Source organism: Bos taurus, chromosome 10 (genome assembly GCF_002263795.3).
Source record: "Bos taurus isolate L1 Dominette 01449 registration number 42190680 breed Hereford chromosome 10, ARS-UCD2.0, whole genome shotgun sequence".
In the NCBI taxonomy this organism is placed as follows: domain Eukaryota; kingdom Metazoa; phylum Chordata; class Mammalia; order Artiodactyla; family Bovidae; genus Bos; species Bos taurus.
Window position 1 is genome coordinate 54,210,399 of NC_037337.1, and position 213,164 is coordinate 54,423,562.

At 38.8% G+C, this 213,164-nt stretch overlaps 1 protein-coding gene across 5 annotated transcripts; it reads left to right on the top strand.

Annotated features, from left to right (window-relative positions):
- The first annotated feature begins 13,781 nt into the window (after positions 1-13,781).
- On the top strand, positions 13,782-155,031 carry RFX7 (regulatory factor X7). Of its 5 annotated transcripts, none has more exons than XM_059890605.1 (10): positions 13,782-13,922; positions 14,545-14,710; positions 81,814-81,847; positions 110,035-110,117; positions 112,598-112,720; positions 141,285-141,401; positions 142,707-142,791; positions 143,897-144,104; positions 147,115-147,410; positions 148,862-155,031. In XM_059890605.1, the coding sequence occupies exons 2-10, from the start codon at positions 14,550-14,552 to the stop codon at positions 152,138-152,140; spliced, it is 4,386 nt and encodes a 1,461-aa protein (XP_059746588.1). In that variant the 5' UTR covers positions 13,782-13,922; positions 14,545-14,549; the 3' UTR covers positions 152,141-155,031. The 5 variants fall into 5 exon arrangements, with proteins under 5 accessions (XP_059746588.1, XP_059746589.1, XP_005211826.1 ...); XM_059890606.1 differs by having other exon boundaries at positions 14,548-14,710; XM_005211769.5 differs by lacking the exon at positions 13,782-13,922 and adding an exon at positions 13,968-14,399.
- Positions 155,032-213,164: the final 58,133 nt, after the last annotated feature.

Sequence of the window (213,164 nt, forward strand, 5' to 3'; positions counted from 1 at the left end):
CTATAGAGCAGAGCTGAGCAGTTGAGTCAGAGCCTGTATGGACCACAAAGCTGAGAAAATTTACTCTCTGGCCTTTTATAGAAAAAGTCTGCCAGCATATAGTATAGGTTTTAATTTTATGTTATTAATTTTAAACATATACCATAATTAGGCAAGTTAACTAGTTTCTTTCCTCTTCACTGTTCCTTTAATATCTTCATCTTTCTTGGATTCATTACTTATTTTATTAAACTTCATCCAATAGCCAGTTATCCTTTAAAGAAATTTCTATTGGTGATACACATCTGTTGAGTTTTCTTATTTTGGAAATCTTGTTCTTAATCTCTAAGATCACTATTTGCTTCCACTAATTTAATAACATCCTAATCTCTTTGAAGATAATTGTTATAATACTTATAAGTATGTATTTTACTTATATTTTTCTGAAAGTTATAAGATGAAATTTATAAAACAAATGTCTACATATCTTTTCATTTATCTTGCCACAGGTATTTTTTCAGTATTTAGAGAGTTTGATACATGTACAAACTTGTATTATTATTATATCTTGCATTGATTATTCTTGTACTTTGTAAATGAAAATTCCTGTTAGAGCTCTACTTTCACTTAATGTGAGTTGACTCTGGTGATTATAGGAGAAGAGAAGGACATTCTGCTGGATTTCAGAGTGAGGGGTCTTCCCACCCCTCCTGAAGTCCATTGCTATTGTTCTATCTTTAGCTCCCAGGACTTATGGGCTCACTGCTTTAATCTGTGGACAGTTCTAAACAGGAAAAGGGAAGATCAGCAGTCCAGCTACTACAAATGCAGTGTCTCCATTCACTGCCCTAATCATTACCCCAGCACCCTCTACTCATTGAATCTCTTTGAAATAGAAGCATCCCTGAAATTGCTTCTATTCCTGTAGTAGTTTTAAGCTTAGGAGTGTTTGAGGTTCAGGTGCTCTAGTTTATTTCCCTAAGGCCTGATGTTACTGCTGGTTAGTTGCTAAGTCGTGCCCAACTCTTTTGTGATCCCATGGACTGTACTCCACCAGGCCCCTCCATTTGTGGAATTTCCCAGGCAAGAATACTAGAGTGGGTTGCCATTTCCTCCTCCAGGGCATCTTCCTGACCCAGGGATCGAACCCAGGTCTCCTGCATTGTAGGCTGATTCTTTACCTGCTGAGCCATCAGGAAGCCTGCCAAGGCCTGATACCATCTCCTAAAATTTTCTCATATATTGATGATAATTTTTTGTCCTAGAACCTGTTACCAGTTATTCCACTCCCCACTTCCCCTCTCCCCTCTCTCTTAGTCATTTCTGTCATTTCATAAGATTTGGTAGAGGTAAATTTCCTTCAGTCTAATGTCTTCATTTAATGTTCATGTACAGGATTTTAAAACCAACTCTTCTAAAACACCATTAAATATAATTGCTTTGTGGGTGGTGACATGATATTACCATTTTTAAAATTTCAAAACCTTTAAAAATATACTCAGAAAGAGTATTTGTGACACAGAAAGAGCAAGGAAGCCGTACTCCAACAGCATCTGAGGGGATTCAAAATGAGAAAAGGATGTTCACCAACTATAATGAAAAGGGGTACTTAGTCTCGAGTCTCGTGCCTTTAAAAATAGATTAGGTGGTCCATTCAACTAAAAAGTGTTCCTTCATGGGGGTAGGAGACAATGGTTACTGCAAAGCTGTAATCACTTAGCCACGTTTTCTACCTGATAACAAATGACACATTAGGCAGCGATCTGACATCTGTGACATTTGACTAACAAGCTCATTCTCCTGTGGAATTCTACCCTTATCCTGCCATTTCTTGATCCCTGCCTGCCAAGTAGTAGATTTCAGAGTACACCATAAGCTAACTCTAACAGTTTTTAGTCCTGATTTAAGGGTTTACTCCTAGAACCACTGGAAAGCATAAACCCTGATACACCCTCCCCCACTCATTCACATACATTATCTGGGCTCTTAAGTCCTTCAATAGACTAGCTGGTCTCATTGGGCTTTCTTTCAGGACCTCAGAAGGAGCAGATGTGTTTGAAATTCCTATTAATACTCTTGAGATTTCTCAGTTGACTACTAATACCTTCTTCTCTTTCTCCATTTCCAGCCTTGGGTTCATTTGCAGGGGTTACTGTCAACCTCTGTACACTCTCAGAGCTCTCTGAGACAGCACTAGGTGAATCTCTAAATTTTCTCTGCTTGGAGTAGACAAAAACTTTTTTCCTTGCCATCAGTGGTATCTATCTCACCATCAGTTGTGCCCCAATTTCAACCTGGCAGGGACTGAATGTACTTCCATGTTCTGATCAAGGAATCTCCTGTGGCAACTGTCACAGGTGCACTGTGGCTTTGGATGACTAAGACCTGTGCTTTATCAGATTTTCAAGTGGTGGCACAAGGTCCCTAGGCTGCTAGCCCTTTCGATTTTCAGGACTCCTGCTATCGTTAGGGCCCTTGTCCTCTACCATCATCTTATGGCTTCCCTTCCTTTCTTCACCTCCTCAGGAATAAAATACACAGAAATTCACATTTATGTAGCTCTTACTAAGTATAAAACATTGTGCTAGGTATTTTCACAATTATTTTTCAGAAAACCTTCAGCATAACTATGAGGAGTCCTTATATAGTCCTTATAGTTATAGTCCTTAATAAAGGAGTCCTTATTTCCCCCATTTCTACCACCTCAAAGCTGAGGCTCAGAGGGTTGTGAGGGACTTGTCTGGGAGTACAAAAGTGGCAAGGGGTAGGGCTGGGATCTGAGCCCTGGCTTCTCACCTTGGAAGCCCAAGGGATCACCCTGAGAATCAGCCTTGAGCCTGGCCCACCCAAGCGCATGGATCTGAATTCAGATAAGAAACTAGAGGCTAAAGGGAGAATGTAGCTGACTCTTTCCCTTAAAAGGAACAGGGCTGGCCAAGGTACCTTTAAAACTGGAGAATCATAGCACCAGATGTCTAGCTGAACAGACAAAATTTGGCTGCTTGGGAAATTTTTGTGTAGAGACATGGAGACATGAATTTTAAGTATGAAGACCACCTGATCTGCCTCTTGAGAAACCTATATGCAGGTCAGGGAGCAATAGTTAGAACTGAACATGGAACAACAGACTGGTTCCAAATAGGAAAAGGAGTACGTCAAGGCTGTATAGTGTCACCCTGCTTATTTAATTTATATGCAGAGTACATCATGAGAAACGCTGGGCTGGAAGAAGCACAAGCTGGAATCAGATTGCTGGGAGAAATATCAATAACCTCAGATTAGATGACACCACCCTTATGGTAGAAAGTGAAAAGGAACTAAAAAGCCTCTTGATGAAAGTGAAAGTGGAGAGTGAAAAAGTTGGCTTAAAGCTCAACATTCAGAAAACAAAGATCATGGCATCTGGTCCTATCAGTTCATGGGAAATAGATGGGGAAACAGTGGAAACAGTGTCAGACTTTATATTTTGGGGCTCGAAAATCACTGCAAATGGTGATTGCAGCCATGAAATTAAAAGACGCTTACTCCTTGGAAGGAAAGTCACGACCAACCTAGATAGCATATTCAAAAACAGAGATGTGATTTTGCCAACAAACGTCCGTTTTTCCAGTGGTCATGTATGGATGTGAGAGTTGGACTGTGAAGAAAGCTGAGTGCTGAAGAATTGATGCTTTTGAACTGTGGTGTTGGAGAAGACTCTTGAGAGTCCCTTGGACTGCAAGGAGATCCAACCAGTCCATCCTAAAGGAGATCAGTCCTGAGTGTTTATTGGAAGGACTGATGCTAAAGCTGAATCTCCAATACTTTGGCCACGTCATACGAAGAGTTGACTCACTGGAAAAGACTCCGATGCTGGGAGGGATTGTGGGCAGGAGGAGAAGTGGATGACAGAGGATGAGGTGGCTGGATGGCATCACCGACTCAATGGACGTGGGTTTGGGTGAACTCCGGGAGTTGGTGATGGACAGGGAGGCCTGGCGTGCTGCGATTCATGGGGTTGCAAAGAGTGGGACATGACTGAGCGACTGAACTGAACTGAACTAAATTCTTAGTACCTGCACTCTTATTATGGATAAACTTTTGAGTTTTTTTATTAGCCTATTCTGCTTTTTCTGACATTCTGCCTTTTTTTTTCCCCTTGGCCTAAACAAAAGGAGCTCTCCCTAATTCAATAATTCAACAAACGTTTATTAGTTGGCTACTTTATGATAGGGTCTATTCTATATGTAGGAGATACAGAGAATAAAAACACACATCTTGACCATATATACTGGGAGTCAGTACTGGGAGCCAGAGGTGGGAAGGGTAGGTACAAAAAATTGACAAGTAAATCTCCAATTACCACATAACGAGGCAGTATCTGTGATATAAGGCTGTGGAAGGTCCTAAAGAATAACAAAAAGGGACAGTTAACTCAACCTGGGTGCAGGTGAGATGAAGAATGGATAAGCTAAGACTTCCAAGAGGATGTAATTCTTGCCACAAGATTGCGCCCTTGAGATGGTCAGGACTACAACTGCATGTGTAAGACTCTTTTGGAAAAGAGAGATTCACACCAAAATAAAGCAGCGAAGGAAACCTTCTCTTGGGGATCTGAGGAGATAAATCATTTGCTAGAACTTCACTGGAACCTGAATAAACTTATAGTTCCCTAGCTCTCTTCAAGTTACTGCTGCTGCGGCTGCTAAGTCGCTTCAGTCGTGTCTGACTCTGTGAGACCCCAGAGACAGCAGCCCACTAGGCTCCCCCGTCCCTGGGATTCTCCAGGCAAGAACACTGGAGTGGGTTGCCATTTCCTTCTCCAATGCATGAAAGTGAAAAAGTGAAAGTGAAAGTGAAGTTGTGTCCGACTCTTAGCAACCCCATGGACTGCAGCCTACCAGGCTCGTCCGCCCATGGGATTTTCCAGGCAAGAGTACTGGAGTGGGTTGCCATTGCCTTCTCTGATTCAAATTACTATGAGGTCACTTATAAGTCTGCTCCTGGGTTTCTGGGCAGTTATTCTGAATTTCCCCAGGGCCTGGCCAATAACCTGCTCTTTCTCATTTGTGCCCTTACTCCGGAGCTCCATCAAAAAATCTCCTTAGTTTCTTGACTTTCCTAGTGGTCCAGTGGTTAAGACTCCACATTTCCAATTCAGGGTGTGAGGTTTGATCTCTGGTCAGGGAACTAAGATCCCACGTGCTGTGCAGTATGGCCAAAAATAAAAATCTCCTCGGTTTCTATCCACTCCTGGGCCTGTTGCTCTTACCATGACTAAGCAATTATCTTATCTTCAGAAAGCCTTTTTGACTTATCTACTCACAGTTGCTTCTTACTTATTGTCTCTACTGGCTGCTATTGTCTAATGATATCTGAGGTCTGCCTCTCTTGTCTTTTTGTGTACTTTTTTTGTTAACCACCAACTACCTAACTTTCTCCCTTAATCAATCATACTTATATTCTCCAAAAAAAAAAAAAAGTGAAGTTGCTCAGTCGTGTCTGACTCTTTTCGACCCCATGAACTGTACCCTACCACGCTCCTCCATCCATGGGATTTTCCAGGCAGGAGTGCTGGAGTGGGGTGCCATTTCCTTCTCCAGAGGATCTTCCCAACCCAGGGATCAAACCGGGTCTCCCTCATTGTAGGCAGACGCTTTACCGTCTGAGCCACCAGGGAAGCCCTATAATCTCCAAGAAAGGAATCAATTTGTTAATTAATTACTAACCTCTTGCTTGGGCAAAGATCTTACATTTAGCCAGTTCACAGGTCACTGTCCAATCAGGGGACTGGTTGCCCTTATGTTGGATGCTTAGCCCTGTTCCAGCCAGGGACCCAGGGTTACAAGTCACAAGGATGGAGGCTTACATTGACTGAGCCCCTTAGAGGGTTATAGAAGGCAGAAATCTGAGGCCTTGGTCAATTCAGGAGAATGATGCTAACAGATAACATTAGAGGCACTATAAATAGGAAAAACAAAAAGATTTAAAAAATACTAATATCAAACCATAATTCTTTCTTGGCACAACATCAGATAATGGAAGGGGAAGAGGATAAAGAAAAATAGAAAGTTCCTGGTAATACATATATTTATATACAAAAAAAGCATAGAAAATAAATATACCCAAGGAAGGAACACAGGTTGGCCTACTTCATAGGAAATGATCTTTCCTGAGGTTCAAAGACTTCTATCTTCTCAGATACATGAGGGATGACATAAAGAGTGTAGTGAATGTGACTGTTAGTTTTAAGTGTCAACTTGACTATGCGAATGTTCCAGTTATTCAATTAAAAAGGTAACCTCGGTGTTGCTGTGAAGGAATTCTGTTACATGTGGTTAACCTCTACAATCATTTGACTTTAAGTAAAGGAGCTTACTTTACTTTGGAAGGAAAGTTATGACCAACCTAGACAGCATATTTAAAAGCAGAGACATTACTTTGTCAACAAAGGTCCGTCTAGGCAAGGCTATGGTTTTTCCAGTGGTCATGTACGGATGTGAGTGTTGAACTATAAAGAAAGACGAGCGCCAAAGAATGGATGCTTTTGAACTGTGGTGTTGGAGAAGACTCTTTAGAGTCCCTTGGACTGCAAGGAGATCCAACCAGTCCATCCTAAAGGAGATCAGGCCTGGGTGTTCATTGGAAGGACTGATGTTGAAGCTGAAACGCCAATACTTTGGCCACCTGATGTGAAGAGCTGACTCATTGGAAAAGACCCTTATGCTGGGAAAGATTGAGGGCAAGAGGAGAAGGAGACGACAGAGGATGAGATGGTTGGATGGCATCACCGACTCAATGGCCATGGGTTTGGTTGGACTCCGGGAGTTGGTGATGGACAGCACAGGTGTGCTGCGGTTCATGGGGGTCGCAAAAAGTTGGACACAACTGAGTGACTGAACTGAGCTGAAAGGAGGTTATCCTTGATATTCTAGGTGGGCTCCATCTAATCAAGGGAAAGGCCTTAAGAGCAAAACTAAGATTTTTTCTAAGGAAGAAGAAATCCCACCTGTGAAACTGTAGTGCCTGTTCCTGCCCAAAAGTTTCTGGCCTGTTAGCCTGCTGCTTGCCTTACAGAGTCTGAACCTGTTAGCTCCCACAATCATGAAAGTCAATTCCTTTATATTACCTAATAAAATAATTACAATAAATATTACGATAATAAAATAATTACAATAAATATTATAATAAGTATATGATGATAATCAATATTATAAGAAATTTATAATATATCTACTGGTTGTTCTCTGATACAACCCTGCCTTATTCAGTGAGGGTGGAAGAAGACATTTGGAAATCTGATACTCAGCACAACCTTTATCATCAGCTCTTCACTCTGACTGAGGCTTCCCTGATGGCTCAGTGGTAAAGAACCCACCTGTCAACGTAGGAGACGCAGGTTTGATCCCTGGGTAAGGAAGATACTCTGGAGGAGGAAATGGCAACCCACTCCAGTGTTCTTGCCTGGAGAATTCCATGGACAGAGGAGCCTGGCGGACTGCAGTCCATGGTGTCGCAAAGTTGGACACACACACACATTCACTCCAGTTAGGCCAGTCTCCTGTTTATCTCTTCATAGTGATTCTCCTTTCCCTGCTATGCTCACATTGCTTTTCCGTCTGACTTGCCGCCACTCTGTCTCCCACTTTCAAAAACTCCTTTCCTTTCCTTACACTCTAGCTCTGTCAGAAGCCCTCCATAAAGTCACCTCCTTTTGCTTTAGCTCCATTTGCTCTTTTCTTTCTCTTAATTCCCTCAGCAGATGTTAGTTGTGCCGTTCACTGTGATTCTTAACCTTACTCTCTCAACACTGTTTTGTATGTTGTATTCACTGCTAGTTAGGTATAAATCTGTAAGAACAAATTTGATTGTGCAAGAAATGTTATGCTTTTTATTTTGTTTAAATCAAATCAAATTCACCTCAGACTTAAGTGATTCCAGCCTTAATTCTGCTTAAGTAGAAGGAAATCAATCCCAGTTATTACCAGGCTTCCCTCCCTTCCTCCCTAGGAATTCACCAGAGTCTGGAAGATCTATGTTGAGCCAGAAAATGGGGGAAGATGGACTTTGACATCTTCACTGTTTAGGGATGTGTGGTCCCCACAAGCCAGACAACAGCTCTGCTCATGGACTGAGTAGCAGTGGCAGGGGGATCCAGTCTTATTGGGGTCACCGTGCATCTATCTGATGTTTGGCTAGCTCTTGGGCTCCTTCAAGGAATCAAGGCTGGTATCCTCACTACTGAAACCCTGACTTTGACTCTTTTCCAGTCTGGGAAATGTTTTCTTTTGCAACAATTCCACCTACGCACAACCCCTCCTTCCCTCTCTCTCTTTCCTCCTTTCCCTCTCTCCCCAGATGCCCCTACCTCTTGAATCCCCTGGCAAAATCCTTTTGGGAGCAAGAAACCTGGAGGGCAAATCACTGGGCACAACTTCAGGGATACCATCGATGTTGCATTCTAAGGAGCTGTGTCCAGGTGGCTTCAATGACAATGCAAGCAGTGCCTCCTGGAGTTGTCTAAGAGAGAATTCCTGTCAACTTCTTTCTGCCTAGAAACACAAACTCCCTAGAAGTCTGTTTGGAATAGAGGGGAGGGAAAATATAAGAACATAAACCAATTAACATCTCAATAAATTATCCTGTCACACACTTGTTTTTTTGTTTGTCCCCTGTATTTTCACTTAGTGTTTAAAAATATGTGTGGGCTGATATGTGTTCCAATTAGATTATGAACTTCCTGAAGATTAGAATAATACTGTATTTACCGATTATTTTAAAATCTTTCTCAGTGTAATAATTAGTATATGAGGAGGACATAAGTGTGTCTTGAACCACAGAACGATGAGTCTGTGGATTACTGACTAGGCTCCACCAGTTCAAACTGCACCAGGGCTGACCTCCTTGTTGAAGGACTGGCTCCAGTGTCTTTTCACCGTCACTTTTAGGGTTAGGTAAATATGCTTTTACTTTACTGGCTTCTGTTCACAGCTGCTGCTGGCCTGAATTTCCAAGATATCACATTTCTACTTGGGACCTTTCTGGCCCCAAGTAAAAGTAAACATTTCTTTTAAAATTCAGACAGATGATATTAACTTGAACCTTCTTTCACATCAAGAGAATTCAGGTCACAACATAAACACGTCTATGGTAACAACAATGGAGAATTTCTAAATGAAATCAAAGCAGTACCTGGTATGCATTTTCATAATACCTTTCACCTGAAGAGCCAAGTACATTAGGAGAACTTTATCTCAATAATCCTTAGAGATAAGTAAAGGGACCTGACAGAATGACTTGTATAGATAGGGTAACATAACTAGGTTGTTAACACCCTGTTGCCTTGCCTAGTATTTAAATAGCCACCCATGGACTGTACCCACCAAGATCCTCTATGAGATTTTCCAGGCAAGAATATTGGAATGGGTTGCCCTTCCCTTCTCCAGGAGAACTTCCCAACCCAGGGATCAAACCCAGTCTCCAGAGTTGCAGGCAGATTCTTTATCATCTGAGCCACCAGGTAAGGCCATGAATAGTTAGGCTACTTTGCCTTAACAAACCATTGTTTTAATGACATAATGGAATATTTGTGCTCTGACAGGAGAACTCACATTTTCACATCACACTAACATTAGTAAGCACAGTATGGAGAAAGTTTAACCAAATTTGCCAATATGCACTTGGCTTTGAACTTTCCAACCTCTCTCTTTTGTAATCTTGCTTCCTCTTTGTTGTCTGTCTCCCCATTGCCCACACCTCCCTTGCTCTAAAGCTAGTAAAAGACTGAAAACTCAATTACATTACAGCATTGGAACTTAATAGATCAGCTCCCCTAGGACTCCATGCATTTTGAAAGACAACAGCTTAGCCCAAAGAAAGTGGTTACACCACTTTCTGATATGGTGAAAGATTTTTTTTGGAGGTAGAAAGCTTTCCATTCCTGTTCCCCTAAATAACATGTAGATGATTACATATTCTACTTTCAGCTCTAGAGGGAAAAGTTTGCAACTAAATAAGGCAGAGAAAAGTAATGGTAAAGGAAAAGATGATGAGGGAAGACTTTGTTTTCAAGGAGAGAAGGAAAAGAGAGTAGAATCTTATCTTTTCCACAACTGTAAATCACCGGAATTTGTGGAAATTAAATGTACACTTTAAGCATTTATTCAGTATTCACCAATGATGAAGCCTATTTGGGCCTCATCTTTTGTCAGAACAATTGTAACTAATAACACAGAATAACATTTTGTAAAATGGGCTGTGTCTCCATCTCCTCCTTTTCCTCCCCTACACACTCTATTAAGGATCTGAGCACAAAGCTAACATTGCATTATGCGCTCATCCCATGTGTCTTTTCATGGCTTCACACCAGTGTTTGCTCTGCTCCTTGGTCTGAAAACATCTTCCCTTATTGCTCTGCCTGTTGAACGTCATTCATCATCATCATTCACCCGATGAGACCCCATTCAAATGCTAGCCAAGAGGTCTTCTCCAAAAGCCCTTTTTGCCCTGAGTAGGACCAATCCCTTCCTCCACTATACTCATCATTTTGTGTAACTAATATGTAGTAATAGGTCTCTCTGCTCCCCAGAATTCGAACTATTTTAAGTTGGGACCAGGTCTTACCTATCTATTTATATTTTCAGTGTCTGATGTTCTTATGTATTGGGTATAATAAATGTATGTACAGTTATCATATAAGAAATTTAGTTTCATAAATGACACAAAATTTAGACAGAAGAAAGCAAGATGGCATGACGTACTGGGCTAAGAAAATTAAGGTTAGGTAACTACTGAATTCAACAAATATTTACTTAACACCCAGGAGTAAGGAATTGTGTCCCAGGACTACTAGGATAAATGGAACATGAGGCTTTGAGGTGCTCACAGTCCACCTTATAGGTTATCTTTCTCTGTGCATAGCAGTACCCTGGTTTAGGTATCACCTTAACATGTTTCTCACAACCTGTGAGGTAGGTCATGATTTTCATTTTTACCAAGATGGAAATAGGGGGTTTGAATTTTTAGGTTTTCTGACTCCCAGACTGGAGTCTTTCTTTCCCACTACATCAGGGTTTCTCAACATTTTCCACAGGAGTACACTTTCACAGGGAGAACAGACTTACAATGTTCAGAAACAGAAGCTCAGAATCTAGCATGCTCTATTGAAAGTTCATGATTACTATAATGTTTTCCATTACTTCTCAGTGAGTCAAACAGAAGGTCTGAGGAAATGAACCACATTGATTCTGGGTCCCTGAGGGGCCTTAGTACAGTTTCCTAACAAGAGGGGGGCAAAATTTCAGAAACACCATGGCCACACTGCTGCCTTCACTCAAGGTGTCTGGGTTTGGGTTGAGTCCTCACCCACGATTCTGAGTAACTTCATCAGATTTCTTTAAGGTTTCTACTAGTATAATTAACTATATTGACTGCCCTGTCCGAAAACGGTAACAAGACTGCACACTCTACTCCCAGATTTTAAGTAAGTAGTGGAGGGTGACCATTTACAGCCTTCCAGCAAGGATGTCCATTCTAGCAGTAAGATCTCTTCAATCTGATACTATTTGCCAATCCGTTCTTCTCATTGTTTGCTGTACCTAAGAGTTGGAGATGGCTCTTTCAACCGCCTGTGGGTCTTTGAAGGCCCCATAGGTTCAACGACGCCCTTTCGTCCGCACCGCCGCTAGAGGGCAGCCCAGGATTGCAGCTCTGCTGTGCCCTCTAGTGGCTGGTGGGCTGACATGCTCTTTTATGGAACCTATAAAACCCTCAAAAGTTGCACTCGGGAAGTCAGCCTGTGTGACACCCGGCAGCGAAATTTTAAAAAGCGTCCTGGTTCTCAGCTTCCTTTTCTTAAGGACTTTGGCAGACTCAGATAATTTCCCTTCTTGGACGAATCTCTCACTCCCTAGGGTCTCCCCCTCCCAGGGTGTGGCAACGTGGAGCCATCATCACTCTCTCTTGGCAAGGTAAAAAGTTAGAACCTGGGGGACTTGGCGACTTTGCCCAAAGTCTTTTTACTTCCTCCATCTTCTGCATGGATATAGAGCTTATATAGGCATCCAAGGTCTTTCGATATAACCTCTTTTTCGGCATGAGACTTCAGGATTCAAATCCTGGCTCCCTCATTTACTCTTTGGGTCACTTTAGGACAGTTAACCTCACTAAGCTTCTGGTTCATCTGTAAAATTGAGAGAATAGTACCTACGTTATACAGTTTGCAGATGGTAATGTATAGAAAGTGCTAGGTCTTGCACAGTGAAAGTGTGCATTCATTATTAGCATTAGCTATTTTTATTCCTCAAAGCTTCTGTCTAGTGCACACCTCGTCTTTCAATTTGGTACAGGAAAAAAAAAAGCCTGCCTTTACATAGGACCTTAATTTTATAAAAGTGGCTAAGCTAACAGTGACCTTAGCTTATGGAAAGGGGGGCTCGTTGTGTGCTAGAATCAGTGCCATGGGCTTCAGAGTGCAAAGGAATCCCACAGGCCTAAAATCCTCATGAAAGAGCTATTTTGCACACAGGTGTCCTTCCTCTTTCCTAGTCCCAGTGCTCCCACCACGTGTAAGAATTCAGCGAATCTGGGAGTGGATTCTGTGAGTTAGGCCTGGGGGCACGGTGGTGCAAAAAGCAAAAAGGTTCCAGGCCAAGGCAGGGAACTGAGAACTCCAAAGGCCAAGAAACCCAAGCCAATCAGATTCCCCACACCCAGGAGTCTAAAAGGTGGCAGAGACTCGCTGCCCAAAGTCCAAGCAGGGCAGGAAAGTGGCCAGAGAATCTGACAGGTAGAAACACGATAGAAACTGTCAGAAAAGTTAAAGCTGAAGAGCTCATAACACCCACAGGCCCAGAGAAAGGTCAGTATGAGCTGAGCAGCTGTTCCATCTGGTGCCAGAGACCTTGGCTGTAGTCTTCTACACCAGGCAGTTTAGGCCTCCCTGATCAGCCCCACCTAGAAAAGCCAATTCTTCTGCTCTTAAAGGGGACCTGCCTGTTTCTGGCAGGGAGTCTTACTCTCAGTGGGCAAAGCTAGCTCTTAAGGATGAGTAGCGGGGGAGGGGGCAGAGAGGACGTTCAGGGGTTCAACTGGATCCAAAAGGAAGGCGCTTGTGAATGGAGCCTGAGCCACCATGTTGTGAGAACTACATGCGTTTCTTTCCGAGGCAGGCAGGGGCCTTGGCAGCCAGGGACCCTGACAAGCCGCGACTTGAGCTGCGCCTTGGAGACTGGGTTGGCTGGAGAGCGGTATAGAGGAGGAAGGAGGGCGTTCCTGCAAAGGGGGTGGGGTGTGGAGGGAGGTGAGAGGAACAGCAGGAGCAAAGGCACGAAGGAAGAATGAGTCTGCTGCGCGTTGAGAATGGCATGGAGACTTCACTGATTGGAGCCGAGAGTTCTTGCAGGGGGATGGAGGCAGCGATGATTGGATAGCTAAAGTGGGGCCAGATTTGGAGGGCTTTGAATGCCCGACGGAGGAGCACTCAACCCAGCTCCTGCCTCGCGATTTCCGTTTAAGACTGAATTACCTAAAGGGTGGTTAATTCCAACGGGTGTTCTTCTTTGGGGGCTTCTGAAAAGTCAGCTTATCCTCTTACCTGATTCAATTCTGTTCTTTTCACCAAGGAGAAAGTAATCCTCACTTGTCGAGGGGAGAGGGGGTAATGTTGACTGATTTCACTTTACTTGCTTGGAGGATGCAAAAAAAAAAAAAAAAAAATCCCATTTCCACGCCAAATATTAAATTTGGTTTCTCCTCCTCACGCAAGTTCTCTTTCTCTCGCCAGCACCTCCCCCACGTTTTTCCTGCTCTCCACCAGCTCGGCCAGTTGCCTCCTCAGCCCCGGAGGCGCGCGTTCCGGGGCCAGCGCTCGCCCTCCGCGCCCGGGCGCCCCCACCTCCCAGCCCCCCTCCTGCCCGCGCCCGTACCCCGCACACGCTGGTCCACGCCCCCCCCGCGGCCGAGCGGTAGGTGTTTTGCCGTCTGCGCCGGGCCGCAGTGCGGCTGCGCGCATTGGGCTGCCTCCGGGGCTGGCAGGGCAGCGGCAGCGACGGCGGCGGGGCCGGGAGCGAGCGGCGGCGACGGCGGCGGCGTGGGGAGTGGCGTGGAGCCGAGCCTGGGGCTGCAGCCGCAGCGCGGGGCCCCCGGAGTAGAAAGCCCCGCGGGCAAGAAAGGAAAGGCCGGGCCGTCGGGTCCCTGAGCAACCGTTCTCCTTGGATTTGGGGGAGCCTCGCTCCCACCCCACCTCATCTTCAGACGCCCCCTCCTCATCCCCCCCCACCAAGCCCTGGCCGCTGACGGGAGGAGGCGGCGGCGGCGGCGGGGGGCTGAGGGGAGCCGCCATGCCTCTCCCGCGGTGAAGCGCCCCGGCCGTAAGGAGCCGCTCGGTCTCCCCGGTGATGTCCCCCAGGCGGCAGGCGAAAGCGACTCACTCGAGCCCTGGGGTAAAGGCCTAGCTTATCCAGCTTCCTTCCTCCTCCTCCTCCTCTTCCCCTCCCCGTTCCTCTCCCCCTTCGTCCACCCCTCCCCGTCTCTTCCCTCACCCTACCCCGCGCCCCCATCTTCCCTCCCTCCCTCCCACCCCTCCAGCAGCGATGGCAGAGGAACAACAACAGCCGCCACCACAGCAGCCTGATGCCCATCAGCAGCTTCCCCCCAGCGCCCCCAACTCGGGGGTGGCTCTGCCAGCCCTTGTGCCCGGGCTGCCAGGGACAGAGGCCAGCGCGCTGCAACACAGGATCAAGAACTCCATCTGGTAAGAGGATCCTCCATCGCTGGGGTAGAAAAGCCCAGGCACATTTCTGCTGCAAAGAGGGTGGGGGGCGGCGGGCTGGGGAGCGGAGGAGGAGGCTGATACATTCATTGAATGTGGGTCTCCGAAGTCGGGTGCGTATTTATAGGACCTCTGGAGGTGTGGGGACTTTGCATCAGCCCCTGGGCTCCGGAGCCAGAAAATGCTTTTACCCCCTCCTCAATTACAAGTGCAGATAAACAAGTCATTTGTGTTTTTCACTTATGTGTAAAAGGAATATGGGTCGAAATTAAGTCATGTTGCACGATGATAGCATGAATTTGGGACTGAGAAATGTGAAATGTGTTTACTCCTTTTTGCAGTCATACTGGGAGGAAGCAGTGTATTGTGAATTTTCACCAAACAGACATTGTGCATAAGACTATTAATATGCAGCACAAAACCTAATGTGTCTCTTTCTTTCAGTTGGCTTAGCTGCTGTTTCTGGATGTTTTTGCCTTCTTTATTCTGAGATTAAATTTCTCTTCCAGGGACCTTAATCTTTTTGCATTGATTGTGAAGAAAGGGTTTCTGTAGTATGGGACATTTTAAGGTGGTAGTTTACACTGTAAAGTGATTTTCTAATTTTAAAGGATGCTTTAATTTAAAATAAATGTGTTGCCATTTCGTGTCTTTTTTTAGAAACCTTGGATGAAATATCCTTTGCTATTCTTGTACTTTCTTGTATAAGAATTTACAATATTTCAACATTAAACTCTGAAAGACTGGTGGCAGTCTTTTAATAATTAAATACACTGAGTTAAGTCTATCCTCTGTTAGAGCCATTGGAAATATTCTTTAAACATGAACTTGCATTATTTTTGTAGGATTCTTCATTAACTTCATAACATACACTTATAAAAAGTGTAGTGCTATTTTTAAAATGGAAAGCATTATTTGGAGTTTGGTCTAAGACTGCTTTTAATAGATGATTAAAAATAGAATTAAATGTATTTTAAAAAGCTCTGATTTTGTGAAATCTTACATGTTCATCATTGAATATGATTACTGAAATACCAAATCTCCTTACTTTTTATATTGCAATTAAAAAATAAGTGTATCATAAGACAACTGGCATTGTAGTACAATATTTACACATTTAAAAACTGACAATTTTTAAATGCACAATTAAAGTTTGTTATATAGTAATTTTCATTAATTTCTTGGCACACATCCATATTGTCATGATGCTAATATGAAGTAGGTCAGTGCAGGCTTTAATAGTTTGATACTGCACAGTATTTGGCAGATGAGTATCTTGCTTTCAGTTTTCATTTTTAAATGAAGTTTAAATATTTTTAAAAGAGAATTTTTTAGGATTGACAATAGTCATGTCGCAATTTGAATAGGTCAGATAAATAGGATTATGTGTGTGTGTGAGAGAGAGAGAAGGGTTTATTCTTCAATGGATGCTCTCACCCCCTTTTTAGAGCTATAATTTAAAGGAAGAGATACTCAATATCCTGATTATCATCAAGGTTTTCAGAAACCAGGTTTCTTCCCCCTAACTTAATGTTACCAGTATCTCTGAAGTCTGAATTGAGCACTTTGGTTTTTACATTCAGGTAAGGGACATCCAAGTTAAAGGACTAAAATATTTTAAGAAAGGCAAATTTTGAAAGTTGAATTAATAATTATGTTTTGATTTATTGTGAGAACAATAGGGGAAAGGAGCATTCACCTTATATTTTTAAAGTATGAGTAAGTTGTATAGGCCGCAGGCTGAAGTGTTTAATAATGTAGTGGAGTGCTCTTTTGGTAAATCATGTGATTTAATTATTCTTTAATTGATAATTTATATTTATACATCTATTACAACTTAACCGCTGATTTTAATGTGAGGAAAACTTCTAAAGTACAATGTACTTCAGTTTTTGGTACTTACTCTGAAAAAACAAAATGACAACAAACACCTTAATCCCCAAATGTACACTTTTATAACTTCATTTTAAAATTGTACTGGCACACTAGCATTTAATTTTCAGCTTTAGAAATCCTATTTGCAAAATTATTTATTTATATTTAAAACTTTAAACATTCGTGGATCATAAACAGTGTTAGTGGCTGTATTTATGTATAGCCTCATAGCCCCTCCTCCACAACACTGGATGTATGTTATTCATTAAGTGACTATATAAAATAAAGACATTACAAAGTGAAAGCTCTTTCACTCCCATCTCCTCCTAAGAAATAGTATGTGCATGTGTATATGTATAAAATTAAAATGACTTAATAGATAAGATTGCAGTTATTTAGATATCTCATTTCACATTTTTTGAAGCAACAGTATCTTTTTACCAATTATTTTATCACTTGATAATGTTCTGAAAGATGATCAGTTTTGGACTATGTCCTATATCAACCTTTGGTATCATCACTAATGAGACTTTAAAATTACATTATACAGAAGTGTGGTACTTAATAATTATCAAATGAGCTTTGCATTTAGGTTGATCATAGTTTCTAAATTATTGGACTTCATGTCACAAACAAGTCTGAACTTGTCCTCATATTTTACAGATACATAGTATGTAATGTAGGCCTTTAGCTAGACAGTGAATTATTTATTATCTGTTCATAATTAATCTATTCTGTTCATTAAAGTAAAATACTGTTAGATAACAGTATGTCCATGGTTATTTCAAGCATTAAATGAGTGTTTGGAAAAAATATTGAGTATTCAGAGTTGAAATCATGATGTTAATGATTTAACATCAGGAGCCATATTTCTTAAGATTTGGAAATACATGTTTTTCAAGCTAGTTCTACAAAATAAAGTTACTAACTTGTTAGTGTTGTAATATTTGTATAATATATTTATGGGTACCTTCAGCTTAAGTCCAAGGTAATGAGCATGCACCTTTCTTGATCTCATTCCCACTCCATAGACAGAGATCCAAGTCACTTCCCTTACACAGATCACTTGAGAGTTATTTTCAGAGGTATGTTTTAATACTGAATAGGCTATACAATCATTTTTATAATTTGTAAATAATAGAAAATAATTCTGTTATAAACTTCTCATTAACAAAGGTAAGCTAGTAACATGCATTTTTTTTCTTCCCTAAATAAAGACTCATACTGGCAACCTAAAACAAAGCCACAATCTAACCTCACTGTACACTATAACTTACATTGCACTCCTCTTTGGTTACCTAAAAAGAGTACCGAAGTAAGTTTTTCCTTCCTCTTATCTACCAGTGTCTTCATAGTTTTTTGTTTTTTTTTTTTTAATTTGTATTTTAGACCAAAAAACCTGTGATTTTCTTTCCCTTTAGACAGTAGTTTTTCTTGAAACCCTGATAGAATAAAATTACTGTGGAAAAATTGCATTTGAAATCTCTCCTGCCTGTTTGTGATTAGTTATGTTTAAGAATAATCATACCTGCATGGTTGGGAGTGATTAACATATTTGAAATTAGATAGTATCATAGATGACAAACCTTTACCTATAAATTCAAAAGAAAGTCTGATGTTCCATTGTAGAAAATGTTCTAATACTGTATTTACCCAACAAATTCAGGAATTCTTAAAAGTATTACCGATTATCCATTATTATTTTTATTTATATACCTCTGTTTGCAAGTAAGACCTATAAACCAAAAGGAATCCTATATGATGTGTTATTCTACTCACTTTATGGAAGGAGATAAATTGAGTGACAGGGAAGCTGTAGGATTCCTCTGATTTCATTATCAGATCTAGAAGTGGTACTGTGGCTATAGTTACTTGTCTTGATTTAATCGTGTGAATCATACAGAGGTCTGAATTTGGTATATTTTAGATTTAGAATTTAAACCCAAATTGAGCAACTTATTTCTTAGTTGCAGTAAGCAAAGTATGGCAGTCCCTAAGTTTTTCAGCAAAGTGTGGCAATCCATAAGTTTTCTTCTTAGTGCCATATTTGTCCTCTTTTCTGTCCCTGTGAAAGAACTCGGTAGTTAGTTTTGTCCTTGGTTCTGGTTTAGGCAATTTTTAGCTCTAAGAAATAGTTATTGTTTCTTCAACTGCAGTGGAAAACATTTACTATAAAGCTCATGACTTTAGAGTTTACTTTAACCATAAGCCTAGGATTTTCATTTTGCTTTAAAATTAGAGACTGACCAGTAGTAAATCATCTGGCTCTTAAATATTTTGAGTAGTTGTTTGACATGCTACCTGCCCTGAGTTGTCTGTCTTCCATACCTACACCAAAAATTTAGAGTTATTTTGGCTTGTCTATATTGAGGCCAGCTGTGATGGTGCATCCTAGCACTGTTTCTGGTTCCAGAAAGAAGGCAGTTCCTTGCTCTCCTCTATAATCTAAAACTGATGTAATTGTCTTCCCCTGTGTTCAGAAAGCAAGTTAAGCAGTTTCAAGCCCCTCAACTTTACGGCCTTATTTAACTTAGGTAATGGATGTATGTGTGTATAAATAATTGACCAATTTGCTCTCCCCAGTGAGAGGTGTCTTGAATGATGTAATGTGCAGAACTGATTTGGTTTCTGTCTCACTATTAGTTTTTGGTATTATTGAGGGAAATGAACTTCACAGTGGTAGGAAAGACAGAAGTATGGCTTGTTGTTGTTAAAGATGTTTTGAAGAAGAACTTAGGTTAAATCACTTTTTATATTAGAAAAATGTTATACACTAAAATTATACAAATGAAAATAATTAAAATGAGCATTGTCGTTCACTTAAATTTGAACAAGAACAGTGTGTTAAGTGCTCACCTGAGTACCTGCTGTGTATAAAGTAGTGTGCTGGAGACTGGCATTTGAGGAATGCCCATTCACTTGTAATATTAACCTTGTAATGTTAACCTAAGCAATAATGTGTACTAAAACCTCTCTTTTATTCAGTTCAAGGCCAGGGAATGAGGTGACAAGTGCTAAAGCATGGGAAAAGTAGACCCCTTAGTTTCTTTGTGGATAAAATGCAAAATTTATACTAGATGACCTTGCAAGTTCCTTTAGCTTAAATTTCTATGACTCTGTTTCAAAATTAATATTGACAGCGATAGAAAGTATACCATAAGTACAGAGAAAGACTAACATTTAACTAATCAGCAGTCAGCAGAACATTTTCATTGGACGAATTACTAGGTCTTGCTGGTGTTTCCTTGGGTGCTAGCCCATGAGGACTACCTGAAGGTGTAATTCACTTGTTACCTGTGCAAGACTTCTCTTACATGAGATTCAGTCTGCAAATATTTATTGAGTATATATTACATTTAATGTATTCTAAGAGCTGTTGTTGATTATGCAGAAATATGTAAGACTATGTAGTACTCCCTGTTGTTGGGGAGTTTACTAGTTGTTGGTTAAGAGATTGTACTAGTTGGTTGTTTGTGTGACTGTTTTATTTATAAAGAGGTGCTCAATACTTATAAGCACCTCATAGGAACTTTTTTTCCTGTAGTAATATTTTAAGGCAGTGGTGAGTGTTATATTGTAAATTTGGTTATGTAAATAAGCTGTGTATGTTGAGTTGAGCTTCACAGCTTTATTCATCAAGGGTGGACATTTTAATTCATAGTTGTGACTGAGCGTTCTTTATAAGTACTATAAAGTACAAGACAATAAGATACTCTGACCAAACTAGACCACTATGTCCAGTGCCTCCTTTTCCATCAGTCTCTCTGCATTTGGTCTTTTTAGTTGCTTTCTCATCTGCTTCCTTGAGAGTTCTAAGAGTTCAGGTTAAAGATGAGCAGTATGGACCAATAGGAGGAAGACTCTTCCTGTCCTGAGCAGAATATTAAACAAGGAACAATAAGCCTTAATGCACTTGATTGCTGACTCTGAGATTAAGATAGTTAACACTTAACCTTATCCTACATGAATACAAACTTTAAAACATGATTTAATTCCTCTTTCTTGAGACATTTACTTTTTTCTGTTTCGTGGACTGTGTACTTCCTATTTGTAAGAGGAAATAGAAAACAGTGAGGTTTGCCTAATTATGCACCTCTATCAGGCATCTATTACAGGAGCTCCTATATGTATTAGAAGAATGTGTGGGAGGTGAGGTTTTATATCTTAGAACAAGCAGAAAACATCCAGATATATTCCTTGCTATTTGCACGCTATTTGGTTTCTTGATTCAGAGAGTGAGAGGTCAGAGTGACAGATTCCAATCTGTTATGTTTTGAAATTTGGGAAAGCAAAAGTCCATATGCTGTGAAACACCATCTCCTCCAAATAGCTTTATCTTGAAAAAAAAATTACCCGAACCCATTCCTGGTCTGGATTTGAATAGGAAGGGTTCAGATAGCAAAAGATACCTTTACACTCATTGTGACACTAGATTCAAATTGACAGGAACTTGCAGATGCTACAAGTCTGATTGATGAGTGATGCTTACCAAGGGCATGGGAATAGGAAGTGATGGTACATATGCCTATAGTTACCACCCCTTTTCTTTCTGAAATCTGTGATTTTTAGAATTTGAGCTCGATTATAGGTAAAGCATCAGAACTATTGGTTATCTTGGAGGGTGGTCCCTAGAGCTTTATAGGATGATTGCCAGCTTTGATGTCTGATTTTAAGATACAAGCTAAGCACAGAGAACACTTGGGTTTGTGTTTTTCATTCTTTTCTTGTCATTTTATTTTTCTATGACTTGCCTAGTTTGATCATCTTTTACTGCCAGGTGGCTTCAAGATGGGAATAGGGAACTACTATATTAAGTGGCTACTTCAGTTTGTATTATCCATAACCCTTATCTTTGCTTTTATTGTCTTGTTTCTCTGCTTAGGTCTGTGCAGGTTTTTTTTACCTGCTACCTTAAAAACCCATTTCATTTTTCTGGTGATGCATTTTAACTTTAAGATCCAACTCATGTGCCACTGCTTCCGTGAAACTTCTTCCTGCTCCTGAGTAACAATGATCTAAGGTGTATAAATTAATTTTTTTCATTAATTTAGACTGGCCTTACCTGAGACAAATCCATTTTAGTGACGTTGTAACTGAATTTAAATGAAATATTCTCATTTTCCAATACGTAAAGTTTATAGGAATCCAGAGACTGGGTATACCTGAAACAGAGCAAACACTGCATAGTAAGTAGTTTACAATGTGACAGTAAAATTCTATTTGTTATATGGACTAGCCAAGAACTTGCTGTTGTTTTGCAATATACATAACATTTTTAAAATGTAATTGGATAAGAATGTCACTTCAGTGATATCTTGCTTGCAACAAAGCTGGTGCTTCTGAGAGGTTGGGAAATGTATTAGAACAAGGTGCTTCAGTTAAACGTAAGTGAATACTTCCTTACTTTGATTGCATTCATTAAATTTATTAATTTGCATTTGTGTAAAAGCAATCTATGATCAAAAAATTAACTGTCAGATTATTAAATGCATGATCCCTTTTTCTAAAGCAGAAGATATTAGCAAGCGTTATTAGGGCAAATTCTGTACACACGAGTTTCAAAACAGTGAGAAAATCAACGCCTTTCCTGTGTTTACATAATCAATTCAGTGCCCATTTGTTTTAATGTCTAGTACATACTGGCATAAGTAAGTAAGTGTTAGTCACTCAGTCGTGTGCGATTCTTTGCGACCCCATGGGTGGTAGCCCACCAGGCTGTTCTGTCCATGGATTCTCCAGGCAAGAATACTGGAGTGGGTTGCCATACCTTTCTCCAGGGGATCTTCCTGACCTAGGGATTGAACCTGGGTCTGCTGTATGGCAGGCAGATTCTTTACTGTCTAAGTCACCAGGGAAGCCCACATACAGGCCTAGGAAGATTAAAAAGCAGTTAAGACACTAGCTCTGCCTCACATTCACCCTGTGTGTGTGGTCGTATGCAACAGAATTGAATTTAATAAAGGTTAGATTTTGTGAATGCAGTGATGATGTAATCGATAGTATAAACAAATACAGAATTTAGATGAATGAGAGATTCAGTGAGGACATAATAGTTTTATTGGCAAAATGCAGGATCACGGCCTTAACAAAATCGAAGGATTAGCTTCTGATCCAAATACGTTTAACAGTTTGCTTACTCAGTTCGGTTCAGTCGCTCAGTCGTGTCCGACTCTTTGCGATCCCATGAATTGCAGCACGCCAGGCCTCCCTGTCCATCACCAACTCCCGGAGTCCATCCAAACCCATATTCATCGAGTCAGTGATGCCATCCAACCATCTCATCCTCTCTCGGCCCTTCTCTTCCTGCCCTCAATCTTTCTCAGCATCAGGGTCTTTTCAAATGAGTCAGCTCTTTGCATCAGGTGGCCAAAGTATTGGAGTTTCAGCTTCAACATCAGTCCTGCCAATGAACACCCAGGACTGATCTCCTTTAGAATGGACTGGTTGGATCTCCTTGCAGTCCAAGGGACTCACTCTCAAGAGTCTTCTCCAACACCACACTTCAAAAGCATCAATTCTTTGGCGCTCAGCTTTCTTCACAGTCCAACTCTCACATCCATACATGACCACTGGAAAAACCATAGCCTTGACTAGACCGACCTTTGTTGGCAAAGTAACGTCTCTGCTTTTTAATATGCTAAGTTGGTTATAACTTTCCTTCCAAGGGGTAAGCGTCTTTTAATTTCATGGCTGCAGTCACCATCTGCAGTAATTTTGGAGCCCCCCAAAATAAAGTCTAACACTGTTTGCACTGTAATCCCATCTGTTTGCCATGAGGTGATGGGACTGGATGCCATGATCTTAGTTTTCTGAATGTTGAGCTTGAAGCCAACTTTTTAACTCTCCTCTTTCACTTTTATCAAGAGGCTTTTTAGTTCTTCTTCACTTTCTGCCATAAGGGTGGTGTCATCTGCATGTCTGAAGTTATTGATATTTCTCCTGGCAATCTTGATTCCAGCTTGTGCTTCCTTCAGTCCAGCTTTTCTCATGATGTACTCTGCATATAAGTTAAATAAGCAGGGTGACAATATACAGCCTTGACGAACTCCTTTTCCTATTTGGAACCAGTCTGCTGTTCCATGTCCAGTTCTAACTGTTGCTTCCTGACCTGCATACAGGTTTCTCAAGAGGCAGGTCAGGTGGTCTGGTATTCCCATCTCTTTCAGAATTTTCCACAGTTTATGGTGATCCACACAGTCAAAGGCTTTGGCATAGTCAATAAAGCAGAAATAGATGTTTTTCTGGAACTCTCTTCCTTTTTCGATGATCCAGCGGATGTTGGCAATTTGATCTCTGGTTCCTCTGCCTTTATCTAAAACCAGGTTGAACATCTGGAAGTTCACAGTTCACATACTGCTGAAGCCTGACTTGGAGAATTTTGAGCATTACTTTCCTAGCGTGTGAGATTGAGTGCAATTGTGTGGTAGTTTGAGCATTCTTTGGCACTGCCTTTCTTTGGGATTGGAATGAAAACTGACCTTTTCCAGTCTTGTGGGTACTCCTGAGTTTTCCAAATTTGCTGGCATGTTGAATGCAGCACTTTCACAGCGTCATCTTTCAGGATTTGAAATTGCTCAACTGGAATTCCATCATCTCCACTAGCTTTGTTCGTAGTGATGCTTCCTAAGGCCCACTTGACTTCGCATTCCAGGATGTCTGGCTCTAGGTGAGTGATCACACCATCATGATTATCTGGATCGTGAAGATCTTTTTTGTACAGTTCTTCTGTGTATTCTTGCCATTTTGCTTACTGCGAGATCTTTATTCCCACTATCAGGAATTAATTGTTGATGATAGTAAGCCTTGCCAGTAATGAGACTAATTAGAGGAGAATAGCTTAGGACACAATTTGCTTGACTGAAGAGTGGGGTTTTCACCTGTCACAATCCTCTCATGTAAATTTTAACGCACAAAGGTAGAAACAATAACATAAAGTAATAATAGAGAAGAAAAGGATGCAAGTGGGTGGAGCTGGGCCAGGGGACCAGAACTGTTCTGATAGCAGTCTTGGCAAGGAACTGTGTATCCTGCATTGACTCAGTGAATGATGCTACTTCATGAAGAGGATTAGAATATTTAATGTGGGGTCCCTCATGTATCTCATTCAGCCCATATCTTGGCTCCTGTATCTATGTACTTTTCTATTATTGGAGGCAGTTTGCTTTCCCCTTTGGATTCATGTGTGTCCGTATATTTAGGGAATTTGTTTTTTAACACATACCCCTTTTCTGTCAGCATCATCAAACTGTTCTTTTCCACAGGCTGCTTTTTCTGTGACTTTATACATGATTAGGACTTCCTTAAGTCAGCAGCAAGCAACCTTGGAGGTTTTGCAGTAAAACAAACAGTTGATCTCTGAAAAACCTAAGGAGCTCATTCATAGTTGTAAGAAAAAAGTCATTAGGTAAATGAAGAATGTAAATGCTCATTTTAAAGAAAGAATAACATAAACTATTAACAAATATTCAGAAATCTTTACTTGCAATGATGAACACAAAAGTGTTCATATCAAAAAAAAAAAGTGTTCATAGCAGAAAAGTACTGATTTTCTGACTACTAAGAAAGGATTTGAGAAATATAGTGATCATCGCTAGCCAGTCTTACTATTTCCTTATCCCTTTACCTTCCTCTAGTCCCTTAGATATTCCATTGTACGATATGCAAGTGCACTCAGATTTTTGGTGGATTAAGTTTGAACATATATTTTAAATGCGTTAACTGTGCCTGCACTTAGGTGGTAGAGCAATGTGTGATTTTTTTCCCCCTCTGCTTTATTTTCTCCAAATTTTTAAAAATGTGCAAATATTTTTAGCTTGAAAAAATATCCAAACAACTAAATGAATGCCCTTTATCTACCCTGCTGTTGCCTCTTGCTGCTGTCTTTCCTTCAGATCTTTTCTCTGTTTTACCCTTTTTAATTCCTGAAGTCTGGCTTCCTGCTCTCCTTGCCAATTCAGTGACCTTTTTTTGAGTCTTTATTTTTCATTTTGTCTCTAATTTTTCTTCTTATTAAGATTGCTTCATACTTGGGAAATTTTCATTTATTCATTTTTGAGAGTCACCTTTGGATCGGCTACTCAGAGGCCAGGATGTAGGATCTCCGATTTGGGGACATTTCTTCTTATTAATATTTTATCTTTTCTGTGTCTTTCCTCTAGATACTTTTTAATTATGAATATACAAACACTTATTTCTCAGCCATGCATTCTTTTTTTCTTTTTATGTCTTTGCTAAAGTCAAGAAATAGGCTGATAAGACAGCTCTAACCACATCTGTTCGTTCATTCACCAGAGTACAGGTTGCCCCCAGTGTCATCTTAAACTTGGCCTTTTCACGCTAACCCTTCTTCTGTCCTATGATGCCTTGCCACTTCAATTTGCTTTCTTTTCCAGTTACTCTAGTCCTTTGGTAGCAGATATCACTGTTCCTTCATTCTGTCAGGCTAGCAATATTGGTTTCATATTTGATTTTGCCCTCTTATCCCTTACCCAGAATTTTAACATGTTGCCAAGTTTGCCTTGTCACTTAAGTTTTTCCCTGTCTTCCCATTTCTACTGCCAGGACCATAGCTAAGTGCTTTACCATCTCATTCCTGGATTATTACAGCAGCAAAATAGCTGTTCTCTGCCCCTAGCCTTTCCCCTGCACTCAAATATGCTGTATATTGCTGCCAAAGTAAGTCTTCTGAAACATCTTTTTTTATGTAGTCCCCTTCTAAAACTTATAGTAATTTCATCTTGCCTGCTGTATCATGTCTGAGTGTTTGTCAGGTTTCAAAGGCCTGTGTAGGGACTTCTCTGGTGGTCCAGTGGTTAAGAATCCCCCTTCCATTGCAGAGGACGTAGGTTTGATCCCTAGTCAAGGAACGAACATCCCACATGCCTTGGGGCAACTAAGCCCATGCACTTCAACTACTGAGCCTGAGCACCAGAACTAGAGAGAAGCTGGGATGCTGCAAGAGAGATTGCATGTGCTGCAACTAAGGCTCAATTCAGCCAAATAAATAAGTATTTAAAAAAAAAAAGCCTGTGTAATCTAGCCCTGTACAATCCATCCAATGCTGTTCCTTACTGTTTGCAAGCATTTGATCCACTTCAGTGCAGGAGGCACTTTTCTATTTGCCTTATATCTTGTGGTCCTGTTTTGTATCTTTTCTGGAATCTCTACTCCCCTGTGTCCAAATCCTGCTTAATCACATTTCAGCTAGCTTGAAGTCATATCTCAAGTCATTGTACTATTCATCATTCTTTACTCTAGTCCACGTATGCTTTTTCTTGACCTCATTTCATATATTGAGGTCTGTACAATTTAGCAGTCAGTGTTAATTTTTTTCTTATGCTGTTTATTATTATTATTATTTTCCTATGCCATTTTATTATTATTATTATTATAGGTCTTCTTGCCTTGTGTGGGCTTTCTCTAGTTGTGGTGTGTGGGTTTCTCTTGTTGCAGTGTGTGGGCTTAGTTGCCCTGTAGTGTGTGGACTGTTAGCTCCCAGACCAGGGATTGAACCCACATCCCCTGCATTGGATGGTGAATTCTTAACCACGAGACCACCAAGGGAGTCTCGCCTATGCTGTTTTAGTAAAGAACAAGTTCTTTGAAGCTAAGGGCAACATCTTTTGCATCTTTTTATTTCTCATGTGACAATAGGTACTATTGCATACCATTTTGTTTACTATATTCTTAAAGATAATTTGTTTTTTCTATATATTGTTTCTATATTTGATATATTTAATGTCTTAATTTTCACCCCAAACAAGTTACTAAACTCATGCTGCATTTTATATAGTAGAGGCATTATATCAGTTGCTTTTTTTAAATAATGTTGGTGAAACTGGAAAAAATCATGTATTTTGAGTTTCAGTTCTACTGGTCAAATATTTTTTACTGTATTTAGATTTAAAAAATGTATATCCCAAGTGAGATATACTCATTTAGGTATCTCATTTAAAAAGTGCTGAGCAGAACTTCCCTGGTGACTCAGTGGTAAAGAATCCTCCTGCCAGTGCAGGAGACACAAGTTCAATCCCTGATCCAGGAAGATCCTACATGCCGTGGAGCAACTAAGCCACATTCACCACAACTGTTGATCCTGTATATCTAGAGCCCAGGAGCCATAGCTGCTGAAGCCCTCACACACTGCAGCAAGAGAAGACACCTCAATGAGAAGCCTGCACACCACAACTAGAGAGTAGCTTCTGCTCACCACAACTGAAGAAAAGCCTGAGCAGCAGTGAAGACAGCACAGCCAAAAATAAATAAATAAAATTATTTAACAGAAAATACTGAGCAGGTAACTACTACATAGTTAAGTAGCCTTTCGTGAATCAGTGTACTGCTTGATTAGTACAGTAGTCCAGGGTATGAACGACTTGGGTATGAACTGGGCATGTCTACATTTATACGGAATTTTTTCAATAAATACATGATATAGTACTACACCCCATGGTTGGTTGAATCTGTGGATATAGAAGCACAAATACTTAGGGTGACCGTGTAAAGTTTTACTCAGGTTTTTGATTGCATGGGGTAGGCTTCCTTGACCTCTGTATTGTTCAGAGGTCAACTGCATTTAGTTAGGGTTTTCTGGACTGATCAGCTATGTCCCAGCTTAGTTCCCAAGAGATCAACTTGGACTTTTGAAGATTCCGTTAACATTAAAGCTATCTCCCTGGAGATAGCTTCTTGTAAGTTTGGTCCCGGTGAAAGATTTGACCATCTTATTGTAGGAGCCAAGATCAAAAGCTTAAGTAACTTGCTGAGTCATAGCTAAAATCTGAAAACAGCAAAGGAAACCTGTGAGTGAGGGCAAGTAACTGAGGGAGGTGGATTTAACTGGGAATTAAGGAGGGAATGACCAAAATAGGAAAATAATTCTGAGGAATTGAAGTGTTTGCAATTCATAAACAGGCTACTCTGCTGAGCCTATTTATCTGACATAGAGCCTTTTTTGTTTATTTGGTCTGATATTCTTTCAGAGAGGTACAGCAACTACTTTATCTTTAAAAGACCCCTTAAGCTTTAAAATTGCATTTATATGATGCTACTTGGTTTGTTGAGCTGAGAAGAGAAGCAAAAGGCAAAGGAGAAAAGGAAAGATACATCCATCTGCATGCAGAGTTCCAAAGAATAGCAAGGAGAGACAAGAAAGCCTTCCAAAATGATCAATGCAAAGAAATAGAGTGAAACAATACAATGGGAAAGATTAGAGATCTCTTCAAGAAAATTAGAGATACCAAGGGAACATTTCATGCAAAGATGGGCACAATAAAGGACAGAAATGGTATGGACCTAACAGAAGCAGAAGATATTAAGAAGAGGTGGCAAGAATACACAGAACTATACAATAAAGATCTTCATGACCCAGATAACCATGATGGCGTGATCACTTAACGAGAGCCAGACTTCCTGGAATGCGAAGTCAAATGAGCCTTAGAAAGCATCACTACAAACAAAGCTAGTGGAGATGATGGAATTCCAGTTGAGCTATTTCAAATCCTGGAAGATGACACTGTGAAAGTGCTGCACTCAATATGCCAGCAAATTTGGAAAACTCAGCAGTGGCCACAGGACTGGAAAAGGTCAGTTTTCATTCCAATCCCAAAGAAAGTCAATGCCAAAGAATGCTCAAACTACCGCACAATTGCATTCAATCTCACACGCTAGTAAAGTAATGCTCAAAATTCTCCAAGCCAGGCTTCAGCAGTACGTGAACCGTGAACTTTCAGATGTTCAAGCTGGTTTTAGAAAAGGCAGAGGAGCCAGAGATCAAATTGCCAACATCCGCTGGATCATCGAAAAAGGAAGAGAGTTCCAGAAAAACATCTATTTCTGCTTTATTGACTATGCCAAAACCTTTGACTGTGTGGATCACAATAAACTGTGGAAAATTCTGAAAGAGATGGGAATACCAGACCACCTGACCTGCCTCTTGAGAAACCTGTATGCAGGTCAGGAAGCAACAGTTAGAACTGGACATGGAACAGCAGACTGGTTCCAAATAGGAAAAGGAGTTCGTCAAGGCTGTATATTGTCACCCTGCTTATTTAACTTCTATGGAGAGTACATCATGAGAAATGCTGGGCTGGAAGAAGCACGAGCTGGAATCAAGATTGCTGGGAGAAATATCAATAACCTCAGACATGCAGATGACACCACCCTTATGGCAGAAAGTGAAAAAGAACTAAAAAGCCTCTTGATGAAAGTGAAAGTGGAGAGTGAAAAGGTTGGCTTCAAGCTCAACATTCAGAAAACTAAGATAATGGCATCCGGGTCCCATCACTTCATGGGAAATAGAGAAACAGTGGAAACAGTGTCAGACTTTATTTTTTAGGGCTCCAAAATCACTGCAGATGGTGACTGCAGCCATGAAATTAAAAGACGCTTACTCCTTGGAAGGAAAGTTATGACCAACCTAGATAGCCTATTGAAAAGCAGAGACATTACTTTGCCAACAAAGGTCGGTCTAGTCAAGGCTATGGTTTTTCCAGTGGTCATGTATGGATGTGAGAGTTGGACTGTGAAGAAAGCTGAGCGCTGTAGAATGAATGCTTTTGAAGTGTGGTGTTGGAAGACTCTTGGGAGATCAGCCCTGGGATTTCTTTGGAAGGAATGATGCTAAAGCTGAAACTCCAGTACTTTGGCTACCTCATGCGAAGAGTTGACTCATTGGAAAAGACTCTGATGCTGGGAGGGATTGAGGGCAGGAGGAGAAGGGGACAACAGAGGATGAGATGGCTGGATGGCATCACTGACTCGATGGACGTGAGTCTGAGTGAACTCCGGGAGTTGGTGATGGACAGGGAGGCCTGGAGTGCTGTGATTCATGGGGTTGCAAAGAGTTGGACACGACTGAGCGACTGAATTGAACTGAACTGAAGTTGAAGCTACTGAGGTGCAGAAAGGTTGAGTAATTGCTGAAGGTCACACTCAACAGTGGCTACATATTTGAAGATATATACTACAGAAGATAGTGAAGGGCAGGGAAGCCTGATGTGCTTGCATTCATGGGGTCGCAAAAGCGGACACGACTGAGCAACTGAACTGAACTGAATATTTGAATATAATTCTGCTATAGCATTGTTTACTCTGCATTGCAAAAGATTTCCACTAAGTCGAAATCTTTAGTTTCAGTGATGAATTGATGAATAAACATGAAACAGATAGTGCTTAGTCATCATCATACTCAGCCCTGGTTGACAATTAAAAGACACACAAACACCCACAGACACAATGCGAGGGACCACGTGTGCAAGAAAATATGAGATGTATAATCCAGGAGTCAGCAAGGTTTTGCTCCCAAGGGCTTAATATTAAATATTTTTTACTTTGTAGTACATAGTCTCTGTTGCAACTACATTACCCTGCCAGGGTATTAGGAAAGTGCCGCAACGATATATAGATGAATGGATATGGTCAAATTTATCTCACTGCTGGCAGGATTTGGCCCTTGGGCAGACATTTGTAGACCCTATATACCACTGCTACCTGAGAAAACTGTGCAAGGAATATAGATAACTGTTTTCAATCTTCACTGTCTTACATTGACAAAGAATGGACAGTAGTCAGGTATTAATTGTCTTATAATTCTACCTTTGGTAAAACCAGGATTATATGCAAATCGTAATAGAATGCTAATGAGAGTTATGTTTCGGTTATAGTCTTACCTCACCTCCCAGTGATGATAATAAAGTCTGTTGACTTTTGATTTCTGGTCTAACATATAAAGAGTTGGAAAGTCTTCATTCCTGTTGTCACAAGAATAAAAGGAGGAGAAAAGTAGCTATTTTGAAATACATCCAGAGCTCTCTGTTCTCTTTAACAAGACCTGCCTCAAGGGAAACTTTTACCAGAGCTAACCACCTGAGACTTTGTTGTTGTTTAGTTGCTAAGTTGTATCCACCTCTTCTGTGATCCCATGGACAGTAGCCGGCCAGGCTCCTTTGTCCATGGGATTTCCCAAGCAAGAATACTAGAGTGGGATGCTATTTCCTTCTCCAGGGGATCTACCCAATCCTGGGATTGGGCCCATGAATCCTGCATTGACAGGTGGAGTCTTGACCACTAAGCAACTTACTAAAGGTTAACTGACCAGAGGGAAAGAAAATACCCAACTTTAGCCCCCTCTAATCTTCCATGTGGGGGAAGGGAAGTATCCCCACTCAAGCCCACTAAATGACCTGAGACCTAATCATAGGACAATAGAATCCGCCTCACCGCCCCCCCCCCCCCGAAATTTTACCACATCAGTAGGGCTTCTGTATAATAATGGGATTACAGCTAAAACAACTGTAAGCCTCAGACCTTATTTAGTAAGTACCCTATAGGTACTCTTAAAAACAACACAGGAGACAAAAACAAGTAAGTTAGAGAAAATTTTAGCTTCAGACACCACAGCCGTGGCAAATTAATGCAGCCTAACTTCTAGCCAGACGTACATAAAACCTCACAGTAAGGAGCTATCTCAATTACTTTCACCAACATCATCATGTCTGTCTTTCAACAAAAAATTGTAAGGCATACTAAAATGCAGAAGCCACAATCTGAAGAGGTAAGCCAAGTATCAGAACCAGACTCGCACATGATACAGATTTTGGAATTATCAGACTGAATTTAAAAACACTAGATTAATATGCTAAGGGTGCTAATGGAAAAAATGACTAGCATGCAAGAACATATGTGTAATGTAAGCAGAGAGGTGGAAACTCAAAGAACCAAAAGGAAATGCTAGAAGTCAAAAATACTGTAACAGAAATGGAGAATGCCTTTGATGGGTCCATCAGTAGACTGACCGGACTTGACTGAGGAACAAATCAGTGAGTGTGAAGATATGTAAATAGAAATTTCCAAAACCAAGATGCAATATGGAAGAAAGAATAAAAAAAAGATGTAACAGAATATCTGAGACTGTGGGATGATTATGGAAAATGTAACGTGTAGTTGGAATACCAGAAGAAGAAAGAAAAAAAGGAACAGAAAAAAATATTTCAACATTTTAATGGCAGAATTTTCTCAGTTAGTGACAGATACCATACCACAGATCCAGGAAGCTCAGAGTAACAAGCCAGATAATTAACAAGAAGAAGGCTGAGCACCGAAGAATTGATGCTTTTGAAGTGTGGTGTTGGAGAAGACTCTTGAGAGTCCCTTGGACTGCAAGGAGATCCAACCAGTCCATTCTGAAGGAGATCAGCCCTGGGATTTCCTTGGAAGGAATGATGCTAAAGCTGAAACTCCAGTACTTTGGCCACCTCATGCGAAGAGTTGACTCATTGGAAAAGACTCTGATGCTGGGAGGGATTGGGGGCAAGAGGAGAAGGGGACGACAGAGGATGAGATGGCTGGATGGCATCACTGACTCGATGAACGTGAGTCTGGGTAAACTTGCGGAGTTTGTGATGGACAGGGAGGCCTGGCGTGCTGCAATTCATGGAGTCGCAAAGAGTCGGACACGACTGAGCGACTGAACTGAACTAATGAAAGTGAAAGTGAAAGTTGCTCAGTCATGTCCAACTCTGTGACCCCATGGACTGTACCCTCCATGGAATTCTCCAGACCAGAATACTGCAGTGGATAGCCGTTCCCTTCTCCAGGGGTTCTTTCCAACTCAGGGATCGAACCCAGGTCTCCCACATTGTAGGCAGATTCTTTACCAGCTGAGCCATGAGGGAAGCCCAAGAATACTGGAGGGGGTAGCCTATCCCTTCTCTAGTGGATCTTCCCCACCCAGGAATTGAACCGGGGTCTCCTGCATCGTAGGTGAATTCTTTACCAACTGAGCTATCAGGGAAGCCCCACACCTAATATCTATATCTAAGCTTATTATGTTCAAACTGCAGGAAATTAAATACAAAGAGGACATCTTGAAAGAAGTCAGAGGAAAATAACCACCTTACCTACAAGGAACAAAAGTAAGAATTGCATCATTACATCAGACTTCTCTTCAGAAACCAAATAAGCAAGCAACCAACAGAGTAGAGTTAAAATATTTAGCGTTGAAAGAAGAAAATTGGAATTCTGTATCCAGTGAAATTATCCTTCAAAAGTGAAGAAGAAATAAAGGCTTTCTCAGACCAACAAAAATGAGAGGATCTGCTTTGCAAGAAATGTTAAAGAAAAGTCCTTGAAAGAGAAGGAACGTGATATAGACCAGACACTCAGGTCTTCATAAAGATAGGAAGAATAAGTAATAAATTAAGTTTAAATAAAATCTTTTATTTTTCCTTAATTGATTTAATGGCTGATAGTTCAGAATAATGTGTTTGGTGATTATAGCTGTGGATAAGTGTAATGAATGACAATAATGTTATAAGGGACAGAAGGGAGGAACAAGGAATACTCTTAGAATGTACTTGCACTAACTGTCAAGTGGTATAGTGTTACTTGGAAGTGAACTTAGAGTAGTCATAAAAATTACCTGGGGTAACCAGTAAATAGATTTACAAAGGAAGTATAATTGACACACCAAGAGAGTATAGAAAATAGAATCATAAAATACTTGAAAGAAGGACCAAAGAAGGGAGAAAGTGGAGAAGACCAAAAAAGAAAAAAAGAAGAGGCAATGAATAGTAAACAGTTACAAATATGGTACATATTAATTCAACTGTATCGGTCACTTTAAATGTGAATATTCTAAATTAAAAGACAGAAGCTGTCAGAGTAGATTAAAAAACAAGCAAGCCCCAACTGTATATTGTCTACAAGTATTATCTTTCTTATACTTTGGTACTTTATCCTTTAGTAACCAATTACTTGTAAAATATCTCAGGAATATGTTGTAACACTAAATTCAAGAAACTTTGCTATGAAAGTTACAAGCAAAAGGTGAGCAATTTAAGTGGTAGAGCTCAAGGGAGAGTAGCCTTGTTTTGTGCCCAGTTTTGTTTATAAACTATTTAATATTCTCCATTTAAAATTAATTTTATAATAAAGTAATTATTGAGCATTTCTTGTGTAGATTCTGATTTTATTCTGATTTTTACATAGCTTTAATGAGATAATTTGCATACTGTTAAGTTCATCTGTTTTAAGCATACAATTCAGTGGGTTTGTAGTATATTTGCAGAGTTTTCAATCACCATGATCTGATTTTAGATGTTTTAATTTTTTTCAGCAACTGACAAATGAACTATATTGACTAGAAGTAGAAAGATGGTTTCTCTAATTGTAATTCTGAAGAGTCAAAGGCAGTAGGAGCATTTGAGGTAGTGTTTTTGTTTTATATGTTGATAGATACTTAACAGTAGGACATGGGTTTCTAAAAACTCAGAGATGAAGTTGCATTTGTCTCTACTCTTTTTCTCCGCAGTCTTTGCTTGTCTTCATCCTCTATGGACCAGTCTTTCATTACTTTAGGTGTTTGTCTAAGTATTGCTTTGAGCTTCGTCATAACTGGTTAAATACTTGTGTGGGTCTTGTTATGGCACACATTAAGACATCACTATTTTATGTATTTGTAATTATAAAGCACTGTGCATCAGTTTTCGCTTTTTTCTTTAACATACTTTTTAAACAAATGAGGTAGTTGTACTATCCTAAATTAATTTTCTCTTTAAGATGGTTAGAAAATTTCTATGCCAGGCATAAAAACTTACAAAATAGAATAACTTTTAACTTTAAAATCTTACATATTTAACAGTTTTAAAGTGAAAATAATCAGAATCACAAAGAGGCAGTCCAGTGCAGTGATATGTCATTATATGATATTCTGAAACTAGTTGCCTTGGTTTGCCACTTAAGTCATATAACCTTTTGAAGTTTTCTCCTTAATCAGTGAAATGAAAACAGTAATAGGTTTACCTGCTAGTATTGTAGTGAAGATTAAATGAGATAATTCATATGAGACACTGAGTATGGAATCTGGCACATGGTAAGTACTCAATATATGTTGCCTGTTATTTTTTAACCACAGTAAAATTCAAAGAGCTTTTCAGTTTAACACGTAATCAGTTTACACAGAGAATTTGGATTACTTCCTGATTCTAATTACTGAATTACTGTACTGTAATAGAAGGAACCATATTTGAAGGAAGTTTTCCAGGCTGAGGGAACAGCAAATGCATAAGTTGTGAGAAGGCCACCCCAAGCAGGCCAAGTGTTGACAGTGCCTCAGAGTGTGCAAGTGAGGTCAGAGATGGGGTGCAGATTTGTGTAGGGCCTTGCAGGCCTAGTAAGCACTAAGACTTAGGCTTTCCCTCTGAGTGAGATGGAAGGCTCTTAGCAGAGGGGTGACATGACCCTACTGATGTTTTAAAAGGCTCACTGCTCCACTGCTTTCCCAACTCTTAACACCTGCTTGGTAAATTTCTACTTATCCTTCAGAACTCAACTCAGTAATCCCAGAAGGAAATAATCTTTCCTGAATAGTTAAGGTAAATCTAAATCAGGTCCATAATCACTCTCCTCTTAGGTTGTAATTCTAATTACCAGGCATTACAGTTATAGTAAAATAATCAGATAACTTCATAGTTTCCTTTGTTAGAATATTAGCACCATGAAGCCAGGGACTGCATCTCTCAGAAATATTTCCCAAGTGCAGTGAATGCATGCATTATATACGAGCTAACTCAACAGCTATGCCCCGAACTTCTTTTACACTTCAGTCAGAGGTCTGGTGCAGTTTTCCTCCTCTTCCTCCTCCCACCTTCCACTGTCTACCTCTCATGTCATGTTTTAAGTTATAAATTACCAAGTGTAGAAGTTGTAAATAAAAACGGAAAATTTAATATTTTTACCATTTAAAATCTTGTTTTCTTGATAAACCATTTTCATCAGTATGAAAATATTAACTTATTTTAAGTTTCTGTTTAGAGATGACCTTTTTGAATGTCTAATTTAGTGTTAGTATAGACAGCATTACCAAAATTAGATCATTTTATCAGAATTCAGATTGGTTTGTATAATCTCAAGTTGGTGTTTTTTAGCATGAAGCATGAAACATTTTTCTGAAACTGACCAACATATTCTCGTTTTCCTCAGTGTGGTAGTATGTACGTAAAAATATATACATGTGTATATATACACATATATATGTTTGTGTATGTATATTATGTTTTATTGCGAGGAAGTATTAAGTGCTCTTAATAGAAATTTGTTAAATTTCTTATTGGGGAGGAGAAAAAAATGACTTTGTGTCACTGGCCCACTTGTTTATTTTTAGCCTCTGGAAATGATGGCATGTCAGATTAGTACAGCCTGAATGTATTTATCGGTATGAGGGAAACAATATAAGGGAAAGTTGGGCATATCAACAACCTGTGCACTTAGCTGTGATTCTTAAGGCTTAATTCTCGGGTGATGTGTCTTTCTTGAGGGACATTTCCAGGGAATGCAAGATTAACTAGACACTTAAGTTTTTATGTCTATCTCAATTCTTTAAAAAATCTTTCTGATCACTTTTTTTTCCCTCCCTTGTAGAGTAATGAAGTTTTTTATTCACTGTTGATTGCTTGAGGATTTTTAGAGTTTTGTTTTGTTCTTTTTAAAACAGAGAATTCCAAAACAGTTTCCCCCAGGTAAGATGGATCTGTGAAAGTGAAGTTGCTCAATCATGTCCGACTCTTTGTGACCCCATGGACTGTAGCTTACCAGGCTCCTCAGTCCATGCAATTTTCCAGGCAAGAGTACTGGAGTGGGTTACCATTTCCTTCTCCAGGGGATCTTCCCAACCCAGGGATGGAACCCTGGCCTTCTGCATTGCAGGCAGCCGCTTTACTGTCTGAGCCACCAGGGAAGCCCCAAGATGGATCTGAGGAACCTCCAAATATTAAGAAAGCTCTCTTTGTTCTTAGCTTGTGGTTCATCATGCTTACTCCAGTCCCAGTGTTGGGTGCCACTTTTCTTGGGGCTGCAGTCTTGTTTTTATGCTCTTCCTCTCTGGAGGGTTTCACACAGTATGTGCTCAACCACTTTTAGCTTTTCATTCTATGTATCATATATGCCATAATGATAAGGAAATCTTTGGGTATGGACTTGAATTTGTTGTTGTCCTTTGGTTACTAAGTCGTGTCTGACTCTTTGTCACCCCATGAGCTGAAGCATGCCACTCTCCTCTGTCATCTGCTATCTCCCAGAGTTTGCTCAAATTCATGTCCATTGAGTCAGTGATGCTATCTAAACATCTCATCCTCTGCTGCCCCCTTGTCCTGTTGCCTTCAGTCTTTCCCAGCATCAGAGTCTTTTCCAGTGAGTGGCCTCTTTACATCAGGTGACCAAAGTATTAGAGCTTTAGCTTCAGCATCAGTCCTTCCAATGAATATTCAGGGTTAATTTCCTTTAGGATTGACTTGGTTTGATCTCCCTGCTGTCCAAGGGACTCTCAAGAGTCTTCTGCAACACCACAATTTGAAAGCATCAAGTCTTCGGTGCTCAGCCTTCTTTGTGGTCCAGCTCTCATGGGTCCAGTATATCAGAGTCACACTTTTGTTATCTGAAAGAGCAGGTCTTAACACAGTGTGTAAGCATTTACAGTTTTCTCTCTATATTACCTTCTTGTTCCATCTTTGCTTCTAGCTCATTTAGTCTGGGTTTTCATTCTCAGTTTCTTTCATCACTTTCTTTTTTCTCCCAGTCTTACCTCTGCAGTCAGCCTGTAACATCTGATAATCATTCTTCCCAGAGCTGTTCCTTGCTCTCTATCCTGCTCTAGTTGATTTCCCTCAGTGTAAGTAATGTTGAATATCTGTTCTCCACCACTTCTTAATTTTTATAATCACCAGTTCCTCACTTCTTCTAGTCATTTCTTCAGTCAGACTCTCTGTGGCCCCAGAATATTTGTATTGGTCAATTATTACATTTACTTCTTTAGACTTCTGTCTTATAAATGTAGATCATTTCATCTAAAATAAGATGAGATAATTTCCAGTAATTGGTGAAAAGAAATAATTTCCTCACAGTTCTTATATTAGTACAGTACAAGGTATTACTCATAACAACTAATTTGGAACCTCCTTGTTTGTATCCCTCGATTTTTCTCCATTCTCCCTACCTTTTTTATTGTTTTGTTCTTATACTTTTCTTTTTCCCCCTCTCCTTTTACTTTTTTTTCTGTTTCTTACCTTTCTCTCCCCATCATAAAAGAAAAAGCTCATCTGTGTAATTTGTATGTCTTCTTAAATTTAGAATCTGAGAAGTTGATAGCTTTATTTTCTGTTGGGTTATTTTGAAGCCTAGTCAGGTTTTTATCCTTTTTCCTTTTGGCCTCGTCACCCTGCATTTGGGATCTTAGTACCCCGACCAGGAATGGAATCCATGCCCCTTTCAATGGAAGTGCAAAATCTTTTTTTTTTTTAAGTTGGAGGATAGTTGCTTTACAGTGTTGTGTTGGTTTCTGCCATACATCACCATGAATCAGCCATATGTGCCTATGTCCCCTCTCTCTTAAACCTCCCTCTCGCCCGCCCTACCCCTTTAAATTATCACAGAGCATCAGACTGAGCTCCCTGTGTTATACAGAAACTTCCCATTAGCTGTTTTACGTATGGGAATGTATATATTTCAGCGCTGCTTTCAGAATTTGTCCCACCCTCCTCTTCCCCAACTGTGTCCATAAATCTGTGTTTGAATCTCTATTCTTGCCCTGCAAATATGTTCATCAGTACCATTTTTCTAGCTTCCATGTATATGCATTAATATATTTGTTTTTCTGACTTATTTCACTGTGTATAACAGGCTCTAGGTCCATCTACCTCACTAGAACTGGCTCAGATTCATTTCTATGGTTGAGTAATGTCCCATTTTATATGTGTACCACAGCTTCTTCATCCATTCATCTGTCAACAGACATCTAGGTTGCTTCCACGTTCTGGCTGTTGTAAATTGTGCTGCAGTGAACATTGGGTTACATGTGTCTTTTAGAATTATGGATTTCTCAGGGTATATGCCTAGTAGTGGGATTGCTGGGTTATATGGTAGTTTTATTCCTAGTTTTTTAACATCACCATGCTGTTCTTCATAGTGGCTGTATCGATTTACATTCGCACCAGCAGTACAAGGGGGTCCCCTTTTCTCCATACCCTTTCCAGCATTTATTGTTTATAGATTTTTTGATGATGGCCTTTCTGACTGGTGTGAGGTGATACTTCATTGTAGTTTAGATTTGCATTTCTCTAATAATAAGTGATGTTGAGCATTTTTTCATGTGTTTATTAGCCATCTATATGTAGAAGCACAGAGTATTAACCACTGGACTGCCAGGGAGTCCCTAGTCAGATTTTTAAAGAAAAGATGTGATGAGCCTTTGCTGTGGAAAAGATTATGCAAAATTATTTACTAATGTACTGTAGAGAAGGTGTGAGTCAGCAGGCGAGTATAAAAGGGAAGGACCATGCTTGGCTGATTGCTTTCTTGCTTTAGTCTCCATATATAAGGCTACCAAATTGCCACCAGTTGAAGACAGATAGGAATTGACAAAGAGACATTTTGGGATACTTGACTCCTGAAGTGAGATGTGAAATGTTGTGAATTGTCTAAAATTTCAACCTATTTGGGTAGATATGCAGCTTAGTCTTGCTTTATTTAAATAATATAAGTTCTCTGTAGCTGTTTAAAATCTTTTTTTTTTTTTAATAAGTGGGAAGTTGTATTCCACCATTGGTAATGCAATATGAAGAATTTAGATTTTGCTCAGACAGTTGCTTTTCTGGATGAAGACAAAGAACTGTGAGGGACTATAACTAAAACCCAACTGGAGAAATTCAGTTTTATAGGAAATTGTTCTGGATGTCAGTGTTGCAGTGTGTTTGCTATTTGAATATATAGCTGAGGTTACATGTGTTTAATCTTTGTGATAATTTAAAGAGATGAAAAGGCTTTGGAGTGATCGTGGCAGATTAAAAAACTTTGTATTTTGGACCTGTAATATTTGGCTGTTTTGGATTGCAGCTGTTCATCCGTTGAGTTCCAAATATAAAACTGTTACATACATTCATAATAAATTTTTTGTTACTGTCATTTATATTTTTAAAAATTTAAAATCATAATCAAGTTTTTGTTTTCAGTTATAGTACAAGTACCTGATAAAAAGGGCATCACAAATGAGCAGGAGGACTATTTAAGAAATGATATTAGTGTAATTGCTTAAATTTAGAGCCTCAGCTCATAGCAGTGATTAATACATTACAGATGAGTAAATGGTTAAATGAAAAGAAAAAAATCGAATGGTTAAAAGACTAGAGCAAAATAGAAATTAATTCATGTGGTGTGAAAGATGTGTTCCTGTTAGAAGTAGTAGAAGACATCTCAGAAGAAATTAAAAGAAAAAAGATTTTACTATTTAAGATAAAAAACAAAAAGCTTAGTAATTTTCCTTACCTCCTAGTCTAAATTAAAACCCAAACAGAACAGAATAAAATTTAAATGGTTATGCTCCCATTAAAAATGGTTGGGGAGAATAAGTGAATAAAACCTTTGATGGAGTCTTAGTGGAATTTTAAAAAACAATATAGTTACACAATGTCACAAATATAACCAATCATACAAACACATGCATGCACATAAGCACACACCCACACACAAACCCTATCTTAGTAGAGAAAGTGAAAGAAGAACACAACAAAATACTGCCTTTCATAATGTTGTGAGTGGTGGTGTGGGTGATTTCCAAAATAATTTATTTTTTTAAGATGTACTTTCTAGCCTCTCTGAAGTACATGCTTACTTTACTTTAAAAAATGTTCCTTACAGGATCAAGTCTAAACACTTCCTAATTTGTCAGCTTATCTTCTCTGTCTTCCTTTCTCTTACACAGTATCTCTATTATTGGGACTAACACAATGCTTTTTATAAAATTTTATAGAAATTTTAATGTGAATACCTTCAGTTTCTTTGATTTCACAATATAGCCCACCACATCCTGTATTAGGTCCTACTGTATCACACATTTAGCTTATATGTCCAGCCCTGGAAGATAGCCTTGCCATGTGCCTCTTACCTGATAGGTGTTTTGCAGTTTGTGCTATTCTGTAATAGGTCTGTCATATAGTCTCTGCCCTGGTTTTGACTTCCTTCTTCCCTCTGCATATTCAGAGACAGTTTTCAAGGCCATAATTGGGCCACCCCTGTTTACTGTATTCTTTCCAGTGTTTATTTTCCCCCATTTTACCTATTACTTCCAGTATAGCAATTATCACAGTTTGCTTGTACCATATATTTTTACTGTTTATGTCTTTCTTTCCCAGTAGATGTTGGGCCCCTGATGGGCAACAACTATGTCTTATCCATTCATCTTTGTATCTCCCACAGTGCTATGTTAGTAAATATTTATGGTCTTAAATTGATGTAAATAATAATTTGTCATAGATTAAATCACTAGTAAGAAAGATGTTTTAGTTCTTTTTTACTTATATGCATTTATTCTTATTTGATATGTAATCTAAGTACATTGTCTTTTTTAAAAAGATCATTTTTTAGATTTTAAAAGCAAGTAATATTATTTACAAAAACCTTATAAACATGTTTCTTTTTATCCTGTTTTCCTATAAATAATTTTTATTTTGGTCTAGTTGAAATCATATTGTATATTGTGTCCTTCTTTAATAGTCATATAATGATTCATTCATTTAACAAATATTAGTAAGTGCCTGTTGTTAGGCAAGGATTCTTTGAGAACTCTGGGCTTAAAGCAGTAAACAAAACAGTAAAAAAAAAAAGTCTGCTTTCTTAAAGTTTGTATTGTAGTTGTGGGAGACATAAACAATAAAATATATTGTGATATAATATATCACACTGAGTGATATGCTGGTAGGGTCTTCCCTGGTGATATGATGGTAAATTATATATACACAACAATAAATAAATACATATACACTAAGTGATATGCTGGTAAATTATGTATACACGTGTGCCACCGTTTCTTTGTTCATTTATCTATCAGTGGACACTTAAGTTTTCTTCCATAACTTGGCTCTTGTAAATACTGCTGCAGCGAACATAAGGGTGAATATATATTTTTGAATTAGTGCTTTTGTTTTCTTTGGATAAAGACTGAGCAGTTGGATTGGTGGATCATATGGTAGTTCTCTTCTTAATTTCTTCAGGAACCTCCATACTGTTTTCCATAGTGTGCCTGTTTACATTCACCAACAGTGCCTAGGATTCCTTTTTATCCACATCTCTGATAATACTTGTTATTTCTTGTCTTTCTGATAATAGCCATCCTAACAGGTATGAGATGATAACTCATTGTGGTTTTGATTTGCATTTCCCTGATGATGAGTGGTGGTGTGCATCTGTCCATGTGTCTGTTGAGCATCTGTAATGTCTTTTTTGGGGGGAAATATTTATTCAGGTCTTCTGCTCAGTTTTTAATTGGATTGTTTTTTGGTGAGGGCTGTAATCCTGAAGAAAAGGAAAACCCAGGAGGTGAGCTCACTCTGACTTTCTAAAGTACAACTCGGGGAAGTAGAGCCCACACAGAAACCAGAGGTTTGTTGAGATGGTGGAAACAGTGATTGATGTGCATGGCTGCTGAAACAGCTGGAATTGGGGGTACTAGAAAGGAAGAAGCTACTTAGAGAAAGAGCTTTAAGAATTTCCACAGGGGTTGTCAGATCCTTCAATTGATAAGTGAACTCCACATGTGCAGGACAGGTCTTTTTTTAGAGAACAGCTACTAGGACCTTTAAGTCAACAGGAGATTCTGAAGGTCACATGGTGCTGAGAGAATTTCAACCAGCCAAGTTGGAAAGACCTTGCTGAGTACCTTGGGCGTTAGTGGAGACCCCAGAAAATCTTATGTTTTAGGAATAGGGCTATTTTACCCATAGAGTAAGGGCTATTCTAGACTGTTCTAACAAAGGTTAAAACTACACTTCAACAGAATCAGGTTGAGTTGCCAGTACATTAACTTCCTGCCAAAATAAAACATACTTTGAAGGAACTTCAGACACTCCATGGTATAGTACCCACAACGTCCAGTTATTTAAAAAATTGCTAGACATATGAAGAAGAAGGAGAATACAACTCATCTCTAGAGGATAAAACAATAGGAACAGACCCAGAGGTGACAAAGATGTGGCATTAGCAGGCAGATTTAAAAATTATCTCTGGTAAGTATCTTCAAGGATTTAAAGGAAAAGATGGGCATCATCCATGTGTACAGAAAGGGAATTTGAACAGAAGTAGAAATTTAAGTAATTATAAAAAGAAAAACCTAGAACAGAAAATTCAATATCTGAAACAAAAAATTCACTAAGTATATTTAATGGCAAATTGGAAACTTACAGAAGAAAGCTTGAGTAAACTGGAGCATGGAGAGACAAGAAGAGGAAAAAAATGAGCAAACCACAGTGATCCATGGGCCAATGTTGACTGGTAATGGAGTCCCAAAAAGAGAAGAGGCTGGAATAGGAAAATATTTGGAAATAATAATAGTTGAAAAATGTCCAATTTGATAAAAATCCACAGACCTGTGGTAGTAAACAAATTCCAAGTACAGTAAACACAAGGGAAACCATACTAATATTTCAAGTCAGATTGCTGATAACCAAACATAAAGAGAACATCTTACAAGTAGCTAAAGGGAGAGAAAGACAGTTGGATTTTACATAGGGGAACAATAATAGGAATGAACACTGACTTCTCATCAGAAATAATGGAAACTAAAAGGCAACAGAATATATTGTTTAAAGTGCTAAAAGATAAAAATTCAATCTGAAATTATAAATCCAGCAAAAATATATTTTAGCATTGTAGGCAAAATAAAGATGTTTTCAGATGAGCAAAAGCTAAGAGAATTCATCACCATGAGAAGTCACTACAGGTAACACTTGAAGTCCTTCAGGCAAAAGGCAACATCAGTCAGTTCAGTCACTCAGTCGTGTCCGACTCTTTGTGACCCCATGGACCGCAGCACACCAGGTCTCCCTGTCCATCACCAACTCCCGGAGTTTACCCAAACTCATATCCATTGAGTTGGTGATGCCACCCAACCATCTCATCCTCTGTCCAGTATTCCTTTTCCTATTTGGAACCAGTCTGTTGTTCCATGTCCAGTTCTAACTGTTGCTTCCTTACCTGCATACAGATTTCTCAAAGGCAGGTCAGGTGGTCTGGTATTCCCATCTCTTTCAGAATTTTCCACAGTTAATTGTGATCCACATAGTCAAAGGCTTTGGCATAGTCAATAAAGCAGAAATAGATATAGTCAACATATCAGTCAGAAACTCAGCTCTAAGTAAGGGAATGAAGAGGGCCAGAATTGGTCTTTATTTAGGTAAATATAAAATAACATTTTTCTTGTTTCTTATTATCTATAAAAATTCTATTTAAAATGTTAATGTATTGTGAGTTTATAACACAAGTGAAAAAAATGGGACAGTAAATAGCACAGGATAGTAGGAAGGTACTTTGAATTACATAGTTGCAAGGTGATGCAATGGAGTTGATATAATATTAACGGAAGGTCGACTGTGATATTACCAGATCACTAAAGCAATCACTCAGCAAAGTGGTATGGTATGGCTAAAAAGCTGATAGAGGTGATAAAATGGAATACTAAGCGATACCAGATGAAGCAAAGCCAACCGTAGTATTTACCTTAAGTGTAAATGGACTAAACACTACAGTGTTTTAGAATCTGCTGGCAATGCAAGAGACCCCTGGTTCAGTCCTTGAGTCAGGACCCCTGGAGAAGGAAATAGCAACCTACTCCAGTATTCTTGCCTAGAGAATTCCGTGGACAGACCATAGGTTTGCAAAGAGTCAGACAAGACTGAGCAACTAACACTTCCACTTTTCACCCATTTTAACACAGTTGTGCCACACAATAATGGCACAACAAGCCTTTGAGTCAGGAAGACATAAGTAAATATGTTACTGTGTTTCAGACACTGTACTGGGCTTGCTTTTCTTACCTACTGTGAGTTAGGTGGTAACATTCCTATTTTAAAGTAAAAAAAAAAACAAAACTGAGTAAAGAAAAGTAAGTATTGTAATTTTTCAATTAATAACCAAGAAATTTAGGTTTTTATAGTAAACTTTAGAAGGGTATTATTTTACCAACCTCTTTTTATCTGAACTTAAGTTCTTTCTCATATTTACATTAGCTTTTTCTCTCTTTAAAAAAAAAAATTATTTTTTAATTGGTGGAAAATTGCTTTACAGTTTTGTGTTGGTTTCTGCCATACAACTGTGCGAATCAGTCATAATTATATATGTATATATGTGTGTATCAGAGAAGGCAATGGCACCCCACTCCAGTGCTCTTGCTTAGAAAATCCCATGGATGGAGGAGCCTGTTAGGCTGCAATCCATGGGGTCACTAAGAGTCAGACACAACTGAGCGACTTCCCTTTCACTTTTCACTTTCCTGCTTTGGAGAAGGAAATGGCAGCCCACTCCAGTGTTCTTGCCTGGAGAATCCCAGGGACAGGGGAGCCTGGTGGGCTGCCGTCTATGGGGTCGCACAGAGTCGGACACGACTGAAGTGACTTAGCATAGCATGTGTGTATGGACCTAATGGAAGCAGAAGATATTAAGAAGAGGTGGCAAGAATACACAGAACTGTACAAAAAAGATCTTCATGACCCAGATAATCACGATGGTATGATCACTCACCTAGAGCCAGATATCCTGGAATGTGAAGTCAAGTGGGCCTTAGAAAGCATCGCTACGAGCAAAGCTAGTGGAGGTGATGGAATTCCAGTTGAGTTATTTCAAATCTTGAAAGATGATGCTGTGAAAGTGCTGCACTCAGTATGCCAGCAAATTTGGAAAACTCAGCAGTGGCCACCGGACTGGAAAAGGTCAGTTTTCATTCCAATCCCAAAGAAAGGCAATGCCAAAGAATGCTCAAACTACGGCACAATTGCTCTCATCTCACACACTAGTGAAGTAATGCTCAAAATTCTCCAAGCCAGGCTTTAGCAATACATGAACCGTGAACTTCCAGATGTTCAAGCTGGTTTTAGAAAAGGCAGAGGAACCAGAGATCAAATTGCCAACATCCACTGGATCATGGAAAAAGCAAAGAGAGTTCCAGAAAAACATCTATTTCTGCTTTATTGACTATGCCAAAGCCTTTGACTGTGTGGATCACAGTACACTGTGGAAAATTCTGAAAGAGATGGGAATACCAGATCACTTGACCTGCCTCTTGAGAAACCTGTATGCAGGTCAGGAAGCAACAGTTAGAACTGGACATGGAACAGCAGACTGGTTCCAAATAGGAAAAGGAGTACGTCAAGGCGGTATATTGTCACCCTGTTTATTTAAACTTATATGCAGAGTACATCATGAGAAACGCTGGGCTGGAAGAAGCACAAACTGGAATCAAGATTGCCGGGAGAAATATCAGTAACCTCAGATATGCAGATGACACCACCCTTATGGCAGAAAGTGAAGAGGAACTCAAAAGCCTCTTGATGAAAGTGAAAGTGGAGAGTGAAAAAGTTGGCTTAAAGCTCAACATTCAGAAAATGAAGATTATGGCATCTGGTCCCATCACTTCATGGCAAATAGAGAAACAGTGGAAACAGTGTCAGACTTTATTTTTTAGGGCTCCAAAATCACTGCAGATGGTGACTGCAGCCATGAAATTAAAAGACGCTTACTCCTTGGAAGGAAAGTTATGACCAACCTAGATAGCCTACTAAAAAGCAGAGACATTACTTTGCCAACAAAGGTTCGTCTAGTCAAGGCTGTGGTTTTTCCAGTGGTCATGTATGGATGTGAGAGTTGGACTGTGAAGAAGGCTGAGCACTGAAGAATCGATGCTTTTGAACTGTGGTGTTGGAGAAGACTCTTGAGAGTCCCTTGGACTGCAAGGAGATCCAACCAGTCCATTCTGAAGGAGATCAGCCCTGGGTGTTCTTTGGAAGGAATGATGCTAAAGCTGAAACTCCAGTACTTTGGCCACCTCATGTGAAGAGTTGACTCATTGGAAAAGACTCTGATGCTGGGAGGGATTGTGGGGAGGAGGAGAAGGGGACGACAAAGGATGAGATGGCTGGATGGCATCACCAACTCTATGGACGTGAGTTTGAGTGAACTCCGGGAGTTGGTGATGGACAGGGAGGCCTGGCGTGCTGTGATTCATAGGGTCGCAAAGAGTCAGACACGACTGAGCTACTGAACTGAACTGAACTGAACTGATCTGATAATGTGTATATATGTGTATATATCCCTTCGCTTCTGAGCCTCCCTCCACGTTAATTTATTCACTGTTTTAGTGTACATTAACTCTCTAATTTTGCAATTAGGACTTTCTATTACCTGGCATTGGTAAAGAGTGAGTGTATACGTTTGTAATAAGATAAACCTACACTTGAACTCTGGTTCTTTTTCTAGATTGTATTTCTTGTACCTCATTTTATAAGCAACGAATAAAATACTATGTATTGACACTTAGTACATAATAGCATTGGGCTTCCCTGATTTCCCTGGTGGCTCAGTGGTAAGAATCCACTTGCCAATGCAGGAGATGTGGGTTCTATCCCTGGGTCAGAAAGATCCCCTGGAGAAGCAAATGGCAAGCCACTCCAGTATTCTTGCCTCGGAAATCCCATTGACAGAAGAGCCTGGCAGGCCACAGTCCATGGGGTCACAAAATAGTCAGGCACAACTTAGCCACTAAATAGCAACAACAACAACGTAATAACATTATTATCTGGGAGGGTTTTTGTTGTATTTGTTATAATATTATTTTGGTTTGTTTGTTTTGGACGGAGGTGATTAGTTCTTTCTTGTTGCTCGCTGTACATGCTCTCTACTTCCTTCTCAAATAGAGAATAACTGTACTTTATCATCCCTTCTTGTCACTAGAGGCCCAGGTACTGTAGTTCCATAAACCAGGCTCACTGTTTTCTCCAGTTGGCCAGGTAATCAGCCTGAGTGCATTGCCCCAGCTGTGGTTTCCAGATGGACTATTCACAGCCAAGGGACACTATGTTTCTTCTGTTTAGGATTTAAGACATAACAGACTAATGATGTAGAATAGTCAGTAGCCAGTGAACTGTTGAAGGACTCCTTAAAGATTACTCTTTAGGGTAGATGTATAAAAAGATTCTTAGTCATTACTGTACCAAGGAGGAAGGCAGGATTAAGGAATATTGATATTCCTTTTTAATATGTGAATTGTTCAAGCTGATGGTTAAACTCTGTGCTGTTACATGTAATAGTTGTTGGTGCTGGTTCATTACTGGAGAAATAATAAAAATGAAAGAAAAACTGACAAATAGGTTTCACTGAGTAAAAGAATATTAATTATCACTTGTGAGCTATTTAGCATTTGTGTCTGAATACTCTGCCACAAAAAATACGCATATCATTAAATTTGGGTCAAATTAAAGCTCTAATCAAATAAATCTTACATACTGTACAGTTCAGTTAGTGTGTTCTCAGATATCCTGACTGGTGCAATTATATGGACATTGACTCATAACTTAAAATGTTTAATGGAAAAGATAAAGTATTTACTATAAAAAATGCAAGTATTCTTTGCATTCACTTGTGCCATCAGGAGGAAGCAGTCACAAAAATCCAGAATACGTGACTCTCTCTAGTCAGCTGTCATACACTCTTCAAAAAGTAAATGTCATAGGGGAAAAGTGGTAGAGAGATTGTTCTAGGAAAAGATACGAGAGACACCTATAATGCATGAACCTGGATTTGATCTAGTTCTGAGATAAGAGCTATACCAAGACAGTCTTGAGATAATTAGGGAAAATGGGATGTGGGCTACATGGTATATTGTGAAAGTATTGTTAATTTTCTTAGGTGGCATTTGAAATTGTGGTTACTTAGGAGATTGTGCTTATTCTTGGAGAAGGAAATGGCAACCCATTCCAGTGTTCTTGCCTGGAGAATCCCAGGGACGGTGGAGCCTGGTGGGCTGCCGTCTCTGGGGTTGCACAGAGTTGGACACAACTGAAGCGACTTAGCAGCAGCAGCAGTAGGAGATTGTGCTTATTCTTAGGAGATGTGTGCCAGGCTCTTCAGGGATCAAGTGTCTACAACTTTTATTTTTGGTTAATTAATTAATTAATTTTAATTGGAGGGTAATTACAATATTGTGATGGTTTTTGCCATACATCAGTATGAGGTATATATGTGTCCATAGATATAGATGTGTCCCCCCATCCTGAACCCCCCCACCCCGACCCTGTCTCTCTGGGTTGTCCCAGAGCACTGGCTTTGGGTGCCCTGCTTCATGTGTTGAACTGGCATTGGCCATCTACTTTACATATGGTAATGTACATGTTTCAGTGCTATTCTTTTAAATCATCCCACCCTCACCTTTTCCCACTGAGTCTAAAAGTCTGTTCTTTACATCTGTGTCTCCTTTGCTGCCCTGCATGTAGGATCATAGGCACCATCTTTCTAAATTCCATATATATGCATTAATATACAATATTTGTCTTTCTCTTTCTGACTTACTTCACTCTGTATAATAGGCTCCAGGTTCATCCACCTCATTAGAAATGACTCAAATGCGTTCCTTTTTATAGCTGAGTAATATCCCATTGTGTATGGCAATCCACTCCAGTACTCTTGCCTGGAAAATCCCAAGGGTGGAGGAGCCTAGGAGGCTGCAGTCCATGGTGTCGCTACGAGTCGGACATGACTGAGCGACTTCACTGTCACATGTCAGCGACTTTCCCACTACTTCCTTATCCATTCATTTTCCGATGGACATCTAGGTTGCTTCTGTGTCCTAGCTATTGTAAGTAGTGCTGCAATGAACATTGGGGTACATGCGTCTCTTTTAGTTCTGATTTCCTCAGGGTGTATGCCTATCAATGGGATTGCTGGGTTGTATGGCAGTTCTAGGGTCAATGGGATTGCTGGGTTGTATGGCAGTTCTAGGGGCTTCCCAGATGGCTCAGAGGATAAAGAACCTGCCTGCAATGCAGGACACATCAGAGATACAGGTTCAGTTCCTGGGTAGGGAAAATTCCCTGGAGGAGGGCACGGCAACCCACTCCAGTATTCTTGCCTGGAGAGTCCCATGGACAGAGGAGCGTGACAGATTACGGTCCATAGGCTGCAAAGAGTCAGACACCACTGAAGCGACTGAGCACAGCACAGCACTCGACAGTTCTAGTCCCTAAGGAATGTCCACATTGTTCTCTGTAGTGGCTGTACCAGTTTGCATTCCCATCAAGAGGGGTCCCTTTTTGCGCACCCTCTCCAACGTTTGTTTGTAGACTTTTTGATGGCCATCTAACCGTCGTGAGATGACACCTTATTGTGGTTTTGATTTGCATTTCTCTAATAATGAGTCATGTTGAGCATCTTTTCGTTAGCCATCTGTATGTCTTCTTTGGAGAAATGTCCGTTTAGGTCTTTAGCCCCCTTTTTGATTGGGTTGTTCATTTTTCTGGTATTACAACTTACTTTTAAATGGTATAGCAAAATGCATGTGTTATACGTGCTATCTGTGTGTATATGTAGAAAGAGAAAATAAATTTGGCAGATAATTATTATTGAATCTAGGTGAAGCCTATACAATTAATTGTTGGTTGTACTTTTATTTTTATTTTTATCTTTTTAATTGGAGACTAATTATTTTACAATATTTGTTGTACTTTAAAAATGTTTTGCCTTAACTGTTTTATAATGAAACATTTAAGAATACCTCTACACATTTAGCAGTTTTACAGTATCTTCAAAGAAGAAATCATAATGAACATTAGAAAATATTAAGAACTAGATGATAATGAAAAGATTCCCCATTAGAACATATCAGTGTAGCTAACTGGTACTTAATAAAGATAAGAATAGATATCAGTTGGATAGAAAATTAAAATATGATAGAATCCAAAATAAGGTTTTTTTGCAAAATCCTGTTAAATGGTCAAGACTCAGAGAATTAGGGATGAAAAACAAAAATAATTATAGGTGCAGAAGAGATCACAATAAAGAAATTTGAAAGCAACCTTGATGTCAGTAAATTAAAAATTAAATGCAGTGGATAATTTTTTTTTAACTTTAAATGACTTCAATAATATTTAGAAAAGCTGGTTGCCCTTTAACTGTTATGGAGGTTGAATCATTTCTTTAAAAACTGCCTACAAAGAAAATTTTTTGTTGTTGTTTTAATTACTAAATCATATCTGACTCTTTGCGACCCCATGTACTGTAGCCTGCCAGACTCTGTCCATGGAATTTTCCAGGCAAGAATATTGGAGTGGGTTGCCATTTCCTTCTGCAGGGTATCTTCCCAACCCAGGGATCGAACCATCATCTCCTACATTGGCAAGTGGATTCTTTACCTCTGAGCCACCTGGGAAGCTTGCAAAGAAAATAACAAGTCACAATTGTTTTATAAGTGAAACCTACCAAATATTTAAGGAACATATCATTCCAATCTTAAACAAATTTGGAAATTAGAAAAAGAGGGACTACTCTGTGGTCATTGTAAAAGATGTTAAAACTCTTTTGGTGCTCTTTGCTTCAATAGGTAGAGCCTAATTCCCTTCCTTTGAGAGTGGGCTGGACCTGTTGATGCAGCTTTAACAGAATGAAAGCAAAAGTGATGGTGTGAGACTTCAGAGAACAGTTCATAAAAGGAACTGCAGTTTCTTCCTCACTGTGTCTGTTAGATTACTCATTCTTGGAGTGGGCAGTTAATTATCATGGGGACACTCAAGTCTGTGAAGGAACTCTGTGAGAGGACGTGAGGCCTCCCACCAACAGCATGTGATTGGTCCATCTTGACAATGGGTACCACAGCCCCTCTTGACATCCTGACTGAAAGCCCATGAGAAACACTTAGACACCACCTAGTTAAGCCACTCCCAAGGTCCTGACACATAGAAACTTAGAAATGTTGGTTGGTTTAAACCACTAAGTTTTTTGGCAACAGTAGTATTATACAGCAGTATAATACAGCAGTGGAGAAGGCAATGGCACCCCACTCCAGTACTCTTGCCTGCAAAATTCCATAGAGAGAGGAGCCTGGTGGGCTGCTGTCCATGGGGTCGCTAAGAGTCGGACACGACTGAGTGACTTCACTTTCACTTTTCACTTTCATGCACTGGAGAAGGAAATGGCAGCCCACTCCAGTGTTGCCTGGAGAATCCCAGGGACAGGGGAGCCTGGTGGGCTGCCATCTATGGGGTCACACAGAGTCGGACATGACTAAAGTGACTTAGCAGCAGCAGCGGCATAATACAGCAGTATTTAATATATACCCTTACTCATTTTATACTTTGGCCACCTGATGTGAAGAGCTGACTCATTAGAAAAGACCCTGATGCTGGGAAAGATTGAGGGCAGGAGGAGAAGAGGACAACAGAGGATGAGATGGTTGAATGGCATCACTGACTCAATGAACATGAGTGTGAGCAAGCTCCAGGAGATGATGAAGGACAGGGAAGCCTGGCGTGCTGCAGTCCATGGGGTAGCAAAAAGTCTGGCCTGACTGAGTGACTGAACAACAATGTTTCAGCCAGCTTGAGTTTTGCAAAGTTAGTTCATTAGAAAATTTTTTCATAAAACTGATTGCTTTAACAGATGCAGAAAGACAAATTATTGATTATCTGTGGTGCAGGAAAAAAATTTAATAACATGCAGTACCTGTTTATGATAAAACTTAAAAAGCTTGGAACAGAAGTTTCTTAATGTGATAAAGGGTATCTAAAAAGCTACTTGAAACATGCCTATTAGTGGAAAAGATTTGAAATACCCTTTTAAAAGTTAGAAACAAGATGAGGATGTTTCTTATCACTCTTATCCACATTGTACATTCAGAAATAATAAAATAGAATGAGTTAAAGTTTGGGATAATTATAAGGAAAAAAGTAAATATATGAGTTGGTTTGTAGAGAAAACTTAGTCTACATAAAAATTAACAAAATTATTAGGATAGTCTAGCAAGTCATTTGCATTCTTATATACAACAGTAATTTTAATCTAAATATATATATAAGTATAAAATTTAATTTAAAAACATTCAATAACAAAACCATTTCTTGTAAATAAATCTAACAAGAAATGTGCAAGCCTTTTTAAGATGGCTTTAAAAACCTAACTGAAAATTTTTAAATAATTTAGAACTAAATAAATGGGAAAACATGTCATGTTTATTTAAACAAAGACTACTATAAAGATTTTTTTCTCATTTCTTACCTAGTAGTTCTACAGATTCAATGCAATTTGAATCAAAATAGTGTTTTTCAATAAATCTAATAATAATAAATATTATTATTATTATTTGTTATAATAATAAATAATATTATTATTATTAATTGTTATAATAATAAATAATATAATTTTAAGCTTTTTGTGAAAGAGAAAATGGCATAGAGTAGTCAAGGTACTCCTAAAGAAGAAGGACAAAGTTAAGAACCAGCAATACCAAATACCAAGGCTAATTATAATTATGACTATAGTATTTATGTCATGAGGGTTCTAATTTCTTCATATCCTTACCAACACTTGTTATTTTGTTTTGTTTTGTCGATACTAGTTATCCCAATGACTATGAGATAGTATCTCATTTTTCAACCTATGAAATTGCTCCAGCACCATTTGTTGAAAATCTGTCTTTCCTCCATTATTGCTTTTGCACCGTTGTCAAAAGTCAGTTGAGCCTGTTTGAATGGGTCTTTTTAAAGTGCTGTCTTCTATTTCATTGATCTGTGTGTCTGTCACTCTGACAATACAATGATAATCCAAGCTTCATAAAATGAATTGAGAACTCTTCCTTCCTCTTCTATTTTCTGGAAAAGATTGTAGAGTTGGTGTTAGTACTTAAGTGTATGGTAGAGAGCATTTATATTTAATTCTGAAGTTTTGTGATTTAATAGATTTAATTCTGTTAGTCTTGTGTAAACATAATGAAAGTGAAAGGATGAGTCACAAAAAGAAGATGGTTTCCACATAACTGAAAGATTAATGTTTGAAGTGTATAAAGAAATCCTTCAGATTACTAAGAAAAAGAAACAAGTAAATAGAAATTTAGGCAAAAAATGTAATCAGGCATTCTGTAAAAAGGAAACGTGGTTTAAAAATAAAAAGAAAAAAGACTACTAGACGGGGCTCAGACTTGTTTAGTGCTCAGGGAAAGATGAATCAAGACAACCTTTTCACATCCACCAGACTGGCAAAAATTAAATGTCTCTTCCACAACTGTCCTGAATACTTTGTCTTACCTTTGTTTTATTTTCTTTCCTTTGATCATGAAAGGAGGAACTTTTAATCCAGATTAGGGATTTGAAGAGATCACAGAATATTTTTTGGAGTGTGTTCCTTGTTTTATAGTACTAATGATACCCTCCATAAACCACAGAAAAACCTCCTTCTTTCAGGGAAATAACTTACTTTTGTCCCTTCTTAATTGGCACTCTTACAGGTATTTTAAATTCCTTTTCATTCTAGACAATGTAGCTGTTTCATGTGTTTCAATGACATTAATTGGTCTTGTTGCTTGTTTAACTTTGTGCTGTGAGCTTCACAAAGTTCTTAACCATGCCTGATTTCAACTGCAGCTTTAGAATCAGATTATTTTTTGGCCTTCACTCCTATTTAATTTCATAAAGTTTCTCTTTTGTTTTGCAGGAGCATAAAGAACAAAAGATTTGGGAGTGGTGGTGGTAGGATTTTAATTTAATTAATCTTGTATTTCATAGCCATTATGAGTTGAATATAGAAAGAGGGTAGGTATTATAGCTCTCTAGACTGATCAATGCCTTTTATACTTGACCAAAAGATGCTCCTGATAATTTAGTACTTAGAGTTTATTTTAGAATATTGTTAGGAACCAGACCTTCAAAGCCTTGCCTAACAATTCAGTATACTCTGTTCTTAAAGCCCTTACCAACATTCTAGCATTGATTCTCCCTGGGGTTGTGGGGGGAATCTTTCTTACTTGTGTTTCTAGATCAGTATTTTACAGCTTGAGATGCTAGTTTCTTAAGGTGACCAGTGAGAATAAAATTTCTTCGTTAAATTCGTTTGGAAATGCTGCTTACTATAGCCCTCTTTCCAACCTGCTATAAGATGGAGACAGTGCATGATAGCATATTAAGGTCCATGAACAGTCCTGTATTAAAAAGATGGGGGAACCTAGAACATGTTTAATTTTATTTAACTCAGCAGTTCCTAAATTTGCTTGAACATTGGCCACTTTTCCCATGGGATATCTATTTATATTGGGAGGAACAGTCCTCAAAATGCAACTCTAGAATAAATGCCAGCAGTATGTCAACTAAGGTATACTGACCTTTCAGTTATTTCTAGATGTATTTTCATACACTTTTTTAATTTGACAACTACTTTCTCCCTGTATTATGTTATAATCCCTTATTGACTGCAAAACATAAATGGTTTGTCCATCTGTGCCTGTGATTCTTGGTTTTAAGTGAAGTACAGTGGAATATTAGCTTAGTGGCTGCTTTTGTTAGGGACATATATTGGGATACTGATTACTTTATTGTCCTAGTAAGATCTAGAAAAGGAATTATTTCATATGAATTGTGAAGGGAGTCTCCCCAAGAGATTGACAGTTTCATGTACTTTTTAAGGAGTGTGTTAGTGTTAGTTGCTCAGTCGTGTCCGACTCTTTATGACCCCATGGACTGTGGCTCGCCAGGCTCCTCTGTTCATGGAATTCTCCAGACAAGAATACTCGAGTGGGTTGCCATTTCCTTCTCCACAGGAGCTTCCCAACCCAGGTCTCCTGCATTGCAGGCAGATTCTTTACCATCTGAGCCACCAGGGAAGATAGTGTAGTCATAACTTTTATGTGTCCTGGGAAACCAAGAAATCTGTGTGACTTCCTTTACTATAGTGGCCTGGAACCAAACCCCCAACAACTCTGAGGTGCCTGTATTTATGGAGACTTTGAAAACATGTCTCTAAAGGACAGTGCAACAGGTGGGTCATGTGGAAATCGCAAGGAGATGTCAGCTAAGGAGGCACCAAGAAGGAAGGGCCAAGAGGAGCGAGACTGTTGTTATTGCTGTTAGTCACTAAGTTGTGTCTGACTCTGCGACCTCATGAACTGTAGCCCGCCAAGCTCCTTTGTCCATGAGATTTCCCAGACAAGAATACAGGAGTGGGTTGCCATTTCCTCCTCCAACTTTGTAAGGAGTAAATATAATTAAAGAGTAACAGATGACCTATTTGGTCTGTTTGCTTACCTCTGAAGTGAAGTCGCTCAGTCATGTCTGACTCTTTGCGACCCTGTGGACTGTAGCCTACCAGGCTCCTCCATCCATCCATGGGATTTTCCAGGCAAGAGTACTGGAGTGGGTTGCCATTTCCTTCTCCAGGGGGATCTTCCCAACTCAGGGATTGAACCCAGGTCTCCCACATTGTAGGCAGACGCTTTTACTGTCTGAGCCACCAGGGAAGTTGCCCACCTCTGAAGCCATCATCAAACTTGCCTGTGTTCTTTTAAGTGTAGCCCATGAGACATACTGTGCCATTGTTGTTTGGTCACTAAGTCGTGTCCAGCTCTTTGTGACCCCATGGACTGTAGCCTGCCAGCCTCTCTGACCAGGGGATGTTCCAGGCAAAAATACTGGAGTGTGTTGCCATATCCTTCTCCAGCAGATCTTCCCAAGCCAGGTATCAAAACCACGTCTCCTGTATTGGCAGGTAGAGTCTTTACCACTGAGCCACCTGGGAATCCCACACTGTGCCACACCTGTGCTATCCAGGACACTAGCCACTGGCTGCATGTGGCTGTTGAGCAATCAATATATTGAGTCATATTGAGATATGTGAAGTAGAAAATGTATACTGGATGTCAACAATTTAGTAATACTAAAAAAAAATCTAAAATATTTTGATGATTTTTATATTTAAATACTGAAATTTTAATGTTTTATGTATTATATTTAATTAAAATTAATTTCATCTTTTTTTTACTACTTAATGTGACTGCTAGATAATTTAAGATTACTTATGTGGCTTGTATTATATTTCTGTTAGACAATGAGGCTACAAATACTTTTCCCATGAACTGACAGGTCTTATTATTTAGATTTTTATTACTATAAAGCTTTCTGGCCCAGGGGAGAATTCTGGTTTTGTTTTGAAAACTTTTGACCTAAGATCAAATGATTCTTCATTCTCTAAATCTCTTTCAAGTATCTGAAGAAGAGATTATTATGAGACCTTAATGGAATCATTCTTTAGGAATAGGGAAAAAGATGAAAACTGTAGACATTTCTAACTATCATTAATAAATTATTTTACCTGTTTCCATTGACAACTATTCTACCTTTAAAATATGACTTTATGTCTTGGTGTCTTCCTCTCTAAAACATCTTCTGAGCATCGAATGTCTTTATCCTCTTTGGATAATCTTCTACTTTATAGATTGGAACAATGTTCTTAGGTTAGGCTCTCTGCTTTTGGTTCTTTTAGTGCTTTGGGGGAAAGAATTTTAGTGTTAATTATAAAATTTTTATTTATGATTTTTGCCTTTCTGACAGAAGTCCTATGATTCTTGAGGTTAAATGGCAGACACTAGGACATTGCACTTGGTGTCTTTTTTATAACATGCTGGTGTACTGAACCCTTTGCAGTCATAAATATGACTGTAGAATAAAATCTAGGAAAGAATAGTAGTAAGTCATGTCTCAGGAAGGCAGTATGCATGAGGGTCATTTCAAGTACAATTTTAAGAACACATCAAGCGTCATTGCCTGCATCTGTTATCTTAGAGGAAATTTCATTTTAAGTTCAGTCATTGGTAGCCATCCTCAGCTTGGTTTCCTTCTTTTAGAATCTCAGTTAAGCAAATATATAGTAATGAATACTATAGGTTGGATAAATGCTTTTTAGTTTAAAAAGACTTACACATATGTCACCTGTTGATCACACATAAGGTGCATTCAAGGAAAATTAAGTTACTTACCTTTATCTCTCTCTTTTTTTTTTTTTCAATTTAAAGATCTGCCTTATCTCTGACCCAGCCTTTTCATAATATAACATAAGAAGATATGAAGCTGCATGGCTCTATACTCTTTTTTCTGAAACTATGCACAAGGGGAGAAGAATAGTTTTTCCTATTTTCCTATTCCTATGATTAGTTTTTCCTAACATGTGGAATGCCCACATGATTCTGTCTTTTTCATATTTTTAGTTTGTTTATGTTTGTTTTAAAAATTCAAACAAGAACAGAAAGTGTAAAAAAAAATTTTAAGTTTGAAAACAAAGTAAATAGATTTTGATGCTTCTCAAAATCTCATCTCCAAAAGAAAACAGAGTCATCTTTATAGATAGATCTCTCTTTGCATGTGCCTGTCTCATGTTTCATTTCATTACCAGTGTGGGCATTGTTACCTGGTCTGTAGACTAGGAAGGTATATATGCCTGTCTTTGGAACCTAAGGCTGCCTCTTCAAATCAGCACTAGAGGGCATTGAAGCCCAACAAAGAGTATACTACTTGAGAGCTAGCCAAAGCCTTCATCCAGCTCACTCGATGGCCATTCCTAATGTTTTTTGGAGAAGGAAGTTCCCAAGTTATGAGACGAGGGAGCAGTTTTTCTTCTTTTGAAAGTATCAGTGTAAAATAGGGGCATTATTATCAGGTATTTTTACTGTATAATGGAATAAATAAAAATGTATGACCTTGCACAAGGCATTTATTAACCTCTTTGATCTTTAATTTCCTTATTATAAGTGAAAAAGGATTAGAGTATTTGGTTTCATTTAACATTTATCAGTAGTCTGTTACTTGCTTGTTATTGCAGTATGGCTTTTATGTAAATCATCTTGTTTAATCTTCACAAAAAGCTTTGGAGCTGTCATTCCTGAAAAAGAAAAACTAGTTCATCTAATTAACAGGCATATCACTGATAGTGGCAGAATTGGAATTCTTTCTTTCACAAACCAATGTATTTTTTCCTGCTACATGTGTCATAGTGTTTCTTACTACATAAATTTCTTTAAAGGAGTCTTTTTAATTTTAAAAAGTATATTGTATGAGCAAATGTTTTCCCGTTATTTGACTGCACATTTGCATCCTGTTGGCTATTTGAACTTATCAACCTGAAAAATCTGTTTGCATCGAAAAAACTGGGAAAATGCATAGATTGAGACTAAAGAGAATAGCCAATTTTGTTCAGTACTCTGCCTCTCCAAAGTACAGATTTTTACAGTCTTTTTAGAGCAAATTTTAATGGTGAAAGTCAGCATTTTAATCAACTAGACATGTATAATGAGAGATGCCTCTATGTGGAATAACAGCAAAAATGGGAAAATAACTCATTAGAAAGTTTTTATGAAAATGAATCATTATAATCTAAACTTTCTAATATAGTTGTTCTTCATTATCTTTGGAGGATCGGCTCCAAGATCCCCCCTCAGGTTCCAATATCTGCACCACTGAGGTCCCTGATATAAAATGACATAGTACAGTCGGCCCTCGGGTACTAAAGTACTCAGGGCCTCAGGTACTGAGGGCCGACTGTACTACTAACGTATTTTTTGGTATCACTTAGTGGCTGTTGAATAATGCAGTAGCATTGGTTATAGTGGATGAGTCTGTGATTTTAAGTATGGTGTATAGTCTGCTGCTGCTAAGTCGCTTCAGTCGTGTCCGACCCTGTGCAACGCCATAGACGGCAGCCCACCAGGCTCCCCTATCACTGAGATTCTCCCGGCAAGAACACTGAAGTGGGTTGCCATTTCCTTCTCCAGTGCATGAAAGTGAATAGTGAAAGTGAAGTCGCTCAGTCGTGTCCAACTCTTAGTGACCCCATGGACTGCACAGCCCACCAGGCTCCTCCGTCCATGGGATTTTCCAGACAAGAGTACTGGAGTGGGGTGCCATTGCCTTCTCTCTATAGTCTACTCTTAGAATTTAAATTGTAATCAACATCAGAAGGTTTTTAGGTGTCAAACTATTCTCTTGGCTTTAATACTTAGACAGTTGAACTTGCTATTCTTTTGAAAAGGATCTACAAAGTACTTCCACTTTCTAAAGTTTGTTTTAAAAATTTTCAATTGTATACAAAAAGAGAAAATACAATGAACTCTGTTGTCTTTATTCAGTCTCAACAGCTAGTCTCATAGCTAATCTTATTTTTATGTAGCCTCCATTTATAACTATTGATTATTTTGAAGGAAATCTCAGGCATCATATGATTTAATCTTTAAATAAGTAGAGGTATATAATTAACACAAAAATAGTAATTCCTTAATATTAGCAAGCATACAGTCAGTGCTCAAATTTCCACATCGCTTTTTTTTTTCTTTACAGTTTGTTTGAATCAGCACCCATACTCTGCTCTTCGTTGAAATCTCTTAATCTATAGATATTCTTTTAAATTTTTTCTAGTAGTTTTTTGTTTGTCAAAGAAACTGGATCATTTGTCTTCTGGATTTTCCCATGGTCTAGGTTTTGCTGGTTCACTCCTATGGTGCTTTCCCTCTTTTTCCTATATGTTGGTGGTTAGATGTGTATATGGTTCAATGTGTAGACATGGTTCAGTATTTCAGCAAGAATACTCATGGGACATACTTCTTCTGTACTGAGCTAGATACCATAATGTTGCTCTAGGGAGCTATTTTTCTATTGAGGACCACTGAGACAAAAGTCATTCTAGGTCTCATTTTTATTTTGTTTTCTCTTGTCCTCTCTAACCCTCATTTGACCTTCAGGTTAGGAATGGTTGGGAGGAGACTATTCATTCACCTGTTGATTGTTACTGGATTATTTATTTAAGGATATAGAAGCCACATGACTTCCTGAATAGTAGTAAACGCAGCTTACTTTTTAATAACTTTTCTAATCTGTAGACTTCTGTGGTACCTATAGCCACCTTTCCTGCAGGAAAAATTCAGCTCAAGTTACATTAAATTCTTGGTATATCTTTGCCCTTTATACTTAGGCTTTGATGAACATTTTGCAAAGACTTAACATAGTCAAGTGATATTTACAAAACATCATGGTTTTCTGGATTTTTGAACCAATTTAGTGCTGCTGCTGCTGCTAAGTCACTTCAGTCGTGTCTGACTCTGACCCAGAAACAGCAGCCCACCAGGCTTCCCCGTCCCTGGGATTCTCCAGGCAAGAACACTGGAGTGGGTTGCCATTTCCTTCTCCAATGCATGAAAGTGAAAAGTGAAAGTGAAGTCGCTCATTCGTTCCCGACTCTTAGCGACCCCATGGACTGCAGCCTACCAGGCTCCTCTGTCCGTGGATTTTCCGGCAAGGGTACTGGAATGGGGTGCCATTGCCTTCTCTGATTTTAGCACTAGCAAGGCCATATTCTCATCCTGGGAAAGAGAGAGCAGAGTCAGTATCAGTTACACATGAGCAATATCTTTGCCTCTAACTTTCCAGAGTTCTGGAAAGTTCATCTTCCTGCAGACCACTCCTGTTTTTCTGGTGGGTTTGTTTTTTGTTTGTTTGTTTTTGGCTATGCTGAGTCTTTGCTGCTGCGCAGATTTTCTCTAGTTGCTGAGAGCTGGTGGAGGGGGCGGAGGTGCTGCACCTTGCTGTGGTGCGGGGGCCTCTCATCGGGTAGGTCTCTGTAGTTATGGCACTTCAGCTTAGTTGCCCTGTGGCATGTGAGATCTTCCCGGACTAGGAATCAAACCTGTGTCTGCTGCATTGCAAGGCGTATTCTTAACCGCTGGACCACCAGGAAAATCCCCCGAATCTGTTTTAATACCCTTTGACTTGTATGGTTCTGATATTTAGTTTTCACCAATGACCATGATCTGAATACTTACCCCACGCTCCCATCCCCATGTTGCCTTCTTTTCTCTCCTTTCTCTTCCATCTTTTCCTCCTTGTATTGATCACATACTTATAACCACCTATAATAGGCACCAGGAAAAGTGCTTTTAAGAAGCAGATTAATAAGACATAGGCCTTGTCTTCAAGTGAAAAGGTGTACTGCTGACCTCTAGTTCTCTGTATGAGAAAAAAACAAAACACAATGTGTATCACATGCAGAATCCAGGGAAATTTAACCCCCTAAATGTAAAAAGCAAACACTTAAAAAAAAAATCTCTGTGGCCTCATGATAAAGAAGACTTAAGACACCAAAAGCACTTCTCATGAAGAAAAATAGTAATAAATTTGACTATATTAAAGTAAAAGCTTTCTGCAAAACCATGAATGCCATAAAAAGATAAACGAGCAGCAAATGGGGAGAAGATACATGTAATTCAAATAACTGGCAAAGGATTAGTATCCAAAGGATAAGAGGACACTTCTAAGTAAATAAAAATATATGTTAATATTAATAGTAATAATATTTATATTGGCAAACAACCAAATATAAAACTGTGTAAAGGATTGAGAGGCAGTTGACAGTAGAAAGATTAATGATCAATAAACATAAATATGTTCAGCCTTACTAATAGGGGAATGAGTATTAAACAACAAAATATTTCACACACATGAGATTGGCAAAAGTCTATCATTACCACATTTTGGAGAGGATAGAAATCATTTTCATACACAGCTGATGGAGTGTACTTTGAAGGGCAGTTTAGCGATAATTGGAAAGTTGAAGATCAACCATTCCAGAATTCCCCTGCAAGGTTTGTCTCTGTTTGTTTGTGTATGTGTCTATCTGAGGAAGAGTCTTGGCAGTGTGTATAGTAAGATCTGTGTGCCAAGTGTTTGTTGCAATATTATGTGTTACAAAAATAGAGCTGGAAATATCATAGAAGTCTTTCAGTGAAAAAAGGTGTAAATAAATCTAATATGTTCAAATAATGGACATACCGTGGAGATTTGATTCCAGACCACTGCAATAAAGCAAATATCAGAATAAAGTGAGTTGCATGAAGTTTTTGGTTTGCTAGTGCATATAAAAGTTACATTTAAATATACTGTAGTTCATTGTGTTCAATAGCATTATGTCTAAAAATGTATATACCTTAACTTAAAAATACTATATTGCCAAAAAATGCTAACCATCACCTAAGCCTTCAGCGAGTCTTAATCATTTTGCTGGTGGAGGATCTTGCCTTGATATTGATGGCTGCCAACTGGTAAGGGAGTGGTTGCTGAAGGTTGAGGTGGCTGTGGCAGTTTCTTAAAATTATAGTGAAGTTAGCCACATTGATTGAATCTTTTTTTCAAGGCCAAATTCTCTGTAGTGTGCAATGCTGTCTGATAGCACATTGCCTATAGTAGAACTTTAAAAATTGAAGTAAATTTTCCCAAACCCTGCCACTGCTTTATCAACTGTTTATGTAATATTCTGAATCCTTTGTTATTTCAACAAATCTTCACAACTTCTTTATCAGAAATAGATTCTGTCTCAAGAAGCAACTTTCTTTCTCATCTGTAAGAAGCTACTGCTCATCCATTAAAGTTTTCTTGTGAGATTTCAGCAATTCAGTCACATCTTCAAGCACCACTTCTAATGCTGGTTCTCTTGCTGTTTCTACCACATCTGCAGTTGCATCCTCCACTGAAGTTTTGAACCCCTCAGAGTCATCCGTGAAGGTTGGAATCGCTTCTTCCAGCTTGAATCATGAATGGGATCTGGAATGGTGAATCTTTTCCAGAAGGTTTTCAATTTAGTTTGCCCAGATCTGTAAGAGGAATCACTGACTGTGGTAGCTATAGCCTTACAAAATGTATCTCTTAAAGAATAAGATATGAAAGTAAAGATGACTCCTGATTCATGGGCTGCAAAATGGTTGTTGTGGTAGCAGGCATGAAAGCAACATGAATTGTATCACATTTCCATCAGAGCTGTTGGGTGACCAGAGCAGATAATGACCAGAACATTGTCAATAAGCAGTAATATTTTGAAATTTACTTTTTTTTTTTTTTTTTGAGCAGTAGCTCTCAATAGTGGGCACAGGATGTTCAATAAACCATATATAATAGATGTGCTTCCATCCAGGCGTTGTTGTTCCATTTATAGAGCACAGGCAGAGTAGATTTAAGGCCTTAGGATTTTCATAGTGGTAAATGAGCGTTGACTTCCACTTAAAGTCACCCACTGCATTAGCTCCTAACAAGAGAGTCAGCCTGTCCTTTTAAGCCAGGCATTGACTTCTCTCTAGCTATGAAAGTCCTAAATGGCATCTTCTTCCAGTAAAAGGCTGTTTCGTCTGTGTTGAAAATCTTCATTATTGATTTTAGGTAGATCTGGATAACTTGCTGCGGGTTCTACATCAGCACTTACTGCTTCACTTTGCACTTACATGTTATGAAAGTAGCTTCTTTCCTGAAACTTCATGAACCAACCTCTGCTAGCTTCAGACTTTTCCTTCTGTGGCTTTCTCACCTCTTCCAGCCTTCATATAATTGTAGAGCGTTGGAACCTTTCTCTGGATTAGGCTTTGGCCAAAGGGACTGTTGTGACTGGTTTGATCTTCTGTCCAGACCACTCACTCCAGCTTTTTCCATATCAGCGTTAAGGCTGTTTTGTTTTCTTATCATTCATGCATTCACCAAAGTAGCACTTTTAATTTCCTCCCAGAACTTTCCTTTGCATTTGTAACTTGGCTAACTGGTGTAAGAGGCCAAGCTTTGGGCCCTCAGCTCTCTATATGCCTTCCTCACTTAGCTTAATCATTTCTGTCTTTTGATATTAAGTGAAGATCATGGTATCCAGTCCAGTCACTTCATGGGAAATAGATGGGGAAACAGTGGAAACAGTGTCAGACTTTATTTTTTTGGGCTCCAAAATCACTGCAGATGGTGACTGCAGCCATGAAATTAAAAGATGCTTACTCCTTGGAAGGAAAGTTATGACCAACCTAAATAGCATATTGAAAAGCAGAGACATTACTTTGCCAACAAAGGTCTGTCTAGTCAAGGCTATGGTTTTTCCAGTGGTCGTGTATGGATGTGAGAGTTGGACTGTGAAGAAGGCTGAGCGCTGAAGAATTGATGCTTTTGAACTGTGGTGTTGGAGAAAACTCTTGAGAATCCCTTAGACTGCAAGGAGATCCAACCAGTCCATTCTGAAGGAGATCAGCCCTGGGTGTTCTTTGGAAGGAATAATGCTAAAGCTGAAACTCCAATACTTTGGCCACCTCATTCGAAGAGTTGACTCGTTGGAAAAGACTCTGATGCTGGGATGGATTGGGGGCAGGAGGAGAAGGGGACGACAGAGGATGAGATGGCTGGATGGCATCACTGACTCGATGGACGTGAGTCTGAGTGAACTCCGGGAGTTGATGATGGACAGGGAGGCCTGGCGTGCAGCGATTCATGGGGTCGCAAAGAGTCGGACACAACTGAGCGACTGAACTGAACTGAACTGAGGGGCATAGGATTCTTCCTTTCCCTTGAACACTTAGGCCATTGTTGGATTATTTATTGGCCTAATTTCAATATTGGTGTGTCTTAGGGAATTGGTACCATTGACTCAATGGACAGGAGTTTGAGCGAACTCCAGGAAATAATGAAGGACAGGGAAGCCTGGCATACTGCAATCCACAGGGCCGCAAAGAGTCAGACACGACTGAGTGACTGAACAACAACAGAGAATAGGGAGGCTTGCAGAGAGGGAGAGAGAGAGGGATTGGCGGGTCAGTGGAGCAGTCAGAACTCAAAAAACTTTTATTGATTATGGGTATTTCATACCTATGGAATCATATAATATGTGGCCTTTTGTGTCTGCCTTCTTTTAGCATAAAGTTTTTAAGATTCATCCATGTCAGAACTTCAGTTCTTTTTGTGGCTAAAGAATCCCATCGGGTGACTGTGACTCATTTTGTCTATCCATTCATCCATTGACGGACTTTGGGGTCGCTTTACCTTTTGGCTCCTATGAATAGTGCATCTGAATATTTATATACAGGTTTTTGTTGACATAGTTGTTTTCATTTCTTTGGTTATATACCAAGAAGTAGAATTGCTGAATTATATGGTAATTTGGTTTTTAACTTTTTGAGGAAATCCCAGACTGTTTTCCACAGCACCTCCACCATCTTGTATTCCCACCAGCAGTTTTTCCATGTCTTCACCAACAGATCCCAGTTATATTTAAGATGACATACTGAGTGAATGAATCAAAATGTCTAGATACTGGGATCAGGGTAGTTTCTGTTTTCTTTTTTATATTTTCTGGCTACACTTTTTAATCTTTATAAAATTAGCTTTTACTATGGTTATTTTTTGTGTGTTTAAAATTTTACTTGTTTTCATTTTAACAAATTAAAAGTAAATGTTTCACATTCATTATTGACAAATATAGGGTAAAAATTTGTTTTCAATGATGAACTGTGAGCTGAGTTGTAATCTACAAAAAAGATCTGAAGTCTTAAAATATTTTAACAGAATTATTTTACAAGACAACAACGTAAGAGTTTGATTTGTTCTGGCAAGACTAGAATGCAAAAGCTTCTTATGGTTGATGGATTACACAGTACCTCCGCTACCTCACATTTTCTGTGGGTGAAGTCTAGTATCTGGTATTCACAAATCTCTATTTCTGCAACACAGGAGTTTTGAATCAAGTATACTGAAATTGTGAGTCACTCTGAATTCAGATTTGGGGACGCTAAATAAATTTAGAAGTAGTAGTGAACTACTACTTGTAGTGAACTACAATTTGGATGGAGGCCAAATTGGTGTTGGAAGAGATGAGTGGGAGTCTCTTAGAGTGATATCAGCATTAAACAGATTATAAACAATTTGTTGAAAGTGGGGGAAACAGAGGCTCTGAAATGTTTTTAGCTAGAGCAGTGTTCTTTCAGGCATCTTGTTACTTACAGTGTATTATATACTAGTATTTTTGGCTGGTGACTGTTTATTTATTGTATCATATTTTTCTGAAGAAAGGGAAATGCTATACTGTATTTTTGTAAAGTGTTTTGAAATAGGCTTAGATTAAGTTGATTTGTTTTTGTTTCTGTTTTTTAAAAACATGCATATGTTTATTGTCTCTTTTGTTTAGTCCCTCTGGGAAAGGAAGTTTTCCACAGCTTCACTCTGTGATTTGATTTTGTTGTTGCTGTTGTTTAGTCACTAAGTCAAGTTGTGTCCAACTCTGCTTTGACTCCATGGACTGTAGCTTGCCAGGCTCCTCTGTCCATGGGATTTCTCAGGCAGGCATACTGGAGTGGGTTGCCATTTCCTTCTCCAGGGCATCTTCCCAACCCAGAACCAAACCCATGTTCCTACACCAGCAGGCGGATTCTTTACCACTGAGCCATCAGGGAAGCCCACATAATTTGATTTAAGGGAAACAAAACATGCTTTCTCAAACTGTACCTGTTATATGCCCTTCTTGCTGGTGGGTTTTCCCCTTTTTCCTACTCCATTGTTCTAGGATTGAGCTCTATAACATAGTGGTGATCTGACTTGATATGCAAAGATCGAACTAAAGATTTAGAAGATGAATGACTGGCATGTTTCATAATTACAATAGTGTTTCAGTAATTACAATAACAGGGCAAAATTGTGAGCCTGATATTTTGTTTTTATCTAATACCAAAATACCAAGTTGATACTGTTTAATTAAAATGTTTTTAATTAATGATTTTTAAAAAATCAGTGACACATTAAGTTTAATGAAACCAGTTGTCATTAAAAATAATCAATTATCAACAATTTAGAAAATATCAAAAACCTTAGAAAAATATTAATGTTAAACTTACATTATCATTTGAATGTAAGTTATTTGTAGATAAAATTAACAAAATAGTTTTATTCAAAAATAAAAATGAAGACCACTTAAACAATGAAATATTTAAAAGTCAAATATTATCTACCTTTTTTTAAACTTCAGATTCATGTATGCATCAGTGGTTCATTATTGAGTAGTGACCATATTTTTGTAGTAGTGCATATTTTTTCTGCTGCTGAAAAAGTGTTCTTAAACTTAACAAGTTGAAGTAATGGTGAAAAAATAATTATATCTCCAAATATATCCATAGATAATCTCATTCCTTATTTGATAGCTTTGAGATGTTTTACTTTAAATTTTATATATTTAATTTTTCATTTTTGAAATGCTCATTGTTTTAAATGATCATAGTTTAATGAGTCAGAATAGGTCTTACAAGACTTGCTAAGAAGAACCACAGGCCCTAACCCTAACTCATGGCCTCATCAGAGAAGAAAGCCAAGTGAAGTAAATACCTCCTCTGTCTTTTGCTGTCTTACCTCCTCCTGGTGACTAATATCAGCCCACTGGAAACCGCAGGGGAAGGAAGCCATACAGATACAGTGCATACAGCCAGCCTCCTTTTGCAGAGGGTAGGAATTGGATCTGGAAGGGCAAACAGGAAAAATGTAGCCCAATAGTTTTAATTTCTAAGACACCACTTTTTAGTAATATGGTATCTTTCTGTGTGTGATATAGCATCCAGTTTTTGTTTTTGCCCTTTGTGGGGATTAAATTTTTTTTCCTTCTTGCATGATCTTCTTTCTTCCCAGTGAGGATTTCATGCCCCCTTTTTAAGGGGAATGTCCTGTTTTTCATATTAGAGGTTTTCCTCAATTGTATACCCATCTGAGTCAATGTAAGAGTGAGGTACAAAAAGCTAATAGGAGGGGCTTTTGCTTTCTGATTCTGTAGGTCCGAAGTGGGCCCTACAAATTTACATTTCTAACTAGTCCCAGGTGATGCTTGTCCAAAAGTCATATTTTAAGAACCATTTTATTAAGGAATGCTCTTGAGAATCACATCTGTGAAAGGAATGGATAGGAAGGAAACAGAGAGAAAGTTAAGCTGCAGTGTGAAGAGTTCTGAAGCAGAAATGGCCCATCAGAGATGTCCCAAAGACAAGGAGCTGGGTCTTTATTTCCCGCATGCTGTGCAGCTCTGAATGTGAGCTGCCCCTAGAAGGAGATATGACCTTAGGGAGTGAAGTTTTCTTCAGCATAGCTATCCCCATTTGTTGTTGTTGTTGTTCAGTAGCTCAGTCCTGTCTAACACTTTGCCACCCCATGGACTGTAGTACACCAGGCTTCTCTGTTCTGCACCATCTCCTGGAGCTTGCTCAAATTCATGTCCATTAGTCAGTGATGCCACCAACCATCTCCTCCTCTGTCATCCCCTTCTCCTGCCTTCAATCTTTCCCAGCATCAGTCTTTTCTAATGAGTTGACTCCTCACATCAGGTGGCCAAAGTCTTGGAGCTTCAGCATCAGTCCTTCCAATGAATATATGTGTCCTTAGTTGCTCAGTCGCGTCCGACTCCTTGTGACCTCATGCACTATAGCCTGTCAGGCTCCTCTGTCCATGGGATTCTCCAGACAAGAATACTGGAGTGGCCTGCCATGGCCTCTTCTAGGGGATCTTTCCAACACAGGAATCAAACCCAGGTCTCCCACAATGCAGGCAGATTCTTTACCATCTGAGCCACCTATCCAATGAATATTCAGGGTTGATTTCCTTTAGGATTGACTGGTTTGATCTCCTTGCAGTCCAAGGGACTCTCAAGAGTCTTCTCCAACATCACAGTTCAAAAGCATCGATTCTTTGGCACTCAGCCTTCTATATAGTCCAACTCTCACATCCATACATGACTACTGGAAAAACATAGCTTTGACTAATGTCTCTGCATTTTAATGTGCTGTCTAGGTTGGTCATAGATTTTCTTCCAAGGAGCAAATGTCTTTTAATTTTATGGCTGCAGTCATGATCTGCAGTGATTTTGGAAGCCAAAAAAATAGTCTCTCACTGTTTCCATTGTTTCCCCATCTATTTGCCATGAAGTGATGGGACCGGATGCCATGGTCTTAGTTTTTTGAATGTTGAGTTTTAAGCCAACTTTTTCATTCTCCTCTTTCACTTTCATCAAAAGGCTCTTTACTTCCTCTTCACTTTCTGCCATTAGGATGGTGTCATCTCCCTAGCTGAGGTTATTGATATTCCTCCCAGCAGTCTTGATTCCAGGTTGTGCTTCATCCAGCCTGGCATTTCGAATGATGTACTGTGCATATAAGTTAAATAAGCAAGGTGACAATATATAGCCTTAATGTACTCCTTTCCCAATTTGGAACCAGTCTGTTTCCATATCCAGTTATAACTGTTGCTTCTTGACCTGCACACAGATTTCTCAGGAGGCAGGTCAAGTGGTCTGGTATTCCAGTCTCTCTAAGAATTTTCCGCAGTTTGTTGTGATCCACACAAAGACTTTGATGTAGTCAATGAAGTAGAAGTAGATGTTTTTCTGGAACTCTGTTGCTTTTTCTAAGATCCAACAGATGTTGGCAATTTGATCTCTTGTTCCTCTGCCTTTTCTGAATCCAGCTTCAACATCTGCAAGTTCTCGGCTCACGTATTATTGAAGCCTGGCTTGGAGAATTTTGAGCATTACTTTACTAGCATGTGAAATGAGTGCAATTGTGCAGTAGTTTGAACATTCTTGGGGCTTGCCTTGTAGCTCAGTCAGTGAAGGATCTGCCTGTAATGCAGGAGACCAGGGTTGGATCCCTGGGTTGGAAAGATCCCTTGGAGGAGAAAATGGCAACCCACTCAGTATTCTTGCCTGGAGAATCCCATGGGCAGAGGAGTCTGGCAGGCTACAGTCCATGGGGTTTCAAGAGTTGTACACGACTTAGCAACTAAACCACCTTGAACATTCTTTGGCATTGCCGTTCTTTGGGATTGGAATGAAAACTTTTTCCAGTTCTGTGGCCACTGCTGAGTTTTCCAAATTAGCTGGTATATTGAGTGCAGAACAAAGCTAGTGGAAGTGTTGGAATTCCAGTCAAGCTATTTCAAATCCTAAAGGATGAAGCTGTTAAAATGCTGCATTCAGTATGCCAGCTGTCCCCAAAGGGGGCTGATAACTGAGGGCCTTTCTGTTCGAAAGTCCTGGCTCTGCTATTTCGGGATTTCCTGGTGGCTCAGATGTAAAAAATCTGCCTGCAGTGCTGGAGACTCTGGTTCGATCCCTGGGTCAGGAAGATCCCTGGAGAAGGGAATGGCAAACCATTCCAGTATTCTTGCCTGGAGAGTCACATGAACAGAGGAGCCTGGCAGGCTGCAGTCCATGGGGTCCTAAAGAGTTGGATGCAGCTGAGTGACTAACACTCACTTTTTCTGCTGGAAGCACTCCTAGCAGGTGGGGGACAGTGTCCTTTTTTCCTGAAAAGGGAAAATGGGGCCATCTATTACAGAGTCCCGGAGAAGGCAATGGCACCCCACTCCAGTACTCTTGCCTGGAAAATCCTATGGACAGAGGAGCCTGATAGGCTGCAGTCCATGGGGTCGCTAGGAGTCGGACACGACTGAGCGACTGAGCGACTGAGCGACTTCACTTTTCACTTTCATGTACTGGAGAAGGAAATGGCAACCCACTCCAGTGTTCTTGCCTGGAGAATCCCAGGGACAGGGGAGCCTGGTGGGCTGCCGTCTCTGGGGTCGCACAGAGTCGGACACAACTGAATCGACTTAGCAGCAGCATTACAGAGTCCACACATACTCTTCTTCCAGTCAGCCTCCCACGCCTGTCCCAAGACAGCCACTTTTTCTAATTTTTCTTACTCCATTGATTAATTTTGCCTATTCCAGAACATCATATAAATGGAACTGTACAGAGCAAACTTCTGGGTGTTGTCTTGGCTCAGTATAATGTCCTGTGGATTCATCCATGTTCTTTTATATGTCAGAAGTTGTCACTACTGTTGTTTCTTGTTACTGAGTAGTATTCCAGTCTATGAATATACAGCATTTTTATCCATTCTTACCTTAACTGCCACTTGGATTGTTTTGAGTTTGGGGGCATTTTTACTAAAGATTCTGTGAACACGTTTGTAAGAGTCTGTTTTGTGGACACAGTTTTGTTTCTGTTGGATAAATAGAATTGTTGTGTTATATAATAGGTTTATATTTACTAAAGTTTTTCAAAGTGATTTTACCTTTTTCATTTCCATCAGATATGACAGATGTGATTGCTCAATCCTTGCCAACTTTTGGTGTTTCCAAGTGTTTCTAATTTTAACCATCCCAGTGCATATATAGTATATCCTGATGACTAATGGTGAACATCTTTTCATGTGCTTTTATTAGATGATTTGTCTATCTTTTCTTTGTGAACTATTTCAGTTGTTTGGTCATTTATTAATTGGATTACTTGTCTTGATTTTTGAGTTATAGGAACTCAGTATATATTCTGGGCATAAGTTTCATCAGATATATTTTGCAAATATTTTCTTCTGATTGGTGACTTGTTTATTTTCTGACATCTTTATATATTTTCAGGTCATGATCTTCTTCTAGGCATTCTATAATTTAAATTTTTATGGTTAATTTTATGAGCCAACTCAAATTTTTCTACAGAATGAGATGTGTTCACTTGTTTATAGATATATCCAGTTATTCCATCAGCCTTTGTTGGAAAGGTTTTTCCTTCTATCTTTTGAATTGCTTTGGTATCCCTATTGCAAATTGGTTGACTGTATAGAAATCAGCTATCATTTATACCACTTTTTTTTTTTTAACTGTAATAATGTTACTTTACTCTGGCTGCCTTCAAGATTTGTTTTCATCTTTGTGTTTTCACCCCTTTAATTGTGATGTGTTCGTGTGTGATTTTCTTTCTAATTATTCTGCTCGGAATTTGCTGAGCTTCTTTGAATATGTAAGTTTGTATTTCTCACAAAATTTGGAGAAATTTTGGCCATTATCAGATATTTTTCTGTCTCATTATCTTCAGTTGTATATAACTAGACCGCTTGATATTGTACTATGAATCTCTGAAGCTCTATTTATTATTTTGAAGATCTTTTTCTTTCTCCTTTAGAATCAGTAAAATGTACTGATTTATTTACTGGTTTAGTGACCTTTTTCCTGCTGTATCTGATCTCCTTTAAAGAAATCCAATGAATTTTGCATTTCAAATACTGTCAGTTTTACTCCTAGGATTTCCATTTGGTTCTTTCACTTCTACTCTCAGCTGAGATTCCTCCCATGTGTACATTTATTATGACCATATTTTCCTGAAATACTTGAATGTATTTATAACACTTGCTTTGAAGTCTTTGTCTGTTAATTCTGAAGTCTAGATCATTCAGGGTTTGGTTTCTTTGAGCTGCTTCTTTTTCTTGACTCTGGGTTTGTCTTTCCTTTTTCTTTGTTCTGGCAAATTTTGCTTGTATGATGGGTATTGTGAGTGATATGTTGTAGACTTTGAATTCTGTTATTTTTCTCTGACGAGGTTTTTTTTTTGTCCTGATAGACAGTTAACAGGGCTGAGTTTAAATGCCCCAACATTATCATTCGTGTGTTAAGTAGCAACAGAAGTCTCCTCTCAACTCAGGTCTTTACATGTTTCAGCTGTTGGCTTTTTGCTGGACTCCTTGGAGCCTTCCCCAAATGAAGGCCATCTAAATATTTGGGCATAGTTTACACAGAAATCTTGTGGCGCTTTCTAGCCCTAGACTTCATCCTGTGGCTCCTCAGCTAGCAGGAAGGCGCATTTTTGTTTCAGTCCCTACTGATTGTTACTGTGTCTGTAATAAGTGACCTCAGGCAACAGCCCTGTAAATACAGATCCTATCTGGTGCAGTTCCTTCTTTTAAGGTTGATGTCCCTCCAGTTACTGCCTGCTTTTGATCATATCTTTTTTTATATTTTATCCATAGTATATGGTTGTTAAAGATGGAAAAGCTACTCTAAGTTAGCTTGTCAAAAGCAGAACATTAAAATGTTGAAGCTTTATTTTATTTTAATTGAGTCAGTCAAACCATCCATTATTCAGAGAATATTTTAGGAAACTGTAAAATATCCACTAAATGGAATATTGCAATATATTAAATTTTTGAAGCAAAATTTGGAAATGGAACAAGGATGTCTGCTGTCACTGCTACTTTTTACCGTTAAATTAAAGATTTTAGTCAAAGTAATTAGATAAGAAGCAGAGGTGGGAGGAAATAGAGATTGGAAAGGAAAAAAATATTTTCACTATCATAAGTGAAATTATATTCTACAAGAGAATCTATATTCAATTAGAACCAATAAGAGTTCAAAAAGGCTGCTGGATATAAAGTCACCATAGCATACCAATAGCATAGAATACCAGTACCAACATTCACCGCATCAGAATGTACATTAGCAGAAACCAGTTGGAAAAGATATTAATAAAAAAGAGATACAGTTTATAATACCATCTATAAGCTACCTAGTACTCATTAACAAAAGATAATAGAGAAAATTACATGACATCTTTAAGGACAGGCAAGAATAAATTCAAATTATCAGTCAACTCCCCCATTTCTGTGATACCTATAGTATCAGTACAGTTGTTGAATATGGAAAAACTAAAAGCTCACCTGGAGTTAGGCATCCAAAAATTATCAGGACCATTCCAAAAATGGTCAACAGGTGTCATGCACATTCAAAGTGTGGTATTGACTCAGATATAGACAAGTAGATTAGTAATAAAAATGAAAAAAGCTTGAAACAGATTCAGGCATGTGTGTAAACATGTATGTAAAGCATGTACACATAGTAAAGTGAAAGTCACTCAGTCATGTCAACTCTTTGCCACCCCATGGACTATTCAGTCCATGGAATTCTCCAGGCCAGAATACTGGAGCGGGTAGCCTTTCCTGTCTCCATGGGATCTTCCCAAACCAGGGATTGAACCCAGGTCTCTTGCATTGTGAGTGAATTCTTTACCAGCTGAGCCACAAGGGAAGGCCAAGAATACTGGAGTGGGTCGCCTATCCCTTCTCCAGCAGATCTTCCCAATCCAGGAATAGAACCAGGGTCTCCTGCAATGCAGGCAGATTCTTTATCAACTGATCTCTCAGGGAAGCCCAAGTGAAAGTCACTCCGTCGTGTCTGACTCTTTGTGATCCCATGGACTGTACAATCCATGGAATTCTCCAGGCCAAAAGACTGGAGAGGGTACCGTTCCCTTCTTCCAGGGATCTTCCCAAGCCAGGGGATGAACCCAGGCCTCCCACATTGCAGGCGGATTCTTTACCAGCTGAGCTGCAAGGGAAGCCCATAGTAAAATAGGAAACAATTGACCATACAGAATAAACTATGATTAAAATCAAAATCAAAAAAACTAACTTCAAAAATTTTAGAGCAAAATATGGAATGTCTTTAAAACTTTGGCTAGATAGGATTTCTTACAACAAAAAACACAGGTCATAAAGAAAAAAATTAATAAATTTTACTAAATCAAGAATTTAAACTTTAGTAAGTTACTAAAATGTATCCCTAGCAAACTTAAGATGAGAAGACTAGTATCCAGAATATATAAAGAACTACTCCAATCTAATAAGAAATCATCAACTCCACTTAAAAATGGGCAAAAACAAGAACCAGCAGTTTATGGAGGAGAACCCATACAGTCAAGAAGCAAGTAAAAAGTATAAAACATTGCTAGTAATTGGGATGATGACAATTTAAATGTTTTTTCATACCCATTAGAATGGCAAGTTTTTAATGTATATATTATATGTATCATGTATAAATGGCATATGCATGTACATTTTTTGCACAATAGGCAAATTAACTCAAACTACCACACAATTGCACTCATCTCGCATGCTAGGAAAGTAATGCTCAAAATTCTCTAAGCCAGGCTTCAGCGATTGTGAACTATGAACTTCCAGATGTTCAGGCTGGTTTTAGAAAAGGCAGAGGAACCAGAGATCAAATTGCCAACATCCACTGGATCATGGAAAAAGCAAGAGAGTTCCAGAAAAACATCTGTTTCTGCTTTATTGACTATGCCAAAGCCTTTGACTGTATGGATCACAATAAACTGGAAAATTCTGAAAGAGATGGAAATACCAGACCACCTGACCTGCCTCCTGAGAAATCTGTATGCAGGTCAAGAAGCAACAGTTCTAGAAATGGAACAACAGACTGGTTCCAAATAGGAAGAGGAGTACGTCAAGTTTGTTTATCATCACCATGCTTATTTCACTTCTATGCAGAGTACATCATGAGAAACGCTGGGCTGGAGGAAGCACAAGCTGGCATCACGATTGCGGGGAAAAATATCAATGACCTCAGATATACAGATGACACCACCCTTATGGGAGAAAGTGAAGAACTAAAGAGCCTCTTGATGAAAATGAAAGAAGAGAGAGGAGAGTGGGAAAAGTTGGTTTAAAGCTCAGCATTCAGAAAACTAAGATCATGGCATTCGGTCCCATCACTTCATGCCAGATAGATGGGGAAACAGTGGCAGACTTTATTTTTTTGGCTCCAGGATCACTGCAGATGGTGACTACAGCTATGAAATTACAAGATGCTTACTCCTTTGAAGGAAAGTTATGACCAACCTAGAGAGCATATTAAAAAGCAGAGACATTACTTTGCCAACAAAGGTCCATCTAGTCAAAGTTATGGTTTTTCCCATAGTCATGTATGGATGTTAGAGTTCGACTATGAAGAAAGCTGAGCGCCGAAGAATTGAATCTTTTGAACTGTGGTGTTAGACAAGACTCTTGAGAGTCTCTTGGACTACAATGAGATCCAACCTGTCCATCCTAAAGGAAATCAGTCCTGAATATTCATTTACAGGAGTGATGCTGAAGCTGAAGCTCCAATACTTTGGCCACCTGATGCGGAGAGCTGACTGATTTGAAAAGACCCTGATGCTGGGAAAGATTGAAGGCAGGAGGAGAAGGGGTCGACAGAGGATGAGATGGCTGGATGGCATCACCGACTCAATGACATGAGTTTGAGTAAGCTCCAGGAGTTGGTGATGGACAGGGTGGCCTGGTATTCTGCAGTCCATGGAATCGCAAAAAGTCGGACAGGACTGAGCGACTGAACTGAACTGAATAGGAAAATAGAGACCTATATATTCTACTTATGGAAGTATGAATGTATACAGGAGCTTTTGGGAGAGGAATTCTGTAATACATAATAAAACTGAAAATATATATTCATGAATCCTAGAAAATTGACTTCCAGACTTATAACTGGGAAGTTTTTGATTGTGTATACCAGAAGACATGTACAAAGACATTGCAGCATTGCTTGAAGAAAATCTGAAAAGTACCTAATTGGCTTTCAGTAGAGGAATGGATGAATAAGTGTGATATAGTCATTCAGTGAAATACTTTCATCAGTTAAAATAAATGGACTTCATCTAAAGTGTATCAACATGGAGAGATCTCAAAGACAGGGTTGGGTGAAAAAGACATTTGCAGAATATATACAGTGTAATGGCATTTATATAAACATTTAAAAGCTTCTGGTAGAAGGAATATATTTAGATCTATGGTTTTTTTAAAAAAATCACATTTTCACTTTGATGCAGCCATGAAATTAAAAGACGCTTACTCCTTGGAAGGAAAGTTATGACCAACCTAGATAGCACATTCAAAAGCAGAGACATTACTTTGCCAACAAAGGTCCGTCTAGTCAAGGCTATGGTTTTTCGTGCATTACTTTGCCAACAAAGGTTCGTCTAGTCAAGGCTATGGTTTTTCCTGTGGTCATGTATGGATGTGAGAGTTGGACTGTGAAGAAGGCTGAGCACCGAAGAATCGATGCTTTTGAACTGTGGTGTTGGAGAAGACTCTTGAGAGTCTCTTGGACTGCAAGGAGATCCAACCAGTCCATTCTGAAGGAGATCAGCTCTGGGATTTCTTTGGAATGGATGACGCTAAAGCTGAAACTCCAGTACTTTGGCCACCTCATGCAAAGAGTTGACTCATTGGAAAAGACTCTGATGCTGGGAGGGATTGGGGGCAAGAGGAGAAGGGGACGACACAGGATGAGATGGCTGGATGGGATCACTGACTCGATGGACATGAGTCGGGGTGAACTCCGGGAGTTGTTGCTGGACAGGGAGGCCTGGTGTGCTGCGATTCATGGGTTCGCAAAGAGTCAGACATGACTGAGCGACTGATCTGATCTGATGCTTTCCTAAGTGGTCCCAAAGAGTTTTCTTTATATGGGGGACTAAGTGTATGTTCCATCACTCATTTGTTCAGTGGGTTTTATTGAACATCTAACATGTGCCACATGATAATACAGCAGTGAGCAGAACAGATTGAGCCCATTTTCATGGAGTTTAAATTCTAGCCAAGGAAGATATCCAGTAAACAAATAAATTAATAAAAATACAAAATGGTTAGGGCAATAGTGAAAAGTAAAGCAGGACAAAAGGAATAGAGAGTGATGGAAAGTATTTTGCATGAAGAAGTAGTCAGGGAATAAGTGTCTGTGAAAGATAATATCTAGCAAAGTCATGAGGAAAGTGAACAGATAAGTTACATGGAGGAAGGGTCTTAGAGGCTGACTGAAAAAGCCAGTGCAAGGCCCTACTCCTGCCTTGAGAAGCAGCAGGGAGGCCAGCATGGCAGGAGCTGAATGAATGAGGAATAGACTAGTATGATATGAGATTAGAAAGATAGCAGAGGACTGGATCCTCCAGGAACATAGGACTAACGTGGTGGATGGTGTTGCTTTGAACACTTGGTTGAGAATAGTTCACAGGACTGATGCTGGAGGGTGTAAGGATAGATGCGAGGAAACCAATTAGAAGGTTATTATAACACTTTTGAAAAGAAATGACGATGGTTTAGACCAAGGTGGTGAGAAATGGTTGTATTTTTTATATCTTATTTTTTAGCAGCAATTCTTAAACTATTGAAAACCCTCTTCAGTTTAGTCACTCAGTTGTGTCCGACTCTTTGCGACCCCAGGGACCACAGCACGCCAGGCCTCCCCGTCCATCACCAATTCCTGGAGCTTGCTCAAACTCATGTCCATCTAGTCGGTGATGCCATCCAGCCATCTCATCCTCTGTCATCCTTTTCTCCTCCTGCCCTCAATCTTTCCCAGCATCAGGGTCTTTTCTAATGAGTCAGTTCTTCGCATCAGGTGGCAAAGTATTGGAGCTTCAGCTTCAGCATCACTCCTGCCAGTGAATATTCAGGGCTGATTTCCTTTAGATGGACAGGTTGGATCACCTTGCAGTCCAAGGGACTCTCAAGAGTTTTCTCCAACACCACAGTTCAAAACCATCAATTCTTCAGCACTCAGCTTTCTTTATGGTCCAACTCTCACATTGATACACGACTACTGGAAAAACCATAGCTTTGACTAAACATACCTCTGTTGGCAAAGTAATGTCTCTGCTTTTTAATATGCTGTCTAGGTTGATCATAACTTTTCTTCCAAGGAGCAAGTGTCTTTTAATTTCATGACTGCAGTCACCATCTGCAGTGATTTTGGAGCCCAAGAAAATAAAGTCTGTCATTTTTTCCATTGCTTCCATGAAGTAATGGGACTGGATGCCATGGTCTTCATTTTTTGAATGTTGCGTTTTAACACAGCTTTTTAACTCTCCTCTTTCACTTTCATCAAGAGGCTCTTCTTCACTTTCTGCCATAAAGGTGGTGTCATCTGTGTATCTGAGGTTATTGATATTTCTCCTGGTAATCTTGATTCCATCTTGTCCTTCATCCATCCTGGCATTTCACATGATGTACTCTGCATATAAGTTAAATAAGCAGGGTGACAATATACAGCCTTGACGTACTCCTTTCCCAGTTTGGAACCAGTCTGTTCCATGTCTGGTTTTAACTGTTGCTTCCTGACCTGCATACAGATTTCTCAGGAGGCAGGTAAGGTAGTCTGGTATTCCTGTCTCTTTAAGAATTTCCCACAGTTTGGTATGATCCACAGTCAAAGACTTTGGCATAATATATAAAGCAGAAGTAGATGTTTTTCTGAAACTTTCTTGCTTTTTCGATGATCCAACGGATGTTGGCAATTTGGTATCTGGTTCCTCTGCCTTTTCTGAATCCAGCTTGAACATCTGGAAGTTTATGGGTCACATACTGTTGAAGCCTGGCTTGGAGAATTTTGAGCATTACTTTGCTAGCGTGTGAGGTGAGTGCAGTTGTGTGGTAGTTTGAGCATTCTTTGGCATTGCCTTTTTTTGGGATTGGAATGAAAACTGGTGGTGAGAAACAGTTGTATTTTTGATATATTATTTCTTTGCAGCAATTCTTAAACTATAGAAAACCCTCTTATCTCAGAGAAACTGTGGGAGTTAAGAAGTGAGAAAGATAGCATGCTTTAGCTGCTAATGAGTGAGAAGCTATACACACAATCCCAAAATCCCCCAAAATTTTAAGCTTCTAAAGATTTTCTATGGAACTGTGAGGAGGGGATTTCAATTCCTCTTACCAAAAGGTATCATTTACTTTTCTTTTTCTGTTAATGATTCTGAGTTTTGCAGTTGAGTTTAATACAGTCACAGTTTGGTCTTTAAATAATGAAATTTGAAATTGAAGTACAGGGGTAAAGTTTTGAGGTTACTGATTGCATTAACTGAATTGTGATTTAAATACTTAATTTTGCTTACTCCACAGATTAAATGTATAGCTATATATAAAGGCAAATAACCATTTTTTGCATTTATATGGCTCTAGAACCTTTTATTGAAGATAATATGGTTTGTAACATCTTTTATGATTGTATATAAACTATCTTTGAACTTTTGTATGATTTCATTGTATTTGCACTTTTGATGTGTTAAGATTCAATTATTAAATTAGTTTATACTGGCTTCATTTGTTTTATATTTTGTTCACTTTTTTCAGTAATTCAGTTAAATTTATATATAGTGGCTTTTGTGTTATTTCTAAGTATAGTCTTTTTCTCCAACTTATTGTCATATTAGCTAATCTTTTTTATTTTTATGTCTAGGGAGTCCATGTTTGTGTGTGTCTGTGTGTGTATGAGAGAGGAGGGAGAGAGAGGGGAGGGGAAGAGAATCTACTTTTTTTTTTTTTTTTTTTAATTAAAAAAAAATTTTTTACAGCTCAACAAGCTGTATGTGGGATTTTAGTTCCCCAACCAGGAATCGAACCCACACTCCCCTACAGTGGAAACAAGAAGTCTTAATCACTGTACTGCCAGGAAAGTCCCCAAGAGAATCTACTTTGTAACAAGTCTTTAGATATACTGATAATATTACACCATTATGGCTTTTAAATCCTAAACAAATCATTGTCCAAAGTAGCAGGCATACAGTAAAAATCACAATTCATTGTAAACTCTGTGTTCTATTTCTATATGTACTAATACATCTGCACTTTTATGTATGACTAGAAATTTAATTGTTTGTTTAAAATATCTGTTATAATGATAGAGCATAACAACAATAAGATTACTATAGCAATGAACTTAGAAAATATTCTGATCATGTTTTAGGATTGAATTTAGTACCATGAGTAGGAAATAGGTTTTTGTTTTGTTTTGTGAAAAATGCAGTTTTAGGCTCCAATGCCTAATCTTAATAAAAAATTTAACTTATTTTTTTCATGGATATGAATAGTGAATTACCATGTCTGTTTGAAAATACTTTGAATATTTAATAAATTTAAATTTATTAGTCTTACTAATTTAACTTTCTTTTTCTTTTAGCAAAACTATACAATCTAAGGTGGACTGCATTTTGGTAAGTAAAATAACTAATTTAAAAGTTTTTTTATGATAAGGCTTTTCCCACTACATAAAATATATTATTTTTGAGTAAATACTTATTTTAAATATAACTGAGTTTTAGTGAGTACAATTTGACATTTAATTACAACCATAGGGGTGAACTGGCTATATGCTGTCTATTTTCCTATATGTCATCAATAATGAAATCATAATCTGAGGTAATTGCATGTTTTTGAAACTTACTGGCTTTTACTAAAGATCTCTTCAGCATCTAATGAAGTGAATGTTTAGCTTTCTACTATAGTAATTCTTAAAGGATTTGTTAAAGAAAAAATTTAAGATGTTTGATAGGGTAGTTTTCTTGTGGTGAGTGAAGTGAAAGTCACTCAGTTGTGTCTCTTTGCGACCCCATGGACTATACAGTCCATGAAATTCTCCAGGCCAGAATTCTGGAGTGAGTAGACTTTGCCTTCTCCAGGGGATCTTCCCAAGCCAGGGATCAAACCCAGGTCTGCCACATTGCAGGCGGATTCTTTACCAGCTCAGTCACCAGGGAAGCCCAAGAATACTGGAGTGGGTAGCCTATCCCTTCTTCAGGGGAATTTCCTGACCTAGGAATCGAACTGGGGTCTCTGCATTGCAGGCGGATTCTTTACCATCTGAGCTACCAGGGAAGCCCTTTTCTTGTGGTAGTGTGTTTTTTATATTTGGGTTGCTAGACTTCAGGAATTAAAGCCACACTAATAGTTTACATTTAGATTGGACTTATGGACTATAAGAATTTGTTTAAATAAAAGCTTTTTAAAATACTTATTGTCTTAGTTTTTGTTGCTATAATGTACTTTCCGTGTTTGGACTGCTGGCCTTTGGGAGTTAAAGCCACAAAATGGTTTAAATTTAGATTGTATTTTCAGTTCCATTGATCTTCTCTTAAACATATAAGGGAAGAAGTATGCAGCTACTGAGACTACTGGAATAGTACTGACTTCTTTCATGGAAAGTTTATTAATGGAATGTTCCCTGAGCTCTAAAATATTCAGTGACTGCACTGTTAGAGTCCCCAAAATGTCACAGTTGTTAGTCCTCTTTCTCTCTTGTGACATTAGGACTTTCTTACTCAGGTTTGTGTCTTCATTATAAGCTACCTTCTTTTTGTTAGGGAGCAGGGGTCTGCAGTGTCTGGTGCTGAAATAGTATATGATCTTATTAGCTTATGATACTAGTTTTTAGGTAGGTGAGTAAATAACATTACTTCATAGGAGAACAGGTATGAAAGGTTCTCCTATGCTTTTCTAACCTAATGTTTGAGAAAGAGTACTTTGTGGGGATGTTTTCCCCCCTTTTTCCTTTTTTTTCAATACTCTAAAGTAAATGATCTTATTACTTCCCTTTTACAAATGAAGAGACTGATGCTCTTGCATTTACTAAAAAAAAAAAATTATTGGGCCAATGCTAAATATTTGGGAAACAAAAGGACATGTTGCCTTGCCCTCAAGAAATCCAGTCTGCTAAAATAAATTTAATGATTCTCTTAAGACCTAGGAAGGTAGTGATTGGGGATGGAGGGGTAACCTTACCCCCACCCCTGAGAGCATTTTCTGTTTCTCTTTACTCTCAAGAGTTCATATCTACTCTCAGTTGTTTATATCTATCACTCAGTAACTACTGCATAATTACTCTTTGCTAGACCCTGTCTGGGTGTCAAAATGCAATGGTAAACAAGACAAATACAGTGGCTATCTAAGACTCTCGGCTTTTTTTCTTTTAGAATCTGAGATAATATTGGAGGAATATTCAGTTTTTCTTTTCATTGAGAAAGTTGAGACAGAACACTGGTATAATTTATTAAATGTAGCATTTATAAAATACTAAATAAGAACAAAAAGGGTTTTTAATCTTTTAAGAATTCAGAAGTGTTTATATTTTAGCATAAATTTTAAAGTTATATATATATTTGATGAACAAGATAGTAAGATCTGTATCTTCATAAAGCTTACATTTTATTGAATGAAGTAGACATTAAATGAATGGTAAAATAAGTAAGCTTTACAACTTCAGATAATAATAAATGCTATTACAAAAATTTTAAAAGGCAAAAGGAGACAACTGACGTTGTATAGGGAATCTTTAGATTGAGTGATTAGGAAAAGTATCTGAGGAAATGACATTTGAAAAGAGACCTGAATGAGAAGCAGCCAGTCTTGTGTAAAGATCTGCCTGTGACAAATACTAGGCAGAGGGAACAGAAAGTACAAAAATTCTGAAACAGAAATGAACCTGGAATGTTTGGAAAATACGAAGAATCCAGTGCACTGGAACTAAACAAAGGGAGGAGAGGATGATAGGAGAAAAGAATAGCTATGGCAAATAGTATGTGTTTTATTCTAAGTGCATGGAAGCCAATTGAAAGATTTATGATCTAGTTTTCTTTTTTTTTTTTTTTTAATGCCCTAGCAGTTGTTGGGAAATAGGATTTTAGGGGGATAAGAGTAGAAGCAGGAAAATCAGGCTATTGGAAAAGTCGAAATAAGAATGCAAGGTGGTTGCTTGCTTGGAAGGGGAAGATGGGGAAAAAGTACAGAAAATGGGTTCAAGGCATATTTTGGATATAAAGCCAGTAAGCCTTGCTTGCTGATGTATTGATTGTAAAGGGAGAAACAAAGGAATTAAGGATAATTCCTTTTGGTCTAAAAAATATCCTTTAGTATTTCTTATAAGGCAGGTTTGCTCACGATCAATTCTCTTGATCTGTATTTGTCTGTGAGTGGCTATTTTACTTTCAGTTTTGAAGAATAATTTTACTGGATATAGAATTCTTGATTCATAGGTCCCCCCTCTCCATAGGAAGCTGCCATTACACATAAGTTTAAATGATTGGTTTTATCCCTCTAGTCTCTGGGATTTTGTTCCTTTTTTGTCTGATTATCTTTCTTTATGTTCTATTTTCTCAATTTTTGTTGAGATTCCTTGTTATTTTTTTCATTGTCATCAAGTTTTCCTTGTCATGTTTAAACATAGTCAACCTCATCCGTGTGGAATAGGTCATGGGAGAAGCACCAGACAGGAGTACAGCTGACTCTCGCAGTTAATACCTGAAGTTCAGCAGTTTTTAATGATCCAACACTTCTCAATGTGTTGCCGTTAGTCAGTTTCCAAAGCCCTAAAATCATTTTTCCATCATTTTAGAGTTATTTGGGTGCGGGTGGGGGTCCTGGCCTATTCATTCCATTTGTTCTAGGTATCTCCGCTTTCTCATGTTGTTTTTATCACGTTTCTTCTAGAAGTTTTATGGTTTTAACTTTTTGTATTAGGTCTGTGAGCCGATTCTATTTAAATTTATGTTTGGTATAAGATGAACCTCAGTGTTTATTTTTTTAACCAAATGGATAGATATCCAGTTGTTTCAGCACTGCTTATTAGGAAGTCTGCCATGGGTCTTTGTCTAGTCTCTCTTTTCCCATCAGTTGCTGTCTGTCTTCATGACATCACCACACTGTCTTGTTTATGGTAGCTTTGTCAAAAGTCTTGCCATCAGGTAATGTAATGATTTGAATTGGTTTTGGCTTCTCTGTACAAATTTCAGAATAACCTTGTCAATTTCTGTCAAAAAAAAAAGTCTACTGGAATTTGTTTGTGTTTCAGTGAGTTTATTGATAGATTTGGGGCCAGTGGCCATCCTAATGACACATTTGCTAATCTATAAGCATGGTGTATCTCCATATTAGTTGATTTCTCTATTATTTCTCTAAGCAGTGTTTTCTGGTTTTCTGTGTATAAGTTTTCTATATATTTTGCTTAAATTATTCCTAAATAAGATTTTGGATTTTATCACAAATGGCATTAAAGAGTGTTTGTTATGTTTTATTGCTGATTTGTATATTGACCTTGTAAGTATGTAGACTTAACTAAGTTCACATATGTTATGTCAAGTTTTTGAATTCTCCACCAAATCAATCATATTATCCCTGAATAAAGAAAAGTTTAATCCCACTTCAGTCTAAATGTCTGTTCATTTTTCTCACCTTATTCGCAACTACAACCTCCAGCTCAATTCTGAATAGAAATGGTGAGAATTGGATTTCCTTTCCCTTGTTCTCAGTCTTAGGGGAAAACCATTTATTCATTCACCTTATAATGTGATATTAACATTAACTTTTATATGAATGCTTTTTTAAAGTTACTCCCTTCTGTTCCTTTTTTGTTAAGAGACTTTTTATCACAAATACACACTTGATTTTATCAAATTATTTTTTGCACTTACGGAAATAATCACATGGTACTTCTCTGTGGTTCTGTTAACTTGATAAATTATACTGATTGATTTTCCAAAGTCAACCATCTTTGCATTCACCTGGTAAGCTCCATATGGTGCATATACTTCCATATGTTGTGTTATACTTTTATATACTGCTGCATTGGATTAGCTATTTTTTAAGACTATTTGTGTTAATTATTAGGGCTTTTGATCTGATGGTTTCTTGTAGTGTCTTTGTTTTTGATATCTGGGTAACATTGGCTTCATTAGTATTATTTCTTTTTTATTTTATTTAATTTTCTGGCCACCCTGCACAGCTTATGAGATCTTAGCTCCCTAACCAGAAATTGAACCTGGATCCTCACCTAGGCCCTCAGCAGTGAGAGCATGGGGTCCTAACCATTGACTGCCAGGGAATTCTCTCTTATTTTTAAATATTTACGGTAGAGTTCACTAGTGAAGCCATCTGTGGAAAAGGTTTTCGTTATGAAATCAGTTTCTTTAATTATTATAAGGCTAATACATTTTTTCCTGATGCAGTTTTGATATTTGTGTCTTTCAGGGAATTTGTTCATGTTTCCTATAGTAGTGAGTTTGTTAGTATAATATTGTTTAATAATATTCCCTTATCATCCTTTACTATCTATAGGATTTTTAGCAGTTCCCTCTCATTACTAAAATTAGCAATTGTATTTTCTTTTATCTTAATCAGCTTAGCTAGAGGTTTAATAACTTTATAAATAAAACTAAACTTTTGGTTTCATTTACTTTCTTTCTTGTCAGTTTTCTGTTTTCTTTCTCCTTTAATGTACATTTTTTTTCTTATGCTTAACTTGGCTTTAATTGACACTTATTTTTCTAGCCCCTCAGTAAAGAAATTTTAAACTTTTTTGTCTTTTCATTGTAAACATATAATGTTACAAATAATCCTCTAAGCACTCGTTTAGCTGCATTCCATAATTTTTTTGTGTGTTTTCATTGTCATTCAGTTAAATGAAACTTTTTTTAAATTATAATTTATTCTTGTTACCCATAATATAGGATGATCAGTTTCCAAGTAGATGAGTATTTATTGAATCTCATTTTTGGTATAGCTTAGTGAATGTTTCATATGTACTTGAAAATAACATATATTCTACTGTTATTGGATAGACTGCTCTTCTGTCTCTGTATGTCAACTATTATCAGTTAGGTCCAGTTGGTTATGGTTTTTCAAGACATATTTATCCTTACTGATATTTCACTTTTTCAGTTATTGAGAGGGATGCTAAAATCTTGTATTTGTGATTGTGAATTTTTTTTCTTTCTGATCCTGTCATCATTAGCCTCAGGTATTGAAGCTATTAATAGGAGCATAAACATTTAAGATTTTTATGTATTCTTCATGAATTGATTCTTTTATTATTATTTTTTGTTTTTAATCTCTAGTAACATTTGTTAACTTTCAAGTCTGCTTTCTCTGATATCACTGTAGCCCTTCCATCTTTCTTATAATTAGTGCTTGATTGTGTGGCATATCTTTTTTCATCCTTTTACTTCTAAGCAAAGTTATATAAACACTTTATAGTTAAAGTGTTTTGTTGTTGTTAATGACATCATATACTTAACCAATCTGACAAGCTTTGTCTTAGAACTGCCTGTAAGGTTGAGTGTATGTATACCATTTTGCTATTTATATTCTTACATTGTAGGTCTACTGTTGATTAATTTGCCCAGTTTTAGTTTATTTGAAAAAAGTCTTTCATTTACAAAAGGTATTTTCACTGGGTATAGAATTCTAGATATTTTTTCTTTCAGCTCTTTTTGCAGTCTAGATCTATTTTCTTTTTGGTTTGCATAGACTCCATTGAGAAGTTTGTTTTCTTTCTTGTTTCCCTATGTGTAATGTGTTCTACTTTTCTCCTCTGGCTTCTTTCCAGATTATTTATTAGTGATTTTCATCAATTTTATAGCCTTATGGCCTTGTTTTTCTTTGTTTTTGACCTGCTTGTGATTAACTGAACTTCCACAACCCTGTGGGTTTACAATTTTACATCAGCTTTCAAATTTTCCAGCCATTCAAATACTCTTCTTTGCCCCCTTCCATCATGGGTCTCAAAGTTTATTTATGTTACGTTCCTCAGTAATTCTCACAGGTCACTAAGGTTATGTTTAGTCATTTTTTTTATTTTTACTTCATTTTGATAGTTTATATTTCATGAATATTATTATCACATTCCTTAATCTTCTTGACACCTGTGATCTCTAGTTCTATTCAATGAATTGCCCATTTTAAACCTTGTATTTTTTAAGTTCTAGAAATTTCACTTGGTTATTTTCTTTTATATCCTCCATTTCTTTTGTTAAATCCTTGAGCATGCTCATAAGAACTCTTTTAAGGTCTTTGTTTTCTAATTATCTCTTAAGTCTCTTTACTGAGTTTTTGTTGCAATTATGAGATCATGTTTTTCTGCTTCTTTACATGTCTAGTAATTTTTAGTTTAGTAATCATTTAGAATGTCTAGATTTTGTTCTCTTTCTTTAAAATGTATTACAGTTTTCTTTGGCTGGCAGCTAAAGTACTTGCAGATTATCCTTTTGAGGTTGTGTTTAAGCTTTGTTGGGGCAAGTCTAGAATAGCTAGACTTTAGAGTTAGTTCAGCTTTTATACCGGAGAAGGCAATGGCACCCCACTCCAGTACTCTTGCCTGGAAAATCCCATGGATGGAGGAGCCTGGTAGGCTACAGTCCATGGGGTCACTAAGAGTCAGATAGGACTCAGCGACTTTACTTTCACTTTTAACTTTCATGCATTGGAGAAGGAAATGGCAACCCACTCCATATTCTTGCCTAGAGAATCCCAGGGACAGGGGAGCCTGATGGGCTGCACAGAGTGGGGTCACACAGAGTCGGCCGTGACTGAAGCGACTTAGTAGCAGCAGCTTTTATACTAAGGTGTTACTGCTGTGGTGTCTATACTGAATTTTTTGGGGTGTTGACTGAGATCTCTCAATGCTATCTGATTGGAATTTGAACATGTCGTAGTCAGTTGCAATTTTTTGGTATTTCTCTGCATTATATCTGTATTTGCCCATGGTGACCTCATCTACTTTGATGATGTCAACTAATCTCAGTATGCTGATGACTCTTAATTATACATCCCCAGTATATGCTCCAGACCCATATAGCCAGCTACTGTCTATTGATCAATTTTACTAAGATGTCACATAGGCATTTCAAACTCAACTTTTCCAGAACTAGTTTCACTGTATCACACCCCAAATTCTGAACCTATTTGTTTTGTTTCCTATTGCAACTGTAACAAATTATCATAAGTTTAGTGGCTTAACCCAAGTTTATTATCTTGTCATTCTACAGATCAGCAGTCTGACACAGGGCTCACTAAGATAAAATGAAGGTGTCAGGAGGACTGTATTCCTGTTGGAGGCTGTAGGGGACAATCTTTTTCTTGGTTTTTACAGCTTTTAATGGCTGCATCTTCAAAGCCAGCAATGACTCCTCACATCTTACACTGTGTCACTCTGACATGTCTCTCTCTTGTAGTCAAATCTCCTTCAATTTCCCTCTTATTAGGACTTTTATGATTTCATTAGGCCTGCTAGATAATACAGGATGCTCTCCCCGTTTCAAGGTCCTTAATGTGATCACATCTGGAAAGTCCCTTTTACCGTGATGTAACAGATTCACAGTTCTAGGGATTTGAGGATTAGGACATGAACATATTGGAGGGCCAGTATTCTTTCTGTCATATTATCTTAGTGAATATACTCACTCAGCCAACCTAAAAACATGGTAGTCTTTCTTGTTTTCATCCTCTTTCTCACCTACCTCACATCTAGTCAAGTCACCGCATCCCATCACTTCTGCCTTCAAAATTGCTCCATTTTTGTGTATCCTGACTTGCTTCTACATTAATGCATACCATCATGTTTGTTGGAAATAATGGCAGCTATTTTTTTGCTTCTCATCCCTCTTCTTTTATTCCATTCTTCAAAACATCATTACAACATCTTTATGAAATGTGTATCTTTGTATTTTATACACTTGGTTAAGACCTTTTACTAGTTCCCCATTATTTTATCTTAAGGCATTGAAGATCCTTCATACTAGGCTTTACTTCTCTTATTCAGTCTCATCTTTCTCTACTTCCTCTGCAGGCTTGTCAGCAAGCTGTAATAAACACTTGTGAAGTTAGAGAAGAGAATATATACCCTCTTAGTCTAGAACAACAATGGCCATTAGAACATTCTGCATTGGTAGAAATGTCCAGTATATGTGCTGTTCAGTCTGGTAGCCACTACAGGTGTGACCATTTATTAAGCTCTTGAAATGTGGCTAGTGTGACCGAGTAACTGAACTTTTAATTTTATTAATTTGATTTTAAGTTAAATAGCCAGAAGGTGCTAGTGGCAGCCTTTTTGGATAGCGCAGTTCTAGAACAGTTGTTCTCAACTGGAGGCAGTTTTGCCCCCAGGAAACATTTGACCACATCTGGAAGCATTTTTGTTTTTCACACTCAGTGAGCTACCAGTTGAGTGAGTAGAGGACAAGTATGCTATTTAAACATCCTGCAAAAGTAAAAGTGAAGTCGCTCAGTCGTGTCCGACTCTTTGCAACCCCATGGACTGTAGCCTACTAGACTCCTCTGTCCATGGGATTTTCCAGGCTAGAGTACTGGAGTGGGTTGCCATTTCCTTCTCTAGGGGATCTTCCCAACCCAGGGATCAAACCCGGGTCTCCTGCATTGCAGGCAGACGCTTTACCATCTGAGCCACCAGGGAAGGCACAGGGCACTACTTTATAATAGACTTCTCAGCCTAAAATTGTCAGTAGTGTTAGATGATGAAAAACTCTGGTCTAGACTATCCACTCTCTCTCTTTTTTTTCTTTTTCTATATGTAGCTCTATTTTAAGATTCATCTTAGATACTACCCCCTTGGAAAGCCATCTGTGATTCTTAGGTCTGAGTCTGATATATCTTCTTTCCCCTAATATCCTGTGCTTACCTTCATTTGTTTTTTGTAGTCACCTCTATGATAGTCATAATTAGTATTTTTACTTGTTCTTGGCTTCTTGAGTGTAGGAACATATTCATTGGAATATGCCCACAGGTACATGAGGATGATCAATAAATATTTGTTAAAGTTATGAATGAGTATAACCTAATGACTCAATTATTAAACATATTGTGATTTACAGTATCAAGAAGTGTTAACACCTTCAGTTGAGACCTTTCAGAGACCATAGACTTGTTAAAATACTTTAATTTCTTTTTTGGAATTACTGAATACTTCACAGTTTGCCCATAAGAACAGAAACTTTTCTCATTCCTTTAGAGAGAAAGACCAATTTTTTTTTTTCTGGCATTCTCCTCTTTCCCCCTATTCTTCTTAGCTTAGGTGTTTCCCTTCCTCACACACTAACCTGCTAAGAGGTAACCACCCCTACTCATCCCCAGAGTACACATGGGGAACTGAAACTTTATTGCATAGATTCAGGAAGGATTTAAACAAGTAAAGTGGAATAAATAGGTCAGAAACTAAGAGTAACTGGCAATAGAATGGCTCAGAGCTGAGACTATAGAATGACACAGTCCTGAATTTGTATCTTTACCCCTTCCTTTATTGCCATTATTGTCTGATTTTGGAAAATTTTAACCTATTTTAGTTGTACTTTAAAAGGTGATAATAATAGTTTCTAATCCACTGAGTTGCCGGGAGTATTAAAAGAGATAACAACTGTACTTGTTACTGGCATGCCTCAGAGATACTGAGGGTTCAGTTCCAGACCACTACAGTAAAGTGAATATTGCAACAAAATGAGTCACACAAATTATTTGGATTTGCAGTACATACAAAAGTTATGTTTACAGTATACTGTAGTCTATTAAGTGTGCAATAGCATTATGTCTAAAAAATATTGTACGTACCTTAATTAAGAGACTGTATTGCTAAACAACACTAACATCATCTGAGCCTCTAGCAAGTCTTAGTAGTAACATCAAAGATCATTGATAACAGATCACCATAAGAGATATAATGATAATGATGGAGAAGTTTGAAATACTGTGAGAATTACCAGAATGTGACACAGAGACACAAAGTGAGCGAATAAGACTGGAGAAAACATCGCCAGTAGATTTGCTCAGTGTAGGGATGCACAAACCTTCAGGTTGTTAAAAAAAAAAAAAAATGCAGTATCTGTACGGAGAAGGCACTGGCACCCCACTCCAGTACTCTTGCCTGGAAAATCCGATGGACGGAGGAGCCTGGTGAGCTGTGGTCCATGGGGTCGCTAAGAGTCGGACACGACTGAGCGACTTCACTTTCACTTTTCACTTTCATGCATTGGAGAAGGAAATGGCAACCCACTCCAGTGTTCTTGCCTGGAGAATCCCAGGGACGGGGGAGCCTGGTGGGCTGCCATCTATGGAGTCACACAGAGTCAGACACGACTGAAGTGACTTAGCAGCAGCAGCAGTAGCAGCAGTATCTGTGAAGCATGATAAAAGGAAACTCAACAAAAGGAGGTGTGCCTGTAGTGTAAATACAGGCACACATGGCAGTTTCAGTAGAATGTGCTGTACATGTAAACTGTTCATGTGAAATCTGACTTATTAACCACAAATATGTGTTCCTAGAAGGCTACACATTAGTCAGGGATCACATTTTATGTTCATCATCATGGAACTTGCCATTTAAGAATGATTGCGTACCATAAGGAACCTCTGAGGGGACAGTATTGAATCCCTCAAACACAGAAAGAGGAAGATAGAGAAGTTGGGAGTCACCTGGCTAAAGCTGTCCAAGAAGCCAGAAGGTGCATGTTGTAGAACAGCTGCCGGTATCAGCCCTCAGTGCTCCCGCCACCTCCAGGACTTAATAGATGCTGTTTCCTCTGCCAGCTGTGCTCTTCTCATTTTTCTTCTCTTGGGTGACTCCTGCTCCTTTCGGACTTGGCTCAAATACCTTTTCAGAATGCTTTTTATCTACTAGGAATGCATTCAGCAGCAGATAACAGAAAACCCCAACTATTGGTGGCTTAAAGAAAGAAGTTTGTGTCATCTAATAAGTCCAGAGTTAGGCATCCAAGAGCGGTACAATAGCTCACTGGAGTCCTAGGCTTTTTGTGTTTTGCTGAGTCACCTTTCGTCCCATCACAGCATTGATGGCTGCTGCACGTCCATACCTTCTATCCAAATGCCAAGGCAGGAAGAAGGGAGAAAGGGCGAAAGGGCTTTCTTCTAGGAAAACTCTGTGTTTATTTTCAGGGCACCTACTTCTCTTCCCACTTAAGGAACTTCCACCTCCAGGGTGATGTCACTTGGGTGCGCCTAGCTACAAAGGAAACTAGGATACAGAGTATTTTGTTTTGTTTTCTAGCCACTAGGCCAGAAGACAAAGAAGAAGGGAGTTAACAGTATACTCAGCATGTCTGAGTCTAGCCTCTCTCCTATACCTTCTTCTGTTAAGGCTCTTGCTTTCATGCACCTTATAAAAAGCTTTCTACCCCTGTTGCAGCTCTTACTATATAGTATGCTGATCCCCAGGTTAATTTGTTTCCTTCAACAAAAATAAGCTTTTGGTAGTAAGAAGAACTGTGTCTCATGGTCTTGGTATCCCCAGTGCTTAGTACGTTGTCTAGTACATGGAAGACAGTTAACATTTGCTGAGTGATTATCTACAAACAATAATTATCAAAAACTATGTGTAATATGCACATAATATCACCTAAACAGTTTCTCTCTACATATTATTATTATTAACATTTATTGAGTATTTATTATCATGTGACAGACAAGTACTTTACATATTTTATTATTCAGTCCTATAATTTGCCTATGAGATTAATCTGTTATCATCCTCATTTTACATAGGAAGAAACAGGTTCAGACAGGTTAAGCAACTTACTCAGCGTCATAAAACTTGCAAATTGATAGAATTAGGCTTTTAATCCAGTCTGACTCCAGAGCCAAGACTTTTAAAAACAGTGATAAACATAACATTTTTTAAAGTGTCTAAAATATGAGGTTATTTATATGAATTTTTAAAAATTCTACTTCTTCTTCCTGTAAGAAATGTTTCTGAAAGTAATTATCCACTTTGAAAATAAATCTGAAGAGGAAAAAAATGAAAAGCTAGCCTCATCATTTTACTGAATTTTAGTAATCAGTAATTCTAAATTTAGTCTCTTTTTTGCAAGCAGGTTGCTTGAATGTCATTTAAACATAATATGCTCACTAAAACAAAATAGCTAAAATTATTTTAACTGTTTAAATTGATTACAATTGTGAAGACTATGGCTCTATGAAATATACTAAAAGTAGATAATAGAAAATTGTATCTACTATTTTTAAAGCCTAGTATTTGCCTGCTTATCAATAAAGACAAATGAAAATATTTTAGAAGCCTATGAATAAAATTTTTATTAAAATTTTAATGCTTTTATAATAAAAATTGATTTTTACTTAATTTTAATAGTAATTAGTGTCTTAAACTAAAGTTTTCATCAGTTGTAACAGCTTTAGATCTATAATGCCATTATACATTTGTAAAGCCTATCCAGTTATATTTTTCATAACCAGTTTAATAGTCAAGGCAAAACCTTACATTGACACATCCAATCCCATAGGATTAGCAGAGTTGAAAGCTGCTCATTCCATATTACCTAATCCCCTTATTTTAGTGGAATTAAATTGGACTACTTGAAAGCTATATCGAGATCAGTATTTGAGAGAAATAATCCTGAATGTTTGATGGAGTAAAAGCCTGCATTGACAGGTGGGTTCTTTACCACTAGCACCACCTGGGAAGCCCACAAGGCGGGTAGGCACCCCTGAGCCCCATATTGCTCAAGGGTCAACTGTACTTTAAATCCATTTAAGTCCGTATTTTAAATCTGTCAGGAAGAGTGTTCAGAATTACTTCTAGGGCTCTCTACTGACCAATATTCTAAGAGAGGAATTATGTATTGCCATTTACTTTTAGGTTTAAAAAAATGCAGTATTGGGGAGTTAACATAGCCTAATAAAGCATCTGCTTTACAGAGCTTTCTGTGCTCTGCACCAGGTAGGCCAAGTAAACTCCCCTGGGCAGTAATTGAACATGTCTGATGAGTTCCTTTCACAGATGAGTCTAAAGGCTTCCTGACCTAAATCCATTCTGCTGGGGGAAGGCTTACTTATGAGAGTTGAACCAAGGAGGACTTTCTAGGATTACCATTAGGAGAGAGAAGTTAGATGGAATGCCTGTTCCTTCTGGAGAGCCAGGGAAACTTGAAATTTGGTGACAGATGCCATCGTTCAGATTATTCAGTAGTGAGGCAAGTTCCCTACAAGGGAGCACTTGCAGAAGGGTCCTTTTGCAAGGGGATACAGTAGAAAACTTGAAAGGGTCAGATGGTGTTGAATCAGTAGTCAACGTGTCTTAGGTTCTGAATGCTGCTTTAGGATTCTACTCTCTGCCTCCATCCCATGCTGGACTGGCGTTTGTCTTCCCTGGGGAAATGAACAAAAATTAACCGTCTAAGCTGTGTTCTATTAAGAAACTTTCCTTCTGTAATGGACACCAAAGTTTACTATTAGATAAATCCTAAAAACCAGCTTTCTGAGCACACATGAGTTGTCCGTTATAAACTTAGGACACTGAATCCTTATTTTTACATGCCATGCATTTAACTCCTAATCATAGATATTTTTCTTATCTGTAGTCTAATCATTTCCATTGCCCAGCTGGCATTTGAGACTGTCACCTCTGTGTTAGATTCTTTGAGGGCAAGATTTTTCCAAGAGCCATTCTTTATAGTGTTATGGGAGCCGTAACAGGATGTATAGGGACAAATAGTGAGAAGCCAGAGTCCATTTTTTTCTGTTAATAATGTGGAGTTTTTACTGTCAGTTCTTGCCCTGCCTGGCCATTAAAACAGTTACTCAATGGAAAACAAAAGTAGGCTAGAACAAAGAAAATTGGTAACTCTTTTAAGAGTCTTTCCTATTGGTTAGCCACTTTGTCAAACAGTTTATGTTCATACTTTACAATGAAACCTTCCTTGACCACTCTGGGTTAAGTACCCTCACCAATCCTTTTTCCTTATAGTATTTATCATTATCATGCAACAGATGTTTTACTTCTAAATTTTATTGTCCTGAAATGTAAGGTCATGCATGCCTAAAGCATAGTTGGCGTAAAACCCAGAACTCAGTGAATACATGAATGAAAATAATCTCATTTAACTTTTTTAAACTTTTCAAATCTTTCCCATAGTTAATGTTCTAAGTTAGAAGTCAATTCTTTTATGTGCCTACTGCCGAAGTGGTTAGATGAGCACTGAAAGATATGTGAAGCAGCGTGTAGAATATCTGCTTCCTGAGAACCAGAATAATAATAATGTGAAACTGAAAGTGAAGTCGCTCAGTCGTGTCTGACTCTTTGCAGCCCCATGGACTGTAGCCTCCCAGGCTCCTCTATCCGTGGGATTTTCCAGGCAAGAATACTGGAGTGGGTTGCCATTTTCTTCTCCAGAGGATCTTCCCAACCCAGGGATTGAACCCTGATCTCTGTCTCTGTAGGCAGAGAGTTTACTGTCTGAGCCACCAGGGAAGCCATAATATAATAATGTTATGGGTGGACCTTTCTAAGATAGATGACACACTCCCAGAAATAAATTCGAATAACTTGCTCAACTCTTCTGCCCTCTAGAGATATATGTTATTGATATATGTTACAAATATATGGTGTATATAGTTTGAAAAGACTGCTTTTCTCCCTTTCCTCCTTTATAGAAGAAAGCATGCCTTTTCACCTCAAATCCTTACTATAATGAATACTAAATGATAGGATCAAAGTCAACTTCCTGACCCAATCTTCATTGACACCAAAAATTTTGTTTGGAATATCTAATTAAAATGTATCAGACTTGGGCTTCCCTGGTGGTTCAGTGGTAAAGAATCCACCTGCCAATGCAGATGACATGGGTTCGATCCCTGATCTGGGAAGATCCCATATGCCACAGATCAATCAACTAAGTCTGGGAGCCACAGCTATGAAACTTGTGCTCTAGAGCCTGGCAGCCACTACTGACACTGTGTGCCGCGATTACTGACCCTCGAGCCCTAGAGCCTGTGCTCAGCAGCAAGAGAAGCCACTGCAGTGAGACGCCCTCTCACCACAGCTAGAGTAGCCCCTGCTAGCCACAACCAGAGAGAAGTCCACACAGCAACAGCCGAAGATAAGTGTGTATATATATCAATCAGACTTGAAAAAGGCTCCTTTTTAGAAGATAGAGTTTGTCTTGTGATGTGGCACTGAGGTTACTGTTACTAAAGACCTAGCTCAGAATCTGACTTTTTCCTTTCAGTCACTTGGTGAAGAGGAAATGCATAACATTCAAGAGGGCCTTTTTGTTTAGATTTTACATGTCTAGGGAGGGTTTGGGGTGTGGTGCTTGTTGACAAGGGGGCTGGATTTAAATAGTTGGGTTTGGTTTGTTTTTTGAGTATCACAAAAAGAAATCATCTGTATAAGGCCGTGCCATCCATTCAGATAAATTTGAACCATTTATTCTTATTTTCATCAAGTATGTGAGTTACTTTATCCCTTAGTATGGGAGGACAATGTAATTATTTTTTTGTTTTTTCTTCCTGTCAGGAACTCAAGTGGACTAAATTGCCACTAAGGGGACAAATCATGAGTCCTGGTTACTTTTCTCTTTCATAATTGTAAAGATTGTCCCTACTGTTGTCAGCTAGCTTTCGAATTCATTTTATTGTCACAAAAAGGGATAGGAAAGAATAAGATGGCAATCTCTCACCTGAAAGAAATTCAATTTTCATTAGTATCTTTATATTTAAGGAATGAGATAATAACACAGAAATGTGTTTTGATATAAAACAAATGAATTCTTTTATAGTTTTCTAGTCTCTCTATTTTTGCATCTTAAGTTATTTCAAACCCTTAGAAAAGCAAACTAAGAGGAAAAGAAGGAAAGGTTACTAGGAGCAGCGACAGGAATTAAAGGACTAACTTTTCCTCTTCATGGCCTGTACCTTTGCTGAGGCTGTAGCTTTGTAACCTTGAAGAATCAACTAAAACAAATCCAATTTTTTGGGAAAATAGTTGCTGGGTTCCCAGGGACTATCCTTTATCTCCACGCTATAAAATCAAAAACAAAAAACTTAAAACACAGTGACTGGAAGGATCTAAACCTTGTCCTTCCTGCTAGTGCTCTCAGCCTATCCCACCACTAGTAGAACCCTAGGATCTTTTCCAGCAGTGTACAGAACATTGGTAATAACCTTTGCCTCACCTAAATGAGCCAGAGAAATGTTACATGATCATTCTGTGATGCTCACTTTTTGTAGAATTTAACTATGGGCAGAATTAGTCTCCCTAGAGATGGCTCGTGTTTGAATCCTTTTTCAGAGGTACTCAAATCTATAGGTTTCTGTATTTTCTATTTGGACCCTAGCAGTATGCCCTTCTCTCAGCATTTCAGTTGATTTTTAGTTGCTTGGACATTTATGTAGCCATGATACTTGCTACCATGTTATTCATTATTTCAATTTCAGGGTTTTAGCCTCCCTTTTTAATTAAGCCCTAAAACATATCACAGAGTATATTTTTAGAGCACATTTATAAAAAATGACCACATGGTTCTCATGGCAAGTTAGGAAACTGAAAATTGCTGAAAATTAAGAATTGAAGCAAAACACATTGAAAAATAGAATCCTTATACCTTGACCTTTTTCTCTATCTTCCTTATTCAATCCTGTGGAAGAACAGCTTTCACAACTGCTGGGGCCTGAGAGAATATAATATCAGGTATGTTGATTGTTTCCATAAATTAAAAAAAAAAAAAAAAAACTATAGAGTAAGGTTCCACTTTCCCCATTCAGCCCTTCTGTCAGTAATGCTGGTGAAGAAAGAGGCCTTTTGGTAACTGTGCTCCTAAATCAATGTCTCCTTTCAGGGGAAAAAAAAAAATTAGAATTTTTTTCATGTTTTGTTTTGTTTCTGTAGTTTACAAAATAAAAGACAGACAAATTCAAGTACAATGATCCTAACTTTATATATTTTCTCTCCACGTGTGATAATTTAATGGAAGAAACAAATTGGGGATTTTCAGTTTCTGAATTTTAGACAACCACTTCTAAATACAAATTTAAATCAAAACTTCTTTTAAAACCTTTCTCTGATACTAGTTTGAAAAGAAAAATTTGAAGAACTAATTATGAATATGATACCCTTGGGTTGGTCCTCTTCCATCAAGACTCTGTCAGTGTCAGCCTGACTCGTTCCTTGAAAGGTGTTGATACGTCTCAACAGGAAAGTTTCTGCTTCTTCTGGAAATAAGAATAATGATCCATCAAAGATTTGCATAAAAGATCCTCATTTAAGTCTTCACTGGTTACCATCTTTATAAATATCAACTGTTACCCAGTTTTGTGACCTTGTTTAAAAAAAAAAGAACCTAATACTTGAAGGGGAAGTCTCACAACAAGAAGCACAGCACTGCAAAGAAATTTATTTCAAACAGGAGAAATCCTTCTTTATTAATGTTTGAGAAATTGTGGGATAAACCTGATTCAATATGTTCCCTAAGAAAGCAGAATCCGGTCTCTCCACTCAGACTACCTGTGCCAGTAAATAGTGGGAATGTGTTTCCTTACCATCTGCTTAGAGGTTTTAAAGTTGTAGTAATAAAATACTGAAAATGCTCCCTGATTCCTCAGTTCATCTGGTATGTTTTCATAGTTCAAAGGCAAATGTCCTGAGCAGACAAGCTGAAACACTAAAAATTAACTCGGTTGTTGGAAATAAAGAATATTGTTTCAGGTGTTTTTTAAATAACAGAAGACAAGTGGAAAGTTACACATTTTCTTTTCCAAGTCCAACCTGGTAAAAGCTTTTGTTTCTGACCTATTCTAGTATCACGGTTGTCAGAAATATCTTCTAAATTCAGTAACATCTTGATGGCTTATGAAGGAATAGTATCCGTGTTTTTCTGCACTTACTGAGGAAAGTCAGTGCTGGTGGAACACTGTCTTCAATAACTTGTGGTCAAGTCTGATACTCACATAGAATCTAGGAACCTTGCTCTTGTGGTATAACTCTTCAAGTTGGTGAAGGTCACCAGGCCAAATGTTTCCTAAATTTCTTAAGATACGTTGCTTTTTCAAATAAAATATTCTATATTTGTTGATAGAATTTGAATTATAAACTCTCTTGCCAAAATGTGACTTTCAGCAAGTATATATTTCAAAGTAATATTTATGTAATGTGTGCTAAGTCACTTCAGTTGTGTCCAACTCTTTGAGACCCTATGGACTGTAGTCCCCCAGACTGTTTATGTGGTAATAATAACATAACATAGAAATATTTTACAATTTTTTTTTAATCCTCATGAAAATTCATGGGTGTTTTATCAGTGTTTCACAGACTTGAAAATTAATGCTCATCTTGCTTAATATCACAAAGCTAATAAGGGGCAAATCTGGAATTCAGATCCAGGCCTTCTGATTCTGTATCCTGTACTTGACCACTATATCCTGCTGTTTTAGATAGATCAGATTTGAAAGATCCAGCACTCATGCTCAAGTAGCAGCTGCTTTATTTATCTATAATATATACTGTAGGTCGTTTTTCATTATTGGCTACTAATTTATCAATAAGAGACTTGCCTATTAACCTCAAGTTTCTAAAAGCTCCATCAAAGCTGCTTTATTACTATACTAATCAGTTACCAGGTGATTTATGAAAAGTCTGTTCCACAGGTTCAAGAAGGATCAGTGAATCATACATTTTGCTATATGATCCTCTCAAAGATAAGTTGTTAGATTTTTTCTAAATTAAATTCCAATTCAGTTGAAGTTGCTTTTAAATATTGCAAGTAAAAATGGCATTATTTTTAACCTTTGATTTTCAAGGTTCCTGCTCTAGACTGCTGAGTCAGAAACTCTCACCATCTTTAGCAATCTCTCCAAGTGACTCTGATGTATGATAAAATTGGATAGTTATTGTATTAGTATAAACTTAAATGATAAATAGTATGATAGCTTCATCCTCAATCAGAAAATTTAAAATAAAACAAGGCTGGGATACTTGTTCATACTTATAAGATTAGCTAAAATGTAAATCTTAAGCTTTCATAAGAATGTAGAGAAATGGTAGCATTGCTTTTGGAAAACAAATTGGCGTAATAGTTTTGGGGAGCAGTTTGGGAATACCAGCAAAGTTAAAGATGTGCATCTTACATGACCAAGTACTTCTACTTTTAGGGATACGTACTATAACAGAAACCTCCTGCACAAGGACACAACAGTCACAAATAAGAATTTTTATTGCAGCACTATTTGAAATAATGAAATTGTCTTATCATAAAGAAATGGATAAACTGGATTTAGTCCATATAACAAACAATACTGTATACTCTAAGAACTTCTGAAGCAAATATGGCAAAAAGTTAGCATCTTTTAATATGGATAGTGATACATATGTACTTTCTGTACTTTGGTTGAAATACTTTATTGTTTACTAAATTTAAAAATTAAATGGGGTATTGAAAGAAGTACTGTCTGGCTCTGTCTTACATTTTCAGTTTTTGCCTCAAAAAGGTGTGGATAAACTAGAATCTTGAATCTAGTTGAGGAGGAAGGTGTAAGTAGACACCAAACAAAATTTCTTTGAACAATCAATAAATGCGAATTAATTGAGTTTAAAATCCTTGTAATTGCTATGGCCCAAAGTAACCAAACAGGCTCTTGTAGGATCATGTATGATCACGTAGGCAAAATTTATTAGAATTGAATTTTTAACTAGGTGTTGTTTTTTTTTTTTAAGTAGACGAAAGCATGAAAGCTATATAATCTGAACTGCATATTCTTAACATTTTTTTAGCCCATGTCTCAATTTGATAAACGTAAATAGCTTGGCTAGTATAATTTGAAATTTCAAAATAAGTTAAATACTATTCTAAAAATGAATGAAAGCTTTTGTGATAGAGAGAAGCCCATTTCCTCTCTCAGCATTTTATTTACATAGAGGAAAAGGTCTAACTTTCTATATTAATCAGGAGGGGCAAGGTGATGCTGCCGAAACAAAGGAAGCCTGAAATATCAGTGGCCTAACCAGAAGAACTTGTTTTCATTCACATTATATATATAGCACAAATCACTGGAGGCCCCTGCTCCACATAGTCCCTCAGGAACCCACATTGACACACATTGCCATGTTGTAGCCTCACCACTGAAACACAGGACTCCCAAGGTGCCACAAAGGGGGTAAAAGGATATTCAGTTTAGTTCAGTCACTCAGTCGTGTCTGCTTCTCTGACCCCATGGACTGCGTCACGCCGGGCTTCCCTGTCTATCACCAACTCCCGGAGTTTACTCAAACTCACGTCCATAGAGTCGGTGATGCTGCCCAACCATCTCATCCTCTGTCGTCCCCTTCTCCTACCTTCAGTTTTTCCCAGCATCAGGGTCTTTTTTCCAGTGAGTCAGTTCTTCGCATCAGGTAGCCTCAGTATTGGAATCTGATTGTTTGCTGTATGCTTTTCTATCTAGGATGTGAAAGGGCAAAGCATTATCTAGGCCATTTGCAACATTAGGTCTGTAATATTGCTTTTCAAAGTTTTCATACTCAAAGTTTCTGAAAAACCACCTGTATAAAGATATGCTTATGTAAATGGGATGATTGACACGCAAGGTCTGCTTACCTACTTGGGAATAAACAAGATTTTTGCCAAAAATTCTTCAGAGTGGTTTCCTAGAATGTATTTGACATCTGAATCAAACTTCAGTTCCAAGATTCCTTTTGGATATCTTCTTGCAAAGATTGAACTATAGGGGAGAAGCCTCATAAGCTTTTGGGCAAGATTTTCAACTGCAGTAGTGGGAACTTATCACCTTAGTTCATTAAACAAACTAGATAGTACTTGAGGTTCCCCCTAAACTTGAAGACACTTTTAATAACTTTGCTTTGAGAACTTCTCTCTTTGTTGAGAACTTCACTTCTTCAACTCAAGAAAATGAAGACTTTTAAGCCTAATAAATAGGGATGTTGATAATTGTCACTGGAAGTTTCAGGTCAGATGCTCAGATATGTCTGCCACATATATCAAGCTCTATTAAAAATTGTAATGTTTATTGTTGTTAAATATATGTAACATAAAGTTTCTCATTAGTACTATTTAGCATATTCACAGTGTTATGTAAACGTCACCTCTACCCAGTTCTGAAGCATTTTCATCACCCCAAGGAAACCCACTAAGCAATTAGTCCTCTTACTGCTCTCTGGTAGCCATTAATCTTTCTCTCGCCATGGATTTGACTGTTCTGGATATTTCATAAAAGTGAAAGCATTTGATAAATGGTTTTTTGTGTCTGACTTCTCTCACCTAGCATAATGTTTTCAAAGGTTCATCCACGTTGTAGCATATATTAATGCATTATTTTATTTTATGGCAGAATTTTAAAATTATAATTTTTTAAAATGTATGCAGTTTTTTTCCTATCCTCTAAAAATAAAGCAGCAAATCCATCTCGCATACTTCTTTTTGACAATTAATGGATCTCCACATGGAACAAAACTTTATTTTGATGTTTAAATCTTTATACAGTATATCAAATAATCTGATGTTTAACATACTTGCCACATGATATTCTTGCCTTGATATAATCAAAGTTAAGGTCTTATACACCATGGATCACTGTTTTGGAGGCCAGGGATTAGCAGGAAGTGACAGGTGTATCCAAAACCAAAATTCTCATGGTAAACTCAGCTTCACTGGACTAGAATGCCATCACTGTACACTTAAGTCATTTTGTTCTCGTTTGCTTCTTAGAATTTTGATGTCAGTTTTAGTGAACTCTCTGATTATTTTCTTCTGTGTGTGGAGTCCCACATAACAAAAGAGTAATTGACAGTAGTAATTTTTCACTGTTTGAAAGACAAACTAAAGGATGCAGCAGTGAGTTTGATCTTTTTCAAAACGATTCCATCTTTGAATCATCTCTTTGGTACTTTATCCTAATTTGGATTATCTTCTGAATTCCTTCTGGGATTTCTTCCCTGTTCTTTTCTCTAGTATATATAAAAGTTGAAAACTATAGAAACCAAGGTTTTTCCAACAACATAAAGTTTTTTTTATTCTTAGTCATCAAAAATGGTGGGGTTTTTTGTTTGATATTTTTAAGTGAGGTGTAACTGATGTAACATTATATTAGTTTCAGGTGTACAACATAATGATTCTGTATTTGTATATATGGGCATACCTTGTTTTATTGCATTTTATTACACTTTACAGATATTATTTTTTATAAATTGAGGGTTTGTGGTAAACCTGCCTGCATTATCAGATGATGGTTAGCATCTTTTTAAGCAATAAAATACTTCTAATTAAAGTATGTGCCTTGTTTTTTAAATATAGTGCTGTTGCATACTTCATAGACTATATTACAGGGTAAAGGTAACTTTTGGAGAAGGAAATGACAATAAATTTTCACATTTTCCAGCATTCTTGCCTGGAGAATTCCATGGACAGAGGAACCAGGTGGGCTACAGTCATGGGGTCACAAATAGGCAGACACGACTTAGCGACTGAGCACGAGCAAAGATAACTTTTATATGCACTAAGAAACCAAAAATTTATGTGACTCACTTTATTGTAGTATTTGTTTTATTGTGGTGGTCTAAGACTGAACCTATAGTACCTCCGAGGTATGCTTGTATTATAAAATGATGACTGCAATAAATCTTGTTAACCTTTATCACCATCAGATCAGATCAGATCAGATCAGTCGCTCAGTCATGTCCGACTCTTTGTGACCCCATGAATTGCAGCACGCCAGGCCTCCCTGTCCATCACCAACTCCCGGAGTTCACTCAGACTCACGTCCATCGAGTCAGTGATGCCATCCAGCCATCTCATCCTCTGTCGTCCCCTTCTCCTCCTGCCCCCAATCCCTCCCAGCATCAGAGTCTTTTCCAATGAGTCAACTCTTCTCATGAGGTAGCCAAAGTACTGGAGTTTCAGCTTTAGCATCATTCCTTCCAAAGAACACCCAGGGCTGATCTCCTTCAGAATGGACTGGTTGGATCTCCCTGCAGTCCAAGGGACTCTGAAGAGTCTTCTCCAGCACCACAGTTCAAAAGCATCAATTCTTCGGCGCTCAGCCTTCTTCACAGTCCAACTCTCACATCCATACATGACCACAGGAAAAACCATAGCTTTGACTAGACGAACCTTTGTTGGCAAGGTAATATCTCTGCTTTTGAATATGCTATCTAGGTTGGTCATAACTTTCCTTTCAAGGAGTAAGCGTCTTTTAATTTCATGGCTGCAGTCACCATCTGTAGTGATTTTGGAGCCCAGAAAAATAAAGTCTGACACTGTTTCCACTGTTTCCCCATGTATTTCCCATGAAGTGGTGGGACCGGATGCCATGATTTTTATTTTGTGAATGTTGAGCTTTAAGCCAACTTTTTCACTCTCCTCTTTCACTTTCATCAAGAGACTTTTTAGTTCCTCTTCACTTTCTGCCATAAGGGTGGTGTCATCTGCATATCTGAGGTGATTGATATTTCTCCCGGCAATCTTGATTCCAGCTTGTGCTTCTTCCAGTCCAGCGTTTCTCATGATGTACTCTGCATTAGAAGTTAAATAAACAGGGTGACAATATACAGCCTTGATGAACTCCTTTTCCTATTTGGAACCAGTCTGTTGTTCCATGTCCAGTTCTAACTGTTGCTTCCTGACCTGCATACAAATTTCTCAAGAGGCAGATCAGGTGGTCTGGTATTCCCATCTCTTGAAGAATTTTCCACAGTTTATTGTGATCCACACAGTCAAAGGCTTTGGCATAGTCAATAAAGCAGAAATAGATATTTTTCTGGAACTCTCTTGCTGTTTCGATGATCCAGCGGATGTTGGCAATTTGATCTCTGGTTCCTCTGCCTTTTCTAAAACCAGCTTGAACATCAGGAAGTTCACGGTTCACATATTGCTGAAGCCTGGCTTGGAGAATGTTGAGCATTACTTTACTAGTGTGTGAGATGAGTGCAACTGTGCAGTAGTTTGAGCATTCTTTGGCATTGCCTTTCTTTGGGATTGGAATGAAAACTGACCTTTTCCAGTCCTGTGGCCACTGCTGAGTTTTTCAAATTTGCTGGCATATTGAGTGCAGCACTTTCACAGCATCATCATACATAGCTACAAAATTTTTTTTTTATAATGAGAATTTTGGAGGTCTATCCTGGCTACTTTGAAATTATATTCACCATTGCTATACATTATATCCCTGTGACTTACTCATTTTGTAACTAGAAATTTGTACTTTATGACCCCCTTCTTCCACTCCTACAATCTACACTCCCTCCCCCCACCTCAGGCTGCCACCAATCATCACAGTATCCGTGGGCTCAGGGTTTTTGTCTGTTTTGTTGTTGTTTTTAGATTCCATATAAAAGGAAGATCATATGATATTTATCCTTTTCTGTCTGACTTGTTTTACTTAGCATAGTGCCCTCAAGGTCCATTCATGTGGCCACAAATGGCAAGATTTCACTCATTTTTATGGCTGAATAATATTCCATTAAGAAAGACAGTTTACCCAAGGGGAAAAAAAAGATGTTTTGTGTTGCATTTTCTTAGACTTTGCCCGTAATAATACTTATGGGTTTTTTGGTAACATAAACTATTTTTGATTTAATGTGAAAGGCTCTGTTGGGTTTAAGTGGGTGATGTTAGTAATATTCAACAAGAGGTATTAAGGAACTATATTTAAGACAGGTTAAAGTGGGGAAAAATAGATACAGGCAAAACAGATAGTTAGAAATTTTTTAGTAACTCAAGAATCGTTGTGGGCCAAAGAGCTAAACAGATATTTCTCCAAAGAAGACATACGGATGGCTAATAAGCACGTGAAAAGATGCTCAACATCACTCATTATCAGAAAAATGCAAATCAAAACCACAATGAGGTACCATTTCACGCCAGTCAGAATGGCTGCTATCCAAAAATCTACAAGCAATAAATGCTGGAGAGGGTGTAGAGAAAAGGGAACCCTCTTACACTGTTAGTGGGAATGCAAACTAGTACAGCCACTATGGAGAACAGTGTGGAGATTCCTTAAAAAACTGGAAATATTTCCATACAAATTGTGAAATTATTTGTTACAGCTCTGTGAAGAATACTGTTGGTAGCTTGATAGGGATTGCATTGAATCTATAAATTTCTTTGGGTAGTATACTCATTTTCACTATATTGATTCTTCCAATCCATGAACATGGTATATTTCTCCATCTATTAGTGTCCTCTTTGATTTCTTTCACCAGTGTTTTATAGTTTTCTTTATATAGGTCTTTAGTTTCTTTAGGTAGATATATTCCTAAGTATTTTATTCTTTCCATTTCGATATTTGGCAAAACTAATACAATATTGTAAAGTTTAAAAATAAAATAAAATTTAAAAAAAAAAAACTGGAAATAGAACTGCCATATGACCCAGCAATCCCACTGCTGGGCATACACACTGAGGAAACCAAAATTGAAAGAGACAACATGTACCCCAATGTTCATCGCAGCACTGTTTATAATAGCCAGGACATGGAAGCAGCCTAGATGTCTGTCAGCAGATGAATGGATAAGAAAGCTGTGGTACATATACACAGTGGAGTATTACTCATCCATTAAAAAGAATACATTTGAATCAGTTCTAATGAGGTGGATGAAACTGGAGCATATTATACAGAGTGAAGCCAGAAAGAAAAACACCAATACAGTATACTAATGCATATATATGGAATTTTGAAAGATGGTAACGATAACCCTGTATGTGAGACAGCAAAAGAGACACAGATGTATAGAACAGTCTTTTGGACTCTGTGGGAGAGGGCGAGGGTGGGATGATTTGGGAGAATGGCATTGAAACATGTATAATATCATATGTGAAATGAATCACCAGTCAAGGTTCGATGCATGATACAGGGTGCTCAGGGCTGGTTCACTGGGTTGACCCAGAGGGATGGTATGGGGAGGGAGGTGGGAGGGGGGTTCAGGATGGGGAACATGTGTACACCCGTGGCGGATTCATGTTGATGTATGGCAAAACCAATACAATATTGTAATTACCTCCAGTTAAAATAAGTAAATTTATATTAAAAAATTAAAAAAAAAAGAATCATTGTAAGTTACTTCAGGGCAGGGACTATTGTGTTGTTCATCTATTTCCAGCCTTTATATAGGTTGTGATACACAATATGTTAACACTTATCATTTGTGGAATGTTACACAAAATAAAATTAGTGAATAAATAAATGAGTAAATGAGTTCTCCTTTATTGTTGAAAGAAAGACAGCTAAAGACTTAAACTAATAGAGTGGCTGGGAAAATAAAGAGACTGGAAGAACATGGGGGAAAGAGTTAAGAAGTCTAAATGGAGGATTAGAATGGAACACACCAAGAGGAACAAAACTAGGCAGACTCCCAAACTGAACGCTGGGAAACTAGAGAAAAGAAGATGTTAAATAACAGTTTTGAAAGGAAATGTCTGTGTTTCTATAGGATTTTGTTGTTGTTGTTGTAGAGGGGAAAGTTATATAAGATATTGCTGGTCAGTCTATCAGATATTAGAACTATTTGGAAAATACCCCATAGACAGTAGAATGAAAACAATGTAGATTTGAGAGTTGATTGCATGTAATTGATTAAATCATTCTGTGGATAGATTCTAAGATTAAACCATTTTTGAATGAATTCTGGTGAGAATAAGAATAGGCTAAATTATATCAGTTTATGCTTTTTAAATAAATTGGATCTGTGTTTAGTTGTACTTTATTATGTAAGGATTCTGTCACCAAAAATGCCAGTAATCTGTCTATATTTTCCATTGCAGTGCAATTCAATTGTAATGCAGTTCAGTTGTAATGAATTAGGTTGCCAAAATGTTACATATGTTTTTATTGCAGTAGGATTTATGGCAGATTTAAAACTATCTTGTGGCAATCTCATCTGGGAAGACAACTATACAGTCCTCTGAATAGTGGAAATTATTTTAAAGGTTACATTTATAGATAAAATGACAACGTTGCAGAACAGTAGTGACAGACAATCTTACAAATAGATTCTGCAAATAGCATCCACTGTTGCAAGTCAGAGAATAATCACATCGGCGTTGTGTGAAAGGGACTGTTGTTTGTACTTTGGTACAGTTGGCCCTGTGGATCCAGAGGTCGTGCACTTGCAGTTTCAACCAACCCAGGATCACATTTGATTCCTTGGTTATGGTGCTTAAGGAGGACCATTTTATGTAAAGGACTTGTGCATTTGTGTATTTTGGTATCCACAGTGGGGGAGAAGGGAGTTCCTGGAACCAGTTATCCACAGATACTGAGGAATAACTGGATTTTTAAACCTCAGTTCCACCCCCATTGACAGTAGCATCATTAGTCACATGTTCTAGATTTTTGAGAATTAGAAAAGAATCCTAGAAACTGTCTCTTTCATTTTACATTTTTAAAGAAAACCTGATAAGGCATGGAAGTCTCACAACCAGTTAAATGGTTAGGCTATTAGTAAATAGTCTCTTGACTCCCAGTCTAGTACTTTTCCTGTAACATTGTACAACCCTCCTTTAAATGAGGTTTAAAATGAGAAATTTTTATCTCAGCATTGATTTGATTTTATTTGTACCCAGGATGTAAGAAATAATAAGAAAGTACCATTTTCTCTTACTAATCAGCATTTTATACGCAATAAATTTGTCAAACAACATGAGTGTATTATTTTACTGATGAGAAAAAAGCCTAGATTTTCTGTGCTTTGGCAAGTGACTCATTCCATCTGGTTTAAATTTAGATAGTATTTTTTTAGGAAGATGTTAGTAAATTTTGTTGAGGGAAAAACAATTTTTAAAATGACCTTTGTTTTTTAATCCTTTTTAACTAACAGCAAGAAGTTGAGAAGTTTACAGACCTAGAGAAACTCTACCTCTACCTTCAGCTGCCTTCTGGTCTCAGCAATGGAGAGAAAAGGTATATCTCTTCTTGTCTTTGCCTCAGTTACACTGTTTATATGTGTGTTGTGCTTATTACTGTTTTGCACTATTTCTAAAATCATCAGAAAATGACTGGCAAAACAGTAGATATTTTAGTCTTTGATCATATTTGGTTAAATGTTTACCTGTAGTTTTTGCTAATTTATTTGTGTACCTGGGTACATTTGTGTACCTGAGTCAGTCAGTTTAGTCGCTCAGTCGTGTCTGACTCTTTGCAACCCTGTGAACCGCAGCACACCAGGCCTCCCTGTCCATCACCAACTCCTGGAGTTTACCCAAATTCATGTCCATTGAGTCAGTGAGGCCATCCAACCATCTCATCCTCTGTTGTCCCCTTCTCCTCCTGCCCTCAATCTTTCCCAGCATCAGGGTCTTTTCCAATGAGTCAGTTCTTCGAATCAGGTGGCCAAAGTATTGGAGTTTCAGCTTCAACATCAGTCCTTCCAATGAACACCCAGGATTGATCTGCTTTAGGATGGACTGGTTGGATCTCCTTGCAGTCCAAGGGACTCTCAAGAGTCTTCTCCAACACCACAGTTCAAAAGCATCAATTCTTCGGTGCTCAGCTTTCATTATAGTCCAACTCTCACATCCATACATGACTACTGGAAAAACCATAGGCTTGACTAGACGGACCTTTGTTGACAAAGTAATGTCTCTGCTCTTTAATATGCTCTCTAGGTTCATCATAACTTTCCTTCCAAGGAGCAAGTGTCTTTTAATTTCATGGCTGCAGTCACCATCTGCAGTGATTTTGGAGCCCAGAAAAATAAAGTCTGCCACTGTTTCTACTGTTTCCCCATCTATTTGCCATGAAGTGATGGGACCAGATGCCATGATCTTAGTTTTCTGAATGTTGAGCATTAAGCCAACTTTTTCACTTTCATCAAGAGGCCTTTTAGTTCTTCTTCACTTTCTTCCATAAGGGTGGTGTCATCTGCATATCTGAGGTTATTGATATTTCTCCCAGCAATCTTGATTCCAGCTTGTGCTTCCTCCAGCCCAGCGTTTCTCAGGATGTACTCTGCATTAGAAGTTAAATAAGCAGGGTGACAATATACAGCCTTGACGTACTCCTTTTCCTATTTGGAACCAGTCTGTTGTTCCATGTCCGTTTCTAACTCTTGCTTTCTGACCTGCATACAGGTTTCTCAAGAGGCAGGTCAGGTGGTCTGGTATTCCCATCTCTTTCAGAGTTTTCCACAGTTTATTGAGTACCCGAATAAATGCTGTGAAATGCAATTGGCTTATGTTTTATAAATAGATCAATATATTTATGCAGTGTGGGAGATTTTGAAAATTAAACTGAAAAATCAAAGAATAAACATAACTATTGTGAACAATAAAGTGCAAGAATTTTTTTAGGTTGTCAGGTAAGCAGATCACAGAATTTTAAAAAGGGAGGAAAAAGTGAATTCTCTGTATGGCACATGAATTTATGATAAATGTGTGATGTTTTGAGTGCTTGGGTATTACTTTGTTTTCATTAGTAAAAACATGTAATAGCCTCATTTAGAAAATGTAGAGATAAGTTGTTGGTTCATACATTCTACTCTGAGTTTCTCTACCCTTTTAAAATTTCTCAGAATTCATTTCATTTATAGACGTTACACTTAAGAGTCTCCTACTTTAAAAGTATATGTATGAAAAGAAATGGAGTGGAAAATCTGCTGCTTTTACTTTTTCCCCTTGAACCAAATTTTGTAACTGTTTTAATATTTTTTTTGTCCTAGAAATTGGTCAGTAATTTCTTTGGAAATACATAAATTATTATTGTTTTTGTAGCTGAAATGAATGTCCGAGTCAAATGAGGAGCTTCCCTCACATTGTCTTGGTTGTTCATTTCATGAAATTAGTTTGTAAGTGACAATGCCAGTTAATAAAAACGTATAATGTTTAGTGAAGACGTTAGTCTGGAGAGGAGGGCCAATTACAGGAAGGCCCATGGAGGGAGATTTGTCCTGTCAGGATCTCTCGAGTGTGAATTCCATTCCAAAGCATAGAAAGTAAAATTTTAGGGTAGTTACTTGAGAATGCTAAGCAAATAGAAAATAAACAATGTTTTCGATAACTTTCATTTTGTAGTTCGATGATTTCATAAGTTTAGGCAAATGAACAGGCAAGTAAGTGAGCAGATGTCCCCTTAGAGGGAGTTGTGGGCTAAACAAATACCTTATGTTTTCAGTACTCCATCACCTCTGCCGTTTTAGAGACAATGGTAGGGGATGGAACAGGGCCATAACTTCAGCCGAACACTAGGTATAGAAAATGGCTCACAACCATAGGTGGACAATTTGTGTTTGGAAAGCTGGGCATATACTCTAAGCCCAGAGTTTGGTTTGATCATTTATAGTGTGTTTACACACAGTCCTTTAGTGGAACATTTAGGCCTGGCTCAAAAATTATCAGTGAATTGCCGTCTGTTTCAGCTAAAATATGTTCTTGTTTTATGATTAGTGATCAGAATGCCATGTCATCTAGTCGGGCACAGCAGATGCATGCCTTCTCCTGGATTCGAAATACCCTAGAGGAGCATCCTGAGACTTCACTGCCCAAACAGGAAGTCTATGATGAGTACAAGTAAGTTGTATGTGTGTATGTCTGGCATACAATGTATTAAAGAGCTTAACTATGGCTATGATGATTTGTTTATCATTGGTGAATATCATGCTGGTATATGAGAGTTTAACTTGGACATCTGTAAGATTCCTCCCATGTCTAAGCTTCGCTCATTGTGTATATAATAAAGAACAACATTACTGAGTGAAAGGATTTCTGTAAAATTCTTCTGGATGACAGGAGTGATATCTGAAGGCATAGAGACCTGAGAAAAAAAGTATATGGAATGTTGTGAATTTTCTCAGACAAAGGAGTTCAGTGCCTTGTACATAGGAGACAGTCAGGCAGTTTTGATTGTACATGTAATTTACTTAAACGTGGTAAGCACAAGTATAGAGGCTAATGGGCCCTTCTGATTAGAGAAAATTAAGAGATCCTAAATCTAGTCTTGTTTAACATTTTATAATTGATTTAGAGTGTTCTGGCAGAGTAAATGAAATCAAAATTTTCTGAATATTGAAATATCAAAGCAAGGAGATTCTCTGTGTTGTCCTTACACAATTTGGAAGAAAAGTATCAAGTAAATGCTGCTGTTAACCCTTGTATGATGCAAAAGAACGACACTTTCTAAGATCATTGGTATCTAGAAAGAAAACTTTCTATCCTCATTAAAAATTCTGATTCACTCACCTTAAGAAATGTGCTAGAGTTGGAGAAAGTTTAAAGGGACATGTCTGAAACAAATCAAGGGTACGAGGTTTAACTGAACAGCTTTAGATGTTTCCTCTTTAGGAAAATTAAAGCTAAGAGTACTTGTGACCCAAATCTGTAAAGTTCATTTTCTCAATCTATAGCAATCTGCTGAATACCGCCTACATGCCATCTCAAACTCTGTAAAGTTCTGAGGATACAATAAATAAGACACAGCTTCTACCCTCAAGAATATGAATTTTATATATATATATATATATACATATATATATATATATAATTTTTTTAAGAGCCTTTTTCTAAAGACCTTTTGGACTAGTCATCTTCCAGTTTGGAGTACCTTAATGAGGTTTCCTGAATAAAAACCTAACATAGAGTAACAAGTCTTAAATTGATTCTGTTCTAAATACTCACTGAAAAACCTTTATTTTGAATTATTTCTGTTCATTGCAATGGCAGATATATTTATGTGAAAACCAATCCCTTTAACAGTCATTAAAATCAAAATCTCTTTGAGAGAATAAATGAAGTTATAATCTAAGACTGTATCTTTTCTTTTAACTGTATTTTTATGCTAAATTAAGATATTATTAGAACTAAAAGGTTTAAGGGACTTTCCACACGCAAAGACAGTTGACTTACAAACTGTTACAAATTTTTATATTTGTTGAAACTTTTGAAGCCTGATAATCACATGTATTTATGAAAGTGATGACTAATGTGTTAGTTTTTCTAATTATGAAAGTAGTATGTATTCATCATGAAAGTTTGACAGATAGTCATAAATGTATAAGAAAACTAGCACCAGTAAATCATACTACCTAAAAATAAACATTTTGGCTTATTACTTCTTTTTATTTTTTCTAACGCCTTCTTTTCTTATTATTGTTTAATCAAATTTTGACCCCACTGCTTATACAATTCTTAAATGAGGAAACTGTTTACAAATAATACTGCAGTGAATATTCTTGACTATAATTTTGTGTAGATTATTAAAATTGGAATTGCTGGCTTATGAACCACTGTATATTAAGGATATTAACTACTAAAATGTAATTGTTCCAAGATTACTGTTTATTCTTTAATTTTAGTTTTTTATACGTAGTCAGATCTGTCTACGTCTTTGCAGCTTATGAAATTGCTATTTTGCTTAGAAAGAACTTCCCAGTGCCCCTAGCTGCTGAATAATCCATGTGTATTTTCCCTTGATGTTACTCATTTCATTTTTCATGCATAACCCTTTAGTCCTTCTGGACCAAGTATATATGTTTATTTTTGTAAACAAATGCCTTAAGATAAGGAACTAATTTTAATTTTTTCTAAATGGTTAATTATCCCAGTCTTATTTATTGATAATAAAATTTTTTTTTCACAATACTAATCTAAATGTACCTTTTATCTTACTAAAGCCCTTTGGACTCAGTTTTCTTTCTTTGTATTTTTCTCTTCTTACTTTAACACCATAGTATTTTTAAGTATTTTAGCCAGTAAATGTTTAAAAAGCTAAAAATTAACAGCGGTAGGACCAGCCTTCTCTCATGATCCCTTTATTTCAGAAATGTCCATGGTTTTATTTTCATACCAATCAATTTTTTATGATGCTTGAAATCACTTTTCTAACTTATATTGGCTGTTTTATGAGAAATTGATACTGAAATTTACCAGAATGCTTTTTGGGCATCTGTTAAAATTATTCAGTCCTTCTTCTATGATCTATTAATATGATGTATAATGATAGTACCTAATATAAACCCTTCTTTTATTCCTAGAATGAATGTCTTCTGCATGTCAGGATGTGTAATCTTTTAGCATACTGTTGATTTCTCTTTTCAAGTATATTTTGTAGGATCTTTGCATCTATATTCATAAGTGAATTTTCTTTTTTGTGCTATCTTTGTCAGGTTTTGATATCAGGGTTAGGCCAGCTTCGTAACTGAATTGGAACTCTTTCCCTAATTTTCTGTGCTCTGGAACAGTTTATATAGCATGGGACTTACTTGTTCTTGAAAGTTTTAAAGAACTCAGCTATAATACCATCTAGGCCTGGAGGCTTTGTTGGAGGTAATTCTTTGACAATTTTTTGTATTTTTTCCTGGTTAGATTTTTTTACTTCATTAATCTATTTTGATCATTGGTTTTTCCTGGAATTCATTCAGATTTTCAAATATATTGGCATGATATTACAAATACTATTCTCTTACAAACAGTATCTTCTTTATCTGTTGTATACTTTTTTATATTTCTAGTTTTATTCATTTGAATTTCCTTTTTTTTTTTTTCAAATTATACTTAGCTATAGTTTACTTTTATTGGTTTTCTTTTAAAAAACAAAGATTGATATGTTGGTTTTATTTTTTTTGTATTCCGTCTCATTTTTAGGTGTCTTTATTTTTGTTATCCTGATTTTTTTCAGGTTTTTTCCTTACTAAAGATAAGAAGACTTCCTACTTAAGATAAAGACATTTGTATCTATGAATTTGCCTCTTATATTTCTGGCTGTATTCCTTAGGTATGGGTACAGTTGTTACATTTACCATTACTTTCTAATAGTGTGCAATTACAGCTTTGATTACTCCTTTGTACCAAAATACTTAGGAACTTTTTATGTGCTTGAGGGAGTTGGACTTTTTTTTTCCATTTTTGCACTTAATTTCTAGTTATATTACTGGGTTGGCCAAAAAGTTCATTTGGGTTTTTCCGTAACATCTTACCCAATATATTGTAGTCAAAGAATGTGGCTTATTCAGGTTTTTATTTTTTGTAATTGTTTGAGGTTTACTCTCAGCCTAACACATTATGAATTTTTATAAATATTTCTGGACATTCTCTTTTTTTGCACTGTATATTGGCTTATATTGATAAATACTAAAACTACTTTGCTGTAATATTCAAATTCTGCAAAAAAATCCTTGCTCTTTTGTCTATTAGTTGAGCACAAGTAGTGAGTTAATCTTTTACAAAAGTAATGTTTCTCACAATTTCTTATTTTTGATGGGTTTTTGCTTCTGTCTCTTCAAGACAGAAAACATTCATGATTGTGTATCTTTATGATAGTTAAAACCTGTTCTCAACCAAAAAAAAGATCCTTTGTCACATTAAATGTATGTTAAATTCTCTGATACCAGTATTTGTAACCCATCTTGGATATCAGTCTAATATAAGTGTCTATTTGTCCATCCTTTTAGTCTCACCATTTATATCATTTTGCTTTAGGCAGTTCACATTATTACATTTCTAAAAGTTGTAATCTAACATTGTCTCTGGTCTTGAAATCTGACTGACAGAAGAAGCTGGTGAATGAACCAGTCCCAGAACACTGGTGTTTGCACACAACTAGCAACAGAGATGGCAGCAACCACAGTTCCTGCTGCTTCTTCCTCCTGCATGATAGAGAAACACAAGCATTAATCTTAAGTACATTTCTTACAAAATAATATGCAGCCTGTTTTAGCATTTTTGAAAATCTGTTTGCTTTCATTCTGAGTAGAATCACAAATGTTCAGATTTATAAACTTGACAACTTTGGCTACAGTGTTTCCTGGGACACAAATGTCCAAATCCTTTTTTTTTTTTTTTAATATATTTAATATTTTAAGGAACATGATTGTTTTGCTTTTCAGTTTGTATATAGCCATTAATACAAACTATATTATAACTATATTAATTATTATAACTATATTAATATAGTTGTGATTCTTGTGTACTTATGCATGTGAGTTTGTAATTTCTATTGTATTAATCAGTGTAATTTAAATTTTGAGGACAACCTTGAAGTTAGAAATAGATTCTAGTAACATATTTAAGAGCTTTAAATAGTGGACATTTCATGAGTTAAATGGCATATAAATGTTCTCCATCTGCTTAAAATCTAACTCAGACCTAAACATGTGGGCAGAATTTATAAATTTCTTAAATATATATTGTTTAATGTTATATCATCAGTATAAAGTAAATGAAAGCAGATATTATTCCTGCTTTATAAGTGAGGTCCTTATGATTCGGAAGTAACTGTTCTGGACAAATCTGAAACCAGGATTTCTGACCTTAAAGCTGAACTCTTTTTACATTAATCCCTATTAACTCTAGAAACTTGTCCCAAATGCTGTTGTTTATGGAGTAGCATTTTCCAAACCTTAATTGTATTTTAAATATATTTAACTATTTAGAAATAGTAAACTAAAACATAAAAATGATCAGTTTCAACATTATTAAATTATGTTCTTATTTGACAGCTGAATATGTATATTAAATATACCTAAGACATAAACTGGCAAAAGATTTTTACCATTTAAATTTACATTAATACTTGTAATGTCTGAGTTGTTAACCTAAATACATTGTCTAGCCTTTAAGTTACAACTTTTCAGGTGTGGTTTTTTTTTTTATGCTTCCTTGGTGTGGCCTGTTTCACAGAGGAAGCCTTATCCTGGTTTTCTCTTTTCCCTATGTTTCCAGTGACTTGATTCTCAAGGGGCTAGTTGATAATTTGTCTTTCCTCAACTTCTCTATATTTCATAGCACTAGTCCCTTTACAGAGTGCTCATTTTTCCTTTCTCAACTTTTTACAGTAATAAGAGAAAGCAGTAATAGTACAGTGGCAGAATAAAGTTAGAATTCTAAATACTGTGTCAGGAAAGGTATTAGTTCTGTTATTTGACGCATTTGTAGAGAAGGCTGACTGGTCCCAAATTATGTCAACTACACCAACACATGTTATAGTCATAACAAACAAAGTCTCCTAATTTAAAATCAGTCCTTTCCAGTAACCACTCCCCGCCCCCTGCCCATGGAAACTGCATGTCTATGAACCCAGCTGCTCCATATCTTGAATCTTTATCAATTCATCACTGCTCTTACTACCTTAACTTTTTTATCTGCTCCCAGCATACATTGCAGTTGTTAGGCACTGATTACTTTTCTTTTAGCTAACACTATTAAGACTTCAACTTTACTACTCCTAAGGACAAATTAAAATAAAGTTTTAAAAAATAAATTAATTTGAGTGTATTAATTCACCGAGCATTATATACACAATTCCTACTCTCAAATAAGAGAAACAGACCAGTAAAGAAATGGGTGCAAAGAAAGAGTTACTAGTTCATCTTGGTGAATTGAAATCAGACATCACAGAAGAGGTGACTTGAATAAAAACTAAGACGTTTACCAAGTGGACTAGGGATTCAGAAAGGGCATTCTAGGTGGAAGGTGCAGTACTTAATGCAGGGAGGCTTATGATCAGAGTTCAGGAGAAGATATTGGAGACCAGGCCGAAAAAGTTAGACTACTTCCACATGTAGGTCATGCAGGGTCACTGAAAACTTAAGCAGTAAAAACAACATCAGCAGGAAGTGAGAAACTAAAGTTAAGGAGAGAATTGGTATTTAGGAGTTAGGAATAAGAGCCCTCCAAAAATGAGGTATTTAGGACTTCCCTGGTGGCTCATATGGTAAAGCGCCTGTCTACAATGTGGGAGACCTGGGTTCGATCCCTGGGTCGGGAATATCCCCTGGAGAAGGAAATGGCAATCCACTCCAGTACTATTGCCTGGAAAATCCCATGGACAGAGGAGCCTGGTAGGCTACAGTCCATGGGGTCGAAAAGAGTCAAACACGACTTCACTTTCATTTTCACTTTCAAAAATGAGGTACAATTTAAAAGAGAAACAAGAAACCATGTTGTGTGATAATGTAAGAAAAGAGATTATTTTGAGACTGGAATTCACCCCAATCTCCTGTGCCTCGGGCAGCTCAAATAAGAGGGAGACAAGAAAAAGTCAGTTAATAGGCCCGTAGACTCTTGCCAGAGCAGTTTCCTTATCTAGGGAATGAAGCCTGATTTCAATGTCATGAAAGGTAAACAGATGTAAGTAAAGAACTTGAGTAAAGACTTGTTTTTAAAGAGTTAGAGAAAGAAAAAGTAGTTAGAACTAGAGGCTTAAGGTAGTGAGAGCAGTTTTTTTTTAAGTCTCATCCATTAGATATCAAGTTAATTTGCATATAGCAATATCCAGGGAACAGTAGTTGCAACAAGAAGAAGGAAGTCAGTTTTTCTTTCGCCAGCTCTGTGATCAGTAGGGATCCAGGCTTCTAAGTCCCCACTCCACCACCCATAATCTTTAGTCTGGTTTTACTTGTGTTATATGTTGTGCTTAGTCACTCAGTCTTGACTGACTCTTTGCGACCTCATGGATGGTAGCCTGCTAGGCTCCTGTGTCCATAGGGATTCTCCAGGCAAGAATACTGGAGTAGGTTGCCATGCCCTCCTCCAGGGCACCTTCCCAACCAAGGGATCGAACCCAGGTCTCCCACATTGCAGGTGAATTCTTTACCGTCTGAGTCACCAGAGAAGCCCAAGAATACTGGAGTGGGTGGCCTCTCCATCCTCCAGAGGGTCTTCCAAACACAGGAATTGAACCCAGGTCTCCCGCATTGAAGGCAGATTCTTTACTATCTGAGCCATCAGGGAAGCCCCTGGTTTTTTGCCATCCAAAACAAGCTACTATAGCTGAGGGGAGAGCTAAGAAATTTAGAATTCAAATGCATTAAAGAAGGGAGGAAAAGGTTGAAAAATCACTGACTGATGATGTTACTTACTTAAAATTAATCATCCTGTCTTCTGCTGGCTTTCTAAATTACCATTTAAACATATGTTTTTCTCCCTCTTCCCAAATAGATACTTAAACAAAACTTTGCACTAGTCTTTGCTTATTATAAAACCACACGAATTCATTTATTTTTATTTGTGATAAAATACACACATAAAATTTACCATTTTTAAGTTTATAGTTTGGTCTTACTAAGTACAGTCACATTGTTCTACCACACCACCATACATTCAGGGAACTCTGCTTGCAAAACTGAAACTCTTACCCATTAAACGAAAGCTCACCATTCTCTTTCCCCCATCCCCTGGCTGCCACTGTTCTGCTTTTCTGTCTGTTGAGTTTGAAGCAGAATCCTACAGTATGCTCCTTTTGGAATAGCTTATTTCAATCAGCATAATGTCTTCAAGGTTCATCCGTGTTGTAGCATGTGTCAGAATATTCCATTATGTGTATTCACCATTTTGTTTTTCCATTTGTCTGCTGATGGGTACTTAGGTTGCTCTTCTACATTTGGGCTGTGATGAATAATGCTTTTGTGAACATGGCTATGCAGAATCTCTTCAGGATCTACTTGCAGTTATTTGGGGTATATGCCTAAAATTGGAATTGCTGGATCATATGGTTCAGTTCAGTTCAGTTCAGTCACTCAGTCGTGTCCGACTCTTTGCGACCCCATGGACTGTAGCATGCCAGGCCTTCCTGTCCATCACCAACTCCCGGAGCTTACTCAAACTCATGTCCATAGAGTTGGTGATGCCATCCAATCATCCCATCCTTTGTTGTCCCCGTCTCCTTCTACCCTTCAGTCTTTCCCAGCATCAGGGTCTTTTCCATATAGTAATTCTATTTTAATTTTATGAGGGATTATCATACTGTTTTTCATAATGACTGCACTGCGTAAGTTTCTCCATACCTTGTCAACCCTTACTATTTTCTGGGGTTTTTGGTAGTGGCCGTTTTAGTGGATGTGAGGTGCTATCTTATTGTGGATTTGATTTGCATTTCCTGAATGATTAGTGGTATTGAGCATGTCTTCATATACTTTAGACCTATTGCCTATCTTCTCTGGTGAAATGTATTCAAATTCTTTTACTATTTATGAATTGGGTTGTTTTTATGTTGTTGAGTTCTAGGAGTTCTCTGTATATCGTGAATATTAACCTCTTATCAGATATTTTTTGATTCTGCAAATAGTATACACTATGTGTTGATTATAACAAATTAAAACAGTCTGAAAATGAAGCATCAAATTAAAATCTTCTTTATTCACCCCTTCATCTCACTATCTTCTTGAAATTTAAGTATTCCTAAAGCTTAAGTATTTAAGTTTTATCTTTCTGTTCTCGTTTTCTGTATACCTGAGTCCTATCAGTTATTCATAAGGTTTTAAGATTCAAATGAAACTATACTGTATATATTGTTCTTACTATTTTATCACTAAGCATATATGTTAGGTAGCTCTCCTTGTCTGTATATGTAGAGTTCTTATGGTTTTTTTTAACTGCTACACAATATTTTATAGTATAAATATTCTATGCTATGTGTTTGTATCTGTGTCTATGTGTGCTTATACCTTTCCTTTTATTGGTGAGCCTTTAGGTAATTCTTGATTTTTCTACTATTAAAAATGCTGTACTCAATAGCCTTGAATTCAATGTCTCTGAACTTGGGTACTTTGATACTTCTATTGAAGTATAGAATATGATTGAGTCCTGAACATTGCAGGGGTTAGGAATGCTGACCCCAAGCAGCCAAAAATCCACTATAAATTTACACTTGGTCCTCCATATCCTTGGTTGTACATCTGGGAATTTAACCATCCAAGGATACTATAATACTGTAGTAGTATTTATTTTTAAAATTCTGCATGTAAGTGAACCCATGTAGTTTAGATTCAGGTTGTTCAAGGGTCAAAGGTACTTATAAGGGTCAAAGGTACTTATAAGCATCAAAAGCTATAGTTTATTGATTTTAATTTAATTTTTGGATGATTACAGTCATGATTATAAACTATAAAGCATAAAAAGTATACAAAGAAGAAATTCCATCTCATCTTTATCTTTCAGCCATCCATTTTCTATCCCTGTAGACAACAAATCATGTTAGTTTCTTTTCTGTCATGCAGGCAATATTTTGTGACAGTGTACAGGTAAGCTCTATTACAGATTTTTATTTCTGCTTTCTTTATATACTATTTACATGGTTTTTTACTTTGCAGTTGTTCACTCAGCAACATATCCAGAGATCTTTCCATAACAAAACATTGATTATTGTTTTAATACACTGGCATTTCTTTTTCTTGGGGATGGTTTTAATTACTGTACAATGTTAGGAGCCTCTGTCCATAGTTCTCTTGTCAAAACTCCAAGAGCCAGTGCTTTCTCTTGGCAAAACTCTGTTAGTCTTTGCCCTGCTTCATTTTGTACTCCAAGGCCAAACTTGCCTATTACTCCAGTTATCTCTTGACTTCCTATTTTTGCATTCCAGTCCCCTATGATGAAAAGGATGTCTTTTTTTGGTGGTAGTTCTAGAAAGTCTTGTAGGTCTTCATACAACCATTCAACATAGCTTCTTCGGCATTAGTAGTTGGGGCATGTACTTGGATTACTGTTATATTGAATGGCTTGCCTTGGATATGAACAAAGATCATTCTGTCATTTTTGAGATTGCACCCAAGTACTGCATTTCAGACTCTTCTGTTGACTATGAGGACTACTCCATTTCTTCTAAGGGATTCTTGCCTACCGTAGAAGATATAATGGTCATATGAATTAAATGCACCCATTCCAGTCGACTTTAGTTCACTGATTCCTAAAATGTTAATGTTCACTCTTGCCATCTCCTGTTTGACCACTTTCAATTTACCTTGATTCGTGGATCTAACATTCCAGATTCCTATTGTTCTTTACAGTACGGCAGTATTGTTCTTTATAGCTTCGGACTTTGCCTTCACTGCCAGATGCATCCACAACTGGTCATTGTTTCCGCTTTGGCTCAACCTCTTCATTCCTTCTGGAGCTTTCTCTCTCTTCACCAGTAGCAAAAGGCAAATTTCTTTTTGCCTTTTCTACTGTTCATGGGGTTCTCAAGGCAAAAATGCTGAAGTGGTTTGCCATTCTCTTTTCCAGTGGACCACGTTTTGTCAGAACTCTCCACCATGACCCATCAGTCTTGGGTGGCTCTACATGGCATGGCTCATAGTTTCATTGAGTCAGACAAGGCTGTGATCCATGTAATCAGTTTGGTTAGTTTTCTGTGATTGTGGTTTTCATTCTGTCTGCCCTTTGATGTATGAGGATAAGAGACTTGTGGACGCTTCCATTGGGAGGGACTAGCAAGTCTGAATAAGATGGTGCAGTAGAAGGATGTGTGTTCATCTTCTCCTGTGAGTGTCCAGGAATCTCCCGTGGAGGTGTGGATTGAGAGTGGCCTGCCGCGGGGTCAGAGGCACTGACTACAACAGTCCTGGGAGCTGCGGCATGCTGGCATAAGTCCTTTTGAAGGAGGTCGCCATTACCACCATTACCCTTATGAGATTTGTAACATTGTACAGGAGGCAGTAATCAAAACCATCCCCAAGAAAAAGAAATGCAAAAAGGCAAAATGGTTGTCTGTCTGAGGAGGCCTTACAAATAGCTGAGAAAAGAAGGGAAGCAAAAAGGAACAGTATACCCATCTGAATGCAAAGTTCCAAAGAATAGCAAGGAGAGATAAGAAAGCCTTCCTAAGTGAGCAGTGCAAAGAAATACAGGAAAACAATAGAACGAGAAAGACTGGAGATCTTTTCGAGAAGATTGGAGATACCAAGGGAACATTTCATGCAAAGATGGGCATAATAAAGGACAGAAACAGTATGGACCTAACAGAAGCAGAAGATATTAAGAAGAGATGGCAAGAATACACAGAAGAACTGTACAAAAAATCTTCATGACCCAGATAACCACAATGGTGTGATCGCTCACCTAGAGCCAGACATCCTGGAATGCGAAGTCAAGTGGGCCTTAGGAAGCATCACAACAAACAGAGCTAGTGGAGGTAATGGAATTCCTCCATTTCTCCTGTTTCAACTGCTGAACTGTTTCAAATCCTAAAAGATGATGCTGTGAAAGTGCTACACTGAATATGCCAGAAAATATGGAAAACTCAGCAGTGGCCACAGGACTGGAAAAGGTCAGTTTTCATTCCAATCCCAAAGAAGAGCAATGCCCAAGAATGTTCAAACTACCACACAATTGCATCCATTTCACATGCTAGTAAAGTATTGCCCAAAGTTCTCCAAGCTAGGCTTCAACAATACATGAACCGAGATTCTTCAGATGTTCACACTGGATTTAGAAAAGGCAGAGGAACCAGAGATCAAATTGCCAACATCTGCTGAATCATCGAAAAATCAAGAGAATTCCAGAAAAAATCTATTTCTGCTTCATTGACCACGCTAAAGCCTTTGACTGTGTAGATCACAACAAACTGTGGAAAATTCTTAAAGAGATGGGAATACCAGACCTCCTTAACTGCCTCCTGCGAAACCTGTATGCAGGTCAAGAAGCAACAGTTAGAACAACAGATTGGTTCCAAACTGGGAAAGGAGTACGTCAAGGCTGTGTATTATCACCCTGCTTATATGCACAGTACATCATGTGAAATGCCAGGCTGGATGAAGCACATGCTGGCATCACGATTGCAGGGAGAAATACCAATAACCTCAGATATTCAGATGGCATTACCCTTATGGCAGAAAGCGAAGAGGAACTAAAGAGCCTCTTGATGAAAGTGAAAGAGTAGAGTGAAAAGCTGGCTTAAAATTGAACATTCAAAATATGAAGATCATGGCATCCAGTCCCATCACTTCATGCCAAATAGATGGGGGAACAATGGAAATAGAGACAGACTTTCTTTTCTTGGCTCCAAAATCACTGCTTATGGTGACTGCAGCCCTGACACTTACTTGCTTCTTGGAAGAAAAACTATGACAAACCTAGACAGCATATTAAAAGCAGAGACATTACTTTGCAGACAAAGGTCCGTATAGTCAAAGCTATGATTTTTCCAGTAGTTATTATGTATGGATATAAGAGTTGGACCATAAAGAAGACTGAGCGCCAAAGAATTGATGCTTTCAAACTGTGGTGTTAGAGAAAACTCTTGAGAGTCCCTTAGACTGCAAGGAGATCAAACCAGTCAGTCCTAAAGGAAGTCAATCCTGAATATTCATTGAAGGGACTGATGCTGAAGCTGAAGCTCCAATACTTTGGCTGCCTGATGCATAGAGCCAACTCATTGGAAAAGACCCTGATGCTGGGAAAGATTGAAGGCAGGAGGAGAAGGGATGACAGAGGACGAGATGGTTGGATGGCATCACTGACTCAGTGGACATGAGTTTGAGCAAGCTCTGGGAGATGGTGAAGGACATGGAAGTCTGATATGCTACAGTCCATAGGGTGGCAAAGAGTCAGACAAGATTGAGCAGCTGAACAACAGCAACAAATGTAACTTTCATTGAGGTGTAACATTCACACAGAAAAGTACACAACTTGTAATTGTATAGCTAGATAAATTTTCCCATAGTGAGTATGTTCCTATTACTCGCTTCTGTATCAAGAAACTGAGCATCACCACCATCCCAGAGGTCCCTTGGTCCTCTTGCAGTCACTGTCCTTCCCACCATCTCACCCCAGCCATGCCAAGAGTAACTGCTCTCCTGTCTTCTAACACCATGGTTTAGCTTTGCTTGTTTTAGAACATTATATGAATGAAATTATATAATGATAAACATTATGTTTGTAAGATTCAGTCATTTTGCTTTCTGTAGTTTTGGTTCATTCATTCTAATTGCTGTTTGGAATTCTGTTTATGAATATCACAATTTCTTTTTCCATTCTACTTTGTGTGGACATTGTTGTTTTTCAGTCATTAAGTCATGCCCAACTCTTTTTGTGACCCCACAGACTTCAGCCTGCCAGGCACCTCTATCCATGGGACTTCCTAGGCAGAAATACTGGAGTAGGTTGCCATTTCCTTCTCCAGAGAATCTTCTCAGCCCAGGGATCGAACCTGCATCTCTTACCTTAGTAGGCAGGTTCTGTATCACTGAGCCATCAGGGAAACCTGTGTATGGATGTTAGGTTTTTTGTTTGCCTTTCCTTGATGACTAATAAAGTTGAGTGACTTTTTAATTTTTTTTTCTTTTTGGCCCATTGGATATCCTTTCTTGTGAAGAATCTATTTAAGTCTTTGTTTATTTTTCTCTTCTATATAATCATTAAAGGCAGGTAGATATATCACACCTCATTTTCTGCTGACTTGGTTTCTAGAAGAATGCCATACTGTTTACATCATAGCTATATATATATTTTTTTAATTTGAGACTTTATGAAGCAGATTAAATCAGAAACTGATCGATGTTTTTCAGAAGGATAATGATGTACTGCTACCCATCAACATATATGTATTGAATACCCATTGTATAAAACTCTACTTGCCTCATTGGTGATACAAAGAACCACTCACTAATAATGTACTTGCAAATCATCTTCTCCATTCCTTAGTTTCTTCATCAATAAAATGGTGTGAATACACAAAGTGATGTTGGAGTTGTTTGGGTATTTTAAATGTATACAGCCTTGTTCCTATCTGAACTTATCCTTTTACTAAAATGATTTCAGAAATATTTGAAACTATTGAGGAAAATTGTGATAAAAATCGGATTTGAGCAGAAACTTAAAGAACAGTAATGGTTAATCAAGAATTAATTGAATCAAAGCCCACTGCTTCAGTTTTTTCATTCATTCTTAAACTGTATGCAGAGACTATATTTATATACTCTGAACATTTTATGTGAAGTTAATTTAATTTAAAATTTAAAACCGAGACAATCTAGAAATAAAAGTAAGCACACTAATATAGTATGTACTTATACAAAGTGATATGTATAATTTTTTAATTTAAAAAAAAATTACAGTTCAATTTGACCAAAAGGATAATTGTTTTAAATAGCTGTTTTATAAACAATAGTGAGAAATCAAGTCTTTCTTAAGAAATAATAAAAGCAGAAATATTTACTTTTTATTATTTAAAAATTGACACAAATTTTTTTCTCAAACTTATTCAGGATTTATCAGTGACTACCTTGAAGTTTATGTTTTTTATTAGTAATTTTAAAACTTCAGGATAATATCCTTAATATTATCAATCATGATTCATCATGACTGAATCTTTTTCATGGGATTAATACCTAAAGTCATTTCAGCCAGTAATCCCATAAAAAAGGAAAGGCAAATTAGAAGGAAAGACCTGGTTAGTAAGGTCATACATGATCGTTCATTATATATATTATATATACATATATATATATGATAGTTTAACTCTTCTTTAAATTAATTTTTTTGTTTTCAAACTGATCTTTTAGATAAATTGTTTATTATGTAGTTGCCACAAAAATAAGATTTATCAGCTGAATTTGAAAGGTGATATTTGATCTTAGTCTAAGCTCAACTTAGTAGTACTGTTTAACAGCTCTTAATTTCTCTCCAGGACCTAGACTGAAAGACGCTATAACTAACCAGAGACTTACGCCTTGCTTTTCCAACTGTTCTGTTCTCTGGGACACCAAATCATCATGTACTTTACACTATGTACTTCTGCAGTGTTCTCTGAGTGTTCCTACCAAATGCCAGAGCCTGGTGAACTTCAGCCATGCCTCAGACTCAACTGTGTATCATTGTTCTGCCCAGAACATGAAACAATAAGAAAAATAAAATCTGTTTGTGATCAAGGTTAAGCCCTTTCAAAGAGTTTTCTCTCCAGAGATCTAATTGCACCTTAAAATTACTGGAGGATTTCAACAACTGTTAAACGTTCAAAGGCTCAGGCTAAGTAGATGTTTGACCATATTACTTTTTCCTCATTTATGTGTTAGCTAGCAAATACATCATTTTCTTAATACTTGTAAGGGAGTATAATGCTACTGTGTCTTTGGGACTGTTCTAAATTCCCATATCTTTTATTGTCATCTGGAATACATGAATGTTAGTAATACTGTAGGTCTTGGTAAGGAATAGACTTTTAATAGAAATTAATACTTTTTAATAAATTCTTCTTTATAAATATTAGAAAAAATTCAGTGATATAGTTTTGGTTGCTTTCCAAGCATTCAGTTTGCTTATACTCACTAGTTAGTAATAAAAGCTTCTTATCTGTAAAATGAATGGATTAGGCTGGATGACCGAATTCCAGATGTACCCCTTTATGCAAGTTTCTCATCTATGAAATGTGTATCATAAAAAATACCTGGGAAAATAGTTCAAGATGGTGATATAAGATCTTGAATTCACCTCCTCCCATGGACATATTGAGTCTGTAGTCTAAACAGAATAATTTCCTCTTTAAAAAACCTAAAAGCTGGCTAAGTGATGACTACAGGTCACAGAAATAGGAAGAAAACCACACAGAAGAAGGTAGGAGAGGCTCATAAACGCCACCAACCTTTAATCAGGAGGGAACTCAAAACCTAGAGGTTCTCATAAGAAACAAAGGGTTCAAACCCACATTGGGCAGCCCATGTTTTAGGACCTGAACCTAAGAGACAAGCCCTCAAAACATCTAACTTTGAAAGCGAATGGGGCTCATGTCCTGAGACCCATAAGACTGTAAGTTTCTGAGTAATGGCTATTGGAGGGCCCACATACTTGAACTTACCCGCCCCAGGGTTCAGCTCAGAGTTGTCTTGCTCAGACTTAAGTGAAAGAGGGTCACCTACTTACATTAAAGTATCAGCCTGGGGCCCAGACACCCAATTGAAGACACATGTAGGAGACAACTGGAACACTCTCCAGGGATAGACTGGTATGTGCTGTCTTTGCACTCTCCCTTTGCTCTGCTCCAGAATACCAGTTATCACCCAGAAGGAAGCTGCTACATGTATCTGGTTCCCTGATTTTTGCGACTTCTGTCCAGTTTATATAATTTATATAAATTACATAGTTTATATAATTAAAGATAAGGTAAGATAACTTGTAAATTTTTATATAAAAAGCAATTTGATAAAGTTCTTATTTTAACTATTTAAGTTATTTTACATAAATTATTTCCAGCCAATCTATTTATTTATTTACTTTTAATTGGAGGATAATGGCTTTACAATATGTGTTGATTTCTGTCATACATCAACATGAATCAACCTACCTTTGGAGGCCAGGGGAGCTTGTGTTCCTGGTCCAATGTAACTGTAACAGTCATCCAAAAAGGAGATTATACCCTTGTCTGGCACTCTGATTTTTATAGCTGCTGCCAGAGGAGACATCTACATAGCATGGGATGGGTGCCAGTGGAGCTTATAGTCCTGGGTCCCATGGAACTGTAACCAACAGAGAAAGAGTTCTTTCATAACTCCTACCTCCAGGCACAACAACAGTCACAGACCCAAGAGCTCGGTTTTTCTGTGAAAGAAACCTGTTACCCGGCTGTGATGGCTGCAGCCTGAGGGGGTAGGCTTCTAAGTTAAGTGTGCATCTGGGGACTGATTGTAATCCTTTTCGGAGACATCAGAGAGCTGGTGCTGTCTTCATGCTCTCCCTCTGCCACACTCCTGAGTGCCAGTATGCCCCCAAGGGGAGGTTTACTCACATCTAGCAGCCTGGGTTTTGTAGCTGCTGCCTAGGGAATGCTGCTAAATTAACTGGCTCTGGTAGTCAGCGGGGCTTGCATTCCTGGGCCATTCCAATGGAATGTGGCAGTTGGAGTGATAATTCTTGGTGAACAAAACACTGAACAGCTAGCAGACTTGGGCACAGCCCCCCAGTTTTTCTGTGAAAGAGGCTTTTTTGCTCTGGCCCAAGGGGCAGGCCTCAGGTTTGGGGTATGTCTAGTGGCCTACGGAGCTACTCAAAAGAAACAGAGGTAATCTCACCTCTTTCCCTCTGTCTTGCTCCAGCTCACCAGTGTCTCACAGAAAAGTGCTTATACTCTTTTCAGGAGCCCTGATTTTTGCAACTGCCCAGGGGACACCTCCAGATTGTTTGGCTCTGGTGCCAGCAGGGCTTATGTTTGTGATCACACTGACCTGTATATACCTGCATACTTTTAAAAGCTGCTACTAGGGTCTGACTTCAGTCAGCCTGATTTTAGGTGCTGAGATCCCCTTCTTTGGGGCCCTGATAGGTCTTGGTACATACTTAAGTAGTGGGAGTTATTAAAAAATATAATAGACCACTTGGACAAGTACAAAAGTTTAAGGGCCAAACCAAGACCTAGGACAGGTTTGAACAATGAGTTTAATCTCCTGTACTCCTTCAAGACTGAGTGGATGGTGGTTTCACCTACTGCATAGAAACCATCACAAAATCAAGCAAAATAAAGAAACAAAGGAATATGTTCCAAATAAAGCATAAGGTAAAACCTCAGCAAAAAAACCTTAATAAAATGGAGATAAGACACATTATAATTAAAGTGTCAAAAGTTAAATACAAGGAGAAAATCTTTAAAGCAGCAAGAAAAAGCAACCAGTTACAAATAAGCAGACCCCCATAAGATTATCTGCAGATTTGTCAGCAGAAACTTTATAAGCCAGATGGGACTGGCACAATATATTCAAAATGCTGAAAGGGAAAAATCTCCAATAAAGAGTACTCAGTAGAGTTAAAGAGGGAAGTTCATGGTGATAAATGCCTACCTCAAGAAACAACAGCAGCCTCAAAAAACCTTTCTTTTCACCTCAAGAGACTAGTTAAAGAAGAACAAAGCCCAAAGTCAGTAGAAGGAAGGAAATAACAAAGAGCAGAAAAACTGTTAGCTAGAGTCACCAAGAGAAAAAGAGAGGAGTCAAATAAATGACATCAGAAATAAAGGGGAGATAGTACAACTGATACCGCAGAAATACAAAGGATCATAAGAGACTACTTTAGACAGTGACATACCAACATATTGAACAATCTGGAAGAAATGGATAAATTCCTAGAAACATACAACCTACCAAGACTGAGATCATAAAGAAATAGAAAATTTGAACCAACTAATTACTAGTTAAGGAGATTGAATCAGTAATCAAAAACCTCCCAAATGTTCTACCAAACATTTAAAGAATAATTACTATCTATCTTTCTCAAACTCTTTGAAAAAATAGAAGAGGTGGGTGGAAACTCCAAACTCATTTCATGAAGCCAGAATTACCCTGATCCCAAAACCAGACAAGGATGCCGAAAGAAAAGAAAATTACAGACAATATTCCTGTTGAATATAGATGTAAAAATTCTCAGAAAATAGTAGTAAACTGAATTCAACAATACGTTAAAAGGATCATACAACATGATCAAGTGGGGTTTATTCTAGAGATAAATGTTGCTGGGTCAACATTCACAAATCAATCAATGTGATACAACACAAAGTGAAGGATAAAAATCATATGGTTATCTCAGTGGCTACAGGAAAAGCATTTGACAGAAATCAACATTCATTTATGATGAAAAAAACTCAATAAAGCAACTGTGAAGGAAATGTACTTCAACATAACAGAAGCCATATACAACAAGCCCACAACCAATGTCATACTCAAAAGCTGCCCACTCTTGCCACTTATACTCAGCATAGTATAGTACTGGGAGTCTTAGCCCTTGCAAGTAGGCAAGAAAAAGAAATAAAAGGCATCCCTATTGGAAAGGAGAAAGTAAACTGTCAACAATTTGCAGGTGACATGATATTATATATAGAAAACCCTAAAGAGTCCAACAAAAAACAATTAGAACTAATAAATTGAGTAATGTTGTGGGGTTCAAATGAATACACAAAAATCTTTTTCATTTCTACACACTATCAGGGCTTCCCCGGTAGTTTAGTGGTAAAGAATCTGTCAGCCAGTACAGGAGACACAGGTTTGATACATGATCTAGGAAGATCCCAAATGCCACAGAGCAACTAAGCCTGTGCACCGCAACCATTGAACCTGTGCTCTAGAGCCTGGGAGCCACAACTACCGAAGCCCACATGCCCTAGAGCTTGGGCTCCACAACAGCAGAAGCCACTGCAGTGAGAAACCTGGGCACCACAGCTCGAGAGTAGCCCCCATTCACGCAACTACAGAAAAACCAGTGCAGCAACAAAGACCCAGCACAGCCAAAAATAAATAAATAGAGTTATTGCATTTTTTTAAAAGCTATCAGAAAGCAAAATTAAGAAAACAATCCCATTTACAGTTGTATCAAAAAAAAAAAAAAATTAGGATTACATTTAACCACAGTGTTCAGGACCTGTACACTGAAAAACTACAAGACATCAAGGAAAGTAACTGAAGAAAACACAAATAAATGGAGAGATAGTTTGTCCTCATGGGTTGGAAGAATTAATAGTGTTAAATGTCTGTACTAATCAAAGCAGTCCACAGATTAAATACAATCCCAATAAAAATTCCAATATCATTTTTCATAGAAACAGAACAAGGAATTCTAAAATGTGTGTGGGACCAAAAAAGACCTCAAGCAGCCAAAAAATCTTGAGAAAGAAGAACAAACCTTCAGGCATCATACCCCCTGATTTCAAACTCTATTTTGTAACAATATGGTATTGGCATGAAAACACATAGTTGAATGAAGCTGAATAGAGGCCAGAAATAAACCCACACATATATAGTCAATTAACTTACAACAAAGAAGCCAAAATTATGCAGTGGGATAAGGACAGTCTCTTCAATAAATGTGTTGGGGAAACTGGAGAGCTTCATGCAGAAGAATGAAACTGGGATTTTATACCACATGAAAAATTTCCTCAAACTGGATTGAAGGCTTGAACACAAGACCTAAAATCATGAACTCCTAGAAGAAAAGATAGGTAGCAAGACCCACTTCTTCTTTTTTTTTTCCCAATGTATATATGTACCACATCTTTTAATTAATTTTTTATAATTGCTTATAATAATTGCTTTATAGAATTTTGTTTTCTGTCAGACCTCAATATGAATCAGCCGTAGGTATACATATATCCCTTTCCTTTTGAACCTCCCTCCCATCTCCCTCCCCATCCCGCCCCTTTGGATTGATACAGAGCCCCTGTTGAGTTTCCTGAGCCATACAGCAAATTCCCATTGGCTATCTATTTTACATATGGTCATGTAAGTTTCCATGTTACTCTTTCCATACACCTCACCCTCTTCTCCTCTCTCCCCATGTCCATAAGTCTATTCTCTATGTCTGTTTCTCCATTGCTGCTCTGTAGATAAATACTAGAGTACCATTTTTCTAGATTCCATATATATGCATTAGAATATGTTATCTTTCTCTTTCTGACTCACTTCACTCTGTATAATAGGTTCTACGTTCATCCACCTCATTAGAACTGACTCAAATATGTTCCTTTTTATGGCTGAGTAATATTCCATTGTGTATATGTACCACAACTTCTTTATCCATTCATCTGTCAATGGACATCTAGATTGCTTCCATGTTCTAGCTATTGTAAATAGTGCTGCAGTGAACAATGGGTTACATGTGTCTTTTTCAGTTTTGGCCTCCTCAGGGCATATGCCTGGGAATGGGATTTCTGGGTCATATGGTGGTTTTATTCCTAGTTTTATTCTTAAAGAATCTCCATACTGTCTTCCATAGTGGCTGTATCAATTTACATTCCAACCAACAGTGCAAGAGCTTTCCCTTTTCTCCATACCCTCTCCAGAATTTATTGTTTGTAGACTTTTTGATAATGGCCATTCTGACTGGTATGAGGTGGTATCTCATTGTAGTTTTGATTTGCATTTCTCTAATAATGAGTGATGTTGAGCATCTTTTCATGTGTTTGTTAGCTGTCTGTATGTCTTCTTTGGAGAAATGTCTGTCTGGGTCTTTTCCCCACTTTTTGATTGGGTTGTTTTTCTGGTATTGAGTTGTATGAGCTGCTTATATATTTTGGAAATTAATCCTTTGTCAATTGTTTCATTTGCTATTATTTTCTCCCATTCTGAGGGTGTCTTTTCACCTTGCTTCTAGTTTCCTTTGCTGTGCAAAAGCTTTTAAGTTTAATCAGGTCTCACTTGTTAACTTTTGTTTTTATTTCTGTTACTCTAGAAGGTCGTCATAGAGGATCTTGCTTTGATATATGTCATAGAGTGTTCTGCCTATGTTTTCCTCTAAGAGTTTTATAGTTTCTGGTCTTACATTTAGATCTTTAATCCATTTTGAGTTTATCTTTGTGTATGTGTTAGGAAGTGTTCTAATTTCATTCTTTTACATGTAGCTGTCTGGTTTTCCAAGCACCATTTATTGAAGAGGTTGTCTTTGCCCCATTGTATATTCTTGCTTCCTTTGTCAAAAATAAGGTACCCATAGGTGCATGGGTTTATTTCTGGGCTTTCTATCTTGTTCCATTGGTCTATATTTCCGTTTTTGTGCCAGTACCATACTGTCTTGATGACTGTAGCTTTGTAGTATACTCTGAAGTCAGGAAGCTTGATTCCTCCAGCTCTATTCTTCTTTCTTAAGACTGCTTTGGCTCTTCAGGGTTTTTTGTGTTTCCATATGAATTGTGAAATTTTTTGTTCTAGCTTTGTGAAAAATGCCATTGGTAATTTGATAGAGGTCACGTTGAATCTGTAGATTGCATTTGGTAGTATAGTCATTTTCACAATATTGATTCTTCCTGCTCAGGAACATGGAATATCTCTCCATCTGTTCATGTCATCTTTGATTTCCTATAATTTTCTGTGTTCAGGTCTTTTGCCTCCTTCGGTAAGTTTATTCCTAGATATTTAATTCTTTTTGTTGCAATGGTGAATGGGATTGATTCCTGAATTTCCCTTTCTGATTTTTCATTGTTAGTATATAGAAATGCAAGTGATTTCTGTGTATCCTGAATCACTTCTGTGTACAAGTGATTTTTTATCCTGCAACTTTGCTAAATTCACTGATTAGCTCTAGTAATTTTCTGATACTATCTTTAGGGTTTTCTATGTACAGTATCATGTCATCTTCAAACAATGAGAGCTTTACTTCTTCTTTTCCAATCTGGATTTATTTCTTTTTCCTCTGTGACTACTGTAGCTAGAACTTCCAAAACTATGTTGAATAATAGTGGTGAAAGTGGACACCCTTGTTTTGTTCCTGATCTTAGGGGGAATGCTTTCAGTTTTTCACCATTGAGAATAATGCTTGCTATAGGCTTATCATATACAGCCTTTACTATGTTGAGGTGGGTTCCTTCTCTGCCCATTTTTTTTAAGAGTTTTAATCAAATGGGTGCTGAATTTTGTAAAAAGCTTTTTCTGCATCTACTGAGATTATCATACGGTTTTTAATCTTTCAATTTGTTAATATGGTGTGTCACATTGATTGATTTGCGTATATTGAAGAATCCTTGCATTCCTGGAATAAACCCAACCTGGTCATGCATGGTGTATGAGCTTTTGGATGTGTTGCTGAATTCTATTTGCTAAAATTTTGTTGAGGATTTTTGCATCTATGTTCATCAGTGATATTGGCCTGTGGTTTTCTTTTATTGTGTTGTCTTTGTCTGGTTTTTGTATCAGGGTGATGGAGGCCTTGTAGAATGAGTTTGGAAGTGTTCCTTCCTCTGCAATTTTTTGAAAGAGTTTTAGAAGGATAGGCTTTAGCCTTCTCTAAATGATTGATAAAATTCTCCTGTGAAGCCATCTGGTCCTGAGCTTTTGTTTTTTGGGAGATTTTTGATCACAGCTTCAATTTGAGTGTTTGTAATTGGGTTGTTCATAATTTCTGTGTCTTCCTGGTTCAGTCTTGGAAGATTAAACTTTTCTAAGAATCAGTACATTTCTTCCAGGGTATACATTTTATTGCCATATAATTGTTCATAATAGTCTCTCATAATCCTTTGTATTACTGCATTGTCTGTTGTAACCTCTCCTTTTTCATTTCTAATTTTGTTGAGTTGATTCTTCTCCCTTTTTTCCTTGATGAGTCTGGCTAAAGGTTTGTCAATTTTGTTTATCTTCTCAAAGAACCAGCTTTTAGTTTTATTAATCTTTACTATTGTTCCTTTCATTTCTTTTTAATTTATTTCTGTCAGATCTTTGATTTCCTTTTTGATACCTTCAGTAACCTGTTGGTTATTTAGAAATGTGTTGTTTAATCTCCATATGTTTGTGTTTCTCACAGGGTTTTTTTTTGTTTTTGTTGTAATTGATATCTAGTCTCATAGTGTTGTGGTCAGAGAAGATGCTTAATATGATTTAAGTTTTCTTAAATTTACTGAGGTTTGATTTGTGTCCCAAAGTGTATCCTGGAGAATGCACTTGAGAAGAAGATGTATTCTTCTGCATTTGGATAAGACCCACTTCTTGATGTGGATCTTGGCGATGATTTTTTTTTAATCTGTCAGCAAAGATAGAATTTTTAAAAATCAAAGATAAACAAATAGAACTGCATTAAAACTATCAGCCAAATAAAAAGGCAACCTAGTGAGTTGCAAGTCATATATCTGTTAAAGGGTTAATATTCAAAGTGTATAAAAAATCATTCAACTCAACAACAACAAAAATAATTTGATTTTTCAATTGGGTAGAAGATATAAATAGACATTTTCCAAAAGAGACATCAAGATGAATAAGAGGTATATGAAAAGATGCTCAGCATCACTAATCATCAGGGTAATGCAAATCAAAACCACAATGAACTATCATCTCACACCTGTCAGAGTGACTGTTATCAAAAAGACAACAAATTACAAGCATTGGTGAGGATGTCAAGAAAATTGAACCCTTGTGTGCTGTTGGCAGGAATATAAATTGGTGCAGTCACTATGAAAAATAGTATGGAGGGTCTTGAGAAATTAAAAATAGAACTACCATGTGATCCAGCTATTCTGCTTCTGGCTGTATATCTGAAAAATGAAAACACTAACTTGAAAATATAGGTACTGCCATGTTCACTGCAGCACTGTTTATAAAAGCCAAGATATGGAAACAACCTAAGTGTCCATCAGTGAGTGAATGGATAAAGACATTGTGCATATACACAGCGGAATATTATTCAGCCTTAAGAAAGAATGAAAGCTTGGCATTTGCAGCAACATGGATGGACCTCAAGAGCATTATGCTAAGTGAAGTAAATCAGACAGAGGAAAGACAAATACAGTGTGATCTCGCATACATGTTGCAACTAAAAATTCTTTTTAAAAAAGCTAACAGAGATAATTTATTGTTGGTTGCGAAAAGGATGATCGTAAAGGCTGGGAAAGATGAGTGAAGTGGGTCCAAGGGTTTAAAAAAAAAGGCATTTTGAAATCACGCATTAAGTCAGAAGTAGATGCCTTGAATTTGTAGGAGTCCATAACCCAACTAGAACTTTTGGTACACAAATTGAAAGCATGTTCTTATGAAGAAAAGCAGCTGGACTTTATACCATTTCATAAACATGTGATGGTATTTTCCTTTATTTTCTACATAATATACAGATTATCCTTTCATCAATCTTTTTATAGGTAGAAATGTGTCATTGCATTGAGACAGCTTAATTGCACTCTAGGGGCTATTGTCACCATCCTCATTAACTGGCATTTAGGCAGTAGTGGCTCAGCTGGTAAAGAATCCCCCTATAGTGCAGGAGACATGGCTTTGATTCCTGGCTTGGGAAGATTCCCTGGAGAAGGGAAAGGCTACCTACTCCACTACTCTGGCCTGGAGAATTCTTTACAACCCCATAGACTGTATAGTCCATGGAATTCTCCAGGCCAGAATACTGAAGTGGATGGCTTTTCCCTTTTCCAGGGGATCTTCCCAACCCAAGGATTGAACTCAGGTCTCCCACATTGCTTTACCAGCTGAACCACAAAGGAAGCCTGAAAATATTGGAGTGGGTAGCCTATCCCTTCTCCAGGGGATCTTCCTGACCCAGGAATTAATCATGGGTCTCCTGCATTGCAGGCAGATTCTTTACCAACTGAGGTATCAGGGAAACTTGGGGTGGAATTAAATGAAGTAACATGTACGAAGCAGTCCAAAAATGTCTAAGTATTGTTATGTATCCTATGACTGTATTTTGCCACAAGTATTTTATGATTTTCATTTATATTTTTGTACCTTTAAACAATGTTTACTGTTAACTTACATAGTTTATTTGTAAATGGTATGAATAAACTTTAAAGATAGACTTGCTGCTGAAAATTTTGAGTGACATGTTGGCCATATTAAATGTTAAGCTTAATTTCAAAGTCTGTAAAGCATACTTCAAAAAAAAAAAACAAAAACAGTACAACAAAAAGAGAAATCTGATCTCAAGAATGGCATTAGACTGTTCGTTATCCTGTAAATAGGACATTCTCTGTGCCTTCCCTTTTTTTTGAGTCCTGAATAAATATAATCTGATGCTGAGTTAGATGTTAATTGACACCATATCTTGCTTGATCAAACTGCAGTTAAAGTTATGAAGCAGGAAAACAAGATATAAACTAACCAAGATCTTGACATGGACTGGAATGACCTATGGTGTGTTATATAGTCCTGGTTTCAAAATTGTGAATAAGTAGGATAGCCTATAAATGGCTCAGACAGCAAAGAATCTGCCTGTGATGCAGGAGATCCGGGTTTGATCCCTAGGTCGGGGGGAACCCCTGGAGAAGGGAATGGCTACCCAGCCCGGGATTCTTGCTGGGAGAATGCCATGGACAGAGGAGCCGATAAATACTTGGTTATTGATATATTAAAGAGTCATTGAATACCTGGAACTTCTCAGTAGGGAAGAGGCTGTAATAATGAAATTCTTTTTCTTTGGTAATTAGAACCACTGAAGATTGGTTAGACCACCTCACAATCTAGGGCTCTCTCTCTCAAGCAAAGTGCTCAGATACCCATTTGAGGATAGCCGTTTCCATACCTGGCAGAAAGTTGAACTATACAACCTTCTGAACTCATTTCACAAAGAAATTGATGACCTGTTCAGGTGTTGTTATTGCTACTTTCAAACTGAGGCACTCTGTTTTCTCTTAGACGTATAAGATTTCAAAGTGTAGAGTGTTGAGTCATAAGTAGTTTTATTCCCAACATTGCCTTCTGTTTGATTCAGGAGGTATAATTTGAGCTGTTTATATGTCTCCAAAGTACGTTTTACATTTATCTGCTAAAGAATATTTTAAAGGTAAGTTCATTGTTTTAAAAATTTATTCTCCCGATGAATTCCCCTCTTTTAGTGGCATAAATAAGGGTCAAAAACCAGATGAAACTGTATGTTCACATTCTAAAATCATACTCAGGATTAGTTCAATTTGACAAGCAAATTTTGCATTGGTCATCCTGACACTTAGTTTTGCCAACCTTCTGCCTACCCCTTCTGCCAAAGTAAAGAACTTTAGTGTACTAATACAGTGGAAAAAAAAAAAAAAATCAAAACCTCAGTCACAAAAGGAGGATAGAATGGATATTATATCTCTCATTAGACTCATTGCTTTCTCTTTATATGATTTCAGGTTTTTTAGGCCCACCTGCCAGTGCTGTTATAGGAGCCAGTGGGCACTGTTTTCTTTTTTTGCTTCATTTGCACATTGCTTCAATGTGTTTTCTTTAAGGTTTCTTGTCATTTTAAATATGACATACTTACTAAGTCATATTTAAAGTCATATCAAGTTATATGTCATATTAAGGTTTAATGTGATTCTTCAGTCTTGTTCCTTGTTCTAAGAATACAGTGGTGAACCAAATAGACATGGTCACTGCCCTGGTTGAACTTACAGTCTAATGGAGGAGACAAACAACAAATAAATTAGCTGTTACATAATTGGGAGCTAGGAGAATAAAAGATACAAAGTACACAGATAAGGAAGGTGGTGAGGGCATGGCAGGAGAGCGCTGCTTTGGATAGGGAAGACAGAAGAGACCCTTTCAAAATCATACCAGTATGGAACTTGAAGGGTAAGAAAATATTCGAGGTAGAGGAAACAAGTATCATGGCCGTAAGCTGTAAAAGAGCTTATTCACATTTTCTTTCTGTGCTCGTTTAAATCATAAAGATGACTGATTTAACTTGCTAGTGAAATGGTTATGATTTGATGCAGTTCATTTATTTAAATTGTCAGTTCTGCAGAAGATCATTGCTTCACTTTGCACTTTAAACCTTGGCCCCTGAACCGATGGGATATCACATTTAGTCTCAGCTTAAATATGATGTGTCTAATATTCCTTATAGAGGGAATTCGCAGTACATATCAGCTCCTTTCCCTTCTCCCTGCTCTGCAGCATTGTTGAGAATTCGTCTGCTAGGCACCTCCACTCCTTCCCCCAGCCCCACCCACAACAGGAGTGTGCGGTGCTTGGTGCTGCAACAGGGAGGGTACAATCAAGAAAAACACCAGTCTTCAGACCTACCCATCCTCTCTGTTGAGGCTCCCATCCTTCTCCTGAGTGTCTACCAATTTGACTTCCAAGTTCAGATCACTTCAAAGATGTTGCCAGCATACTCAACCATCCACTACAAGAACTCAAGTCCCAGTTAACCACTATATGCTGCCCATTCTAGTGGATTTTCTTGTTTATCCTAAACCTCTCTCCTTGGATCTCTACCACATGACTTCTTCATCAAGAAGCTATATTGGTTGATTCTGAAATGGGGAGTGAGCAGGGAGATTTGACTGAGTTATTTTGCAGTTCCTCAGACTTCCTCTTTGGTATGCCTCAGGTAGTGGTTCTCCCAAAGGCCAAGAAGAAATGGCCTTTTCCTGCTGCTGAACTGGTGAAGGAGGAATTGGTCTTCTACCTAGGACTGGCAGCTGTAGAGAAAGACAGAGTACCTGATTCTAGTAGTAGTTAAGACTTGGCTTGTTTCCCTGGTCCCACTTGAAGTTACTGCCTTATTAATTTTTCTTGGCATTAATAGGGGTGATAGGGATGAGAACACTGTGCCTTCATTTTTTTCCCTTACTGGTAAAATGAGAATGTTGGTATAGATGATCCCTAAGGTTCCTTTAGTCATAATATATCATGTTTGTAATCTAAACCATGTAGTAGTCTTGTCTCTGTCTGACACTCATAATGTTTACATTGGAAATTATTCCAGTATATGAGCTTGAGACATATGTGGAAACATAGAGCCCAACTGGTTGAGTGTTAGTTTCTGCTGTTAAAAGCAGTAATACTGTATGCCCTGAGGATGAAACAAACTAAGCCTGAGTTAGTCTTTAAAGAAGGATGAGCATGTATCAATGAAAATTGTAGTGAATGACTTGAAGATGTGTTTCTTCACTTTGTCATAAGGGTCAGATTTTACTGAAATGACACTGTGCTAATGTGATTCTGAGTTCTGTTGCTCTCTAAGTTGATCTCTCCTTCTCTTGCAGGAGCTATTGTGACAATCTTGGTTACCATCCATTAAGTGCTGCTGACTTCGGGAAGATTATGAAAAATGTCTTTCCAAACATGAAGGCACGTCGTCTGGGCACAAGAGGCAAATCTAAATATCCTTTACCAGTTTGATTTTCAGTGATTTCTTAAAGTTCTCACTTATTACTGAACATCTGCTGTTGTAGTTCAACTAGCAACTATATATTTTTTTTTGCAACTATATTTAGAAATAAATTTAAATCAACAAATATAAACAACTCAAAAGTACTTAGAATAATTGTAAATGTTATTCTCCCAGCTATTTATCACACTGAAAGAGAAATAACAAATGGTAGTTATTAAGACTGTGATAGATCTCACCTTACTTTGTCACTGTAATGTGTCCTTAATGGTTTGATCTTCTTTTCCTTAGTAATGAGGATTATCAAAGTATACCATAGGACAGCACTTGAAAATTATATGAGTAAAAGTGGAAAAAGATGTTAGCTTATCATCTTTCCTTCCTCTACTTTAGAAACATAGGGCTCTCCCTGGTGATATATACAACGTTCAAAAAATTTTCTTGTGGAACTTGGCCTGCAGGATTAGTGTTATCTTTAAACTGTTTTTCATCCAATCATCTAAAGGCTATTTTAAAATTAAACCAGGGCATAGAAAAGGCCCCATAGGAGCAAACAGAAGTAAGGAAATTAAAATTAAGACTTTATTATAAAGTTCTTCCTACCCTTGGAAGAAGATTGTCACATGGAGGGTTAGAAATCCTATTAGAAATACATCATTTCTCTCTGCTTAGCTGTTGGCCTCTTTCAAATCATGAAAATTCTTCTGTGGAGGAGATGAGAAGGGGAAGGGGAGAGGCTGCTTTTCTAAAATGACTCCAGGCAGGTGTTCTTTAACTACTAGTTGCACGACCTAGTCTTGTTTCCTGAGTGCAAACAAAAATGTCTTGGTGTGTCATTGGCATGTTACAGGTGATAATCCTGTGTGTTTCAGTGGAAAAAGAGAAGTGAAAAGGTTAAAGCCCTTGTGACACTCTTAAGAGTTGTTTTTGTCCCTGTGCCCTGGCTAGAGTTTCCCTTCTCTCTGCCAGGTTTCCATCTGGATATTCCTTTCCTTCTGACCTGTTTGTTACTGGTGGCTGGCACAGCTTATTAGGAACATTTATTCATAAAATTTATACCAGATGAGAATCATTTTGTTTCCTTTAAGATGGTAATATTCTATAAGAACTGTTGCAGTTTCAAAAGAGTAAAGGTGTCCTGAGTTTCTAATATTAAAGTCTCTTCCTAAAGAACTCAGAAAGTAGATGATGTCTCAGGCCAATTTTATTCTCATTTCATATATGGTTGCTTTCCAAGTGCTAACTATATAAACAGTTCATTTAATGTAGAGTACTTTAGACCTTGACCATTTATTACATATTGCTACAGTGGACTAAGAAAAAAAGCTTTTGTTCATATGCCAACACTGCCCAATCTTGATTTTCACAAAACTGGAGATGGGGTAAGAATTTCTGCCTTTTATTTTTAATAAGTAAAATTGTACGTTATTATCAACATCAAAATGCATACTGCATAGTCTCATTTGGATAAACAAACAACGGTCATGTGTTTGGACTGTTCGGTCCATAGAATTCTCCTGGCCAGAATACTGGAGTGGGTAAGTTGTTCCCTTCTCCAGGGTATCTTCCCAACCCTGGAATTGAACCCAGGTCTCCTACACTGCAGGTGGATTCTTTACCAGCTAAGCCACCAGGGAATCCCAAGTAAAATTGTACCTTATTATCAACATTGAAATGCATACTACGTAGTCTCATTTGGATTAAACCAGGGACCAGGAACTGCGCCTTTTATTAAATAAATGAGCCAAAAACTCAACAATGGCTGGACACTGTTAGCGTACATTACTTATTTCACATGGCTCTTGAAATTAAGGGGAAAAAAAGATGGATCTAAAGTTACTGATTTATAGATATATTCATGGTATATATCATCAAATGGACTATTTGAGCTACAGAGTAATGTGTATAGAATGAATATTTTCAGAAGAGAAAATATAGTTCATGGCATAGTTTGTTTTCTTGATGTTAGAAAAGGCTTTTAGAAGAATTCAGATCTGTTATTCTTCATGTATGTTTAATAACATATGTTTAGATGTTATATTCACAATGCTGCTGATGGCTATGCACCAGTAGGTACAGGCATAGGACTCATATTTGCAAGGATCTACTTTTATGCCTGCCAACACCAGTCACTTAGTACTGCTTTGACCTGACAGATTCAGATTATATCTTCTGATTAAAGGGCTTCACTGGTGGTTTAGACAGTAAAGAATCAGCCTACAATGCAGGAGACCCAGGTTCACTCCCTGGGTCAAGAAGATCCTCTGGAGAAGGAAATGGCAACCCACTCCAGTATTCTTGCCTGAAGAATTCCGTGGACAGAGGAATCTGATGAACTACAGTCCATGGGGTCACAAAGAGTCGGACACAACTGAGTGACTTTCACTCACTCACTTCCTATGTATCTTGAGTGTACTTCAATTTAATTTCTCTTAACTTTCTTTTTAAAAGTCTACCCTCCCCCACCCCCCTTTTTCTTCTGTTTAGTTGGAAGGCGCTGAACCTTCTGGGCAGCTTCAGAACATTGATGAAGAAGTTATCTCTTCTGCCTGCCGTCTTGTGTGTGAGTGGGCCCAGAAGGTGTTAAGCCAGCCATTTGACACAGTCTTGGAATTAGCCCGCTTCCTTGTAAAAAGTCACTATATAGGCACCAAGTCGATGGCAGCACTTACTGTAATGGCAGCAGCACCACCAGGTACAAAATTATTAACAAGCTGAAACTGACAGGGTGTTACTACATCTAGAGTTGGTGGTAAAAAAAGAGTTTAGCCATAAAACTTCTTTCTCTTTTTAGTATTTGTATATGTTCACTCTTCGTTTAATACTAAATTCAGATGGACTTATTGAGCTAACAAAAATAATAATGATAGTTTTTCATGATAAAATTTAAGTTACAGCTTTGTATGTTAATCTGCTTAAATATGAAACCGTTATGATTTGCCAGTTGGTATTTCATTAATTTTTCCATTGCTATTTTAAAGTTTAAGGAATATATATATGTGCACTTTTAAGTATATATGTGTTTCTAAATTAATAAATATTACAAGTAAATAGTAAAGTTAAGTTTTTAAATTACTTGCTGAGACTCCTGTCCCCAAAACTAATACTTATAAATGAAATGATCTTTGGACTATGTGAAAGGTACCTAGTCTCACAAAAAGTAAACCATGTGAATGAAGCATTACTATGAAATAACGAGTGACTTTTTAAATATGCATTCAAATAGCTATTTTTATTCAGATAGGAACTCTAGAATTGACAGTTTGAGGACTGTCAGTATCACTAGAATAATGACTCCCTTGTAAGTTAATAGCTGCATAAAGTACCTGTTTTCATGAAATTTTTTAAATGTCTTATTTCGGTCATACTTTAATAACCTAAGAAAGAGTGAATAAATTTTGTTATTACTCTAGGAAATTATAACTTTTTAAAAAAAATTTATTAATGTGAAATGGTAGATTTCTCACAGTGAGGACTATAATTATACTCTTGAATAACTTTACTTTTTTATCTTAACTTCATTATTTTAATAAGAAATCCTTTTCCTCTATGTTTAAGAAGCTTTAAGCATTTGTGGTATGTGTGTGAGATTGTTCTGTTATCTCTTTTTTTTGTCATTTGAGGACCATCAGTATGATCAAAATAGCCTTTTACAAGAGCCTCATCATAATTTTTCCTATCTCAATATAAACTGGATGACTCAAATCCATACATTTACAGTTACACAGGGACTGAAGTGCATGGGCAGCCTGATGTAGCTAGTTAGTTCACATCTGTTACCTCATTTATTCCCATGGCAATCCTGTAAGAGACATGATATTTATTCCCATTTTAAAGATCAGGGAAAAAGTAAGACTAAGGGAAGTTAAGTAATTTGTCCATAGTCAGATGAATTGTGGAGCCAGAATTTGAATCCTGATTTGTCTGTCTCCAAAACCAAGGTTACTCCTTTACATAAGACTGTTCTAGCTTCTGGCAAAACAGGTTCAAAAAATCTTATGGGCCCTTCAACTTTCAATGTTCCCTTTCTCCTACCCCTACTGACACCCAGAAGAGGAACACATTGAAGATTTAAGAGATAACATAGGTATCTAGATATCATGATATCTATGATATCATAGGTATCTAGATATCATGATATCTATGATATCATAGGTATCATATCAAAGAAACATCTGTCTATTTCCCACAGTATTCACATAGGCTGACTGAAAAAAGAATGTTGAATTAATAGATTTTTAAGGCATAAGTGTGAAAAAAGGTATATTCTATAAATGAAAATACTGACAATCATATAAATAAACATTTGTATAAATAGATAATATATATTATACAATATATAAATAGACATTTGTAACTTTTTGAAAGTAGCTTGAGAGGCTGTTCTTTTAACAACTGTGTCATTATTTAGTATTTTAGAATCTCCTGCAATTTTGTTCTCAGCCACTGCCACTTTTAAAGATACCTTTTGTAGTGAATAATCTTCATCCTTTGAAGATGAATCTGTTTTTTTATAGTCTCCATATTAAGAACAGGTTGTATTACAGATGTCCTTTTCTAAGTCAGCTGCTTGGAACCCGTTCCTGTCCAGAAACCCTGGCAGGAGGCATCAGAGAGCTTTGGGCGGTTGGCAGAGGCTCTTGGGGTGCAGGTGCTGAGTAGCCGGAGCCGAGGCTACGGGTTGCATGGGAGCAGTGCGATTTGAGTTGGATTTGAGGGGAAAAAATAGTACTTAGGTGATTAAAGGGAAGGTCAGAAAATGAGAGATTGTTGAGGAATGAGTGTGTGGGTGAAAGTTTACAGGTACTTTCTCTTCTTCTCGTCTCCCACTCACCAGGCTGTTGCTGTTCACAAGATGAAAAGCAGAACCGTCTGGGGAAGGGAAGGGCAGGGCGTGCCCTCAGGACGGGGTGTCTTCCCCTGGCCTCTCTCCATTCTTCTTACTGACTCTGCTCCCTTTCTGTTGCTCTTAATGCCACTCCCTAGATGTGAAATGAGCTTTTGAAAAATTAATTTTATTACATAACCAGTTTTTCTTAAATTAAAATTTATCCCATATTTATTTTATCATTCCTTTTTCTCAGTGTTTCATCTTACTACTGCTTGAAAAAGTTTCCTCGGAGACGCTTTTTTTAGACTTTATTAACTTCAGTCTTACTAAGAAATTCTGCTTAATTTCTACTAAGTCATACTGATATAATTGTATCAGTTAAAACTGTAGTACCTATTTTTATGAAATTCTTGTGGAATTAAAGACTTGTTTTCCCCATGCATTCTTTCCTACGATATAGATGGTTTCTGCAAATATGTATTGAGTGCCCCTTGTGGGCTGAATATTAAAATCATAAAAATACATGGATTTCTTAATTAGAGAAGAGAGGAAGGAGATTTTCTGACATCTACTGATAAAATCTAAAACATGTTAGCTTGGCACTGACTTGTCTTAACTTCTGCACGTTAGTGATATAGCTACTATTCTTTTCAAAGTCTTCATCTGTTATTGCTGGTTTGACTACCAAGTTGAGCCATATTTTAAGGTTCAATTAAAACCATATTGGCAAGTATTTATAAACTGTAAGTGTAATGTGAGTTAAAATGTCCTGGGTTTGTTGCTTTGTCCAGTAGATGGCTACATAATCAAAGAAATTGAATTGTAACTGCCTTCTCTAAAGAGTATTTATGCTCTCCTTTCTGTTTATTTTCAGGAATTAAAGGAATTACCCAGCCTTCTGCTTTTATACCTACAGCTGAAAGTAATTCCTTTCAGCCTCAAGTGAAGACTCTGCCATCTCCTATTGATGCTAAACAGCAATTGCAACGGAAAATCCAGAAGAAGCAGCAAGAACAGAAACTACAATCCCCTTTGCCAGGAGAATCCTCAGCAAAAAAATCAGAAGGCTCAGCAAGCAACGGAGTGACTAATCTCTCTAATGGGAACCCTGCAATCCTCTCTCCTCAACCTATCGGTATCGTCGTGGCAGCTGTCCCTAGTCCCATTCCGGTAATATAATTAAACAGCATTTGGCATGACTGGGATGGTGGGAAGTCCATTGTTTAATTAAAAGTAGCACAGGAGAAGGCAGCAAGCAGAGGTATGCTGCTGCTGCTGCTAAGTCGCTTCAGTCGTGTCCGACTGTGCGACCCCAGAGACAGCAGCCCACCAGGCTCCCCCGTCCCTGGGATTCTCCAGGCCAGAGCACTGGAGTGGGTTGCCATTTCCTTCTCCAGTGCATGAAAGTGAAAAGTGAAAGTGAAGTCAGTCAGTCTTGTCCGACTCTTATCGACCCCGTGGACTGCAGCCCACCAGGCTTCTCCATAAGCAGAGGTATAAATTCAGGTATAAACTGAGTTTGTGACCACACAAAGATTTCACTTCAGTCAGTTGTCTTTTATTCAGGATATACATTGTTGTCTACAAAATAAGCTATAAACAGAACAGAAGTGAAATTACAAGACACATAAGTTTGCGTATAACCAGTCAGAGCTTTACATAGGAGATGAGTCATTTTCAGAGTTGTCAGAGTTGTCATCTCTAGCTCAGCAAAGATGACACAAATGCAGGCTTTTTTTTTTTTGGTTTAATTTTTTTTTCTTTTTATCATTCAGATGGAACAAAATTATAATGTGTATCAGTAAAACATTAACATAGTCCCGTCTCTGGCTTGCTGAACACGGGACCTCGGGCAAGTCTCTTAGTTACTCTGAGTCTCTCTCCTTATCAGCAAATTGAAGTCTTGGTATACTCCTTGCCTGTCCCACACTTGTTATGTCACAACATAACAAGGTTATGACAAACTGGCTTTTAATATGAGAGAGTATCGTACTAAAGCAAGATGGTATTTTAGGTTGTTATTTGTGATACTATTAGAAAGATATTGTATCTTATTTTTTTCTTGTTTTTATCATTATCATCGTCATCATCCTGTCATTAAAGCATGGAGTACCTGGGAACCATTCTCTTGCACTGATCATTATACAGCGAACTGGGGAAGGCGGTAGTTTTATCTGAGACCTTATCCACAGTGGTTTGTTAGTAATGTCCAAGGTCAGTCCACGTATAAGACAGTCTCCCCTGTGAGTGAGTCATCTTGGCACAAATTCCAGTTAGTTACCTCTATATTAAATAGTTGTGATAGTTCTTCAGATTTTATCTCTGCTCCCTATAACCTCCTTTAAAAAATCATTGTTTTAGCAATGTGAAGTTTTTTACTGACATCTTAATATTCTTCTTACGTATCATTGTATTTGGTAACTATTACACTGTGTTGCATGTATTATAGTGTTTATTTATCTGGTCTAAAAGAATTCTTGTCTAACATAGGAACTGTTTTTTTTTTTTTTTTTTTTTAGCATTACATGTATAAAATGCCTCAATACTAATGAATTATATGAATCGCTGTTTATACTCTGGACTTGATAAATATGGTATTTTTGTTTTCCATCTTTTAACAGGTCCAACGGACCAGGCAGTTGGTAACTTCACCAAGTCCAATGAGTTCTTCTGATGGCAAAGTTCTTCCCCTCAATGTACAGGTGGTCACTCAGCACATGCAGTCTGTGAAACAGACACCAAAGACTCCTCAGAACGTCCCGGCCAGTCCCGGCGGGGATCGTTCTGCCCGGCACCGCTACCCTCAGATCTTACCCAAGCCAGCCAGCACCAGTGCACTCACCATCCGCTCTCCGACTACTGTCCTCTTCACTAGTAGTCCCATCAAGACCGCCGTTGTGCCCACCTCACACATGAGTTCTCTAAATGTGGTGAAGATGACAGCGATATCCCTCACACCCAGCAGCAGCAGTACCCCTCTGAAACATTCTGCCTCAGCAAACAGTGCTACAGGAACAACAGAAGAAGCGCGGACCATCCCACAGATCAAGAATGGTTCTGTTGTTTCACTTCAGTCTCCCGGATCCAAGACCAGCAGCACCGGGGGACCCTCTGCCGTGGAAGTCAAAATGGAGCCTGAGACATCATCAGATGAGCCTCCGATACAGTGCCAAGAGAACTCTGACGGGACCGACGTGCCCAAAACAGCACCTGGTGCCCTCTCGGGACAGAAAAGTAATATAGATGGAGCAGTACAGAAACCTTCCAACGAAGGTGTTGTTGAAATAAAAGCAACTAAGGTTTGTGACCAGAGGACCAAATGTAAAAACCGCTGTAATGAAATTCTGCCAGGCACTTCAACAGGCAATAATCAGAGCACTGTCACTCTCTCCGTTGCCACTCAGAACTTCACTTTCACCAGCACCAGCTCACCATCTAATGGTGACTCAATAAATAAAGACCCTAAAGTGTGCACTAAAAGTCCAAGAAAGCGGCTCTCTTCTGCAATGCAAGAGTCCCAGGTGCCTCCTATAAAGAAACCAATTGTGGAACAGCTGTCTGCAGTTATCCCAGAAGGTCAGAAACCAGGCAGTGTTAAGAAGGACCCAAAGGTTCCACATTCAGGGAAAACAGAGAGCTCAGCAGCAGGTGCTCAGATTTCCAGCAAGGTCTCAACACATGTCAACTCACACATAGTGGCAAGTCAGCCCTTGGATCCCTCTGCTCTTGTTACCAGCGATTCAGCGTTAGAACAGCAAACCACACCATCATCATCTCCAGATATCAAAGTAAAGCTGGAAGGCAGTGTCTTTCTCTTGGACAATGATTCAAAATCAGATGGCAGCTTTAATCCAAATGAGTGGCAACAGGTCACTAAGGATTCTGAGTTTATATCCGCCAGCTGTGAACAACAGCAAGATATCAGTGTTATGACAATTCCCGAGCACTCGGATATCAATGACTTAGAGAAGTCTGTTTGGGAATTAGAAGGAATGCCACAGGACACATATTCCCAGCAGCTGCATGGCCAGATCCAAGAATCTTCTTTGAATCAAATACAAGCACAGTCTTCAGATCAGTTACCTCTACAGTCCGAACTGAAGGAATTTGAGCCTTCTGTTTCCCAAACAAATGAAAGCTACTTTCCTTTTGATGATGAGCTTACACAGGATAGTATTGTAGAAGAGCTGGTGCTCATGGAGCAGCAGATGTCAATGAACAACTCTCATTCTTATGGTAACTGTTTGGGAATGACCCTGCAGAGTCAATCTGTGACTCCAGGAGCTCCAATGTCATCTCACGCCTCCAGCACCCACTTCTATCATCCAATTCATAGCAATGGCACTCCAATCCACACCCCCACCCCGACCCCAACACCCACTCCCACCCCCACCCCAACCCCGACCCCCACATCTGAAATGATTGCTGGGTCGCAGAGTCTGTCACGGGAGAGCCCTTGCTCCAGGCTGGCCCAGACAACACCTGTGGATAGTGCTTTGGGAAGTAGCCGACATACACCCATCGGTACGCCACACTCTAACTGCAGCAGTAGTGTCCCTCCCAGCCCCGTGGAATGCAGGAATCCTTTTGCATTTACCCCAATAAGCTCCAGTATGGCGTATCATGATGCCAGCATTGTCTCAAGTAGTCCTGTGAAACCAATGCAAAGACCCATGGCCACACACCCTGACAAAACCAAGCTTGAATGGATGAATAATGGGTATAGTGGGGTTGGTAATTCATCTGTTTCTGGCCATGGCATTCTCCCAAGCTATCAGGAACTAGTGGAAGACCGTTTCAGAAAACCTCACGCTTTCGCTGTGCCTGGGCAGTCTTATCAGTCTCAATCCAGACATCATGACAGTCATTTTTGTCGTTTGACTCCTGTCTCTCCTGTGCAGCATCAAGGTGCCACTGTAAATAACACCAATAAACAGGAGGGTTTTGCGGTCCCTGCCCCTCTTGATAATAAAGGAACTAATTCATCTGCCAGCAGCAACTTCAGGTGCCGGAGTGTGAGCCCTGCTGTTCATCGCCAGCGTAATCTTAGTGGAAGCACCCTCTACCCAGTATCTAATATCCCCCGATCCAACGTGACCCCCTTTGGAAGTCCAGTAACCCCCGAAGTTCATGTTTTCACAAATGTCCACACAGATGCATGTGCCAACAACATAGCTCAAAGAAGTCAATCAGTTCCATTGACAGTCATGATGCAAACAGCCTTCCCAAATGCTCTTCAAAAGCAAACGAACAGTAAGAAAATAACCAATGTTTTGTTGAGTAAACTTGATTCTGACAATGATGATGCTGTGAGAGGTTTGGGCATGAACAATCTGCCCTCCAATTACACCGCCCGGATGAATCTCACTCAGATTTTGGAAACGTCCACTGTCTTTCCGAGTGCCAATCCGCAGAATATGATTGATTCCAGCACTTCTATTTATGAATTCCAAGCACCATCTTACCTCACCAAAAGTAATAGCACCGATCAGATCAGTTTTTCTCCTGGGGATAATCAAGCACAATCAGAAATTGGAGAGCAACAGTTAGATTTCAGCAGCACTGTTAAAGACCTGTTGAGTGGAGACAGCTTGCAGACCAGCCAGCAGCTAGTAGGTCAGGTAGCACCTGACCTCACTAATCCTGCGTCTGACTTCTCTAGCGACATCAGGTTGTCTTCTGAGCTCTCAGGCAGCATCAACGATTTGAACACTCTAGACCCAAATCTACTGTTTGATCCAGGTCGTCAGCAGGGACAAGATGATGAACCTACACTGGAAGAATTAAAGAATGACCCCTTGTTTCAACAAATTTGCAGTGACTCCATGAGCTCTATGACTTCATCAGGTTTTGAATGGATAGAAAGCAAGGACCATCCTACTGTTGAAATGTTGGGTTAAATTGTGTTTTATAATATGTAGCACACTGTAACTAAAGACATATGTATTGTATTTGTCTTAATGGAAGTGCCTCCCGCAGCAGAAACACTTACTATTAATTGTGACATTTTAAAAAGAGTTTGCTGCCGAAGTGGTTTCTTCTTCAGTAGGAAATGGTTAGACTCGCCTCAGTTCTTACCAAGTTTCTGAAAAGAGTAGGCTGTAGAAAAACAAATATTAGGTTTTAAATTTTGTAATGTTCCCCCATTTAATCACATTGTTTGCTAGTAAACAAAAGAATAACCAGCTTTTACAAGAGCAGTCTAGATCTTTATTTTGTATAAGTTCATTTTATTTCATTGGTTGATCTGCACAGATTTTAGAGGAAACCATTGATTTTAGATATAGGATATTTTGTTGTTGTTGGCATTATCTTTTTAAGTATGAAATCATAGCTAAAGTGAACTGTAGACAAGAAGGTCTTCCTTGAAACAGGGATAATATTCAGGTTATTATAAGTATTTAGGCTTGAAGCATAGAGCTACTGTAGAATGAAAAAATAAAATCTCTGTAGGACTTTCTGGGACTTCAGTACCATTTGCACCTGCAACGAAGGGCTTAAATAGGAGGAAATAATGGAAAATGAAATATTAATATAAGGAAAGCAAAAGCTGCACTAAAATTATTAAAAGGAAAAACTAGTAGCCATTTTTATTTGTGACCTTGTGTTAGTCTTCTTTTAAAATGTTAGTTTTAATATGGAGCTACCACAGAAGACGTGCACGCATGCAGGCGTGTGCACACATACACACACATGTATGTAAACAAAGCAAGTAAGTAATGCGAAATGTTGTAATTTAATAGAACAAATGCAAGCATGTTAGAAGAATATCTTATGTTTTATTATCTGGTTAGTTGAGATAGGGAAATTTAGAAGGAAACTAAAAAGCATTTTCTTAGTTTCATCACAATATGTCTGTATGCACATATTAAATTCTATTTAAGATTTATTTTGAAGGTTTTTATTTATAGTATTCTTAAGTCCTCAATTTAGCGACTGGCTCCTTCACTCCTCCTGAACATAGAAATGCAGTTTGATCATGGGATCCCTTTGAAACACAAGCAAGCAGGAGAGAAATAACACAAAAAACTGAAAAGACAACATTTCATCACCCGAGGTCCGAAGTCACAAATCTTTATCTCTGATAAAACAAAGGGGATATCTAATAGTACTTGAAGAAGAGGAGCATTTTATAACATGCTTAATTTATTTATTGTGATAACCACAATTGCAAAAAGAAGCACTCAGGATTTGTTTTAGAATGTTTCTCTCTTATGGCTCCCATTTTGTTTTGTGAATAACTATTTATGAATTTCATGCTGACACAAGTCTTCTCACTAGTTGACAGCTCCATTTAACTGAGTTTCAAGATTAGTTTCAAATAGACTTAAAAATTTGCCATTAAATTTATAAAGTTATTCTTAAACCATTGTCTGCTACCTTGAACCTAACTAAGCTTTCCTTTACCTTAATTAGTAAGCCAATCAGAAGACTACAATCAATGAATATTTAACAAATGTGATGAGTTTAATACGGTTTCATTGTTCAGTAAATTTGCAAGGTAGGATATTAACATTTTGATAAATAAATGGTGCTAGGGTTGGCTCAGAGGTTTACATATTGATATGTCCTAGTTACTGACATTTGTGTGTTTGCTGTTATCTTGATTTAATGATCTGTTAGATATTTTTTCCTTGATGCTAGTTATTTCTTCACTGTACATTGAGACACAGCACTACTGCACACCAAAGTATGCAATACCCAAAGGAAACTGTGTGATTTCTCTTAACAAATGATGGGAGCCTTTCTATATGAGATACTCTGAAAAGGAGATTTTGAGGCCATTCTAATCCCTTGTTTACATTATTAGCTTCCTACTAATATAAAAAATAATGGGAATCTTTTTTGATAAAAATATAAAGACTGGAGGATTTTTAACCCCTGTATAGTATTGCAGCAAACACTTTAAATTTGGTTGAATTCGTTCAGCAAACTTTCTGGGATTCATATATTGCACTAAATTTGTTGAACCTGTGGTAGGCACATCTCTTAGGATAAATGCAACCAATACAGTCCACAGATTAAACTTTTTAAATGTGTTTCATTATGAAAAGACAAAATGTCATCAAAGTGACAGATAAAATTGTCTTATGTAGCAATGTGCATTAATCTCAATGAGATATTTCTATTTCTTATTCTCTTACATGAGAATATTACAGCAGGAAGAATTAAGTTTAGTTTGCTTCACCATGTTAATACATGATCACAAAATGTGCATGAGTGTTATTGACTTATCTTGTACAGTACTAGGTATTCCTGTAACCACTTTTTTTTTCTTGGCTGTATTGAAACTGGTTCAGTGTTAACCAGACAGACATAGTTATTCACAAGTTATTTACTTTTTTATGTTTACTAATTCTGCTTAGTTATTGTTGAATATGTTCTTTTCTCAGATTATTTTCATTGTTTTGATGTTTTAAACATTTTGCATACTGTTTATCATGATAAGACTTCATGAAGTAAATAATTTTGCATATAATTGCAATAAGCACTGACTTTTGAACTGAAAAGAAGGAAAGTGTTTTTTTGTGCAGTGCATCAGAGGTTCATATAAGAGTCTTGTACTATAATGTGCTTTACTACACCATAAATGACAAAAACAAGCCCTGTTTCATGTTTTCATTTAGTGCAAAAAGTCAAGATTTCCCCAGTGTTTTGTTGTCTGTTGTACCTGCTGAAACTACAGTAGTTGAATATTGCAGTAGCATTTCAGTTCTCTTTTTTTATTGAAAGTGCTCAAAAATTGTTTTTTAAATGTTTTCAAAAACAATTAAAAACATTTTATATTAAACTGACTGGATTTTAAAGTGATTTATGGGATCTATTTTATGTAGAGCGCATGTCATTTTGTAAACAGACCTGAAGCACTTCTTCCTTTGATCTCCTGAAAGTTGAGGAAATGGGGGGAAAAAATCAACATAAGGAGGAGCAGTGCTGCTAAATCTAGTCTCTGTCATTAATCCAGAAGGCTATATGGATCTTAGCTTGTTCATCCAAACTCTGCTGTTCACTTAATGATTTTTTTTTTTTTTTACTGATGAATGATATAGAGTTTTATGTTGTAACAACAACAACAAATCTTTCCTTTTGTTCATTGACATAAAATGTTTGCTTTAAAATGTTAGTCCATGGTGTACCTAGATATGGGTATTTGGGGATCTTTGAATTGAAAAACCGAAGAAGGCAATGGCAAGCCACTCCAGTACTCTTGCCTAGAAAATCCCATGGATGGAGGAGCCTGGTAGGCTGCAGTCCATGGGGTCGCTACGAGTCGGCCGCGACTGAGCGACTTCACTTTCACTTTTCACTTTCACGCAATGGAGAAGGAAATGGCAACCCATTCCAGTGTTCTTGCCTGGAGAATCTCAGGGGTGGCAGAGCCCGGTGGGCTGCTGTCTATGGGGTCGCACAGAGTCGGACAGGGCTGAAGCGACTTAGCAGCAGCAGTAGCAGAATTGAAAAATAATAGAAAATTGGGAAGATTTTAAAGCATATCTATGTCCAAAAGCATTATAGGCATTTTGGTGAACCAGAAATACAAAGTGATAAGTGCACTGAACTTGTAAGCCAGAACTTGAGTTCTAGGTCTGGAAGCAAGAAAGACCACCTAGAAATTTCAAATCTTAAAGAGTAAGAAGCCACAGTCTGACTTGAAGTTTTCTCACTTTTGATACTAAGATGCAGCAACAACCAGTGCCTAGGACTGTAACTTATATTGATTGTAGCCAGGTCTTGCCTGAGCCAGAGCCTCCTTCTTTGTGAAACAGATCTATGTAGGTTTTCAGTAGCCCCGCTCTCACCACAGGACCAGAGCCCTGAGTGTGGACAGGTGGTAGAAGCAATCATAAAAGGCAAGAAGAGTGGAGATTGGGAAGGGAGGAAGAGAAGAGCAGGAAGACTCATAAGAGGAGCCTGCAAACAAAAATTCTAAAGTACTTGAAGAAAATGAAAAATCCTAAGGAAGACAGTCAGCAGTCACTCAAGGTAAAAGTCATATACTCTCTGTATAGTTAAGTATTTAGGATTCTCAGTAATAAAGGGGGGTGGTGTAATTTTTGTATGATCAAGAATAGGCAAACAAAACAGGAACCAGTGGATACAATAAACCAGGAAGGCATTCTGGAGGAAAAAGTGTTGTGTAGTACTTGAGGTGCTTTTGGCTACAACTAGAGAAAACCCAACAGTGGATTAAGCCATAAAGACATTTATCTTAGCTTAATAAGAATTTTGGTGATAGGAGGTACTGAAGGTTCATTCAGTGACTTGTTTTTCTTCTGTGTTCTATCAGCTTCAACGTTGCTGTTCTGTGTCTGTTGCCTCATGGTCACAAGATGGCTGCCACAGCTCCAAATATTTTACCTTCATACATCCCAAACAAGGTGGTAAGGGCAGCTCTCAGCCTTTTATCAGAGAGAAAAAGAAAAAATATTTCCCAGGCTCTCCCATTACTCCCTCCCACTCTATCCCCAACTTCATCTTATTAGAAAAAACAAGGTCAGAGACCTACCCTAAAACTGACTAGCTAAGATTCTTGATTCATTTTTTATAGCTATGGGAGGGGGCCCATTTTCAGGAGCATGTGATCATCTACCTAAAATAAGTCCCATAACCTAGAGAAGATACAAGGAACTTAAGATTTAGTGCCCACTCTTGAGAGAAGCTCACAGTCTTGTGAAGAACTAATTGTGTGTTCTTTGAGAAGTGCCAAATAGAGGTATATGTGACGTGCTATCTGGAAGGAAAACAGGGAGAATTCACACTGAGGATCCAAGAACTGGGCAAAAGAAGGTTCTTCCTGTTAACTAACTGTGGTTTGCCTTCCCCCTCTAGAGAAAAATCAGATATTGAATATCATAAATGCAAATTGCCTCAGTACCTGCTACTGTCATAGAAGACCAAAATTTTGATTTTTGTTAAGACTGTAGAGATTTATTTTGACAAACATTGCTATAAATGAATTTTAAACAATTAGAATTACAGATTTTATGGATGGGATAATTTATCAATCGTATATAATCTGAAATTTTTAAAAATGTGTATGACCATCCCTGGATCTCTAATCTGTGCATAAGTTTAGAAAGGGAAAAACAAAAAGACTATGATTTTCTAGATTTTATGTCTAAGAAGTACTTGATTTGGGAGAGAAAGGAAAATAATTTTGTAAATGAAATACATCATGAGGATGGTATTACTACCATATATAGAATATTCTCTTGCACTAAACCCTGTGCTAAATACTGCATGTATATTTTGGTTTTCTCACTGTAACAATTCTGAAAGAATATTGTTTTTCAAATGAAAATTTTAGCTCAGAGATCAACTGGTAGGAGTAATAGCTAATAATAGGAAAAGCTGTAATTAACTTGGTTCCAAAGCCTAGTTCTTAACTATGACACTGTATCTAAAGATACTTCTTCAAATTACCTGCTGTATTAGTTTGATTTGCTGGCTTCTTTGAAATGTTCTTTCTGGCTTAAAATTAAGGTTGATTTTTTGGGGAATTTTCTTTCTGTGTAACTTATCCTTATATTTTTTATACTTCCTTTGCATTTTTATTTTGGGATTTTGCTGTATTTTGTGACTTTCCTCTAAACAAATTCCTTTCCCTTCTCTCTATCCTTGGAAATATATGCCCTCATGTATTGGAAATCAAGGGGGAAGTAAGATTTAAATAGAAAATTTTATTTTGAACATAGCCTTTCAAGCATGTCTTACCAGGTATGCCTAATCGTATCTACTTTAAAATCACCTTTTAAATGTCACCAGGAAATAAAAACTAGACAAAAAATGTTTTGTTGAACAAACGATAAATTGCCTAAAATATGTCAGTGTCTATGCCGGGAGTTAGAGAAAATGTCTGCCATTTTGAAATTTTACAGTATGATGAGGAAGAGATGCACAATGAACAGGATTGCAGGATGCAGTCACTGTAGCAGAGACTGCTATTTGCCACTAGCACATTCTCTTAGCCATCTGCACAAAAGACATTCACCAGCTTCCCTCATAGCTAAGTGGAGCTACTTACCAAGTACTCAGCCAAAAAGATAGAATCAAAAGGTTTGCGTGTTTCTTTGAAGTGTTCCTGCCCTCCTTCCTCTCAGCTGGCTGGAGTGTAGATAGGATGACTCCAGTAGACAGAACTCCAGTAGCTCTGCAATGAAGCCACGTGTGGAGGATGATGGAGCAACAAGATAGAAAGAGCCTGAGTCCCTGATGACTTAGGAAGCTGCTTTACTAATCCTGACTGTTGGCTCTGGGTGTGTTTTATGTGAGTGAGAAGTTTGTTTCTGGTTTCAGTCTTTCTGAGTTTTCTGTCACACAATGTAAATGCAAATTCTAACCAACGAAGCCACTAGAGGATTTTAATGAGCAGCAGTGGGGAATGTTAGATTAGCATGGAGATCACTACACCATCTTGGGTTCCCCTGTAGACTGGGTTCCCCTTGCATCTCCTTTTCACTGGAAATGGTAATTCAGCAGAGACTTAGAATACCCTGGTTTAGCACAGATTTGAATATTGTTTCATAACTGTACAAAAAAGAATAAATTAGGTGGATTCTAAGCTGCTTAAACAACTAAAGAAAATTAATGGGTTGAACTGAAAGTCACTATAGTTTTCTAGTTATTAGTGTTAGACCTAGGTTTAAGTCTCAGCTCTGCCAATTATAACCATAACCCTAGCAAGTTATATGAATACTAGTGATGATATCCATCTGAGTGCATTTTCTAGTGGTGTGCCACGTGATTCTGGCCTGTTTGCTGTTTTTGCCAACATCTTGAATGAAGACAAAAGTTTTACCCTGGCAAATACTGTGGAACAGCTTGCTAAATGTCTGTTCCAACCTCTTCCTCTTATGCAGATCCTAGAAAAGCCCAAAACATTTTCTAGGCTTCCTCACAGCTTGGGTTCTGGACATGAATTGCATTCCTTCTATTAGAGGCAGGCTTGCAAGATTTGGAGGATAAAAATGAAACAGAAGCAATCCTCCTACCCATTTTTGGTGGTTTTCTTGCAAGCAAGCTTGTAGTAACAAAATCTTTTAACAGCAGTGTTCTAGAGTCCTTTCTTGAGATTCTTAGATATCTAGAATTTTTAGGTATCATGTTCCAGGGCCAAGTCACAAGTTCTGTGAACATCAAGATGCAGTCAAGTGGGGGCAATGATGGTAACAGTGTCAGTATCAGCAACTTCCTGGTCTGGCTTCCTGATCTCCAGTGATTGCAGGTACGAATTTGTTTCCTCAGTGGTCCACTCTACCACGTTGTTCTGAGAGTCATTTCTGGAGACACAACCTAAAGCTTGTTTCTTCATTTACATAGAAGCATCAAATTCCCTGCATTAACTAGTTTTCTGCTTAAAATACCTAGAATAAACATTTCCTACACTTGGCCTTGACTCATACACCTATAGGCTAGAAGTCATGAACACTGAGCTTGAGATCTGGTTCTGTCGTTCTTTCCCCTCTTTGCACTTGATGAAGAATAACGAGCCTCATCCTGGTTACTTCCCAGAATCCTTTGTGAAGTTCAGTGAGATATGATAATGTCTTGTAAACACTAAATATAAGCTCTTATGATTGCTATAAATTCCTACCTAAAAGAATAGACGTTTACCTAAGAGTGGGGAAAGTTCTTGTCCTTTTTAGCACTAAAATGCTATGTTTTACTTAAGCACACACACATCACATCTGTCAGGAGGTAAAGTAAGAATGTATATCCAGACAAAGGGCTGAACTTTGAATTAGGTTATGTGTTATAAGAAATAACCATTAATTTAAACCAAGTTATTTTCACTGGAGCATGTTTAATTGATACCTACTTTAAATCACTATACCTTAGATTTCACATTTGAAATTAAATGTCTTAACACAAATTCACCCCTAGTCAATATAATCTCTTTACTTAATCTTTCATAATTTTACATTATCCTCACAACAGTTCTGAAATGGCTGTCTCAAAAATTACTAGTGATTTCATAATTGGTAAATCCTGCAACACTGTTCTTTGGTTTCTATGATTAAAATTCTTATTCACTTCCTACCCAGAACCCCCAGCTGCCCATCTCTATCAAGAATCAGCTTCCTCTGGTTAGGAATAGAAATCCTTCCACATTCTATGATTGACTTTTCTTGTCATTTCAAACCTTCCTACAACGTTTCCAGATAGCTTCCAATTTTAAATTTTCAGATTTGACCTCTCCCTGACTTCCAGTCTTAAAATTCAACTCCCAAAATTGAAATTCGCTCTTTTCCCCAACCCTTTTCTCCTAGCATGTTAACAACATTACTGTCGTTGCAGTCACCCAGTTGAAATTTCATGTGCCCTTTCAAATTAGTTTCCAAGTTCTGTACCTTTGAGGTTCCTATCTCCTTGTTCTTTCCCTCCTGATCCTGCCGTGGTACATGTATTCATTTCTCACTTGAAATAATTATCTCTTACTTCTCTAATAATTTCTGTACTGTGTCACCTTTGAAATCCTTAATTAAACCCTTGATATTCAGAAATCAATATTCTTCATGTATATAAACAATAACCAGCTAGAAGATAAAATGCAAGAGAAAAACTTTTTTATGCTAGCAGCATAAAAGGTAAAATATCCAGTCAAGAACCTAATGGGAAACATGCAAAATTTATATAGAGAAAATTTTGAAAACACTTTCATTGAAAGACGCAAGATAGACTACAGCAAATGAAAAGAGAAAACCATGTTCTTAGATGGAAAAACTCAACATCATGAAGATAATTAATAAACTTAACATGATCCCAACAAAAGTGTCAATCTCCTTTTTCTAGAGCTAGATACTTCAAATATATACTTAAAATAAGAGTGTAAGTAATTATACCCCCCCTGAAATCTTTAAAGAAGCAATGTTTGAGGGGTTGACCCTACTAGATATATTCAATCTTCAATATATTCATTCAATTCAATATATTCAAGATATATTCAATCTTGACTGATTGAATATATATATGGGTTTCCCAGCTGGTACAGTGGTAAAGAATTCACCTGCCAGTGCAGAAGCCGCAGGAAACAGGAAGATCATCTAGAGGAGGAAATGGTAAACCACTCCAGTATTCTTGCTGGGATAATCCCATGGACAAAGGAGACTGATGGGCTACTGTCCATGGGGTCGCAAGGAGTTGGACACAATCACATTGTGTCCTAAACTTACAGGAATTTCCTAAATCCCTGTAAGTAAAGTCAAACAATAAATGACAAAGTAGGAAGAGAGATTTATAACCCATACCACATACAAAGGAGTGATGACCCCAATATGGAAATAACTAAAAATGGGGGAAGAAGGAAAGCCAACAACCACATAGAAAAGTGGACAAAAGATATGACTAGACAGCTCACAGAAAGAAGAATGGTCCTTACACTAAAAAAAAAAAAAAAAAAAATTCTCAAACTGATTCATACTCAGAGAAATATAAATTAAAACTATGCCAAATTACCCTTTCTACATTTGAGGCCATCCTCTTTCAGAAACATTGTGGGGGCACAGGCATTCAATATTGTTTCCTTGCACTTTTTTGTAAAAAATCTAAAGGACTAGAGATGTCAACCTAAGGACTGGTGGTGAGCCTTAAATACCTATTTACTTGTAAAAGAGGATTAAAGAAGAAAGCATATACTATGTACTGCCTATACACTCTGAAAATGTCAATAGAAAATGGAGAGAATGCATATAAACAATTTTTAAGCTGTTTCAGTAATACTGGTGGGAGTAGAATGGGTGATTTTGCTGAGACTGTTGTGGGTATAATACATGACCATGAAAACTGTAATTGTGCGATATTCTGTCATTCTCTGGTCTCTACGAACTTGAATTCTCAGAAGAAAGGCTATACCAAGGTAAGATAAGAAGATGTTAAGTATAAACAATGCAGTCCTGACTTTGCGTTGGAAATACCAGTGTGAACTCATGGAATATCTTGCCATATGAGAGCAAGGAAATTACCAAATGCTGCTGAGGTCATGTCAACAGGACACAGCCAAATTAAAGAAGCTGTCAGGACTGCCAAAGACGGAACAATTTCAGCTCAATAAGGATAGTAATTTCAGTGAATTGACACACTTAAAATGTTTAAATCCGTGAGTTTTAATGATCCTAAAAAACTAATTGGTCACCTTTTGAGGGTAATAGGCAAGCAACTTGTCCTTCCTGTGTGAGCTCTTTTGTTCAGTCGCTCAGCTGTATCTGACTCTGACCCCATGGTCTACAGCACGCCAGATTTCCCTATCCTTCACCATCTCCCGAAGCTTGCTCAAACTCATGTCCATTGAGTCAGTGATGCCATTCAACCATCTCATCCTCTGTCATCCGCTTCTCCTCCTGCCTTCAATCTTTCCCGTCATCAGGGTCTTTTCCAATGAGTCAACGCTTTGCTTCAGGAGGCCAAGTATTGGAGCTTCAGTTTCAGCATCAGTCCTTCCAATGAATATTCAGGATTGATTTCCTTTAGGATCAACTGGTTTGATCTCCTTGCAGTCTAAGGGACTCTCAAGAGCCTGGATAATCAAATAATAATGAGAGGGAGCTACTCTATAGTGAAATATTCTAGATAATATATGAAAGTGATAAAATTGGAATATCATTTTGCAATCCCTAATGAATGGATCTCTACAGTGGGCATTGACAGCTGCTAGTATCACAAAGTACTCTTGCCTGGAAACTCCCATGGGCAGAGGAGCCTGGTTGGTAGGCTGCAGTCCACTGGGATTGCTAAGGGTCGGACACGACTGAGCGACTTCACTTCAATTTTCACTTTTATGCACTGGTGAAGGAAATGGCAACCCACTCCAGTGTTCTTGCCTGGAGAATCCCAGGGACTGGGGAGCCTGGTGGGCTGCTGTCTATGGGGTCACACAGAGTTGGACACTACTGAAGTGACTTAGCAGCAGCAGCAACCACAATTAAGTAGCCTTGCCTCCAAAAATTTAACTGAAATCTAATTCTCAGTAATTAATCTAATTTTCTCTAAGTCTCTGTACCCAATTACCAATTTACAGGAAATACATAGATCATGAAACACTGCATCATGGGAATACAATCATTGAAATCCAGAGTCTGGGACACTCTACAGATGAAACAGTTGAGTTTCTTTAACAAATAACTTTAAAGGGGAAAAAAATAAAACCACAATGGATTAAAAGAGACTATAGATTAAAAGATTTTTTTTTAAGTTCAGAGTAAATTTTTAAAATAGAAGAAAGTTATCTATAGTGTTTGCTGCTGCTGCTAAGTAGCTTCAGTCATGTCCGACTCTGTGTGACCCCATAGACTGCAGCCCACCAGGCTCCCCCATCCCTGGGATTCTCCAGGCAAGAACACTGGAGTGGGTTGCCATTTCCTTCTCCAGTGCATGAAAGTGAAAAGTGAAAGTGAAGTCACTCAGTCATGTCAGACTCCCAGCGACCCCCATGGACTGCAGCCTACCAGGCTCCTCTGTCCGTGGGATTTTCCAGGCAAGAGTACTGGAGTGGGGTGCCATTGCCTTCTCCATCCATAGTGTTCAGGGATACACAATTGGGTGATAAAAATAAAGACAAGCAAGGAAATGATTATCATAAAAATGAGAATAAGTGAAAATATAAATGGATGGCTTCTGGGTAGCTGCAAACGTTTTATTTCCTCACATAGGTAGTGGTTACAAATTATTGCTTACAATAATTTATGAAGGTATTATTTATTTTATGTGGCTTTCTATATCTATTTTGTACTTTTTAAAGTTATTTTTTAAATACTAGGTTGAAAACTGACAATTATAAGAAAATTTGCCTTCCCTATGTCAGCTGTTATTTATGATAACCAAATTGCCCAGGGACATAAGGAAATTTTTACCTTAGTAAAAAATTTCAAATTATAAATGTGGAAGGAGTGATAAAATGAAAATCACCACTTTGCAACCCCTAATGAAATAAGAGATTCAGGCATAGATCATCAGTGGATGAAACCAGTATGTAGTAGATGAATAGGAAATTTTATAGTGGAAGAATCAGACTGTAACCATCTGAACCAACCGATCAGTCTTTGCATTGCTATTAATAAATGTGGGCAAGCAAGACATTGGGGTATTTCTGTTCATAAATACAACAGATAGAGGACACCCCAGGAAAGCAACCAGACCAATCCAGAATCAGGAGGATTCTAAGGAATGACTTGCATGGTTTCCTCAATAAAACAACAGCATAAAGAAAAAAGATGGGGTGAAGAGGGCTACTGTAGATTAAATAAAATTAAAAGCTATTAAAACCACATTCCATCTGTAGATCTTGTTTAGAACATGATTTAAACAAGTCAGCTTACAAAGAAATGTTTTAGATAATCAGGGAGATTTTATTTTATTTTTAACTTTTTTTTAGTGGGGTACACTGATTAACAAGGTGTTGGCATCAGGTACACAGCAAAGTGATTCAATTATACATGTATCTATTCTTTTTCAAACTCTTTTCCCATTTTAGGTTATTCAGATATGGAGCAGAGTTCCCTGTACTGTACAGTAGGTCTTTGTTGGTTATCCATTTTAGACATAGCAGTGGAGATTTTAATAAGGATTGGGGATTAGTCAATCCCCAATCAAACAAAATAATAGCATTTTGTTTGTAAGAAAATCCTCATACTTTTTAGAGGTGCATGCTAAAATACATAGAAGTAAAAACACAGGATATCCAGGATTTACTTTGAAATACTTTGGCAAAAGACAGAGAGGAGGATAGAGGAAGAATAAAATCTTAACACAGGCACACCTTGGAAATATTGCAGGTTTGGTTTCAGACCACCACAATCAAGTGAATATTGCAATAAAGAGAATATTGTGAATTTTTTGGTTTTCCAGTGCATATAAAAGTTATGTTTACACTATACTTGTAGTCTATTAAGTATGCAAAAAAAATAGACTTGTAGTCTCTTAAGTGTGCAAAAAAAATTATACCTACCTTAATTTAGAAATAATGCTTTTGGGAAAATGGCACTGATAGGCTTGCCTAACTCAGGCTTGCCACAAACCTACAATTGGTGAAAAAATACATGCATTATCTTCAAAGTGCTATAAAGCAAAGTACAATAAAACAGGTTTGCCTATAATTGTTCAGTCTGGGTGTGAAGTTTATAGAGATTCATCATTTTGTTTGTTTTTTTTTTTAACTTCTGTATATGTTTGAACATTTTTCCATTTAAATATTTTTTCATGATTCTCTTGTATTAAATAGAAACTTTAAAATATAGAACTCAAAGCCCAGGCTCTTTTGGATGGCATTCATGGCATTGCACAATCAGCTCCTTCAAATCTCATGAGCTTAAAAGAGGTCTGACGTAGATTCCCAAGGGAAAATTAAGGTGCTGTTTCCAGAAGGAGAATCAAAGCAGGCAAAACACAGTCACATGCCCACCGCTGTTCCCACAACTTTTTGAGCTTCATCTTCCAAAATGCATGTAGCCAAACAGAACCATGTGCTGTTTCCTGAGTTGAGTGCACTCCTATACCCCTTAGTCTTGCTCAGGCTGTTTTCTGTATGTTTTTTTAACTGAGTCATACTTTACTTCAAAATCCTTTGCAACTGCCATCATATGGGAAGACTGCACACATGCCTTTAAAATAAGACCCTGGCACTGGATTCATCCTCTGTGACAGTATTCTACCTTGTGTGGGCAAATGTGTGTGTGTATCCATGTGTGCTCATTCATGTCCGACTCTTTGCAACCCCATGGACTGTAGCCCACCAGGCTCCTCTGTCCATGGAATTTTCCAGCAAAAATACTGGAATGGGTTGTCATTTCCTCCCCTAGGTGATCTTCTTGACCCAGGGATCAAACCCATATCTGTATCTCTTGCATAGGCAGGCAGATTCTCTACCATTGAGCCACCTGAGAAGTCCATGTGTATCCATGCTGCTGCTGCTAAGTCACTTCAGTCATGTCTGACTCTGTGCGACCCCATAGACAGCAGCCCACCAGGCTCCCCCATCCCTGGGATTCTCCAGGCAAGAACACTGGAGTGGGTTGCCATTTCCTTCTAGCCTCCACTAAATTGGAAGCTCCCTGAATGACCCTTTCACTGTATGTCTCAAAGCATGGAGCCCAGTGACCTGTCTATACCAAGGGATCAACCCTTGTTGCCTAACTGAATGGACACTAGTGATTTTCAGATTGAGTTTCTCAACAAGGCACAAAGTATTAGTAAGCTAAGAAACCATCTGTCTAGTGAAAGCTATGTTTTTCCAGTAGTTATGTATGGATGTGAGAGTTGGACCATAAAGAAAGCTGAGCACTGAAGAATTGATGGTTTTGAACTGTGGCATTGGAGAAGACTCTTGAGAGTTCCTTAGACAACAAGGAGATCAAATCAGTCAATCCTAAAGGAAATCAACCCTCAATATTCATTGGAAGGACTGAAGTTGAAGCTCCAATACTTTGGCCGCCTGATGTGAAGAGCTGACTCATTAGAAAAGACCCTGATGCTCAGAAACATTGAAGGCGGGAGGAGAAGGGGACAACAGAGGATGATACGGTTGAATGGCATCACCGACTCAATGAATATGAGTTTGAGCAAACTCTGGGAGATGGTGAAGGACAGGGAAGCCTGGTGTGCTACAGTCCATGGGGTCGCCAAGAGTCAGACATGACTGAGCAATTGAACAACAAGAACAACAACAAAGAAACCATCATCCTTTATAATAGCAAATAAATGGAAATTTCATTATCTAATATTTCTTGCTGATTTAAAGACATTGGATATTGTCTTAGTTGAAGTACCAGATAGTAGATCCAAACTGCCTATAGCCAAGATGCCTGCTTTGAGGTCTTTAGGGGTAGACTAAGATGTATTTGCTTTTGAAATATATTAATTTCTTTGCCAACCACAGCAGATAGTCACTCTTACTGCTTATAACAGAAATTTAACTGATTTGTCAATAGCCTTATGGTCTTTCTGGTAGGACTCCAAATATTTGTGTTAAATGAATCTTTGGTTAAACTGTTTTATCATGTGAGTCTGTAATTGGTAACATCCTCAAATCTACTGAATTTAAATAAGAATAGAACATTTTTATAATTTCATTTCTAATTTTTATGATTGGAGTCTACTATAGTCTTTGTGACCAGTACTCTTGCCTGGAAAAATCCCATGGATGGAGGAGCCTGGTGGGCTGCAGTCAATGGGGTCTCGAAGAGGCAGACACGACTGAGCGACTTCACTTTTCACTTTCATGCATTGGAGAAGGAAATGGCAACCCACTCCAGTGTTCTTGCCTGGAGAATCCCAGGGATGAGGGAGCCTGGTGGGCTGCTGTCTATGGGGTCGCACAGAGTTGGACATGACTGAAGTGACTTAGCAGCAGTAGCAGCATAGTCTTTGTGAAATTATGCTATGCAAATGTAAAATTTTTTAAATTTAATAAGACCTTTTGAAATGAAAGTCTTGACATAGGCTTGTGTCTGCATTTACAAATTAGAGTTGCTTCTCTCTCTTGTCCAGGTGAGGTGGTCCTATATATGGAAGGTGGTCTTCACCTATGGGAAAGAAGCAGGCAGCACATTCACTGAGTACTGTGGCAAGTACCTTCATTTAACTTATTCCAAGAAAGACAATATCAGTTTGGGGCTTTGAATATAACTGCAAAATGAGAAACTAGTTCCTCCCGCTTGTCCATAACCTACTAGCCACCCACAGGAATTGCATACCCAATATTCCTGATCTTCAGATCCTGATACCTCAGAGAGGTTAGACCATTCCCTCCTTGTTCAAATGGGAAAACAGGGTTTGGAAAGGTGGGAGAAAAGTGATGAGTCAAGAGTAGAACTCAGGCTACCTGGCCCTTGACCCAGTGCTCTTTCCACAGGGCCCCTTTGAGAATATGAAGCTGCCTAGGGAGGTGAGACTGGTTGAGTTAACCCACACTTACAGTTCACTGTTACTTGCAGCTAAAAGCACCCTAAACTGACATGCTTCTCTTACCCCAGGTCTCTGTCCTCCACACAACTCTATTTCTATGTTTTGACCTTTCTCCAACCATCTTTGTAATTAGATAGTATTAAATGTAGAGAGTGTGTAAACTGTGAGGACAAATCCTCCAGCAAAATGACTTCCATTAAAACAAATTCACACTTGTTTCCTTACCTCTCTTCCAGAGGCAGAGATACCCAGCAGAACGGTCTTCCTGAACAGATTTGCCTGGTTGTAATAAATCTGGGGGTCTCTAGGACTGAGAGACCCTATAGCTCTGCCTTGGCAAAAGCCTCCTGGTCGCCTGCCCCAACAACCACATCATTGATTCCATCACTCACTGATGAGTAGGCTTTGTGCTGAATGATTTCAGCCTCCTGGCCCTGATTCCCTAAATGAGTGCCCTGGATATGACAGCCCCCAAACACATAATAGTCTTCTTCGAGTTCTGGATGGAAAATATCATACATTGCTTTAAGTTTGGACTTGTTCCTAAACCTTCTAAATCTTCAGGCTCCTTGATAACAGGAACAAAACCGTATTTCTTCTATATTCCCCCAAAGTATTTCTCACATGGAAGACATAATAATTAAAAGTCTCATTAATTGAATTCTGCCAACAGATGAACAGCTCCCCAGACTGATAACAAAGCCAGGCAAAGTGCTGTCAGCATTTCTCAACTCCTGCCTTGAGCTATAATTAGCAGGGAAATCAACAGGAGGTATGAGAGCAAGTCTTCAAAGCTGAATGGAAATCAATGGGGAAATTACTGGCTTTACAGAAATCTGTTCCACATACCAAGTTCCAGGGATATCTTAAAGTAAGTTCTGCTGCTAAGTCGCTTCAGTCGTGTCCGACTCTGTGCGACCCCATTGATGGCAGCCCACTAGACTCCTCTGTCCCTGGGATTCTCCAGGCAAGAATACTGGAGTGGGTTGCCATTTCCTTCTCCAATGCATGAAAGTGAAAAGTGAAAGTGAAGTCGCTCAGTCGTGCCTGACTCTTAGCGACCCCGTGGACTTCAGCCTACCGGGCTCCTCCGCCAGGCAAGAGTACTGGAGTGGGGTGCCATTGCCTTCTACTGCAGGTTAAATGCAGCATCTAAATAACCTCCAGATTATCTAGTCAATGACATTTCTAGATGATCTTTAAAATGCCTTCCATTGTATCTCTTTCTAAAAGAGGAAAGAAAAGTAACAATATTAATAGATTAGTTCATGATTGTGAATATTTCTTAGTCTTTCCAATGCTCTTCAGTCCCTCAATAATCTAAATGTAATTTTGAACATTTTATTATGAAAATTTCAAAGTAAGTAAAGAGAACAGTAAATGAACCTTCACATACCCTTGCTGCTGCTGCTGCTGAGTCGCTTCAGTCATGTCCTACTCTGTGCCACCCCATAGATGGCAGTCCACAAGGCTCCCACATCCCTGGGATTCTCCAGGCAAGAACACTGGAGTGGGTTGCCATTTCCTTCTCCAATGCATGAAAGTGAAAAGTGAAAGTGAAGTCGCTCAGTAAGTGTCCGACTCTTAGTGACCTCATGGACTGCAGCCTACCAGACTCCTCCGTCCATGGGATTTTCCAGGCAAGAGTACTAGAGTGGGATGCCATTGCCTTCTCCCTCACATACCCTTAGCCCAACTTAAATAAGTATCAATTCATAGTCTGTTTCATTTTATTTGTCCTCTGGCCCATTCTCCCATATTTCCAGATTATCTTGAAGCAAATCTCAAGTATATCATTTATTTTAAATATTTCAGCATTCTATAACCATTGTTAAGTACAGTTCCCAAGTACTTTTCTGGATCACTCATGAATTTTAGTAGTTAATAGTTGTTCAAAACCTTGACACAGTTTCTATAAAAATAAACATATTTACTTATAAATTTTTTTACACTTGATTTAGTTAGTGTATCCATTTGTCCATACATTTGTTCATCCATCATACATTCAGAAACATTGCTGGGAATTCCCTGACATTCCAGTGGCTAGGACCCTGCGCTTCCACTGCTGGGGCCACGGGTTTGATACCTGGTCAGGAAACTAATATCTCGCATGTCACATGGTGCTGCCAGAGGGGGGAAAAATGTTTATTAAGTATTTAGTATGTTTTGGACCTGTTTGGAAGTCTGTGAATACAGCTATGAACAAAGCAGACCAGAATTAGAAAATTCATAAACAAGATTATTTCAAATGTCAAGAAAGAAAGGAACAAGGTAATGTGATAGTAATATGGTTGGATGGGAGGTGAGGGGAGGTGTGACATTTCGGCTGATACCTGAAGAATATAAAAGAACAACGGTTTAAAGACTGGATGTAGAATGATCCAGACAGAGGTTAAAAAAAAAAAAAACAGGCAAGGAAGAGATGTCTGTGTCAGGGAACAGCAAGGAACACAGTGTAAATTCAGCATAGTAAGCAAGGGAGAGATTGGTCAGACATAAAGAGCGTGGTAGACAGTGACCCCCAACCAGTCACCTCTTCCATTGTTCATGGCCTTGGAGTCCACTCCCACGTAGACTCCAGACTTGATCCTATGCTTTGCTTTGGCCACTGGGACATTAGCAAGCATGATAGAATGACACTGGGGAAGCACCTGCCCACTGGGGCTTGTCCCCTAGGAACCCTCTGGAAGCTAGCCACCATTGCTGAAAAGTGACTTGAACTAGACCAAAAAGTGATGAGAAGCCACATGGAGACACTCTGGAGAATCTGTATTCTTGGACAATGCAGTCCCAGTGAGCTCCTAAAGGAATGTGATCACATTCCTGCAGGCAACCCACAAAGTCAAGAGAAAAAATCATTGTATTTAGTTCTTATATTTGAGAGTGGTGATTTACATGGCAATAGAAAGCTGAAATGGAAAGCAATACCTGGAAGTGGGGTGCTGCGGTAAGAGAAACCTATATAACAGGTTATTTTGAGAGTGAGCTGCAGAGGAAGGCTGGAAGGGTGGCAGAGGCAGTGAGAAACTGAGGGCTGGAAAGATGGTCATCTGTGTTGTCAAGAAGGGGAACAGTTGGTAAAACTGATGACTATGCTTACATTTAAGAGAGATGTTCTTAATAAGCTGGTGGGTGTGGACAAAGGAAGCTTCCAAGTAGAATGCTCAAGGGGCTAGCTTGCTTCTTCTAGCTAGCTGCCTGTCATAAAATATGGGAAGGAGGAATGAATGAGCAGTTCAGTTTTCAAGCAGAATTTAGAGAAAATATGACCTCAGGCTTGCTGGTTTGGAAAATAAATTCTTTCTCTATCCCAGACTCTCCTGACCCCGAGCATTCTCAAAGTAATAAATGGCCTTTGGATACTGCCAGCAAAATGTGATCTTAGTCAAGATCAAGTTGAGGGTGTGGCTGTAAGACCTATTTTAAGACATCAGAGCCCAAAGTGGAGAAAACCCATCCCCAAGAGAGGTGTGGTGTGGACAAGAGTGTGACTCTGACCTAATGGAGTAGATTGTAATTTAATATACAGAACATCCACAAGAGTTTTAAAGGATTTGTAGACACTTGGGCTAAAGGAACAAAACAATTCAAAATGAAGAGTCAGAAATCTCTGGGACTTGGTGAGATCTCTGGTGGTCCAGTAGTTAATTCACCTTCCAGTGCAGGGGACATGGGTTCAGTTCCTGGTCAGGGAACTAAGATCCCACATGCCACAAGGTGACTAAACCCGTTCACCTCAGCTACAGACCCCATGCTCTCTGGAGTCCTCACACCACCACTAGAGAGAAGCCTGTGTGCCACAACTAAGACCTGAGGCAGCCAAAAATAAATGAATAATTTTTTTTTTTTTTTTCAAAGAGACCTCTGGACACCCACCTTTCCATGAGCAAGAAGCAGACTGAAAAATCAGCCTTAAAGATGAACCATTTCTCATGGAAAAGGAAAAAAAGTTCTCAGAGGGCAGAGCCAACAGCCAAGAACAATAGATTAGGGAAAAAGTGAACCCATTAGAAAATTCACAAACAGGATCAATTCAAATGATAAGGGAAAAAAGAGGACAAGGTAATGTGATGATAATTTGATGGGGTGTGGTGGAAAAGGGAGCAGAAACAGGCCCCAGTCAAGTCCTTTCTGGAGCCAGGGAAACTGGTAACATATGTACAGTCAGCTTAGAATTGCTAAGGACCTCTGCCAGCTACATGCCTTCAGTGCCCTCCCGCTGAGAATGAGAGCGTCTACTGTTGTTATCTTATCCCTCTGTCACCACAGCATTCGGGGTTGGTGGGGAGGGGTTGGTGATGGAGGCAGATAACTTGAATTTTTAACTCACAGGTCTCCAGACTGAGGAAAGCCACACCCAAACAACCTCATCAAATCCAGACCTGACCCAAGTGATGACATTCTAAACCTTGAGCAGCTGCCATCCTAGGTGAGACTCCAAGAGGTACTGGAAGAGATAAATGTGTTTTGCATAAGGGAGAAATGCAAATGATTTATGGCCAGATTTAATCTATGCAATAGATTAAAGATGGCCACAAAACCTTTACTGTCCTTGCATGGAGACCGGGCATCTGTTTCTACTCCCTTGAGTCTGGGCTGGTTTTGTGACCTATTGTGACAACTAGAATGCAGCAGAAGTGATACTGGGCCAGGTCCTACAAGTCTGTGCAGCTTCCACTTTTGCCCTCTTCGAGCCCCAAATCACATGGAAAGAGGTTCCGCCTCCCAGATGGAGATACTGAAAGGGGCCTGGCTAAAAGAAAACTGTTACTCTTCTCACAGCACTTATGATACAAAGTGTATAGGTTTTCCAAACCAAGCAGTTCTCCAGCTCTCTGTGGACACCAACTGGTGTCCCACAGTTTAATTCAATTCTGACACTAGTTATCCAGAGTTAGCTTACAGGTTAAGGGATCAGTCCCACGAGGCTCCCTCCACCTTCAGATGCAGATAGTGAGTCCCTGGGTTACCCACACTTCTGTCCAACTTGGATATCAGTCAGGATTTCCCACAACCTTCTCCTTGGGTTTGATAAGTTGCTGTAATGGCTCAGAACTCAAGGAAACACTGTGCTTATGATTATTGACTTATTATCAAGGATATTGTGAAGGATACAGATGAACAGCCAAAGGAAGAGGTACATGGGGTAGGGTCTGGAAGAGTCTTGGACACAGGAGCTTCTATCCGATGAATTTGGGGTGTGCACCCTGCCGATACATGGGTGTATTCACCTACCTGGACATTATCTTAACATTCTATAGTCATTTTATGAAAGTTCCATTTAATAGATATAATTGATTAAACCACTGGTTACTGGTGATTAACTCAGTCTCCAGCTTCTCTCCTCTCCATGGAGGCTGGAGGATGACACTGAAAGTTCTAGTCCTCTAGTCACATGGTTCCTCTGGTGACCAACTCCTATCCTGGGACTTTTGGCCACCAGTCATCTCATTAACATCAACTCAAGCATGGTTGCAAGGGTCTTCTTATGATTAACAAAAGACCCTTCTCTCACCACATCACTCAGGAAATCATAAAACTTTTAGGAGCTCTGTGACAGAAACTGGGACAAAGACCAAATATAAGAGTCTTATTTTATCACAGTGTCACAGTGGCCAAGTCTTTGATGCTCCAGTTGTCAGTGAGATACCAGACTTGTGAGAAAACTTGTCTTGAATTTTTTGGCAAAAATTTTTGGCCATAGGCAAGAAACTATCCTACTAAGTCCAGTGAACCCAAATTGTTCAACTTTAAGTCAGTGCACAGAGGCTCTTTTAAACCACTAAGTCTTAGGATAGCTAGTCACAAAGCAATAGACGAATGCAACAGAAATATAGTGATGATAAAAATAGAATTACCATATGACCCAGCAATCCCACTCCTGGGTACATAACAAACCATAATTCAAAAAGATATATGTACCCTGATGTTCATTGCCGCACTATTTACAATAGCCAGGACATGGAAGCAACCCAAATGTCCATCAACAGAGGAATGAATAAAGAAGGTGTGGTACATGTATACAATAGGATATTGCTGCTAAGTCGCTTTAGTCATGTCTGACTCTGTGGGACCCCATAGATGGCAGCCCACCAGGCCCTGCCATCCCTGGGATTCTCCAGGCAAGAACACTGGAGTGGGTTGCCATTTCCTCCTCCAATGCATGAAAGTGAAAAGTGAAAGTGAAGTCACTCAGTCGTGTCTGACTCTTAGCGACCCCATGGACTGCAGCCTACCAGGGTCCTCAGTCCATGGGATTTTCCAGGCAAGAACACTGGAGTGGGTTGCCATTTCCTCCTCCAATGCATGAAAGTGAAAAGTGAAAGTGAAGTCACTCAGTCGTGTCTGACTCTTAGCGACCCCATGGACTGCAGCCTACCAGGGTCCTCCGTCCATGGGATTTTCCAGGCAAGAGTACTGGAGTGGGGTGCCATTGCCTTCTCTGAATAGGATATTACTCAGCCATAAAAAGGAATGAAATTATACCCTTTGCAGAGACGTGGATGGACCTAGAGATGGTCATACAGAGTGAAGTAAGTCAGAAAGAGAAAAACAAATACTAAGTATTAATGCATGTATGTGAAATCTAGAAAAACGGTATAGATGAACCTATTTGCAAAGCAAAAATAAAGACAGACCTAGTGAACAAATGTAGGGCTATCAAGGAGGGCAACGGGAATGAAATAAATTGGGAGATGGGGATTAACATATCTACAATACTGTGTATAAAATAGGTAACTAATGAGAACCTACTATATAGCACAGGGAACTCAATGCTCTGTGGTGAGTTAAATGAGAAGGAAAATTTTTTTTAAAGTTATAGCTGTTAAGGATAGCTAATTCAGCTTGCTGTACAGCAGAAACTAGCACAACATTGTAAAGCAACTATTCTCCAATAAATGTTTTTTAAAAAAGGAATATAGTGATGGGCTAAAGATAGCTCGGATTCTTGAGGGCTCCTCCCTCAAAAACTAGAGGTTTCGCCTGGGCTAACTCACAGGACTTCATTCAGCAGGAATGTCAGCTGGACTGGAAGGTCCGAGATGGCCTCACTAACAGGACTGGCTGTTGGTTCTCCTCCCTTCGTTCTCTCTTCTTCAATAGGCTAGCCCAGTTTCCTTACATGGTGGTCTTAGGGCAATATTCCCAGAAGGAAAAGCCAGGAGCTGCAAGGCTCCCTGAAGGTGAGTCTCTAAGGGCTTATAGAGTATCACTTTTACCACATTCTATTGGTCAAAGCAAGTCCAACAGTCAACTCACTTTCTTTTCTCACCTTACTGATGTGAAGAGCTGCAAAGTATTGTGGCCAAGTTTTTTAGTCTATCATCATATCATAAAGATTTTAGTCAAATGCTGGCTATTTGTACTTAGGAACAGAACTAGAATACTGTACACAAAATAACATAGATGACATTTAAAAATTAATCTTATGAAAGCATTATCATTATATTTTACTTTAGCCCTCATGTCAAAACCATTTGAACTTTCTTTTTTTCTTTATTTTTAGAAAGCCAATTTTAAAAAAAAGATATCCAATACTAAAATAGGGTCTCCAAACTGTTCTGAGTTACCAAACATTTCCTCAGGTTGTCTTGAGATCATCCTGCAGGGACCCCATCACTGATGAGGGCTGTTCTCCCTTTGAAATCCTTTCAAGCCTGGGGGAAAGAGAGTAAGAAAAAAGTGGAATGTGAAAGCAGCCATCAGTTCAATATTCTGTCAGATAAGATCTCTAGAGCATTGGGTAGGTCCTGATCTACCAGAAATCCAACTCTAAGAACTTCTGTTAAAAACCTACATTTCAGTGTTAAGCTTAGCTTTTCTGGACTTGCCCATGGGTATTAATAGTGAGAAGCAACTCTTGTAAAGAGTCCTTTAGTTCACAAATTCCACAAATATGGGTTTGCTAAACTAGAAGAATCAGAGAACATCTGCATTTATTCTAAGATATTTATGTCATGGGTGAGAAAGCAATCGTGACACTTATCTAAGCCTGATAAAGGAAACTTACCTATTTACATGAAACCTATATGCAGGTCAGGAAGCAACAGTTAGAACTGGACATAGAACAACAGACTGGTTCCAAATAGGAAAAGGAGTATGTCAAGGCTGTATATTGTCACCCTGCTTATTTAACTTATATGCAGAGTACATCATGAGAAACGCTGGGCTGGAAGAAGCACAAGCTGGAATCAAGATTGCCGGGAGAAATATCGATAACCTCAGATATGCAGATGACACCACCCTTATGGCAGAAAGTGAAGAGGAACTAAAAAGCCTCTTGATGAAAGTGTAGAGTGAAAAAGTTGGCTTAAAGCTCAACATTCAGAAAACGAAGATCATGGCATCTGGTCCCATCACTTCATGGGAAATAGATGGGGAAACAGTGGAAACAGTGGCAGACTTTATTTTGGGGGGCTCCAAAATCCCTGCAGATGGTGATTGCAGCCATGAAATTAAAAGATGCTTACTCCTTGGAAAGAAAGTTATGACCAACCTAGACAGTATATTAAAAAGCAGAGATATTACTTTGCCAACAAGATCCGTCCAGTCAAGGCTATGGTTTTTCCAGTGGTCATGTATGGATGTGAGAGTTGGACTTTGAAGAAAGCTGAGCACCGAAGAATTGATGCTTTTGAACTGTGGTGCTGGAGAAGACTCTTGAGAATCCCTTGGACTGCAAGGAGATCCAACCAGTCCATCCTAAAGGAGATCAGTCCTGGGTGTTCATTGGAAGGACTGATGCTGACACTGAAACTCCAATACTTTGGCCACCTCATGTGAAGAGTTGACTCATTGGAAAAGACCCTGATGTTGGGAGGGATTGGGGGCAGGAGGAGAAGGGGACGACAGAGGATGAGATGGCTAGATGGCATCACCGACTCAATGCACATGAGTTTGGGTGAACTCCGGGAGTTGGTGATGGACAGGGAGGCCTGGCGTGCTGCGGTTCATGGGGTCGCAAAGAGCTGGACACAACTGAGCGACTGAACTGAACTGATAGGTTTGTAGCATCTTTCATCATCCAGAGGAGTTTCTTGGGCAAAGGGTTTTGATCAAAAAATGCTATGAGAGAGCTCCATGTCTCCCTAAGAAGTAATATCGTGCATTCCTCAACAGAGAATAAAGAAGCAAGCTGTAGTATCCATGAATCAGTCTTTTTTGGTAAAATAATTTAAAGAAGGCAAAAGTTGCATGCAGCTTTTTAGTTCTACCACTAGATGGAGAACTTGTCTTCTTAACAACACAGGACAGCCCTCTCCAGTGCCTAACTTGTGCAAAGCTTGATATTGGGCCCTCCAGATGATCAAAAATAAGATATAGTTGATGTTCTAAATGTCCTAGTAGTCTGACAGGGGTAAGACAAGAACTCGAGTCTGTATTTCAAAGCAGAATATAAATGTCAACACACAAATGAGAAGTTCTATGTAAAGTCAAAAGAAAGGAAAAAAAAAAAAACATTAGCAGAAGACTTTTGGGTGAGGTAGCATTTGAATTTTAAAGTTCAAGTAGGCTTTCTACTAACTGAGGTGAAGAATGCTGGATCTACAAATACAGAGGTGGAAAACCATGATAATGTGTTCTTGGAACACCAAGAGATAAGATCTGAGAGGTAGTGTAGGACTTGAAGCATGTGCTCAGTCATGTCTGACTCTTTGCGACTGCAGTCCACCAGGCTCCTCTCTGTCCAAGGAATTCTCCAGTTAAGAATACTGGAGTGGGTTGCCACGCCTTTATCCAGGGGATCATCCCTAGGGATATAACCTGGGCCTCCTGCATCAGCAGGAAGATTCTTTACCGTCTGAGGGTAAAGGGAAGTCTGGGGGTTATATTGCTTTAAATGCAGAGTTGAAGAGATTACAATTAATTCAACCAGTGTTAGAGATGCCCCAGGTTCTCTCCAGTGGCTCAGATGGTGAAGAATCCACCTGCAATGCAGGAGACTCGGGTTTGATCCCTGGGTTGAGAAGATCCCCTGGAGAAGGAAATGGCAACACACCCCAGTATTCTTGTCTGGAAAGTCCTATGAACAGAGAAGCCTGGAAGGCTACAGTCCATGGTGTCGCTAAGAGTCAGACACGACTGAGCAGCTAAACAGCAGCAAGTTTCTTTGACACATGAATCAATAAACCAAGCTCTGCTCTTCCACATTCCTTCCTTTGGGTGGAGTCAGGACTTCCTTTCCCGACACCTACAGACCTCCTGCTGCTGCTGCTGCTGCTGCTAAGTTGCTTCAGTCGTGTCTGACTCTGTGTGACCCCATAGACGGCAGCCCACCAGGCTCCCCGGTCCCTGAGATTCTCCAGGCAAGAACACTGGAGTGGGTTGCCATTTCCTTCTCCAATGCATGAAAGTGAAAAGTGAAAGTGAAGTCCCTCAGTCGTGTCCGACTCTTCGAGACTTCATGGACTGCAGCCCAGACCTCCTACCTACTAGAATATCCATCCAACAAATGTCTTTGGTGGTAGTGAAAGTGGGAGAGAAAAAAATAAACCCAAACTCATTTTTCCTATTTTTTTCTCTGTTTATTAAAGGTATTCATGTTATTATTATTTTGGCTTTTTTTTTAAATTTGGCTTTCCACTAAAGAATGTATCCCCGCATGGCTCAGACACTAAAGTATCTGCCTGCAATGCAGGAGACCCAGGTTGGATTCCTGGGTCAGGAAGCTCCTCTGGAGAAGGGAATGGCTACCCACTCCAGTATTCTTGCCTGAAGAATTCCATGGTCAGAGGAGCCTGGCAGGCTACAGTCCATGGGGTCACAAAGAGCCTGACTGAGCAACCAACACTTTCACTTTTCAAAGAATGTATATTTCATGTGATGAAAATACTCAAAAGAATAGATCACTTTATGAAGGTAACTAAAACATCCACAAATATTATTGAGTTGAGGTAGATTATTTGAAAACATAGTATGTACTGCTCCAAAGTATAATATCTCTAGGACAGAGATTGCTAACTGGTGAATTGGAGTTCTATCTAATCCAAGATATGTTTTGTTAAATTTGCAAAACAGTTAATTTTTTTTTAGTTAGTTGATATTATTTTACAAATCATGAAATTTTCACATACAACCTTGATTCCTAGCTTCTCTTCAAATATTGTAACATTTCACAGCAAGGAGTCCTCATTCTCACACGGCAGTCACTGGAGCTGGGCAGAGACCACCTCTCCACTCAGTAACATATTCCTTTCTAGTTTCCAGGTACCCTCCTCCCTTCTGTAACACACAGGATCTCCTTCCCCATTTATGGTACTGGTCTGGCCCCATAGATACTTGATCTGTGTGATCTCTAGGTCTGCCCATTTGGATTTGCACATTTTCGTATTTTTGTTGGACCTGTCTTTACCAGTCATTATACACTGATATGCTCAGACTCTTTCCTGCATCCACACTTTGGCCAGTGTATAAAACTGATTTTATTACAACTGAGCATATTTGCCACCACTTCATTAATCTGAGTAGGTTGTGTGACTTGATATTGAATGGAGTACAATCTTTAAGAAAGAGGTAAGAGACAATGTGTAGGATCCAGAAAGATCACATGATTAATGAAACACCTGAGAACTTTGCCCCAAGATTACATAAGGGCAGCAAAAAACGTCTATTCAAGTAACAATACAATGAATTTAATAACTGTGGATGCTTTGGTGGTGAGATATTTTGAAATATATTAATGTGTTATTTATTTCTGTGCTCTTTGCCTATGGCTTTCCCTCTAATTTAGTCTTCATTTCCTTGAGAAGGATTAAGTTTTTGTGGTTTTTTTGGAATGCAAAGTCATTGTTCAATCTTGAAGCCCATTTCAGAAGCAAGAGTCTTGAAAGCCAGGTGTGCAGTGAGGTTCTAAACAGGAAAACAGAAACCCTTTTAAGATCTTACAGTAGAAAAAAAAATTGACTTAGGTAATTGGGTCCACAGGAAATGGAGTAAGTGAGAAGCCAAGGCTAGATGATGAAGTCACCCAGAGATGAGCAACATCAGCCAGACTAGAGGGACAAAGAGAGGTGATGGTCAGGGTAGGAACCTGGCTCCACAGTGCAATAAGGCAACTCCTGCCAGAGGTGTTGCAGAAGCGGAGAGAAATACTCAGACTTCTCCCATTTCCTGTTCGTGTCACCCTATGGCTGAACCCGGCCAGAGCCAGTACCATGGGGACCTTCAGGCATCCAGGGCACCCAGACCAGAGAGATGGGCAGGGTAGGTCAGGAAAGGACTAGAAAGTGAATGGGCTCAGTGTCCACACACCAGTTACGAAGGCCAGCCACTGGGGTAGAACAGGGTTTTGCACTGTTTCGTTTTCATCTTTCAAAACACTCTCTTTAAATCTCTAGACTCAGAGCATGGAGGGCTAAGTTTAGAGTTTTTAATATAAACCATAGGTTTTAGGACGCAAGGTCATGGCAATTTCCTGTCACACAAAAAGGCAATAAAAGTCCTTCGTGGCTTGAGAGAAGGAGCTTGGAGAAAAGACCGAGGAACACAGGATTCTCAAGTTCTGTGAATGGAAACAGGTTGGGATAAAGAACCTCAACTTGAAATTCATAGAGCTGTGGATGCTCAAGCACTATTGTCTGTCTGGAAATTTAGAAGGACACCACCTTACAGAATGCCCCACACTAACAATAGAGTAGCAATGTTGGGGTGGGGTGTTTAGGCAGAAAAATAGCCCGAGGTTGTGGGTTTCTGTGAATTTTCTAGGGTTATGTGTGTCCTGGACAAGATCCAGAGGCCACATGCCTCTACGCAGGATGTAGCAGCTCAGAGGGCATTCCTGGGGCAGGACTAGATTCCACAGCCCTCATGGAGGGAGGCCAGGGCAAGTACCATAGGTTTCCAAGCAGGTGGTGGAAGGACCACAGAGCAGGGGCTCCAAGAAGTGGGTGGCTAGCGGTGCACACAGCAGAGAATAAGACACCTTAGCTGAGCAAGATGTCATCTTGGGCCAGCAAGGGGCAGAAGTCGGCAGGTCTGCAGGTAGGTCAGACACTCCTCTCCAGAGCACAGTGCTGCCCATGAACCTGCCCCCTGTCTGCAGAGCACAGCCCTGGGGCAGAGGGCTTTGAAAAGCCTAGATACGGAGTTTGACTTTGAATGAACTAAATTTGAATTTTGCATTGTTTATGTATGGAGGAAAAAACATAATTTTCCTTCTATCCTTCTAAATTCTCAGGGGGGACCTTATAACAAAAGACAGATTAACAAGAGAAAACAAGTTTATTAATGTGTATACCATACATGTAACACATGGAAGACCCCAGAGATGAGAAACTCACAGGTTTGATTAGAACTTTAGTTTATGTAATATCTTAGCAAAGGAGCAATAACTTGAGAGAAATGACAAGAAAAAGAAGAAGGACCTAGAATCTCTAGAGGTGGCAAATTGTAGGCCGGCAAGTACACGAGAAACTAATGAGAGACAGAGGCTTGGGAGTGAAGTTGGCGCGTGGATGCCCCTGGTGGCTCCTCCAGGCTGGCAGGGTCTGACGTCTCCAGTGAACTAGCGTTTGTCCTTCCTCATAGAGAGGGGAGGAGGGACACTTGGGTAAATTTATGTCCTGCTTGTCAGCAGATAGGAAGAGGGCAGGGAGCTTTTGTTTTGTTTTTTTCCTTTCTTTTTCTTTTTAAAAAAGAAACTATTTCATAGACAAATAGCATTAAAAATATTTTTTTTGAGGTATGTTGTTGTTCAGCCACTCCATCACATCTGACTCTTTGTGACCCCATGGACTGCAGCATGCCAGGCTTCCCTGTCTTTCACCATCTCCTGGAGTTTGCTCAAACTCATGTCCATTGAGTTGATGATGCCTTCCAATCGTTTCATCCTCTGTCACCCCCTTCTCCTCCTGCCTTCAATCTTTCCCAGCATCAGGGTCTTCACCAATGAGCTGGTTCTTTGGAGCTTCAAGTGGCCAAAGTACTGGAGCTTCAGCTTTAGCATTAGTCCTTCCAACAAATATTCAAGGTTGATTTCTTTGGGACTGACTGGTTTGGTCTCCTTGCATTCCAAGGGACTCTCAAGAGTCTTCTCCAGCACCACAATTTGAATGCATCAATTCTTCTGTGCTCAGCTTTCTTTATGGTCCAACTCCCACATCTGTACATAACTACTGGAAAAATAACTGACATCTTAGTTTCATAAGTACAAAGCAATGATTACAATATTTGTATGTACTGCAAAATGATCATCACTGTAAGTTCACTTAACATCTATCCCCATGCACAGTTACAAATTTTTTTCTTTCATGCTTCAAACTTTCAAGATCCTTGCTGTATCTTCATGACTTTCCTTTGAGCTCATAGATCTCAGTTGCCTTTAGCTCAGAATAGTCCTAATGTCTATGTGGCATATTTGGGGGTGGCATATCCTGCCATATTCAGTTATTCTTCCAAAAGAGATGAGATTTTAAACTGGAGATATCTGAGTTACCTTAAAGGGGTAACTTAGGATGAAATTTCATCCTTCAGAATGAAACATTTTTCCACCATTTGTAGAAAAGAGTGGCTCTTTCCAGTTTAATGACAAATAAAGATTACATTTATTTGTATCTGCGTCATGATAACCATAAACTTCAAACCTGTTGTGTGTGAAGTGTTTCAGGCAATTTTTCTGCTCTGGAGTTTAAAAGTACAGACTACACACACACACGCGCACACATAGACATGCACACATGTGCACACACTCCTTTGCAGTCCTTCGATGGCCTTCTTTGTTCCAGCTGAATCGGCCTATCCCCGAAGCAGTGAATGCCATTCTAATGGATGGAGAATCAATGGGCAACAAGTGTCAATTTTGGAAAGAAAACAAATCCTGATATAAAATTTCCAAGTATCATTCAAAATTTCAAGTCATATCCTCTAATGAATTAACCATGGTCCTCATAAAGACATTTACTCTCATCTGAATGGGCCCACTTTCAGAAAGTTTCTGTATAGATGCTGTTTTCTCTCTCTTCAAAAGCCCTCTAGGTTTACCTACGTGGACTTGGTCTTAAGTAAAATCTTCATATTCCTTCATCAGTGGCTTCCTTTTTTACCCCCACTGACTCCACCTTGTAGGAAGTTTCAGCCATGATGTACGCAGAGCTTCCTCTGATGGGGGATAAGCTTCAGACAGGTTTTGAACAAGGTACCAAGTGCAGGAATGCAGGATGTGCATTTTTGTCCTCGTCTGAATGTCTGGCATCCCCTGTGAAGTGAAGTGAAGTCTCTCAGTAGTGTCTGACTCTTTGCAACCCCGTAGACTGAAGCCTACCAGGCTCCTCCATCCATGGGATTCTCCAGGCAAGAATACTGGAGTGGGTTGCCATTTCCTTCTCCAAGGGATCTTCCCAACCCAGGGATCGAACCTGGGTCTCCTGCATTGAAGGCAGATGCTTTAACCTCTGAGCCACCAGGGAAGCCCCGGCATCCCTGGTAGGGTTGTACATAGTGGGCCTCGCTTTCACATCACTGAAGTTAAGTGGCTATCTTTTCTTAAAAGCAACCCCTGTCCCTCTTCTCCTTGCTGGGGGTCGTGTCTTCCTTGGCTTGTGGCTGAGAAAGGGCTGTGGGTGTTTCCTGAGCCAAGACTTTGCACAGATCAGTATACCCCTGCCCTCGTCACCACTCTGCCTCCCCAGCACCTCCCAGGTCTGCTCAGCTCTTATCAGTAGTGTTGGGTTCTCTTTCAAGCCTCACTTTAAAATCTTGTCTCTTTCTCCAAAGCCTAGTATTTCCAGATATCCCAAGTCTCCATACTTAGGGACTGAGTTGCTTTGTGATTTTATTTGGTGCTTCATGTCTTTATCTCTCTGAAAAGAGGCTCAGTTCTTTGAATGATTCAGAGTCCAAGAAAGAAGCTTTAAATATAGTATCCCACTTTTTTTTGCTTTCTTCTTCCACCAGTTATCCTGTGTCTGCCCTCACTTAACTCACCTGGCCTGTCACTCTGGGCCCAAGGAACTCAGGGATCTTGTCCAGATGATGGGGAGCCAGAGACTCAAACACATTATGGTATCATTTATGCTCTACTGAGGCCACCCACAGTGGTGTGAGGCTCTCTGCAGGGGTGTCCTCCGAGGGTCCCATGTGAAAAGTCGGGCACAGGCTCCTGCTGTGACTACTGAACCAGGCTCGGCCAACTTGCCCATCCTTGCAGGTCTGATTGCTCCCCTAGGGGCTGGGTTCTAGTAACCCCATTCAGATACTTTAGTTTCTTTCTCTCCTCTTCTTTCTCTGATTCCTCTCTCCCAGCCCTGGAAAAGCTTCTTTGATTGCCCTCCTGGAGGTGGGGAAATGCCCAGGAGTCAGAGTGTTTTGCTCCCTACTTTATACTTACTTTTTATAAAGCCTAAACCCTAGTCCCGGTCACGGTCACGTTCCTAATTTGGAACCAAAAACCATTTCTCTGTCAGAGACTTGGTTCATACAAATCCATAATACTGTGCTTTCAGACTTTTACCAGGTATGAACTTAAAAATTCATTCAGTCCTTCAATTAAATTACTTGAATTATTTCTTTGCAGGCAACATCTGCCCTCATCAAACAGTGAATGCCATTATCCAACAGTGGAAAACTATAAAATAATTTTAGGAGCAAAAAAGTCCAAGGTTAATATCTCTGAACTCTTATCTCAGTACAATGTTATAGACAAGCTGAGACTTCATTATACTTTGTAATTATTGCTGATTATATGGTTTTGTTTTGACTCTGTATTTCTTCAAGAATGCCAGCAATGGCTTTAAAAATATTTGATGAATCACTTCTTTACTGGTGTGTCTTGCAAGGCACTGTGGAAAGAAGGATGTTAAATGGAGTCAAGGTCTAAAGGCTTTATCAAAATTTCTGAACTTAGAGAATTACTGATCATATGTGGTTATTTCTTCTGATATATTTAACATCTCTTTATAACCTGATACTTAGTAAGAGAGAATCCTTACTTAAACTAGGAGATGATTTGCATAGAGAAAGACATGAATTAATTAATCATTGAATTAAAACTTGTTTTGGTAAATTTATGAGGTAATAGGGTAAATTTAAGACTTTATTTAGTAGCCTGTTTTTTTCAGATTTTCATTTTGGCCATACTAGTTACTCCTTGAGAAGAAGATTCTAGAAAGAACTGTCAGTTTTTCTTCAAAAGGGTCTTTAAATAATCCATATAATCCTTTGTTTAATTAACTGGATAATTAAGCCTTGACTCATGTCTCCTGACCCTGTAGATTTTCGCCATTTAGTATCTGTGGCTGGTCTTGATTTCTCTCTGGGCATGACCTAATGTTGATGAAGAGATAATGTGTCCTTAAAGTATCTTTTCACCCTTGACAATTAATGAGAAAAATGATGTATTTACCAGATGCTTGCAAATTTTTTGTGCACATTCCATAGTTTTCAAGCGATTGGCTCAAACTGTAGCTCAACAACATTGTTAATAGTGAAATATTTGAATTTCGAGGTAGATAATACCCATTTACTACAAGGATATCAAGGCTAGTTTAGAAAGAAAGAGTAACGCACCTACTGAAAGACCATTTTCTACTTCCATTCCATGAACATCTTCATGGAATTACGTTACTGGGGAAATCTCTTAGTCTGTCATTAAGGAATTAGCTCCTATATGGGAATTATTCTTTTTTAAAAATTGAAGCATAGTTGATTTACAATATTGTGTTAGTTTCAGGTATACAGCAAAGTGGTTCAGTTATACATACATATTTTTTTTCAGATTCTTCCCATTATAGGTTATTATAAGATATTGAGTATAGTTCCTTGTGCTGTATAGTAAATCCTTGTTGTTTATCTATCATATATAGCAGACTGTATCTGTTAATCCTATACTCCTAATTTATGCCTCTCCTTCTCCTTTGGTAACTGGAAATTTGTTTTCAATGTCTGTGAGTCTGTTTTCTGTTTTATAAATAAATTCATTTGCATCATTTAAAAAATTCTACATAAAAGTAATCTCATACAATATTTCCCTTTCTCTGTCTGACTTAATTTCTCAGTATAATCTCTAGGTCCATCCTTGTTGCTGCAAATGGCAATCATTTCATTCTTTTTTATGGCTGAGTAATACTCCACTGTATATACCTACTGCATCTTCTTATCCATTTATCATTGATGGACATTAAGGTTGCTTCCATGTCTTGGCTATTTTAAATAGTGCTGCTGTGAACTTTGGGGTGTGTGTATCTTTTCAAATTAGAGTTTTTGTCTTATCTGGCTATATGCCCAGGAATGGGATTGCTGGATCATATGGTAGTTCTATTTTTACATTTTCAAGGAATCTCCATATTATTTTCCATAGTGGCTGCACCAGTTTACATTTCCACCAGGGGTATGAGGGTTCCTGTATGGGAATTATTCTTAGGGAGAGAGCAATCTAGTTCCTTCTAGAAAGGAACAGGGTTATTTTTTGTCTGAAATTATTAATTTATTTGACCAGCTCTCTACTATGGACTTTTCTTTTTCTGTAACAAGTAATGCTGCTTATATATATATATTTGGGAGAATATTTCTGTAGATTAATTCATAAAGAAAAATTTCTGTGTTGGGTAGTAAGTAGATTTTTTAATTTGATAGATGCTGTGAAATCTCCACAAGGCTCTGTGCCATTAGCAGTCCAACACGAGTATGTGAGTGGCATTCCATTAAGGTGTGCACTCCTTAAATTATTCATTGAGAAAAAATAATATAATTTACTGTTAGCTGTGTATTATATCACTTTCACCAAAGTAATATTAGTCCATAGTTTTAAAATATCACATAACTATTGAAGGCATGTACCAAAACACAGCAATCTCCTGCCCCTTCTCATCTTCTTATGCTGTGCCTTATGTGCAAATACTTAGGTGTGAGTGCATGCTCAGTCACAGAGTCATGTCCCGACTCTGCGACCCCATTAACTGTAGCCTGCAAAGTTCCTCTGTCCATGGGATTCTCCAGGAAAGAATCCTGGAGTGGGTTGTCATTTCGTCCTCTAGAGGATCTTCCTGACCCAGGGATTGAACCTGCATCTCCTGTATCTCCTGCATTGTGGCAGATTCTTTACCATGGAGCCACCAAGAAAGCCCACTTAGGTGTGTATGTATGTGTATACACACATATGTATGTATGTGTGTGTATATATCGGAGAAGGCAATGGCACCCCACTCCAGTACTCTTGCCTGGAAAATCCCACGGATGGAGGAGCCTGGTAGGCTGCAGTCCATGGGGTTGCTAAGAGTCGGACACGACTGAGCAACTTCACTTTCACTTTTCACTTTCATGCGTTGGAGAAGGCAATGGCACCCCAGTCCAGTACTCTTGCCTGGAAAATCCCATGGACAGAGGAGCCTGGTGGGCTGCCGTCTACGGGGTCGCACAGAGTCGGACACGACTGAAGCGACTTAGCAGCAGCAGCAGCAGTGTGTGTATATGTATGTGTATATATATATATATATAAATGTTTTTTTCATATATATAACTCAGGTACTACGAATGAACAGTGCTTGTTGGTTGGTAGTCTTTACTTTAGAGCAAACAGGTGGCCAGCTGCCTTTATCATCATGTAGCCCCAAGGGTCAGTACCTATAGACGTTTTTTTCGTGAGGCTGTCCATCTTGCCATCTTCTGCCTGTGTTTATAAGACAGTTTATTGTTACTCTGAAACTTGGTAAAAAAGGAGAGCTTAATTTTCAGTACCTGGTGGCTCAGATGATAAAGAATCTGCCTGGAATACAGGAGACCCAGATTCAATCCCTGTGTTGGGGAGATACCCTAGAGAAGAGAATAGCAAACCATTCCAGTATTCTTGCCTGGAAAATTCCACAAACAGAGGAGCTACAATCCATGAGACTGCAAAGAGTTGGACACAACTGAAGCATGTGTCCTAGCACACATGCAAGCCAGGATTAAAACCCATTTATAGTTTCCTCTACTCCTATACAATATAAGAAATGGGAGGATATGTGGATTTTGAATTGTGTGACACCCTAGGATAATCATCAAACCAACATATTCTTTACCTGTTTTCTCTTCTGATCTCTTATTTATATAAATAGTGTTATTAAATCCAGAACAAAATAATGAACTATAAAAGATTTTTAAGACTTGATCATTTGATTTTATCTAAAAATAATCTTAAAACCCCAAATAATTAAGTAAATCCCATTCTTTAAATCCTAAAATGATGAGGGGATATCTTAGATGATAACTCTTTTCCAGTAAAACACTGAAGACAGAGCAATCTGAAACAATTATAGAAAAATAAAATGCTAATATAGTTAAAGGGAAATGTTAGTTTCAAGATTAGAAATGGATGACCAAAAGTTCTGAATTTACTGAGGTATCAACCTCCTCTTTGTCACAGTTCACATTAGACATGGTCTTTTCAAGATCGAGACTTCCTGGAAGACTCAGGTGTGACCTGAGCACTTAAGGCAAAGGCCCTCATATATGGATCTCAAAGAGAAGAATCTTACATTTTTGCTTGTGTGAACTAAAGCAATTACCTAGCATTTTTTGCATCTGAGTTGCCTTGTCTGTAAAATGGGATAATTATCTTGTGGGAGGATTGTGAAGGTTAAAAGAATTAAACATTTAGAGGAGTGCCCAGGCACTCCCCTAATTGTTAGCAATGATCACCTAGCACATAAGAAAACATGGAAACAGAAAAATACTTTTAAAAGGAGGGGGAGGACAGAATTAGCTAAAGGCCAAAAAGCCCAGAGTCCCTTCCTCTGGTTCTAAATTGTATTTCAATTCAGGAAATTCCAAGATTACATCAGCCCAATGAGATAAGCAGCCTGTCACATTACACTGTTGGCCAGCACGTGATACTCTTTTAATATTAGGTTGCTGTTCCAATATGAGTCACACATGTGAGCTCCAGCTACTTCTGCAGATGGAATGGTGTTACGTCAAGGTATAGGAAATGACCTTTCTCCTTTTTTTTTCACCTTTAACCTGAAAATCATGTGGTATTTATTTCCTTAGTATTAACTCTACAATTAACTCTAAATTACCCATGCTAGTAAACAGAAAGAATGATACAGATGTTTATGAAGAGTGCTTCAAAAATCCCTTATAACTTATGATTTTTGTGTTTAGAATATTGTATTTGAGAACTGGTATCTAAATGTTGTGGAAACAAAGTGTCAAGCAAAACAACTCTTTCTGGAGGACTGATCTTAGAGAAGTCAGAAAATTGAATCCATTCTCCATCCCATAATCTGGTACACAACCAGATTATGGTTTTCCTCTTCTGAGCTAGGATGCACTGTAGCATCTGAATGGACAAAACCAAAAGCCTAACTTTCAGGGTCCACTGTTTGGTTCACACCCTTCCTGGGGATAAGGAAAGATGTTTCATCATTTCTGACAGTTGAACCTAATGGTGAATAGAGCCTCTGGCTCCTTATTCTGGAAGACTGTGTATAATAGAAAGAACTAACAAAGAAGACAATGCATTATCTATGAGTTTAAATTGCTTTTTAAATGCACAAGTTGTATGGTTTATGTAATATGAAGAAATCAGCTCTTTAACAATCTAGCCCTGTGCAAACTCATTGATGAGATGAATTCCCCTTCACATTCCTGACAAAAAGAGGAAGGGAGGAAACAAAGAATTACTTTAAATCAATGATATTTAAATATACATACACACACACGTATAGTTTTACAGAGTTGTAATATTTTTATTGAATGAAGGCATCTTTTGAATTCTTCAGTGCTTTAAATTTTCAAATTTTACACACACATGATTTCATATAATCACATAATAACCCTACCTCCCACCTTGCCCCTCCACCCTTCCCTTGCCTCACTGGTAACCACTAGTTTATTCTCTGTATTGGAGAATCTATTGCTTTTTTGTTTTTTTTCACTAGTTTGTTTTATTTTTTAGAATCCATGTTCTTAGATTGGGGGTGGGGATTAGTAGCCCACAGTAATTCTACAAAATAGAATTCAACAAATGCTGCTAGGTTTAAGAAGGACAGTTTTTAAAGTTTCTTTATAATACCTGTGTAGTGAAAGTTCTAAACTTTGGTGGGTATTGAAAGCTGCTTATTTCAGCTTCATATTCTAGATGGGGACTCATTTAGATATTCCTGTACCAACTTTGAGTGGGTTATATGCTGAGCCTAACATTCTTCTTGCTCTTTGATCACTGACAGAGAAGTAGGTTCTTCTGCCAAGAAAAAGATTGTTGTTCTAAGGTGTGAGGACAGAGCTGTAAAATCACAATCCTTCAGTTAGATGGTTAATGGTCCAGAGGGCCTAGTTCTTCTGGACTTATTGGTCCCACCCAATCATAGTGAAACCAGCAGGGGGGGGGGGGTTAATCCCAATAGCCACATGAGGCTAACCCTTAATAGCCAGGTGGTTCTGAATGAGAGGAATGGAAAGCTGACCTCTGACAAGTGGGCAGACCCTGTAAGCCTCCCCTAGAGCCCTGCTGTAAGCTTCGACTGGCGAGGCAGGATCCAGAGATAACAGCACCTGTAGGGAACACAGTACCAGAGAAGACGATGGCACCCCACTCCAGTACTCTTGCCTGGAAAATCCCATGGGCGGAGGAGCCTGGTAGGCTGCAGTCCATGGGGTCACTAAGAGTCGGACACAACTGAGTGACTTCACTTTCACTTTTCACTTTCATGCATTGGAGAAGGAAATGGCAACCCACTCCTGTGTTCTTGCCTGGAGAATCCCAGGGATGAGGGATCCTAGTGGGCTGCCGTCTCTGGGGTCGCACAGAGTCGGATACGACTGAAGCGACTTAGCAGCAGCAGCAGCAGCAGCAGGAAACACAGTACAGCTGAGAGTTTGGCAAAACGCCTGCCACTTCTGCTCCATCCTGGGAGTGGCCTTGAAGACTATTGATACTGAATCACGAGTTGCTGGGAGTTGTCACTGCCCTCCAGTCAAAGTGCATCCGGAGCATCCCTGCAGTTGAATGCTTGGGTTTATTGCACCTGCACAGGAGGAGACAACATCCCATGGCATGTGACTCAGGTCTCAGCAACCACGGGGGCTTGAAAAGGCTTACTATAGGATTTGGGCTCAAGTTAGTTCATTTATTTTAAGGAGAGTTTAGAGCTTGCTTTGGGTTAGAAATGGCTGTAGGGAAGCAAGGGTAACTCTGTGACCGGGGATCTTAATGAATCTTATCTGGAAGGAAGGAGGACTAGCATCAAGCTAAAGCCTTAATTGGTAAACAAGCAGCAGCCAGTCCTGTGAGGCAGGTTAGGGCATGTTTGGGTCGTCAGTTTTGTAGTTCGGACATGATTACAGAGTGGACTTGTTTTCTGCCTTGACCCACCTTGGTAGCAGGGGCCTGGTCTGATGTTTGTTCTGTGAAATTCTTTATGTTCAACAGGAGAGCACCAAGGACAGCATCAGGGGCTTCTCATCCCCTTCTCCCAGTCAGTCTGCAGTGAGCAGCGGAGTTCTTCAAGATCATGTGGGGTGATAGAAGAACAGGACTGTGGCTGGCAGGAGTGCCAGAGTGCTGTGAAGCAGGAAGGAGGCAGGAAGCCACAGACAGGCTGCAGCCTGCCTGGAGGATGCACTGGGTAGGCACACAGAAGGCACATGTCAATGAGTGAGCTTGAGCCAGGATTGGAGACCTCAGACAAAGCGGGAACGTGTATGTAAGGAAGATTCTGAGAGGATTAGCAGGGACTAGGGAAGGAGTGAATTCTTTGGCAGATATACTGGGGAATGAATTCCTAGGCAAGTATAACTAAGGATTAGGCTTCCTAGGATAGCTGAATTGGTATGATCAGTTCAATAAAAGTGTGTAATTGATTTGAAGGTGGAGACATGAGCCTTCTGCTCTGATCTTTTATATCCTAGAAAATGTGGACTGCAGACCACTGAATGCTTTAAAAGATCTATTTGTTATTATTTTGCTGGTCTCAAAAACTTCGTCTCCATTAGCCAGCACATTAATTGTGAACCAGGTGCGTCACTCAGACCAGAAAATAAAACTATTTGGTTAAACCTTGGGTAAACGGTAGGAGTGCCAGATTTAGGAAAATACTAGAAATACACACATGCACAGATAGTTGTAGATGGATATAGGTATAGATATAGAAATAGATCTCCAGTTAAAATTTGTATTTCACATAAACAATGAAGATGCAATACTTAGGTATACTTATACTAGAATAAGATATTAGTTCCTTACCTGAAATGCAAACTTAACTGTCCTGTGGTAGATATGGCAACCCTAACTTAGGGAGGTTTGAACGACAAAACAGTTTAGCTTAGAAATGAGTTGGTGTCACCCAAATGGAACAAGTTGTGTGGGGCACTAACACCTGGCTGAGGGAAGGACTGCCATGAACCAGTCACCTGAGAGAATGGGGTTACCAAAGGACAAGGGAATTTTTGATCCAATAAAGCTAATTATGATTATCAGTATCATTATTCCGGAGAAGGCAATGGCACCCCACTCCAGTACTCTTGCCTGGAAAATCCCATGGACGGAGGAACCTGGAAGGCTGCAGTCCAGGGGGTCGATGAGTCGGACACAACTGAGCAACTTCACTTTCACTTTTCACTTTCATGCATTGGAGAAGGAAATGGCAACCCACTCCACTGTTCTTGCCTGGAGAATCCCAGGGATGGAAAAAGACCAGGACCCTAAGTGCAGAAGTAGGAGGCCCATGGGAGAAGAAAGAAAGTCCTAGATGTCCACCTAAGGGAGACCTGGATGAAAAGGTGACTCAGTAGGGAAAAAAAAGAAATATTCTGCATAATCTCTGGCACCACAGACTTGTGCCTCACACACAAGGTAGCATAAAACACGTACTGTTCACACACACATGCTATCAGGAAAATGAAAATTAAAATGTGATCCTACTATATATACACATACCTTTTACACATATTAGAATGGCCCAAATCCAGAACACTGACACAGCTGATGCTGAGGAGGATGTGGAAAACAGGAACCCTCATTCATTGCTGGTGGGACTGCTAAGTAATATAGTGCAGTGATTTGGAAAACAGTTGGCATTTTCTTACAAAACAAAGTATACTCCTATGATTAGATCCAGCAGTTGTGCTCCTCAGTGTCTACCCAAAGGAACTGAAACCTTATGTTCATGAAAAAACCCACATGAGGATGTTTATAGCAGCATTATTCACAATTGCCAGAACTTGGAATCAACCAAGATGTCCTTCAGTAAGTGAATGGATAGGTAAACTAAGGTATATGTCCCCTCCAGTATTCTTGCCTGGAGAATCCCATGGACAGAGGAGCCTGGTGGGCTACAGTCCATGGGATCTCAAAGAGCTGGACATGACTGAGCAACTAACACATACAGATAGTGAAATATTATTGGTGCTAAAAGGAAATGAGTTATCAAGCCATGAAAAGACTTGGAGGAAACTTAAATGCATATTAGTAAGTGAAGGAAGCTACTATGAAAAGACTGCATACTGTATGATTCCAAGCATATGGCCTTCTGGAAAAGGCAGAACTATGTGTTTCCCCTGTAGCTCAGCTGGTAAAGAATCTGCCTGCAATGCGGTAGACCTGGGATCTATCCCTAGGTTGAGAAGATCCTCTGGAGAAGAGAAAGGCTACCCTACCCACTCCAGTATTCTGGCCTGGAGAATTCCATTGACTGTATAGTCCATGGGGTTGCAAAGAGTCGGACATGACTGAAAGACTTTCACTTCACTTCATGGAGACAGTAAAAAGATCAATGGTTGGTAGAGGTTGTGATGAGGGAGGGATGAATAAGCAGGACACAGAGGATTTTTAAGGCAGAAAAGCTACTTTGTATGATATTCTAATGGTAGATATATGTCACTGTACATTTGTCTAAATTCACTGAAGGTGTAACACCAAGAGTGAGCTCTAATGTTAACTATGGACTTTGCCTGATAATGATGCATCAATGTATATTTGTCAATTGTAATAAATGCATTGCTCTCATGGGAAATGTTGATCATAGGAAAGGCTATGCATGTGTCAGGACAAGGAATATTTAAGAATCTCTACCTTCTGTTCAGTTCTGCTGTGACCCTAAAACTGTTCTAAAAAATAGTCTATTAAAAATAGAGAAAGAAAAAAAGGAAGGAAAGAAAGAAGGAAGGAAGGAAGAGAAAGAAAGCCGGAATTTGGTAATAAATCCTTGGGCTAAATGCCCCTACTTTGGGTCCAAAAATGATCATAGTAACAAAAACAAAAATAACATTTTAACAATACTAATCATGAGAATAAGTAGCATTTATTCAGAACTTCGGAGAAGGCAATGGCACCCCACTCCAGTACTCTTGCCTGGAAAATCCCATGGATGGAGGAGCCTGGTAGGCTATAGTCCATGGGGTCGCTAAGAGTCGGACACGACTGAGCGACTTCCCTTTCAGTTTTCACTTTCATTCATTGGAGAAGGAAATGGCAACCCACTCGTGTTCTTGCCTGGAGAATCCCAAGGACGGAGGAGCCTGGTGGGCTTCTGTCTCTGGGGTCGCACAGAGTCGGACATGACTGAAGTGACTTAGCAGCAGCAGCATTCAGAACTTACTGTACACCAGGTTCTAGTCAAAACATTCTTCATGGGTTAATTCATTTTAAAGGATAATAACTAACAGCTTGTTACAAAAAGAAACATGAAGAGCAAGCCAGGAAAATATTCACATTTTTGTAAGTAAATAACACAAGTTAAAATAACTATTTCTTTATACCTAATAATGTAGCAAAAGCAAATAAAATACTAAAGGTGGAAAGGGGAAATAGGCGCTGATGAGTGGAGCAGCCTTTCTGGCACCGGCGCTGTGCAACAGCAGCAGGGCTGTCCTGTTGCAGGACTCCAGAGAGGATCACCTTTTCTATATCTCATGAGAATGGTGCCTCCTAGAACTGGGCATCAAAGCGGTCCTCAGCAAAACATATACTCATTCAGATCTCTTTCTTTTTTAAATTAAATTTTATTATTATTTTTTAACACCAAAGACATTTTATATTGGGGTTAGCCGATTAACAGTGTTGTGATAGTTTCAGGTGAACAGTGAAGGGACTCAGCCATACATATACGTGTATCCATTCTCCCCCAAACCCCCCTCTCATCCAGGCTCGTAATATCTGAGCAGAGCTCCATGTGCTATACAATAGGTTTTTTGTTGGTTATCCATTTTAAATATAGCAGTGTGCACATGACCCTCCCAAGGTCCTTCCCCTGGAGCAACCATGAGTTCTGTTCTCTAAGTCTGTGAGTCTCTTTCTGTTTCCCAAGTACATTCGTTTGTATCATCCAGATCTCTTTTATGCTGGCAAGCTTCCTTTCAGGAATATGTTCAAGGGAAATATTTCAACAGAGGACAAAAATTTAACTGTGGGGAACAAAAGTATTCATAGTGGAGAAAATCCAGAAATAACACAAGGGTAAAACAAATTGAGAAATATCAAATGAATTATTCAAAATTAATACTGGAGTGATCTATATATGAATTAAAAAGAGAAAAAGCATAAGGGAGCTAATAATAAATTTAAATTGTTAGCTTAGGTGGGTTATTTTAGGAATAAGAGGAAAAATGTTTCTATACATAAAATTGATCCAAAAAGCTCAATGTGGCAAAAGAACATTATTTTTAAAGTCAGTATTTCTGTATTTATTCTGCAATAAACACTACTTTTGTCCCTCAACATCTGCTAGCCACATACAACAAGGGACATGCCCTCTTGCTCTAAAATTCTGTGATTCTATATGTATTTCTAGTAAGAGATATCAAGTTGTTTTTGTACTTTCTCTAGACAGGTATAGTGTTTTAACCTCAAAAATATCTCCTTAAAAGAAGTGACTTTATATCTGGCCTCAAAAATGAGTCAAGAGGAAGAGGAAGAATTCAGATGCAACAAATTTGTTTAATAACTTGCTTGTAAATTATTTATCTGCACTCGAATCTCTTCTCTATCTTTATTGAAAGATAAACAAGTTCGTGCAGGTAGATAAGACCTTTAGCTCAATTTATAAGTGGTTCCTTGCAAACCCCTCAAGCCATTCATGTTATCATTCACTATCTCTTAATAACTAAAGTGGAATGTTAATCTATATTTGGTAAGAAAATGAGAATTTTCCCAATGGTTTAGACATTCCAGGCCATGTGTAACTCAGAAATAACTTCTTTGCCTTAGAAATGTGGCATGAAGAGAGAGAAGATAAAATTACACACACTTGCACATAAATACGCACACCACCATGCGTTACCTACAGCATAGTCTTCACTTTTTAAATAAAATGTTGAACTTCTAATTGTTTTCCAGCTTGTCTTCTTGGGTTTATATGGAGGTAATGTCAATGTTATTGAGGGAAGGAGGAGAAGGAGCAGTGTTACAGAATGGCAAAAGTCAGAAATCTTCCATGGCAGTGTTTAAAGAGTATCTCCTGCAGCTTTAAGGAAGGTTGTGATGAAAATAAGTCCAAGCTTTAATGGCAAGAGTGGCAGCGCCACACAGGAAACTGAACAGAGTCTCAACAGGTTGGTCATGTTTTCAACAGTTAGGACTTAATGGAGAAAATACTGGACTCAATTCTGTGAACGTTAGAAGGGGACATTTGGTTGGAAGAGCCTGAGAAATTTGAAACCCCAATATATTAAACTGAGTAATGGCTACCTGAACATAGCAAGTCCTAATCCTTGGAACTTGTAATTGCACTATGAGAAGGCAGTGGCACCCCACTCCACGACTCTTGCCTGGAAAATCCCATGGACGGAGGAGCCTGGTGGGCTGCAGTCCATGGGGTCGCTAAGAGGGTCGGAAACGGCTGAGCGACTTCACTTTCACTTTTCACTTTCATGCATTGGAGAAGGAAATGGCAACCCACTCCAGTGTTCTTGCCTGGAGAAGCCCAGGGACGGGGGAGCCTGGTGGGCTGCCGTCTATGGGGTCGCACAGAGTCAGACACGACTGAAGTGACTTAGCAGCAGCTCCCACAATTTAGGCTCTGCTGTATTCAAAGTCCTAGTTCCCATTATGGGGTATGGGGATACTTCCTTGAGGAGACAGTAATAGGTTTCACTATCCCTGAAGCTATGACTGTCAATCACTTGGTCATTTTGAGCTTGTCCTGGTCAGTTCAGTTCAGTCGCTCAGTTGTGTCTGACTCTTTGTGACCCCACGGACCAGAGCACGACAGGCCTCCCTGTCCATCACCAACTCCCGGAGTGCACACAAACTCATGTCCATCAAGTCGGTGATGCCATCCAGCCATCTCATCCTCTGTCATCCCCTTCTCCTCCTCCTGCCCCCAATCCCTCCCAGCATCAGGGTCTTTTCCAATGAGTCAACTCTTCGTATGAGGTGGCCAAAGTATTGGAGTTTCAGCTTTAGCATCATTCCTTCCAATGAACACCTGGACTCATCTCCTTTAGGATGGGCTGGTTGGATCTCCTTGCAGTCCAAGGGACTCTCAAGAGACTTCTCCAACACCACAGTTCAAAAGCATCGATTCTTCGGCACTCAGCTTTCTTCACAGTCCAACACTCACATCCATACATGACCCCTGGAAAAACAATAGCCTTGACTAAACAGAACTTTATTGGCTAAGTAATGTCTCTGCTTTTCAATATGCTATCTAGGTTAGTCATAACTTTCCCTCCAAGGAGTAACTGTCTTTTAATTTCATGGCTGCAATCACCATCTGCAGTGATTTTGGAGCCCCAAAAAATAAAATCTGACACTCTTTCCCTATCTATTTCCCATGAAGTGATGGGACCGGATGCCGTGATCTTTGTTTTCTGAATGTTGAGCTTTAAGCCAACTTTCTCAGTCTCCACTTTCACTTTCATCAAGAGGATTTTTAGTTCCTCTTCACTTTCTGCCATAAGGGTGGTGTCATCTGCATATCTGAGGTTATTGATATTTCTCCCGGCAATCTTGATTCCAGCTTCTGTTTCTTCCAGTCCAACATTTCTCATGATGTACTCTGCATATAAGTTAAATAAACAGGGTGACAATATACAGCCTTGACGAACTCCTTTTCCTGTTTGGAACCAGTCTGTTGTTCCATGTCCAGTTCTAACTGTTGCTTCCTGACCTGCATACAAATTTCTCAAGAGACAGATCAGGTGGTCTGGTATTTCCATCTCTTTCAGAATTTTCCACAATTTATTGTGATCCACACAGTCAAAGGCTTTGGCATAGTCAATAAAGCAGAAATAGATGCTTTTCTGGAACTCTCTTGCTTTTTCTATGATCCAGAGGATGTTGGCAATTTGATCTCTGGTTCCTCTGCTTTTTCTAAAACCAGCTTGAACATCAGGAAGTTCACGGTTCACATATTGCTGAAGCCTGGCTTGGAGAATTTTGAGCATGACTTTACTAGTGTGTGAGATGAGGGCAATTGTGCGGTAGTTTGAGCATTCTTTGGCATTGCCTTTCTTTGGGATTGGAATGAAAACTGACCTTTTCCAGTCCTGTGGCCACTGCTGAGTTTTCCAAATTGGCTGGCATATTGAGTGCAGCACTTTCACAGCATCATCTTTCAGGATTTGAAATAGCTCAACTGGAATTCCATCACCTCCACTAGCTTTGTTCATAGTGATGCTTTCTAAGGCCCACTTGACTTCACATTCCAGGATGTCTGGCTCTAGGTCAGTGATCACACTATCGTGATTATGTTTGTCGTGAAGATCTTTTTTGTAAAGTTCTGTGTATTCTTGCTACCTCCTCTTAATATGTTCTGCTTCTGTTAGGTCCATACCATTTCTGTCCTTTATCGAGCCCATCTTTGCATGAAAAGTTCCCTTGGTATCTCTAATTTTCTGAAGAGATCTCTAGTCTTTCCCATTCTGTTGTTTTCCTCTATTTCTTTGCATTGGTCACTGAAGAAGGCTAAACAAAGCCTTCCTATTCTTTGGAACTCTGCATTCCGATGCTTATATCTTTCCTTTTCTCCTTTGCTTTTCACTTCTCTTCTTTTCACAGCTATTTGTAAGGCCTCCCCAGACAGCCATTTTGCTTTCTTGCATTTCTTTTCCATGGGGATGGTCTTGATCCCTGTCTCCTGTACAATGTCACAAACCTTTGTCCATAGTTCATCAGGCACTCTGTCTATCAGGCAGGCGCAGGAAGGCCAAGGGGAGCTACTCCACGTTCAAGGTCAGGAGGGGCGACCTCGTCCAAGGTAAGAAGCAGCCAAGAGGAGCTACTCCATGTTCAAGGTCAGGAGGGGCGACCTCATCCAAGGTAAGAAGCAGTGGTTGCACTTCGCTGGAGCAGCTGTAAAGAGATACCCCACATCCAAGGAAAGAGAAACCCAAGTAAGACGGTAAGTGTTGCGAGAGGGCATCAGAGGGCAGACACACTGAAACCATAATCACAGAAAACTGGCCAATCTGATCATATGGACCACAGCCTTGTCTAACTCAATGAAAGTAAGCCATGCTGTGTGGGGCCACCCAAGACGGATGGGTAGTGGTGGAGAGGTCTGACGGAATGTGGTCCACTGGAGAAGGCAATGGCAAACCACTTCAGTATTCTTCCCTTGAAAACCCTATGAACAGTATGAAAAGGCAAAATGATAGGATACTGAAAGAGGAACTCCCCAGGTTGATAGGTGCCCAATATGCTACAGGAGATCAGTTCAGTTCAATTCAGTCGCTCAGTTGTGTCCAACTCTTTGCGACCCCATGAATCGCAGCACGCCAGGCCTCCCTGTCCATCACCATCTCCCAGAGTTCACTCAAACTCACGTCCATTGAGTTGGTGATGCCATCCAGCCATCTCATCCTCTGTCGTCCCCTTTTCCTCCTGCCCCAAATCCCTCCCAGCATCAGAGTCTTCCAAAGAGTCAATTCTTCGCATGAGCTGGCCAAAGTACTGGAGTTTCAGCTTTAGCATAGCAAGGAGAGATAAGAAAGCCTTCCTCAGTGATCAATGCAAAGAAATAGAGGAAAACAACAGAAAGGGAAAGACTAGAGATCTCTTCAAGAAAATTAGAGATACCAAGGGAACATTTCATGCAAAGATGGGCTCGATAAAGGACAGAAATGGTATGGACCTAACAGAAGCAGAAGATATTAAGAAGAGGTGGCAAGAATACACAGAAGAACTGTACAGAAAAGGTCTTCAGGACCACGATAATCACGATGGTATGATGACTCACCTGGAGCCAGACATCCTGGAATGTGAAGTCAAGTGGGCCTTAGAAAGCATCACTATGAACAAAGCTAGTGGAGGTGATGGTATTCCAGTTGAGCTATTTCAAATCCTGAAAGATAATGCTGTGAAAGTGCTGCACTCAATATGCCAGCCAATTTGGAAAACTCAGCAGTGGCCACAGGACTGGAAAAGGTCAGTTTTCATTCCAATCCCAAAGAAAGGCAATGCCAAAGAATGCTCAAGCTACCGCACAATTGCACTCATCTCACATGCTAGGAAAGTCATGCTCAAAATTCTCCAAGCCAGGCTTCAGCAATATGTGAACCGTGAACTTCCAGATGTTCAAGCTGGTTTTAGAAAAGGCAGAGGAACCAGAGATCAAATTGTCAACATCCTCTGGTTCATGGATAAAGCAAGAGAGTTCCAGAAATACATCTACTTCTGCTTTATTGACTATGTCAAAGCCTTTGACTGTGTGGATCACAATAAACTGTGGGGAATTCTGAAAGAGATGGGAATACCAGACCACCTGACCTGCCTCTTGAGAAATTTGTATGCAGGTCAGGAAGCAACAGTTAGAACTGGACATGGAACAACAGACTGGTTCCAAATAGGAAAAGGAGTTCGTCAAGGCTGTATATTGTCACCCTGCTTATTTAACTTATATGCAGAGTACATCATGAGAAACTCTGGACTCGAAGAAGCACAAACTGGAATCAAGATTGCTGGGAGAAATATCAATAACCTCAGATACAGGAGATCAGTGGAGAAATAACTCCAGAAAGAATGAAGGGATGGAAGCCAAAGCAAATACAATACCCTGTTGTGGATGTTACTGGTGATAGAAGCAAGGTCCGATGCTGTAAAGAGCAATATTCCATAGGAACCTGGAATGTTAGGTCCATGAATCAAGGCAAATTGGAAGTAGTCAAACAGGAGATGGCAAGAGTGAACATCGACATACTAGGAATCAGCAAACTAAAATGGAGTGGAATGGGTGAATTTAACTCAGATGACCATTGTATCTACTACTGTGGGTAGGAATCTCTTAGAAGAAATGTAGTAGCCATCATAGTCAACAAAAGAGTCCGAAATGCAGTGCTTGGATGCAATCTCAAAAACGACAGAATGATCTGTTTGTTTCCAAGGCAAACCATTCAATATCACAGTAATCCAAGTCTATGCCCCAACCAGTAACGCTGAAGAAGCTGAAGTGGAACGGTTCTATGAAGACCTACAAGACCTTTTAGAACTAACACCCAAAAAAGATGTCCTTTTCATTATAGGGGACTGGAATGCAAAAGTAGGAAGTCAAGAAACACCTGGAGTAACAGGCAAATTTGGCCTTGGAGTACAGAATGAAGCAGGGCAAAGACTAATAGAGTTTTGCCAAGAGAACACACTGGTCATAACAAACACCCTCTTCCAACAACACAAGAGAAGACTCTACACATGGACATCACCACATGGTCACACTGAAATCAGATTGATTATATTCTTTGCAGCCAAAGATGGAAAAGCTGTATACAGTCACCAAAAACAAGACCAGGAGCTGACTGTGGCTCAGATCATGAACTCCTTATTGCCAAATTCAGACTGAAATTGAAGAAAGTAGGGAAAACCACTAGACCATTCAGGTATGGCCTAAATCAAATCCCTTATGATTATACAGTGGAAGTGAGAAATAGATTTAAGGGACTAGATCTGATAGACACAGTGCTTGTCATGCTAGTAGACAGATAAAGAAGTTATCATATAGGGCATGGTGGAGGGGTCAACTCTGATTGTCATGAAGAGCTGGTGTGGGGCTGTCCAAGAAAGAATACGTATAGAACTCAGGGATTTTACTGCAGCATATCTTAGTCCTTGGATGTCCAATGATAACTGTAAGCAGTCTGTTATAGCAACCTTGGCCCGATAAAGTTAACCCAACTGATGGTTCATAGCCCTCGGGAATAAAAACCTGAGTCACCACCAGGCAACAACCCAGACTTGCTGAAGTGCCAGCCAAGCATGGGGGAAATTAGACTGGGTGGAGAGAGACGATGAATATTAATTATGACCCTGAGCCCGGTTACCGCAGTGGGCACTGCAGCTTATCCTCCTAAGCCTTGTAGCAGATTTCTCTTGCACACTCCCTCCTGTCCTCTCAACTAGTGTTTACTTCAGTCCTGCTGCAGCAACCAGCTGGGTGGTGACACCATCGGGCAGTAATGCCCTTTGGTTGTTTAGCAGGCCTCTCCTTTTCTGCACCTGGGCTTCATTGCCACTCCTGGTCAAGGTGTCACCTGGGGCCTACTCAGCCATCCTACATGCAAGCAAATCTGGAAAAGTAGGAGAAGTGACACCCTGCAAGACAACCCCTGTCCAGTGGGTAATGAAAGCCAGCGGATAAAAACTCCTTTCTTGGGAAGATAATTCTGAGTTACGGGAATTCCTTGGTGGTTAGGACTTTGTGCTTCTACTGCAGGGGACCCAGGTTCAATCCCTGGTCGGGAACTAAGATCCTGTAAGTAGGGCAGCACAGCCAAGAAAAAAGAAATTCTTAAGTATATTTTACATGGTTCTATGACTCTTCAGGGGACCTTAATGAGACTGAGCCCCAAATCAACCAATAATAGTGATCAAGCTCAGTAACTCAAAAACCAGTGCATTGGTTTTACCTGCTTCTCTATTTTACACTTCTTTGGCCCTCACTCATGTTCTCTACGGTTCAGAAGTATGCTGGTCAATGTTTTTTTCTGGCTTTCCAGCAAAAAAAAAATTACCCTGGTTTGTAGCATTTGCCAGTTTCTATAGCTGGATAGGGACCTGCACAGTTGGTCCCTGGGAGCATGACCCCAAATAAACTGCTGCTGCTGCTGCTAAGTCACTTCAGTTGTGTCCGACTCTGTGAGACCCCATAGACAGTAGCCCACCAGGCTCCCCCATCCCTGGGATTCTCCAGGCAAGAACACTGGAGTGGGTTGCCATTTCCTTCTCCAATGCATGAAAGTGAGAAGTGAAAGTGAAGTTGCTCAGTCGTGTCCGACTCTTAGCGATCCCATGGACTGCAGCCTACCAGGCTCCTCCGTCCATGGGATTTTCCAGGCAAGAGTACTGGAGTGGGGTGCCATTGCCTTCTCCGCCCAAATAAACTACCTGCATACAAATCTTTGTCTCAGAAGACAAAGGTGGCTCCAGAAGGATGAAGAGTTACCTACCTGTCTGAGCCAACAGGCAGAGAACTGTTGGTACACTGACATGAGCCATGAATACTAATAAGACAACATATTAAAATAAGATTGGAGAGAGAAGAGTTCTATTAACTAACAAATTGGTGGTAGGAAAAGTGGCAGGGGGTAAGAATTTGAGGATACTCAGAAGTTTCTAGCCTTTGATGCTGGATAGACAGTAATGCCATTTCCAGACACAGAGAATATAGGGCAATGGCGAGTTCAGCTTTGTATCTAATAAATGTAAGAGTGTTTAAAGATATTCAACTAGATTTAGCTGGTGAGAAGCACATGTGTGAAGCTTAGGAAAGAGCTAAGGGTGTGGAAGCTGTGCACAGTATTATTTTGAAATGTTATTGTTGATAATTACTTGTTGTTCCTGGAATATCCTGCCTCCCCCTCCCTCCCCCAACAGTGGGGAGGGAGCCCTCCCCCAACAGCAGCAGTGAGGCGTGCTTTCAGTATTTACTGCCCCCAGGGGAGGGCTGTTACTACAGAAATGAAAAGAAAAAGATGAGTCAATGTTCAGTTTATAAGTTTCAAAATAGAGCTTTGAATCTCTTAGTAGGAAAAAAAAAAAAAATAGCCTGAGAAAAAAAGGTTTTTTGAGTCTCAAAAGCATGGAGTTTCAGTACCAATAGCTGGAAGTAATGCCATTAGTGCCCAATATTGGTAGAAAAAAATGATGATAAAAGAGCCAGTTTTCCTAACCTGAAGAGAAAGTTGGTGATAAAAACGAGATATAGATATAGAGTGTCTCTGAGAAAGGACCGTTTCCCTGGCTTGCATCCTCACTGCTGAGCTATCTGTGGAAGCAAGGATAGAATTTCCTAGTAATGGTAGAGACTGAGAGGAAATGTGTGCCCCACTTCCTGTCAGGACCCCTGTGGGATGGTCTCCCAGGCAGTTCTCCTCGGGGAGCACAGCCTGGCAGCAAACAATAGCTGTAGTAGAAACGATGATAGCCTGTGATCTGAAAATATGCTGGAGTCCAGCCGCCAAGATTTGTCTCTCTAAAGTAGTAGGGGATAGCATGCAAAAGTTTCCACAACCCTAAAAGAGGGTGGAAAGTGACTGCTAGAGGGCTAGTGAACCAGAAGAGCCCTGAGAGCTGGGACAAGAGCCAGGAATGATGGGTGACCAGACACCAGCTAGAATTACAAAACAGAGGGACGGCATGAGAAAAACCAGACACACTCCTGCATGGCCACGGCCACACGGAAGCTCCTCATACTTAGATTCCACTCGTGAGAAAATGAGGAGAAAAGAAAAATAATTATTTGATTGAGTTAAAACCTTGAAAAGATTGGAGAAATCTGGAATGACTATATCTTTACACCTAAAATTTATTATAACTAATTACTGTAACTTAACCAAAATTTCTGCTAGATGGCATATTGAAAGGCAGAGATGTTACTTTGCCAACAAAGGTCCGTCTAGTTAAGGCTATGGTTTTTCCAATAGTCATGTATGGATGTGAGTTGGACTGTGAAGAAAGCTGAGCGCCAAAGAATTGATGCTTTTGAACTGTGGTGCTGGAGAAGACTCTTGAGAGTCCCTTGGACTGCAAGGACATACAACCAGTCCATTCTGAAGGAGATCAGTCCTGGTTGTTCATTGGAAGGAATGATGCTGAGCTGAAACTCCCAGTACTTTGGCCACCTTGTGCGAAGAGTTGACTCATTGGAAAAGATTCTGATGCTGGGAGGGATTGGAGGCAGGAGGAGAAGGGGACGACAGAGGATGAGATGGCTGGATGGCATCACCGACTTGATGGACGTGAGTTTGAGTGAACTCTGGGAGTTGGTGATGGACAGGAAGGCCTGGCATGCTGCAATTCATGGGATCACAAAGAGTCGGACACGACTGAGCGACTGAACTGAACTGAACTGAACCAAAATTTACCACAGTAGAAGATGAAAAGACAATAGAAAGTGTTAGTCACTCAGTCGTGTCTGATTCTTTGCAACCCCATGAACTGTAGCCCGCCAATCTCCTCTGTCCATGGGATTTTCTAGGCAAGAATGCTAGAGTGAGTTGCCATGATCTCCTCCAGGGGATCTTCCTCACCCAGGGATTGAACCCAGGTCTCCTACATTACAGGCAGATTCTTTACCATCTGAGCCACCAGGGAAGTCACACACACACACACACACACAAAAGATGCTCTCAAAAGATACAAGTAAGATACAGAATATGTTGTTCAGTAAAATCCAATGTTCATTTATGATCAATAATCTTAGTGAACTAGGAATAGAAGTGAGCTCCTTAACCAAATAAAGCCTAGGAAAAAAAGATAAACCCCAAATGAAAACAAAACCCAAAACCCTGAAGCAAATATCATTCTCTTTAAAGCCAGGAATAAGACAATTACACCTGTTATCACCACGTCTGTTTGTTAGACAGGACAGTAAGATAAGAAAAAGGAATGCAAGTTGAGAGAAATGGAAAGGAATAAGCAAAACTGTCCTTCAAAGATGCTAATAAATGCCTATGTGAAAGTGAAAATAATTATTTTAGATATAATGAAGTTGAAGAAGGTTGTTGAATACCAAAGTAAATATATAAAACTAAGTTCATTTCTGTACACCATCAATAAAGTATTAGGGTGTATAATAATATAAAAAGACACTACATTTACAAAAGCAAGGAAAACATAAAGTACGTTGGAATAAATGTGGCAAAATATATGCAAGACCATAGTGGAGAAAACTGTAAAACTTTTTGAAGGACATTAAGATTTAATTAGTCTTTAAACTTTAGTTTTTAGAACTATTCAGATTTACAGAAAAACCGTGAAGACAGTACAGAGTGTTCCTATCCATGCTATAGTCAGTTTCTCCCGTTACTGCCATCTTTCGTTAGTATATTTAGTACATTTGTTATAATTAATAAACAAATCTATCCAAAGAAAATATAAAATACGTCTCTGCCCACAGTTCCCAGCACAGAGCTCCTAAAACTCATGTTATTTCATAAGTGAGAAGAACACTAGGAACATTTCTTGTTCTAATACTGATCTTTGATCTCTGTTTCAGACACAAAGCTCCTGAAAGCCTTGTGATTTCCTAATAGGAAATAGGGTAATAGGAGTATCTTTTGGAGAAGGAAATGGCAACCCACTCCAGTATTACCTGGAAAATCCCTCCAGTATTACCTGGAAATCCCTCCAGTATTACCTGGAAAATCCCATGGACAGAGGAGCCTGGCAGGCTACAGTCCATGCGGTCGCAAGAGTCGGATACAGCTTATCGACTAAAGAGAGGAGAGGAGTATCTTTTGTTCTAATGATCCAACTCTGTGTGGGCTCCTGGATGAGGGCTGGGAGAAGGGAGAATGGCTGAATATGGAGTGAATGATACCATTACCAACTCAATGAACACGAACTTGAGCCAACTCCAGGAGAGAATGAAGGACAGAGGAGCCTGGTGTGCTGCAGGCCATGGGGTCACAAAGAGTCAGATACGACTTAGCAACTGAACAACAGCAGCAGCAATGCCTCCGTGGTGAAGCCGCCATAAAATTCCAAAAGCATGGGGTTTGAAGAACTTCCAGGTTTGTGAATGCATCCGTGCTGGGAGGAGTCCCAGCTCCACAGGAACAGAAGCGCTTGTGCTTGGGACCCTTCCAGACCTCTCTTCATCTGGCTATTCATCCGTATCCTTGATCATCTCCAATAATAAACTTGTTAAAGTAATGTTGCCCTAAGTTCTGTGAGCTGCTCTAGCAAATTAGTCAAGCCCAAGGAGGGGGTCATTGGAATCTCATCCATAGCCAGTCCATCAAAAGCATGGGAGATTACCCGGGCTTGTGACAGGTGTCTGAGGTAAGGGAAGGAGAGTAGTCTTGAAACACTGAACCTTAACCTGTGGAGGGGCTTCCCAGGTGGCACAGTAGTGAAATAATCCATCTGCCAATGCAAGAGACATGAGAGATGTGGCTTCAATCCCTGGGTCAGGAAGATCCCCTGAGAAGGAAATGTCAACCCTTTCTAGTATTCTTGCCTGGAAAATGCCTGGAGGGCTACTGTCCATGGGCTTGCAAAGAGTCAGACACAACTTAATGATGAGCATGCAAGCCTTGGTAACCTGTGGAATCTCTGGGTAGACAGTATCAGAATGAAGCTAAATTGTAGGACACCCAGCCAGTGTCCAGGAATTGCTTCTTGGCAAGGGGGAGAACCTCTACACATTTGGTGAACAGCAGTGTCAGAAGTGACATTGCCTCTGTAAATGTCAAAGAGATACACAGGGGAGAAATGGAATAGGGAGAGACTGGATTTCCTTACACAGAAAGGAAGAAACAGGATTTTCCCTTTAATGTAATTGTGAACTAAAAGTTATACTTTCTTTAGGTTTTCTTTGTTCTTACCCACTGTTCTTTTTTTCTGTCCCAGGATCCTGTTTAGGATACCATATTACAATATTACATTTAGTCATCCTGTCTCTTCACGTTCCTCACAGCTGTAACTTTCCTTGTTTTTGATGGACCTTGGCTGTTTTCAGAAGTACTTATCAGGTACTTTGTAGATTGTCTATTGGAATTTGTCTGATGTTTTTCTCATGACTAGCCTGGGGTTACAGTTTTGGGCCTCAAAGAGGTAAAGCGCTACCTTCATCCCATTATATCAAGGGTGTGTGTGTGTGTGTGTGTGCGCGCGCGCGCATGCGTGTGCCTGTGCACACGCGCATGCGCGCACACACACGTGCAGTCACATCTGACTCTTTGCCACTGCATTGACTATAGCCCGCCAGCCTCCTCTATCCGTGGAATTTTCCAGCCAAGAATTTTGAAGTGGGTTGCCATTTCCTACTGCAGAGGATCTCCCAACCCAGGGATCGAACCCACGTCTCCTGTGTCTCCTGCATTGGCAGGCAGATTCCTTACCAATGTGCCACTTGGGAAGCCCATATCAAGGGTACATACTATCAACATCACTTATCACTACTGATGTTGACCTTGAACACCTGGCTGAGGCAGTGTTTTTCATGTTTCTTCACTGTAACTTTCCTCAAACCTTTGGGAGAAAGTTACTAGGCTCATCCTACATGGTAGCAGTGGTAAGTCATGCTCCCTTTCCTTGAGGGTGGAGTAACTGCATAAACTATTTTGAATTCCACATAAATATTTGTCTGTTCTCACCCATTTATTTACTGAATCATTTATTTATATCAAAACAGACTCATGTGTATTTATTTTATACTTTGGGTAATAATCCAATACTACTTTATTTTGTTGCTCAAATTGTTCCAGCTTTGGCCACTGAGAGATCTTTGACATACCCCATAATTGTGGGTTTGAATTTTTCAAGCACTTTACTTTCTGGCACTAAAGGATGCTCTCAGCTCATCCTGTGTATTCCCTGCCCTGGTCCTAGAATCAGCCCTTTCTCCAAGGTGACCTGGTTCCTTTCATTGGAGACATTTGTTTACTTTTAACCAGCACAATTTCATTTCTTTGGGAGGGAGGAGGGTTCAGGATGGGGAACACATGTATACCTGTAGAGGATTCATTTCGATATTTGGCAAAACTAATACAATTTTGTAAAGTTTAAAAATAAAACAAAATTTAAAAAAAATTTTTGAAGCAATCTCAAACTTACAGAAAGGTTGAAAGTATAAAGACATTTTTTTTCTTGTACCATTGGAGAGTACTTTGTCAGTTTGCTGTCCCATCACCTAATACCTTAGTGTGTACTTTTTATGAACATGATCATTCTCCTCTAGATCACCACAGTACAAACATCATAATCTGGCAATTAACATTCATAGATTATTACCATTTAATCCTCAGCTATACTCATGTTTCAGCCAATGTCCAAATAACATCTTTCCTAGCAATAGAATTCAGAATCATGAGTTGCCTATATGCCATGTCTCTGTGATTGTTAGTTTTATGTATTAACTTAGAGAGTGTTTTTTGTATATATACACACACACACACATATCCTATTGGTTCTCTTTCTTTGGAGAACCCCGATTAACACAACTGCTTTCATCTCTGTCATTCTGGAATAGTTCCTCAAATTTCTTTAACATCTATGTTCTTGACACGTCTGAAGATTCAGTTCAGTTCAGTCACTCAGTCGTGTCCGACTCTTTGCAACCCCATGAATCGCAGCATGCCAGGCCTCCCTGTCCATCACCAACTCCTGGAGTTCACTCAAACTCACGTCCATCGAGTCGGTGATGCCATCCAGCCATCTCATCCTCTGTCGTCCCCTTCTCCTCCTGCCCCCAATCCCTCCCAGAATCAGGGTCTTTTCCAATGAGTCAACTCTTCGCATGAGGTGGCCAAAGTACTGGAGTTTCAGCTTTAGCATCATTCCTTCCAAAGAAATCCCAGGGCTGATCTCCTTCAGAATGGACTAGTTGGATCTCCTTGCAGTCCAAGGGACTCTCATGAGTCTTCTCCAACATCACAGTTCAAAAGCATCAATTCTTTGGCGCTCAGCTTTCTTCACAGTCCAACTCTCACTCCATACATGACCACTGGAAAAACCATGGCCTTGACTAGATGGACCTTTGTGAAGATTACAGGGCAATTATTTTATATTATGTGCCTTAAGCTGGATTTGTAAGATGTTTACTCATGATTAGATTCAGATTGGGCAGGAACAGCAGTGAAGCCACACTCTGTACTTCTCATTGCTTCCTATCAGATTGTAAGATTTCTGTTTCATTCTAATACTGATGTTCACTTTGATCACTTAATTACATTGGTGTCTTTTAACTTTTCCCCTTATATAATTAATATGTATTTTATGGAAAGATACATTGAATTCTGTAAAAATCTTACTTGCCAAACTTGGAATTTAATCATCTATAATAATTTACATTGGTATGGACTCACAGTACTGGATTTAGTCGTTGGATTATAATCTGTTGCTACCAATTTATTTTGGTGCTCAAGTTAGTCCGTATTTGGCCAGTGGAAACCTCTTCAAGTTGGCTTCTATGTCCTTTTGACATGTCCCCACATTACTTTCATTACTTCCTGGCATAACAAGATGTCCCATAAAAAGACTTTCTGAACAAGACAGCATTGTTAATAATAGACAAAGCAATAGGGAAATAATCATTAAAAAAAGAAAGAGGAAAAAGGGATGCACTGCCTCTCATTGAAGTGTAAAGTCCAAACTCCTTGACATGGCATGGAAGAGAAACTTAAAGCAAGAAGCACTGTGCTGTATTTGGGTTTCAGTGGGGAAACTTTTAGGATTTACTTCATTAAAAAAAAAAAGTATAATGGGATCAGACATTTAGCACCATAATTGCAAACTGACATTTTTGCCTTTGAATGTAATGTACCTTTGGGAAAAGATTAGTAATATCACTGGTACTTCGTTTATCTTGAGTGATACAAATTTTGAACCATTATTAAATTTCAGAGACACCATGGTAATTTATCTAAACATCATGCTATAAACATTCGAAACAGCTAAATCATATAATAAAAGGTTTTATAAATTCAAGACAAAACCAGAAAACCTGAAATCATGCCAACGTCCAATAACAGAAGAATAATTGAGATAGAGTCATCCAATGAAATATTACACAGCAATGAAATAAATTAACTACCACAAACAGATCAGTGTGAATCCATCTCACAAATGGAATGGTAAGTAAAAGAATTCAAGTCGCTTTATGATTGCATTTATGTAAAGAAGCAAAAATGAACAATGCATTATTTAGTAATACATACATCTGATGAAAAAATTAAAAAAAAAAACAAGAAAATGGTAAACATAGAATTCAGAATAGTAGTTATCTTTTGGTGAGGGGAGAAAAGGCAATGTAATAGGAAGACATGAAAGAGGTGAAAAAAGTTTCTGGTAATGTTCTTTTTCTTACAGTGGGTGATGAGTATATTAGTATTCAACTGACTTTTATTTTTATAATCTTTGGTATGTACTCAAAATTTAGTTTAAAACGTTCCTACAAATTTGGACATGTTAGACAAAGTTCCTGTGTTGCTTAATATAGTAGTCACTAACCACAAGTGACTAAGTAATTAAAAAGTTGCACCAGCCACATTTCAAGTGCTGAATAGCCATATAAGCTAGCAGCTAGAATGATGCTAAAGCTGAAACTCCAGTACTTTGGCCACTTCATGCAAAGAGTTGACTCATTGGAAAAGACTCTGATGCTGGGAGGGATTGGGGGCAGGAGGAGAAGGGGACGACAGAGGATGAGATGGCTGGATGGTATCACCGACTCGATGGACGTGAGTTTGAGTGAACTCCGGGAGTTGGTGATAGACAGGGAGGCCTGGCATGCTGCGATTCATGGGGTCACAAGGGGTCGGACACGACTGAGCGACTGAACTGAACTGAACTAAATCACATTGGCAATGTAGATATAAAAGATTTCCTTCATTGCAGAAAGTTTTGTTGGACCATACTGGACTGTCTCTGGACAGACATAATGACTGTCTCTGAAAACTTCTTTCCCATGCTTGGATTTTCCCTTCAAAGCTAGATTCCTGGAATCCAAGAGTAGAGGTGACCTGTGTCTTGGGTACCATCTTAAGTGGAAAGCTTTACAGAAATGCCCAGTATCCCCAGCTTATTCCATAATGGAACAGCCACAGTACTGTAGAAGTGATGCACAGGATAGGCTGGAGCACATCTCAGCAGCCACAGAATGATGTGGAAGGGCCAGGGGCAGATAAAAGAGGTCGGAGGACCTGAAGGGCTTTTCATCTTTGAGCCTAAAGTTCTACAGCCTGAATACCAGAGACAGATGAGAGTGCTGGTTTCTCCATGGATGCTGGAGGATGCTAGGGCAGAGACTGTTAATTCTCTTCCTAATCCATCCCTCCCTAGCAAGAGAAGCTCAACAAGGCTTCCCAGGAAAAAAGAAAAAAGTCTCTTCCTGCCCTGTATTTAGACACATCCATGTGACTCAGATCTTCTCTCCGAGTTTATGTAGAAGGTTTTGTTAGCCTTTCTGAAAAGTAGAACATGAGATCTGCACTCCAGTTTTCATTCCTTCCTCTGTCTTGTGGCCTAAAACATAGATGGAATGGTTAGAGCTTTTGCCTCTTTCTGGACTATGACAATAAGGGCCACACTTACAAATGGCAAAGAAGCTAGTTATAACGTACCTGGATTTCTGATGCTTTTGTGGAGTAAAATAGCCATACTTATCCTGGCCTCTAGGCTTCCAAAGGCTTCCATGGTGGCTCAGTGGTAAAGAATCCACCTGCCAATGCAGGAGATGTGGGTTCAATCCCTAGGTCAAGAAGATCCCCTGGAGAAGGAAATGGCAACCCACTCCAATATTCTCACCTGGGAAAGCCCATGGACAGAGGAGCCTGGTGGGCTACAGTCCATGGGGTCACAAAAGAGTTGGACACGACTTAGAGACTGAACAACTTGACTTCCATATAAGGGAACAATATAACATCTATCTTTAAATCCTACTAGTTAGGGTTACTAACAGTCAAATGTCATGGCAATGACAATGGCAAGGGATGAGGTAAAGGGAGTTTAGAGTGGAAGAAGAGAAAGAAAAAATGAACTCCGAAGATCTCAAATATCTAGTATTAGAAGAGAGGCAACCAGCAGATATTATGAGAGAATTAAAGGAGAACTTTCAAACAAGACTTTTGTTGCATTCCTTATAGAACTAATAACCAACATTAAAGTACCTTTCATTTTGTGACCCTTGTTAGATCAGTTATTTAACACCAGAATTTTTTTTTATCCCAAAGACTCCTATTAAA

Excerpts from the sequence above, each read along its gene's own strand:
- RFX7 (XM_059890605.1), top strand. The coding sequence starts at position 14,550 with ATGGCAGAGGAACAACAACAGCCGCCACCACAGCAGCCTGATGCCCAT. Across the intron at positions 14,711-81,813 it reads AGGATCAAGAACTCCATCTG|CAAAACTATACAATCTAAGG; the intron begins GTAAGAGGATCC and ends TTTTTCTTTTAG. Across the intron at positions 142,792-143,896 it reads TTCACAAAACTGGAGATGGG|TTGGAAGGCGCTGAACCTTC; the intron begins GTAAGAATTTCT and ends TCTTCTGTTTAG.